The sequence below is a fragment of the Trichosurus vulpecula genome, chromosome 6, assembly GCF_011100635.1.
Source record: "Trichosurus vulpecula isolate mTriVul1 chromosome 6, mTriVul1.pri, whole genome shotgun sequence".
NCBI lineage: Eukaryota > Metazoa > Chordata > Mammalia > Diprotodontia > Phalangeridae > Trichosurus > Trichosurus vulpecula.
Window position 1 is genome coordinate 229,262,169 of NC_050578.1, and position 285,894 is coordinate 229,548,062.

The window sequence follows — 285,894 nt, forward strand, 5'->3', positions numbered from 1 at the left end:
GAACAAAAAGATTCATTGTGAGATGACATTTTAATTACAACTTGACTGACCCACATACCTTGGCAAATCCTTCCTTCCTCACCGCCCTCGAACCTTTGGCTGTTTTCCAAGTCTTTATATCTTAGCTTGGTGGTTATTAATTACTAGGGCTTTCATTCTAATCAAATTCTCCCCTTTCCTCCCAAATCCTACCACCCCCGCAGGAATGAGCCTGGGGGAGAAAAAACTCAGGCCCTTTTCCAAGGCAACTGTAACACTTCAGGTTGGAAGAAATAATACAGTCCATCTCCCTATCTCCAGGCAGGACTGCAAGCCACTTGTTAATATTGTTTTCGCTTTATAATTTGTCCTGCTACATTTCTCCCACCCAGCCTATTGACATTCACAGCACTGAAAACTGAAAAAGAAAACACTGATCATAAATGTTCTAGTCCAGCAAAGCAAATTCTTACATTGGCCGTGCCTTAAAGTGGGGGTCTCTCTCTGTGCATTTTACATTTGTCACCTCTCTGGCAGGAGGTGAGTGTTACGATTCATCCTCAGTCTTCTGTAGTCGTGGCTAATTATTGGGCTGATCAAAGTTCTGAAGTCTTTCAAGGTAGCTTTTGCTATAAGATTGTTATCATTGTATTAATTGTTCTCCCATTTCTGCTTGCTTCATTCTTCATTGGTTCTTCTTAGTTTCCCATTCATCTCTTATGGTCTTCCTGCCTAAAGTCTCTCCCCACTCCAATCCATCCACCATTCATCCACCAAAATGGTTTTTGTAAAGCACAGGTCTGACCATGCTACCTCTCCCTACCCAGTAAATTCCAGTGGATCCCTATTGCTTCCAGGAACAAATATAAAAACCTGTCTGGTGTTCAAAACCATTCATAACCTAATGTCTTCCTACCTTTCCAGTCTTCTCATACCTTACTCCTCAACACATATTCTTCAGTCCCTTGGCACTGGCCTCCTGGAAGTTCTTCAAACAAGACATTCCATCTCTCAGCTCTGGGCATTTTCTCTGGCTGTCCCCAATGCCTGGAATGCTCTCCATCCTCAACTCCACCAATTGGCTTCCCTGGCTTCCTTAAATTCTATCTTCTATAGAAAGCTCTTCCCAACCCCTCTTAATTCTAGTGCCTTTCTCCTTTTAATTACTTCCTGTTTATCCTGTATTTAGTTTGTTTATAATTATTTGTTTGCTTGTTATCTCTCCCATTAGATTGTGAGCTTGAGTATCTTTGGCCTCTTTTTGTATCCCTAGCACTTGGCACAGTGTCTAGCACATAGTAGGCACTTAATAAATGTTTATTAAGTGATTGGCACAGAAATATTCCATTACATCCATATGCCATGATTTGTTTAACCATTCCCCAATAGCTAAAGGGACATCTTCTTAATTTCTAATTTTTGCAAACCATTTATTATTATTTTTTGCATTTTAATTATTTATTTAATATTTTTAGTTTTCAGCATTGATTTCCACAAGAGTTTGAATTACAAATTTTCTCCCCATTTCTACACTCCCCCCCACTCCAAGATGGTATATATTCTGATTGCCCCATTCCCCAGTCAGCCCTCCCTTCTGTCACACCACTCACCCTCCCATCCCCTTTTCCCTTACTTTCTTGTAGGGCAAGAAAGATTTCTATGCCCCATTACCTGTATATCTTATTTCCTAGTGGCATGCCAAAACTTTTTTTTTTGAACATCTGCTTTTAAAATTTTGAGTTCCAAATTCTCTCCCCTCTTCCCTCCCCACCCACCCTCCCCAAGAAGGCAAGCAATTCAACACAGGCCACATGTGTATCATTATGCAAAACCCTTCCACAATACTCATGTTGTGAAAGACTAACTATATTTTGCTCCTTCCTATCCTATCCCCCTTTATTCAATTTTCTCCCTTGACCCTGTCCCTTTTCAAAAGTGTTTGCTTTTGATTACTTCCTCCCCATCTGCCCTCCCTTCTGCCATCCCCCGTTTTTTATGTCCTTCCTCCTTCTTTCCTGTGGGGTAAGATACCCAACTGAGTGTGTATGTTATTTCCTTCTCAGGTCAAATCCGATGAGAGCAAGATTCACTCATTCCCCCTCACCTGCCCCCCTTCCCTTCCAATGAACTGCTTTTTCTTGCCACTTTTATGCAAGATAATTTACACCATTCTATCTCTCCCTTTCTCCCTCTCTCAATATATTCCTCTCTCATCCCTTAATTTGATTTTATTTTTTTCGATGTCATCCCTTCATGTTCAACTCACCCTGTGTGCTCTGTGTGTGTATGTGTGTGTGTGTGTGTGTGTGTGTGTGTGTGTGTGTGTGTGTGTGTATAAATGTATATTCCCTTCAGCTACCCTAATACTGAGGTCTCATGAATTACATACATCATCTTTCCATATGGGAATGTAAACTAAACAGTTCAACTTTAGTAAGTTCCTTATGATTTCTCTTTCTTGTTTACCTTTTCATGCTTCTCTTGATTCTTGTATTTGAAAGTCAAATTTTCTGTTCAGCTCTGGTCTTTTCTTTTTCAAGAATGCTTGAAAGTCCTCTATTTTATTGAAAATCAATATTTTGCCTTAGAGCATTATACTCAGTTTTGCTGGATAGGTGATTCTTGGTTTTAATCCTAGCTCCACTGACCTCTGGAATATGATATTCCAAGCCCTTTGATCCCTTAATGTAGAAGCTGCTAGATTTTGTATTATCCTGATTGTGTTTCCACAGTACTCAAATTGTTTCTTTCTGGCTTCTTGCAATATTTTCTCCTTGACCTGGGAACTCTGGAATTTGGCGGCAATATTTCTAGGAGTTTTCTTCTTGGGATCCTTTTCAGGAGGTGATTGGTGGATTCTTTCAATTACTATTTTACCCTCTGGCTCTAGAATATCTGGGCAGTTTTCCTTGATAATTTCTTGAAAGATGATATCTAGGCTCTCTTTTTGATCATGGCTTTCAGGTAGTCCAATAATTTTTAAATTCTCTCTCCTGGATCTATTTTCCAGGTCAGTGATTTTTCCAATGGGATATTTCACATTGTCTTCCATTTTTATTCTTTTGGTTCTGTTTTATAATATCTGGATTTCTCATAAAGTCACTAGCTTCCACTTGCTCCAATCTAATTTTTAAGGTAGTATTTTCTTCAGTGGTCTTTTGGACCTCCTTTTCCATTTGGCTAATTCTGCCTTTTAAGGCATTCTTCTCCTCATTGGCTTTTTGGGGCTCTTTTGCCATTTGAGTTAGTCTATTTTTTAGGGTGTTGTTTTCTTCAGTATTTTTTGGGTCTCCTTTAGCAAGTCATTTACTTGTTATTCATGATTTTCTTGCATCACTCTCATTTCTCTTCCCAATTTTTCCTCTACTTCTCTAACTTGCTTTTCCAAATCCCTTTTGAGCTCTTCCATGGCCTGAGACCAGTTCATGTCTTTCTAAGAGGCTTTTGATGTGGGCTCTTTGACTTTGTTGATTTCTTCTGGCTGTATGTTTTGGTCTTCTTTGTCACCAAAAAAAGATTCCAAAGTCTGATTCTGAATCTGGATCCATTTTCTCTGCCTGGCCATGTTCCCAGCCAACTACTTGACCCTTGAGTTTTTTGTTGGGGTATGACTGCTTGTAGAGTAGAGAGTACTTTTTTCCAAGCTTGAGGAGCTGAGCTGTTGTTTTCATAACTATTTCTACATAGAAAGCTCTGCCACACCAGTGCTCCTCTTCCCCCAAGAATCGCCAACCCAGACTAGACTCAGATCTAAGCAGGCTCTGCACTCCCACTCAGATCTGCCACTTAATTCCTCCCACCAGGTGGGCCTGGGGCCAGAAGCAACTGCAGCTGTATCTCTGTAAGCAGCCTCAGAGCTGCATCACCTCCGATGCCCCTGGGTGATGGCCAACCGCAAACTCCTTTCACTCTGTTCCCTCAGTTTTTCCCACTAACCTTCTCTGTCATCTTTGGTGTTTGTGGGTTGAGAAGTCTGGTAACTGCCACAGCTCCCTGATTCAGGGTGCTACAGCCTGTTCTGCCCGGATCCCAGTCTGGTTGATCCGGGCCCAGCCCACGCTGGGCTCTGCTGCGCTCTGCTCCCAGCACAGTGTTATAGACCTTACCCAGCGACTGTCCAGGCTGTCCTGGGCTGGAGCTCTGCTTCCCTCTGCTATTTTTTGGGTTCTGCAATTCTAGAATTTGTTCAGAGCCATTTTTTATTGGTGTTTGGAGGGTCCCGAGGGAGAGCTTTAGGCAAGTCCTTGCTTTCCAGCCACCATCTTGGCTCCATCCCCCAAACCATTTATTACTAATGGAGATGAGAAGTGGGTAAACTGTGATGTAACAGAATGTCTCTGGGTAGGGAACCTTGGGGTCTGGGTGATGGATTGCTAGTGGTTCCTGAGTAAGCCTTGAGTTGTGGGAGTTGGGGAGAATGGGTCATGGTAAGGTAGGGGCTGGCATATCCCACCGGTTCACTGAGCTTATTATATGCAGACTTGGGGGCCCAGTGCTCACCTCCAAACCCATCATTCCCCGACACACACACATTGACATAAGTATTTGAGGAGCAATGAGGAAATTACCTTACTAGGTGCTATATCTAAATGACATAGTTTTTCTGTGTGATTATAAATGACCAAGCTTAGCCCTGGAAAAGAGTTGAAAAAATGTGCCTCCCTCTCCTCTTAGCAGGTGGCAGTCTAGTGGTGTGCAATAGTGCATATACTTTCAGATACAATGTGTTGGCTGGTTTTGCTGAACTGCTTTTTTCCTCTCTCTTTAAATCTTTGTTTCAAGAGATGGTTACAAAGGAGGGAGGATATGTTTAGAAATGAAGTTGATATGAAAACAAAAGCCATTTATAAAAACAAGATGTTAAAACTAGGACAGTGTTGTGCCCCAAGTAGTGCCTGTGCAAGAAAAGAGAGAACCTAGGGAGAGGAGACAGAGGGGCCAGGGCCAGGTCAAGGAGAATGATTGAGATAGTTGGGACTAAGTTTAGTAACAAGAACAAGGCTTTCAACAGTAAAGTTATCAAGCACAAGAGGTGGCTGTCAGGGTCCTCAAACTTTTCACTACCAGGGTCCTTTGACTTCTGGCATAGACATGCCAGAGTAGATAGGGAAGGGCTCTGGAAGTATCACCAGAAATATAGCCACTGGTGACCCTTTGACAGAGACATCACTGCTCATTGCTTTGGCATATTCAGTACCCAAGACCCCTGGCAGCTTACAGTATAGCCCACTGAATGCTGTTCCCCTGGGATACCTACACCAGCACACCGGGAATCTAATCAGAGACTAACAGGGAAGACCACCCAGGTGATCAGACTCCCAAGAGCTGGATTGTTGTGCAATGAAGCATTCTTTTCTGGCTATTTTCTCCAAAATCCTGACCACAAAAACCAGTGCTTCACTTGGAGGGCAAGTTTATAAATACTAATGAAGGAACCTGGGCTGGACTGCTTGACATAGGCTCACTCCAGGCACCCAATCATCAGGGATTTTTGTTTTTTCAGGAAAAGACAGTGGCCATTCAACTTCACAGACTCACATAGACATCCATGTATTCACTCATCTTCCAGTAGAATGCAAGCTTCTTGAGAAGTCATTTGGTATAGTGGGAAAAAACGTTCCACCAATTTTGGAGTTAGAAGAAAGGAGTTCAGGTCCTGACTCTACTGTCTCTTATCAGTGACTTTGGATGTGTTATTTCCCTTTTCTCTGGTTTCTTTAACTCTAAAATGGTGATCATATTTGTGGAGAGTAGTATAATGGCCAGGGAGCCGGCCCTGGAAGTCAGGAAAGGCCTGGGTTCCAAACCTGGCTATACATGACCCTGGTTAATTTGCTTAATCTCCTGGTGGCCCGGGTGACATGGAGTTTCTGATGAAATGCCTGTGGATTTCCACACTGGCAGTTAGTTCCCTACACTCATAGAAATCACAAAAGAAAATACTCTCAGCGCCCATCTCATAAGGTGGTTGTAAAGGAAGCATTTTGTAGAGTGCCGTAGAAACGAAAATTGTTACTATTGTTGTTTTTAATAAGACTTTGCAAAAGGGCTGTGCTTGATCAGACCATGTGTCCTAGACTTTGATCCAGACATCTTGGTCATGATGCCTATAGAAACTATCTGTATGGTAATAGGTATGGTCTCTTGTCAACTCTGGGACAGAATCTGTCCCAGTCCATAGACACATGGCAAGATGTGCTCCCAAAGAAAAGCTAAATCCTTTGAGCCTTGGTGCAAAGCTTGGGAAGAACAGGTCATGAATTCATCCTGCCATACTGATCTAGAACAGCCTTGACATATTAGTCAATGTTGAGTTAGGAAATGCAGAGAAAATAGGGGTTCTTGGTATTCTTGTGTAATCAGGTCAATGTGGGAAGGTTCTCTTTCAAGGCACTTCTTCCCTAGGAAGCAACCTTTGTTCCACTTGAAGACTTCACTGAAGGGCAAGGAGAAAAAAAATATCTTTGGCTAATGCAGGATGGATGAGCCAATATTCTCTCAGTATTCCCTTCTGTAGACCTTATGGAAGGAGACACTTGGGATCATAGATCTAGAATAGACCTTAGAGGGCATCTAATCCAATCTCCATCATTTCACAGATGAAAAAGGTTGAGTCATTTGCCCAAGGTCCCATAGGAAGTATCAGAAGTAGGATATGAACTCAGCACCTTCGAATCCAGAGTCAATGCTGTTTCTGCTATACCAAGTTGTTTCTGGAGGGCTAAGGCTAAGGTTTTGATTTTCCTCTAGTTAAGCTCTGACTTATCATTCAGAGAATCATGGAATTTGAAAGTGAGTAGAGACCTTAGTGGCCATCTGGCACACTCTACACCCCCAAAGGAATCCCCACTATAACACAAAGTCAACAGTATTTGGGGAAACCCCAGTTTGGGATGTGACCCAAAGAAGCAGTCTCCAGGGCAAGGGCAGACCAGCCAAGGGGCATATGGAGGGATGGATACTCTGTGGATTTCCTTTAGGACAGGACAACGTTCTGATTTCTCCCTTTCAAGGGGGAACAGTTACCCCCAGTGCACTCCAGACTAGATTCTAGGTCTGTAAGGTCATTCTTTGGGTCATTTTCATTCTTCTTCTTCTTCTCTGGGATCCTTCCAAATGCTCTCACCCGTGAGCTTCCCTGTTCCTTCCATAGAAAATCTGAGGCTGCTCCTTTTATACTGTGATGGAGAAAGGTAAGCTTATTGTCATCAGTTTTCACAGACTACATGAAAGAGGGAAATTGTTGGTCAGCGTGTTTTCAGCTCCAGTGCTCAAGGGCCCCAGGAAAGGTAATGGTGGCTTTGATCTGTGGGCCTAGCAATGGTTCCCTCACCTATTCCCAGAAACAGGGCCTCGGGGCCTATGCCTCTGGCTTATGCAGATGGCCACAGCACCTGAATCTGGGATTCCAGCCTCTCCTGGGGATTTTTATTTCCTTATTCCAGGAAGCAGACAGCTGTGTCATGGTCACAGACATGTTAGAGCTAGAAAGGACTTGAGATTTTTAATTCAACTTTCTGCCCTGCCCCACCCCCACCTACCTAGTAAAGGAGGTTGGACTAGATAACCTCCTGAGGGACCTTCTGGCTCTAAATACATGAGATGTTAATCTTATTACCCAGTCATTCTACTGACAAGAAAACTAAGGCCCAGAGGGGAGAGTGTCCAACTTCACACATTGCGTTGATGGCCTCAGAGGCAAATTTGTTTTCGAAATGAGCTGTTGCCCAAATCAAGAAAGTGGGGCACTTGACCTCTGGGGACAGAGACGATAGTAGCTGCTTCCAATACCTCTAACTGATTTACCAGGCTTCCTTCTACTGGAAGGCTGCCCTGAAGGCAAGAGCTCAGTGAGGGTAAATCTCTAAACCAACTTTGAGGTAGAGAGATTAGATAGGTGGACAGACAGACAGACAGATAAAAAGGTAGTTGATAGACAGATAGGTAAATAGACAGACAGACAGATAGATGATAGACAGATAGATAGATAGACAGACAGACAGATAAGATATTTATTAAATGCTTACTATGCACCAGGCACCAGTTGCCTTCAATGAGCTAACGTTCTATTGGGGAAGATAGAATTTAATGGATTGCTGGGAAACTAAACTGTAGCTGCCGAGCTGATTGCGTTGGAAGAAGAGAAACCAAGAGTCAGGTGAGACCTTTGTGGCAGAGCCCTACATCTCCATTGGTCTAATGGGTAGTTTTCCTTACATATTTGTGGTTGTGTTCCGCCATGTTGGGTGTGTCCCCAGGAGAGTCTTATGCAGCCTTCCCTATGCTTTGAGCTGTCCAAGGTCTGGGACACAAAGTACTGAACACCAAAGGCTTGCGCAGTGTTAACTTTTATAAGGTCAGCAACAGCTGCATCCTTTCCTAAACCCTTTGCTGTCCCTATTTCAAAGGACCCTGAAATGAACCCTTTAGCTTAGAGGGTATTTTTGGGCAAAGGACAGAATCTCATGATATGTGGTAAGGTGGGCGACTCCCTTGAACTTCCCAGATTACTCCTTTCACGCCTAACCAACACCTCCAAGAGCTTTGCACTGGGAGAGACGGGGGAAAATGGAATATTATTGTATATTAGAAAAGGGCAAGGGCCCACATTTTAAATTGGAATGATTTCTCATTAGAGTGCCATGCTTGGATCTCTTCTGAAGTGTCCTTGGTGTATTTGGGAGTTGTGAGCTGAGGCCCTCTCCCCCTCCTTTCTGACCCCACCCCAGCCCCAGCTGCTGCTATTGTCTGGCAGAAAGATCCATGTATTAATTGGAGGCCAGTGGTAGCCTTGGAATGCTGTTATTAGGCTCAGATGTTGCCTGCAACAAAATCCAACAACCTTTGGCCTGGGATTGGAGCCAATGACTCCTTGTCTTTGGAGGACTACTGGGCCTCGCCTTGTGGGGAGATTTTGATTCTCCCCCTATATTCTTTCCATGGGTGTGCTGCCTACTCCCTCCTCCAAATGCTTAGGGGAGAATGGGGAGTTTTTCAGCAAGTGTGTGACCAATTCATTTAGCTTCTTTCCATTCCTAAGGAGCCAGTTCATTTTTCTGCACAGAGAATTGAAGTTGTAATGAATTCTCTAAGATGAAAATAAAAATAAAATTAGAGTTGTCCTTTGAACTCATCTTCCCCTCTAAACCTCTCCCTCCTCTCAACTTCCTTATTGCTGATGGCTAATAACAACCTAAACACCCTTTAGGGACCAGAGTCCTAAACCCTGATCTTATATGGATTGAGTTTAACTTTAGTGGTTGGTGGTGGTGGAGAGCTTCTCCAAAAGTCAAATGATCTTTGAATCATTTTGCCCCCACCAAGAGTTTCCTCTGCGACTCTCAAGATATACTCAATGTTTTGTTTTATACATATTTGGGTAAAACAGCACATACACACCCCCACCCAATGGAAGCATTCAGTGTAACAACACATATCAGCTATAGGACTGCCTTTATTCAATCCCACAGCAAATGCAAAGCAATATAAAGGACTCAGAGTAACCCATAAACAGCTCATATAATTCTGTCAAACCCTGACATTCTGGTAAATCTCACATTTACCTCTACAGGGACCTGTAGAGATCTCCAGCCTTGTAATCCTACCCTAAGGGTTTGTACTCTCTGCAGAAGGTAGACAAACTTGGGGTTGCTAGAGAAACAAACCCCTTTCTGCAGAATCTTCATTGTGGAAATGACTAAAGGTTATAAATGAGAGCAAAGTCCAGGTTTTGCTCTTCATCACATTGGCCTGGAAACTCTTGGCATTCCTCCTAAAGGCTGGGGTCTCAGAACTCCTCCTCCTGAGTCACATGGTCCCTTTTCTTCAAGGCTGCCCTCTCTTCGGCTTAGAGATTCTACCACTCCCTCTACATAGCTAGGTATAGGAAAGGAAGGAAGGAAGGAAGAAAGGAAGGAAGTAAGAAAGGAAGGAAGGAAGAAAGGAAGGAAGGAAGAAAGGAAGGAAGGAAGCAAAGAAGGAAGGAAGGAAGGAAGGAAGGAAGGAAGGAAGGAAGGAAGGAAGGAAGGAAGGAGGGAGGGAGGGAAGGAAGGAGGTTCCTACTATAGGGCTCAGAGACTTGGAAGTATACAATGAAGAAAAGCATTTTCTTTTAATGTACTTATTTTTTTGTTGTTTTTTACACCTGCAATTTCCAAATATACATACCAACATGCCAAATTCCAGCAAGTCTTCTCTTATAACAAATTAAAACAGTTCAGTACCTGAAACATATAAGTAGAGTATGTAACATTCCACATCCATGGTCCCCCACCTCTATAATGAAAGAAGGAAATCCCCTCTTCTCATAGATTTCATTTTTTAAATTCATTTGAGACTACCTCATTAAATATTAGGGGTTTATTGTAAATTTTATATCTTATCTTATGTTTGTTTTGTTGATGTTTATTAAATGTATAATTTTTTAAATGACAAAGCACCCTTTCCCTCATCCCCACATACAGTCAGTTAAAGAACTTAGCACATAGTAAGGCTCATAGTAAGGCTATATAAAAGTTCTCTCTCCTCTCCACTGATAGCAACTCAGAATCTTGGAGTTGGAAAAAGACCCCAGAGGCTCCAGCTGAGCCTAAACATGAGTAAGAAACTCTCTAAAGTCTCCAACATGGAGTCATCCAGCCCCAATTACCTGACCACCACTACTCTGGCTCAGGACCTTTCAACTGGTTTTATAGATGCCTCCTAATTGGCTCCTGTCTCTCCAATCCTAACTTCACACAGTTGTCAAATCTTTTAGGACACAGGTCTGATGGCTCCCTGTTACTCCTTTGTTCAAGAAACTGCACAGATTTCCTATTACCTAGAGGGTAAAACACAGCCTCCTCTGTTTGGCATTCAAGGCCTTTCACAGACTGACTTCAATCTCCTTTTCCAGATTGCTTTTTTATAGATTAATTTTTTGTTACATTTACTACCGTGTTTAGTATGTCTACTCTGTTCACTGATCCACCTTTCTATTTCTTAGACAGTACTAGATAGTTTCAATAATTACTATCTTATAAAATAGTTTAAGATATGGTACTGCTAAACTTCCTTCCTTTACATTTTTCATTAATTCCTTTCATATTCTTGATATTTTGTTCTTCCAAATGAATTTTGTTATTATTTTCTATCTCAATAAATTTTTTTTAGTTATTTAATTGGGATGGTATTGAATGAATAGACTAGCTTAGGCAGACTTGTTATTTTTATTATATTGGTTCTACCCACCCATGAACCATTAATATTTCTCCAATTATTTAAATCTGACTTTATTTGTATAAAAAGTGTTTTATAATCATGTTACTATAGTTCTTGGGTTTGTCTTAGCAGATATACTCCCAGGTGTTTTATGTTGTCTATGGTTATTTTAAATGGAATATCTCTTACTATCTACTATCTCAGGGTTTTGTTGGTGATACATAGAAATACTGATGATTTGTGTGGGTTTATTTTATATCCTGCAACTTTGCTAAAATGGTTGTTTCAATTAGCTTTTTAGTTGAATTTCTAGGGTATTTCCTCATTTCCTATTTTTATTCCTCTAATTTCCTTTTGTCTTATTGCTATGACTAGCATTTCTAATACAATATTGAATAATATTGGTGATAATGGGCACTCTTGTTTCATTCCTGATCTTACTGGCTTCTAGCTTATCCCCATTACAAATAATGCTTGCTGATGATTGTAGATAAAAGGGTTTTTTTTTTTATCATTTTAAGGAAAAATCCATTTATACCTATGCTTTCAAGTGTTTTTAATAGAAATGAGTATTGCATTTTGTCAAAAGCTTTTTCTGCAGCTATTGATATAATTGTATGACTTTTCTTACTTTTGTTATTGATATAATCAATTGTGTTAATAGTTTTCCTTAATATAAAATCATCCCTTCATTCCTGCTATAAATCCCACTTGGTCACAATGTATAATCTTTGGGATACATTGTTGTAGTCTCCTAGCTAGTATTTTATTTAGGACTTTTATTCATTAGTGAAATTAGTCTTTCTTTACCTTTTTTTGTTCTTTCCAGTTTAGGTATCAGCATGATATTTGTTTCACATAAGGAGTTTGGTAGGATTCCTTCTTTGCCTATTATCCCAAATAATTTATTTAATGTTGGAATTAGCTGATCTTTAAATGTTTAATTGAATTTACTTGTAAATCCATCTGGTCCTGATGCTTTTTTCTTACGAAACTCATTTATGGCTTGTTCAATTTCTTTTTCTAAAATAGCTTTATTTAAATATTCTATTTCTTCTTCTTTTTATATTTTTGTAAGTATTCTTCCATTTTGCTTAAATTGTTGAATTTATTGGCATTTTATTGGGCAAAATCTTTCCTAGTAATTGTTTTGATTCCATATTCATTAGTGGTATATTCACCCTTTTCATTTTTGTTTGTTTGTTTTGGAGGGGGGGAAGGCAAGGCAATTGGAGTTAAGTGACTTGCCCAAGGTCACACAGCTAGTAAGTGTGTCTAGTATCTGAGGCTGGATTTGAACTCAGGTCCTCCTGACTCCAGGACTGGTGCTATACTCACTGTGCCACCTAACTGCCTGTCACCCTTTTCATTTTTGACACTAGTGATTTGATTTTCTTCTCTCTTTTTAAAAATCCTCTTAATCAATGGTTAATTTATTTTATTGATTTTTTTCATAAAACCAACTCCTAGTTTTATTTATTAATTCAATAGTTTGCTTACATTCAACTTTATTAATCTCACCTTTAATTTTTAGGATTTCCAATTTGGTTTTTAATTGAGGATTTTAATTTGTTCTTTTTCTAGTTTTTTAAATTGCATTTCCAATTCATTCATCTGTCTTTTCTCTAAAATTTTCCTCTGATTACTGTTTTGCTTCATCCCATGGATTTTGATATGTTGTCTCATTATTATTGTTCTCTTTAATAAAATTCTATTTTAAGATTAGGTTATTTAGTCTTCAATTAATTTTTAATTTGTGTTTCTATGGTCCTTTACTAAATGTAGTTTTTATTGCATTGTGATCTGAAAAGGATGCATTTAATATTTTTGCTTTTCTGCATTTAACCATAAAGTTTTTATGTCCTAATACATGGTTAATTTTTGTCAAGGTACCATTACCACTGAGGAAAAGGTATATTCCTTTCTATTCCCATTCATTTCTCTCCAGGTAGCTATCATATTTAGTTTTTCTAAGATTCTATTCATCTCCTCAATTTTTTTCTTATTTTTACTTATATTTGTCTAGTTCCAAGAGGATAAGGTTGAACTCCTCCACAATTATAGTTTTGCAATCTATTTCTACCTCAATTCATTTAGCTTTTCTTTTAAAAATGTGGATGCTATAGCATTCAGTGCACATAGGTTTAGTAATGATATTATTTCATTATCCACAGTACCTTTTATCACAATGTAGTTTCCTTGTTTATCTTTCAATTAAATCTATTTTAGCTTTAACTTTGTCTTAGATCATGATTGCTATCCCTACTTTTTTTTTGCATCAGCTGAAGCATAATAAATTCTACTCCAGCCTCCCCCTTTTTTTACTCTATGTGCATCTCTCATTTTTAAATGTGTTTCTTCTAAACAACATATTGTCAGATTCTGTTTTTTAGTCCATTCTTCTATCTATTTCTATTTTATGGGTGTGTTCATCCCATTCATATTCAAAGTTATAATTACTAGTTGTGAATTTCCCTCCATCCTATTTTTCCTCATTGCTTATCCCTCTCTCACTCTCTTTTTACCTTATCTCTCCACAGACATCTAATTTACTTCTGACCACTACCTCCCTAATCTGCACCCCTCCTAAGAATCCTTTCCTTATCCTCTCCCCTTGCCCTCCTATTCCTTTACCTACCTTTCTAAAAGTCTCTTCTTTATCTTATCCCCCCCACCCTCCTATTTCTGTGCAAGTTCAGAAGACTTTTATACCCTTCTATTCAGTTCTGGTTTTTTCCTCACAAATACCTAAAAGTCGTTTAATTAATTGAATATCCTTTTTTCCCCATTCAGGATTACATTCAGTTTTGCTGGGTAAGTTATCCCTGGCTGCAAACCCAGCTCCTTTGCTCTTTGGAATTTCATTTTCCATGCTCTTCAGTCTTTTAATATAGAAGCCTCTAAATCTTGTGTTATCCTGAGTGTAGCCTCACAGTATTTAAATCATTTCTTTCTGGTTGTTTGTAGTACTTTCTCCTTGACCTGGAAGCTTTGAAATTTAACTATAATGTTCTTGTGAGTTTCCATCTTGGGATCTCTTTTAGGTGGTGATCCATAGATTTTTTTCAATTTCTATTTTACCTTCTAGTTCTAAAACTTTGGGGCAATTTTCCTTAATAATTTCTTCAAATATAGTGAATAGACTCTTTTTTATCATAAGTTTCAGGTATTCCAACAATTCTTACATTGTTCCTCTTTGATCTGTTTTCCAGGTCAGTTTTTTCTAATGAGATATTTCACATTCTCTTTTAGTTTTTCATCTTTTGATTTTGTTTTATTACTTCTCAAGAAGTCATTAGCTTCCCCTGGCCTAATTTGAATTGTTAAGGAGTTAATTTCTTTTTTGTTATTTGACCTTTTTTCCAATTTATTAATTTATTTTTAGTTTTCAACATTCACTTCCATAAGTTTTAAATTTTCTCCCCCTCCCTCCCCAAGATGGCATGCAATCTGATATAGGCTCTATACGTACATTCCTATTAAGCACATTTTCACATTAGTCATGTTGCATAGAAGAATTATAACAAATGGGAGAAACCATGAGAAAGAAAAAAAAAACAAAACAAAAAATAAAATAGTCTGTTTCACTCTGCATTCTGGCTCCATAGTTCTTTCTCTGGATGTGGATGGCATTTTCCACCGTGAGTCCTTTGGAATTGTTTTAGGTCCTTGCGTTGCTGAGAAGGGCTAAATCTATCAAAATCAGTCATCACACACTGTTGCTGTTATTGTGTACAATGTTTTCCTGGTTCTGCTCACTTCACTCAGCATCATCAGTTCATGTAAGTCTTTCCAGGTTTTTCTGAAGTCTGCTGGTTCATCATTTCTTATAACACAATAGTATTCCATTACATTTATATACCACAACTTATTCAGCCATTCCCCAATTGATGGGCATCCCCTCAGTTTCCAGTTCTTGGCCACTACAAAAAGAGCTGCTATAAATATTTTTGTACATGTGGGTCCTTTTTACATTTTTATGATCAAGGAATTAATTTCTTCTGTAAGTTTTTGGATCTCTTTTTCTAATTGGTTGATTTTCTTTTCATAATTTTCTTGATTTTCTTGCACTACTTTTTTTTGTCCAATTTTTCTTCAATTTCCTTTATTTTATTTTTAAAATCCTTTTTTAAGTTCTTCCAAAAACTCTTTTGGGGCTGGTGACCATTTTACATTTTTCTTTGAAGTAGAAGTAGCTATTTTGACTTCACTATCTTCTTTTGAGTTTGAGCCCAGATCTTCTCTATCACCATAGCAGCTATCTATAATTGGGCTCTTTCTCTTTTGCTTACTCATTATTAGTGGCTTATTTCTTAGCTGTTAATTTTGTGTTCGATTTGGGTTCTAATCTTGAGGTGTGAGGGATAATATAGCAAGCTTCAGGTGTCTTATGCTGTTGTTTTTTTTTAGCTCTACCTGGGGGCTTAACCTCAGGTCATCCTTTCTGCCCCTGAACTATGACCAGGGCCTCCAGCACTGCTGTTGCTGCAAACACTCTTACTCCCTAAGGTCCCTTCCATGACTGCAAGCTTCAGCAGAGGTCCCTCTGCCCTGGGACCAAAACCAGGGACTCAGCTCTCCTGCAACTGACCACAGCCAACAGGGCCACCACCCCTCTGCTACCACACTCACCAGCACGTACTCACTCCTCACCCACAGCCACAGCCTGGGACCTCATCTAGTTAGCACACTAAGGCCCAGAGATCAGCATGAGCAGAGGGCCCTGAAATCTTCCCTTGATCAGCTGTCTAACCCCCACACTGTCTGTGGGGTTGAAAGTTCCTCAAGCTGAGGCTGCCACCAACACAGTTGCCCCCAGGGCTTGCGGAAACTTATGCACTATCCTGAGAGTTGTGAACTGGTTTAACCTTTCTGGAGAACAGTTGGGAACTATGACCAAGGGGTTATAAAACTGTGCATACTCTTTGATCCAGAAATAACTGTTTCTAGTTCTATGTCCCAAAGAGATCAAAGAAGTAGGAAAAGGACCTATATGTACAAAAATGTTTATAGCTGTTCTTTTTATGATGAGGGGATGCCCATCAATTGGGGCATGACTGAACAAGTTGTGGTGGGATACTATTGTGCTATAAGAAATGATGGGCAGGAGGGTTTCAGAAAAACCTGAGAAGACTTACATGAATTGATGAAAGTGAAATGAGCAGAACCAGAAGAACACAGTAACAACATTGTAAGATGATCAACTATGACTGAATTAACTATTCTCAGCAATACGATGCTATCTACTTCCACAGAAAGAATTGATGGTATCCAAATGCAGACTGAAGCATACCTGGGTTTTTTTTTTTACTTTATTATTCTTGGGTTTTGTTTTTTTTTATTCTTGGTGTATGTTTTCTTTTGCAACATGGTTAATATGGAAATGTTTTGTATGACTAAACATGTATAATCTATATCAAATTGCTTGCCCTCTCAAGGAGGAGAGAAGGGAGGGAGAGAGAGAGAATTTGGAACTCAATTTTAAAAAAATGAATGTTAAAAAATTTTCATTTAAGGGGCAGCTAGGTGGCGCAGTGAGTAGAGCACCGGCCCTGGAGTCAGGAGGACCTGAGTTCAAATCCGACCTCAGACACTGGACACACTTACTAGCTGTGTGACCTTGGGCAAGTCACTTAACCCCAATTGCCCTGCCTACCCCCTCGAAAAAAAATTTTCATATAAATGTAATTGAGAAAAAAATAAAAAGAAACAACATATATACAAAAAAGGATAATTGTTATCTGTGAAACTGTGATTATTTTCTGTTGAAAAGAGGAGATATTGACAGGAGGAAGGCTAGTTAGGAAGCTATCATAATAATCCAGAGGAGAGGTGATGATATTCTAAACTATGGCAGTCGTTGTATGAGTAGGGGATGGATTGAAGAGATGTCATAGAAGCAGAACCGATGGAGTACAACAGAATTTGTGGCTTATGGAACATCATTAAAAAATAACCATGGCCTTTCTTTAAAGACGGGAGGGACTGTGGATTCAGAATATTGGATATCCTTTAAAAATGGTCACCATAGCTCTTTTGCTTAAATTTTTGTTGTCATTACAAGTTTCCCTGGTGAGGGGATGGGGTGACATATTTGGAAATTTCAAAGCTGAAAAAACAAGAGGCACAAATAAAACTTTAATTTAAAGAAATAGCTCTGTGCTGCCAGGGCTGTAGCTGAGAGACAGCACATAGTTCTAGATATAGGATTTCCTCTTTCCTTCTTTGGGGGGCTCTGAGGTACATGCCAGTGAAAAAGAAGTCAGTTTCGTAAGTGAGGCTGAGGTATCAGACTGAGCTCTGATGTAATCCTGGGAGGATGCAATTCCACCAGAACTATTTTTTTCTTCTTCAGGGACATGAATGTCAAGATTTCCCATCCCCTTTCCATCCTTCCTTCCAGGGAGACTTGGTAAAAGGTAGACCCAAGCCCCCATGAGCCAGAGGGCTCATTATTGCTTCTTGCTTATTAACCATATTGCTGCAGACCTGCTTCCATGGTGATGGAGAAGGGACCAGCTGTTTTAAACAGATAATCCCTTGTGAGAGAGAAAAATATCATTTCTGACTAGGCCTGCTGAGACCCAGGAGAAAAACGTAGAGGCAATTATGGGCTTGTATTTCCATGACATGCTGGGTAGTTGGCCAAAGGGTAAGAGGAAAGAAGATGAAAGATTTTTCCAAAGGAAAGGTATCCCAAATCAATGAGGGAATTGCGTTCTTGGAAGCAGGCTCTTGGGATCTGTGGCCATAGCCTGCTTACCTTTACCCCAATATCTGAGTGGCCATTGGCTTCTTCATAGTCATAGGAAAATGGAATAATATGGGCACACCCGATGGATGGTTGGATGGATGGATGGATAGATGGATGGATGGATGGATGGATGGATGGATGGATGAATGGGTACCAGTCTAATTACAACCACTGCCCCAAACTACCCATTCTCTCTTTAAATCAGGACTTGCTAAAGTCTCATATGCCCAAGAGCTCAGAGATTACCAGGGTCCCATTATAAAATTGAGCTTCCCAGTTGGTTTATTGGATTTGAAGTCATGAAACTTGAATTCGATTTCTGACTCTGCTGCTTGCTTCTGAAGTGGACTTGAATAAATTGCTTTCCCCCACCAGCAACTGGCTTCCTCATCTGCAAAACAAGGGGATTAGACAGACTCTGGACTCCCTTAGTTCCCCTCCAGTTATGAATGCTAAGATACCAAGAGTCCTCCCTCTAGGGTGGGGCCAAGGCCAGTCACAAAGAGCTCTGGAGAGTGTAAGTATTTACTTGCAACCCTAATATATCTCCAGTTAAACTGGGATGACTCGAAAGGGGTGGGGAAAAAAGAGGGAGACAGGATGTATCATTTACTCCAAATAGAAGCTATAGTTTGCAGTGAAATCAAATAACCTTATATGGCTCTGGAGGGAATCCTTAGGAGAAGGGAATTTGGATACAAATAGGTCATCAAGTAATGGCAAAAATATGTGGCTAGATTGAGATCCCTGTAGGGAGGTTGTGAGTGTCTCAGGGCTGAGCAAGCTCCCCGGGGCTGCTGGATGACTCCCCTCGAGAGCTGTTCAGAAGGTGGGAGGGAGGGGGGAGGGGGGGAAGAGGAGGGGGAGGGCTGGGAGAAAAATGAATGACAGGACAAAGCTCTCCTACCTCTTAGATCAGCTCTCAGTCCTGGCAGCACTTGCCTGGCATCTTTCTTTGTTGGAGCATCAGGAAGTGGCTGGGGAGACTGCCTGAGACACTTTCTGGTGACTAAGTGGTACATCTAAGCCGGAAACAGACCGAGAAAAGCTTAGGAGCAACTATAAATAGCCAAGTGTCCCGAAAATCCAATGATCACACGTTGAGAGAAGCCGTGTAAACACAGAAAGAGGCTCAAAGGAAACCAGACCTGCTCCCAGGGAAAGTGGTTTTTGTACTTTCAAAAGAAAAAGCAAAACCCAACCCAACCAGGAGAGCTGAGTCGTAACTAGCCTGAGGTGATCAGGGCTTTGTCCCACAGTGGTAACTTGGGGGAGGGAGCATGCTTTCTGACTAAGGTGATAGCTAACTCCATGCTCTCATTTATCCTTACCACCACTATGCCATCTCCCTCCCTCCCCAAACCAAAGTTGCTCTAAGTGAAATAATTCCCAGTAATAGACCTGCTGGAAAGAGTTTCCTTTTCACTTCTAGGGGTGAAATTTATCCAAGTTTTCCATCCCCTCACCCCAACCTTGGATCTATTGGGTAGCATTCTGTGTTCTAGTCAAACTGACCTATGTAGTGTTCCCTAAAGCCTCCTCTATCTCCGTGTCTTCACATAGGCTTTCCTTCTGGTCCTGGTAAGATACTTCCTCCCCATGTCCAAATCTCAGAAGTTTCCATTTCCTTCAAGACTAACCTCCATGGACCATCTCCATGAAGCCTTCACTGCTGAAGGAATTCATGAAGCCCCCACAAGTCTTCCCAGGAGTTAGGGTTCTCTCCCTGTTCCAATTAGTTTGTATGTTGTATTTTATCTGTGTAGATGTTGTATCCTCACTGTAGACTTTAAGACCATTTTTTCGGATGTGTGATGGGGTATCTCTCTTTGTCTTTGCCAAGCACTTAATGGGAAAATAGTACATATCCTTAATAAATGCTTGTTGAGTTGTTGATGATGGGGGGGATCCTATTAATCAGTTCAAATCAGACAAAATAACCAGTTAATTGGTTGAAATGTTTGCTTCTCAGCCAGTCACTTTGATCTATCTATCCTATACTCTGATCTCCAGCCTGGTAGTGACCATGAGATCAACAGGCATGCAGGGAGCTTCCTTTGATACTTATTTAGAGCCTCATGTTCTGAAATGGTCCTCACTGATATCCAGAAATTGAGAATGGCAACCTTGAGATGGCAGGAATCCCACAGAATTTCCCAACATGTGGTCCTGGTTTCTATTCTCACCTACCAATCTATGGAAATTCCTGGATCATTAGCAGGGACATAGTGTAGTGAAAGGGAAAGACCTTGAACGGGCAAGCCAAGAACCTGGGTTCTAGTCTTTGATTTGCCACTAAGTCACTGGAGCAAAGCTCTTCTTGCTCCATCAGGCTACATAAATGTCAGCCATTATTGTCAATGACTTAAAGTCTGGTCCTGATAGGTTTACATGGCGCAGTAGGGAAAGAAGCTCTGACGGATGCTGCCACACTGGTTGGGTAAGAGATGCCGAAGGACCTGCTGTAGGACTGATGATGGGCAAATGTAGTTCAGGGTTTCATAAAGGGGAAGGTGGATTTCACAAACTCCTGACCAGCGAGTTGGGGACTCCTGCTTTAGACCTTAGTAGGGCTCACGAAGAGTCAGACACTACTGAACAACACCAACAGTTTGACATCCCCTCTGCCTAATAACCTGGGCAGTTCAGTAAACCAAGAACTGTTTCTAAAAGGTAAGGCGAGGAAGCTAGGTGCCTCAGTGGAGAGAGCACTGCACTTAGAGTTAGGAAAATGTGGGTTCAAATGCAGTCCCAGAAATTTTATGAACCTGGTCAAGTAATTAAATTTCTCTCAGCATCAGGTTCCTCACCTGAAAAATGGGAATAGTAAAACCTATAGCACAAGGGGGCACAGTGGATAGAGCACTGGAATGGAGCCAGGAAGACCCAAGTTCAAATTCAGCCTCAGACACTTATTAGTTGTATGACCCTGGGCAAGTCACTGAACCTCTGTTTGCTTCAGTTTCTTCATCTATAAAGTGGGGAAAATAATAGCACTTCCCTCCAGGGTTGTTGTGAGGGGGAAAATGAGATAATATTTGTAAAGTACTTTGAAACTTTAAAGCACTAGAAAATGCTAGTTCTTACGGTTGCTGTTATTGGCATCTATCTAACAGGGTTGTTGTGGAAGATCAAATGAGTTGTGTATATGAAGTGTTTTACAAACTTCAAAATCCTAAATAAATATTTCTCCACGGCAAAAATCCAGAATGGCCCACTAGATAATCTATGCACATTGAGAAAGAATAGAAATGTCATGTTTCTATAGTTGTTGTCTTTCTTTACATAGTGTCTTAAAATTTGCAAAGCCCATGTTGAACTCATTGGAGCCTTGTGACAACCCTTTCGGTGCCATATGTCTTAATTATTCCCATTTTACAGACAAAGAAACTGAAGCTGGGAGAGAGATTAAGGGATTAGACAAGGACCACATAGCCAATGAATGTTTAAGGCAAGATTCAAACCGAGGTCTTCATGAATACAAGTTCAGTATTGTACCTCACTAGTAGCAGGTAATCATTAACCCTATTTTACTGCTGAGAAAACTGACTCACTTAATATCAAAGGCTCATGTCTTCTGGGGCTGTAGCTCACATCTTTCTGGAGGGTCTCCTTTTCCCACCTTTAGAAAAATGGGCCAGCCTGGATATAAATTATACCTTAAATAATCCCCCAACTTAGGCTTCTGTGAGGCACTAATTAATCCATGATCATTTATTAAGCTCTTACTGTTTGCCAAGCACTGTATTAGGAAATGGAGGGAATAAAGGTGAAAAGGAAATAGCTTCTACTCTTAGGAAGCTTACATTCTACTGGCAGGGCCACTGGATCCCACTGTAACCCACATCTAAGCCCCTTCTTCCCACTTCAATCCAGCAGAGCCCGTTTTCATAAATTATGCTGTTCAGCTGGTCATTTACTCCGTTGCTCTGAGACGCCCTAGCTTCCCACTATCGTCATTTGGGATAATCCATGGTGTACAATCCACACTGTTATCATCTGATAATTTAATAAGGGGCTGTAAGGAACAGGGAATCTGAACATTCACCCATCTCTCCTTAGGGATGACGCACTGTTTCCCTTTAAACGCTTTTCTCAAAGCCTCATACAAACAGTCATTTAAGGTCACAAGCCAATGTGTTCCTTCCTTCCTCTCCAGGCAATTTTCCAGGTTTCCCTTGGAGGGAATCGATATCTACCCTGGTTCAGGACCATGGGCCTCATTGCCGCTGTAGCCCTGTGTGACAAGGGGTCTCTATAGGTCATCTCTGTGCCTATGACCTGGAAGTCATGGAAGATCAGAGCTGGGAGGGACCTGAGAGAGTCTCAGAGATCACAGAATAGCAAGAGCCAGGGATTGGATATCTTCACTCTTGGTTAGAGCTTCAGCTCTGAAACTTATGACCATGAACAACTCCCTAAGCCTCTCAGCCTCAGTTTTCTCATCTGCAAAGTATATGGGGGTCAGGGGAAGAGAGGTAATGTAGTGGCTTCAGAGTCAGGAATCCATCAATCAAGTATTTATTAAAGTACCTACTATGTGCCTAGGTACTGGGTTTACAAATACAATGAATGAAACAATCCTCGCTCACAATGCACTTACCTGGGTTCAGGTCCTGCCTCAGACACATACAGACTGTGTCATTTGGAGTCTCTCCAAGACTCTAAACTGCAGAAGAGGCACCCACCTGGCACCGGGAGAGAGGTCTCTCACTGGGAGTTCCCTACATCAATGAAATCACAGGTCTGGTGACCCCTACTCCACCTCCCTAAATATCTACGTCACAGGATAGCTGAAAGGAAAGGTCTTTGTCCATCTTCAAATGCCATAGGAATGTGAATTATTACTTTAGTAGCTCCATCGCCATGGAGATAAGCAACACGGACATTACATTGTTATCTAGACCCGAGCATTGCAGTCACAACACTTCCAAGCATAGTCAGAACCAGATTAAAATGTAATTAGGAAATAGCTAATGAAAGAAGTAAAAATAGAATAGAATATAAATAATAATAATAATAATGACTAATATTTATGTAGCATTTACGGTGTGCTAGGCACGGTGCTAAGCCCTCTACAAATATTATCTCATTTGATCCTCACAATAGCCCTGGAATGTAGGTACTGTTAATATCCTCATTTTATAGATAAGGAAACTGAGGCAGGAAGAAGCTAAGTGATTTGCCCAGGGTCACACAGCTAGTAAGTATCTAAGGCCAAATTTGAACTCAGGTCTTCCTGACTCCAGGCCTTGTGCTCTATCCACTGCCCTGCCTAACTGCTTATGATAATGTTAGCATGTGGTTTTCTATACCAGTGTATGGCCAGCAGGAATCCCTGTGTACCTAGAGGCCTCATTTCTAGACTGGTAGGTCAGGAGAAGGCTGAAGATGTCATTTACCCAGATCTGAGCAAAGCCTTTGAAAAAGTCACTGACGTTCTCTGTGGAAAAGATAGAGGGATGAGAGGTATATGATAGTGAAATTAGATGGATGCCGACCTGGAAGAAGGGCCAGACTCAGAGTAGCCATGACTGGTTCACTGTCAGTTTGACAGGAAGTCTCCAGAGGAAGTGCTCCAGACACCTGTGTTTGGTCCTGTACTGCTTAACATTTTTGTCAGTGGTTTGGCCAAAAGTATAAAAGGCACACTCATGAAACTGGAAATTGATGCAAAGGTGAGGATGCTGGCTAACACACCCGATAACAGAATCAGGATCCTGAGAGAGCTTGATGGCTTAGAGCACTGGGTTTAATCTAATAAGAATCCCTCTAAACCTCATAACTTTTTCTCTGACATCTCTGTGGTTTTTTGACATGAGTGGTCACTTCCTGATTCTTAAAAGATCATTTCCTCCTTTGTCATCTGTGATTATAACTGACTTACTTCTTTTCCTAAGGCTCTGACATTCTGTGTTTTTTTTTCCCCTCCTGCTTCCTTAACTGTGAATGTTTGCTTTCTGCTCTAACCACTCTCTCTGGTCACTCCCATAGAGAGATTAATCATCCGTTGTCACCAAATCACCTTCCCAAGCTCAGTACTGACAATGTTCTTTTCTGTCCTGATTGCTCATGTGAACTCTGGGTATGAAGATCTGACTACTCAGGAGACATTGTGGTTCAATGAAAAGTTCTAAAGAGGACTTGGGTCTGATGCATACCACCTATATGACCTAGGGCAAGTCACTAAACCTTCTGGGGCCTCAGTTTCTCTAGCTGTAGAATTAGGAGGTTAGATCAGGCTCCTGAAATCACAGGATTCAGGAAAGATTCACCAGATCTTAAGGGTCATCCATCTACCCTTTCTCTCTGCTAATGGCAACACCATTTTCTTGGGCAATCAGGTTTCAATCCATGAACTCATTTTTGACTTCTCCTTCTCCTTTGCCATATATAGGTTTGTGACCAAGTTCTTCCTACTGATCTGTTCCCCAAAATATCTTTCATATTCAGACCACCACCCTAGTCCAGGCCCTCATTACCTAAGGTAATGGGGAATCATAGATAGAGTGTTGGACTTGGAATTGGTGCAATCTGGGTTCAGCTCCTGCCTCTATCACTGGCTAGTTGTATGGTCAAAAGCAAATCACTAAAGCTCTCAGAATCTGAGTTTTCTCATCTGTAAAATGGAGATGGTAATAGATGTCATACTTCACAGGGCTGTTGCAAGGCTTAAGTGAGATCACGTATGTAAAAATATTCTATAAACTTCAAGGTTCTGTATATATGCAGAGATTCAAATGTTTAGAGCTGGAAGAAACATTTGGGGTCATCTGGTCTAACCCCATCAATCAATCAATAGAGAAATAAATATTTATTAAGCACCTATTATGTGCCAGGCACTGTGCCTGGGATTACAAAATGAGGTGAAAGACAATCCCTGTCCTCAAAGACCAAAACCTAATAGGGCAGAAAATATGCAAAGATATACAAAGTAAGATATAGGATAAATTGAAAATAATGAAAAGAAGGAAGGCATTAGAAGAGTTTGGGGAAGGCTTCCTGTAGAAGGAGGGATTTGATTTGGGACTTAAAGGTCAGTAGTCAGAACGGAGCATGGCAGACAGCCAGAGAGAATGCCTGGAGCCAAGAGATGGAGTGTCTTGTTTGTGGAACAGCCATCATTTGACAAATAAGGAAACTGAGGCCTAGAGCAGTTAAGTGAATTGGCCGGAATCACAAAGGCAGGAAAGGCAGAGCCATGATTTTGAACCCAGGTCCTTTGACTCCAAATTCACGATGCTGTCCATGGTTCCATCACTACCTCCCTCATAGCGTTTATTTTTCTTATTCTTATTCCCTCATGCTTGGATTACTGCAGAGTAGCCTTCCAGCCTCCCTAATTCCAATCCTTCCCCCTTCCAGTTCATCCTGTATAATACCAAAAGAGAGACAGTACTGGCCTGGAAATCAGGAGACCTGGTGATAATGACCTTGGCCAAGCTACTTCCAGTCTCCGGGCCTTGATTTTGTGTATTTTTGTAAATATTTGACAAAATCTCTCATGTTCTCCTTACCAAAAAGGCAGGCTTAGCGATAGTGAAGACAGATAGACTCAAAACTGATCATATGGGTAGTCCCAAAGAGTCATCAGTAGTGAATGGACCAATGCCAACTTGGAGGATAGTTTCTAGTGGAGTACCCCAAGAAAGCTTTTTTGGTCAGGTGGTATTTAAGATTTTTAACAATGATATAGATGAAGGTATAAGTGATATGCTTAAAGGATTCATAGATGATGCAAAACTGCGATGGATAGTTACAATGTTATATATTATAATATAGGAATAGTTACATATAGTTACAATCCATAATACAATCATTATATATTATTTGAAAGAATCAGAATCCAAAGAGATTCCAACAGGTTGGAAGGTTAGGACAGTTCTAATAAGACAAAAGGGATGCATTTCACCACTTACATTTGGCTAGGTGGCCATTCATCGGAACTAGAGCTGAGAGTTTTCAGGGATCACAAGCTCAAGACGAGTTTGATACCATTGGAGTATCAAAGTATATTCCATTGTTTACTCTTTTTGAGTTTGTAGCCAAAAATGATAATGCAGTCTTGGGCTTCGTTAAGGGAGGCACACTGTCTAGGATTAGGAAGATGATGATAACATTGCACTATGCCCAATTCAGAGCATATCTAGCAAAAACGTGGTGTTTGGTTCCGGTCACTCCATTGTAAGGAGGACACTGATAGATGGGAGAGTGGAAGGGAACTGAGATAGTGAGGCATTCTTAGATTGCATGGCATGAAGATTAGTTAAGGGAATTGGGAGTATTTAACCATACAGAAGAGATCAGGGGCTGTGTGATAGCTGTCTTAATGTATCTAAATAGCCAGTATGTAGAAGAGGGACAAGATATATTCTACTTAGGTCCAGAGTGAAGAAGTAGGAAAGGAAGGAAGTGGACAAGAGGTAAATTTAGGCTCACTGTAAGAAAAAAATTCTTAACAATTAAATCTAAAAGGTCCCAATGGGCTGCCTTGGAAGGTAGTGAGCTCCACTTCATGACAAGTATTCAAGCAAAGACTTGATGACCACTTTTTCAGAGGCCACAGAGGGTATTCCCATTCAGGTGTGAATGGACCAGGTGGCCTCCAAGGTCCTGCCCAACTCTGAGATTCTGTGATTTCCTAACACATAAAATGAAGGGGCCAGCCTCAATGACCATTAAGTGCTCTCTCGGCTTCAGCCTGGTCTTGAGGAATGAGCATGGGAATTGGGAGATGTGGATCCTAGTGCTCAATCTGCCACCAAAACTTTCCATGACTCTGGGCAGGTCATGTCTCCTCCCTGGAAGTGACCTCAGCTTTCTCCTTGGTATAATGGAGCTTGGATTCAATGGTCTCTAACATTCTTTACATCTTTAATTTTTCTCCACTTCCATTTTTATCATGATTCTGTCTCATTCTTTTTGAACAGTTTCCGAATTCCTGTTATACCTTCTGCTGAGCTTTCAGGGCCCTCCATGATCTGATCCCATCTATCCTACCTGTACCTATCCCTTCAACTCAACATGCCCCTATGCCCCAGTCTAGCTCATTTCCTGTCTCCTAAACAGATTTTGTTCATTCTCACCTCCATGCTTTTATTCAAGCTTTCCACTTTCTGGAAATGCCTTCTCTTCTCTCTACCAATCCAAGTACTACCTATCCTTTAGGGCCCTACATAGATCTTACCTCCTCCAGGAAGACTTCCTGGCTTTTTCTATCCCATTTTTCATTTCTCTCCTTTTTGAACTTCTGCAACAGGTTCTGCACAAGTCATCTGTTAAGGTAGCTTATATTCACTATTTTTACATATGCATGTTAACCCCTTATTAGACTCTATGTTCTATCCAAACTGGGTTAAAACTCAAAATTCCACATTTCGTCCAATGCCTTTATGCTTTTGTGTAAGTTCTAAGCAATTCCATTCCTAGAATGAACTCCCACCTCATCTCTGCTTCTTTGAATCTTTGACTTTCTTCAAGACTCAAATCAGGTGTCATCTTCTTTCTTTTCTTTTTTTCCCTTTAGGCAATTGGGATTAAGTGACTTGACCAGGGTCATACAACTATTAAGTGTCAGAGATTTTGAACTCAGGTCCTCCAGACTCCAGGGCCAGTGCTCAATTATCCACTGTGTCACTTAGCTGCCCCTGTGCCATCTTCTTAGGGAAGACTTCCATTAGTATTTTCTCCTCCAAACTTACCTTTTATTATATTTAGTTATGTAGCTGCATATCCTCCCAGTAGAAGGGAAGCTGCTAGAGGTCAGGCACTATTTCATGTCTGTCTTTGTCTCTCCAGTGCACAGGATCTTAATCATTATAGTTACTGATACGTATTGGTTGTAGCGAATCTCCCCAAATAACTGCTAAGTCCTGCCATGGAGGGGACTATATTTTATTCATCTCTATATCATCTCCACTTCCCACCCCACAGTGCCAGTTGGATTTTACTACCATGAAAAATCATGTCTCTGCATTAGCTTTGGAATCAGAGCCCTTGACTATGAAACTGGGTTCTATCTATCATTAGCTGTATGATAAAGGACACACCCAAGGACTGGTCTTGTGTTTCCTCTTCTGTAAAATGAAAGATTTGGACCACATGATCTCTAAGGTCCTTCCAACTTAAATATCTATGAATTTGTATGACTTATGTTGGCAGAAACCTAGGTGGCCCAGTATACCTTCCTGTTTGCCTAGCTTCTGGGACACATACTGGTTTAATTCAGGGGTCTAAAAACTTCTATCATTCCTCCTTCAGCTAGGCCTGCTTTGTTCTGCCTTGTCCATAATGGTAGGTGGTGCAGTGAGGAAAGAGTGCTGAGCCTGGAGTAACAAAGACTCATCTTCCTGAGTTCAAACCTGACCTCAGCCACTTAGTAGTCCTGTGACCCTTTTTGCCTCAGCTTCCTTGTCTGTAAAATGAGCCAGAGAAAGAAATGGCAAACCACTCCAGTATCTTTGCCAAGAAAAACCCAAATGGGGTCATGACGAGTCAAACACAACTGAAAAAATGACTGAACAACAATCCATAATGGTAGAGATCCTTCATTATTTCAGGGTGCTCTCATTTTATCCAGTTGGGTTCTGCTTCCGTTAATGCAGATTGCCACACTTCTATAACCTAGTAGATGGTTGCCTAAAGTAAATTTCTCCCCTTTGGTGGAGCCTGGTGATTGCCTCCCTGAATATTGCTAGGTTGGTCCTTAGACATGAGGCATATAGTCCTTTTCTGGACTATACTCAAATCCTTTTCAGCTTGGTAAGAACAGCCACAGCTTGTGCTTAATGGACATAGCCTTTGACACCCCAGGGTATTCTCCATGTCACAGAGAAACATTTGAGAATCACTGACACCAGGGAAATGTCTTATTTTAAACTGTCAATCTGTGACGAGTCAGGGGACAAATCTTAAATAAATGTAAGGGTGGAGGTGAAACCATCCTACTGAGGCTCTAGTGCTTTGACTAGGTTAGAAAACTTTTTGCTTGAATGAAAATAATCCAAACTGATTCTGTCCAACCTTCTTGAATCCAAGCCACTGTGTAAGAAACATACCCTAAGCAGAAAGAAGCTATCTTTTTTTTTATTATTTCACATTGTCTTCCATTTTTTCATTCATTTGGTTCTGTTTTATAATATCTTGATTTCTCATAAAGTCAGTAGCTTCCACTTGCTCCAATCTAATTTTTAAGGTAGTATTTTCTTCAGTGGTATTTTGGACCTCCTTTTCCATTTTGCTAATTCTGCCTTTCAAGGCATTCTTTTCCTCATTTGCTTTTTGGAGCTCTTTTGCCATTTGAATTGATCTATTTTTTAAGGTGTTATTTTCTTCAGTATTTTTTTGGGTCTCCTTTAGCAAGTCATTGACTTGTTTTTCATGATTTTCTTGCACCACTCTCATTTCTCTTCCCAATTTTTCCTCTACTTCTCTAACTTGCTTTTCCAAATCCTTTTTGAGCTCTTCCATGGCCTGAGCCCAATTCATATTTTCCTTGGAGGCTTTTGATGTAGGCTCTTTGACTTTGTTGACTTCTTCTGGCTGTATGTTTTGGTCTTCTTTGTCACCAAAAAAAGATTCCAAAGTCTGATTCTGAATCTGGGTCCATTTTCGCTGCCTGTTCATGTTCCCAACCCACTACTTGACCCTTGAGTTTTCGTTGGGGTATGAGTACTTGTAGAGTAGAGAGTACTTTGTCCCAAGCTTTAGGGGCCTTGTGTTGCTGTTTTCAGAGCTACTTCTACACAGCAAGCTCTGCCACAGCAGCACTCCTCTTCCCCCAAGAACAGCCAACCTGTACCTCGACTCAGATCCAAGCAGGCTCTGCACTCCTGCTCTGATCTGCTGCTTAATTCCTCCCACCTGGTGGACCTGGGGCCAGAAGCAACTGCAGCTGGAAGCAGCCCCAGAGCTGAAGCATTTCTGCACAGGGCTGGGGCCCACCATGAACTGCTTTCACTCTGTTCTAGCAGTTCTATCCACTAACCTTCTCTGCTGTCTTTGGCGTCTGTGGGTTGCCAAGTCTGGTAACTACCACATCTCAATGATTCAGGGCCCTGTGGCCCGTTCCACCCAGCTCCCAGTCTGGTTGGTCTTGGCATGGCCCACGCTGGGCTCTGCTTTGCTCCGCTCCCAGCTCCGTGAGATAGACCCTTCCCAGCGACCATCCAGGCTGTCCTGGGCTAGAGCCCTGCTTCCCTCTGTTATTTGGTGGGTTCTGCAGCTCTAGAATTTGTTCAGAGCCATTTTTATAGATGTTTGTAGGGACCTGGGGGAGAGCTCATGCAAATCCCTGCTTTCCAGCCGCCATCTTGGTTCCACCCCCCAGGAAGAACCTATCCTGACCTAAGGCAAGAGATTCTGAGCTTCTGGATTTGAGAAGCTGGAGTCAACATCATGTTCCCAGAATACTTCTGAGGAACAAAGGGGTATGAGACTGAGGTGTAGCCAAGAAGGGAAATGTCAAGGAGAATCCTTGGCCTTTGGAGCATTTCAGAGAGAAGAACCCAGGCTGAGGAAAGTTTCAAGAAAAGGTCACCTTTTCCCTCAACCTTCCCTCTTGATATATGTCTGTCCACAGACATTACAATATATATTTCTTCATTGTTGCCCAAATTTCAAATTTTGTCTCAACAAGAAAGTCAGAGGCTCTGTCTATTTTTCTCTCTCACTCTCTCTCTCTCTCTCTCTCTCTCTGGTTAAACTAACCTCTAACCAACATCTGCCTAAGTGTTAGGGATTTTCTTAATCCCAGGCTCAAAGCAACTGAAACTAAACTCAAACTTTTGTCTAAAACAAACTCCCTAAAGATGATGATGAGGGAACCAAGTGGACCTCAGGAGTCATTGTATTGCTCCACAGGCTTAAAATGAGCTAATTATTGTAATAAGGTGTTACATAACTGATATTTCCATGGAGAAGTCACAGAAATATTTTTCTGCTTGCATTATTTCTATTTGCTACATAATAGCATTTATGTAGTGCCTAATATATGCTGGCACCATGCTAAGTATTTTTATGATCCTTCGCACTCTTATGATCCTGTTTTATAGTTAAGGAAACTGAGGCAAACAAAAATTAAATGACTTAGCCGAGGTCACACAGCTAGGAAGTGTATGAGGCTGGATTTTATCTCAAGTCTTCCTGACTCCAGGTCCAGACCTCTATCCACTGCACCATCTACTCAGCTTATTTCAACCACTTTATTACCATTTGCTGGTGGGGATGGAGTACAAGTGAATGTACACATCAGAGAGGCTTTCCATTCCTCAAAGAGCACTTTGTCCCTCTCTTGGGCCACCGCCTCTGCCAAGCCTTCACCTGTTCACAGGTTTATTGCCCTAGAACTGGAAGGGTCCTAAAAGGCCATCAAGTCCAATCCTTCATTTGTTGTCGTTGGTCATTTGTGTCCAACTCTTCTTGATAAAGATATATGGTTTGTCATTTCCTTCTCTGACTCATTTTACAGATGAGGAAACTGAGTCACAGAGAAGGTAATAACTTTCCCAGCGTCACACAGACAGAAAATGTATGAGTGAGGATTTGAATGCATGTCTTTGTGACTCTCATCCTCCTGTCTCCTTTGCTGAGCTGCCTATGATTCCCCTGGAAGCTGGAAGTGATCACTCTCTTCTCTGATCTCATTGCATTTTACCCCCTTTTCTGTTGAAGCTTAGTCCATAAAGTGCCAGTCAGGAAAACCTGGGTTGGAATTCTTGCTCAGGCACTTGCTAACTGTGGGACCCTGAGCTAGTCCCATAACCTCAGTGAGCCTCATCTGTAAAATGGGGATTATGATACCAATGCTCACTCCACAGGGTTGAAGTGAGAACTGGAGACATGAAGCACTTTGCGACTCTGCTATGTGAATGTCAACTGTTATAATTTGGAACAGACTTATGATTTCACTTGCATAGGGAACCCATGCTCAACAAACAAACAAACAAATAATAAAATCATTCCCACAGAGTGCAGATTAGCATTTGCTCTTAGAGTCAGAGTTTTCTGGGACACTGAAAAGTCAAGTGATTTATCCAGGATCAAACAGCTAATATGGCTCTGAGGCAGTAGTTGAACCCAGGTCTTTCAGACTTTGAGGCCAGCTCTCTAACCACTACCCTACCCAGCCTCTTTATTATGTTGATGACCAGATTTGAATTTGTATTCTTTTTGTTTCTGTGGACATCCAATCTCTCAGAGCAGATTGCAAACTCCCCGAGGGCAGACACTGAGCTGTAGCTCTGCCAGCTGTGAAATATGGGGCTCTGCACACATAAGGTGCTTAATAAATGGTTGTGGCGTTGAACTGAAAAGTTTGTAAGCATGCTCTCAGGGAAAGTAAAAGCAGATGCCTCCAAAGACTACTGGATTGTTTGGGAAATATAGACATCTTTTAAAGTTCCAAACCAGCCCCTAAGGAAAAATTTTGCCTCAAGTCTATCTATTCAAATTATGAAGAACTCAGAGGAAAATTTCAGAGGCATCTGTTTGAGCAGAACAGTCTTTTCCACAAAAGGAATTGTGATCTTTTTTGGTTTTGTTTTTTTAAACTGCAGCAAAGGCAGCAGATGGGAGGAGGAGCTCCAGGTGTGCAGGATCTGAGATTTAGGGCTCCCAGGGGACAAAGCATCATCTAGTCCAATCTTTTCTTTTTATAGTCATAGACTATGTGGTGTGGAGACACTTAAGTGACTTGCTCAAAGCCATACAAAACAGGCAATGAGGCAGGATTCAAACTCAGATCTTCTAACTCCAAATCTATCCCATCCCCTCCTGGCCTAATGTATAAGCTTGGATATTTTTTTTTTTAAAAAAAACAGTGCCCTATGCCTGGCTAGGCATGCTAAAAGTGAACCCTCTGCTTGTGAGTTTTAAACAACTTGTTCCCTATTCTCAGGTCTCACACCAAGGCCAGGCATTAAATATTTCATCAAGAGAAAAATGGCCAAAGACCCTGAAGTCATCTTCCTGTTACCCAGGCTGGCTTGTTCATGGAAGGCGGATAAAAAGGAAATCCTTTCAGGATCTGCTGGTTAAATGGATTTCATGGCTTAGATAGCCCCTAGATGACTTTTTTTTTAAAGCCATTTCAGTGATTTGAACCACACAGACTGAGGAAGGAGTTCTCTAGCTTTTGTCTAGAAAAATTTTGTCTAGGAATTTCTCTGGGCATGGAGCTGGATGGTTTCACTTCAGCTGATGTGAACATGCCATGGGTCTATTCTCTCCAGCCTTCCCTAAATCCGGTGACCTTGGACTGGGGTGTGTGTGTGTGTGTGTGTGTGTGTGTGTGTGTGTGTGTGTGTGTGTGTGTGCAGGCTCTAGTATTTTCCCTCCACTGGTTCAGATTGCAACCCAGGCAGTGTAGTGAAAAGGGTACTGAACTTCCAATTAGGAAGATGCCATCTCAGACATCCACTAGCTGTGTGACTCTAAAATAGTCACTTTACCATTATAGGCCTCAGCTTCATGGGGAGAGAGATTTGATAGTGTCTAAGGCTCTTTCTAGCTTAAAGGCTCTGATCCTCTGACCTTCCCATGTCTTTTCCATGTCTTCCACCGAAGATAGGCCCAACCCATTGGAGGTGTTCCTCTGTTTCTTTTAACATTAACATTCCTTTTAATATCCTGGTACCAAAGCAAAATACGGACCAAGCATCTACAGTCCCTTTTGTTTGCTGTGTAACTGGCCCGCCTTCTTCTGCTGTCATATATATTCTGCATAACAGTTTTAGTGCCCCTCATTGTGTGGAAGTCTTACTTCAATAATTCTAGGATAATAATAGCGTTTATATAGCACTTTGAAGATTGGAAGCACTTTATATGTGTGATCTCACCACAACCTTTCCAGGTAGGTGTTATCATTATCTTTATTTTGAGGAAACTGAGGAAGTTAACTGAGGTTAAGTATCTTGCCCAGGGTCATCCTGGCTAGTAAGTGTCTCATCTCCCTGACTCTGAGTCCACTCTTCTATCCACTAAGCTATCTGCCCACTACTCCTACCAGGGTGAGTTCCTATTCTTCTGACGCAGACTGTAGTCCCTCCCTCTGCTTGGCAGAACAGCAGCCAACCTCAAGATGACCCTTACTAAAACTAAGTTACATTGGAAGGGCCTTTCTTGGAAGACAAACAGACCATCTCTTGCTGGCCCATACTTGACTCTGATAGTAATATGTGGCTGCCTCATTATTCTCTCCACCCCCTTTTATTGGACTTTGAGTCAGCCATAATGTTAAGCTAGATTTAGATTGGAATGGGAGAATGAGCCAAATCTCTTTTGGGGAACTGTGTAGTCACTTTCTATGATTCCAAGCTTCTCTTTGCCTCTGAAACCCATCTTTGGAACACCAGTACTTTACTATGTGATGTTGCCAATGTTCCTTCCAGCCTACCCCATTTCCTGGCACTAGGGCTGGGTTGAGGTTGGGTTGGGGTTGAGGGTTAAGGATGGGGCTGGAGCCAAGGCTGACATTTATATATGGCTGAGAAAACTGGCCTCAGTGCCACTGTCCCCGGTCACTTCATGGCCAGTATTCTGAGAATGAATTCTTCAGACAGTAAAAGTCCTCAGTTGGGCTTTGAAGCTCAGGAGGGATTTTGCTGGAGTGAAGACAGGAGGGATTAAAGAAAAGGGAACAGAACGAGCTAGTTTAGAGGGAAGAAAGTACAAGGTGTATGGGAGAAGCTTCAGTAGCCACTTAATAAATGTTTATTGAATGAACAGTGGGAGATAAAGTTAGAAAGGAAGCCCCAGTTTCCTTCAAAGGTCAGTCAAGTGCTACCTTCTCTATAAGGGCCTTCTGGTTTCCCTCCAGCTCCTAGTGTCTGCTTCTCCTTCAATGACCTCATGTTTATATATTTATTTTTCCTATGGTTATATAAGTACATGCTATCGCCCCCATAGAATGCACACTCCTTGACTCTCACCTGTGGCTCCCAGAAGTGTGCAGTGGCCACACCCTGGTACAACCATCTGGACAGACAAGCTAAACCAGGTTGAAGGTAACTAATGGGCCTCAAACCTGCTGGTGAGTTAGGGGGATGTCTACCCCAAGCATGTGAAGACTTCCCCTGGCAAATTGGGTGTATAAGAACAATTTGTTCCAACGGTCATGAAGGTGGCTGAAGCCATTAGAGCTTAGTCAGACACTGAAGAAGCAAAGGTCATCTACTGTATCACCAGTCATCTTGACTTTGGCTTGCCACTGGACTACAATGACTCTGGAAGAGAGAGTGAAGCTGATGACTCCAAGCAACTCTGCCTCACTTAAATCCAATTCATGTTAGTGTCAAGACATAACTCCATGATGTCACTGGTCCTCTTCTAAAGTGAAGAACCGGGGCAGTTGGGGGTACAGCGAGCAGAGCACCAGCCCTGGAGTCGGGAGGACCTAAGCTCAAATTTGGCCTCAGACACTTGACACACTTACCAGCTGTGTGACCTTGGGCAAGTCACTTAAGCCCAATTGCCCTGCCTTCCCCCCTCAAAAAAAAAGAAATAGAAAAAAATAAAGTGAAGAACCACCAACAATAATACTCCTTGAGGGCAGGGAAAGTTTCATTTTTACTTTTGTATCCTAGTGCCTGGTGCATAGTAGGTGCTTAATTATATCTTATTGATTAATCAACAAGCCTTGAATGCTAAACTGAGGAACCTGGATCCTATTTGGTCCTAATTCCCCTCAAGTCCCATAGCATCTTGCTGTGGCACCTGGATTCTTCACAGATACAACCAAGAGAAGGCTTGAGTGTAGACCTAGTGATTGACTCTTTTCTGTGGACTGAGATCCAGGCAAGCTTGATTAGAGAGAGTCACCACTAGACTGGTCTCAGGGGGATAACCATAGCAGCTCCTGAAGAGCATTTTCTAAGTTGTAGAGGGAACCTGAGTAGAAAAATTACCTAATGAAATCATAGGTATTCAAGTACTTCTAACAATAAGGAAGCAGATGCTGGGCCCAGGATTCTGAGGCACTACATCCACTGCCTCTCCACAAAGGAGCCCTTCTGATCAGAACCAGGCTTGTGGTCCTATCTGGGTTCAGCCCTAGGGACAGTTGAGCCTCTAATGAAAGGGGATACAATCCTTTGTCCCACACATTTTGGTCCACTATGCCCTCTGCTTCCTCCCTACCTGTTGTGCTCTAGGGGAAATTTCTTAAGATTTAGGTTTTGGCTAATGTCTAAGGTCTTCCTAATGCTAGGAGGTGGGCAGAGGAGAAAGTATAGAGTAGAGAGGTGTTCAATGTACAATATGAATCAGATATGAGACAGGCACTTATTTCCTACGTACAAAAGAAATGCTAATAACAACACAAAATACATGTTTATGGAAACAAACAGGTGGCACTACTGATTACTATCATATTCTTGTGTTAAAATTGTATCTTGTTCTAGTCTCCCTGACCACTCCCACCACCACTCCCCACTCCCATCCTTCTAGTCAATATAGTAAGTTTTAGTAGGAAATAAAGTTGCAAAGGGGAACCTGGAAGTCACATACAAATCGTCCAAAAGATCAAAGGACTGTAAGTTACAGATTGTATCATATAATAACCAAAATTCACATCCTGGTAATATGTGATGAATTAGCAGGCACCATTTGGGTACTGCTGTCAGGGTCTTTGGGTCCTCTGATATGTAAATTCCAGACCTCCACAATTTCAGACTAGCAAAACATCAAAAAGGTGCTGATAGGGGGGCAGAGCCAAGATGGCGGCTGGAAAGCAGGGACTTGCCTAGGGCTCTCCCCCAGGACCCTCCAAACACCTATAAAAATGGCTCTGGCAAATTCTAAAACTGCAGAACCCACAGAATAGCAGAGGGAAGCAGGGCTCCAGCTCAGGACAGCCTGGATGGTTGCTGGGTAAGGTCTATCAGACTGTGCTGTGAGGGGAGCAGAGCAGAGCCCAGCATGGGCTGCACCCAGACCAGCCAGACTGGGAGCCAGGCAGAACAGGCCCTAGTGCCCTGAATCAGTGAGCTGTGGCAGTTACTAGACTTCTCAACCCACAAACACCAAAGACAACAGAGAAGGTTAGTGGGAAAAAACTGCAGGGACAGAGTGAAAGGAGTTTGCAATTCGGCCATCACCCTGGGGGGGGCAGCAGAGGTGGTGCAGCTACAGAACTACAGCTGCAGTTGCTTCCTGCCCCAGGCCCACCTGGTGGGAGGAAATAAGTGGTGGATCCAAGCGTGAGTGCAGAGCCTGCTCAGATCTGAGTCACGATCTGGGTTGGCGGTTCTTGGGGGAGGAGGAGTGCTGGCGTGGCAGAGCTGGCTGTATAGAAATAGCTCTGAAAACAACAGTGCAGCCCCTCAAGCTTGGGACAAAGTACTCTATACTCTACAAGCAGTCATACCCCGACGAAAAACTCAAGGGTCAAGTAGTGGGCTGGGAACATGAACAGGCAGCAGAAACGGACTCATATTCAGACTCAGACTTTGGAATCTTTCTTTGGTGACAAAGAAGACCAAAACATACAGCCAGAAGAAGTCAACAAAGTCAAAGAGCCTCCAAGGAAAACATGAACTGGTCTCAGGCCATGGAAGAGCTCAAAAAGGATTTGGAAAAGCAAGTTAGAGAAGTAGAGGAAAAATTGGGAAGAGAAATGAGAGTGATGAGAGAAAACCATGAGAAACAAGTCAATGACTTGCTAAAGGAGACCCAAAAAATACTGAAGAAAATAACACCTTAAAAATAGACTAATTCAAACGGCAAAAGAGCTCCAAAAAGCCAATGAGGAGAAGAATGTTTTGAAAGGCAGAATTAGCCAAATGGAAAAGGAGGTCCAAAAGACAACTGAAGAAAATACTACCTTAAAAATTAGATTGGAGCAAGTGGAAGCTAGTGACTTTATGAGAAATCAAGATATTATAAAACAGAACCAAAGGAATGAAAAAATGGAAGACAATGTGAAATATCTCATTGGAAAAACCACTGACCTGGAGAACAGATCCAGGAGGGATAATTTAAAAATTATTGGACTATCTGAAAGCCATGATCAAAAAAAGAGCCTAGATATCATCTTTCAAGAAATTATCAAGGAGAACTGCCCTGATAGTCTAGAGCCAGAAGGTAAAATAGAAATTAAAAGAATCCACTGATCACCTCCTGAAAAAGATCCTAAAAAGAAAACTCCTAGGAATATTGTCACCAAATTCCAGAACTCCCAGATCAAGGAGAAAGTACTGCAAGCAGTCAGAAAGAAACAATTTGAGTAAGATGGAAACACAATCAGGATAACATAGGATCTAGCAGCTTCTACATTAAGGGATCAAAGGGCTTGGAATACGATATTCTGGAGGTCAGTGAAGCTAGGATTAAAACCAAGAATTACCTACCCAGCAAAACTGAGTATCATGCTCCAAGGCAAAATACGGATTTTCAATAAAATAGAGGACTTTCAAGCTTTCTCAGTGAAAAGACCAGAGCTGAATAGAAAATCTGACTTTCAAACACAAGAATCAAGAGAAACATGAAAAGGTAAACAAGAAAGAGAAATCATAAGGGACTTACTAAAGTTGAACTGTTTTGTTTACATTCCTACATGGAAAGATGATGCGTATAATTCACGAGACCTCAGAATTAGAGTAGCTGAAGGGAATATATATATATATATATATATATATATATATATATATATATATACATATATAATTTACAGAGGGCACAGGGTGAGTTCAATATGAAGGGATGATACCTAAAAAAATGAAATTAAGGGATGAGAGAGGAATATATTGAGAGAAGGAGAAAGGGAGAGATAGAATGGGGTAAATTATCTCACATAAAAGTGGCAAGAAAAAGCAGTTCTGTTGGAAGGGAAGAGGGGGTAGGTGAGGGGGAATGAGTGAATCTTGCTCTCATCGGATTTGACCTGAGAAGGGTACATACACACTCAATTGGATATCTTACCCCACAGGAAAGAAAGAGGAAGGAGATAAAAAAGGGGAGAGGGCAGATGGGGGAGAAGGTAATCAAAAGCAAACACTTTTGAAAAGGGACAGGGTCAAGGGAGAAAATTGAATAAAGGGGGATAGGATAGGAAGGAGCAAAATATAGTTAGTCTTTCACAACATGACTATTGTGGAAGGGTTTTGAATGATGATACACGTGTGGCCTATGTTGAATTGCTTGCCTTCTTAGGGAGGGTGGGTGGGGAGGGAAAAGGGGAGAGAATTTGGAACTCAAAGTTTTAAAAGCAGATGTTCAAAGAAAAAGTTTTTGCATGCAACTAGGAAAGAAGATATACAGGTAATGGGGCATAGAAATCTATCTTTCCCTACAAGAAAGTAAAGGAAAAGGGGATGGGGGGAGGAGTGGGGTGACAAAAGGGAGGGCTGACTTGGGAATGGGGCAATCTGAATATACGCCATCTTGGAGTGGGGGGGAAGGTAGAAATGGGGAGAAAATTTGTAATTCAAACTCTTGTGAAAATCAGTGCTGAAAACTAAAAATATTAAATAAGTGAAAAAAATAAAAGATCCCCCCCCCCCAGAAAAGGTGCTGATAACTTTGAGATGCAACTTTGAAGTTTAACAATGACCTTGAGGTGATTTGGATATGTTAATGAACTAACCCCAAGGTGGCACAGATATGAGTTGGTCTCTCTTCCCCCCAAACTCTATAAAAACAAGATTTCAAATTCCTGCCCCCTCCCCCTGCCCCAACCCTCTGCTGTCCCCTAAGGGTCCATGCTGCCTAGCCCTCCCAACTATGAGCAATACTCTCCATTTTTCTCCCTTTCCATCCTCTTCCCCATGGCGCTTTCCTTCACTCTCTCAATTCCCTGGCCCAATGCTGCCGTCTACCTCTTTGCCACTTTTCTCTGTGCCTTATTCAAGAGTGATTGCCTCCTGTTTCCCACTGCCAGTCCTGGTCTTTCCTGGCAAGTGCCCAAAGAACCAGGCATGCTTGCCTCTAATTTATAATTTTATAAATTAATTATCAGTTCAATACTTAAACTCATTTAAATGTGAAACAGTTTTCAGGACTGATGATGTGGCATTTCCTACTTCACCTTAGGTCTGCACTGTTCTCCTCAAAGCCCATATCTTCTGATAAGCCAGGCCAGGAGTTGATTCTCTTTCCTTATGGGTAGTATCCTCTTTAATATATGAAGTTCCCCTGTCCTCCGTCAGCTCTACCCATCAGACTCATGACTTCCAAACTTCTCAAACTCAAGATGGCCTCCCACCCTAGACACATCCATCTCAGATCCATGGAACAAAACACTACAGATATGGTCTGATCAGGGGAAAGTGTAGCAGGAGTACCACTTCTCTCCCTAGTTCTGGATGCTATGCCTCTCTCCACGCAGTGTAAGATCACATTTTTTTGGCTGCCATTTTACACTGCTGATTCATGTTAAGCTTGTGGTCCAGTAAAACCCCCAGATCTTTTCCCAACAAGCTGATGCCTAGCTATAGCTCCCGTATCTTGCACTTATGAAGTTTATTTTCTTAACCCATGTAAAAGAGTCTACATTTATCCTATTAAATTTTTAAAGAGATTCAGCCCAGTGTTTTGGCATGTTAAGACCTTTCTAAATCTTGACTCTCATCCAGAGTATTATCTGTCTTTCTTACCTTTATGTTATCTGCAAGTTTGATAAATATACTGTGTATGTCTTTATCCAAGTACCTCTGAATTTATTATATTCTCAGCCATTGGCTGATGCTCATCTTTTTATCTACTGTGAAAAATTGAGCTATATCTAAGGAAATAATTTTTTTTAAAAATTATCCAAAGAAAAACTTTTGGCAAGAAAAATGTGTATTTAGTTTAAAATTTTTCTAACAGTGTTCATTTATTGGTGCTTTTCCACCTGAGATCATGGAAAAACACATAGAAAAGACCAGCCCAATATCCAGGCTCAGGTTTACCTAGGCAGGACATGCGTTCTAGCTACAATGTGCTCTGGGGGTTTACATTTCTGCTTGCCAGCCCTCCCCAACCTCTCATGGGAAATCCCAGCATAACATAGTGCTTTCTGGTTGGTCAAAGGAAGAGAGAGAGAGTCAAGATCTGAATCACAGGGTGTGTTAATTTATCTATATTTTTGTATTTACTTATGTATGGTGTATGTATTGCCCATGTAGGTTATGTGTATATTCACAGGAGTTTGTTTAAATGCGGCTTGAGGGGAGGCTTTGATCTTGGGGCTCTTGCCTATCTTTTTCTAAGAGAGACTTTGATTCCCACCTGGAGGGGAGCAGGAGAAGAAGCCACGAGACTGGCTGCTGTGTTCTTAGAGAGGGAATAACTGACTAGAATGATATGACTCTGCTTCCTGAAATATTTCTAGTCCAAGAGAATTATTTTTATTCCTAGGTTCAAACTGTTTTCCTGGTTGCTATGCTTTAAAGAGGAAGGTGTACCCCAACCTCATATCCAAAAGCTTGACCTCTTCTCACCAAACACTAGTTACACAAAAGCTCATTGCAAATAGTGAATAGTGAGTAAAACTCATTTATGCAAGCATGGCAAACAGAAATCAGCAAAGTGATAAAGATTAGAATATGCCAAATAACACAGAGTAAATGAGCTCCTCGTTCTAGGAATGAGATTTCTCAGCATAACCAAGAAGGGATGCCTCAGTCTCACTCAAAGAGAAATTCACCAAAATCTTTAGAGAAGTCAGCTGTAAATCAGAGAAATGTCAAGGAGCTACCTTTCTCACATATGCTCACCTTCCAAAATCTTTTCTCTATCCCATTCTCTTCCCAATGAGAGTCTGAGACCATGTGTCCTCTCTTCAAGTAGGAAGGACTCTAACTCCATCTCTGCCCCACAGGTTAGCACGGAGTGAATCATCACCCTCTCCACCAATCAGGAGAGTCCTATGCAAATGTTTTAGGCTTCTGACTTCAGTAACACTTAACTGAGTTTGGGCAGCATTCCCTGAGTGGAATGTAAGCTCCTTGAGGGCAAGTACTGTTTCCTTATTGCTTTTTGTCTTAGCACCTAGCAAGGTGTCTTGCTAGTTGTTGTTCAGTTATGTCCAATTCTTTGTGACCCCATTTAGGGTTTCTTGGCAAGGATATTGGAGTGATTGACCATTTCCTTCTCCAGCTCATTTTATAGATGAGGAAATTGAAGCAGGCAAGGTTACATGACTTGCCCAGGGTCACCCATCTAGTAAGTGTCTGAGGTCTCATTTGAACTCAGGTCTTTCTGACTCCAGGCCCAGGTGCTCTAGCCACTACCACTTAGCTGCCAGATAACAGATACTTAATAAATTGTTTGCTGAATTGAATAGAATTGATTAAAATGAATTCATGACACAAAGGGAAGGGGAAAAAAGGTTGGATCTGAAATGACAAAGGCAATCTCAACAATGCCTTTTACTGTTCAGATGAGGGGTGGATGAGCCAGAAGAGGTAGTCATTTCTGAATGGCAGAGACGCTGTAGAATTGGAGAAAGAAGTAGCTTCTTTTGTTACTTTAAAGAAAAGAGAATGGCATCCTAAATTATGGCCAGAGAACTTGACTTAGATTCCTGGCAGAATTCTGAAACATTATTAAAGGGACAGTTACTGAACATTTAGAAATGGAAGCAGGAACCTCAAAAAGCCACATCATTAGAATCAGATCACATTAGAAAAATCTCATTTCCTTTTTTTGAAAGAGTCACTAAGCTAGAGGGCCAGGGAAATGCTGTAAATATTGTGTACTTAAATTTTAGCAAGTCACTGATGGTGACTATGCTGGCAGAAAAGATAGAGAGATGTGGGCCACATAACGATAGAGTTAGAGCAGGGGTGGGGAACCTACAGCCTTGAGGCCACATGTGGCCTTCTAGGTCCTCAGGTGTGGCTTTTTGACTGAGTCTAAGTTTTACTGAACAAATCCTTTTATTATGGCAATATGTTCTGTGAAGTTAGAATTTAGTCAAAGGGCCACCCTTGAGGACCTAGAGGGCCACATGTGGCCTCAAGGCCACAGGTTCCCCACCCCTGAGTTAGAGGGATTCAGAGCTGGTCGAATGGCCATTTCAAAGAGACATCATCAATGGTCAGTTCCAACATGGCAGCAGGTCCCCTGTGGAGGGCCCTAGGGATTTACTTTTGGTTCTGTAGTATTTAATTTTTTTTAAATCAATAACTTGGATAAATGCACAAATGGCATGCATATCAAATTTGTAGATTATACAAAGGTGAGGAAGATAGCTAACATACAGGATGACAGTCCAGATTCAAAAAGATCTTAACAAGCTAGAACCTTGGGCTGAATCAAGTAAGATAAAATTTAACAGAGATACATGTACACTCTTTCATTTGGATTAAGAAAATCGACATCCCAAGTGTAAGATGGGGAAGCAATATTGTGGCTAAACTTAATAGCTTACTGGGAAAAGATCTGGGAGTTTTAGTGGATCACAAGCCCAATAAGTCAGTAGTGTGATGTTGTCAGGGGAAAAACAATTAATATGGTCTTGGGCTCCATGAAGAAAAGTCTAGTGTCATAAACTAGAGAGATGCTAATCCTGCTGTACTTTTCCCTGGTCAGTCCACATCTGGGATGTTTTGTTTCATTTTAGGTACCATATGTTAGGAAGGACATTGATTAACTGGAGAGTATCCAGAGGATGGCTGTCAGGACTGTGAAGGAGCTCACGGTCAGGCCAGATGAGAATTGGCTGAAGGAAGTAGGGTAATTATAGGATCAGAGATCTAAGGCTTTGTTGTTATTGTTCAGTCATGTCTGCTCTTTGTGACCCCATTTGGGGTTTTCTTGGCAAAGAGACTAGAGTGGTTTGTCATTTCCTTCTCTAGCTCATTTTACACATGAGGAAACTGAGACAAACAGGGTTAAGTGACTTGCCCAGGGTCACTCACATAACTAGTAAGTGCTTGAGAAGATAAGTCTTCCTGACGCCAGACCTACCTTCTGTCCACTGCACCATCCTTGAAAGCTGGAGATACCCTCGAAAGCTAGAAAGGGCCTCAAAGATTCTCTAGTCAGTGTCTAGCCTGGAGAAGGGAAGATTTGGGGGAAGAGGGTGGGATGTGACAGAGGTGGTTATTTCCAAGTAACTGAAGGGCTGGCAAGTGGAAGAGGCAATAGGTTTGTTTAGTTTGGTGTCAGAAGCAAAGGTAGGAGCAATGGGTAGAAGAGGCAATTGGGCCAATTTAGGCTTGGTATAAGGAGGAAAAAAAACCAAACCCCAAACTTCCTACTACTTACAACTTACCAAAAGTAGAATGGGAGGTCTTCGGTAAAATCTGAATGCCCATTTGTCAAGAGAGTTGAGATTCCCTTTTCAGGTACAGGTTGGACTGGATATGGATTTCAGGTTTGAAGCAAGGTTAGGGTTAGTGGTCTCTGGGCTCCTTTCCAACTCGGAGGTTCTGAAATTCCTTTTACTTGACGTTGTGTTTTGGCAAAGCCATTTAGTGGTCCTAGGTAGGACATGCCTGTCCCAAAGAGAGAAAGAACCATTTTTTTCTTTCCTTTTCTTCATAGCTTGACTCTTTCTTAGACCCGGGTTCATAGACATGGGCAGGCTGATATTTTTCTTGCCATCTATAAAACGTCTAGGAGGAGAATTCAAAACACTCTTTCTTCTTTGTTGGAGAACTTGGAGTCTGTGCCTGGAGTGTTCTATGTGCTATCAGGGTAGGTCACTGTGTTAGTTGCTTCTGATGAACTTTTTTCCCTTTTAAATTTTTATTAACTTTTTTTCTTTTTCACCGAGGAAAGCTCACTGTAGTGGGGAGGGGGCAGAGATGAAATTGACCATATGGGGGTGGGGGCGGAAAAGGCATCAACAAAACAAATTTTAAACATTAACTATATCACGTTTAACATATTAAGGTGGTTTGGTCCCTTCAAATTCTGCTTTTAAGGAATTCAATAGTCACACCAAGGAAAATGTATTTAATGAAAGTATAAATTTGCCAGATACAAGAATGGCTACCTCTGCATTTACTACACTCAGCCACTGACTGACCCTAATCTCTCTTCATTTCCTCTGCAAAGGGTGAGCCGTCTCTAGGGGAAGAAAGGGTTTTTTTTTTTTCCTTTTATCAAGAGAAAAACCTCTTGGCAGGGACAAGCCACTTTTAATTAAAAAGTTTCTAATTTCTGAATCAAAATGCATCAACTTTTGAGGAGAGCTTACTGTATTGAGGGAGGGGTGGAGGGAAGCAGAGGGACTCATTCCCACGAGGTGTTAGTGCTTCTAAGAGGCTCTAAGGATCCTGATCTGTAGCCAGATGCCGGGTCGGGCTCCCCCTGAAGTGGAGGCAGCGCTGAAGGAGTGAGTGTGTAATGGAGAATGTCCTTTCCATTTTTCCTGGTAATGAAGCTCTGGATCCTTCCTTTCATGACTGTGAGACCGACTGTATGAGTCAGCCAGACCTGTTATCTTGAGCCTTTATGGCTCTGACTGTGTTCCGACTCATCCCCAGGATCAGCCCAGCCCTAGGGGACCGTTCTTCTGGGTCTGGAGGGACCTGAGTGATTCCCTTTGGATTTCACAACTGCCTTAGGGAATCTCAGATATTCACTGGCTATTTCTAGCTGGGACTTAACTTATCCAGTGTCCCATTCAGATGCCTCTGTGCTCTCCACGCCCACCCTTGGCCTCTTTCTATTTGTTGGATCTTGTTCATGGGCTAACATTAACTTGCTCTGATAGTCCTGGCTTGTCATTTTCCAATTTGGACTCACAAATTTCTGACTCGTTGGTTCTCTGTCTGAGCCACTTGAGGCCCACAGAACAGCTCATCTGAAGGCTATTTCTATGTCACAAAAGGAATCTGCCTGTTTTCCAAACCTCCCTCCATAATTCTGACCTCCACTGTCCCCCACTTGGGGAATTCTTTTGGTCCTGAGCACCTTCCTCACCAACAGGGGATCTTCCATAAGAGATGGTATACTCTATGGGAAGTTAAGATGATACAGATCTGGAACAAGTCCTGGATGACCTTGCTTCTCAAGCTCTGTGCTGACTAACTGGGAGGATTTGAGAAAACAGATGCCAAACACAAATGTTTCCAGTCTATCTCAAAAACCCATAGACAAACAGAACAGATACATAATCGCAGAAAGTGTCGGAAATGGCCTTGGAGGATTCAAGGGCAACCCCTTATTTTAAAAACAAGCAAACAAAGGCTCAGAGATAGGAAGGGACAGTGGCAGGGCCAGGACTAGAACCCATGTCTCTTTTTGCCTAAGTTAGCCTTTCTCCACATTCAGGCCTTCTGAGCTCTTCAGCTTGTAAGGAAAGACTGCTGGGATTGGAGGCAGATTCTTCTACTTCCTTGCTTGTGTGACCTTGGACAAGTCACAGCCTCTCTGGGCCTGTTACCTCATCTGAAATGAAAGTGTTGAATTAGTTGACATCTGAGATACCTCCCAGCTGTGAATCTATAATCTCCTTTTTAAAAGAAAGAAAGAAGGAAGGAAGGAAGGAAGGAAGGAAGGAAGGAAGGAAGGAAGAAAGAAAGAAAGAAAGAAAGAAAGAAAGAAAGAGAGAAAGAAAGAAAGAAAGAAAGGAAAGAGGGAGGGAGGGAGGAAGGAAGGAAAGAAAGAAAGAAAAAAGCCTTGATTTCATTTAAAAAGCTGTTGAAATTCTCTGAGAACACACCCGCCAAGCCTTCATCTTCTTTCCCGGAGATCTGGTCTGCTTGAGGAGAGCTGGGAGGGAGGTCATCATTCCTGCCGGACTCCCATGAGATCCTTTGGCCTCTTCTGGGATCAAAGGTGGCTGCTCTTAAAGACTGAGACTTTTCTGCCTTTAATGTTACTGGCCTAGGTGACCTAGAAATAACTGCCATGACAACTCTATTTCCAGAATTCTGCCCATTTTAATTAAAAGCTGTGGGAAGCAACATGAGTCAAACTTCCCCGTGAAGTTACCGCATCCAGGGCACTGCTTAGCTCCGCTCTGCTTGTTTCAGTAAATGGCTGTGGAGGGGGGTACCTAGGTGGTGCAGTGAATAGAGCACTGGCCCTGGAGTCAGGTGGACCTGAATTCAAATCAGGTCTCAGACAGCTATTAGCTGTGTAATCCTGGGCAAGTCACTTAACCCCAACTGCCTCCAAAAATTTGAATGTAGTGGGAAAAGGTTTAGAGTCAGAGGACCTGGATTCAAATTCTCCCTCTGCTGCTTAATACCTTGGTGATCTTGGACAAGGAGAAGCTAAGTGGTACAATAGATAGAGTTCAAATTCAAGCTCAGCTTGAATTTTCCTGAGTTCAAATCTAGCCTCACTTACTAGCTCTGTGACCTTGGGCAAGTCACTTAACCCTGCTTGCCTCAGGAAAAGGAAATGGCAAACTACTCTAGTATCTTTCCCAAATGGGATCAGGAATAGATTTACAGCTGGAAAGCGGTCAAGTGAACCTCCCCCCTCATTTTACAGATGAGGAAACTGAGGTACAGAGAGCTTAAGTGAGTTGCCCAGGGACATACAACTAAGGTCTTCCTGACTCCCAGTCCAGCATTCTGCCTCCTTCTTACCCCCTCTTACCTCACAGCAACATAGATTGTGAGAAGATAGTGGTGCTATTAAATGGAGGGTCTCAAATCCTCTCTGCCTGGGCTTCTTGCTTCCTTGTTAACACCTAACTGTTGTTGTTGTTCAGTAGTTTCGATTGTGTCCAACTCTTCATGACCCTGTTTGGGGTTTTCTTGGCAAAGACACTGGAGCGGTTTGCCATTTCCTTCTCCAGCTCATTTTACAGATGAGGAAACTGAGGCAAATGGGGTTAAGTGACTTGCTTAGGGCCACACAGCTAGTAAGTGTCTGAGGCTGTATTTTAATTTAGGAAGATGCGACATTCTATCTACTGTGCCACCTACCTGCCCCTATCATCACATGTAACACCTTATTGTAAGTGTCCCCCTTTTTTCCCCCAAGCATGAGTTCAGTACTTCCCCCCTCCCATTTAGACAGGAAACTCCCTGAAGGCCAGAACTCTAACCTCTCTCTCTCTCTTTTTTTTTTTTTTACTTTTTCCCAGTGCCTAGTTTTGTGCTATTTACACAGTAGTTGCAAAAGAGGCAGATTTTGGAAAAAGAAAAACTTTCTAGCATTCAGAGCCGCTTCACACTGGCTATTTGGAAAGGAATGAATTTCCTACAGGAGGAAGTCTTTGTTGGAGTCTAAGTGACCACTTAGTAGGCGAGAGAAAGACAGAGACAGAGACAGAGACAGAGAGAGAGAGAGAGAGAGAGAGAGACAGGGAGACAGAGAGAGAGAACATTCATTTTCAGTTCTGGGCTGAATTTGATGGCCGCTGGGGCGTCTTCCAGTTCTGTGATTCTGTGGGGAGGAGGGGAGAGAGGGCCTTACACGCTGTGACCCTGGCCAAGTCACGTGTCTCTGTTTTCCTATTCTGTAAAGTGGGGATTAAAAACAATGGCCTCACTATGGTCTAAAACCGTCAGGGGTAATAAATAAATAAATTAATTAATTAAAACAGCTAACATCTATTTAGCCTTTTAAGGTTTGTGAAATGCTTCACACGTGTTCTGGGTTGATCCTCCCAACAATTTGGGAGGCAGGTATCATTATTTTCCCCATTTTGCAGATAAGAAAACTGAGTCTGCAAGCCTTTCTATGACTTGCCCAGGGTCACACGGCTAGTAAATATCTGAGGCTGGATTTGAACTTGGGTCTTCCTAATTCCAGGCTGGACGCTCTATCCACGGTACCACCCTTCTCTAAGCTGCCCTTCTTTAAGTTTGAAATAAAAAGTAAAATGGTCACCCAGGTGCCAGAGCAGGGTTTAATGAGCATCAGTGTCTGTACTTAATAGAGCAGGAAGACATAAGTTAATGGATGCCTGCAGACCCGGTTAGCAACAAACTGTCCTTTCAATACGTTTGATTCAACCATGCTGACAGCCACTCCATCCGTCACTGGGCTCAGCGCCAGAAAACAAAGGTGGTTTCTACGAAGGCCCTTTTCTCGAGGAGCTTAGCATCCAACAGTCAAAGAACAAGTACAGTGATAATTATGATTCAAAGGAGATCGGTGTGAGTGCAAAAGAGAGAGGTTCAGGTGGAATCCCACGAGAAAGTGAAGGAATGAGGGATCGCTTTCAGCAAGGGGAGGTGAAGAGTGTATTGGGGAAGGCTTCGAAATAATCTTCTAAAACACCAAGTCAGGGCGTGTCATTTCCCTGCTCAAGCATCTTCAGAGGTTCCTCCAGGATCAGATTCCTCCCAATGGCATTTAAAACCCTTCACAATCTGGCTTCGGCCTCTCTGTGTAGGCTGATAGCACCCTTCACACGCTGCATTCCCCACAGATCAGCTCATTGGCTGTTCTCTGAACCCAGACCTCCACTACCCCCCTTCCCCCTGGTCTGTCCTCCCCGCCTAGAATGTACCATCGCATTATTTCTGCCTCTTACAATCCCTCTCTTCCTTCAGGGCTCGTCTGGGGTGTGCTTGCAAACCTTTAACAACTAGCTGGGGTGGGGGTACTTGGAATGTGCATGCCTCCGTTTTAAGTGTAATCTACATTAGTAATAGCCTACGCTTTCTTAAGTCTAGTCAATCGGCACAATAATAAATTAATTCCCGATTTGTAGCATTGTACTTACAATGAAAACTTAACAATCGGATCTCTTGGAAGCCAGTACTAGCTGGCTCCGGGCAGGCCTCTGGGCTCATCTTCTCTGCCATCCCCCCGGGAAGCATTTCCTGATTCTCTTAGCTTAGTGTTCTCTCCCTACGCTTCAAATGATCATGTGTACGGTTTATGCATCTACTTCCAGTGAGGCAGTGGAGGGCCTCAAATGGCTGTATCGGTAGTTTGTACTTTATTTCATTGGCAAGGGGGGGAGCCCTAAAGGGTTTGGAATCAGCCAGTGTCCACGACCATAACAGCGTGTCAGGTTGATTATGCAACGCGGGTGAAGAATGAAATGGAGAGAGAGCACACTGAAGACAGGTCAGTTAGAAGCCAATTATAAAAGCTCAAAAGAGAGATGATGAGATCCTGCGTCGTAGTGAGAGGCCAGAGGAAGAGTCTGATGCTAGAGATTCTGCAGCAGCGGAAAGGACTTTGTACTCAGAGGCTTGCCCCAGGCTTCTGCAGACCGAGAACCAGGAAGTGATGTTGGGGTCCAAGACAGCAGAATGCCAAACTGCGGGGACCTTCAGGGTTACTTAGTGCTGTTTCCAATGAAAAGAGGAGGAAACGGCCCGGGGGGGGGGGGGGGGCAGGAGCACTGACATCCAGGGACTCAGTTTTCCCCGTTCTGGTCGGGATTGCGCCCATCTCCAACAGCTGGGATCCTTCCCTTTCTGTTCTTTCCCTCCTCTCCCACTCCTGTCTGTGGTAGCGCGGCGCCTTCAGTTCTGCGCCCTACTCCCGGCGCCCAGGCTGGGACGCGCCACTCACTCCTAGCCCAATTGGTTGCGGGGGCGGCGCAAACCTGGAACTTCACGGGGAAAGCGCTGGTTGGGCAGACAGGGGCACCTACCTGCGTGCTTTCGGAACGGGGCGGGTCCGCTTTCCCCAAGCGGGCTGTGCTAGTGCTGGGGCCGGTTCCGCCCCCCGGGTCTCCGCCAGGGCCCGGCAGCGGGGGCAGTTCCAGCCCACGTGCGCCGGCCGGCGGTGACAGCTAGCCCGGAGGGGCGGGGCCGGGGTTCCGGGCTGCCCTCTCATTGGAGGGAGGCCGGGCTGGGGATGGCTGCCCCGCCCCCGTGGGGCAGCTCCTCTGGCCGAGCCAGGAGTTCCCGGCTCAGTCAGTCCCCAGCCGCTGCGCTGTTGCCGTCCTCGGGGTGCCGCGCCCGCGGGCCGGACTAGGAGGTGGAGGAGAGCCGGGGCCGGTGGCCGAGAACCATGCGCTCCCGGAGCGCAGTGGCGCATAGTAAGGCTTGCGGCGTCGGGGCTCGTGGGGCGGGCACCGGGGAGGAGCGGCCACAGTCTGGGCTGGGTTGGACGCAGGTGCGGGGGCACCCAGGGCCTCATCATCCCTAACCCCGGGAGCGGCCGCGGGCACAGGGGCTTGGGGGCGGGGGGACTCTGGGGTTTCCCTGAAAGCAGTTAAGGCTCCCTGGAAAAACCAGGGGGAGGGTGTCCCTAGGTAGGGGCTGCCCTGGGCCAGAGACTTTGATCCTCTCTCTCAGAAAAGAGCAATTTTAAACAAACCGAACTATCAAAGCAAACAAACTCGACCACCTGAGATACCCACCAGCCTTTAAACAAAAAACCAAAACAATCCTTCCCCCCCCCCCCAAAAAAAACCCCAAAGAACAGTCCACCAGCTTGGTCGGGTACCAGTCGTCTACCGCTGGCTATTTCAGGACCAGGCAAATCCTACACAACCGAAGTCCCACGGATAGAGTCTTGTCTCTTTGACCTGTGGCCCCAGCTCATTTCCAGTCTCCCAGTCTCTCCCCGCCAGCCCTCCGGGATATTTCCCCTCCACCCCGGTGCTTTAATAACAGGAAGTTATGTTTTGCCCTACGTCGGTGGCCTCGCCGCCTTTGCTAGGTCCCTCGGGGCTGTGTCTCCCACTCGGACCAGCTTGGATGTCCCAGTCCCTCTCTCGGCGCCTCTCCTGGCCTTCCGTGGGAGGGAGGGCCCAGGTGGCAGTCGGTGCTGTGCCCGCCCTGGGCCCACCTCCCGGCTTAGCCTCCCGAGGAAGGAAGTATTGTTTCGGAGAGGTGCCTTGCTTAATCCTGGCACCTGTGGTTGGTTGCCTAATTCGAGCTGGAGAATTGGAGGCAGCTTTTACCAACCCCAGCCTAGCAGCCGGGCCAGGCTTTGCGTTGCTAAACGCATGTGATCCCGGGACGAGAAAGAGGCTCCTAAAACCAGAGGAAAAGTAGGGTTTGCCTCCTTGGACTCCTGGGTTCTTCAGATGGAAAATCCTTGCATTTGGCATTTCTGTGCTGAGGAGAGGGGTTTTTGGGGTGAGGGAGGCTGTGGAGATTGGTAAAAGGTGCTGCCAGAAAGACCTTGGAGGCCTTGTGGTTTTGCTGGGAGTTTGGACATCTGTTGGTGATCCGTGCCCCTGCTTGCTTTCAAATATAAATATTCTGATGTGGTTTCAGTTAAAGATGAAATAACTACATTACACCCCCCCCCCCATCACCACCACAGCAGGCAGGTCTGCCTGGGGTAGGAGGAAGAAGGCAAGTGTGCCATGGATAGTTGCAGTGCCCCCTCTCCATCCCTAGCCTGTGTTGGCACATGCTCTCCAGCCCCCACCCAGGCCCTTCTTCATTCCCTAAGGCAGCAGTCTTGACAAGCCTGTTGTTTCTCCAGCCAGACTTAGACGATCCTATCAATCCCACTCCCTCACCTACGCCTCTATCTGAGATCTTTAATTACTAGGAATCCTGGAGTAATAACTTGTCTTCTTAAGCACTCAGAGCTGGGGTTTTTAAGAGGTCTCAGAGTGTGTGGAGTCCAGATTATTAGCCTCCATTAGGTCTGCTGGTTGGTTTTTTTTTTTTTCACTTGTGGATTGAGGTTTCTGGGGGTGAATCTTTGGCAAACCCTGGAGGCAACTGCTTGTATCAGGGCTAGGTCCTCCTGCTGTGGTTGATTTCTTCATTGGAAGTGTTTGTAAACACTGTGCCACTGGGTGAGTCCCTGTGACTGAGGAGGGCTGTGTTGGAAGAAGGCCAGTGCAGCATCATGGGCAGTGGCAAACCTGCCCTTGGTGTAGATATTGGCCACATGGTCTCTTGTTGAATAGAGCTTCTGCTGCTTGAGATTACAATGATAGCAATAAACATGTATACAGTGCTTGAAAATTTTCAAAAGCCCTTTTTATTATACATCAGCTCATTTTAGTCCTTCCAGAAACCTTATGAGGATTATCACTTACATCTTACAAACATGGAAACTGAGGCTGAGAAAGGTTAAAAGAACTAGCCCGTGGTCACAAAGTTTGGAAGGTCTGAGGCCAAAATTGAACCTAGGTCTTCATCATTCTAAACCAGGGGTGAGGAACCTTTGGCCTTGAGGCCACCACAAGTGGCCCTCAAGTTCAGCCCTTTGACTGAATCCAAACTTCACAGAAAAATCTCTTTAATAAAAGGATTTGTTCTGTCAAACTTGGACTCAGTCAAAGGGCTGCACCCAAGGACCTAGAAGGCCCCATGTGGCCTGGAGGCCAAAGGTTCCCCACCCCTGCTCTAAACCTAGCACCCTTTCCATTAGCCTGTTATTGTTTCTACTGTGAAGGTGTTTCTTTAGGGAAACCTGGTACTAATTATTATCGTTATAACCAACATTTGCATAGCACCTTAAGGTTTACAAAGCACTTCTTACAACAATTGTGTAAGGGAGGTGCTATTAGCGTTTACATTTTACAGATGAGAAAATTGAATCTGAAAGGTTAGATGACTTACCCAAAGTCACACAGCTAGTTAGTGTCTGAGATAGAATTTGAACTGGGATCTTCTTGACTCCGAGTCCAGCGCTCTTTCTACTAGGCTATACTGTCCCTCTACTTTACACTCATTGCTTTGGAGCTAGAAGAGAGCTTGGGGATCGTCCTGCTTGGTGGGAAGGCTTTGCCTCAGGAAATCCCCCTCCCCCTGGTATGTGCCAGCTGCCTTGCTTGGTCGCCAGACTACACGTGCTGCTGATGCCAGCCCTGCTGTCTGGCTCATCTACTAGGGCAGAGGCCCTCACACGTGTTTAGATAAGAGGTTAAAAAAAAGAGCATGTGTGGACTGACTTCAATAATCATCAGCTTGTAAACATGCTGGAATGATAGTAGAAATATTTGGTGTGCTCAGCCTTGCCACACTGGTTTGTGGCTGAGCTGAGAAGGCTGTGAGTTTAGCACACAGGGCTGTTGGGGACTGATGTCATTGTAATCCCAGCTTTGAAGTCTGACTTAATCAGCCTCAGTAATTATAAGGTTGTAGCCCAAACACTTTATGTACCAACTGGCTGTAAGAAGAATCCTGGATTCTCTTCTCTCCCTCCCTCTCTCCCTCCCCCCAAACTTCTCCCTCCCATTTTCCTTCCCTTGGGGCCTCAAGGAACGAAGGGCTTCAAAAATACTTCTTTTCAAGTCTGTTTCCGACTCAAACTGTTTTCCTCTCGGATCTCTGGTGACTTCTAGCCTAGGCTTGATAATGACAGAATGTCAGCATGGGTTGACTTTTTAAAAAAATCTTGTCTTTATTTGTTCAGAAATGATGCTAGTTATAGGGGAAATGGCACTGAACTTGGATCCTAAGGGTCTGAGTTCTAATTCCAGCCCTAACACTTCTGATCTTTGTGACCCTTTGACAGCCTCACCCTGTCTGGGCTTTTTCCTCATCTGTAAAATTGTTCTCTTCAATTAGTAAACATTTTTAAGCATCTGTTAGGTTCTAGGCACTGTCTTAAGCACTGGGGTTACTGAAAGAGACAAAAGTTTACAATCTAATGGGAGGTTTGAGCTCCCTTCTGGCTCCAAACCTACAAGATAGAATCCATTATTATTATTAGCCTTCTGGGCAGTGGGGCCAAGACATATCAATTCAACTGGTATTCAGCCCCTTCTGTGTATCCAGGATCTGTGATTAGGCAGAGGGGATACAATGATTAAAACAAACAAACAAACAAAACCAAGAAGAGTAAAATGGCTATGTCTAAAATGTATGTTAATCCTTGCCCTCCCTTTCTCCCAGGACTGTTTTCAGGATTGAAGGATTTTTTTTTTCTTAATTGGGACTGGGCCTCCCTGTCTTGTTCAGGCTCAAAGTACAGTGGCCAGTCATGGGCCTGATCCCTTGACCTTTTACGGTCTGGGCTTAGTTTACCTAGAGACTCCCTCCCCACTAGGGGTGAATCACTAGTGACATACTATCATAATTTATGGTGACGCAGTACAGGCTCCTGATTCCCTTAGCTTTGCTGAAGCTCAGAACTCCCAAGCTCAAGCAATCCACTAACCTCCCAAGTGGCAAGGAAGACTTTGTGTGTAAAGTTCGGTCAGAGTGGGCTTCTGTTGGAATGTTTGGTGGCTTTTCCCCAGATGGACGCTCCTCAAGAGGCTTCATGTTTATTTTTTGTTTTAAAAGAAATTTTACTGAAACCTTTTATTTTTAAATATCATAGTCCTTTTAAGACATTCTTTTCTCCTTCCCCATTAGACCTATCCCTTGGAATAAGGAAAAATAGCTAAGCAAAAACAGCTGATTCTGAGACGCTCTGACAGTATATGCCCTCTTCCATCTTGGGAGTCATGAAATCATAGCCAGATGGGACCTTAGAAGCCATCTCACTAACTTCCGTACTTTACAGATAAGAAAATTAATTAAGTTACACGCCCAAGTTATACACAGCTTCTAATTAGCAGAGGCAGAATTCAAACCCAGGTCCTCTCGACTGCAGACCACATGCTCTTTTCTTTGTAACACAATGACTCTTCTGATTCTTTGTAAAGAGGAAAGAGATACATTTCATTATTTGTTCTCTGTACCATTGCTGGATTTTCAGTTACTCAAAATTCTACTTCCTTTGAGTGAACTTTTCAGTTACCTTGTTATCATAGTCATTGTACATTTTTTTTCTTGTGGTCCTGCTTAATTTACTTTGCATCAGTTCATACAGATCATCCCGTATTTTGCTGAATTTCTCATATTTTCTGCATAATATTTCATTCCATTCATATGTTACCATGTATTTAGCCATTTCCCAGTTGCAACCTTGATAAAATGCCTATTTTTTGGAAAAAAAAATTACCTAGTAAAAGCTACATAGAACAATCCCCAAGGTTTAAGCTTTTTTAGTTGCATTTAGTAGACTTTGGCCAACCCAACTAGAAGGGTCCAAGCAGTGTTTGAGCTTTGAGTTTTGCCTCGTTATGAAAACACACACACACACACACACACACTCACACTCACACACTCACACTCACCACATATCACACATCCCCAGGATCTCTTAAAAGATGTAAGGGGTAGGGGGTTGGGCAGGAAAAGAGAAGGCGTGAAATATGTAGCCTTCCTTCCTTACTGGTTCCACTGCCTCCCCTTCCTTCCTGAGAACTTCATTTCTTTCTTGAATCCAGGAAATGAGGTCTTCTGAATGCTTGATGTGATTGGATTTTATTAAGTGTAGAAATGGGCATTAGACAATCTGTTTTTTTTTTTTTTTTTTGCCCTTAACAGGAAAGGATGCTCCCCAAACTAGAAATCCCTTGAAACTCCACCCCCCCAACCCATGCTGTCACTCATAGGATTACTGAGATGGGCATGGTCATGGGATGGGAACTAGAGAACCCCTGAGAAGATTGGGGCTAACAGCTCCCATTTGGACATAGGACTACAATGCTCTGTGCCCAATGGAACATAGATCCATTCCTTGTTTTTTGGCTGGAGGTTGGGGGGGAAGGCTGTAGAGAACAGATAACATTTTATTGGTTCTCGGCTTTAGGATCCCGTCTGCTCACCCCACTACCTTTCTTTTTTTAATTTATTTTTATTAGTTTATTTTAAATTTAAATACTAAAATTGAAATATTAAATAAGAAAAGGAAAAAAATAGCATTGCCATGTGCTCTGAAGAGCGTAGCTACTTTTCCTTTCTGTTTTCATCACCCTTGCTTTTCTTACAACTGTAAACATGGCTGGTTGAGGCTGATAAGGAGCTCCTTCTGTAAATGCTGAGGCAGGAGTTCTTCCAACCCCCAGCTGGGCAGGAGTGATGTGTCACCAAAAGGCCTTGATGGCCCAGATTGTTTGAGCTCTGTAAACCTGATTCTGAACCGAGCCCTCTCTCCCAGTTTTCTCTCCTTAGAACTGCTTATCCCCATCCGTCCCAAAGGCTGTCCACTATTAATGGCTATAATTTGTACAATTCTCCAGCCAGAAATGCTTTCTCTCTGCCCTGAACCCCACTAACCTTTCATGCCCTCATTCTTTGTATCTTCCTTGGCTCTGTACAAAAGCATGGGAACTCTTAAAACTGGGCCTTTATTTGACTTTGGCTCTCATAGTACTGTGAACGGAATAGCTGCTTGATGAATGAATGCTGGTTGAATTAGAATGACAGAGCTAGGAATGGCCCAGTTGGAAAGGAGGATAAGTGGTCCCGCCTCCATATTTTACAGGTAAGGAAACTGAGATGCAGAGAGGCGCAGTTTATACAGCTAGCTGGCTTCCTGACTGAAAGTTTAGTGTTCTTTCTACCAGACAAAACTCTTAACATATCACAGAATCACTGAGAGAGAGAGAAAGAGAGAGAGAAAGACAAGGCTTGTTTCATTAGTTACTTACTGTCTTCACCATACCCCATTCAAGAAAACAAAGGGTAGTTCCTCATCTTCATGGTTCCTATCAATTCCTACAAGCAAACCCAGAGGGTGGGTTGTGGTGCTGCTGTGTTGTTTCGGGGTGGGGTGGGAGTACCTAGTGCTAAGTGTGTATTTTTAGATTTTTCTTTTGGCTGACTCTGAATTGGGCAAACTTTTATCCCTTCTAAGGGCCAGGGAATTTTCTGTTTTGTTTTCTCAAATCCCCACCTCAATACAGTTCGCCCAAAGGTTATGGATTATGAAGACAAATGTAGCAACAGCATTCTTTCCCAAATGCAGCAAGATGGCTTTTCAGGGAACTGAGAGTGTGGGCCTCTGGATGCAGCCTGGGTCTCCCATCTTCCATTGATTCGTTCTGATCTCAATGCCTTTGCATTGGAGAGAGAGATGGCAGCATGGGGTGTGAACAGCCTTGCTGTTATACTGCCATTCTGGTGGCCCCCTGGCCCATCTGGTTTGTTTGCTAGTTGAGGTGGTCAGTTGAGAAGCAGCAAGAAATTGAGGAGGAGGGTGAAGAAAAGAACACAGGTCTGGGAATCCTTCCTGGAGTAGATAGGTATTAGGTTTTCCAACTCGTTAGCCCAGAGGTGGGATGACTCCTCCTGGGGTCTTAGTGTTCTTGTGGAGTTGCATTGACTAATGGGTCCCAGTCAGTGGCGGTATTTATCATGGGAACTTGGAGGATATTGGGCTCTGCCATGCTTTGGATCAGGAGAGGGATCCTTGCATCTTTGAGGAGTGTGTCTGGACCTGTGATTTCTTTGTTGTGTTGACTGCTCACTCCTTTCAAGAGTAAAACTCATGTATATCTTTGACTCTTAGCCTGAGAGTCTTCAACTTTAGCCTGAAAGTTGTGATCCCTTGGCCACATAGCTAGTATGTCCCCAAGGCAGGCCTTGAATCAATCAGTTAAAGGTATTTTTTAGTTACTATATACCAGGCACTGTGCTAAGCCCTTAGGCTACAAAGAAAGGTAAAACTAATCCTTTTCTTCAAGGAGGTCATGTCCTAATGGAGGCTCCATGTTAATAACTAGGTATCAACAAGATATTGAGTGGATGGAAGATTGTCTCAGAAGGTATTTCAACAATTCAGCCAGCAGCTGCCATGGGGGTGAAAGACCAACACAAGCCCAACGACAAGAATGCTGCTGGCACAGGTTCTTTTGATCTGCCTTACTAAGGAAAGCAGTGTTAAGGGGTTAACAATCTTATTTCAATCCAACATACAAATATCATTCAGGGGAAGAAGCCAGCACCCTGAAATTCAGAGAAAATACAAACAAATTACAAACATACATTATAAACAGACCAAATACAATTCATAGTAACCAAGAAGGCATCAACATCTGAGTTCACAAGCTGGAGGGCTCTTAACTATAGCTGCCCAGAGTCTGCATATCAACACTGCTCCAAGAGTGAGAGCCCCTTGCAAATAGCTCTGTTCTCTCTTTCTATACAATCTTCAACCATCATCAAACCTCATCTGAGTGACCAGAACTTAGGCTCCTACTATTGGCGCTGTTCTTAGCAACTCCCCTTAGGACCCTGAGGGCTTCATGCCCACATAGGCTTAGCACCTAGTAGATAGGTGTTTGGGCCTGGGGCTTTGCACCTAGTAAGGCTCAATCAAAGACACTTAATTAATTTATCATTCTAAAACAGTAAAAAAGTCCCAACTTAATTGATACTATAGAAAGAAGGGCAGTAAGTGGCAAGGGAGGCCTGGCACCTGGATTGGAGTTGGGAGAGACCAGACAGACCAATTAGAAGGCTATTGCAGTAGTCCAGCTGAGCAGTGATGAGGAACTCTACTAGGGCAGTGGCTCCATGAGTGGGTGTGTGCATAAAGGAGGTGGTGTGAATGAACAAACGACAACTTTGGTAGTGCCTTGGATATGTGAAATTAGTAGGAGAAGGTGAAGTTAAAACTTAGTTTTTTGAGCCTGGGTTAGTCAGCATAGGAGAGTTTGGAAGAGGGGAAGGTTTTAGGGGGAAAAGATAGTGAGTTCTGCTTTTAGAAATACTGAGTTTCAGATGCTTCTGGGACATTCAATTGGAAAGACTTCAACTCTCCCATACCCCCTACTACTGGAGAAGGGGCAGTGTGGTGTAGTGGATAGAGTGCTCCAGGTGGCACCAGGAAGACCTGTTTGAATCCCTTCTCAAACTCTTGTTAGCTTTTCTACCCTGAGCAAGTCACTTTCAGTTGTAGAATGGGGATTATATTAATACTTGTAATACTTATCTCACAGTCTTGTAAAAAACAAATGAGAAGATGTATTTAAAGTGATTTGCAAATCTTAAAGCTTGTATTGAATTTAAATTATTATGAAGCCACACTGCCTCTTGGCTCCTACATAGTAGGTATTTAATAAATATTTGTTGAATTATTATGAGAATTCTGGGGAGAGACTGGGAGAGGTAGCGTTGGTAATTGGGAAGATTGAATTTGGCTTTTAAAAAAAAGCCCCAAAGCTTTATCAGGGAAACTAAGCTTTCCCATTGGCTTTTTGCAGATCTCTAGGCCAAACTAAGTGAGTTACAGAATTGTTTGTCTTGTCATGGGGCTCCTGGGCAGGCTGTCTGGGAGCTGAATCTGCCTCTTGGTTATAGAGGCTGGCTGGGTTTTGATAAAACAAATAAGAAAGAAAGTCTTAGTTCAGAGACAGTGGCCCCATCTAGCTCTGTGTAAGGCCTATCTCTCTAGGGCTGCTTGCCTTTGGAGGAAAAGGGAGGGGGGGGGAAACAGTGAAATGAGCCTGATTCTTCATTGAAGAGGGCAGGAGGGGCTTAGCATTGGCATTCACTTGGTAGTTAATGGGCAAGTCACTTAACCCTGTTTGCCTCAGTTTCACCCAGAGAGTTGAATTCATTAGCAACTTAGCCCAAAGTTCATCATGGGAGCCCCCCACTGATATGGAAAGCTGAATGGCTAAAGGGGAAGAATTTAATGAATGAGCATAACAATTTCTTTTTAATTTCCTTTTGGACTTGCAGGTGAGTTGGCTTACTTGTCCTAGAAAAGCAAGTATTGGATCAGACCCTCTTCTGACTCTGCTCAGAATCTTCTCAATGGGAACTCTGATTTGGGAAGTGTCAGCCTCCCAGAGAGAAGACCAAACAGCTCCATCCTTGAGTGACTGTCGTATATGTTGCTTTGGTCTCCTTCTGGTTCTAGGTTAGACTACGGCAAGGAAAACTGAGGCTGTCAGCCTTGATTTCCAGCTCACGGACTCATAAACTTAGAGCTACAAGGGACCATAGAGCCAATGAAGTCTGACTCCTTTATACAGAGGAGGAAGTCAAGACTTAAAAGAGATTAAGTGATGTGCTCATAGTCACAGGGCTAATAAGCATCGGAGGCAGGATGTGAACACAGGTGTTTCTGACTCTACGTCTACCCACTAGGTAAGGTTTCTGATATGCCTCCGATATTTATGGGAGATTGGAAAGAAACCCTGTTGTGTCCCTTTGGAAAAGGATGCTCTGTGTCTCCTCGGGCTCTTTGGATGTTCTTGAGGCAGGGGAGTGTGTGAACAGGTAATTCAGCAAGGCATATGCATGCTGATGGACCAATATTCCTCCTCTGTCCTTTTGGTCTTCAAAGGTTGCCTACCATCTGTGACTCAGTCACAAACTTAGCCCAATAGTTATTAACTGGATATGTGCTATTTCCAAAACCCTTTACTGGACACTGTACATGCAGACAGCAGGACCTAGAGAAACTAATCAGGCAGGAGAGCAAAGCATTACCATCTCAGCGATAGGGATGGAATTTATCCTGGGACATGTTCCAAGAAACTTTGTGAATGGCCCTCAGCATTGTCCCTCCTGCTTCCCTCTCTCCCTTCCCAGGACATGCTGAGCTGGGTTCGGTTAGCATATAGCTCTCTTCTATTTTAGTCAGCTAAAATACTAGCTGGGCAAGTTACTTAATCCTGTTTGCCTCAGTTTCACCATCTGTACAATGAGCTGGGGAAGGAAAAGGCAAACCAGTCCAGTATCTCTGCCAAGAAAACCCCAAATGGGGTCACAAAGAGTCGGGCACGATAAAAAACAACATTTTAATTGGCATCTCCGAACTCTCTTTAAAAGCAGCCACCAGCAAGCCCACCTATCCAACTTTATTGAATTGTTACTGTTTATTATGGGTGGTGGGAGGAGAGTGCCCATCATCTTATCCTCTCCCCAGTTCTTTTTTCTCCAGGTCCCTCCTGCCTTCTCCAGGTGCCCAGGGCTCTGAGCTTCCTCCCAGTCACTTGGCCCTTTTTGGGGCATTGAATACCTCTAAAACAGAGAGGAGTCTTTCCCCCTTTCTATTCCCTTGGCTGTGGGGCTGAGTGGGAGGAGGGCAGGCTGGCAGCCTGGCAGGCTGGCTGGCCTGTCTCTCTCTAAAGCTCCTGCCTGCTAACCCACTGCTTGTGTCTCAGCTGATTCTGTTGCCTGGCCTCACAAGCTTTCCGCAGCACTGTCTGTTTATTGCAGAAGCCTCATCTCTATCTTCCACATGAAAGAAAGCGCAGCTATTTTTAGAGCTCTTAATTGGCATAGCTGCCCAAGTACAACTTAGGCTGTCCCCAAATTTAATTTTTGCCTCTCTTCTCTCCCTCACTCCTGTCTTGCCACCCTCTCTCTCTCATCTCCCTTCCCTTCCTCTCTCCCCTCTCTTTCCTCCCTCTCTCCTCTCCCTTTTTCCCTTCCCTCTCTCCCACCCCTCTATCCCCTCCCTGTCTCCTCTCCTTTTTTCCTTTCCCTCTCTCCCATCTGTCTCCCTCCCTCCTCCCCTTCCTCCCTCTCTTTCTCCCTCTCTCCTTCCCACCCCCTTCTCCACCTTCCCACTTCCCTCCTTCATGCTCTCTCTTCCTTTGCCATTAAAAAAATTTCTTGTCACCAGGCTAAAAGACCTTATATGTGCACATTTGGGAACAGAGCTTAAATTTAGTAAGCAAGTTCCAATCCCTTAAAAAGGTAGGAGAGAAGGGGAGGAGGCCAAGCTGCTTTTCTTTGCAATATTCCAGAGCCAGATGATTAGATAAGGAGCATCACTTTTTACCAATTTACTTTTCTGCTCCTCTTTTTCCCACCCCAGGCCTTGAAGGTGAGTCCATTTGGCAGAGGGGGATTTTTATGATGATAGTCACCTATATTCTCCTAGGGAAAGTTCATACTCCACTGAAGCCTTGGCAATCTCATAGCTTACTTTGGTGGAGGGCCCCAGTGTTTACCTATGCAAAGTCCTTTTGATCCTGTGGAGGACCCTGCAGTAGCAAATACCCATGATTATCTCCAGTATGTGGTTGAAAAAACTGAAGTACAATAGACCGAGACTTGGCCTAGGGTCACATAGTTTTGATTAAATGGTACGGAGCTGGAGCTGGAACCCGGGGCCTTCCAATTCCAAATTTCACCTTCTTTCTACTGTCTCATTCCTCTGCCAGCTCCCTACACTCTCCTTCCCCCTTCCACACCGTTTGGTCTGATGAGTTATTTAATCCCCAGGATCTGTCAATAAGCTATATATGCTAATTGGAGAAAATCAAGGGAAGACACTGGCATGAAGAATGCTTGGGAATGATGGCCTGTAGAAAGTGGTGTTTTAGCTCAGACCTGGGGGAAGCCAGGAGGCAGAGTTGAGGAGAGGAATGTTCTGGGCACGAAGGGTGGTCAGTGAAGTTGATGCCCAGAGCCCAGAGGTGGAATGTCTTCCTGGAGCAGCCAGGAAGCAGGTGTCACTGATCAAAGAGTAAGTGGTGAGGAGTCAGGTGTAAGAAGTCTGGAAGGGGAGCAAGGCACTGGCTTATGAGGAGCTTTGAACTGCCCGGCAGAGGCAGTTACATTTTGAAGTGGGGCAATAGGATGGCCTGAAAGGCTTGAGATGGGGCCCTTGCCATTCCAGCCTTCTATAGAATCCTGGTCTCTGCCAGATCCCAAAGCAGCTGCAGACTTTGATTTACCTGAGTAGCTTGCTCTGGTTTTCAGCAATTCTTGCTGCTGGGAAGTCCTTCCTCATGAGGCCCCAATGACTAAAAGTGCTGGACTTGGAGTCAGGAAGAACTGAGTTCAAATCTTGCCTCAGACATTTAACTAGCTGTGATCCTAAACCAGTCATTGAACCCCTCTGTGCCTCAGTTTCTTCATCTGGAAAGTAGAGATAATAATAGCACCCACCAGACAGGCCTTTTGTGAGGATTAAATGAGATAACACGTCCAGTGCTTTGCACACCTCAAAGGGCTCTGTAAAATGCTCCTTATTGCTATGTTTGTTTGCCACAACTTAAATTCATATACTGATGTTGTAGGGAGGAATTAGAGGCTGGGCTTAGCCTGGTCACCGTAGGAAGGAGCTTACGGTGCAAGTTGTCTGGGAATATAGGTGATTATGGAGACTGCAAGAAGGCCAGCCTATAGGGAGTGCCTGAGTGAGAAATAGGGAAACTTCCCAAAGTAATGATAGAAGGGCCAGTTAACTTTCAAGGGAGTCATGTATACAGGCCAAACATTTGAAGTGTATCTGGAATTGGGGTTGGGATGAGAAGGGGAAGGGAATAACTTTTCCCTTGTGGGAAGTGGATTTCTCTTTCTGGATGTCATTAAGTTTTTGCTTTGGCCCAGGTAAAGGAGAAGCCTCGATATCTTTAAAAATTTTTTTTTTCATTTCTGAATATATGCATCTTCCACCTAGTCTTAGTCTTATAAAAAAGGGTAAAAACAGAGGGGGGTAGGGAGGAGCAGTTTAGCAAAATCAATTAGGACACCAATTATGTCTGATGGTATATACCATATTCCACTTCCAAGAAGGAAGGGAGGTACATTTTCTCAACTTTTTTATATAATATTTTATTTTTTTCCAAATTACATGTTAAAACAATTTTTTAAAAGTTTTGAATTTACGTTTTCTCAACTCTTAAAGTGGCCAGAATTGGACTTTAAAATTAACACAAGATTTGCTTATTTATATTATAATTTATTTCTTTATACTTTCTACTTACACAGTTGTAGGATATATATGTATATATCTACGTATACACACATATGTATATATATATATATAATATATATGCATACACATATATATGCCTACACATGCATACATAAATATATAGCTTTCTTGGTTCTATTACTTCATATGATTCTTGCCATGAGAAACCACCGTATTTTAGGGGATGAGGCTTCTAGGCAGATGGCAGGGGGAAAGCCCAGTCCTCTCCCACAATATTTCCCCCATAATGCCTTGCCTTGACAAGACATTCCAGTGAATGAATGAATGAAATCCAGGGAGCCGTATTTGCTGCTCCTTGGTGTAAATGCTGCCACCTCACCCTGGATTTGCCTTTGTAGTGACCGATGTGATATCAGAATTGGCTAGGTATTGGAAATTGGCAATTCCTTTCCACGTACGTTTCCCCTACTGCCATACTTTAGAATGTGTCTTGTCTCCTTATTAGACTGGGTGGTAAGCTTGTTGAGAACAGGCTATGTTTCCCCATGGCCTGGGCCGGAAGAACCTGGGTGGAGGACACTAATAAAAAGTAGCTTTGAATGAGGAAAGAAGGGTTTCAAGCCCAGGATTGCCTGGGGAGGATCTGGGATGAGAGTGTGGGTGGGGCTGGGAAGTAACTGCAGTTGTTGGGGTCAGAGGCCTTACTGGGCAGACTGGAGTAAGTATGGGAACCCCAAGATTCCTGGGCCTTAGGAGCCTTTAACAGTTTTTGGAAATAGACATTAGACATGCCCAATGGACTTTTTTTTTCTGCATGCATTTCATTTATATGTTTGCTCAGCCAACCCTTTCTTTAAAGACCAATTTGGGGCTTAGTCCTGGGCAGATTTTTGCCTTTGGAGCCCAGTTCTAGAGGGATTTCTTTTAATTCATTGTCTGTAAACTTTGGCCAGGAGGAGAGAGTCATTTATTGGAGTCTCAGGTAAATCATTCATAAAGTCAAAAGACTTTTTGTTATTTGATGAATAACCATTCCTCAGTTTTATTTGTTTTGCAAATTTAGACTTCCGGTTTTTGCTGAAAATCTCCCCCTTACTCCCCCACACCTTATCAGGTCTGCCTCAGGCGTTGGCTGGGTACTGCTTGGGGGCCCTGGCTCTCCTGTCGTCTCTCCTTGCTTTCTAGGGGGATATTTTATCCGGACATGAGACTCATGCCCTTTGTAAGTTTAGTCCCCTGTTCACCATGTTAGGTACTAGGAGACCTACAAAGCTTAGATGGAAGAGGGTCCCTCCCTCAGGGGCATTGCCAGGAGGAATCATATACCAGGAGCAATGGCCACAATATATAGTTAGATAAATACTTGATAGAGGTCAGAATAAAATGTTATTGGAGAAAGAAGGTTGATTCTGACTTAGGAGATCTGGGAAGGCTTCCTGGGAGAGTGTGCATTTGAATGAAATTTGAGAGAAAGTGCCTACCTGTCTTGGTAGAGGGAGATTCTTGATAACAGTAAAATCACAGGCTCAATTCTTATCACTTATTCCTTTAATGATTATTGGGACTAAAGGTGGAAAGGGAAAAGGAAGTTCCACGGCAAAGGGGAGAGAGCAATCAGTGCATTTGCTAGACAGGTCCTTATTATCATTTCAAGATGTTGAGGAAATGGTGGATGTGTTTATGGCGATGCTCTCCAATAATTCAGATTGTAGACCTTCCATGAAGGAGCATATACTTGTTTGGCTAATGGAACTGGAAGGGATCTTAGAGGGCATCCAGTTTACCCCCTCTTTTTATAGAAGAGGAAAAAAGAACCAGACAAGGAAAGAAACTTGCCCAGGGTCACACAGGTAACAAATAGCAGGGTTGAAATGAACCTTTTAAAGCTGGTGTTTTAGGAGACAATCTGGAGAAGTTACCCTTTAGTAGTGGGGAGTGGAGCTCAGTAAGGGGTCATTCGTTCCATATTTGAACACTCATTGCATGCAAAATTCTGTTACCAGGTTAGTGGAGGAGCAGATCTAACTAGGGCAGGACAACTGGTACTTTCCTCAGGGTGCTGAAATTTAAAGGGAGCCTGTAGCACTTTTCTCTTGTTAGTGTAGAAACAACTGAGTTTAGCCATTTAGCTAATTACCATTACTACCTATGTTTCCTCCCTCTTGTCTCTCTCTCTGGTCCACTCATCCCAAACTGATTTGAGGATACTTTTTGCTACTTAACGTGGACATAGAAATTGCTAGGTGAGGCCCTAGGGATGGAGCTGTTCTAAGGGAGCTTTTACAGGGTGATGGGGAATAATAGCTAATTAGAGATTATTGCTGTGAGATGTGCACAGGGGTGCTGGGGGATTTTTGGAGTAACCCTGGGATAGACTGAAAGGTGGACTTTGGCTTTTGAGTGCTAGGGAAATGGAGATGCTTAACCCATTGTGGTACCTGTTGGCCCAGTTGGCTTCTCAGAGGTCTGTGGCCATAAACAGAGGCTGGCAAGATCCTTTTATTCTTTCCAAGTAGCCCCAGAGTAGGCTATGGGGGAATTTGTAAAAAAAAAAAAAAAAACTCGTTTAACAATGTAAGACTGCCTTGGGAGGTGCTGGGTATGGAGGCCCAAGATTCAGTGGCGACTCTGCTACTCCAGACCAGAGGTGAAATCGTTCCTTCCCATCCTTCGTGTTTAGACACAGAAGTTTCTCAAGAGTTATTGTTTGCTAGTGTTTTCAAAATGGAAATTATAAGTTCCAAAGGAGAGTTGCTGGTGGGAATGGTAACTGATGTTTATATTCTGTACATGTATGATAAGGGGTGTCCCCCTGCATGCAATTGGTACACGGTAAATCCCCTCTTGCTGAAATCTTCTCCTGTTCTTTCCCAGAGCCCAGAGCTTCAGGTTAACTCCCTCCCCATGTAGTCAGCAGGCTGTTTTCGTGTCAGACTGCATCTCCCATACCTGTCTCCCTTCTCATCCCCCCTACCCCTACTCCCCATTTGATTTTCAGATAAAGCATCTATTTTCAAAAGCCTTTTGAGAAAAGGCCTCAAAATTAGCAAATGTGAGTACATCAACAAGTCAGCAAGCATTTATTGACTGCTTACTGTATCCTGGGCGGTGCTGGTCTCTGGTAATAGGAAACATTGCTTTTGGAGAAGATTTTGAGTTGAGCCAAGTTGAAGCTCCGCCATCAGCAAGTATTTATTAAAAGCCTACTATGTGCATGGTGTGGGCATACAAAAGGAGCAACAAAAAAAGGCAGTAGCTGGATGATGGGTGACCTGTCTAAAGGGGAGATTGTTTTGTAGGGATGAGTCGGACCAGTTAGCCTTTGAGGAATCTGCCAACATGTGAGATTCTCTGAGAGCTTCAGACTCCTCTCTTACATTGTACCCAACAGTATTCACTTAACTCCTTAATTTTCATGTGTATTTTTTCTCATTCAGTTAAAAACTATATGAAACCCTTACACTATAGTAATGTTCTTGCCCTTTAAATTTTTAGTGGAGTGGGGAGGGAAGCCGTGGCATACTACAGAGAAATATTTTACCAACTAACTTGGAAGGTACTTGAGAATGGGGATCCCATTTCACAAGGGCAGCTAAGCGGCAAAGTGGATAGGGTCAGGAAGACTCGTCTTCATGAGTTCAAATCTGGTCACAGACACTTACTAGCTGTATAACCCTGAGCAAGTCTCTTAACCCTCTTTGCTTCGGTTTCCTCATCTTCAAAATGAGCTGGAGAAGAAAATGGCAACCCACTCCAAAATCTTTGCCAAGAAAACCCCGATACGGTCATGACTGAAACAACTAACAACAATCACAATCCCAATTCACATTTATATCTCACCTTCCCCCTGCAATGTGTCTAGGCCAGGGTCCAATACATAATGAGTGATATCGTGGCTGAATTCTGCCTTGTAGGAGATGGGAGTGAGGAGGAGTGCGTTTTTGACTAGAGTTCCAGGCCTGATCATCTCTCCTGTTCCCAGCATCCAGGAGGTCTTGATCTCATTTGAATTGAAGATCTCTACTCACAATGTGACTCATGTTTAGAGGCTTCTTCTGCTGAGAGGCTTCTGCTTTGGAGGTTTCATGAGTCTGCTGAGGAAGTCCATAACACTGGTAGAAACTCCAGTTCTCTCTTTTGTGGCTTGAAAGAGACTCTGGGAAGCTTATAAAGGAAGCGACTGCCTGGTGAGCTGGCAGCCTCCTCTTGTGCGTAGTTGCTGGTTAACAAAGAGGAAACAGTTATTGTTGGGTCTCATTTTCCGGCCTAAGGGTTTTAAGCTCTCAGCCATATGGAAGGACCATCTGAAATCTCCCCATGTCACCAGCTGGAGCAACCTTCTGGACATGTGTGTAGTTTAGAAGTCTAGCTGTGATTATCTGAATGTTATTAGAGTTTCAACAAAAAAGCAGTTCCCAGTTTAATTCTTCTGCAAACAATTTTTCAAAACATACTATTCTCTCCTCTTTCCATCTCATTATGAAAGGCTGTTTCATAACTCAGCTTGCATTTCACATCCAAATTTTCCTCCTTCCCACACAGACTTGGCCTCTTCACTCCTGTTTGGTTATAAGATACATCGTCAGGGACTCTGGGTGTGACAGTGAGGGACCTCTAAAAGACTTTCTGTGGGTGGTTTTCTTGGTGTGTGGGGGAAGAATTTTCCTTTTGCTTGGCTTTTACCAGAAGGCCAGGGCTTTTTTCTTTATTTCTCCAAGGCCTTCTCTTACTGTCCCCAAAAGGCAGAGCCTCTCATCTCTTCCTTTCCCTGCTGTCCCCCCAGTCTTGGGATTGTGATTTCATAACCGCTGTGCAGTGCCCTGGGGATGGAGTGCCGGCCTGGCAGGTAAGGGCTGGAGAGATTCATAGACCAGTCATTGCCAAGTAAAGACACCCCTCTGGAGATCCTGGATTTTCTTCTTTCTGTTTCTGATCATAGACTAAAGTAGTCCCAACTCCCATACTTAATAGATTAGGAGGGTCACACAGCTAGTAAGAATCCAGATCCTCTGATTCCAGTGTCAGCTCTCCTTTTGACTTTCCACTGTTCCACATTGCCCTCCTTAGAGGAAAGATCTCCAAGCAAAGATCACCATCTTTTTGGGTCCTGAGCATTCTCTCTGACAGGAGCAGCTGTGGATGGCCTCTGACCCAAAGTGACGCCTTTCCCTGCTAGTGAACATTGAAGGATCGTAGCTAGAGGCGTATGAAAATACATATTGCACGACTGCACGTGTATAACCTTTATCAAATTACTTGCCTTCTCAATGAAGGGGAAGGGGAGGGAGGTTGGGAGAGAATTTGGAACTCAAAATTTTAAAAAATGAATGTCAAAAATTGTTTTTAAATATAATTGAGAAATATTAGGGCTAGAGAGGACTTTCAGAGACCTTCTGGTCCATTCCACATCTTTTCAGATGAGGCAACTGAGTCACAGGGATGGCCAGTGACTTGCTCATAGAGGTACTAGGCATCTGAAGCAAGATTTGAACCCATAGCCTCTGATTCAGGAGCTGGTGTTCTTTCACTGTACCATCCACTTTAATTAGGGATATGTGTGTGGGGGGAGAAAAGGAAGGGTATTCTTCCCACTGGCTTTGCAGATAATGATACCTTGCAAATGATAATCTTAAGAATCTTGCTTTTATGAGATTTCTCTGGTGGTTTACGAGGAAGAGCATGAAATTTCATCCCGTGGGTGGCTGGTGGGAAGCTGAGATAGGGCTGGCCTTTACAGTGGTTTCTTGATGTGGCTTTTGGTTATATGTTTTTGTAAACTCTATTCCTCTGAGGTTTGAGGCCCTGGGGGGCTTGGGGGTCTCCTTTGGCCACGTCAGGGAGATTCTTGGTGCAGTACAGGTGATGACTTTGGTGGTGGTGGGCAGGGAATCCTCGCTTGGCTTCCAGCCTTGTCTTCTGGTCATGGTCCTTCAGAAATCTCCCCAGATCAGCTATTACCTGGTGCTTAGTCACTTTGCTGCTTGGGAGGTCCAGCTGCATGGATGTCGATGGGCTCATATGATCCAAGGGTTGTGACGGACAGGCAGGGAGAATCTGCTCTCTGGCCTTTGCTGAGCTCTTGGGCGTCCAGGGGAGCACAGGCATTGTGGTCTCTCTCTTCAGAGATCCAGAAGCTGGGCATCCTAGGGCAGCCATTCCCTTTTCCTAATTGAGGGGAGTGGTGGGTGTGGTGTAGGGTTAATTGCGTGTGGCTTCTCCCAGGTACTTGGACTCTGGTGTGATCAGGATGACAGAACCTTCTATTTACTTTGGGCTTTATGGGGCCACTTTACCTACATGTTCTCATTTTGACTCTCTCAACAGCCCTGAGGAACTAGTATTAAACCTGTTTTATAGTGTAGCAAACTGAATCTCTGAAGCAAAAGGACATATCCCTGATCACAGCACCTGGTACAGGAGCTCTGGGCTGGAATCAGCACCAGGTTTAATCTCACAAAGCTCCAACGCTTACTTTTTCTGTAGGTGTGACATTGCAGCCCAGGCTTCATTTTCTATTTTGCTTATACGGGGTGTTGTATAACTCCCTTATGCACAAGGAGTTTCTTCAGCGGGGAGTTCCCTTTATCACTAAAATCACAGATCCAGTCTCTGTTCCTATGTCTTAGCCTCAGCTACTTCATCTGTAAAATGAGAGACCTTGTGACAATCTCTAAAAAAGGTCTTTGGAGGAGTAAAAATCTAAAGTAGAAGATCTTGGAGGCCATAGACCTCAGAGGAGGAACCTGTTATGGGCATCTTCTAGGGTCATAAATCAAGAACTGGAAGGAGCCTCAGAGACCATCTAGTCTTATTTTACAGATGAGGAAACTGAGGCCCAGTGACTTGACCAGAGTAACAAGTGGTGGAGCTGGGATGAGCTCTGCTCTTGTGGCTGCAGGTTCAAGACTTTTCTATAGTTCATCTCCAGTGTCAGTATTGCAGCGGGCCACCCCCAGCAAGTGGCCATCCACATTCTGTTTGGATATCCTTTCCCCACCCACTCAGGGAGTAAGCCCATTCCGCATTTGGTTAGATCTAATTTTTATGGGCAGCTAGATGGCACAGTGGATAGAGTGCTGGGTCTAGAGTCAGAAAGACTCATCTTCCTGAGTTCAAATCCAGCCTCAGACACGTCCAAACTGTGTGACTATGGACAAGTCACTTCACCCTGTTTGCCTAAGTTTCCTCATCTGTTAAAATGAGCTGGAGAAGGAAATGGCAAACTACTCTAGTATCTTACCAAGAAAATCCCCAGAAAGAATCACAAAGAGTCAAACACAACTGAAATTTGAACAATAACAGCAATTTTATGAAGTCTGACCTCACATGCAACTGAAACCCACCATCCCATAAATTTCCTAGTTCTGAATGACCACTTGTCAGGTATATAGTGGACCTACCCTTGCTGAGATATGGGTTGGATTTGACAGCTTTTCAGGTTGTTTCCAACTCTGAGATTCTGTGATCCTGCCCTCTGGGGCCAAATACATCAAACTGAGTTTCTGTTTTGTATGATAACCCCTCCTGAATGGCCTTTCCTCTGTATTTCCTGAAGTTACTCTTGAAGTCGTCTGTTGTAGTTGGGGTGTTAGGCTCTCTTGGTTGGGCTGTTCACACAGTATGGCATCTAGCTCAGGACGACGAATGTGTAGACCCTGAATTGATGCTATTTGGTCATGGTGAACCATAGTTCATCAGCTTTTGTTGAGGAGGGTGCCAGTGTAGAATCCCAGAATCTTGGAGGTGAAATTGATCTCAGAGGACATCTATTCCATCCTGTGTCTGAGCAAGAATCCTCTCTACAACATCTCTAAAACCTGGTCATCTATCCAGCTTCCACTGGAAGACCTCTGGTGATAGGGAGCCCAAGCACAGTGGTTTGCAAATTACATGGGACAGGCAAAAATTTTGACATGGTTTCATTTTGGGAGGGCCTTGGTCATGCGTGAGTACTTAACTTCTCTTGACTCAGATTGTGTCTGACTTTGACCAGATGAGTTTTCTGTCATTTGAATGCTGAATTTAATGACATACGCCTGGGTTTTGTTTCATTGCCTTTTTTAGTTATGTTTTTACTTCTGTGGTTTTTAAGAATGGATATTACTGCAAGAAAACATGCAAAAGTTCTAGCTCTTAAAGAGCACACTTAAGTGACTCTTAGAGATATTGCATCAGCTGTTGGTGTGGGGAAGGATAATTCAAGCTTATAATGAATCATGGGCATTCCTGCCAAAATGTAACTGAAAATGCAGTAAAAAATGAAAAACAGTGTCGCTTCAGAATAACTCAATTAACCTTCACAAAGCAAAGACTCTCCAAGGGACCTGGAAGCCGAAGGGTTCATCATTATTACTATTACTGTTATTATTTGCCGGCATTTCTCTAAAACGTTATTTCCTTTATAATGCAACATAGATTTCTTAAAGTTGGAAGAATATTGAGAATACCAGTTTAAAAAAATAGCTGTTAGTTTGAAGCAAAAATACTTGTCATAGGCAAGATAATACAAAGACTGGCATACTGAATATTGGAAAAAGGCAATTTTTACTTATGAAACTCACTTTTTTGTTTAAACTTTTTTTTAATTCAAAGCTGTGCCCACATCATTGTCACAGGAATGCAGGTGAGCCTGTAAGATCTGGACATCTTCATCAGAATGCAAAACGTCCACTCCCCCCACCCCCCTGCCAAAAAAAAAATGTTTGAAGGATTTTTTTATTTTTATTAGGCCTGAGAGTCTAGGCCATGCTAAGCCAATGATGAGCTCTGAAAAATAGGTCACTATCCTGGAAAGCCGAGTTGTTCTAGAATTATAGAAATTCTCATTGAAGGTACAATATGCCAGCAGACTCTGGTGCTACATGTGGAATGTTAAGGATTTTATTCAAGAGATGAAAATAATAACTATATATAAAAATGCTATTACATAATTAGGTGAAAACCTTTTTAAATATATTTTATTTATTTTGTTAAATATTTCCCAATTACATGTAAAATTTTTTTAAATTATATTTTACATTTATTCGTTCTGAATATGTAAAAAAATTGTTAACATTCATTTTAAAAATTTTTTTGAGTTCCAAGTTCTTTCCCTACTTCCTGCCTCCCCCCCTTCCTTGAGAAGGCAAGCAATTTGATATATGTTATACATGTGAAAACACTTTTTGGCTCAATTAAACAATTGTAAACAAAGCCCCGAAATGGGGTCATGAAGGGTGAATATGTCTCAATAGCAACAACAAAGCAAGGCCTGTATAACTCAGTTCTCATGATTTGATTCGATTAAAAGTAAAACCATTTTTCACCTAGTTAAGGCAAATGAGGTAGTTTCAACCCCACCCTTTTCAATGCTTCACTGGTCTGGAAACTTGCCTGATTGAAATCCCATGGAAAACCAATGGGCTATAATCAAGGCTAGACCTGGAAAAACAACCCATTTCTCAAAGTCTTGCTCCAGTTTCCATTGTGATAAGTGTGGTTTCATGATGAAGAATCCATGTCAAGATCCTGTGAACTCCATGCCAAATTATGTAAAAACTAGCGGTTGTGGCTAAAGGAAGACACATTGCATATTGTGAATTTTTGTTTGAAGACGTAATATGTTGTAAGACTTAGGGGATGAATTACATTGAATTATTCTCCATTGTTCTGATTGATTCTCCCACCATTGTTCCTGTTGAGGTCCCCAGTTCTACTGGCTCTGCGGTTCCTGCCTCAGATGTGTGTGTGGCTGGGCTTGTTTGCCGTTACACTTGGGTGGGAGCAGCTGTGCTTCCCAGATGGAATATTCTGAAGGGATTCAGATTTGGTTTTTGTTTTCAATTTTTTTAATGTGAATTTAGTCATTCTAATAAACAAGCATTTATTTGGTTAGTTTTTTTCTTTTCTTTTTAGTTTTCAACATTCATTTTTATAAGATTTGGGGTTCCAAAATTTTTTCCCTTCCTCCCCTCTCTCCTCCCCAAGAATGCATGCAGTCTGATAGAGACTTTACATGTACGGTCATATTAAACATTTCCACATTAGTCATGTCAGCAAGCATTTATTGAGCACCTGCCATATTGCAAGCATTGTACTAGGCACTAGGGATACAGAGACAGATATGAAATAGACCCTGCCCTCAAGGAGTTTACTTTCTATACTTCTATTACCTAATTTTATCCTTACTGTCCTGTGAAGTCAGGGGGTACTTTAGATGTTATCCAAATTTTACAGATGAGGAATCTGAGTCTTGGAGAGGTTAAATGACTTGGCCATGGTCACCAGGTGTGAGAGCTGGTATTTGAAAGCAGGTTTTCTGATTTGAAGTCCAAGACTCTTTCCATGACACCATGCGATATCTCTGAGGTAGTTTAGACTTAGCCAGCATGTTCCTTTTGTGTGGTATTCTGAACGTGCCACCCAGAGGCTTACCATACTGGGAAGTGTTCACTAATGCAGGACCAAACCTTGTACCAGACTGACATTACTCTCATAAAAATCTTAGAAATGCTAACATTCTCTGCTTTTACCCAACTAATGATCAGTCCATTCCTTATGGGAGGGAAAGCAGTAATAATAACTGACATATATATATATGTATAATACTTTAAAGCTTTTTATTTTTAATAATCTTATTGATATTGGGGGGGGAGAGAGAGAGAGAGAATATATGTGTGAATTTAAATTAGAAGCAGCTTGGCTTGGTGGATACACAGCTGACCCAGGCATTCAGTCAGGGAGGCTTCAGTTCAGCAGACCCTTGCCACATATTGACTGGATGACCTTCACCTACCCCTTTACGCCCCAGGCAGCTTTCTACAACTATAAGTGGTTGAGAAGGTGCAGATCTGATCTTTACTGTCAGAGTTTTTCCATTTGAAGCTTCTTCCAGTGATAAAATCACACTCTGGTCAAAAACTTACTGTTTTTGCGTCACTTTCTTTTCCAAATATATTTATCCTTTCCCAACCCAATGAGTCATCACCCATGACAAAGATGAGAAAAGAAAGAAAAGAAGCAATAAAGAAAACCCAACCAATACATTAACCATGTCTGATAGCCCATACCCACAGTCTGCCACCTTTGCAAAGGATTTTAAAAATTTCCAAAGCATTTTCTGTGCATTCTCTTATTTGAGTCTTCCACAGTCCTAGGAGGTGAATACCATAGCCATTATCATTCCATTTCTGCAGGTGAAGAAACGGAGACCTGGAAAAGTAAAGAGTTCTGCTCTTGACCGTGGGCATCAGAATCAGGCTTTGAATTCAGGTCTCTCCCGACTCTAGGTCTGGAGGCCTATTGATTAGCCTGTGTTGCCCAATTAGATTGTAAGGTCCTTGAGGAAAAGGACTGTCTTTTTTTGTAGTTGTATCCCCAGTGTTTAGCACAATGCCTGGCACATAGTAGGCATTTGATAAATGTTTATTGATGATTAACTCTTCTGCTAATAACAGGAGTTAGAGCTAAAAAGGATCTTTGTGTGGTAACCCCTTCATTTTTACAGATGAGGAAACTGAGGCTGTCACTTGTCAGGGGTCATACAGCTCCTGAGCAGCAGAGTTGAATGTTTCTGACTGCAAGGATAAGCAGCATATGCACAGTCTGCCAGTACAACTGGAGGGGACACAGTTCATTGGGCTCTGGTGTTCTAATTGGGTGTCGAAGCTTTTGTACTTTGTGTACCTCTTCCGCTGGATAGGGATCTTTGCAGAGCACAGAGTTATTTTCTGTCTTTGCTTCTCACTCGAATATACAGGTTTTCTTTGGCTCAGTGACTGACCAGTGTTTACTATTGTTTAAAGTAAATATAGGACTTGGTGGCAGGAAAGAACATTTGAATAAGTATAATTTGATTAAGCCATTGCCAGTGGAGGTTGGAGCTGTCCTTAGGGTCCTAGATTTGGAGCTAAGAAGGGAACTGAGAGATCATCCAATTCAACCTTCTCAGTCCAGAGAGGTGGAAGAGACTTATCCAAGGTCATATTGGTAGTAAGTGAGAAAAGTGTGATTCAAACCCAGATTCTCTGACTGCAAATCCAGTGATCTTTCCACTGAGCCTCTGAGAATCACAAGATCACAGGGTGGTTGGCTTTGAGCCATGTTTTTGCATTCCTAGCACCTGCCTATCACAGTGTAGGCTGGAAGGGACCTGAGAGGCTATCTCATTCCAACTCCTCATTTTACAGATGAGGTAACAGGACCTAGCAAAGTTAAGTGACTTGCCGAAGGTCACATAGGCAGAACCCAGATTTGATCTTGGATCTTCTGTCTTGAAAGTCAGTCATTTTTTTTTGCACACTGCAAGAACATAGCTCTGTGTGTGTGTGTTTCTGTCTGTGCTTCCATCAAGATCTTTCTGAAGCAAAGCTATTTTCATTAATACAATACCTAAGGAGTAACTCCTGGTGGGGATACTTGTGCCTTTGCTCTCTTTATTATCTCATTTAGCCTGTGTCTCTCCTGTCCGTTCACATTGGTTTTCATGTGAACTCTCTCATTAGACTGGGAGCTCTTTGAGGAAGGGGACTGGTTTTCGCCTTTCTTTTGTGCCCAGCGTTTCAAAAAGTGGTTGGCATGGGCATACAAAGCCCTTCATAAATGCTTGTTGCCTTGACTTCACCAAGAGGAAGCTCTGATAGCCACCGTGGATGTGCTCCTTGTGTTTCCTTTTCCTTTCCTCCTGCTTTCACTTCTTTTTTTTTTAAAGAAAGATATTTCTTCTCTATAGATTTTATTCTGAACTTAACACCCAATAAAATAGGCATTTCCATATACGTAGTAGAACAGAAAAAAGTCTTGTATGTCAAACTGTATTTTTCTTATGTATAGCTTGCTTTTTAGATAGCTAATAATTCATCATATCACTTTCATACACATCCTGCTTGTTTGTGATTTCCCCTTCTCAGACTACTTGCCTTCTGCTCTCCCCAAACTTTGTCCCCTCACTGCCCCTTAATTAGCCTCTCCCATACTCCACTCTCTATACACTGAGGGGAGAATGGATGGTGAAAGTTACTGGAGGGTCCTCCCTTCTTAGCCCACTCTCTATCCACAGGGTTACACAATCTGGGAGACTCAACATAGGTAAGGACCAAATGAAAGTCTCTAGCTGCTCTTGGTGGATTTAGATTCTCTCTCAAGTCCAGCTGGGTAACTACATCACAGGTGCCGAGATGCGTTTGATTGTTCGGTGATCTTTGAACGACTGGAGAAATTAAAGAGGTGTGACAGGATTGAAAAAATGCCCCAATTTTCTAAAAAGACAGGTGAGTGACATTTGCAAACGTTAAACTAGTGAGCTTGACAAGAAAAATCTAGAGTGACTGGTTTAAAAAAAAATTCATTTGTTTCATTAAACATTTCCCAATTACATTAAAAACATTTTAAACATTCATTTTTAAAAATGTTGAGTTTCAAATTCTCTTCCTCCCACCCCTCCCCTCCCTTTAAGAAGGCAAGCAATATGATGTCAGTTGTACGTGTGAAGTCAGGCAAAACATATTGCCATATTGGCCATGTCGAGTGACTGCTTAAGGATGGTTGGTAATCATCGTGCTGATTGCAAAGTCATCATGGATGCATCAAGAACTGGTCCTGCCAGAATATCTTCATTTCCTTCGTTGACAGGGTTACTAGACTGGTAGATCAGGGGTTACTGGAGATGGAATTTACTGCGATTTGAGTAAATCATTTGACCAAGTGTCTCATGATCGTTTTTGTGAACCGGATGAAGAGATGATAGCTAGACAATAGTAAAGTGAAGTGAATTTGGATCTAGTCAAATGTCTGGAGCTGAAGATTAGTATTAATCCCTTGATGTCACCCTGGGAGGAGGTCTTCAGCAGAGTTCCCTAGGGATCTATCTGTTCTTGCCTCATGTTGGTCAACATTTTTATCAGTAACTTGGATAAAGACGAAGATGACTTGTTTATCAAATTTGCAGGTGATGTAAAGCTGGGGAGGATTAGCCAGTCAAGTCAGGTAGCGTATATTAAGCATCTACTCTGTGTTAAAACACTGGATTAGTTAACATGGATAACAGAGTCAGGATCCAGCAAGAGCTGGATAAACTGGCACATCTAGTCAAATCTACTATTAAGATAAAATTTACTAGAGATAAATATAAAGTCTTGCAATTGAATTCAAAGAATCATGTTCACAGGTCAAAAGTCAGCAAGCATTTATTCAGCCTTTCTATGTGCCAGACACTGTGTTAAGGGAATACAAATAGAGAAAAAAGAAAGACAGTCCCTGTCCTCAAGGAGCTTTTCCTAATGAGGAAAGATACCACCTTGAAGGAGAGCTAAAGGGTGTGGGGGAGGAGAAGCCTGGAGAACTAGGAGAAGAGTGAAGGAATGAGCACGGTTGACCTGGACACTTTCTTGAAATGGAATTTTGGGGAAGAACTCACCAATGGGAGGAGGGGGCTAAAGAGAGAAGGATCTTTCAGGGAACACAGCTAAGTCACAGTGGAGAAATATGGAGAGTCAAGAATGGAACATGGTTGACCTGGACACTTCCTCAAAATGAAATTTTTGGGGCGGGGCTCATCAAAGGGAGGAAAAGGCTAAAGAGGTAGAGGGATCTTTCAGGGTGAGAATGCCGCTGAGGCATGGTGGAGAAACATGGAGAGGCACGAGTGGATTGGGGAGAAAAGTTCAAGTACAACAAATTGAAGTCCAAGTTGGGACAGGTTAGTTAACAATTTGTGTGAAAAAGATCTGGGGGGGGGTGGGTCTTAGCAGACCACAAGCTCATTACAAATCAGAGGTGTAACATAGCCAAAGAACTTAATGGCCAGGCAATGTCCTGGACTGGACAGGTGATAATGTTCTTTGTACAGCGTATTCTGACCCAGTCCAATCTCACTTGCAGTAATGTTTTTAATTCTGGGCAGCATGTTTTAGTAATGACATGTAGTAGCTGGAAAGCATTCAGAATGGTGAAGGGGCTTAAGGTCATGGCAGAGGAGTATCAGCTCAAGTGACTGGGGTTAGCTCTCTGAGCAAGGGAGACGTAGGGTGATGTGAAAGCTGTTGTTCGATGTCGGAAGGACTATCTTGTAGAAGGAGGACTAGTCTTGTATATCACCCCAGAGGACATGAGTAGGAATGGTGGATGGGAGTTTGATGGAGGCAGAGATAAGCTTGATGTTGGGGAAACTTCCCCACTGTCAGATGTATCCCAAAGTGGGTTGGGCTGCAGTAGGTTCACCTTCACTTGAGATCTTCCAGAGAAGCTTGGTGACAACTGTTGAGATATGTCACAGGGGATTTTTGTTCACCCACAAGTTAGACTGGCTGGCATCTAGATTTTGGGGTGCCATGTGATAATCGGACAAACATTTAGTAAAAGTTCCTACTGGACGTCCAGTCTCTGAGGTTACAAAGATAAGTGAAGCAGCCTGCCCTCAAGGAGATTACATTTTGTAAGGCTATGTGTGAGGAAGGCTAGTGAAGCATGTATTGGAGGGGTGGCAAAATCGAAGGAAACAATAGTTAGGAGACATGCAGGTGCTTGGGTTATGCCTGATAATGGAAAATACGGGGGTTGGGAACAAGGCTGCGGAGGCAGATGGCTCTGATGATTAGCTGGGAGAGGGAGCAATTAAAGACAACGCCAAGGTTTTGAGTGTGGTTGTTGGTGCTAGAAGCTTTGCTTTGTCATTTGATTAAGAACTAGGCTTCTCCATGGGGCTCGTCCCTTCTCAGAAGCCCCTCATTTTGAGGGAAGCAGTGTGGCATAGTAGTGAGAATCCTGAATAGAGAACTGGGAGACTTGGCCTTGAGTTCTGGAGTAAACCCCTTTCCTTCTTTTCACTTGAAAAAATGAACTTTCTTTTTTCCCTTTGCCCTGAGCCAGAACTCCAGAGGAATTAGCAAAGTCCCACAGCTCATTCCCAGGTGTCACCACACAGTTTACACAGGGCTAGTAAAACCTTGCCAAACATCATTAACGTATTTAAGTAGTCTTCTAGTGTGAAAGATATTTTTAACTTTTATTAAAAGTGACTGACACCATCAAGTCAGCATTCTTTGGGTTTATGGAGTGTCTTGGGGGTGAAGGATTAAGTCAAGACAGGAAGCAGAGGAAATGAGGGCTCAGCAGCTCTGGAGAAGTAGGCTTGCCTGTGTTTCTTTTCACCGAACCAGCAGAGAGGATGCTGGAAGCCATTCGTCTTAGATGCCGATGGCTCAGTCTGAAGAGTTAGTGTAGACAGAGCCTAGAAAAACACCCTCTGAGGCCAGATAAGATCATGCAGTTAAGGTGTTTATGTCGTTTAAAATGAGCCGTTTGGGAGTCTGGAGCCAGGAATTCTGCTGGCCTCACTCTAACACAAGCTCCCAGCTAAAGGCACAAATTGGACAGGCCCAATGTTTGTTCTTTGTCATGTAATCATGGGCTTGGAAGGGTCCTCACAAAGCTGTGGATTGCATACTTTTCTTGACTTACTTCTTCCCAATGGAAAACTCCATTCTCCATCCCCTATAAGACCCTTTGTGACTAGGCCTGACCCTGTCCTAAAAACGGCCTGCGCTCCCCTCAGAGGAAGGTTCTCTACTGTCCTTGCTGGTCATTTCCTGATATTTGAGGGCCTGACAGTTTTTCCTTGAAAGATTGATAGGATCTTAAGTCTAGAGCTGGAAGGCACTTCAGAGACCATTTAGTCCAACACTTTCATTTTACAGTTGGAGAAACCGAGACCTAGAGAGTTTTAAATGACTCTTTCAAGGTTGCATATTGTAGAAAGCAGTAAAGTCAGGATTTAAAACCAAGTTCTTAGACTCTAGGACCCTAACCATTGTACCATATTTCCTCTGTGGTATTTATTTTTACTTTACTTTTTTGCTTTTCCTTTCCTTTCCTTTTATTTTATTCTTTACTTTTCTACCATGTCTTTGCATTATCTCTGGTGCAACACCCTCAGCACTTGGCTGGGCTATCACAATAGCTTTCACAGTAACCTTTCCCCCTCTTCAATCTTGACCCTTAGGCTCCTAAAAATCACAGAATCTCGGTCTAAAGATCTCAGCGGTCATCTGCAGGCTTATTAAAGCTGGGGGCATGACCCACTGTTTTAAGAAGCACTGAAGGGGTTGCCAGTGGAAAAAGTTTTTCAAGAAGCCCTGAATTCTAGTGTAACATGTAGCTGAGCAGGAATGAATAAAGGAAAAACCAACCATCTATTAATTGCTTACTATGTGCAAAGCCCCATCCTAAGTGTTGGGAGATACAAATACAAAAGTAAGCCAGTCCCTGCTCTCAAGCAGCTTACTTTCTAATGGGGAAGACAACACAGATAGGAGACTTCAGCTACAAGTCAAGTGGAAAGGCCCCATGATTCTTTGGGTGCAGCAGCAGGGCAGGTGGCAATGCATCCTGTTGACTATCCTTTGTATTGATAAAACCTATAACATCTTCAACCAGTGATGGAGCCTTTGGTTGGTGGTCTCCAGGTTGCTTTTGGTTAACTGGTTGCATCCTCAAAACCTTTAAGGAGCTTCTTGATACCTACAGAACAGAGTCTGAAGTTCTTATAGTGGCATTCAGAGCCTCCAAGATATGGTACCACCCCAGCTTTTTAAGTTGAAATACCTACTATGGGGATAAATGAATTAGCTAATTAATTATTAATTAATGAATTAAGTGCTTGTTCATGCCATGCTCTGGGTTACATGCTAGTGATACAAATAGAAAAAGAAGGCCGTCCTTGTTTTTGAGGATCTTACAGTCTAACTGGGGAAGAGGACACATGTAGGGGAGTTCAGTTGCAGGGTCAATGGAATGGTCTCTGGCCTGGGAATGCTCTTGGTGTATTGGGTAGGTAACCCCTTCACAGAAGCAGCCTGCCACTATTAGGATGGGGGTGGGGGGAATGGATCTCAGGGTCAGAGTGAGGGGGGGAATCCTCTCCCCCTCTGAATTCCCCACCAGAAGTATGGTACAATGTCCAGGCAGCATCATGTCATGGAGGTGGCCAGGCATGTTACTTAATTCAGCCACCTTCCTTTCATCCACTGGGTAGCTAAGCTGATTTCTCCTCTAGTTATGGAAGTCACAATAAGCATATACTTCACAAGGTTGTTACGAACATTAAATGAGGTAGCATATGTAAAATGCTTTGCACACCTCAAACATTGTATCCACACAAACTGCTCATCAAGTTGTTTGTAACTGAAATGGATACATGTCAGAACCTAAAGATTTGCAATTTTATCAGTGTGGTGCAGCTCACCTTGGTTTGGCATCAGGAAAACCCAACTTTGAATTCTACCTCAGACATTTACCAGCTGTGTGGTCTTGGGGAAGACAATGTACTTCTGTCTTCCTCAATTTCTCATCTGTAAACTGGGGATAATAATAGCACCTACCTCCCAAGGATATTGTGAGAACCAACAATGGATACTTCAGTAGACAGTCCCTGGGAGTTGCTTCACTTGAAATAACGATCACCCTGTAGTGCCACCCCCCTCCACCACATTGATGAACCTCTCTGCCCACCCAGACCTGTATCTTAGGGGTCTCCATTTTCGTGGGACCTGTAAGTGCTAACCTAGCCTTTGCGGACCTATGGCCATCTCCATCCCTTGAGGATCATTAGAAGAAAACTTTAGTGGAGGATGGTAGCTGTGGTAACATAATAAATAATGTGTGTGTGTGTGTGTGTGCGCGCGCGCAGCAGAGCAGGAAGGTCCCTCCTCCTCTCCCCATCTTCCTAAGCCAAGTAGAGTTCCCCATATCTTTCCTCTGCCAGCAGACCCTGGTTAGCTCCCTGATCCTTTTCAGCCTTTCCTAGTTAATTTTCCTCTGATCCTTGGGAGCTATGATCATCATCACCTTGCCCCTGCTATGAAAGCTTCTCTGCCTCTGAGATAATCATTCTGCACCTCCTTCATCGTGCAAGTTCATGTTCTTTTCTACCATGGGTCCCCAGTGGATTTTTCCCAGTCCTGCCCTGGAGCTCTGTCTTTGGCCCCAAGATGTCTGTTACTGATGTTTTCTCCCTGTAACATTAGCAGACTCAAAACCCACATTTATATTTCATTATGTTGCAGTCATAGACTCCAAGAAATAAGAGGGACCCACATGATCGTCTTGTCCAACCCTTTCATTTCAAAGATGGGGAGACTGAGGCCCAAATCAAGGAAGAGATTTATTTAAGGACACAGCTAATTCATGGCAGAGGGCAGCTTGGTAGAGCAGTGGATAAAGTGCCAGGGCTGGAGTCAGGAAGACTCATCTTCCTGAGTTCAAATCTGGCCTCAGATAACTTACTAGCTTGTGTAATCCTGGGCAAATCATTTAACTCTGTTTGCCTCAGTTTCCTTATTTCTAAAATGAGTAGGAGAAAGTAATATCAAACCACTCCAGTATCTCTTCCAAGGAAACCCCAAATGGGGTCATAAAGAGTCAGGCATGACTGAAAAATGATTCGACAACATTTCATGGCAGAGGATGGGTTAGAAGCTGCATCTCTTGCCTGCCAGGCAGTTTTTTTTCTTCTATACTGTGTTGCCTTTGCTTAATCTCCTCTAGGATAGCATGCAGTTTGGCTCTGAAAGAAGTCTCTTAACTTGTTTGACCCTCTCCTTTGCCCTTCTTTTGTAAGCCTTCAGGATGGTCGTGCAATCCCTATGGAACTAAGAAATAGAAAGAATTTTTGGGGAAATGGACTGAGGTATCAGAGAGATATAGAAAATAAGAACTATTTCTAACAAAGGGATAAGTTAGGTGGGCGCAAGTGCCTGCAGACACAGCCCAGGTCTTCCAGTAAAGATACCGCACTCAGATGTCATCGTTGTTTGGGCTTCCTTGTCAAAGAGGACCATGTGTTGGACTATGTGCTTTGAGGGGACCTACAGGACCATGATCACCTGTTTTGTTTTAAAGTTGGTTTTTCCATTTCGATGGGATCTTGGTCTTTCATGGGAAATTTCCCACAGGATTGTGGAATCTGCTAACGATAGACTAGGGTGCTTGATTTCACTAGCTGGCAGAATTCTGGATTGTGCTGTCAGTAATAACAGCATTTATGTAGTATTTTATGGTTTGCATTGTGCTGCGCAGTACTTGCTATTGCTATCCACATTTTATAAATGAGGAAATTGAGGGAAGTTAAGTGACTTGGTCAGGGTCACACAACTAGCAGTTGTCTAGAGCAAGACTCGAACTCGGTCCTCTTTATCAAAATCCAGTGCTCTTACCCACTGTTCTACTTACTTGTCTATCAAAGGGATAGTCAGTGAGTGTCTAGAAAAGGAAGCAGCAATCACAAGGGGTGCGCTTGACTTCCTCCATAACAGGTCATTCCAAACTAACCTTATTTCCTGTTTTTTATAGAATTGTAAATTAGTAGATCAGGGGACTGCCACTGATGTAGTTTGCTTAAATTTTAGCAAAGCATTTTATAAGGACTAGGGTTTTTTGTTTGTTTTATAAGCAGGGAGATGTGAACTTGATAAATAGATTCAGAGCTAGTTGGATGGCCAGAACCAGAGAATAGTCAAATGATTCAATGTCAACTTGCATGTATCCGATTGTCTCCCTAGTGGTCCGTCCTTGGGTCTAAGCTATTTAACATTTTTGTCAGAGTCTTGGATGAAAGTCAATATGGAATGCCTATGTAATTTTCAGGTGACATTAAACTGAGAGAGATAGTTAACACACTGGGTGAGAGTTGAGATTCAAAAAGATCTTGACAGATTAGAACATTAGACCAAATGAAATTAGATGAAATTTTGTAGGTATACATGTAAACTCTTACACTTGTAAAGTTGTGGTGAGCGTGTGTGTGTTTTAAGGATTCAAATTCAAGACAAGAGGATGTAGAGCTAGACAGCAATTCATGAGAAAAAAATCTTGAGGTTTTAGTGGATTGCACACCCAATATGAGTCAACAGGGTGATAGCTTGGAAAGCTAGTGCAATCTTGGGCTGCTGGAAGGAAGATATAATGCCCAGTTCTAAGGAAGGCTGGATTCCATTGTCCTTTGTCCTGGTCAGATTGCCCTGGAGTCCTGTGTTTAGTTGTAGTTCCTGTATTTTACAAAAGGCATGGGTCAGCCAGCTAGAGATGGTCCAGAGGAGGACAGTCAGGAGGGTGAGGCACTTTGAGCTCATACCATAGGAAGATTGGCTGAACGAAATGATAGTTGGAAGTGGGGGAGGATAGAGAGGGAATGAAGGAGAGCTAGGGGACAGAGATAACAGTCATGTTCATATATTTGAAGGTCTTTCATATGGAAGAGGAATCCAGCTTATTCTGCTTGGCTGTAGAAGGCAGAAATGGAAACATTTGATAGATATTGTAAATTTTGGCTTGATATAAGGAGATATTTTTTAGCAATTACAAAAGCTGAATGGTTTAGCTTGAGAGTTAGTAGGGTTGCTCCCACTGGAGGTCTTCAGTCAAAGGTTTCTTGACCATTTTAGGGGGTGTGTCATTGAGGGGATTCAGGGTCAGGTGTGTCTCTAAGATCAGGCTTCCAGAAGATTTTCTTTGTCCTTAAAAATACATGTTCAGACTGTTTCCTGAAAGACCGACAGATCTATTCCTAATTCCATTAGTGGAGGTGTAAGGCTGAATGAAGCAAGGTTAACTGGGCAGAACAGTCCATGTTGAAAGTTCATATTTAAAATGTCTCAGATTCCTTTAGCAAAGCAAGCTGATAGCAACGGCCCTTCCTTGTAAGTTCAGATACAGAGCGTCTCAGGAGAAACCGTTTTGCATTCCAAACTTGGCCACAAAATGATTTTGCAGGAACTGACAGAATGGATGTCAGCTTTGGGGGAACGTGAAAAAAAAATCCCAGTTATTTTTAATTTGCAAGACAAGGTACCAAAGACACGGTCTTTGTTATCAGAATGAATTCCTTAGGGCCATGTCATTGAAATGAAGAATCCAAGGAAAATAATGAATGTCTAGGACAGATGTCTAGGAGCAGTGAACCTTTTGGGAAGGTCTATGATTTCTTAGAATCTACCTTTAATGAAAACCTTGTTGAGGTGTGCCCTGGGGAAATCTGTCTGAGAAATAGATAAGAGGCCTTGGTGCCCTGGGTCTCTGATTTTTACAAGTCTATCCACTGAGGCACATTGGAATCCATATCCAAATGAAACTAAAATTTAAAAGCAAACTTGAGTATTCAGGGTCAGATATTCCTTCTTCTAGGGCTGGTGTTCACAGCCTTCAGTTTTCAGGATCATGATGACACAGCTCCCACCTTAGTGAATAGGTATCTCAGTTGCTGTGGCTCCATCGCCTGATGACCAACTTGCTGGTGATGAACCTAGGCTGGTTCTCAAATGACAGTCACACAGATCTTCACCAGGTTCATACCTGAAGTCTTTTCAACTCAGTAGGACCAATACTCTACTGGCACAGCTTTCAAAAGACTAGGGGTACCTCTGCACCATGATGGGACAATGGAAGATGGCTTCAGCAGAGCAAGCACCCTCAGTGGAGTGGAAATCTCAAGAGCAACTCAGTCTTGTTCATTCAAGAGACATTGATCAAATGACCCACTATGTGTAAGGTTTTGTGCTAGGCTTTACGGAGATGAAAAAGACAGTCTTGGTCCTCAGGGAGCTTATAATCTAGTAGGAGACATAGACATACACACAGATATATTGAGTTTAAGTTTTCTTGAAAATCTAAGTTCTGATTTGGGATGGGGGAGGGTAAGGAGAGAAGGTGGATTTTTTAAATAAAGAATAAGAAAATCTGATTTCTGTGCTCCTACTAGGTGCAGGCCCTCATCACCTCATGTCTGTACTACTGCAATAGCCTTCTGGTTTATCTTCCTGCCTTAAGTCTCTCCTTTACATGCTACCCTCTCCTCAGCTATCAATGTGATCTTCCTAAAAGGAAGTTCTGGCTAAGTTCCCTTTCTCCTCCCCACCACCCCCAACTCAGTGGGAGGGGTAGGAGGGAGGTTTGGGGAAGATGAGATCAGTTTTTTAATATGTTGAGTTTGACATACTGGCACGATAGAGCCTCGAGGGAATAAACACTCCTCAGAACATAACTCTAATATTCTATGTGGTAGTGGAAAGAGAACTGGCTTTAGAACCAAGAGGATCCGGGTTCAAGTTTGACTTCTGAAGCATACTAGTTGTGGGACATTGGCCAAGTCACATAGCCTCTCAATGTTCTAGACAACTCTTTAGGACTATAGTTTACACAGAGGGTGCTGACCTGCTTTGGTAAAGGGAATTTCCTCCCCCAGGAGTTTGTTCTACCAATGAAATCACAGATCTAGTCCATCTCTCTCTGCCCTTAGGTTACCCAGAGTACATATGATCAGGCTTCATGGAAGAGTCAGATGATCTGGCTTCATTCACATCTTGATTCTTTTCCTTATTAGCCCTGTGATCCTTTTTAGGACTGTCCGTATCTGGGCCTCACTTTTCTCCTTTTGAGTATTGCCTTCATTCGAGAGGTTTCATCTTTCGTCATCTTTGCTAATTCTGGAGAGGCTGTGGAACTGTGGGCAGAGCTGTGAATTCTTTTGGTAGTTATGGGGGAAAAAACAATTTGAAATTATGCAGAAAAGCTGACAATTTGTTGATACAGAAGACCAGGGTTTGAATTTGATTTTGATTTGAATTTGATTAGGATTATATAGTAATATAGATTATGTAGCAATAATAGTATTACATAGTAACAATATAGTATGTAGTAATGATGCTACCTTGGATCTATGACTTCATATACCCCAGGATGGAGAGTTAGAAGGGACCTTGATCATTTCATCAAACAGCATCAAGGGTACAGGGCTGGAAATGTTGGATTTGGAGTCAGAGCACTTGGACTCAAATTCTAGGTCTCCCACTTACTGCCTGCCTGACCATGGGGAGACGTTTCACTCTTGTGGGGGCTCAGTTACACCATCTCTAGCATGAGGGGTTGGCTAGCTGACCTCTAAGATGCCTTCCAGCTCCAAGTTTTTGTTCCTGTGACCCAACAATCCCATTATTAGACATGCAGACCTAGGTGGTAGATGGCAGGTTCCAAACATACTAAAATATTCATAGCAGCACTTTTTGTGGTAGCAAAAAAAAAAAAACAAAAAAACTAGGAACAAAGTGGGTATCAGTTGATTGGAGAATGGCTGAATAAGTTGTGGTATATGAACCTAATGGAATACTATTGGGCTAAACTAATATGAGGAAGTCTGAGAAACTTAGGAAGACTGACATGAACTGATGCAGAGAGAAGTAAGCCAACAACAATATGGACAATGATTAGCATAATGTAAGTGAAAACAAAACTAACGGTAGATGAAATTAGATGAATTCCAACCAGTCTTGATCCCAGAGACCAAATGATGAAACATGTTTCCTTGCTCTTGGTAGAGAGGTGGGGAGAGCTGCGGGGGCATAATGTTCACATTTTTTTCAGTGGTAGTTGTTATATGGAATGGCTTTGCTTAGCTATATTTAATTATTATGAGGAATGTTGCCATGAGGGACATGATCATGTTGTAAAATACCCCATATGCAGGCTGGTAAATAAGATGAGGGATTACAGATTTAGACCTGGAAGGCACCCTTAGTCACGTAGGCCAGGGGTGGGGAATCCATGGCCTCGAGGCCACATGTGGCCCTCTAGGTCCTCAAATGCAGCCCTGAAATCATCTGGCCTCAAGGTCACAGGTTCCCCACCCCAGATCCTAGTCTAAACCCTTTATTTTACAGATGAAGAACAGGGGCACAGAAAGACGAAACTGACTTGTCCCAGGTCACATACCTAATGCATGGTAGTTCTGGGAGTTAAACCCAGGCCCTGTGACTCCAAAGCCAACATTTCCCCACTGTACCATGCTGCCGTTTGATGAGATAATCTCCAAGTCTCCTTTGTCTCTCTGTCCTGTGATCCTGTGATTAGAGAGACCCAAGGTGGCACCATTATTGTAGATGGAATAATAGAGTTCAGACCCTGGACTCGTGACTTCTAATTCAGTTTTTCCAGTGTGCTGCATTCCATTTCCCTACTTCTGGCCTTCTCCAGTCTGTGACAGGCCTCGCTGCTTGCCAAGACTCTGTGGGAAGAGTTGTTGTGCCATTCTTTTCATGGAATCCTCCACCTGTGCCGTTCTCTGTCCTCCCCTGACCTGCAGCTAGTCCATATGCAGAGTCAGTCATGGCCTTCAGTCAGCCCTTATGAGATGGGTCCCTCTAACCTGTCAGGGCACATCAGCCCAGCCCCAGTTCAGAAAAACATCGAGGGCTGTTCACAGCCAACTGAAATGTCAACACAACGGGGGTGAGAGAGCTATCCAGGATCTAAATTATCTGTGTTCTTGATAAAGCTCAGGGAACAAATTGGGGGAGCCCAGTGGTTCTCTGAGCCTGAGAACTGAGCTCTGATGAATTTCAAAACAAATCCTTTCCTCTCAGTTTATCTTGTTTGGTTTTGTTTCCTAAACTCTGAAATGAGCTACTTTTTGAATATGGGCAAGTTTCTGCAAATGGGCCTCCATATAAGTAATGGATATACTTGTAATTTCACTTCACCTTGGGATAGCCTATTAAGCTTGACAAAGTGCTATGAAAATTCAGGAGACCTTTTTTTATGGTTGACAGAGACTGATTCTCGGGATTGTTAGAGACCTCGAAGACCATCTCTACAGATTGCCAGCGTTATTAGGGACCTCAGAGTCCAACCCTGATTAAGAATTCCTAAGTTATCATCCAGCTTTGCTTTGAAGACCTCGTTTAAGGGAACAGGGATGGAGGAGACTCATCACTTTCCAGGGTGGCCTTTTCCAATTTTGGGTAGCACCAATTATCGGCAAGTCTTTCCTTATAGGGAGCCTAACTGCCACTTAGCAACTATCCTTCCTCTCTCTCCTCCCCCTTCCCCAACCACAGTCTCTAGTTCTGCCTCCTGGGACTGAGCAGAATAAGGCTTATCTCCCTTCCATATCACAGCCCCTCAAATACTTCAATACTGCTATTCTGTCCCTATCTCCTCCCTAGTCTCCTCTTTTCCAAGTTCTTTCAACCTTGTCCAGCTTCCTTTGTATGGCATGGCCTCCAATGCCCTCACTATGCTGGTTGGCCTCCTCTGGGACGCTCTGTAGCCTGCCAATGTTTTAAAATGTGGTCCCCCAAACTGACCACAATACTGTCGCTCTGTCCGATCAGGGCAGAGGACGGTGGGGCTCTTACCTCTCTTATTCTGGGCTCTCTGCTTCTCTTAAGCGCTCTTTTTCCTGTTTGCTGCATCATAACGTTAAATTATATTGAGCTTCCAGTCGGTTCCCAGATTCTTTTCAGATTAACTCTTCCCCTAATCATTGTTTCCACTGTCTTGTATCCGGGATGTTTATTTTTTTAAATGTAAATATAGGACTTTCTATTTAGCTCTCTCTAATTTCATTTCATAGATCTGGTCACTGTTTTAGCCTGTTCAGCTTTCTTTTCTTTTTCTTTCTTGGATCTCAGTTCTGGAGCTTTCCATGTTAGATATACCACCCTGCTTTATGTCATCTGAAGATTTAATAAGCATGCTCTCAGACCCTTTATCCAAGTCACTGATAAACACATGAAGAAACCTAAGATCAGACATAGATTCTTGGGGCTCTCTACCAGAGCCTTCCCTCCAAGGTGATGTTGACCTCTCTTGATTCATCTGGTTCCAGAATCTCGTAACCCTTGTTTCTCCCTCTCCTCTAACGAATGGCAGGAGAAACTCTCAGGTACATAGCTGAGGTTTAGGTAAATGGTATGTCTAGCCCTGTCCTCATCTCACAGTCTGGTTACCCTATCAGTAAAGGAAATGAGGCTAGCCTGGTGTGACTTGTTTTGGATGAAGTCCTGCTGGCTTTTAGTGAACAGAAGGCGGAGAGGTTCAATGGAAAAGAGCTGACTTTGGAGTCAAGGGATGGAGGTTTGAATCCTGCCATTGCAACTTCAGGCAAGTCTGTTCAATCTCTCTGGTCCATAGATTTCTCATCTATGAGGTTAGGGGGCTGGACTGGGTCACCCCTGAGGTCTCTTCCTGTTGTAAGTCTTTGGTCCTCTTTTCTTGTTGTTCACAAACCATCAAAGTCATCAAAGTCGTGTTCATTGGCCTATATGCAGAGTATGTGTATGTCAGTGGTTGCATCTGTGTGTGTGTGTGTTGTTTCTCACTTCTGCCCATGGCTAGCTGGAGCAAGCATCCTTCTTTAAGGGACCTCTTCCTGCATTCATTTTTGCTTTGAATCTTACGTGATGGCACGTAGCTCTTTGGGAAGCTGAAGGTTCCGTATTGGGTTGGAGCACACTGCCAAAAGGACGCTATTTCGTTACTAATCCAGTTGGATTCCAACAAGGAGCTACTTTATTAAATGAATGTTCACCATCAATTACGTGCCAGGGCACTGGAAATAAAAAGACAAGCAAAACAGTCCCTTATCTTCAAGGTACTTATGTTCTTCTGGGGGAAAAAAAAACATGTGCCCAGAAAATTGAATTCCAAATATGTACAAAATAGATGCAAAGCGATCTCTAGGAAAAGGATGCTAGAAACAGGAAAGGAGATCAGACTAGGTTTCCTGTAGGAGGTGACCCTTGAAGTGACCTCAGAGAGGCAGGGATTTTACCATGCAGAGGTGGGGAGGGAGGGAATACATTCCTTCCACTTGAAGAATCACAGACTAATAATGGTTGCTAATGTTTACATAGTGCATTAAGGTTTGCAAAATGCTTTCCCTGTTATCTCATTGGAGCCTTGCTACCACCCTGGGGGGTAGGTGCTATTAATCTCATTTTATAGATGAGGAAGCTGAACCTAAGAAAAGTTACGTGACTTGCCCAAGGTCACACAGCTGGTAAAGGACCAATGCAGGGTTCCAATGCAGGTCTTCTCACTCCAAGTTCATCACTCCACCCACTATGCCTTCTGGTTGCTTACAATTATTTGGAGGGATCCTCCTGCTACCTTCCCATTGACTTGCCATTTCCTCCCCAACAAATGACTCTGTATTGACTTATCCTTAGTAGACTGTATGCTTCCTAGCTATATGGATGGGGATACTGAAACTCTGAGTAGGGAGTGATTTGGGCAAAGTTCAATCAGTGGAGGAGTTTGGATCAGAACCGATTTCTCCTGCTGTCTTTATGTGACCTCCTAGACTTTCCCGACCTGATCCTTCTCTGCTTTTCTCAGTTGCATCCAAGGCATCCCTCAGTTTACATCAAGCTCCTTATGGGACTCCTAAGGGTTCCTGACTGACTGCTCAAATTAACCCCCAGCAACATTTGAGGGCCTGCTGTGCCCCTATGGGGGTGGGTAGATGTGTGAGACCTCGTCCTCACCCCCTTGGCCTTCAGAGTTTGCTTGGAGAGACCAGACAAGAGAAAACACAACAAAAGGCAGCTCCAGTCACCCGGGAAGAGATGTCCCCCAGATGATCGATCGGGAGGAATGAACACCTATTAGCAAATCCCTGGATTCTTTGTATAAAGTTGAAAAGCACCTTCTTCCTCCCCATGGGGGAAGTGCATATGATAGGATGTCATTTAGTCATTTGCCCCTGTGGACAGGGGAGTAAAGTCCCCATTAATGGAAAGAGGTTGTATGACTATTGCTGCTTTAAATCTCTTATGGGAAAGTTGAGAACTGGGGGCGTTTGGGTTCCTCCTGAAAGCTTCACGTTGTTGGCATCTAAATGCTTTCCAGACGGCTGGGCTGATAAGATACTTGGGAGGAGTAGTCTCCTGCAGGATTGGCTTATCAGTTATCCACCCTTGGCGGAAGGAGGTGAGGATGAGGCTTATCCGGGAATGTGCTAAGGCTGCCTTCAAAGCGAGGCTTCTTTGGCAACCAGGAAGGGAGGGACTGGGAGGATGGGCCCGGCACTGGGTCACTGTTTCCATAGATTTGGAATGGGAAAGGCCCTTAGATGTCTTCTAGGTAGTAATGATGCCTAGCATGTTTAGTAGTTAACAGTAATAACAGATAATGGCTAGCGCCAGCTTTGAGGTCTGATCTTCACAACAACCCTGTGACGTCTTCTTATTAACCCCATTTTATAAATGAAGAAGCCAAGACTGAGAGAGGTTTAGTGATTTGCTCAGAGTCACACAGCTAGTAAGTATCTAAGGCAGGATTTGAACTCATACCATGACCAGCGCTCTTAATCTCTTCACCACCTCTTCATGTTGCAGAAAAAGGAACAGAGGTTTAGACAGGGAATATGACTTGTCAAAGGTCACACAGGCAGGATGCAGCAGAACCAGGATTCAAACACAGATCTCCTGATCCCAAGTCCTACACACTTTCTGATAATACATGAGTGGGAGTTTCTTAGTAGGTTTTCCTTAGCCTTATCCCTGGGTGGGGACAACTACAGGATTATGATGCTAAAAATCAGTACTCCTTATTTTTTTCGTTCATTGCAATTCTGCATTTCAATTCACTAACCACGTATTGAACACTACTGTGTGTGAGGTGCAAGGAATACAGATGTGAACGAAGGACGTGCCCTCCCAAAGCTTCCAGTCTCTTAGGTTATGAGACACGTGGCAAGAGTTCGCATCCAACTGTATGTTGTTTGTCCTTTGTTCTCGAAGAGGACCATGACATCAGGAAGATGATGCCATGACTTGCAAGTGAATTGGATTTAAGTGAGGGAGCGCTGCGCAGGGTCATTGGCCTCACTCTCTCCTCCAGAGCCATCTGGGTAAGAAATAGCTCAGGCTGACTGGAGATGGCCCCCTCATATCCAGGATGTTTAGTGATTGAGTCCACTGGAGAATGGAAGAGTATAGGCTGTGGAATGGAGGACCTGGGTCCGGATCCCACTTGTGACCTTGAGAAACTCCTCTTCTTTGAGTCTCAGTTTCCCCATCTGTGCAATGGGAGTTAGACTGGATGACCTCTGAAGTTCCTTCCAGCTCTGGACTTTTTGTTTATCTAGACTCTTGTAGTGGGAAGAATCCCAGGTATGGAATTCAGGTTTGAAGCATGCTCAGCCACTCACTCTCTCTATGTCTGGGCAAGCCACTTTCTCTAGGCTTTGGTTTTGTCATCTATAAAATGAGGGGATGGTATTAGGTAATGTCTAAGGTCCCTTCTGGTTTTGAAGATTCCTTGGCTCAATGGATAGAACTCCAGGCCTGGAGTCAGGAAGACTCCTCTTCCTGAGTTCACATCCAGCCTCAGATACTTACTAGCTGTATGACCCTGGGGCAAGTCACTTAACCCTGTTTGCCTCAGTTTCCTCATCTGTAAAATGAGCTGGTGAAGTAAAAGGCAAACCATGCCAGTATCTTTGCAAAGAAAACCTCAATGGGGTTGCAGAGAGTCAGACATAACTGAAGCAGTAACAAAATCTAGCTCTATGGTCTTATGAAGAAAGATTTGCAGAGAGGGCGTGACCATTCTGTAGTGTCTGAGAGTGGGAAGATGGGGAATTTTCAAGGTACCTTTGAATTCATGCATGGGAAATGCATAAATCCCTCACACCTTTGTGTATTGTGTACATAGAAGCACTTGGAAAAATGTTAAAGGCATCACCACCTCCTCCCTCTTGGAATTTCCCTAGAACAAGAACTAACCAGCAGCAAATTGAGAGATGAATCAGTTGGGCATTCACTCATCTTCGTGGTTCCCAGGGTGGCTTGTGGAAGTGGACTCTGGGAGTGTGGGGGAGGGGGAATGGGTGGTATATTCCTTGAGTTTGCTTACATTGTCCCTTTTAGCTAGAGAGAGCTGTCCTGGAATTTGGTGGGGGGAGCTGGCCGTGCCAAGTGAGGTGTGTGTTGGGAGGTCTGGGCAGGTTCATTCCCTGATTTTTTTTCCTTTTAAAAATAATTTATTTCTTTTTCTTTTTCAACATTCATTCTTATAAGATTTTGAGTTCTAAATTTTCTCCCCTTCCCCCTCTCCTCAAGACAGTGTACAATCTGATATAGGCTATACATGTACAATCATACATATTTCCACATTACCTTGACTTTTTAATAAGAGTATTTTCAAAGGTGGGGGACCAAGGCTGCTCTATATAGGAGGGCTCCTGGAAACTTCAGTTGCGTCTGACACCAGTCCCTTCCTGCCCACCCTCCGGTGAGATTCCCCAGTAGTGTGTGACTTTCCCATCCTTTGTACTGGCTTCTGGGCAAAGTGGCTGCTCTGTGGAAGCCTCAGTCTATACTTAGAAATGAGCAGGGCGAGGGGTCTGCCCACGGACTCCATAGTCCAGAACCCTAAATGGATAGGTAGGACAAAGCAGAATATGTTCAATGTATGTGTCCCTTTCCTCATTTACTTGGGAACAGAGCCATAGCTAGGGATTTTTGAGCATGGGGAAGCAGACAAAGATGGACAAGCTGGATTTCATTGGAGAAGAAGAATAGTATACTTTAAGATTTGCAATGCACTGTATATACATTATTTCATTTGGTCCTCATTATAATCCTGTGAAGTATATGCTAATCTCATAATCCTCATTTTATGAATGAGGTAAAGTGACTTGTCCAGGGTCACACAGCTAGTCGGTGTTTGAGGTGGGATTTTGAACTCAAGTTTTTGGACACCAGGTCCAGTGCTGGCATTGGGCCAGGAGCAAGGCGGATTGAAGAGCTTACCTCATTTGACAATGTCTTGTTTTAACTAATAAGTGTTTTTGCCAAGTTAGGTGCTGACAGAGACTGGACCTTTCCTTTAAACCCTGAAGAAGTTTGACCAGGGGTGGGAGCTAGGTGGGCTCAGGGGCTTCCTCCCTAGGGCAGGAGGAGGGAGGGTGCCCCTCGGTGTGACGATTCTCTCGTCGATGCCATCTGTCCCTCCTTGCCCATTGCGGTCAGTCTGAATCGTTAGCAACTAGAAGCAGAGAAAGGGAGTTGCTTTGTGAGTCATGGAGTCTCAGACATAGGAGGCGAGGAGAAGAACCACAAATAAGTAACTCTGGTTGGGAAAAACAAAATTGCTTTAAGCTATTCTTGGAAACAGCAAGATTACATCGTGTTTCTTCCAAGAAAATGTAGGAACCTTCTACGTTTCTGGGTAGTTTGTTTTATTTATATTATGATGTAAAATTCCAAAGGAGTGGCAGCTGAGCAGAGGATTTGCAAGGAAAATTTTAGCAAAATTTATTCATTTCAGAGACAGAACCCAAAAACCAGAGATTTTTTTTTTCTTGGATTTTGCTCTGAAGGGTTTTTGACATCTTCCTCTTCCAGTTCCCACCTTCCCACATTTAGATCATCCTTGCAGATGTGTACACAGTGGATAGAGCTCTGGGCTTGGAGTCAGGAAGACTCATCTTTCTGAGTTCAAATCTAGCCTCAGAAGCTTACTATCTAGCTGTGTGACCCTGGGCAAGTTGCTTAATCTTGTCTGCTTCAGTTTCCTTGTTTGTAAAATGAGCTCCCCCTCCCCCTGCCTCTTCTCCTCTCCCTCTCATTTGCTCTCTCTTTCTCTGCCTCTCTCATTCTCTCCGTCTCTTTCATTCTCTCTCTCTCCCCCCCTCTACACAAACACAGACACATACACATGTACACGTATACATATAAACGCACATGATATATGCAGCACTACAGTGTAAATGCAAAGTAATCTCAGAAGGATGGGACTTGGGGTAGGGGTGGGAGGGAAGGGGAATGAAGAGGACTGGAAGCCCAGTCTCTTACTTGAGAGCCATTTCTTATAACAAAGACTTTTTTAAAAGAAGAAGACCAAAAAACAATCACCAAAACTAACCAATGTATCCAAAAAAGATTGCTACTTGTGGCAATCTGAATCTTATTTTACAGGTGGGGAAGGTCAGTGCTGGGCTCAGAGCTCCCTCCCATCTTCCCATCTTCTGGATTTCCAGCCACTATCTAGCTGGTAGGAACGAGATGTGGCCGGTTCTCCAAGTTGGCTTGCCCAGCCAGGCCAAGCTAATCATTTCTTTTCAGATCATCTCTTTCTCCACCCTGCCTTGTCTCACTGGCTAAAAGCCTTGATCTTGCAGAGCTCTCCATACCTGCAACCCCAGAATCACCTTTGACTTCCTCTGAGCTAGGCCTGCTAGCTCTCAGGTCCAGGGCCTGGCCCTTCTATTGGGTCACTTACTCCCTAGGGTGTCTTGGCTTTTCTTCCTTCCCTTAGTTCACCTCCCTACTCATAGAGAGGGTGTGGCAGAAGAGGCAGCGTTGGTAGTGTGGTGGATGGAGCACTCCGGTGGCAGGAGGACCTGGGTTGGAATAGGGGGGTGGGCTGGAGCAGTGACCCTTCAGAAATCCACAACTGTAACAGTCAGGCTTCACTTGTTCTGCTGATTGTCTAGACTTAAGAAGGTGATGGAGAAAAAGAGGATAATGCAGATTCAAGTTAAATATGCGTTAAACGTTTACCAGCATTCCTCCACGATATGTTAGACTCTTATTAGTTGTGGAATCGGGGCCTCAGTTTCTTCATCTGTAAAATGAAGAGGTTGGAATTAACTTGTAAGGTCCCTTCTGGGGCATCTACATGGAACAGTGTATGTAGAGTGCCAGGCCTGGAGTCAGGAGGACTCATCTTCCTGGGTTCCGATCCAGCCTCAGATGCTTACTAAGCTGTGTGACCCTGGGCAAATCACTTAATTAACCCTGTTTGCCTCAGTTCCTCATCTATAAAATGAACTGGATAAGAAAATGGCAAACCACTCCAGTATCTATGCCAAGAAAATCCCAAAGGGGGTCACAAAGAGCTGGGACACAACTGAAAAAATGACTGAACGACAACAAAAGGTCCCTTCCAAGCGATGAGTTAATGATTCCATGATTCTAGATCTGCCTAATTGTTTTATTGAAGTTGCTGATTACTGCTTCAAACACAAACCTGCCAGCCCTGATTCATCTTGCTCACCTTTTAGCCCCACCGCCTGACTCCCTCCCACTTCCTTTGGCTTTCCTCCTCATCACAAGTAGGCAGGTTGCTTTGGAAACAAGACAGCTAGCCTAGCCCTCCATCGGTCCCCGGATGATATCCGGCCTGATTCAACACGTATTTGAATATAGCTTACCATAGTCGGGGGAAGCGTGCTTAAAAAGAATTATGATAATAGCAACAGCACACCCTTATGTAACACTATACATGTTAGCCTTATTTGAGCGTCACACAACTTGGGCTCGGAAAGGAGACGGTGTAATTACGGCTGTGATGCTGCTGCGGCTGATGGTGGCGGTGATGTTACAGTTGGGAATGTTTTTTCCTCTCTTAAACCTCAGGTAACACTTTGTACTTCTTAGGATTTTGCCGTGGTCTCTTCTGCATTGTGGTTGTTCGAATGATGCCCGTTTGTGTAGTTTGCTAGATTGTAAGCTTCAGGAGGGCAGGGATTTAATGGTATCTTAATTATTGTTCCATCACTCCCCCACACCCGGGTGATCCACCATAGGTCCCTTTGGCTGCCGGTGGTGAATAAGTGATGGTTGGGTGAATGAAGGAACCCTTACTTGGTACATTGAGGAAAGAAGACAAGGAGGGTTTCTATCACTTAGCCAAGCTTATGCAGTGAAAGAGGCAGAATCAGGCCTCAAACCCAGATCTTAGCTGAGAGTCCTTGTTCTTTTTGTTACATTCCTGCCAAACAGCCCAAAATCTCTGCTGGGATAAGACATAGAGTCTGAGCCTCAGTTTCTTTATCAATAAAGGGAAGAAAGTAATGCCCATAGAACCTACTTCATAGGTTTGTTGTGATCATCAAGTGAGAGATTTACTTCAGGTAGTAAGTAACCTGAGGAGGGAGTAGAGGCTGGGTCTTTCAGACTGCAAGTCCAGCATGAGTTGGTGTAGATGGGCAGAGAGGAGGGGGAGGGCACAGGATGGATTGTATGAGTAGAGAGGCATGGTATGTGCTCCAGGAATGTTGAGAAAAGAGCTTGAACAGGGCCGAGAGAGGGAGCAGTGGTTGGGCACAAAGTTGGGAAGGTGAGGTCAGGTTGTACAAGGTCTTGAATCCTAAGTGAAGAAGTTGGTAGAATAAGGAGCAAACAGGGAGTCATTGCTGGCTCTTGAGCAGGAGAGAGACATGATAGAAGTGGGGTTTGGGGAAGATGAGCAGGAGAGAATGGAACAGGGAGAGGATATGAAAGAGAAAAGGCCTAGGTGTTGCCAGGCGTGGAGGGAAGACTTTGCTACATGACAGGACCATAGTTTTGATCTTTAAGAGACCTGTTCAGTCAGCTAGCCCAATTCCTTCATTTTTACAGATGAGAAAATGGAACCCTAAAGAGGGGGAGGTGACTTGCTGAAGGTCACATGGGCAGAAAGAAACTGGCCTAGATGCCAACCCAGATCCTCTGGCTTCAGATTTAGCACACTTTCCAATGTGCCGTGCCACCTCACTTCCTAATTTGGCTTTGTTCCCTGGCAGGAAACCACTTGGGTCCCTTGGGCATATTTGGAGAGGTTCTGGTAACCCAGAACCCTCTGGGCACCCCTCCTCCAGAAGAGTTCTTCCTTCTCTTGTACATGAAATAACAGCCCCCTGCCCCCCAAGGTCCAGGCAGCCTATAACTCCCTTTCTTCTTCTCTGTCTTTGTCTTCTTCCTTCATCTCTTAGCCATGCTTAGAATCTGATTGGTCATGGGAAACTGGGGGACAGAGAATATTCTTTTGTATTTGAGTTTTATAAAACTAATTGGGAAACATACGGACGTGTTTTAAAAAATCATTGTACTTGCGGTATGAAGAAGCCCAATCTGACAACCAAAAAGCACCTACTGTGCCAAGTATCTGTGCTAGGCACTGGGGATGCAAAGACAAAAAGAAAAAAAAAATCTCTGCTCTCAAGGAGCTGATGTTTTCCCAGCAAAGACCGTATTAGCGTAGACAGAAGGAATACTGAAAAGATGCAAAGAATTTATTCTGAACCCCTTGGGGTTCTGTGGAGGGGATCTCTGGCTCCCGTTTACACATCCTTCTCCATATGAGGAGCCCTACTCAGTGCATCTTGTGCCAGGGATATTGACGGAGCAACATGACTCCCTCTGACGAGGCTACCAGCTCATTCCTCTAAAATAGCTGCAATTTAGCTCTGTTCAGAGAAAAAGAACACATGCTTGGGAAATCAGAGTGAATGCATTGACTTTTTTTGCTTTGAAAGTATTTAAATGACTTGCCTAAGAAATGTCTGAGGTTAGAGTAGGACAGATAGGAGGGACGGTGGCCAAAACCCAAGGAAGTTATTTTGGTAATTTGAATGAACACTCATTACATTTTCCCCCATCAGTCTGTGCACTTGCTCCAAATAGCTCCCGGTTTGGGTTTAGGCAGCACAGACTGCATTTGCATTTCTCCAGGGGCATGTGCGCCATTCTCTGTGCCTCCAGGTTCAGTGCGCATCCAAAGTGACTGAAAACAGAGAGGGGGTTGTGGGCATCTTCTGTATACTGACCCTGCAAAAGAAGGGCTTCCACCTGTAACTGATGAAGAGAGGTTTTAAAATTGGAGGTGTCTAGTGCCGGGGAGGACGGTGGTAACATCCTGCATGAACACCAGGGTAAGTGAGTCTTATATGCTTGGGTGCCTCTCCATAGGCATCCTTTTGCTCCTGTCAGTAAGAAATGTCCATTCTATCCTATGATTTTATGTCACTCAGTCACTGGGCATGGTCTTTTGAAGTGTATTGAATAATGCTATAAATCTCTGTCTATGTACTAGGCTTGGGAATCAGTGGTGTGGTGGAAGGAGCATTGGACTCTTGGTGATGGGAGATTTGGGTCCTGGTCCTAGCTCTGCGTTCTTCAGCCCTCTGACTCCTCTATGATTCAGTCTTCATTTTGTAAATGAGATGATTGTATTAGATCAGTGTTTCCTAAAGGCTGAATGAAGTTTGCACATGATCTAGTTGGGGGTTCTACATTTAACAACCCAGTTATTGCTCATCTTAAAGGGGGAGCACTGCCCCCCAATTCCCAGTGTTCTAATCGATGGATTTTAGTGGTGCTAATTACTGAGAATTTCTGTTTTTAAAAATCTGTGTTTTATATTCCCTTGTTTGTTTTTTTAAGGCTATCCAGATAACGTCAATATTAGCTGGAACTGCGTTTTGAATAGGAACAAAAACTTATCTTAAGATGTGTTAGCAACATAGCATTGTGAACCAAATCTTTAGAACAGGACTTTTTCACAAATTGCTTATTGGATCACTACCACTTTTTTCTTCTCTTCACCTCCTCCCTCCATCCCCATTCCATTGTGTTAATGCATAAAGCTGATGTGTTCTTTCTCTCTCCCTCCCTCCAGGTGTGACAGTTCTTCAAGTATCCCATGGTGCTCTCCTCTGTGATCTTTGCTGTGCAGCTCCCATTTGAGCCTCTCTACCAACTGCCATCAGAACATGGGGGAAAATGAAGATGAGAAGCAGAGCCAGGCTGGCCAGCTTTTTGAGAACTTTGTCCAAGCCTCCACGTGTAAAGGTACACTACAGGCCTTCAACATCCTCATCCGGCACCTGCAGCTCGACCCCTCGGATCACAGGAACTTCTATTCCAAGCTGAAGTCCAAAGTGACCACCTGGAAGGCCAAGGCCCTTTGGAACAAACTAGACAAGCGAGGAACCCACAAAGAGTACAAACGAGGAAGGTCCTGCATGAACACCCGGGTAAGTGAGTGAGCCCTCAGGGCTTGGGGGCCTCACTCCCAAATGATGACTGTCTGTTGGAGTCCCGTGGTCAGGCTCTCACTTTGGCTGCACTGTTACTTAGAATGGTTTTGTGTGAATCTCCTACAACTCAATAAAGCATATTTAGGATTGAGGCTCTGTTTAATTAATATTTGGTAGAGCTATCATGAGTCAATGAACAAGAATTTATTAAGCATGTGCTATGTGCCGGCCACTGTTAGACATGAGGATGCAAAGACAGGAAGGTGACAGCTCCTGCCCTTGAGGAGCTGGGTTCTGTTGATTTTATCTGTAATTAACTGAATCTGGGCCATAGGCAAATTCATTTTGGGGTAAGGGGAGGTGCTGTGATGCAGAGGAGGCCCTCATTATAGGTCCAGGCACACCTGGAGACATTAGCCTCTGCTTTAGAGAGACTTGGCCCTTGCCTCTGAGTAGTTAAGGTGTCAAGGTGGACTCTGGGACAGGCACCCTGTTGACAGGCACAGTGGCTGTAGTATTTGTGCCCTAAGCACCTTCCACAGCAGCGGTGATCAAACCAAATAGAAAGGGATTCCTGCAGTTGCATGCTGACTTAAAAAAACATAGATTAACATTATCTAAGTTAGATTATGTTTTTATTGGTTTCCTTAGACATTTCCCACTTATATTTTAATGTGGTTCTGGCTGCACTGGGAGGTTTTGCAGATCCCAAGTTTGACCTCTCTGTCTCGGAGGAACTGAAATGTGTGGAGGTAGGGAGGAAATGCCCCCCCACTTTGAATGTCAAGGGTCCTGGAAAGAGCCCCTTTCACCCCTTCTTCCACTCCTATGGCTCTGAGATATGTTGATCTGAATAAAGGGCTAATTCCAGATGTCCCTTTTTTTTTTTTTTAGCAGAAATAGGAGCCAATGACTGAGGAGGCAGGGCTGTTGGTGATGATAGCACTCAGCTCTCTCAGACAAGGGAACTGATCCCCAGAAGGGGAAGAAGCTATTCATACAGAGAATAGCAGAAGAAGGACCAGAAGCCAGGTCTCCACAGTCCTAGTCAATCCATTTTTCTTTCTCCTGTGTACTCTGCTGCCTATGGTAGCTGCCATTTTGCTAGAAGGGTTTCCCCCCCACCTCTGGATCTGCCTCTGACAGTTATTACTGTAGCTGTGTGATCTTGGGCAAGGCACAGCCTCTCTGGGCCTTGATCTCTTTACTTGTAAAAAGATATTGGACTAGATGGTCTGTATAGCCCCCTTCCAGCTTTAAAACCACAGTTTCATGATCTTTCTTCCAGTCTTGAGAGAATGAGAAGAGAGGGTTAAATAGATGCCTGTGAACGAGGGATGGAGGGGCCCCTGAGAACATCCTCCTTGCCTTCTGTTAAGTGTGGAAGCAACGTGGGGACTATTTGGATGGTTCTGACTTCAGAAATGGGGAAGGGGAGAAAACGAGCTCCCACTTATTTTCCAAATAGCTCAGACATACCTATAATCAATTTGAATCAATCCTCAAAGAGACTTAAAGCTGAGAGAACAATTTAGGAGGATCTTGGCAATACTGTAGAAGAGAGGAGATGAGGAGCCCAGCTAAGTTGGTAGCTTTAGATCTAAGAGATGTCATGGAGATAGAAATGGTAGATTTGATGAGTGATGCAGACTGAAAGAGTAGGGTAGAATGTAGGGGTTACCAACTTGGGAGACTGAAAGGATGAGGATGCCCTCTATAGAAACAGGAAGATTAGAAGGCTCAGGGTTTTGAGGGAAAGATAGATAATGAGTTGAGTTTTGGACCTGTTGATTTTGAGATGTCTCTTAGATATCAACGTTAATTGATTTTCTCCTACTGCTTGCCACCTGGTTTAGAGGGTTTTGCTTTGATCATTTATTGAGCAGCTTAAAGAATATCTGATCCTTTCTGGAAACCTTCTTTGTCGAGCTGGCCTCAGGTAGGGAACTCCAGGACTGAGCTGTCCTGGTTGTTATCTCTTCGGCCTTTGGGACTCCAAGCCAGGCCAAAGCCCCTTGGGCAGGAAGTAGCTCTGAGTTTGGATTAAAAGAGAGCAGACATGATTTTGGTGCCGGAGGAGGTGATGTAGTCAGAGCCCTTGGAATTCCTTTTGGTGCCAGTCCCAGGATGAGGGTTTGAACTCTCCATGGCGATTTGGTTTGTTGTGTGTTTATCTTGATGATGGAGAGCTGCAGAATGCGCTGTGGGCCTCCGTGTCTGCTTCCCACGTCTCACAGGAGACAGTGATGGATAGCTTCCCTGAGAGCCTAGCACAAACTGTGCTGGGCCTGAAGAAGTCATCCAGCTCCTGCTTTGATCAGCCTCATGTGCCAAGCAGTGCCCATGGGTGGCACGGGCTGACCCATCCAGGGCACACAAGGGGAAAAGGAAAAATGGGGAGCAAGGAGTAGAAGATTCTTCTTTCCTTCTTTTCATCTACGTTACAGCATGCTGGACCACTCTTCATTCCCTAACCTCATCCTGCCCTGTACCTTTTGTCTGTTCTCATACCTATCCCCCACTCCTGGAAGAGACTCTTCTCTCAGACCTTCTCCTTCTCAGTGTCAGTTTTACTAGCTGTAAAATGGGGACAATATTAATGCTGGGTGGTTGTGAGGAAAGCAGTTACTGTTAAACACCTCCCTTCATTTGCGTGGCCTCTCTTCTATGAAGCCTTTCTTGAGATGAATTTGATGTCTCCCACTCATCTTGCAGGGAGCTTTCTTTATTACTTTCCTTTCTCCTCCCATCCCACTTACTCATATATGAGTTTTGGTCCCCTCTTGGATTTCAAGCTCCTGAGAGCAGGCTCTGGGTTGGAATTTAGCTCTGTATCTTTCCCTGAGCTTAATACAGCGCTTTGCTCAGAGGTCAGTACTCAGTGGGAGCTTCATCACTGCAAACCTACTATACCTATAAAAACAACTTTGAAAGACCCCAGACCTCTGATCAGCTCACTGAGCAGTCATGCCCTCAGACGAGGGATGATAAAGTATGCCATCCACCTCTTGGCAGGAAGGGGGTGGACCAGGGATGCAGAATGGGGTGGAGCTTTTTCAGATATGGCCAACGTATTCAATTGTTTTGCTTGACTGTGCTCATTTATTACACAGGAGGACGTCTATTGGGGTGAGGAATAAGTTAGTAGGAAATGAAAGAGATGCAAAAAAAAAATAAAAAGAAGAAGTGGGGGAAGGGCATCTGTAAAAATTTAAAAAAAAATCTTAGACACAAAGGGTCTAAAAAAATAAAATCACAAATATAAAGGAGACTATAAACTTGCAAGGCACAAGCATAGCCCCCAAGAAGAGATATGAGAAGACACCTTCCCCTACTCCTGGGGGGAGGTGGGGATGGGCCCACAGAGGGAATCAATAGATTGTTAGATTTTGGGGGATGGTTTTGATGATTCTTTTCTCTTTATTTTTTTTTCTTTTAAAAGTATCCATTGTTTAGAGAATGACTTTCTGGGAGGAGGCAGAGGAGGGGTGCAGGAGGAAATTTAGGTGAGGTAAAAACAAGATAACAATAAAACTTAATTTCAAAAAAGGGCTGGGAGAAAACATAAAAAGTCACTAGGGAACGCAGTCAACAATTTTGTTCCTATAATTTTCTATATAGTGCAGACTTTAAAATGTATACAATAAGCTCGTGGTTTCATGTACAGTCCATTTTTGTTTTCTACGTATAGAAATGGATGTATTGATGACTTTTATTGTTGGTCAGTCATGTCAGACTCTTCGTGACCCCATTTGGGGTTTTCATGACAAAGATACAGGAGTTGTTTGCCATTTCCTTCTCCGGCTCATTTTACAGATGAGGTAACTGAGGCTAACAGGGTAAAGTGACTTGCCCAGGGTCACACAGGTAGTAAGTGTCTGAGACTGGGTTTGAACTCAGAGTCCAGGTCTGACACTCCATCCACTGTACCATCAAGCTGCCTCTGAGGTTCACAATAAAAGTGGAAAATTTCAAAATTAAAAAATGAGTAACATACCTAGCTTCAGTTGCCTAAAGGTCAGACAGGTAAACTAGATTACCCAGGGTCACACCACTAGTAAGTGTCAGAGACCAGGCTTAAATTCCAGGCCTGGCATTTTCCTCCTTCCACAAGACTCGAAGCTCTTGCTGTGTCCACAGAGTAGGCTCTCCTTAAACATTTGTTGGAAATGAACCATTAGAATGAAAGGAAAGGAGCAGCAGCAGAAGAAGGGAGAAGTTGAAAGGGATGAGTGGAGCAGGGAGTGGTGGGGAACCACCCACAGTGCCCTGGGTTGCCCACCCCTGAGCTGTGGCCAGCACCATAAAAAGTCCCCGCCCTGGGGAGCATCCGATGGGAGGGAGGGAGCAGGAGAAGCAGCATCTCCCCACCCCACCCCTTCCCCCTCCCCAGGAGCCTGTCTCTGTTGGAAAAGCTATAAACTTTTATTGTTCCAAACTCCCAACTGCAGCCTAAGCCTTTTGTGTTTATGCATGATTGACTTTCTCTTCGAAATTTGTTTTACATTTACTTTGAAAGTCCTGGGGGTCACTTGAGGGAACCCAGCTGGAGTTAATTCTCGAACATTGGAGCATTTTTGAAAAAGCTCCTGTTCCCTAATTTCCATTCGGTGTCCCCTATGGGGGCGGGGAAACAGGGGGTGTCTCCACTGTCATTTAGACTCTTTGGGCAAAAAGACAGAGATTCACAAGTGGGAAGGGCACTGAAAAATGACTCAATAAAGATCCTCAAGTGATGCTTCCTCTTTGACTTGCCTTCCATGCTGAGGCGTTTATTTCCTGAACGAAACAGAAGTTTCTCAAACAAGATCGGGAGAAGTGGGACTGATCCCTGGGCTGGGCCAGCCTGGCAGGGGAGTCACCTGGAGTGCTCGTGGGTTGGAAGGGAAGAATGTGTTTGCGAGGGCGGGGCTGGCAGAATTTGGGTGAAAGCCTTGCTGGGTGGCTTTGCTTGGAAATGAGGAACTGGAGTCCAGCCCAGGCCTCGTGGCCTCTTTACCTTGAGTAACAGCTAAGGATGGTGGTGAGCATTTCTATAGAACCTTAAAGTTTGCAAAACATTTTACAGATAATCTCAGTTAAGCCTCACAACAACTCTCACAGGTAGGTACTTGTACTTTCCCCATTTAACAGAGGAGAAAACCCGAGGCCAAAAAATAAGTTAAATGACTGGCCTGAGAACACAGAGCCATTAGGGCTAAATTTAACCTCCTGAGGTCTTCCTGAATCCAGGTCCACAGGAAGAGCCCCTCTTCTTGAAGTCTTTCCTGGTTCCTCCTCCCCATGGAACTGATCTCTGCCCAACAGAGCTCACCTGCTAGGCCTGTCTTAGGAGCCTAATGGCTCCTTGAGATCTGGCATAGGTTTAGAGTTGGAGGGATTTAAGAGATTCTCTAGTCCAGGGGGTTCTAGAGTAACACCAAGCACTGTCAATGACTTTGCCAACATACACACTCACACACACTTTTTTCCCTCCCTCCCTCCTCTCTTTCCCCTTCCCCCTTCTCCCCCTCCTCCTCCCTCTCTTCTTCTTTCTCCTCCTTCTCCCCCTCTTCCTCCTTCCCCATCTTCCAGTTCTTCCTCTTCTTCCCTCCTCCTCTCCCTCCTCCTCCCTGTCTTCTTCCCTCTCCTCCTCCCCCTCTTCCTCCTTCCCCATCTTCCAGTTCTTCCTCTTCTTCCCTCCTCCTCTCCCTCCTCCTCCCTGTCTTCTTCCCTCTCCTCCTCCCCCTCTTCCTCCTTCCCCATCTTCCAGCTCTTCCTCCCCCTCTTCTCCCCCTCCTCCAAGGGCAGGCTGGTCACCTCACCTTCGTGCCCCAGGTGACTCTCTGAAACATTAAGTTGCCCAGCCAGGGCTGATCTGCGCTGGTAGGGGGACTTCCTCATTGGCAGTTCCCTAGACTGATGAAATCACGTCAAAACTGACATCTATACAATGCTTTAAGGTCTGCAAAATGCTTTATGTATATGATGTCCTTAGAGCCTCATAGCAGCCCTTGTAAAGAAAGTATTACAGGTGTCATGCCTATTTTACATATGAGGAAACTGAAGCTCAAGGGAAATTCAGTGACTGGACCATGAGTACCAAGGTAGTAAATGTTAGAGTCAAGATTTGAACCCAGGTTTTTCTCTCTTCCAGTGTGGCCCTTTATCTACTGTCCCCTTATTGCCTTTGTCTATGCTGTACTGAAGTTATTAGCTAAGTATGACAGATTTGTGTAGGAGTCATTTTCCCATCCCTTCCTCCCACCGTTCTGACACACTAGACCATGGAATGCCAAGATGAGAAGGTTGGAAGGGATACCAGATGTTATCTAGTTCCCTTCTTCCTCCAGCTTAGATCATGCATCAAGAGGTAGAGCCAGAGGGGACCTTGGGGACCCCCTAACATGCGAGAAAAAGTAAGCAAACAATCCCTGATTAAGCGCTTTAGATGCCAGATGCCTAATAATAAAGGCAGCTGTAAGCATTGGGGGTTGCACGGATCATATTTACTTCGTGTGGTTATTGTCATCACATCCGTCATTCCCCTGGTTCTACCCACTTTACTCTGGATCAGTTCATAGGAGTCTTCTCAGGTTTCTCTGCAACCCTCTGCTTTCCCCAGACTTCAGTTCAAATCAGTTAAGCATCTACTCCATGCCAGGGGCCGTGCAGAGCACTGGGGATTCCAAGACAGAAACAGAGCTATCCTTGTCTCCAAGGAGCTTACATTCTATGGGGGGGGGGGAGTGTATGTAGAATATGAAATACAAAATATTTTAAGATAGGTCTCTTCCTATGGCAATACCCTGCCTCCCCATCTGATTCTCAAAACTAATGTAGCCCAGGGGTTCTAAACTGGGAGGGCCTGTGAACTTGGGGCATAAACTACATATAAAATACTTCAATATAACTGGTTTCCTTCGAAATTCTATATATTTGATATCATATGCTTAAAAATGTCATTCTGAGAAGGGATCCCTAGGTTTTGCCAGATTTCCTGAGGGGTCCCTGGGTTTCACCAGATTCCCAGAGGGGTCTACAATAAAAAAGGCTAAGAACCCCCACTTTCGGCTAGCGTAATTATTCAGTTCAACGTATGGTACCTGCTGAGCTCAGAAGGACCAGGAGCATTTGAGCAGTCATGGGAGGGGAGGAATGGTGGGAAAGCCTCAGGTATATCTCTGTATGTTTAACTGGGTCTGCCTAAAGTGTAACCAAAGTGAGATTTTTAGCTTGGTGGAGGAAGGAAAGCTTGACTTCCACTGTCCTTTACCTTTCTTGGTCTCCCCAGCACTTAGCACAGTGCCTGGTATGCAGGAGGTGTCTAATAAACGTTTATGGACCGACAATGGTAGTTTAAAAAAGTCACAGTGACGTGGAGCAGTGCCAGGGCTATCTTCTCCCGAGTGAAGCAAGCTGAATAAAATGCATAGAAAATTCCTGCCTCAGAGTTGTTATAGGCCCCCATTGGTGTGTCCTCCTGAATGGCTTCTGGCTTCCTTCTCTTGCTGGGAATCTAAGGATGGAAAAGGATTGTTAACTTGAGGATCTGAGATGAGCAGTGGAATGTCTAGGAGGGCAGCTAGAGGTGTAGACAAGGTACACTTTCAAGTTTGCAGATCTGGAGGATTTTAAGCAAGAAGGGACCTTAGTGATCATCCAGGCTAACTCTCACACTTCACCAATGAGAAAACTTTGCTGAGCCATGGGAAGAATGCTGGGTTTGGAGCTAAGGCACCTTATTTGGATCCCAGTCCTGTAGCTTAACTATCTGCATGACCTTGGCCAAATCACTTCATCCCTGTGCCTCATTTTCCTCATCTGTCAAGTAAAGTGGGTTTGACTAGAGAACTGAGTCCCAAGGAAGTCAAATGATTTTTACCCAGGGTCCCTCAGTATTTAAACTCACATCCCTGATTCCAAATCTTGTACTTTCCCCCCATTGCCTTTAGCAATGACTATGCTCTTCAATAGCTAATTTTCTCCTTGAATATAAGTTCCTTCATTTGGTACAAAGGATACAATCTCTTTAATAGATGTGCATGAATTCTTGCATGAATCTACACAAGTGAAAGGGCCTTTAAAATTGTCAACGTAAATTTTGCTTCCATGGCCAGCGTGAGTCCCCAAGCTAATTAGTGTGGCATCCTGGTCTAGGAAGCAGCAGTTTGTGATTTAGGGTGGAAAAGATGGCTTTTTCCATGACTTTGAGTGAATTCAGATGGCCTGGAAAGGGGCTCAAGGATTCATTTCAGGCAACAAAGCATAAGGTCCCTTTCCTACCAACAGCAAGTCCAACATATATAATACAATAGCCTTTAATTTGAATATCTGGTATGTATTGGGCTGAGACTCTTGTATGTTGTTGCATAGGAACCACCCTCCCCCCCCACCCCCCATCTGTATCACAAAAGGCTTCTTTCACGACATATATTATCACATATTGGTATCTATTTGGGGGTATTTAGTCATTTTTTAGTCATATCTGACTCTTCATGACTCCTTTTTGGGATTTTCTTGGCAAAGATAGTGGAGTAGTTTGTCATTTCCCTTTCTAGCTCATTTTACAGATGAGATAAACAGGGCAAACAGGTCCGCACAGCTTGGAAGTGTCTTGAATTCAGATTTGAACTCAGGTCTTCCTGACTCCACACTGGCACTCGGTAAATGTTTGCGCCACCTAACTGCGTTTCATTTGGGCGGCACACTAGTAAATGGTCACTGTGAGATCATAAGATCATAGCTTTATAACTGGAAGGCACCTTAGAGGCCAGGCAGTCCCACCTTCCCCAACTCCCGCCCATTTTACAGATAAAGAAATCAAGCCTGAGTGAGGTTTGGTAATTTGCTTGTAAATGTCAGAAGTGGCATTCGAACCCAAGTCTTTGACTCCGTGTTCGGTACTCTACCCCTTGCTCATGCTGCCTTCCTGAAGGTACGTCCGTGGGAGCTGGATGACCACTTACCTGGTGGTTCCTGGTGGGATTCTTTTCCAGGCAGGTACTGGACTAGCTGACCTCATGTTGCCCCTACCTCTAAGGCTCTCCAGTTCTTTCGTGAGCAGTGGTTGGAGGTGCATAGGGCAAGAGGTGCTGGTGGAAAGGGAGAAACTCCAAGGAAGAAGGCCCTTGCGGCTGCGAACAGAAGGCAGAATGTAGCTATCTGACATTCCACACCTCTGAATCATGGTCTGCCAGGGAAACTTGTCTCTGCTGAGCTGGTGATAAGAGGCTTTCTCACAAAGGGGCAGACACCGACTTGGCTCTTGCTCACGGTTACAAATAGTGATGATAAAGGCTGACATTTTACACTAATTTAATAGAAAGCATAGGATAAAGAGGCAGTGGGCTCTAACATTCCTCTGTTAATTGCCATGTTTTGAAAGCATTAGTACCTGTCTCGTTGCCCTGAGTTTGCTCATATACACCTTCCTGCAGACGTTGGTTCTGTGTGTGAGGAAGGACATTATGAGGCAGCCGGAGGGAGTCCAATGCCAGACAAGAAAGTGCCGGGAAGAATTATTTGGCTCATTTGTGACTTTGTCGTCATAGGAACGGAAAATGAACTGCGGTGCATTTGTTCGTTCGTTTCAACAAACGTTTATTATGTTCATTGCTCTCACATGGTGCTCGGTTCTGGAGCAGAAGAAAAACTAAAGAAGGCAATTGTCCCTCTGGAGAGTCTTAGAATCTGTTCACCTGGACTAAGCACCTGGAACATCCCAGATAATAAATGCTTGTTGGTCGATCAAAAAAAGAAAAGGATTTTTAAAAAATGTGCCCCTCCTGAATTCATGTCAAGGCAGGACTATACCATTGTAGATGGCTTCAGGTTTGCAAGGAGCTGCCAGTATTTCCTCTTGAGCTTCGGCTGTGCTGGAATGGACACAAATCAGACTCAGAAGACAGTAAGACCTGGGACTCCATGGATTGTTGATAGGATTGGATCTTGGATCTTGATGTGAGACCTATCCATCCCTTGTCATATCCTATATGTGTGTGTGTATATGCACACACTCATACAAGGATGTATATATAGAACTTTTTATAGAGCTCTATTAATGGGAAGAATATATGGTTTTTAAAAAGCATTAGATTTGGAGTCTGATAGTCCGACATTGAATCTTGGTTCTGGCAGGGAGGAGTAGTGGCTAGAATTCTGGATTTGGAATGAGAACTGGGCTTCAGATCTTACCCAGACAGTCACTAGCCCTGTGATCCTTCCTGAGCAAGTCACTTAACCTTTCTCTACCTCAGTTACCACATCTGTAAAATGAGGGGGTTGGACTTGGTAGCCTCTAAGGTCCCTTTCTAGCTATTTTAATTATATATGACCTTGACCAAGTCACTTCATTCCTTTGTGCCTTAGTTTCTTCTTCTGTAAAATGGAGCTTTGTTGGTATTCCACTTGGGTGTGAGGAGTGAATGCTCTTCCAGAATAGAGTATAAGCTCCTTGAGGGCAGGGACTGCTACATTTTTGTCTTTGTGTCTTCAGTGCCCGGAACATACTACAACATACTGGAATATACTAGACATTTAATGAATGCTTGTTGATTGATTGCCCAAGATTGGTAGTGAGATTGCAGAAGTCGGTACTAGACATTATTAGCACTTCTTTATTTAAAGACCAACCATACACGTTTGCAACCAGAGTACAGTATTGTCCCTACCTGTGCTTCCTCTGGAGGGCTTGGGTATTAATATGGCTGTTTTGTTTGTCTTTGTTCTTGCTGGCCATTGCTAATGGCAGGCTGGGTGTCCTTGATATCTGACCACTCCGAGGGGCCCCTTTCTAGGCAAGAGAGTAAAAAACAGCCCTGGGAGTATTAGAGATGATGGTGGGGCTGGTTAAGGCTGGGCCTTGGAGGTGGGGTTGGTTTGTTTTTTAGCCACCGAAGTTTCTAAGCCTCTTGGAATCTCAGACTGAAGGATCTCAGAATCCCAGAGTCAACCCTTATGTGAAGTAGAAATTCCCCACACAGCAAGCAGCCTTGACCAGTGGTCTTCCAGTCTCAGCTGGCACATTCCATTTTTCAAGAGCTCTCATTGCTAAGAAGTGCTACCTGATAGGAAGCTGAACTGGGCCTCTCAGGAACTTGCCTTTATTGTTCCTGGTTCTTCTCCTTGGGCCAAGAAGAAGAAGTCCAATCCTTCTTCCATATCACAGCTCTTCATATGTTTGAAGAGAGCTCTGATGGCCCCTGTAAATTGTCTCTTCTCAGAAGGAAGCTCTAACAAGCAGGACAACTTGGAAAGTAACGTAGAATTTATTACATGCTTCTTAAAATAGCAAACCGTGTGAAATGGAGATTCACAGTTTTAGATAGAAGAATCCTCTTTTTTTGTGTTCGGCTGTTTTATGGAAATGTTCTTTTTATGTTTAAGTTAAAAATTAAAATAATAATAATAACCTTCTTCCATAGACATGGTGGTAGTTCCTCTACTAAGGAAGCTGAGGATGGTGGATTGCTTGAGTTTGGAAGTTCTGAGCTTCAGTAGGGTCAAACTGGATCTGGTATACGCATTAAGTCTAAGGCACCATATAGTGAGCTCTCTGAATCAGGGAGTCACCAGGCTGCCTAAAGAGGGGCTAACCGGTCCAGGTCAGAAGGTTCTGTGTTGATCATGGGTGAGATCAGGCCTGAGTAAGATTGGGAGACCCAAGTCTCAAAAAAAAAGGAAGAAGAAAAGAAAAAGGAAAAGAAAAGAAAAAAGCCTCCTCTTCCAGGCTAATCAGCCTCATCTTCTTCGGTCAATCCTATGACATGGTTTCAGTGTCTTTCACCATTGATCTCATCTTTCTGGACCAGTTTCAGTGTGCCCCTTTTAAAATATGACTCCCAGGACCTAAAAAGGGGCTCTAGATAATCAGCAAGCATTGATTAAATGCCTACTACTTACTATGTGTCAGGCTCAGTGCTATGAGCTAGGGGTACAAACAGTCCCTTTCCTCAAGGAGCTTACAGTCTATTGGCAAAGACCACACATACCTACAGAAGTGTGTGTTCTATCTGTTTTATTCTTTGCTCTCCACTTTAGTATCACTAAAGCTGGAAGTACTACCCCCTGTAGATTGTAATAAGCCAAGTGGGGCTTAGGCCCAAGTGGGGAATCTTGCTCTCTTGGATCATTGATGTACAGGGGAAAAAAATCCTTCACCACCTACACTGGATTACAAACCCTTCATAGGGTTCTAAAATCATTGACCAACTGGGGCAGTGATGCAAACACTACCCTATCCCCCACGTCACCACAACCGCCTTTGAGTGGGAGTGCCAAGAGATAGCTATGCCAAAAATACTATTAAGTTAAAAGGAATATATTTTACATCCACATTTCCAAAAATATTTGAGCTCTGGTCTTGAGCTTTCACTTGGTTCCTTACTCCAGAGTTAGAGCTGGCCTGTTACTAGAAAAGAAAATCACTATCTTATCTTCACCTGGTAGACTGTACACAAAGGACTGTCCGACAGTCTAATCCAACAAGGTTTTTTTATTAAGTACCTGCTGTATTGGAGCTTGGCAAGGCTGTTCATTGTGTTAGGCGCTTGAGATAGACCAGAGTGATCCATGTTCTTAGAGCCATCTAGCATAATCTTCCTGTTTTACAGATGAAAAAACTGAGGGCCAAGGGGAAAGTATTAGTGTTTGGGGAGAGAGGAAAGACTTCTGCAGGAGAAGGCACAAGACCTGAGCCTGGAAGAAGCCAGTTGTTCTCCAGCTGCAGAGAGCCTGATAAAGAAGAATTGGAAGGGGTCAAGAGGTCCGGGTTCTAGTAACTACGCAACTCACCTCACTGTGTGCACCCCTCTGACCTTCGGTCACCTCACTCCAAAATGCACAGGCTCAATATTTGTACTACCTGCCTTACAGAGTGGTTATGAAGAATGGGCTTGGTTAAACGTGAAATGCTACACAAATATTAGGTATTGGTGGTGGTGGTGTTAGATGAGAATAGTCCTGAGATTTTTTTAAAATTTCATTTGTATTGTTTTTATGTCACCTTCACTTCCCCCTCCCCCTCACCTTCCCTTCCCTTTTAATTAAAAAAGAAAAAAGAGAGAAAGTGGTTCAGTAAAACCAACAAATAACAACCACTTTGTGTCACAATAACTGCCATATTCCATGCTCTTAGTCCCTCATCTCTGCAAGGGAGGTGCTATTCTCCCTGGAACTGTCCTTGACAATGTCCAAGCCAACCAACCTGGCTGTTTTGAGACCAGGGCTGGTACCTCTGTGGCTTATCCTGGAGCTAACTGCTAATTCCCCAGAGCTGGAGTCCTGATCAAGCCCTGCCAGTGTCCGCTTTGGCTTGGGATAGCAAACCTTCCAGCTTAGGTAATGTGTTTGCATTGGGGGAGGCTGGTTATCCTCTTCCCTTGTATTTTTTTTTCCATAAGAATGCTTTTGACATTAAGCCTTTATCTACTTCCTAAGAAGCATTGACCCAAAGTTTAGTTTAGGGGAGTAGCCTGAAGTAGACCTAGGAGACCCATTAATTATTTTTCTCCCTGTCATTTCTAATGGATTAAGCTGAAAGGAGATTCTTTTATCTACTGGTTCTTGGAAAGGAACAGCAAGTCTCTTGTGCTGTGAGTGAGCCTGGTCCAGTGCACTACCCTTGTATCCTTTAACCCAACACCCCTAGGGATCTGGGGGTGGCAGCACAGGTGTAGGACCATAGTCTAAAGTAGGTTTGCAAAACAGGTGTTGACTATCAGAAGGGCAGTGAGTCCTAGTCAGCTAGCATTTATTAAGTGCTTATTATGTGCCAGGCCCTGTGATAAGCAATAGGAATACAAAGAAAGGCAAAAAACAGTGGAGCTCCAATTCTAATGGGGGAAATTACATGAGAATAATTGTGTACATGCAACATGCAAGATATAGACAGGGTAAATTGAAGGTAATAATCTCAGAGGAAAGAGATGGCTGCTGGGTAGCAGAAGGAAGACATGGGGCTGGGCAAGACCTCTAGAAGAAGGTGAGATTTGTTGTAAAGAAATATTTGCAGGTGATTTTAGAAAAAGCTAGAAAGACTTAAACAAACTGATGCAAAGTGAAGTGAGCAGAACCAGCCTTGCCAACCTCCAATACAGCAACGACAATATTGTAAGAATGCTCAACGGTGAATGACTTTGCAATTGTCAGCAATACAATGATCCAAGACAACTCCAAAGGACTCATGACGAAAAATGCTGTCCACCCCCAGAGAAAGAACCGATTGATGGAGTCTAAATGTAGATGGAAGCATACTATTTTCCACCTTCTTTATTTGTGTATGTGTGGGGGGGGGGCGGTGGGAGGGGGTTGGTCTGGGTTTTCTTTTGCAACATAGCTAATATGGAACTATGTTTTGTATGGTTGCTCCTGTATAATCTATATCAACTTGCTGTACCATCTCAGGGAGGAGGGAAGAGAGGGAGAGAATTCAGAACTCAAAATTTAAAAAAAATGAATGTTAAAAACTGTTTTTACATGTAATTGGGAAAAATAAAATATTTTTTTTAAATTTGTAGATTTAAAATTGGAAGAACCCTTGGTGCCACTCCCATATTCCTAGGGGTGCTGGGTAAAAAGATACAAGGGCAGTGCACAGGACCAGGCTCACAGCGCAAGAGACTTGTTGTTCCTTTCCAAGAACCAGGTCTACCCAGGCTAGTCCCATTAGTTCAACCCCTTCATTTTACGGATGGAAGAAACTGGGGCTTAGTAAAGTGAATTGACTTACTTAAAGGTCACATACATAGTGTATTTGAACTCATGTTCCCCTTCAAATCCTGTGATCCTTTTGAGTATTCACCCCTTCCCAGAACCTCTAGTCTCTAGTACTCACTGTCCTCTGAAAAGAGTCCTGTTCCAAAACAACTGAGGCTGCAGCCTCAATCTGTGTCCCTTGTGCCATCTCATCTCCTACCGCCATGTTTTTGTTCAGGCTGTTCTACATGCCTGGCATGTCCTCCTTCACCTTTGCCCTTTAGTAACCTTAGCTTCCTTCTAGACTCAGCTCAGGTGACCCCCACCCCCACCCTGAAAACCTTCCTTGATCTCCATGCTTGTTAGTCCTTTCTCCTACTTCAGATTATATTGTTTTCATTGGTATAACTTGTATCCCACCACTAAAAAAAAAGGAGTAAGGTCTTGAATGATTTCTTTGTTTATTTTTGCATTTCCAGTGCCTAGCACAATGCCTTGCATGTGGTAGGTACTTGAGAAATGGTTAGTTAATAGAAATTAATTAAAGGTGCCATAGTTCATAGATTGCTGGGCCTGGAGTCTGGAAAACTCATCTTCCTGAGTTCAAATCTGGCCTCAGACACTTATTCTCCATGTGACCCTAGGCAAGTCACTTAACCCTCTTTGCCTCAGTTTCCTCATCCGTAAAACAAGCTGGAGAAGGAAATGGCAAACCACTCCAGTGTCTTTGCCAAGAAAACCCCAAATGGGTCATGAAGAGTCAGACAGGACTAAAAATGACTCAACAACAACAGCAGAAAAGGCGAGAGGAGTCCCAAGAGTCCCATTGGCAGGTGATGCTCAGGGAAGAGGCGGGAAGCTTAAGCCGATACTTGCCTTTGTGAGTTTGCCTCTCTGGGCAAAATGAGGGGAGCTGGACTGGATGACCTCTGAGGTCCTTCCAGCTCTAAATCTGTTTTCCCTCTTCCTCATTGCAACAATGGTATAGATGGTCATGTTTCCAGGGAGAAAAAGGGAACTGATAAGATCTGTTTGTAAATGCCAATCCGTTTCCCTTCCTTGCCAGCCACTTCTTGTTTCCTGTTCCTTGAATTCCCTTCTTGCCAAGGCTAAGGTCTGCTTGCCTGGACCTTCCCCTGTGGGGTGGGGGAAGAAGGCCAGCCCGTACCTGGTGCCCAAGGAGGAATTCCCTACAGGAAGAGGAAAGAAGGGACTGGGCTCTGCCTCAGTCATGATCAGGGCTTTGGAGCCCAGAGAGAAGATGGGTTCTGATAGTTTTTTGTATTCAGCCCAAAGGGAGGGAGGGCACTGAAGGACAAAAAGAAAGCTAACAATCACACTGATTCAGTTAATCCCCAGCTATGTGCCCGGCACTGTGCTGGGCACCCTTGCCTCCAAAGAGCTTCCATTCTGCTGGATAGTAAATGGAACTGGGTCAGGCTGAGTTGTATCATGAGAGGCCTTTTTGACATTAAGCTTCCTGAGGAAATCAACTTGACTGTTGTGGAAAGTTTTATAAACAACGTATGAGCAGCAAAGGAAGTGGGCTGGGGCTATAGCAAGGGATAACAGATGGACGGCCGCATGCTACGCTGGAACCCATGAAACATAAAAAGACTTGGAGGAAGTCTTCCTGCATGCCAGGTAGAACATCTGGGCAGCGTTTGTGGGGGAAAATGAACAAACATTGGCCTGGGATGAGAAGGCGGAGATGGGCTGAAGTCTACATCTGGAACCACAGCTGCATTAAACTGTGTCAAGAGATGAACTCCTGGCATTGATAAGAAAGCATAGATGGGTCCAAATCTCCATCCGGGCCCACACATCCACGGAGCTACATCAAGAGATGAGCTGCCGGCATTGATAAGAAAGCACAGATGGGTCCAAATCTCCATCTGGGACCACACATCCACGGAGCTACATCAAGAGATGAGCTCCCGACATTAGATTAATTACTGATGCTGAGAAAGGAATCTGACATCTCATGCCATCTACCTCTCATTGTGAAGCATTCAACGTGGAACTGAGTTCAAGTTTGGACTGGTTGATGGGGCTCTGGGTGTAGCAAGCATATGCTTTCACTGCATTTTGTCTTTCTAAGTTTGTCTCCATTTTACGACTTTGGGATTTTGACTGGTCAGCATGCTGAGTAGGAAACTTGGACCAGAGTGGTGGGGCAGCCAGGAGTTATGAGTAGCACTTTGACCTTGGTTTCTTAGAATGGAGAGTGAGGGAGCTGAGTTTATTTCTGGGGATGGAGAAAGTCAAAGGTTGTTGACCCAGCAAAGTGTGCTTGCTGCAGATGAGGCCTATGCCAAGGAACCTTCGAGAGGTCATGGAATCAATCCCCTCCATTTATAGATAAGAAAACTGGAGCCCAGAGCGGTGAATTTACTACCCAAGATCACACAGACGTAGAAAGCAGCTGGTCTACTGGCATTTGATCCCAAGTCCTAGCGCCTCACTGGGGCTGAATGGGTGGGCCATGCTTTCATGTCTGGATGCATCAGTGACATTTGTCTCTTGCTTTTAAACTTTGCCTTCTATCATTTCATCCTTCCAACAACTTCCTTCAGGAGAGGTGTTTTATGAAGATGGGGAAACAGCTCAGAGAGGCCAAGTGACTTGCTGCTCTTGGTCACACTACTGGTTGCTATCTAGAACCCAGGTTTTGGGAGCCCTTCTCCCTCCTCTCTTGTCCCTCCTCCTTCTTCTTCCTACTCTTTCTCCTTCTCCTTCTTCCTCTTTCTCCCTCCCTTCCCCCTCCTCCTCGCCTCTCCCTCCTCCCTCTTCCTCCTTCCTCTTTTTCCCTCCTCCCCCTTCCTCCCTCCTCCCCCTTCCTCCTGTGATTTCATCCGTGTAGGGAGTTTCAGGTGCCTTTTCCTTGGCAGAGCCAGCACCTGCCTGCAATTTAAAGTCCTAGAGAAGTGCCCAACGTGGAAGAGTGAGGTGACTCCCCCAACCTCACCTGGTCAATGTGTGCCAGGGTCAGGACCGGAATCCAGGGCTGCCTGGCTCCCAGCTGTCCTGTTCTCTGTCCACTCAGCCTGTTGCTTCTCCCCGTTTTTTCCATTACACTGTGCTGCCCCTCCACAGCACTTAGCGGGCATCTGGCTTTGTTATTTCGCTATGGTAACAGTAGCTGCCTCTTGTATTTTTGTACAGATAAGGGAGGAAATTCAGGGCCCCATGTCCCAGAAAGGAATCAACATCTGGCTCAAACATTAGAGCATCCTCTGCCCTGAGGGTGTTCCTGTGAAGTCCCTCTGGGTTGTTGATTTTTTTTTGGAGGTGGAGGGGAGTATGGGTGGGAAGGAAACACAGCAGAAAAATCGACCCCAGCTTTCCTGCTATGTGAGGACAGCACCCACCCATTTCCAGGGTGTGCACGAGGCTGACCTGAGGTCTCCTGAAATCACCCTGACAGAAAACCAGCCCATACTCTCCTCTGCCCTGTGCTCACTGGCTCCCAGACTCACTTTAGCAAACCTGTGTCCAGGCTGGCCAAATGCCAGGCCAGACTGGTTTGCGAGTGTCACGCTCGACTTGGTTTCCTTTTTAAAAAGTAAGATCTGTTGGTTGCCTTCAGTTTTTACATAACCACTATCTGAATCCTCTTTTAATTTCTGTAATGAAAAATTTGTAATGAAAAAAATGATGAAATGTAATTAAAAAGACATAACAAAAAGACCCCCAGTGTAATGAAAAAACAAAAGATGATTTAATAAAAATATCCTGTGATGGCTAGCCTTTACATAGTATTTGAAATTTGCAAAATGCTTTACAAATACTATCTCAGCTGGTCCTCACAACAACCTTGGGGGTAAGTGGTATTAGCATCCTCATTTTACAGCTGATAAGACAGATGCCCAGATAGGTGAAGTGACTCACCAGGGGTCATACAGGCAGTGTCTGAAGCAGGTTTTGAACCCTGGTCCTGCCCAACTCCCAAATCTAGCATGCTACGCACTGGACTCTCCAGCTGCCTCCAGGCTTTATATAATGACCTCACCCAGCTAGCCAGACAACATTCTGTCCTCGAAGCCTCTCACCTCTCTACTGGGAGGAGGGTCGTCTACTTCCTGTTCTAGTGCCCAGGACCAGGATTAGGTTTTCTGTCACTCAGACTTTGACTTCCTTTTACCTGTACCTTTCACTTATCATTGTTTTAATCATTGTGTCTATTGACTTTGCATGAGGCAGGATGGTGGTACAAATGGATAGAGAGCACTGGGTCTGCAGTCAGGAAGACCTGAGTTCAAATGTGGCCTCAGACACTTAGTAGCTGTGTGACCCTGGGCAAGTCGCTTAACCCTGTTTGCCTCAGTATCCTCAACTGTAAAACGAGACTGTTAATAGCACCTATCTCCTAGAGCTGTTGTGAGGATCACATGAGATGATATTTGTAAAATGCTTAACACAGTCCCTGACACATAGCGTTTAATAAATACGTCATACACCCTGCTTTAGGGCAGGACACATTGTAGTATTTATCTCCCCCTCTTTGCATCTGGAGGAAAGAAGATAGCCTTTTCTGGAACTCAGCCTGATTTGGTGGGATCTGGGGCCAAGTCAGATGGATGGATTTTGGTCCTCTTTTGTCTCACAGCAGATGTGAGGACTGAATGAAGGGGAGAAGTAAGGGAAGGAGTTGCTGGGAGATGAACTATGGCCTGTGATTTTACTGGGTACTTGTGGAAACAGCTCTGAGTTCTCCGGCACTTAGGAAGTGACTGATCCTACAGCCCAAAGGAGCCTCCATTTACAAACTCAAAACCTGGCACCAGCTCTGTCTCTCTCTGCGTATGTATGTGTGCACACGCACTACAAATTCATTACAAATTAAGAAAACTGAGATCCAGAGGTTAATTGACTTGCCCAGAGTCACATAGTTAATAAAATTCAGAACTGGGATTTGAACCCACATCCTTCTGACTCCTGGCTCGGGGCTCTGTCCACTGGACCACCCAGGAAACAGCTAGTTATTCAGGCTTACTGCTTGGGGTGTAGGCTAAAGATAGAAGGGTTCTTTACCTCCCATTGTACCCAGTTTTGCCCTTGTTGGGGTTAGGGTATCTCTATGAAGAAACGGAACAAAATGGCATCTCTCCCTCCCCCCAACCTGGTGCAGAGAAGCAGGTTTTTGGGTTTGTTTTTTTTTTGGCTGGGTGTGTAGGGACGGTTGCTGGAGGAAGAAGCCCTTAGCTCTTTCATTTGAATTAGCTAGAGGCGAGATGATGCTTGGTTTGGAGTGACCTTAGGCAGGGGTCTGGACCACTTCAGTCTGGCTGTAGCTCGATTCAGATGCTGGGGTATTGAGGGCTTTGTCTTCAGCTGCTCTAAGTGAAAGTTTTGAGTGTCAGCACCTCCTGGTGGAGAGGATGCTGGGAGTTTTCTGCAGATGGCTAATTTTCTTTGGCTCACACTTTCCTCCTCCTTTCTGAAGAGATGCTGGTGTCTCTGAAGAAGCTTAAAGTCAATTCCTCTGTTAAAGGCCCTTCAGTGGCTGTCCATTGTCCTCACGGCAGAGTAGAGTCCATTATGGTTATGGTGCCATGGGGAGCACATGCAAACCAAGGGATGCTATTTTTCATATGATTTTTAAGATAAATGTGCATTTTAGTATCTCAAAAGCCCACTTTTCATGTTACAAGAAGTAAGTATTTCAAGTAATCAGATCCAAAAATATTACTGTCTACAGGTGACCTTTGTGCCTTTATGTAATGCATGGGGACACAATTTTTAAGACTTTACTGAGGGCCTTGTTCATGTTCTGACTCAGGATATGGTCTAAGCTCTTCCACCTATATTTTAAAAGTGTTTATTGATTTTTTTTCTTTTTATATCCTCTTCATTTCAACTATATTCTTTTTCCCAACAATACCCAGGGAACCATCCCTTGAAACAAATTTTTCTTTTTAAAAGGGAGGAAAAAGGCAGTTCAGTGTAACTAGTCAGCAAATCAACAAACCTGATAGTTTATGTGGTAGTCATACCCGTTGTCCTCCATCTCTGCCCAGAAGGCAGAATGGTGCACTTTGTTACCCCTTCCCTGAGGCCAAGTTTGGTCATTATAATGACACACTGCACATTGGGGTTTCTTTTTTCCTTTTTGCCCTTTCTATCTCCATTGTTGTCATCATTCTGGACATTCTTCCCCCTGGTTCTGTTTACTTCACTCTACATTCTCATACTTCTCTGAATTCTTCTTTGCCGTTGTTTCTCATGGCTTGGTAGTATTCCATTCATCTATCACAGCTTTTCTTGGTCATTCTCTGATTCTTATCTGATGGTATCTACTATGTTTCCAGTTCTTTGCTGCCACACAGAGTTTTTTCTGGTCCTGGTAAGTCCTATTATGAACATACTTCCTGAACACAGTCTTGATTACCAACAGACACGAGCCTTCTCCTTTTGCTGACAGACCGGCCCAGGGGTCAGCTATCACAGCAAGTTCCCTCCTCGCTTTAGTATCTTAGCCCTGTTTCTCTCTCTGTCTCTCTGTCTCTCTCTCTCTCTCTCTCTCTCTTTCTCTCACTCACTCTCTCACTCTCCCACCCCCCCTGAAGGTTCTCTGGCTTCCCTTTGCTTTGCACCTCTCTAGACTCCCCCAACTTTCCAAAATCCAAATCACCAAATTCCATGAGGCTCTTCCTGAGTGCTCTAGGCCGCTCAGGTCTTGCCCTTCCCTGAGCTCTGGAGACCACTGAATTACTCCTCTGGAGTTCATTATCCATTGTTACACTTGGTGGTCTGTTGTCTTGGGTTGATATCGAATGGTTTCCCATATTTGAATCTTGTGTCCCCACATGGAATGGAAACCCTCTGAGGAAAAGGATTATCGTTCACTCAAGGCTTTGCCTTCCCTAAGGTGCTGAGCAAACAGTAGTTACTCTGTAAATACCTGCCATTGAACTGAATATGAAGGGGTTGAAAACAAAACCAAACAACTTCAAAGGACCTGTGTCAATTGTACCTTCACAGCATCTCTTATGGACATCACCTAATCTCCTCTCACAGCCACCACGGTTATAAAGGCCCTAAATCAATCTCACCTGAAAGATTGGAATAACTTTCTTATCAGCCTCTCTGCTCGAGCTTCTCCCCATAACTATCAAAGCAATTTTCCTTAACTGCAGATATGACCACATCCCTCTCCCCCTTAGAAAACTCCAGTGGTTCCTTATATCACTCCAGGATCAAATAGACAGTCCTGTGTTTGGCATTTAAAGCCCTGAACCACCTGCCCTCTTCTCACCTTTCCAGTCTGATGCTTTACTCTCCTCCCTGCATGCACTCTGTGGTCCACAAATATAGTACTTGCAAGTGGCTCTCCAAGCCTTTGTACTGGATGGCCCTGGTGCCTAGAATGTTCTTCCTCCTCATTTCTGCAGGCCTCTTGGTATTCCCGGCTTCTTTCAAAACTCAGCTCAAATCCCATCACCTGCAAAGGGGCCTGTCCCAGTCTAGAAGAGACCCCTTCTACCTCTGATGACACTCTGCTCTTTGACTCTAAGAGACCAACTTATAGCTGGCCATGGATTAAGAGTGTCTCTAGTTGGGTTCTGGGATTTAGGAAAGGTGCCTGCGGTCTTCAGGCTGCCTGGGCTCCAGACGCTTGTCTCTAGAGAATGTAACATGGCTCTCAAAACTTGAATGATAATTGCTAGCATTGATGGAGCACTCTGTAAGGTTGTTGAAGAGCTTTGCTTATGATACCTCATTTGATCCTCTAAGGCAGATTCTATTGTTATCCACACTTAACAGATGAGGAAACAGGCACAGAGAGGTAATGTGATTTGCCCAGGGTCACACAGCTAGTAAGTGTCTGAGGCTAGATTTAAACTCAGGAAGATGAGTCTTTCTGACTCTAGGCCTGGGACTCTATCCACTGTGCTACTTAGCTGCCCAGCACATAGTAGGTGCTTAATGTTCATTGACTGACTTCCCCAGGACTTCCTGATCTTGCCAGTGGGTGGGGTGAATGAAGTTTGGAAGTATGTGGCTGGAAGCCAACCACTAGGTTCCTACTTCCCAACTAATCTTTAAGTTTTGTTTTTTGTTTAATTTTATTTTGGTTTTTGTTTAATTCTGAACTTAACAAACAAATAAAATTTCAGTATACATTATGGAAAAGGAGAGAGGAATCCTTAGTTTCCATGGAAGCAAGGAATAACTCCCCCCCCCAAGGCCGTCATATAGGCTGAGGACCTGGGCTCCTCCTGTCTTGAGTCCAGAGAGGTTCTTTTTCAGAAGGTATTCAAGCCTGGTGGCTTTGGACAGCACTTGGGGGTGAAGAAAGAGGAGCCAGTCATGATATCTCTCTGGCCTCACGGAGCAGGAAGGCAACACCCTTGGACTTTTTGAAGATGGGAGAGTTAGGCTAAAGGCTCACATGGAAGGACCAGAGGAGATAACTGTTTCCTTCGTGTCAAGTGTCATGAAAGTGCCTGGCCCTGGGCTCCTTACTGACCCAATGCTAGGCACTTGGATGCGCCATTGCTTTTGGTCACAGAATACTTTGGAACTCTCATGTTCTTCTCCTTCATTGCTGAATTTGAATTTCTAATGCCTGCACTAAAGATCTGGGGTTGTAGCTCTAGACTTGAAAGGAAGCTCAAAGACCAACATTTCACAATTGAGGAAACAGGCCTAAGGAAGTTAAGTGACTTGTTCAAGGTCACTCAGTAGTATCAGGTGGGATTTGAACCCAAGCCTTGTCTGCAGACTCAGTGCCGAGTTTAACCAGAGTCTGAAGTCTGTACAAAGAAAATCTCAATGCCCTTCTCATTTATATTCACTGTGAAAATGCAGAGAGGAGAGGGACTTGTTGTCTCCTGGAACCTGCCATTTTTTGTGCCAGGGCATGGGAGAACTTCACAGTTGGAAGGACTAACCTTGTTTTAACTTGACAAGCTTTTATTAAGCACCTGCTCTATGCCAGGCTCAGTGTGGAGGGCTGGGCTTACAGAGACATCCCTGTCCGTCATATGCTTCCATTCTTAATCATTAGGGAGCATCTGAGGAAGCGAGTGCAGTCCAATGGGATGGGCCTTTGAGGAGGAATCAGGAGACCTGAGCTGATCTGGGAGGACTTGGGCAGTAACTAGCTGTGTGAGCTGAGACGAGTTGCTGAGCTTACCCATCTGTAAAATGGGGATAATAATACTTCCACTGCCTACATCATAGAAGGACTGGGAAGCTTGAGGATGATTATAAATGTAAACTTCTGTGATCATGGAGTCCACCTCCCCCCTTTGACAGATGAGAGAGCTGGGAGTCCTGTATATTTAGGGCAGGGACAGGTGGCTGTGTGGGTATGGAAAGTGACGTGCAACCCTGACGTTTTCCTCCCTTCCACTCTTCTCTCCGACTCCTACATATCCTTTAGAAAAGAAGAGAGTGACCTTTTATGGTAGGCACCCAAGCAACCCACTTACCTCTCTGTTTTACCCTCCCAGTATTGAGAAGAAGAGGAACAGATGGTTTCCCAGATCTGTGGAGTTGTGCCAGATAAGCACTTGCTAAGATGTATGGAGAGGTGTTATGAGGCAGCTCTTCCTCCAGGAAGCCTTTCCTTCTATGTGCATAGCTTCCCAAACCTTGGTCAAAGGGCCCGTAGGATCAGAGATTTAGAACTGGCTTCGTGGTCATCTATTCCAACTCTGCTCATTTTATAGGTGAGAAGTGGAGTGACTTGCCCATGAATTATAAAAGTTATAGTCAGGATCTGAATCCAGGTCCTCTGACTCTTCCCTTTTGTCTGATTGGTGTATGAGGCATGACTATGAAGCTATGGGGAAAGTTAACAAACATCTTTGTGTCTTTAGACAACTTTTCCTTGCTGAAACAGAAATTCCTTGGGTCTAAAAAAAAATGCCTCTCCCTATCCCCAGGCTGTTAGGAGAGGCTTTTTAGAAATGTGCCTTAAAAACCATCCAACAAAGAAAAAAAACCAAATGGGTTGTGTTCCCTGGCAGTCCACTGCCAGCCCCTGGTCCCCTAAGTCACCAATGCACAGTACAGTATGGGATTAGAGTCTCCTGATGTCTAGACTCCTCACTCTATTTACCATTTTTTCCAAAACATTTTAATTACTAGCTGTTTGATCGTGGAAGGTGACCCACTTAAAAATTATCAGGAGCTGAAAACAAACTCACCCACTTCTTGTAGCAACTTACATGTTGAACCACAACTAAATTCCGAGACTGCTAAGTTTCGGGTACCCTGGCTTGGGAAGCCTAGCATTAGATCATCAAAGAGAGTCTGGCCCAGTTTTTATGTTATCTCTAAGTCGTCAAAGCCCCATTAACTGAAGGAGGCTTATGTCTGTTTAAGCAAAACCACACAGGAGTTTCTTGGGCACTGGAGCCCAGAGAACAGATGTTTATCTTTAACTCATGGAAATCAGGGGGAAATTTACCAAATGCCTTTCTGCCTTGGGAAGCAGGTACAGGCTGCTTGGTCCATGGAAATATGCAGCCAAAGTCAGGCTGGGGCAGGGAAGCCTGGGTTACTGGTATCTCAATTAAAAGGGCTGGTACACATGATGCCATACCCATGATGGAGTTTATGCAAGTAGAGTTTCCACAAAGTTGCCCAGACATGACTGGGCTTCTGCATCTGCCCAGAGGAATGAGGAGGCTCTGAAATGGCTCATATGTCAACTTTTGCGTCCTTAGACTTGCTCAGTTAAACAATCAGAAACAATATTAAGACAAGATGATTTTGAAAGATTTAGGAACTCTGATCAACTGTAATGCCAGAGAATTCGTGACAAAACATGCCACCCACTTCATTATATGTGTGTTTAGAATATATTTTAATTTGTAATGTATGTGTATGTATATAGATATACACACATAAATACATATGATATGTACATTGCTACTCTTGTTGAGTCATTTCAGTCTGTATTCAGATTATATTTGGGGTTTTCTTAGCAAAGGTACTGGAGTGATTTGCCATTTCCTTCTCCAGCTGATTTTATAGACGAGGAACTGAGGAAAACAGGGCGAAGTGATTTGCCCAGAGTCACACAGATTTGAACTCATGAGGATGAGTCTTTCTGATTCCGTTCTGCTCTATGTACTGTGTGCTTAACTGCTCACATATATACACATATATAATACACATGTATATATACACATATGTGTGTATATATATATATATATGTACATGTACTCACACATATATGATGCAGCCAATGTAAGAATTTGTCTTTCTTTATTAATGATGTTTGTAACAGGCTTTGTTACTCTTGCTTTCTCAATGGGGGCGGGGAGGAAGGAATGAATGTGGATCTGAAAATAAAATACTATTTAATTTAAAAATTAAAGAACAAGATCCATTCTCCAGTAGAGAAATGGTCAAAAGAAATGGTCAAAGCTGTTCTCAAAGAAAGAAAGATAAGCTTTCAACAGCCACTAGTAATAAGGGAAATGTAAATCAAAACAATTCAGAGATTCAATGTCATAACCATTAAAATGGCAAATATGACAAAAAATAAAATGACAATTGTTGGAAGTACTGTGGAAAGACAGGCACACTAATGCAGTACTGATGAATCTGTGTATTGGCCCAGTGGTTTTGGAAAACAATTTGGAACTGGCCTTAAATCACTAAACTGTGCATAGCCTTTGATCCAGCAATACCACCACTAGGTATCATAATATCATTTTTTTTTGTTATAGCAAAGAACTGGAAACAAAAAGTGGATGTCTATCAATTAGAGAATGTTTGAGCAAATTAAAGCATATGAATGTAATGGAATATTATTGGATTATAAGATGAAAAGGAAAGGTCTGGAGAAACCTTAGAGGATTCATATGAACTGATGTGAAGTGAGCAGAACCAGTAGAACAATTTATATAATAATTATAGTATTGTAGAGGAAAATGGTTGTAAAAATTTAAGAATTCTGATTAATGCAGTAACTAGTCATAACTTCTGAAGGCTAATGATGAAGCATGTGGCCAACCTCTTGGTAGAGAGGTGGTGGACTAGCAGGACTGAATGAGATGTACATTTTCACTGATTAAAAAAATGCATGTATTAGTTTTGCTTGACTATCTTTATTTGCTTCAAGGGAAAGCCTTCATTGGGAAGTTTGGAAAGTTTTGTTTTGTTTTGGGTGGGGGGAGTAGCGATAGTGATGGGGAAAAAGAAAGGAGAGCCAGTAAAACATTTGTAAAATACGGAGAAGCTAGGAGAAGGAAGTTTGAAAGGATCACAGACCAGCAACGGTAGTGTGGATGCTACCAAGTTAAATTTAAAGTATATAAAAAAATTAAGCTGTATGTAATGGAGATTCACGGTTTCTTATATAATCCTTTCTGTTCTTTGTATGCGGAAGTGTTCATGTTTCTTGATGTTTCTTAAGTTCATAAGGTATTTTTAAAAAGAAAAAAAGAATTAGCTATGGCGTAGGAAGACCAAATGCTGATTATCTGATTTCCCTGCTGTTTCTCACTAGTGAAGGGGGTGTGGGAATGGGGTCTGCCCTGTTCCTGGTGCTGTGGGACAAACTTGGGGAATGGGCAATATGGTAATATTGAGACATTAAAAGGCAGCCAAACAAAATTAATTGATTAATGTTCAGCTGAAAAACATACGATGAAACTTACTCTCTCCCCAGAGTAGAGAGTGTGGGGGGACTTCAAGAGGGAATTATATCCTGTCAGGCTCAGGTTTTCTTATTGGTCAGGTCTGCTTAAATGATTTCTATTGTTACAAGGGAGGGCTAAGGAATCATAGTAGGAAGTTTAGTGGCAAATGATTTGTGTTAAAAAAAAAAAGCAAGAAGAAAACAAAAAATAAAGTGGAGGGATGGTCAGAATAAAGCTGAGAGCTGGTTTTAGGATTGATATCCATGACTGATTTTTTTTTAAAAGACATTAATAAAACAAAATTGAGGGCTAACAGAATACAATTGAGAACTGGGCTTGTTTGGAGTCTTTTTTCACTATTGGTTCAAGTTCTAAAATTTAGAAATAAAAGGCTTTGCATCCACATGCCTTGTAAACAGAGAAGATAAGGTATCTTCTCCCTTGATTTTCTTTCTCACTGGTGCCTTGGTCTCATTGACTTTTGACTTGGCTCTTGGTTGGGTAACGTGACAGCTGACTCAATGATATCTCAGAATGAAAAGGTCAACTCTGCACTCTCTTTAAGGACTCAGAATAGGCCTGGGGGTTTGTGGTAGCAATTGCTGTGCTCAGGTATTTATTTTTTCCCTCTGCTGACATCAGAGCAATTGGAGTAGGTGAGGGGTGATGGTGATGCCTGGCTCTTTGTCAGGGATGTTCCAGTGAGGGTTGGGTGTCTCTGAGTAGCAAAAGGCAAAGAATATATTCTCGAAGTATTCCTAGACTTTGGTCTAGCATCAGTCCTGGGTGCTAATGGGGTACAGCCTTGGTAGTGGGAGCCACTGGTTAGCCTATGACAAAGGTTAGGAGGAACATACCAGAGAGAGGGAAGAGGAAGGGAGGAATATGGGTATAAATAAGGCGGTGAGAGTGGGAGCTGTGGGTGATGGAAGTCCATCTAATTGGGCAGAATTGACTAAGAGTAGTTAGATAAAATGTCAAAGTTTGGCATTCTTTGAGCTTTGACAGTGTCTGTCAGGGGATGCCTACCATTGCATTTAGCCATTCAAAGAGGATTAGATTTCTTATATAGTGTTGATTCAGTCTAACTAGATTGGGGCCACAGGCCTAGCTGGAGAGGATAACCAGTATTCAGTGGCCCTTTACTCCCTCTGGGTTCCTTCTATTTGCTACAGCTCCTCCCCCCACCTCCAGGAGGCTGCCATCATCCTACCATTTTCTAGCCAAGGGAATCAATCAATCAATCTCTCCCTCCCCCTCCCTCCCTCTCTCCCTCTCTCTCTCTGTCTTTCTTTTTCCTTCCCTCTCCCTCCCTCTCTCTCTCTCATAATTTTTATTGATATCTTTTGTCTTTATGTCATTTTTATTTCCCAATATATGCCTCACCCCTTTTCACTCAGTGAGTCATCTTTTATAATAAAGAATAAAAAGGCAGGAAATCAGTTTAGTGAAATTAACCAACATATCAACTAATCCAACATCATATATAGTGTTCCACATCTATCATTCCCCATCTCTACAAAGAAGGGAGGAAGGTGCATCCTCATATCTCATCTTCAGGTTCTAGCTTATTTATTATAATTTATAGCATTCAGTTTCCTTTGTTGTGTTGTTGCTCTTTCCATTTATGTGCTATAGTGATTGTGTATATGATTTATCCTGATTTCGCTTACTTTGCCTTGGATCAGTTCATAAAAATCTTCCTGTGCTTCTCTGTTTTCATCATATTCATTGTCCAGACTGGCCTAAATGATGTTCCTTGAATCAGCATTCTTTATCTTGCCTCTGTGTTTTTACCTAGTGTGTCCCTGTGCCTGGAATGCACCCTCTTAGCACCTCCACTTCTTAGAAGACCTGATCTCCTTTAAGGCTTAACTCATGCAGCATGTTGTGTTGAAAACTTGTCCTTATTCTCTCATTTGTTAGTACCCTGGTTCTCTCTTATCTGCCTCCCACTTCTCCTCTCCTCTCCTCTCCCTCCCAAAACAATCATGTTATGTATTTATCTGTTTACATGTTGCTTCATTCTGGTAGAATGTAAGCTTTTTGAGGGGCAGGGACTTTTTCATTCTGTTGTAGCTCCTCTCTCCATGTGCTAGATATAATAGGCATTTAATAAATGCATGTTGTGTTTTATTTTATTGCTAGGGAGCCCTATCCATGGTTGTATTACCTGTGCTTAAAGAGCTGGTGATGGAGTATTTACAATTTCATGAAGCATCCCATAAAACTTTTGTGTAGCTTTAATTATGAAGATGCTTTTCCTTATAACTGAGCTGGTCTGCCTTCCTAAGGTTCCATCCCATTACCCCTAGTTGTGTCCTCTAGGGTGAAGCAAAATGAATCCACTCCTTCTATGTGACAGTTTATCAAATTTCAGCCTATCATCAGTCTTTTAGTTATTAATACTTTTGCTAGTCCCTTTAAACTTCCTGATTTTATCCAGAATGGGTACTGACACAAAACCAAGTAAAAACAACACTGAAAAAGATATAAATGGACTTTGATTGTGTGTTCCTTGGAAACGGGCCAGGTCTCAGATGATTGATTTCATCATATGCCTACTAGGTGCCTTCAGTGATGTTTGGGCCAATAAGAGGCCAACTTTTCAGTCGTGATAGATTTCAACTAATCCTTGGTGATCATTTGAAACCATTCAATTCCCATGTTCCACATGATCAACACAGACATTAAATGGATTTTGATGATAGATTTAGAGTAGGAAATGTTGTCAAACCCAACCTCCTCATTTTACAGATAAAGAAACTGAGGCATAGAGTGATTAAGTTGAAACTTGCCCAGGGTCACAGAGCTTATATAGGTATCTGTGATGGGATTTGAACCCAAGTCTCTTTCCTTGACTCCAAGTCTAGGGCCCTTCCACTGGGCCAAGGTTAGCTATGTGTGCTTGTCCACCATTATGTCTCTTTTCCCCCCAAAGCCTTTGGTGAATCGTAGGTTTCTGTAAGCATGGTTTGAGAAGTCTGGTCACCTATTAATGCCATATTTTGTAGTAGAAACCTCTTCTAGAAAATACCACTTTGGCAGATTCAACCAAGAACGTTGTAAAGCATGAATGAATGGAGTCAGTGGCACCTATAGCTTCCATATATGTAGGTCCAGCTCTTTACTCACTGCTTCACTATGATTGTGAGATAGTAAGACCTTATCAGGAAAGTGACTCCAGGATGGCTCAAAGCAGGAGGATCTGTTGGGGTGTCAGCCCAGTCCTCTGATCACCAGTAGAGCCATCCAAATGGCACTGGTGATTTAGAAATGTAATCAGGATTCTAATATTTTTATACACCATGATGAAAGAGTGGAGAAGAAATTTCTATGTGCTAAGTACTGGGGATGCAAATAAAAATACTGAAGCGGCCCTTCCTCTGAGAAGATCTCACTCTAACTCGGGGAGACAACACCCCAAAGAAGGTTCTACTCCAGGGCATATGGAAAGAGAAGAAAATACAGCCTGTGATAAACTGAGGGCTGCCATTTACACTTATTGGTCCCAATGAGAAATGGAGTCTATTGTGATTTTATAAAGTGAACTTTACTGTACCTAGGAATGGACTCCACTTCCACAGAAAGTGGATACTAGACCTGGATACTAGACCCAGTCAGGAAGACCTGGGTTGGAATCCCACATCATGTTTGGATGACTGTGGGCAAGTCACTTCATATCTTTGGGGCTCAGTTTCCTTGCCTGTAAATTAGGGGTTTAGGTTCTTGAAAGCTCTCCTGCTCTGAATCTCTGAATCTGATTCTATGACCCTTTCTCCCACAGTGACCTGTGGAGCGAGGGCACTGCCCATAATGCTGTTCTTAAGTTTACCCAGAAATCATAGCATCCATAGGCATGAAGCTTCAGTTACCTGGGAGATGCTCATGCCTCAGGCTTCTGGTGGGCTTCTCTGCTGGTCCAGAGAAGAGAGAGTCTGTATTATTCATGTTAGAACTACGTGTTTCCCTACCACGGTGTGCGATGACTGACTTTGATAGACTTAGCCCTTCTCAGTAATGCAAGGACCTAAAACAATTCCAAAAACTTACGATGGAAAATGCCATCCACATCCAGAGAAAGAACTATGGAGTCTGAATGAAGATCGAAGCAGACTATTTGCTCTCTTTTTTTGTTTAGTTTTTTCTTTCTCAAGGGTTCTCCCATTTGTTGTAATTCTTCTATACAACATGACTAATGTGAAAATATGTTTAATAGGAATATATATGCAGAACCTATGTTGGATTGCATGCCATCTTGGGGAGGGGGAGAAAATTTAAAACTTATGGAAGTGAATGTTGAAAACTAAAAATAAATAAATAAGTTGTTTTTTTTTTTTTTAAAGAACTACTGTTTCCTGGGTTCTTCTCTTGGTTGCTATCTCAGTAATTCCCTGATGTTTTGAAGGGCCCCAAACACATTTTGTTTCATGAGCTTCCATCCTAGAAAAGTAGATAGAGGAGGCTAATGTCATTGACACAATAATGCCTTGGGACAGTGATTACGTAAAGGTTGAGGGACAGGCGGATTTTGACTTTGGGGCACCTTGAGTCCTTAATTTGTGGACTGAGTCCACTGTAGAAAGAGTTATGAGCTTGAAGTGGTAGGAACCAGAATTCAATCCCAGGCTAAGGGGAGGATTGTGCTTCATTCACGAGAAATCTCTTTGGATCAGCTTTCTGAGACTTGTTCAGTACTAGACTATGCTATAGGGACCCCTCCTCTTCTGACCTCACACATAAACAAAGAGCTGTTTTTTCCATGTGCACACAGTCTTGCTATTTAATAAATGCTGAAGCCTAAACATTGTAGGGACTTATCTATACAATGGACTTCCTGCTGTCCTTGGCTCTGAATCTCCTAACTAGATAATAAATCAAAGGCTTCTGAATGTATGTAGGGTATCAGCCAGCTGAGCCCCACCTTCCAGCCTGGGTGGGACAGACATTAACCATGGCTGACTTGGGTCTCCCTGGAGACCTCCTCCCCTTCCCTCTGCGGGAGGGTCCAGGAAGATCAAGTCCATTGCCTGGCAGAAGCATGAATGGATCTGGCTGCCAGAATCTTTTAGACTGAGAGGTTTAGAACTTGGCTGTCTGGCTATGACTAATCCTTCTGGGACTCATTGGGTTTTGAAGGCAGCATTTCAGTTTGGAGTTATCACAGGGCAGCTGGTGAAAACCACCAGAGCCCTGCATGGGGCATGTTTAAACAGCATGGCTGGTTCTGTGGGAATGCGGATGGGACAAGGGCAGCAGGAGCCGGCACCCACTAGTTTGGATGCTGAGCTCTTGTCCATCATTACAGGTAGGTACGTACAAAGTGGAAAGGCCCAGCTTCTGTCCTTGGGGACCTTTCTCCAATCTAGATAACATCTGTCCTGAATTTTCTTCCATTGTCTGGACTTTGAGTTGTGAGAATCAGGGATTGAGAGATAAAAGGGACCTTAGAGATCACCTAGTTCTGATCTCTTATAGATAAAGAACCCAAGGCCTATAGAAGCAAAGTGATTTGCCCACAGGTAAACCCAGAGCTTCTGATTCCTGACACGGAGCTCTTTCCACTCCTTGAGTTCAGATCCTGTCTTTTTTGCTTCCTAGTTCCTCCGCCATTCCCTCTTCCTCACCTCTCTTTTTTCTTTCATTCAGGCCCTTACTAACCTCTTCAGGAGTGACCTGGTAGATTTGGTGTTTGACTCAGTCAAGAATCCCAAGTTTGGGTCCTGGGTCCAACATAGAACCAAAGTGTGGCATCAGGCAAAGAGTTAGCCAGTCAGCAAGCATTGATTAGATGCTTATTATATAATGTCTTTTATGATGATGATGATGATGATGATGATGTCTTTCCCCTCCCTCCAATTGTTGTGGTAATTAGCTCTGGATTTAGACTTGGTGAGAGAGGGTCAGGGTTCTTCTCTTGCTTTGATCAGTGCTAGGGATGCAAAGAAAGGCAAAACCACATCCTTACCCTCAAGGAATTGGCATTCTAATGGAGGAGACAGCACGTAAATAAATATGTTTGTGCCAAATACTTAGAGTTGATGGAAGGTGATTGCTCTTTCTGAGCCTCAGTTTACCCATCTGTAAGCGGACATAATGATGCCTGATCTTACAGGGTAGTTCTGAGGATCCAGTGAGATAAAGTACATAAAACATTTTGTAAGCTTGAAAATGCCATATGAATGTCATGTATTTAATTGCCTTGATCTCACTAGATCCACTGGGATTTCCTTTGATTTTAGAGTCTTGGGTGAGCATCCAGGCATGTAGTTTATCCTGTAAGGGACATAGGAAATTTTGTGTATGGCCGCAGGTGGGCTTTGACTAAGGCGACTCATATATTTTAGGCCAGAAAGTTCAGTAAAGCACCCCAGCTACTGTGCCCCTCCCAATACAGAGCTGCCTGAACTTAGGGAAAGGGGTTTTCCCTTCTCTCCGACCATTGCAATATTTAGTTCTGGGTTAGGGCTTGGCGAGAGATGATCAAGACTCTTCTCTTACCCTCTCCTGCTTTTCCTCCCAGCTCTTACTAAATCCTTGTCCTCATGATGACAGAAGGGACCAAGCTTAGCAGTTGGCCAAACAGGAAAACATAAACTAACCGCAAAGAAATGCAATGAATCCAGGCTTAACCTCAAGACCTCAGAATTCTGAGTTGGGACATATATGTCATGCTTTGACACACGAGTCACTCTTTGGCAACGTGCTAGAACTCTCGGAAGTGTGGGGGGCGGGCAGGAGGTGGATTGTGAGATAATGAACTTCCAGACATGGAACAGGGGCTTGGGTTTCTCTATGGCCATAAATAAAGTGAATGGAACCTATCGAGTTTGGTGAAGACATCACCAGCTTGAGCGTTATCTGACAGATGACTTCATTTCCCTTGTGATTTTCATCCACAGTATCTAGAAAGATCCAAAGGACAAATGGGAAGGGTGGATTTGATCCGGCAGGTCAGCTCAGCTTGTGGCAGGAGAGCTTCTGAAATGCAGGTTTTATCTCTCCCAGAGGCCTCTGAGTGTTCCCTGAGTTCACTGGGGGAGGGTTGCATAGTTTTTAAAAGATAAGATTTGACCCTGAGCTTGGAGGCTTGTTTTCCAAAGACTTGGTGATGTCAAAGAATAAAACGCAGGCTTAGCTTGAAGCCTGGTGGCATGTCCAGCTGGCTGGAGGCAGCTTGTCCTCAGACTCTTAGAAAGGCTTCCTTCTGCTTGGACAGTCAACTGCGGGTCCCTTGGAGCTGGGGCTCCCTGTTATCTCCCAAATGAAGCCTCAGAACTAGAAGGGACTTGTGAAGTCATCTAGCCCAACTCCACTTCACATGGGGAAATTGAGTCTCAGAAAGGTGAAGAGACTTGCTAGAGATAACCTTGGGGTAAATGACAGAGATGCTATTTGAACTTGGGTCCTCTGGCTCTGAAGATCCACCACCCTTTCTACTGCACCCTGCTGCCTCAGAGAAGGAATTATTTTTCATTCGCTCATTCACTTAAGTGCTTTTCTATGTGCCAAGCACCGTTGCAAAGTCTGGGTGTGTACACATGTGTGTGCGTGTGTGTGCGCGTGCGCGCGCACACACACACACACTCCCTATCCTCAAACGATTTACATTCTTTTTTTAAAGAATGTAACTTGCGGCAACTTTTAACATTTGTTTTTTTTTTTTATGGTTTTTGAGTTCCAAATTCCCTCCCTCCCTTCCCCCAGAGCTAAGAAAACAAGCAGGTTGATATAGATTATTATGCATGTACAATCATGAAAAACATCTTTCCATATTAGTCATGTTGCAAAAGAGAACACAGACAAAAAAAAACCAAGAAAAATAAAGTTTAAAAAGTATGCTTTGTTCTGCATTCAGACTCTATTAGTTCTTCCTCTGGAGGTAGATAGCATTTTTCATCATGGGGTCTTTTGGAATTGTCTTGGATCATTGTATTGCTGTGAACAGCTAAGTCATTCCCAGTTGATCGTCACACAGCATTACTGTTACTGTGTACAGTGTTCTCTTGGCTCTGCTCACTTCACTTTGCATCAGTTCATGTAAGTCTTCCTGGGTTTTTCTGAAGTCTGCCTGCTCATCATTTCTTATAGCACAATAGTATTCCATTACATTCGTATACCACAACTTGTTCAGCCATTCCCCAATTAATGAACATCCCTTCAATCTCCAATTCTTTGCCAACACAGAAAAGGCTGCTATAAATATTTTTGTACCAACAAGAACTTTTCTTTTTTCTTTGATCTCTTTGGGACACAGACCTAGTCATGGCATTGCTGGTCGAAGGATAGGCAGAATTTTATGGGCCTTTGGGCACAGTTCCAAGTTGTCCTACAGAATGGTTGGACCACTTCACAACTCCACCAACAGTAGATTAGTAGGACTTACATTCTAATAGGGAAACAACACTTAGGAGGGAGCAGTGGCTGGGGAAGGGGTATTTGGATTTGGAAAGTCACAGGTGGCTTCTGTTCAGCTGCCTTGCTATTCTCTGGACAGGTCAGATCTTTTATCTCAGGCTAGATTGTCCTTGGCCTAGCAAAATCCCACCTCACCTTTAAAGCCCAAATCCAATCTCACCTCTCCTGTGAAGCTTTCCTTGAAAACCCCTGCCCAAACTCAAAATGATCTCTTCCATCTTACTGGGTACTTCCCCCCTCCTTGGACCTATGATTTCATTCATCTAAGGAACTCCTGGTATGGAAATGTCTTCCAATGATTCAGATTGGCATCTCCTGTGTAATTTCTTGTCTCAGAGAGTTTTTTTCCCATGAGAATGTAATCTTTTTGTGAGAAAGCATTGATTCTTTCTACAAGTACTTACATTCCTAGTGCCTAGCACAGTGCCTGGCATATAGTAGGTGCCTAATAAATGCTTGTTAGCTAATTGGCACAAAAAAATTAACTGACCCACCCATGTTCACCCAAAGGCAAGACTTGAACCCAGGTCTTCCTAATTCCAGGGCTAGCCATCTAATATATTCTATTTCAGCTATCTTCTCTGTATCTCTTATCAGCCTTACTAGACTATGAGCTCTGTGAAGATGGAACCTCCGTACAAAGTGACAAATGTTTGTGGTATCACTTTTGTCCTTTATCTCTAGCACCTACCACAGAGGTTGATATATAGTAGGCACTTATTACTAAGAATGGCTAGCATTTATATCAGACTTTAAGGTCTGCAAAGCCACGAGACTTTTATGATCTCATTGGATCTTCACCATAACCCTGTTGTCAGCCTCATTTTACAGATGAGGAAATAGAGGCTAAGAGGTTACGTTGTTTGCCTAAGATCTCACGCAACTGGTAAGAGTCTGAGGTAACATTTGAACTCAGATCTTCCCGACCCCAAATCTAATGCTCTGTCTACCACATCACTAATGCTTGTTGATTGATTGACTTTGGGCCACTCTGTTGGTGGTCACTGACAGTTGTTTCTCTCCTGCCTTTTCTGTAGTGTCTGGTGGTTGGAGGAGGACCCTGCGGCTTGCGTACTGCCATTGAACTTGCCTATCTGGGAGCCAAAGTGGTCGTGGTGGAGAAGAGAGATACTTTCTCCAGGAACAATGTGTTGCACCTTTGGCCCTTCACCATTCATGACCTGCGGGGCCTCGGTGCCAAAAAGTTCTATGGGAAGTTCTGTGCGGGCTCCATCGACCACATCAGTAAGTGCACAAGGCGGCTCCACATTGGGTCGGGGTGAGTCTGCAGAGGCATCTCTGGGGACCCGATGGAGATCCAGGGCTGGGGCAGTTTGTACAGAGCCTGCCTTTTGTAGTTGGATAAACAGGAAAGCGTTTCCTCCTTGTGCGGTGCCTCTTAAGAGGAAAGGTAAGATAGCGAGCCCTATTCTCTTGAGAAGAAAGTGGATGGAATTCAGGGAGGAGATGAGCAGATTCCAAGGGTTCTCAGAGTTGAGCGGAGTGGTCTCCCACCTACCTTACAGGGCTCTGGTAAGTATCAAATAAGATAACATGTATAAAGGGCTTTGCCAGATTTTAAAGTGCTCTATAAATGTTAGATCATGGTTGTAAAGAATTAGCTCTGCAGAACCCCTGGTGATCTTCAGTGACAGGGCCATTATTCCATCCTAAGGCAGCCCATACCATTTGGGGGTAGTTCTAACAGAAAGAAAGCAATTTTTCGAAGGGTCGGAGAGGCATGGACCTGGATTTATTTGGTATGAGGAACTCCTGGTGTGTAGCAAATCTCTCTAGATATGCAGATCAACCACTAGTCTATAATTTATAAGTGACTTCATTTCTGGTGTGGAAACAGCTTTCACCAGTACAGATAGCAGCTTGGGTAACTTAAAGAGTTGATTAGGGAACTGAGAGGTTAAACCACTCACCCAGTGTCCTGCAGCCAGGATGCCTGGGAAGGGGGAACCTGAACAGAGGTCTTCCTGATTCCAAGGTGCCTTTTTCTGTTCCACGCGGCTCAGTCTCTTCTGTTGAAAGCCTGTTGAAATCTCATCTTTCAACATTCCCCATTAGTGTCTTCTGAGTTTCACAGAGTAAGTCTTGTTTCCTCACTGGGCCAAAAAAATGCCTTGTTATATTATTAAATGCCTGCTGTATGCCAGGCGCTATATTAAGTGCTTTACAAATATTACCTCATTTGATTTTCAAAACAAACCATTTTACAGATGAGGAAACTGAGGCAAGCAGAGGTTAAGTGACTTGTCCAGGGAGGTTAGGTCTTTTTGACTCCAGGTTCAGTGCTCTCTCTCCTGTGCCACCAGCTGCCTCTGACTCCACCGATTCCCTGGGCTGAGATTTCTATTACAGTTTCTCTAAGTTTTATCAACAAAGTTGGTTGGATGCCTATCCAATGAGCATCTTCCATCTCCTACTTCCTATGAGATTACCTGGAGCCTATATCTTTAACTTTTATGAGTTAGAGCCCAAGCAGGCAGTGCTGATCCAGAAGTTCATTCATCTGCCTTGGATTTGGGTTAGATTGGACAGCATTTTGCCCCCAATAAACCTAGGAAAGCCATTTGTATAGCTGGAAACACCTTTCTGGTTCCCCTTCTCTTCCCTCAGTCTAACCTTCTCTTAGTTAAATATCCCAAGTTCTCAAACAATCCTTATATAGCTTAGTTTTGATTTGTCATTAATATCCTGGTGGCCCGCCTGGAGGAGTTCCAACTTGTCAGTTTCTTCTAAAATATGTTCTAGAACTCAACAGAATTTTCAAAGCTATGGCTTGTCCGGGGCAGAGGCCATATAGTCAGAGTCACATACAGAGCAAGTGACAGGGGAGACTTCTGACTGGGAGAGTCTAGGATTTTGTCCTCTGAACTTGGGTTTCTTTAAATGGAATATGAAGCTTTGGCTGAAGATGGCAGCCTCAGGCCTCAAGGGCTCTTCTTAGAAGCTGGGGGCAAAGGTTTAAGGTTGGGGTGGGGACAGAGTAGGGACTTGGGATAAATAACTTCCTAAAATGGACTATAAAAGGGATCTTAAAATTAAGTCAGATGCCAATATGGCAACTTCTTTGAAATTTGCGATTATTACAGCCTTAGAATTAGAGAAGACTCCATACGTTCATATTTTACTAGAAAGCTGAGGCATTAATTTCCAAGCAGCCCTCCTCTATCACCATTTAAAACTATAAACTCCCTCCCTACCTACCTTCCTTCCTTCCTTCCTTCCTTCCTTCCATTGCATCAGTGAAGAGGAGCTCTAAGTAAGGCCCTCTCCCTAGCAATGCAGATCAGATCAGCACCTGCCTTGCAGCTTCTAGCCTTAAGAGCATTCCCTGGGTCACTGAGAAGCTGAGTGACTTGCCCAGAGTCCCAGAGCCAGTGTCCATCTGGGGTGGGACTTGAACCCTGGATTTTCCTTACCCTGGGCTACTTTTCCCCAATTTATCACGTGGTCCTATTCCAGAAGCTGCTGAGGCTTCCCTCCAGAAAAGGCCTCTCCCCTCCCCTAGAGGGAGCAGGTAGGATTCTCACAGCAGGTTGGGAGTAATCAGTGCCCTCCCCTGAGTGAGGGGCAGGTGGGCAAACCCTGCAGAGTGATCACTCCAGGGTAAAAAGAGCAGCTCGGCCACCTCTTCCTTTCCTGTTCCAGGACAAGAATGCCCCTCCCGCTCCCCATTTTTCCAGTCTTCACCTTTCATCTCCTCCTATCACAGCCCCTCTGTTCCTTGTTGGAGCATCCTGGTACGTTCCACAGGCTAGAGGAGATGGAGCTGTGCTGGAGCCAGCTCAAATAGGCAAAGCTGGTTGTTAAACTTTTCAGTATGAGCGATTATGCCTCAGAAATCGGAAAGCCTACAAATCAGGGCTTAGTTTTTTTCTTTTGTTGGTTGTCTGGACTTACAAAAGGGATGGAGAAAATGTTAATTAATGTAAATTAAACTTAAAAGTCTATCATGAGTACATCCCTCCCTCCCCACTGCCCACCCCTAGCTGGTTGTTAAATATTTTCCAGCATGCTCTTGGGAGGAAGACATAGTTTCCCCTACACACACACACACACACACACACACACACACACACACACACCCCTTAAGCAGCTCACACATCCTAAAAGGTGTAGGACGTGAAGGAGCAAGCCCACCTATGCATGCAATATAACTGTATTGAAGCCTGTAGGCAATCCCACCTTCCCTCCTGCCTGCTACTCCCAGGGGCCTCTTTTGTGGACTCCCCTCCAGGCATTTGCCTGACCTTCTGCATTTGTGGAGAATGGATAGGAGTTCATTAAAAATCATTTATATCTGACTTTGAAATATCCCATCTCCCCAGGAAGGGATTGTGAATTTGGGGGAGACTCCCTAGATAGAAGACTTGGATTGTCTTCATAAATATTAAGTCCTAATGCCTTCAAAAGTACAGTTAAGACAAGCAGCTGCTTTTGAAATGCAGAACTGGATTGTGAAGCTATAAAGGGAGACACATAGGTTGGACCAGACCCAACTTCACCAGGAATGGCCAGATAAAAAGGAATGTAATAATAGGTCCCGCTCGTCTGGTGCTCTACACTTTATAAAGTGCTTGCCTCATGACAGCCCTGGGAGGTAGAGGTAGGTTATGTGAGTGGAGCCCCAAAATGGCAAAGTTGGAAGGGACTTGGAGGGCACTTCTCAAATGAAGGGGCTGTGGCCTAGTAGAGGTCTCTGGGCAGAGGGCCACTTGTCCAGAATCTTCTAGTGGTAATTCCTTTCATGTATAGTTGGACCAGATGGGAGATAAGGTTCTTCCAACTCTCAATTCTGTGATTCTATGAAATGTAAGGTGACTTGCCCAGAGTCACGTGGTTAGTTAAGTGACAAGAGCTAGCTCTTGACCCTAAGTCTTCTGACTCCAAGGCCAGTGCCCTCCCTCATGTACCATTGTGTACGCTCCCTCTCATTAGCCCTGTTTATAGCAGAGAAGGCAGTTATCACACAGCTAGGAGAGGTTGGGACCAGGACTCAAACCTAGGCCTTTGGACTCTGAGAGAAACCCTCTTTCTATGATCTCAGGCCATCCAAGGTGGGGGCTAGTATAAATCCCATAAGAAAAGAGGGTAGAGGGGCAGCAGTGAATAGAGTACCAGCCCTGAGTCAGGAGGATCTGAGTTCAAATGTGGCCTCAGACACTTGACACTTACTTAGCTGTGTGACCTTGGGCAAGTCACTTAACCCTGATTGCCTCACCGCCTCCCTACAGCCCTCCACCCCCCCCCAAAAAAAGAGGGTAGATAGGTGGAAGGTGGGACAGAGGAAAGTGAAGAGAAGAGAGGAGGGGGAGCAGCATTTGGATCCAAGATGGCAGCTCAAAGCTATAGAAGTTAATAGTGACTGAGCAGGGTCCATGCCATAGTCTGCAGAGAAGAGCCAGTGAGAAAACCAGGTAGCTTAGGGCCAGAGCCAGGGCAACTAGCCCAGTTATTGAGGGAGGTGGCCATGATGGCACCTGAATTTTGACAAGAAGCCCAATTGAACTTGGCCCCCAAATGGGAAAGAATTTTGAAGGAACTTGAGAAGGCAGCTTGGAGAAGTAGGGTCAGGAGGGAACTTGGTTCACATCCTACTTCAACTCGTATGGCCTGGGCAAGTCATGTAAACCTTCTGTGCCTTGGTTTCCTCATTTGTAAAATAGGCAAGTGGTGGTCTTGATAGGCTCTGAGGTCTTCCAGCTCTAAGTCTATGATCTTATGAATTAATAGGGGAGGGAGAGCACAGTGTGAGTTGAGGGAAGAAATAACTGCATGGAGAAGAGATTGCTCAGAATTTTTAAGTGGGCGCATCCCCTGTGGAGGGCAATTAAAGTATAAACTAAATGAATGGACAGTTGAAATTTGTGAGAGAACTTAACCATCTATAATGAATGAATTAATGAAAAAAATTTATTAATGGTATGTACCAGGCATTGTGCTAAGTGCTAGGGAAATAAATAAAAGCAGGTCAGAGTTCCTGTCCCCAGGGAGCTTACATTCTAATAGACATGGAAGACGGAGGGTCCCAAAGATGTGGGTGTTGGACAGGGATGTTAGAGAGAATGGTAATTGGGGGAATAGGGCAATTGATTGAAATATAATTATCAAGTAACAGAAAGCCACTAACATTTTTGTGGCGTCTAGGTGTACTGAGCTGCAGTCAACTAGGTAGGGCACAGACATCATGGAAGAAGCCAGGAATAGAAAGAAGAAGAGCGGGGACCCTAGGAATCAGATTTATAGAGGAGAAAGTTCCGTGGTAAGAGTCAAGAGGGATTAATAATAGTATGACTGTTGCTGAGCCAGGGACCTGCTGGAAAGAGGTCTACCTAGATCCTGAGTCCTTGCACAAATGAGTTGTGCAGTCCTTTCTCACCTGGCTATATTCCTGAACTTCATCATGCCCTCCCAAATCGTATCATCTTCAAGACCACACCAGCCCTGAACCTCACACCTCCTCAGGAACAGCCCTTGGGGCCCCTTCCTCCCTCTGATTGGAGAGGGTGAAGGGTGGACAGTGGAGAGCTCCTCCCAGTTCCTCCATTTAAGGAGGGCATCCAGGGCATCCTTTGCATCAGCTCCCAGTGGCTGGCTGCACCCTTCCGGACTTCATCATGTCCTTGTGCCCAAGTATCTCCCCTTTCCTCCTTTTCAGCTTCTTTTTTTGTCTTGTCTCCCCCATTCCAATGACTGGGATCTCCTTGAGGGCAGGAACTATCTTTTACTTTTCTTTGTATCCCCAGGGCTTAGCTGCATGCACAGAGTAGGCATTTGATAAATGTTTATTGACTGATTAGATCTTCTTCCTTTCCAGTGGAGTCTTGCTTTGGCCAGCTGTAAACTTCCACTGCGGGGCTGAAATTAGCAGGGTAGAAGTTTCCCGGCCTGTGGGTCATTCCTACTATGTCAGTCTGGTGGTTGATAATTGTCGATTAGAACTTGGTCTTTATACAGTGTCAATCTGGCCATGGCATTGGCTGTTGAATCATTTGCCGTCTGAAGTAATTTTCTTTTCCCTCACCTTCCTACAGGTATTCGACAGCTTCAGCTCATCTTGTTTAAGGTGGCCCTGATGTTGGGAGTGGAAATCCATGTGAACGTTGAGTTTGTGAAGGTCCTCGAGCCTCCTGAAGATCAGGAAAACCAAAGTAGGGACTATCTGTCCTTTTCATTCTGACTTAAAACAAAATCTGCATAAATTAAACCCACCTGTGTTTGTAGGCTATTATCCCACCTGACAGGTTAACTCTGTCCATTACCCATCTCACCTCCGGTGGGAGCCGCCATTGCTCTATTACTTCCACTTTGCTAATTCAACTCACAGAGATTTTCCCCCCCTCTCAGACAGCTGACTCTGCATTTCAGGCATGTCCCCAGTAAGGAGGGTGCTATGGCCACATGATCTGAGCCAGAATCTCAGTTTTGTTTGGTTTAGAATAAAATTTTCATATACTTTTCTCATTTTCCAAACATTTTAATATTTTAAAAATCAAATATTTAATAATAAAAAATAAAAATAAAACATTTTAAAATAAAAAAACATTTTAGAAATAAAAAATAAATTAAAAAAAAAAACCCAATCCCTAGTAAGATACTGAAATTCCTTTAGACCATTCTTAAATTATATCTATAACTGTGTGGGGGTATGGGAGAAGAGACTCAGGTGCTACTTGTATGTCCTGGGCAAGCCATGTAAACTGTGCTTTAGTTTCTTCACTCATAAAAAGGAGATTGGACTTAATAAACTCTTAAGGTCTATTCCAGCTCTAAGTTTATGATCTCATGAACTGATGAAGGAGGGAGAGGAGAAGGCTGAGTGACTCAGTTGATAGAGCCTTGGGCCTGGAGTTGGGAAGGCCTGAGTTCAGATCTCAGCTGCCACCAACTGTGTGACCCTGGGCAAGTTACTTAATCTATGTCTGCCTCAATTTCCTGAATTGTAAAATTGGGAAAATAATAGCGCCTAGCTCCCAGGGTTATTGTGAAGACTGTTAAACCTGAAAATTTGGTTGAAGGAAACAACAGAGCTAGGTGATAGAAAAATCCATGTTGTTTATTATTTTCCCTTAAAGCATAGCGGAGCTAGCTTACTTGTACGTACAAGGAGTCAGAGTATAAACTCTGGCTGCCAGAACAAAGCAATGAGAAAACTTATATACGTTATTTTAGCAGACCTAGCAAGCCTGTGTTACCTCATTTTTATGACCCCCATGTATGTTTAACCATGATACAAGAAGAGAATTTTCCTTAATGGAATAGAGTTGTAAAGGATGTTGACAAAAGTCAGTTGAAACTACAGCCCAGCGTCTCTGTGTCTCATTACATTCCATAACATAGTATATACCTGTAGAATATTAAGCAAGGTAATCTCTCTTGGGGTTAGGGTAATGTCCTTAATGATCTGGCCTTGGTGACAGAGGTAAGGGTATTGCCTGAGCAAACTTTTAGAGAGAACAAAGAAGCCCAGGTCCTGGATCTTCATCCAGTTACTCATTAATTCAGGCTCTGGGTCTGGTTGAAATTAGAAATGATATAAAATAGTTTAATATTTTCCACAAGACCAAATAAGAGAATTGTAAAAACATTTAGCACAGTGCCTGGCATATAGTAAGTACTGCATGAATGTTAGCTATTATTAGTATTAATAGTAGTAGAGGGAACAGGGGCAGCTAGATAGTGCAGTGGACAGAATGCCAGGCCTGGACTCAGAAAGTTTCATCTTCCTGAGTTCAGATCTGGCCTTGGATGCTTACTAGCAGTGTGACCCTGGGCAAGTCACTTAACCCTATTTGGCTTAGTTCCTCATCTGTAAAATGAGCTGGAGAAAGAACTGGCAAACCACTCCAGTGTCTTTGCCAAGAAAATCCCCAGTAAAGTTGGTAGTGATAGAATAGAGGGAAGAGATAACAGGTCACTTGGAGAAAGGATTGCTTAGAACTTTTAGATGGGAGCCATCCACTGTGGCGTGAGTAAAGAAAGGCTGATTAGAAAGAAATAGAAATAATATTTTTTAATCTGGACCTGTGATTTCGTTGGCGTGAAGAGCTTTGGGGGATTCATCCACAATCTACAAGCTTGGAGAATTGTTTGGGGCATTGAGCGGTGATTCAGAGGAAGGTCTTCCTGACTCCAAGGCCAGCTTGCTTTCTACTACGCTCCTCCCAGCGTAGGTTTTATCATCTCCATTTTAGAACGGAAGAAACTGAGGATAAGAAAAGGGAAACAGTCAGCCCAAGAAACTAGTTTAGGTCAGACATGGGACTTCCCCCAGCCTTCTTCCCCCAGGGTCAGCCCTGTGGCTATTACACCATGTTGCCTCTCTGACACTGATAACAAATGAAGAGATGAGCTGGTATTCAGTTTGATAGATGTGCATTATTATGAATAATTACTATTTATTCATCATTTCTTAATTTTCCTCTTATTGTAGAGTTGTTCTAACCCTAATTTTCCCTAGATCTTAGTTTGGTTTCAGAAATCATCCGAGGGCTTCTGTAAGACTCAGACCTTCAGTGGAGCCTCACTTTTGCTGGTCCTTCTGCTTTTTATTTTCTTTATGTTGGCCAAGAATCGGCAGTTGGGATCCACACCCCCGCCCCCCACCCCTCCCACCACCCCCCTGCCATTTTCTACCCCTGGGGAAGGACGAGTTACTTTGCATACAGTTGATACTCATTCACCACTTCCCAGGGCAGGAGAAATGACTTTAGATCCTTGGCTTAGGGCAACCAGGAGGATTTTTTCCAACATTTGTTTCCTTAAAGGTAAGGCTACCATTTCCACAGAGCATTAGAAACCAAGGCAAACTTATTCAAGCTTGTTGAATGCACTCCACTATAGAGAGACAGCAGGGTGCTGTGGAAAATAGACTGGGATTGTGTTTTTTTTTTTATTTTAATTTGTAAGACCTACATTTAAATCCTGGGTCTGCCACTAGCTGCCTGTCATTTTAAGTAAGTTAGGGCATCTCTCTGGGCCTTATTTTCCTTATCTCAAATGAGGACTTTGGACAAAATGACTCTGAAGGTCCTTTCTATCTCTATCTCTAATCCCATAATCCCTTAGGGGCTGGTAAGTGTTGTGAAGGTATTGGCAATGTGGTAGGGAAATATTTTAAGAACTGACTGAGTTGTGAACCCTCCGAGGATCCCTTCTCTCATGAAACAAATCGAGGGCGGGCCCATGCATCCTGTGGCCATTTTGGACATCCTTAAACCAACTCACCAGGTTTCTCTTTCTCTCTAGAAATAGGCTGGCGTGCAGAAATTCTACCTGCAGATCACCCACTATCTGACTTTGAGTTTGATGTCATCATTGGTGCTGATGGCCGCAGGAATACTCTAGAAGGTAAGAGAATGGTGTGCTTTTCTGAGGGGATTCGGCGTGATTGGTGTGAGTTGAGAGAAAAGCCTGGACTGGGTAGGATGTGAGTGCTTCATGAAGATTTGTGGACTAACTGACCACTTCTGACAAAGAGTGCTGTGATCTGTGCGATTTCTACCTAAAAAGAAAAAAAAAATATATATATATATATATATATGTATGTATGTATATAATATATAAATATATAATATATTACATATATAAAATATATACACATATATACATATACACATATATATTATATATGTGTACGCACACACACACACAATCTGGCTCATCCTTAAGGCCGTATAGGTCTCTGGAGAGCAAGGACTTTTACCTCTTACCTTGCTTGGGTGGCAACCAGGATGCCAAGGGTGGATGTGTTAATTGGATTGTTGTGTTTTTGGAGGGTGTTGGGGGGGGTGCACTCAGACAAGGATTATCAAGAGACCACTGCTAGTCCTGATTACTGCAAATAATGAATCCCTTGACATGGTCTTGTATTTGAATTCACATTCTTCAAAGTTATAACTATGTAAAATATGGTAATTCATTCTAGCCCAGTGGAAATACACAGTGTGAATTTGAATAAGTGATCACTTCAGTGATTCTTTATTCAGGCTAATTGGAACCTAGCCGTACTGACCACTGGGACAGAGAATCACTCAAATATGCCTAGAGGACAGAGATTATTCCCACTTTTGTCTTTGAATTCCTGGTGCTTAGCATAGTACCTGGCTCTTGGTGAGCCTGTAATAAATACTTGTTGATTCTCTACCTACTCAGGTTTGAGCTCAGAGGGGCCACTTGGGGGCAGAAATACATACTGCTGGGAGAATCCTCCATTTCTCTGAACCCTAGTGCCTGGGTGGTACGTGTATTCTCCCCTTACCCATTTCAGCCCCACATTATCACTACTACCAGCCCATTGGCTCCTGGCTCTTTCCCGACCCAGGAAATAGTTGGATGGTCCTGCTACCTTGGCATAAATTCCCCAGTTTCAGCACTTTGTTCCTTTATTTGGAAAGCTAGCTGACACCTGACAGGTTTGCCTTCCCATCATGCCCCATGTTCAGGGGGACATGGGCAGCCAAGCAAGTCTGCTGGGGTGATTGACAGGTTAGTGTTGGGTGTGTGGTGAACACTAGGGCAGGGTTTGCTCCCAAAGGTGAGTCATTTCTATGGTTGCCCAGGTAAGTAAGATCCCAGAGAGAGAGAGGAGAGAGGGAGAGAGAGAGAGAAAGAACATGACTGAGGTAGGAGGCAGGTCTGGGGATCTGTCATCTGATGGCATACCATACCTCTGAATCCCTTCTGGGCACAGAGGCTTGGCTTATGCTCCCTCCCAATTGTGCAAAGAGAACTGCTGCCTAATTCCATCCCAGGATGGAAAAGGGCCACCTCACCTGTGTTTCACCTTCTCTCATCTGGATGACTTTTTTTTTCAATATTATCAGATATGACCACACCTAGTCACATTGAAAATTAGCTCCAGAAATTCTTCTTTTTTGGACTCAGATGGCCTCTGAGATCCTTTTTAGCTCGAATTCTGTGACCCTAGAAGTCAGACCCTGCCTTAGGTAGCACCCCATACTTCCTATCAGCAAAGCCTCTGTACTTCAGAGGGAAGGGTTGGGAAGCTACTGTGCTGCTAGGGTGGGTCCCTGTGCCATCTGGGAGGGGCCACCTGACTGATGGGAGCCTTACCCCCTTGACTCGCTCACTCCATGTAGCCAGCTGGCACCCAGCATTGTACGTGGAGCTCCCTTACTTAGATTTCCTCTCAAACACTCCACAGAATCCATTATTGAGGAAAATGAGGTGGTATCCTCACCACATCACTGGTAGGAATGAGATTGGGTTGTATTAGGATAACAGCCAGAAGAGGCCTGATCTTGGAGTTTTCAGAAGGGGCAAGAACAAGTTGTAGATTTGTTTTTGCTTGACTGTGCTTACCTGTTACAAAGATTGTAATTTTCTTTTTTTGTTGTTTTTTGAGACAAAGATTGTAATTTTCTTTTTTTGTTGTTGTTTTTTGAGATGAAGATTGTGATTTTCTTTTTTTATTGTTTTTTGAGGAGAGGGAGAGGAGGCTAGCAAAAGATTACAAAAAAGTTATTGAAGCATTTTTGTAACTGTATAGGAGAGGACTGAAGGAAGTTCAGAAGGAAACACAGATAAGCAAGATAGCTTTGAAAGTAACATATTAAATTCATCATAACTTCTTTTGATTTTTTTAAGCCAGCTGTATGTAACAAATGGGACAGAGGTTCTTAACTTCATTTGTGTTGTAAACCCCTTGGAAATTTGCTGAAACCCACAGAAACCTCTCAGAATAGTGTTGTTAAATGCATAAAATGAACTACATAGGATTACGTAGGAGGTAGAATTTTAAAGAAATTTGATTATATTGAAATATACTTATCAAACTAGAAAAACAAAACCAACAGTTCCTGAAGAACCCCAGGTTAAGAACTCCTGTGATGTGTCTCACTTTAACATATTCATCTTTTTCGGGGCTGCTTTATACATATGGAAATGTTATTTTTTGATGTTTCTTAAATTCATAAAGAAATAAAATTTAAAAAATAATAAAGAAAGACATAATGAAGAAAGAAAGAGGAGGGAGGGAGGGAGGGAGGAAGGATAGATCGGCTGGGAGGAGATACTCAGCCACATCTGGTCTCTGTGTACAAACCTCAGGGTTTTGGGTTTCAGCCCACTCCAATTCCCTGGAGTGGCATAACCATTCCCAGTCCCCGGGTCCTGCTCTCACATGTTTATGGGGACTTGGAGAACAGTGACCACATTAACCTTGCTTAGCCCTCAGGGCCTGTCCCAGAGAAAAGACATGCTTTTTCCTTTTTTTCTCCACCCAGGTTTCAGAAGGAAAGAATTCCGTGGGAAGTTGGCTATTGCAATCACTGCCAACTTCATCAACAGAAACACCACGGCTGAGGCCAAGGTAGAAGAGATCAGTGGGGTGGCTTTCATCTTCAATCAGAAGTTCTTTCAGGATCTTAAAGAAGAAACAGGTGTGTCCTTCATCTCCCTCAAGACCAGGCTAGAGTCCAGTGCTTTTAAAAAAATTATTTTATTTTCAATTCTGGGAACAAAACAAGCAAACTGATAAATAGAAGCATGTATGGTAGATTTGCAGTTTCATGAGTGATCTTTTTTTTTTATTGTATTTATCTACCACGTACAACTTGCTATTCTCTCCAAATATACAAGTTATCGTGTAAATTTTTTTCCTTTTTTTCTTCCCTTCCTCCCCCCCCCACCCTAGAGATAGCTACCATTAGACACAAATAGGTGTAAATATGTAAAATTATATATGTAATGATAATATATGTAAAATTATTCTATACATGCTTCTATTTATCAGTTCTTTCTCTGTGTGTAGATTATATCTCTCTTCATATGCCCTTTATTTTTAATCTGTGTATTTACAATAGTTGAAATGACTTAGTAGCTCAAAGTAGTTCTTAAGACAATATTGTGGTCACTGTATACAGTGATATTCTCTTGGTTCTTCTCTTTTCACTCTGCGTCAGTTCATATAAGTCCAGGTTTTTCTAAAATCAAGCAGTTCATCATTTCTTATAGCACAGTAGCATTCCATCACAACCATACTCCACAACTTGTTCACCATTCCCCAAGTGATAGGGATGCCTGCAATTTCCAGTTCTTAGCCACCACAAAGAGAGCTGCTATAAACATCCCATTCACATTTAAAGTTATAATTATTATTTGTGAATTTCCCTCCGTCTTATTTTTACTCACTTTTTTCTTTCTAAGCTTCTCTTTTTACCCTATCCCGGTTAGCTTATCTTCTCCCCCCCATCCTCCCACTCCTCAAAAAGTCCCCCATCCTTTCTCCCCACCTTCCAAAATCCCAATCCACACATCCCTTTAAAAGTCCATCCCCCACCCTGTCCCCCAATTTTTAAAGTCTAGTTTTTTAGAGTCCAGTGCTTTTAAAATACACAGAGAGAAGCAGCCTGGGTTTTTAGGGGCTGAGAACTCTGGAGGGAAAAGTATCTTTGATAAAGTGATAGCAAGGGGTTAATCTCTAGATATTATCTTTTCAAAATCCCACGACCTTCTGCAAGAAGCCTTTCTTGGTTCCTCTAAAATCCATTGCCTTCCCTCTGAGATTATCTCCAGTTTATCTTGCATGCATCTTTTTATGTGTGTAATGGTTTGTATTTTGTCTCTCCATTAGAATATAAGCTCCTTGAGGGTAAGGACATTTTTTGCCTTTCTTCTTAGATTCTGGGCTTGGCACAGTGCATAGGACATAGTAGGCACTTAAATTCTTGTTGACTTGACTCCTAGCTGAGCTCTGGCTTCCTGGCAGGGCTCCAAGTCTATTTAACCAGCATGGGCCAGTCCTGTTGCTACATGGCTTCAAGTTATAGACCACTACTATCTCTGAAGCATTAAAAATGAATTATCACCTGGAGGTCAGTAGGGGTACATAGCGGGTATGAGTCACCACCCATTACAAATAAGGGCATGTAAAGGACTAGTGGAGCAAAGGGTGTTATCAAAGAAATCTATGATCAGAAATCATCGTCATGTTTCAAGAGCAAGAGTGAAACAGCTTATGAGCTCATCTGGTACCTTGTAAGGTCAGGAGAAAGGCCTACCAGGTAGAACCCCAATCTATCACACATTGGGGAGGAAATGGGCAAGAGTCACTGAGGCTAGATTCCCATTCTTCAGTGTCGGAGGGAATACTCCCATTGAAGAGATCACAGATTCCTTTGGGTATCTGAGTGAGAGAGCCCTCTAAGGAAGGACTTGGGGCAGTGTGGAGAAAGAGAGCCCTGGAACCCAGGGGGGACACAAGACCTGGTTTTCTAGTCCCACCATTGCCATTTACCAGCCACGTGGCCACAGGCAAGACGCTTCCCCTTGGTTTCCTCATGTGAGACTGGAGTCTTATCATCAAGTGTCTTTTTTTAAAAATTTAAACCAAAACAGACAAAATATTTTTTCCCCAGATAAGTAAACTCTAGGTGTGTTTCATGCCTTAATGATGGACTTGATGCGTTTGTTATCTTATTTGTGTTTGAGTGTGACCTTGGGTAGATCACCTTCTCTGGGCTTTGGTTTCCTCATTCACAAAGTGAGGGGATTGAACTAAATGACCGCTAAGGTCTTTTCCAGACCTAAATCTATGTTGTCGAATGCTTATTACATGCCAAGCCCCGTGACAGGTGCTAGCAATACCAAGACAAAACAGTTCTGGGCCCCATGGAGTTCTCATTCTTTGAGATGTTCTGACTCCTGGGCTTGGCTCAGTGCTTGGTACATAGGAGGTGTTTAATGGTGAGAGATCAGAATAGGGGAATTTTGAAAATTTTTTCACTTGGGCCTTTTTATATGTTGTGTCTTTGTGGAGTCCTTTTGAAATTTGTTTTTGGTCTTCTCTGTTAACAGAAGTCAGAGTGTCTGGGGAAGAGTGCTTTGTGTGATCACAGCTTGTGGAGATGATTTGCCTGTTTCTGCTTCGTATTGAATAGGATTAAAGGAATTCTCATGAGTATCTCCACCTTGTCCTAATTTTTTTTCTTATTTTGGTCTAGACTTGGGATTTCTTTGGTGGAGGGAATTTCCAGGAAGGAAATTCTCTCTTCCAAAGAAGTTCAGCAAATCCTCTACTATTTGTAGTTTTCAAGAGTTTTCTGGGTTAAGTGACTTGCCCAAGGTCACACAGCCAGGGTGGGTCAGAGGTGAAACTTGAACCCAGGTCTTTCTAACTCAAGAGACCAGCTCTGTCTCTCTATTATGCCACACTGCCTGTCACTGTGTCCTAATAGCAAGATACCCCATCTTTTGTGTTGTAGAGGTCCTAATATCTTGGTTAACTTACCTTCTTTCAAATGGATAATACTGTAGACCTCAGAAGTCATCTAGTCCAGCCCCCACCTGAAGTCCAAATAAACTGCACATTTCCTCTCCAAAAAGTGACTGTCCATCATCTCACTTGAATACTTCATTGACAGGGAACTCACTATTACTGCTCCACCCCAACCCCACATTCCTTTGTTGAACAGCTGAAATTGCTGAGCTATTCCTATTATGTTGAAATAAAATCAGCCTCCCTGTAAGTTCTCCCATCGTTCCTGGTTCTGTCCTCTAGTGCCAAGTATTTTCAGCAAGGATTAGATACTTCAGCATCTGTTTGGCTTGAGTAAAAATATAATGAGAACAGTAACAGTAGCTAGTATTTATGTAGTGCTTCCAAGTTCTCAGTTCTTTACAAATATTATCTCATGAACAGCCCTGGGAGGGAGGCACTATTATCATCCCCATTTTAAAGCTGGGGAAACTGAGGCAGAGGTTACGTGATTTGCCCAGGGAGGGCAATTGTCCAGCTATTACATGTCTGAGATCCTATTTGAACTCAGTTATTTCTAACTCCAGGCCCGGCATTCTATCCGCTATGCCATCCAGTGGATCATCATTTCTGCTCCGACTGTAAGCTTTGTCTAGCATGTGGACAATATGGTGGTGGGGATATCCATAAAAGCAAATCTTTGTCATCTTATTCAACTCAAGCCATCAGGGTCTTGGTGGGAATCAGCTGACTATGCTTAGTTCAGTAAACTCTTGTACACATCCCATCCGGGCCACAAACCGAAGTCAGGTTCTTTAAGAACATATGGTCTGGGGATGCTAAGGAGTGAAATAATGAGAGCGTCCCATGCCTTGTTTGACAAATGTTGTGTTTGTCTCCTTGTAGGGATCGACCTGGAGAACATCGTCTACTACAAGGACAGTACTCACTACTTTGTGATGACAGCAAAGAAACAGAGCCTTCTGGACAAGGGGGTCATTGTGAATGTAGGTGGACACCCCCTGGAGAAGCTCTTCCCTAGGACTCCGGGGGACAGTGATCATTTGCATTTTTAAGTTTTATTACTGTCTTTTGTTTTCACACCCCAGTTATTCCCCCTCCCACTGCTACTCTCCACTGAACTCACCCTCATAGCAAAGAAAAACATTTACATGAAGCCAACCAATGCAGTGGCCACATCTGACAGTGTATGCCGCCTTCCACATCTGGAGTCCCCACACCTCTCTCTGGAGAGAAAGTTCCTTTCATTCTCAAAGACTAAGAATGTTCATTATGATTCATCAAAGTTCAAGTATTTTTCAGCATTGGCATTTGGGTTACAGTGGTCTTTGTGTGTATACTGTTCTCTGGGGGCTGCTTCCTTCACTCTGCATCCCTTAGGCCAATCTTCCCATACTTCTCTGAATTCTTCATATCCATTGTTGGTTATGGCCCCAAATCGGCCATTACTTTTACATCCCATAATTTGTGAAGCCATTCCCCAATTGATGAATACTGTGCCTATTTTGTTTTCAAAATGCTGCTAAGGATATTTGTTATAATGATAATTTTTTATATAGTGCTTTGAAGTTTGTGGAGTGTGTTACATATTTTTCTCATTTGATCCTCATAACAGCTCTATGAAATAAGTGCCCTTATCATTCCCATTTTACAGATGAGGAATGGAGGCTGACTTGCTCAACTACATTTTAGCTGGAACATTTCTTTCCCTGACTATCCAGCCTGGTTTCCTCCTCTTGTTGGAGGAGGTTGGGATCAGGGAGCTGTAGGAGCCTTGGTCACATTATTACATGGGAATCTCTGCTTCTGTCCCAATCCTGGGTAGGCTGTGAGCTTAAGAGAGGTCTTCAATCAAAGGTTTAGACTTGTGGTGGGGGGGTTTTGGTTTGTTTTTATGAGTTCAGTTAATTCTTCCTTCCCCCAAGTCCCTGCAAATCTAGTTCTGTTTTCTGAGTAGCCAAACCTGGTTAGGTGGCAGTTGAGATTATGATACTAATGATGTAGGAAGCCCTGGATTCTAATCCTGGTTCTGCTGAGTGAACTTGGACAAGTCATAGCACCACTCTGAGCCTCAGTTTCCTCATATGTAAAATGAGGTTCAGAATACCTGCCCTGCATCCTTCACCTGGAAGTTTTGAGGTTCAAATAAGATAACGGATATCAATATTTTGTTAAACTGTACAGAAATGTAAGGTTAGAATGTTGGCTTTGAGGGGCACAGATCGATGATTTAATTACTTTGGGGAATTTCTAGCACAGAAACTCCTGTTACCAATTCAGATATGCAGCTCCTCTATAACTTAAAATCTTCAAGCCTTTCCTCAAGAGCCTGAAAGATTCACTGGCTTGTCCAGCCTGTGTCAGATGTCAAACTTGAATGTGGGGCTCCCTGACTTAAAGACAGCTTTCCTCTGTCATCCCTGTTTCATTGCCCCTCCTGGCTATGGTATAAGTGGTTATTCATTATATAAATCATAGATATTCAGGATCGGAGTATTGGAAGTTAAAAGACGTCTCTGGCTCGCTCATCTTATGTGTCCCTGTTCCAGCTTCCAAGCCTTTGTCTTTATTTTATCTTTCTTTGCCTTTTCTGATCATCTGCTAGTCTCCTTTCCTTGCTGCAGTGCCTTTCTTCCGTCCTCCAGCCCCTTCTGCACTTGGTATTGGCTACAATCTCCTGGCGCTTGAATATCAGATAGCCAGGGCATCTGTGGCTAAGAGAACCGTGGTAAGAACACGAAGCATTAGGTGTCCCTGGAGTCTCTACTCTCAGTTCCCAAGCCCTAGAGAGTAGCAAGATAAGGATCGGGCTATGGGAGGTCAGCGTCATTCTCTAGGCCAAACACACCTCACTCAGTCATCGCCATTTGTCTCTGAAGAATGCATCCCTTCTCTTGCCAGGTTTCTGCAACAGCAGCTCACGCAGCATATGTAATCCAGTTCTCCCTAGGGCTTCCTTCATATTAGCATGTGCAACACCTTGGCAGAGACTGTTGAGAAAGTCCCCAGGAAGAAAGACCAAACTGCAGGTGGTCTCAGTGGCACCACCCTCAGGCTGTGGGGCAAGACGATTGCCAGAATATCTGAGCAAGTCAAAAGCATGAAGCTTCTTCACCTTGAGGGGAGGCAGCAAGGCTTTGGAGCCAGAAGTTCTGAGCTGAAATCCCAGCTCAATTATCTACTAGCTTTGTGACCCTGGGCAAGTCACTTAACTAATCTGAGCCTGTTTGCTCCCTTCTAAAATGGGGATTGATGATAACTCCCTTCCTTGCCTCATAAGGTCATCGAAGCAAGCACTAGGTAAATCTTAAAGCCCCAGGACAGAGGGGCGTTACTGTCAGTTTTGAAAATTTAACTTCACATTTTTTTAATCCATTAGAATCTTCCCCAGGGTCTTCCCCAGCTCTGTATGAAATGCTTCTAACAATGACCCTTGCACACTTTCTTATCTCCTGCTCTCTGTACAAGAGCCCTGTGATGTAGGGACAAGGGTGAACAGTGGGCGCCCTTGTTGGACAGATGAGGGGCCAGAGGTGCAGACAGACCAGTGGAAGGACGTGTGACTCAGCCAGCCAGCTGGTGGTTAAGCCAGGAACAGAACCAACCTCTAGAATTCTCTTGGCCCAGTGACCTTTTCATTGAGCCAGGGGTCTTCAAAACTCTTGTCCCTCCGAGGTCACATTTGCAATCACCGTGAACCAAAATAACGCACAACTTTCCTGTAGAACTAATAATAAGAGATGAAATTTATGTGGTACCAGGTACTGTGCTAAGCACTTCACAACCAACATCTCATTTAATACTTACCCTGGGGGGGAGGTGCTATTATTTTCCCCATCTTTACAGATGAGGAAACTGAGGCAAACAGGTTAAGTGACTTGCCCAGAGTCACGCAGCTAGTAACTTTCTGAGGCAGGATTTGGACTCAGGTCTTCCTGACTCCAGGCCCAGCGCTCTACCCATTCAGCCACCTGGCTGTTCCTACAGAGTAGGGGGTTCTTAACCAATTTTTGTATCATGGATTCTTTTGGTAGCCTATCAGCCTCCTCTCAGAGTGTTGTCTATATGCGTCAAATAAAACACAAAGGAAACCAATTTAGTGAAATATAGTCATCAAAATAATTTAATTTTAATTTAAAAATAACATTAAAAAAATAAAGTTCGTGGAGGCCGGGTAAAGGCCTCGTGCTAGAGTCTGGTAATACAGAGGACTCATCTTCTGTTGTGGTTGCCAGTAAGAGCTGACAATTATGAGCTGTTTTATATACAGTTGCTCATTCGCACCTCTAAGGTAGGTACTGTTCAATAAGACGTTATTACACCCGTTGTTTGGTGTTCAGGCATCCGGTTACGTTTGACTTTTCATGGCCCCGTGGACCATAGAATAAACACCGGCCATGGGGTTTCCTTGGCAGAGATCCCGGAGTGGTTTGCCATTTCTTCTTCCACTGGATTGCCTTTTGTGAGAACTCTCCACTATGACCTGTCTTGGGTAACTCCGCACAGCATAGCTCATGGTTTCCCTGAGCTAGGAAACCCCTCCATCATGTCAAGGCAGTGATACAGGAGGGAATTAGACCCATTATACAGGTCAGAAAGTTTACATACCTTGCCCAGGGTCATGTATCCAGTAAGGGTCTGAGGCAGGTTTTCCTGACTCCCAATTCAGCATTTGATATGATCTACCATAACTACATTTTGGAACTGAATACGTAGTATGGGCGGGGCTGCACACTTGCCACCAAGCGGGATATGGAGATGAAGAAGATATGGCTTCTGCTGTCCAGTGGCACATGGCTAGCCCTGCAGAGCTTAGAATTCTCAAAGGGCTATGGTTGGGCATAAATGAGCTAAATAACTCAGAGCTATGAAGTGTAGCACTGAGTCCCCTCTTCTGTGAGGTACGTTTGGAGGCGCCTCCTCCCCTGAGCGATGCTCCTCGATTCATAGGATTGAGAGCTGGAAGGAACCTTAGAAGCCATTTGTGTGGCCCAAGAAGAGGAAGTGAAGAAAACGGTTGGCCCAAGGCAATGCATTGTTCTGGAATTGGAACCCAGACCTGCTGGCCCCAGATTTAAAGCTTTTCTTCTCCCTGCCACCTCTGTTCTTCACACTCCATCTACCATTCCTTCTTTACTTTCTTCCCTTCTGATGACATAGTGCCCAGCTGGTAAACCCTGACCCCTTGCCCTCGTCCCCACATAGGTCGTTTCCTGGTTGTCAGAGGTCTCCAATGACGTTTCTTTGTCGCCTTTCGGGTTTGGGCTTTTCTGCAAGGTTTCATTTTCTCTGGAGATGTCCGTGTCCATGAAGCTGGTACATAGAGTCATTTTGTGTTTATAGATAGACTTTACTGCGGTGTGAGAGAATTTCACGGTCAAATCCACACACCACACAAACCTTCTCCTATTACTGAGCTTGGCACAGACTTAAAAGCTTCCTATACTCCCAGGCCAGATGCAGCTCAACAGCAGTATCCACTCCGGTCACCAGCCCCTTCTCCTGGGGTTTGTTCCTTGGGTCTAACAGGCTTCTTTATAGTTTGTCCTATTTCCACCTCCTCCAGCCCAGAGGTCCCTGGAGGAGGCAGATCTCTTCCAGTCTGGGCCCTAGGTCCAGCCCCTTTGGCTTCAGGTTGAAACTGCTCTCCTGGTCGCCTCTTGACCTGCGGACTCAGTTTATGTCCCTTGGGTCTGCCCACAAGAAAATCTTTCTCGACTTTTCCCTGTTTCTAGATCCGAAGTGCCTTGCCCGTTTCCCTGAGTTGGCTTGCTTATTTCTACAGATACGCTGTGGGGTCTTTTCCCTTGACCCTCAATCTTCCTATATCTTTGTTCTTCTGTCTTACCCTTATTCTGGTCTTCTTATGATGAACCAAAGTATTGTCCCCTTCTGAACCTCTGGCTTCATTCAATAGTCCCCCTTGTACTCTGTCCCCAAACCTGCTTTCTCCCTAGGCAGTAGATCCCAGACTGAAGATCTCCACCTCTGGGTTTCCCATTGCTCAAATATTAAGAGGTACTGTTTGGCCCTCATCACTTCTTTGTCCTCCCTTACATACTTCCTGTTTATCGCATCTGCCTCAGCAGTGGGAGGTGCCCCCTTAGACATCATTCTTGAAGCTCCACCTGTTCCCCCTGCACCCCTGGAGCAGGGAAGTGGTGGGTAGAGGCGCTCAGAGGAAGAAATGGGTGCTTGTGGGGATGAACAGCTTCCTCCTTGTTCTCCTCTACCCCCTGGCTCAGAGTATTTCCTTTCCCTTATAAGGTCTGGTACATTCTACCTTAGATAACTAGTCAATTTGCTAAGTCATGTCAGCTCTACTTTTCATAATCATTAAAGTTATAAGTGACTTATTAAGTGTCTGCCATATACCAGGCACCATGCTGAGCACTAGGGATAGGTTCAAAGATAAAAACAAGCCATCCACTGCCCTTGAGGAGCTTACATGTCTTAACGTCAAGGTCTCCTTCCTCTGTTCATGTGGCCACCACCCTGGTTCAAGACCTCATCATGACTCACCCTGACTATATGATAGTCTTCAATAGGTTTCCCCATTTCCAGTCTCTATGCTCTGGTCTCTTCTCCACATAGTTGGCAAAATAATCTTCCTATATCCCAAGTCCACTTGTAAGTCACGGCCTCACCTTCCCGATGTCATGGTCCTCTTTGAGAACGAAGGACAAGCAACAACAACTGACCAAGAACCTTCAGGAAGCCCCCTATTATAGTATAAAGTACCATCGTGTCCCCACCCTCGTCCCCACCCCTGTGGCAACCTGATGTACTGAGAATTTTCGTATCCTTTCCTCTTGCAACAGGCAGCAGGTGTGTGCTGGGTGACTAAGAGAAGTCCAACTTGTTACCTTCTATGATCTGTGTCTCCATCTTCAGCTCAGTTTGCTTCCTACCTACCTTTCCCCACTTATTTCACATCTCATGCATTCTGTGTCCTAGTGAAATTGGTCTGTGTGCTGTTGCCTGAACTCACCACGTTGTTTCACACCTCCAAGACTTTGCATGGTGCCTGGAACATACTCCCTCCTCCTCCTCTGTACCGTTTAGAATCCCTTGTTCAAAGTTTAGCTCATGGGTAGTGTCTTAAGGAAAATCCCAGTGAGTAGTTATTAATGTTCTTTCAATACTCCTTAAATCACCACGCATCTGTTTTGTCTATTTACTTGTTGGTTCTTTCCCAGGATATAGTGTTAGCTTTTGGGGAGTTGGGGCATTGTTTTTTCTCTTGACTTTGTCTCCCCAGCATCTACCCCAGTGCCTTGCACACGTAGTAGGCATTTAGTATGTGCTTGTTGGATTCTGTCTCTCTCCTTGCCTACAGTGCTTTGTACTCAGTAGGTGTTTAATGACGTTGTAAAAGAATAAATGATACCCTCTGGTGGCTGTCCTACATGAACTCAAAGGTCCTTTCTATCTCCAAGGTTGTCTGACATAGCCCTTTGGAGCATAATGCCCAAAATATCCCAAAGCTGGGCCCGTCTTTGTCCACTTTCCAGGAAAAGAACAGCTTTAAGTAACATTTTTTTCTTTCTTTTTTTAAAGCAGTTTTTTTATTTTATTTTACCAAAACACAAATATAAGATACAGAAAAGAAACAAAAACATATCATAAACTTACATATTGAAACTTAAATATAAAGTAAGAGAAAAAGCATGTCATGTGCATAGCAGAAAATAGGGGAGGATTCAAAATATGTAACAATAAATTTTCATTTCAAGAAAGCCTATATGATAAATACTACACCTTGTGTTGAGAATTGTCCATCTTTTCTTTGCTTCCTTGTGTTTTCTTTTGTTCTCTGCTGTGCACTTTTTAACTTTGTTCTTTTTCCCCTCCCCCACCCCCAAGAAGGCTACTATATAATTTAGATATTTCTTGATATATAGATACATATACAGATATATACATACACTTGTACATATATGCATGTGTATATAGACATATACTTTCCCAAACATAATCTCCTGATCTTTGTTTTTTATGTTTGCACATATATTTTGTTTCCTATCCTTCCTGCCTATTACTTGCCTAGCCCCCTCCTCCACCAACCACCCTGCCCTCCTTTTACTTGCCTTCCCCTCCCCAAGGATCCCTCCCCTATCCTCCCATTCCCATTAATCTAAACACCTTTTACCTATTCCCTCATTCTCCCCTCTAAAAATCCTTCCCTTGTCCTAATCCCTCCCTTGTCCTCTCCCCTGACACTAAACCCCTACCATTTTGTTTCTTTAAATTTAGAAGACTTTTATACTCTTCTGGATATATATGTATTGTTCCCTCTTAAACCCATTCCCGATGAAAGTAGGTTACCAGAACTACCAGCCCTCCTCCCCCATCTAAATCCTCCATGTCCTTTCTTCTTCTTGCACCTCTTTTGTATAAAATAGTTACTGTTTTTAATTGTTTCTAAGTGGTTTTACTTTTTAAATTCATATCATAGTCAGGTTTATCCCCCTCTTTCTTATGAGCTCGACAATTATTAATAAGAATGTTAAACATACATTTTACATTTTATGTTATATGAAAGGTAAGTAGTCTGTTCTTATGAATCCCTTATAGTCAGTCTTTGGTGTGTACCTTATGTTTCTCTTGTCAAATCTTCTGTTAAGTTGAGGATTTTTTTTTTAACAAAGTCTTGAAAGTGTGAAGGTTTGTCAAATGTCCATTTTTTTTTCCTTCAAGATAATACTGAAATTTGAAGGGTATGATTTTTTCAGCCAGAGCCCCAGGTCTTTTGCTCTTCGATACATTGTGTTCCAAGACCTGTGATCCTTTAATATCTCTGCTGCTAGGTCTTGTGTAATTCTAATTGTGGCGCCATCATATTTAAATTGTTTTACTCTCGATGCTTTTAATATTTTATCCTTGAGCAGGGGGCTCCGGAATTTGACTATGATATTCCTATGAGTTTTCCTCATAGGATCTCTTTTAAGTTGTGTGCGATGGATTTTTTTCCATTTCTACTTCCCTGCCTTGTTCTAATGCTTCAGGACAATTTTCTTTAATTATTTCTTGTATTATTGTATCAAGATTCTTTTCTTGATCATGACTTTCATTTACTCCAATTATTTTTATATTTTCTTGGTCTGTTCTCCAAATCTGCTATTTTTCTTATAAGATGTTTCACTTTCTCTTCTATTTTTTCATTATTCATGTTTTGTTTAATTATTTCTTGATCTCTTATAATTTCACTGGCTTCACTTTGCCCAATTCTAATTTTCAAGGTGTCATTTTCCTCCTTGAGATTCTGGATCTCCTTTTCTAATTGGTTGATTTTCCTTTCATAACCTTCTTGTTTTTCTTGGATTATTTTAATTTTAATTTTTTTTAGTTTTTCCTCCATCTCTGTCATTTAATTTTTAAAGTCTTTTTTGAGATCTTCTGTAAATTCTTTTTGGGCGAGTGATCATTTAACATGACTCTTTGGGGGTTTTTTTACTTCAGTATCCTCCTCTGAAGATGAACCCTGGTTTATCAAATTCTTTTCTGAATCCAATTATACTTTGTGGCATTTTTTGATGAGAATTTTTAAAATGTTCTACCAATGCTTTTATAAATATCATTGTCATTTCCCAGTAACCATCTCCATACATACTTGAATTCTCTCTAGTAACCAAGAAGTACAGTTGAGCCAAACAAACCAATATGTTGCTTCTGTCTGGTGATACGTACCCCATTCCACCCCCATAGTTTACCACCTCTTGGCTGACAGGCGTGCAGTATGTCCCCATCAATTGTCAGGAGTCATGGTGGGTCACTGCATCGTTCTGAAGTCCCCTGGCTCTCAGTGTTGTTTTCCCTCACATTATCACCAACATTTTGCCCAGTATTCTTTCAGCTCTGCTTTTGAGCTCTCGTCTTGATCCCCATTGTGACGTATTGTTGGTTCCCCACAGGATTATGTTGACACGGAGCTCCTGCTTGGCCCGGAGAATGTAAACCAAGACTGCCTGCTCTCCTATGCAAGGGAAGCAGCTGACTTTGCTACCAATTACCAGCTGCCTTCCCTGGACTTTGCCATGAATCACTATGGCCAGCCTGATGTGGCGATGTTCGACTTCACCTCCATGTATGCCTCTGAGAATGCTGCCCTAGTCCGGGAGAGACAATCCCATCAGCTTCTTGTAGCCTTGGTGGGAGACAGCTTATTAGAGGTACTGCTTGTCTTGGCTTTCTGCATTAGGAGTATAAACTTGCATTTTAAAGAACAAAATTCCTGTTACGTAATGGGGTGGGTCCCTGGGCTCTTGTTAACTCAAACAGGATCTACTCCATCACAGCTGGCTCCAGGAACATCTCAGGGAAGACTTTGGCCAGTTGGCAGTACTCATTAAAGAACTTTCTTGGCCTTCTGAAAGCCCATTTACTTACTAGAAAAACAAAGGGAGCCAGCTCTTTATTCTAGCAGGATGAGATTCTGATCCATTTGTGTGCGTGCGTTTGCATATAATACCCTTTTGATTTAAGGTAACCCTTTTCAGTCCTAAGTTGTCCATTTTTGCTCAGACCATTCAGAATAATTGGGCTATAGGGGAGCCAGACGGGTCAGCCTTATACCATGGAAAGCTGGTCCTCTCCCTGTTTCTATGGCTATGTTTGTGAGCCCATTAAACCAAAAGGCTGCGTTGGTCTAAGAACCTTAAGGAACAGTGGGAAGGAACCTTTAGTATCCGGGCCGTTGGATGCTAAGTTCTTGGTTGTTTCTTCCCCTCTAGCCTTTTTGGCCCATGGGGACAGGTTGTGCTCGAGGTTTCCTGGCAGCCTTTGATACAGCATGGATGGTGAAGAGTTGGGACCAGGGAATCCCGCCCCTTGAGATCCTGGCTGAGCGGTGAGTGCTGAAATGACTCGAACTCAGAAACGGAGTGTTGTTTGTATGAAACTGTAAGAAGCCCAGTTCAGTTAGAAGACAGAGTTCATTAAGGGGAATGAGGTTTAACAAGCCTTGAAAAGTAGATTGGAGCAAGGTTGGGAGTGGCTCTTAATGCCAAACAGAAATTTCTGTTTGATTCTAGAGGTAATGGAGTGCCACTGGCATGTTTTTGAACTGAGGAGTGTTATGGTCAGAATTTGGCTTTAGAAATAGCACCGTGGGAGAGACAGACAGACAGACATACACACACACAGAGGGATGGAGGGAGGGGGGGAGGGAGGTAGGGAGGGAGAGAGAGAGAGAGAGAGAGAGAGAGAGACGGAGGGAGGGAGACAGAGAAACAGAAGAGTTTGTATTTTGTTCCTAGAGACAGTAAGGGAGCCACTGAAGATTACTGAGGCGCGATTGATTTGGTCAGAACTATGCTTTAGGAATGGGCAGCTAGGTGGCTCAGTGGATAGAACATTGGGCCTAAAGTCAGGAAGACTCCTCTTCCTAAGTTCAAATCTGGCCTCAGACACTCACTAGCTGTGTGACCTTGGGCAAGTCACTTAACCCTGTTTGCCGCAGTTTTCTCATCTGTAAAATGAGCTGGAGAAGGAAATGGCTCCAGTATCTCTGCCAAGAAAACCCCAAATGGGGTCATGAAGAGTCAGACATGTCTCAAACGACTCAGCAACAACAGATGCTTTAGGAATATCATTCTGGAAGCTTTGTGGAGGACAGATTGGGGAAGGGAGAGACTCGAAGCAGCAAAACTAATTGCTTTTGTCCTGGGAATGCTCCAAGGCCTGATAACACTTGGTGGCCCCAAAGGCAGAGGGGCTATGCTTTAATAGAACTAGGTTCTAAGGGTGTCTCTGGCTCCTTTGCTATGAGAGGGGATTCTTGCAATAGGGGGAAGGTTGGAATTAATGGCTCCCCATTAAAGTCCTTTTCCTGAATATAATGATTGTGTGATTTTTTTTCCTTCCCTGGGATACTTGTGGCCATGCACTTAGGGATGCTGCAGTGGTCACAAACATTAGAGGAGGGGAGGGACAGGCTTTGGGAAGGGTGACCATGCACACATAGGGCAGCAGGGTGGTGCCTTGGCCTTGTTGCTCAAGAACAGTCTCTCCCAAGGGACAGTTATATCAGGACCACACAACTCCACGGAGCTGGGCTTCTCTGAAGCTGCAGATTTCCCAAACATACTCTCTGTGCTCTGCCTGCCTAAACTCTGCAGAGTTCCCATGGATGGGTAGGCCATGGTGGGGGAAATGCTGCTTGTAGGTATGAGAAACAACAGCTTCCTCCAGGGAAGGGTCCCAGGGCCTCTCAAGCAGCCTCTCACTGTTGGATTCTGGTTCCAAACAGGGAGAGTCTTTATCGACTGTTGCCTCAGACGACTCCAGAAAACATCAGTAAGAACTTTGAGCAGTATACCCTCGACCCTGGCACTCGGTACCCAAACCTCAACTCAAACTGTGTCCGGCCCCATCAGGTCAGCCTCTCCCTGGACCCCCTGTCCCTATGTTGGGCTCCTCTTGGCTTGGTCAGGGAAGCATGGCTTGAGATCTTGGGGCAGACATATAAACCCACACCAGCAATTACCTTTCCTCCCCTACCCTCCCAGCCCAGGACACTCAAAGAGGAAAGTATTCCACATTCTTTCCTCATTACCCAGAGAAGAGAAGGAAGTGGTTACTTAGTCCTTCTTATGCCATATATGTACTTTGCAAGCCACTTGGACAACATGCCTCCGAGGATGACTCGGTCCCTCTCCTCACACCATCCCCCCAACCCCATTCCTCATCCCTGATCTCATTGAGTCGTGGGTTTGTTTATTCACCTTGCCCATCATGCTGTCAAAAACCACCCAGGCTAATCGTACTTTGTAATTAGACATCATACAAGGCAGCCAGACTACTAAATTTGCGGTCAAAGGTCCTGGGTGTGAATCTGGGCTCAAGTATTTGCTATAGGCAGCTTGGGCAAGGTCACTGGGCCATAATTCTCTCATGTTAAATGAGGAGGCTGTGAGGTCCCTCCAGGTCGAAATCTGAATCCTGGGGTCCATACCATTATTTCTTAACATGAGTTACTGAGAGCTAACAGTGTATGATACGCCTGCCTTCACTGACTGTCCTGTGTTAGGCTGTGTTGTCCAATGATAGAGAAAAGCAGAGAAGAAAAAAGGAATTGTGAACATGGCGGGGTGGAGGATCGTGCATGCCCAGGGGGACATGGATGGCATATGGCAGCACGCCATTGTCCAGTCTTTGCCTCTTTTCAGGTAAAGCATTTGTACATAACCACGGAGCTGCACCATTTGCCTCTTGAGAGATTGGGCTCCATAAGAAGATCAATCAGTCTCTCCCGGCGGGGTGAGTCCCTCTCATCACACTCTTTCTGCGATGAGCAGAATTCTGTGTTTTAGTTCCTAGGTGGGTAGAGGGATGTGGTTATCGGAAGGGGACTGTGGGTATAGGACTGAAGAATTGGACTGTGTGTCTGGAAGGTGGATAGTCACACTGTCAGAAAGCTCCCTCAGGGCCTTGTCTGCTCTGACCTCACTGACCCTCACTCTCTTTCTTTCTCTAGAGGCCTAGACTCTTTGAGCTCCATAAAAGATAGCAGTTTGGCATTCTGCTTTATCTCATTTGCCTAGAATTCCATCCCCTGCTTTCTATCATCTCCTTCCTGTCCATGTTGCATTTCAACTCCCTTGACTTTTTAAAATGAATTACTAATGCATTTTGTTTTGACACTATGGACTTTTCAGCAAACTCCAAACCTGCCCCTCACACAGTATTTCCACCTTAAACAAAATTGTCAACTGGATCGATGAGAGTGGCATTTTCTGTCTTTGATTTCTGACGGTGATTAACAAAAAAGGAAGATGCGTTTGACCCTAATAACTTGTTATCACATTATCTATCGTATTTACTTGACCTGGCTTTGTTGCCTTCGTGGGATGTTTTCATTTACATTGTTGTGGTCATTGGGCGAGAGGAAGCCCAGGACAATGGAGAGAGAGCTGGCCTTAGAGTCCTAGATCCAAGGCCTGCAGCCTCTGACCCATCCTACGTGCGTGTCCATGGACAGGTCACGTCAACATTCAGGCAACTCTCTAAGAGTGTTTGTCCTGGTAGAGGGAGTCACTCTCTGGAAGATCCCTATACCAGTGAAATCCCAGGTCCAGAGCGACCAAAATTATTGCATTCATATACTGGCTTGGTTGTCTTCACTTTGTATCACTTCATATATGTCTTTTGGGTTGCTCTGAATCCTTCCAGTTTGTCATTTCTTTTAAGTCAGCTGGATACTTGAGGGAATGGAGTTCTAGATGTTGCCTCAGATACTTATGTGCACTGTGACCCTGGGCAAGTCACTTTAATCATTCTCAGCCTGTTTCTTCATTTGTCCAATGAGTATAATAATAGCACCCGAGGTTGTTTTGAGGATTAAATGAGAGTATTTGTAATGTGCTCTGGTAACCTTAAATATGAGCTAATGATTAGAAAAGTCAGTAACACACTGTTACGTACCAGTGTTTCATTTTGTTTGGCCATCCCCCAATTCTTGAGAACATGTTTTGTTTTCAGCTTTTTGTTATCACAAATAGTGCCACTATGAATATTTTTGTACAATATGGCTCTCTCCTTGCTGCCTCTGATTGTGTCTAATCCACATCCTTGCTCTACATTCAGCCTGTGCTTTTACCTAGGTTTATTCTCTAGTTGTTTCCTGTCTGTTCTTAATTTCCTCATAGGAATATAGGGTGCTGAAGGGCAAAGACAAAGTCACCTTCCTTCTGGACCTTCTCAGTGCCTTCCACGACATGATGGATGGATGGATGGATGGATGGATGGGTGGGTGCATGGATGGATGGATGGATGGATGGATGGATGAATGGATGGATGGGTGGGTCGGTGCATGGATGGTTGGATGGATGGATGGAGTGTAACACCTTTCCAGTTGTAGCTACCATTCATTTTAGCCCAGATTATGATCTGTCGCAGAAGCCACCTTCCCAGATAGACTCAGAGGCCTAGGAAATGAGTAGAATGAAGAGGAGACCATCTGTTGTGGACAGACATTTCCCCCGGGCTCCTTTGTTCCATATTTCCAACATTTGAAGGGGAACAAAAGCCTAGCATGGCACACATGGATGAGGCAGTGTGCTACAGAAGAATCAGAGGCTGGGATTCACCAACCAGTCCTGGGGTTCATATCCAAGTCCAGTCGCTTGCTACCTGTATGACTTTGAGTAAATGGCTTAACCTCTGTGGATATCTGTCAAGTAAGGAAGTTAGATCAGATTGGCTGCTAAGGTCCTCTCCAGGTCCATCACTCTGGCCCGATGGTCCTGTGGGTGGTGGGAGTCCTTCATCACTGTCCTTTGCCCAAACCGTAGAATCCGACATCCGACCCAACAAGCTTTTAACCTGGTGTCAGAAGCAGACTGAAGGCTACCAACATGTCAACATCACGGATCTGACCACCTCCTGGAGAAGTGGTCTTGCCTTATGTGCACTCATTCATCGCTTCAGACCAGAACTCATGTGAGTGCCATTTGGGCCCTGGCAGCTCATAGCAGAGGGACCTGGTGGAAGACTCAGAGTGGGACAGGCCTGTGGGAGCTATAACTAGTGAAGTGGTACAGACCTTCACTATTGGGGCTTTAATTTTTGGTCTCCCTCTCCATCATTTCCTCGGCTGGATGTTGGCAATTTGCAATGCATCTGTGAAGAGCCAGGGTGAGGGTTATCTGCTAAATCACCTTCCCAGCTCACTACAATATTCTTACATTTTGGTCATCCAGTTAGTCAACATGCATTTATTTCAATATTTGTTCATTTTTTAAATAAACACTTCTTAAGTGCCTACTGTGCATGAGACACTGTGGCTACAATGGCAAAAAGGAAATGTGCTCACCCTCAAGGAGCTTACATTCTGCTTGGAGGAAATTACTATAGATTAGTTGATGAAAAATGAGTACAAATAAATATTGATCAAGTGCTTGCTATGTGCCAGGCATGGTAAATACAAAGTCATTCCAAGGTAGAGAGGGCACACATGAGTGAAGGAGAAAAGTAGCTGGGCCTCTGAGGTCCCATTCAGCACTAAATCTATGATCCAAATTACTTTGTATTTACTTGGCATATATTTTGTGTTGACTTCTCTGTGGATGTGTTGATATCCTCAAGAAGCTTTTAACCTGGTATCTACTAGTCCTTTGGGCAGCTAGGTGGTACGGTGGATAGAGCACCAGGCCTGGGGTCAGGAAGGCTTATCTTCCTGAGTTCAAATTTGGCCTCAGACACTTAGTAGCTGTGTGACTGTGGGCAAGTCACTTAACCCTGTTTGCTCCAGTTTCCTGATCTGTAAAATGGGCTAGAGAAGGAAATGACAAACCACGCCAGTATCTTTGCCAAGAAAACCCCAAATGGGGTCATGAAGAGTAGGATACAACTGAAACTATGGAACAACTATTAACCTTGACCAATAAAACATTAGTTCCTTGACAGCAGTAAATACTCTCATTTTTCTCTATGTATCCTGGGGTCCATCACAGTGACTGGCACAGAGTAGGCCCCTAATAAATGCTTGTTGAACCGATGAAGTAATTTCAGTATTCTGGTATCTTCCAATGGCTCCACCATGTTGACAGGCTTACCTAGGAGTGTGGTTGGCTTTGGAGGGTGGTCGGAGGAAGCCATTATCTCCCATCCTTTTGACTTTTCTCACATCATTTCTTAGCAACTTTGACTCTTTGAATGAAGAAGATGCCATTGAGAACAACCAGCTGGCATTTGACATTGCAGAGAGGGAGTTTGGAATCCCCCCCATGACCACAGGAAAAGAGATGGCATCAGCCCAGGAGCCAGATAAGCTCAGTCTGGTCATGTACCTCTCGAAATTCTATGAGCTGTTTCGAGGGACACCCCTCAGAGCTGTTGGTAAGAAGCCTATGAGTATCTTGCTTTTCAGAGAAATTTGGTGTTTTGTTCAGGGTCCTCAAGTCATCCCTTGAAATTGAGCCCAAGTCCGGTCTCTCCTGGCTCCAGTGGAAAACCATTTTGGGAATACTTGTCTGCTACCTACCTTCTCTCCCACTCACCAAAGGGGATGACCTTGTAGCCTAAGGGAAGGTCCCATGGCTGACGGTCAGTGTACGCTACTGGCTTATCCTGTCCCTTTCTCACAGTGCTGTTCTCAAGGTATCTCTTTCTCTCCCCGACTTTTTCTGGTGTCTTTTGGGCTGTCTTCATGGTGTCCTAGAAGTGAAGATGAGCTTGTATGAATTCAAGTATCTTCTACTTTATTTTAATTTTTTTAATTAAGTTTATTTATTTTTAGTTTTCAACATTCACTTCTGTAAGTTTTAAATTTCTCCCTCTCCCTCCCCTCCCTACTCCCCAAGATGGCCTGCAATCTGATGTAGGCTGTACATATACATTCCTATTAAACATATTTTCACATTAGTCATGTTGTATAGAAGAATTAGAATGAATGGGAGGAAACATGAGAAAGAAAAAACAACACAAAACAGAAAAGAGTTTGCTTCATTCTGCATTCCTACTCCATTGTTCTTTCTCAGGATGTGGGTAGCATTTTCCATCATGAGTCCTTTGGAGTTGTCTTAGGTCCTTGCATTGCCAAGTCTATCAAAGTCAGTCATCACACAGTGTGGCTGTTACTGTATACAATGTTCTCCTGGTTCTACTCACTTTATTCAGCATCAGTTCATATAGGTCTTTCCAGGTTTTTCTGAAGTCTGCCTGTTCCTCATTTCTTATAGCACAATAGTATTCCATTACATTCACATACCACAACTTGTTCAGCCATTCCCCAATTGACGGGCATCCCCTCAATTTCCAATTCTTGGCCACCACAAAAAAGCTGCTATAAATATTTTTATCCATGTGGATCCTTTTCCCATTTTTACGATCTCTTTGGGAAGTATCCCCTACTTTAAAGGGAGCATCATATCTCCTTGGGCCTGCATGGGCAGAGATGTTGTGACACCACCCTGGTCCCCCTCCCAACCTCTAGTACCTTTTTTAGCCCCCAGGGACCTGGAAAACTAGGTGCCATTTTGGATCCTTCCCAGAATACACTTGGGGAACCATAATTGGCTTGTTCCCATAGTATAAGGACTCCTAAACCTGGTGTTAACACATTGTCAAGCTCTCGATTTCAATCTTTTTTTTTCTTTTCCTAACAGATTCTTTGGGTAAAAACTATGGAGAAAATGGTGACTTTAGTTTAGCCAAATCATCTATTTTTAATAACTATCTCAACCTAACATTTCCCAGGAAGCGGACACCACGGGTAAGTCTGCATTTTCAGTTTTGTGTTTTTGGGTTTTTTTTTGTTTTTGTTTTTTTTTATTTGTTTTCTCTCACTCTTTGAGGCAGGGGAAGATTTGATGCCTATTGTGTTCCCTGGTGAGCATTTTATTTATTTCACTTTTATAACTCTTGATGTTTCAGTGAGTCTGTTTCCTGTTCTTCAGAACTTATTTCTGGAAGGTTTTAGGAGAGTCCTGGAAAGGCATAGGCAGGCATATGATGGTAAATGTTAAATTAACTGGCTCTCAAAAAAATTTTTCTAAATACACTAAAAATTTAACAATCAGCTCTTGTGAGCTGGTTTGATCTGGCTCCAGCACATCCCTGAGCAAAAGAGACCTGGAACCACTTACCCAAGAACAGTTTTTAAAATAAACTGGATTAGCCCTGTCTCTTCAGGCTCTTTGCCCCAGAGAGGTCTCTTCTGAAGAGAACTTCTGTGTTTCCTTCCCACATGGCAGGATTTTTCACTTGCTAAACATTTGAGACTGGCAATCATGATATCAGTTGGTTTCCTGACTATTGAGTATCATGTTCGGGCTGCAACGGTACCTCCCCAGTCCTGGAAAGTTGTCAGGCTTTCAGAATGTTGAGCTGGAAAGACCCTGAGGGACCAATTTCTCCAGCCTCCTCATGCCTCAGGAGAAACAGAGGCCTGGAGAGAAAGGTCTTTAATGAGCGTCATATAAGTTAATGGCAAAGCTAGCTGAGATCCCAAGTCTTTTGATAACCAGTATGGTCTTTTCCCAATGTAAGAAAATGTCTCCATTTATTCATATATTCATTATTCATTCATTCTTATTTCTTTGCTTACTTGTCTATATACAGGCAGGTATGCTGGAAAATGTATAACACAGCCAGCTCAAAGGAAATGTATGTGTGACATATTTTTAAAATATATTTTAATTTTTTTCCCCAATTACATGTACAAACAATTTAAAAAGTTTTTTTTAAAAGTTCTGAATTCCAAATTCTTGCCCTCCCTCTCTCCCCTCCCTGTTCCCGGAGATGGTGACCAATCTGATATAGGTTATACATGTACAACCTTGTAAAACATAGTTCCACGTTGGCGCATGACACATTTTAAAGTTTAATTTGCACTAACATTTCTCCATCACTTTCTAAAGTCTAGACAACAAGAATCAGTCCATCAAGCCCTGATTTGTAGTATTTGACAATTTTAACCCCAGATTTCCTGAACCAGTACAGGCTGGCTTTGGCACACCCCCCTCCCCCGCTTGTAGGCACCCAGATTCCGACCTGGTAGGAGGTACCCAGGAAATTCACTGAACACCAACCCTCATTTTACAATTGAGGAGACGGAAGGTCAGAGAACTCGAATGCCTTGCTGTCAATTATTGGCAGAAAGGATTACAGAATCATAGATTAAGGGTGGGGTGGGACCTCAAAGATCAACAAGCACCATTGATTTGTGGGTGAAATGGACCTGCCCCCGCATTTTGCAGATGACATCACAGAGAGGTCAAATGACTTTCCCAAGGTCATACGGCAAGGATGTGTGTCCTTTTACTTTGACGGTGTGGCAATAGCTTTGTCCATCATCTTTGACCAGAGTTTTGTTGTCTCTCCATGTTGATTTTACCTTTTGTTATTAAGTTTGGCTTTTTTCTCCTTTTTACTCTGCATTTTTTGCTCTGCAAAAAGTTTTCCCATGTTTACTCCATTTATTCTGCCAATTCTGAATTGTCGGGGCAAGGGGGATACAGAAGACAGGGGGTATGTGCCTCTGGGCTTCCCAGAGCTCTCAGTCTAGGTGGGGAGAGAAGCCACACCCTCATCTGCAATAAATGACTTTGAGAGCTGGGATGCTAGCTGGAATTTGAGTTAAGAGAAGGGAGAGGTCATTGTGTGCAGGGGACATCAGGGGAAAGTAAGATTTGGAGCCAGCCTGTGCAAAGGCTTGGAGTCAGGCAATGGTTTAACTGGCACTTCTGTCATCCAGAACAAGCCCCACAACGTATGTGGGTTGGTGTGGGGTGGTGAGGGAGACCTTAGACATCAGGGAATTGAGGGAAGGCTTTGGGATCCTATCAGGTCCCATCTAGGGGGAAAGAGCGGGACAGGCCTAGACCACGTGAGAGCTCATCTGAACCAAACTCTGTTGTCTTTACCTGATAGAGTTCAGGTACCCTCTACATTTTGATACCCATGGAAGAAAACCCATTGAGTATGAGCTATTTCATTGATGAGACTGTCCTGGTTAGAGGAAGTTTATGCTGTAGAGTTGTGGGAAATAAGGTTGGACCTGATTATAGAGTAATTTAAATTCTAGGCAAAAGATTCCTATAATGGTCATCATGGGGAACCATTTTGTTTTGGGGTAAGAACAGTGCCACGAAGTAGTAACGATTAGTCTGGTGACACCTAGGTTCAAGCAAGGTGATGAGAGACTGAAATCAAGATTAGATAGGAGACCAGCTGGCCTTAGACTAGGATGGTGGCCATGGCATATAGACAAAGGGCCATAATTATGGGGTATCTCCAAGGCCAAGTTGGCATGACTCTTAACCTTATGTGGGGTATGAAGAAGAGCAAGGAGTCAGAGGAGACTTGGGTATCTCAGGCAGTAATGATTGGGTAAATCCCCTAATGATACTGAGCCCGAGAGTTTTATGTTACAATGCTTTTATAATTCTTTTACATTGATCCAGTCATGCTATTCATTTATGGATAGTCTCCTGGTATTCAGTTTAGCAACGAAGTATGGCCAAGGTGCCCTCGGCTGAGAAAGGGCCTCAGAACTCCTTGCTGTTGCTTTGGAGTCTTGAGAAAAAAAAGGTCAGTCTCCCTCCTATGCTCTGGCCTCTCAGTCCGGGTTTATGGTGGGCCAACAAGGAAGTGAAAGTGGCAGCAAAGAAGACTAGGTAGGGGTCAGAGTGATGGGTGGTGGAAAAGGAGAGTTCAGTCCACAGTCTCACAGCTGAAGAGATGGAAGGGGCCTCAGAGACCTTCTAGGCCACCCGCCTTCATCTTACAGGTGAGGAAATAGGCCTAAGGTCATACTGGGAATAAGTGTCAGAAGTGGGATTTGAACCCAGCTCCCCTCATCTCTAAATCCAGGCCTCTTCCATCATATGTAATTCAATTCAAGACACAGCAGTGCCTGGAGGGATTTACCTTCTACTGGAGGGCTGCAACATTGCACAGATAAGCGACTGCTTGGAGGAGAGCCCAGTAACATCCTTGAGACTGATTTGACCCAGAGTATCAGAGTTAGGGAACTGGCAGAGGAATCTTAGAACCTGTCTCATTCAACCTTCCCATTTGACTAACAAGGTCACTGAGGTAGACAGAGTTGCAGTGATTTACTCAAGGTCATGTAGCTAGTAATTGTCTGAGACAGGATTTGAACCCGGGTCTTCTTTATTCCAAGTTATCCACCTGGCCCTGCTGCCTCTCAAGGTGTAGAGGGGGGAGATGATGATGTGTCCCACCTACCAAGCCCTTTTCTGTTCCCTAGTTGGAGCTCCATCCTTTGAATACCAGTTGCCAGTGCTCTGGCCAAGGGTCAGCTGTGTTTTGAGCGTCTCTAAAGTCCCCAGGGAGCATGTTCAAAAGACAGAAGAGTTCTTTACACTGGATTCTTTTACACTGAACACGGACTGTCATAAGATCACTGGAGATCATTCCTCCTCTTCTTCGAGAGCCCACAGCCCCACCCTCTCATCCTGTATCCTCTTAACTACATCTCCAGCTGCATTGGAACTAGGCAGCCCCCCTGGCCCTGGTCAGAAGACCCTGGCCTTGGGGGTTGGTGGTGGGATCAGGTGGCTAGTTTTCGGAATCTCCCCCGCAGAGTGACCCACTTCTGACAATACCAAGAAACCTCTCAGTAACCCTCAGGCAACCTTTGTGGTGACCGCAGGATCAAAATATTTCCTCCTTTTACCGATGCTTCACTCTCCCATTCACTTAATAGCTGCTGAGAACAGAGGAAGCTGGCAGAGGCCTGTCTGAACTTTTCACTTACCCCTCCTTTGTTTACAGAATGACTGAATTGAAAAAAAAACTCTTAGCAGGTTGGGCTCCTAAAACTGAGTGGCTGTCAGTAATCATAAAGGCTAATAGTGGGGGCCTGTGCTATTGACCGCCTTCGCAGGTGTGCTCTGTAACAGAGACCAATTTGGAGAGTGCCACCTCTTCCCCTCCTCCCCCAGTAACTTACTTCCTCCTTCTATTATCTGTCATTCTCTTTTCTTTTGAAAAAAAAAAGTTTTATTGATGACCTTTGTATTTATATAACAGTCATTTCTGGAAGAACCCTCCCCCTACTCCCCTTTTCCACCCTGAACTTGAACCCTCCCATCTAACAAAGGAAAACAGTTATGTGTGGGATGAAAGACCCTCACCAATTAAATTTATAATAAGGAGCTATCTCAGGGTGGGAGCAGAAATAAATTTTATTCAATTCTCGAGAATTGGGCATCCCCTGCTAGAACAAATCCGGCAAGGAAGGCGCTTTGCAAGGGGCAAAGCACCCGTAATTATACCTAACACAAGAGAATTCCCGCCCACCTCTGACCCTTATCACCATTGGCTGGGAGGTGGGCTTACAATCTGAGCATGAAAGCTAGACAAAGAACTGGGAAACTGAGGCACAGAAACTCCAATTCCCATTCCCTTAGTTAATGATTACAACTGAGGTGACATCTATAAATCTAAAGAAGGAGAATAGGATAAGGGGAGAGGGAGACCCTCTCCATTCTTTACAGTAGAGAAAAACAGGTCATTATGACCCTGTTCTTACTAAGCAAATCTTTAAACCAGAACCAGAAGAAAGAACAAAAAGTTTCAGGGTAAATTCTCCCAGAGGCTGAGCCATCAGACTCTCGCAGCCTCAGAATTTTTCCACTTCCCTTTTTCTTGATTTTTATACATTTCTTAGTGTGCATACATACATACATACATCTATATATATACATACACACACACACACACATATATATACACACACACACACACACACACACACGCATATTTATACATATCTTCCCTGTGAAGTCTTCACATTTTATTTACCTCACACAGTTATGCAAAAACACCCTGTACAGTGACTGTGTCTGTCAACATATGCAACCTTCCACCCACCTCTCTTCCAAGAAAAGGGTGACAATGATTCTCGGTTCTCTGGCACCATTATTGGTTTTTCAGAGTTTTGAGACCTACGTTGTTGTATTTGAGAGGTGTGATCTTTTCCAGTTACATTGCTGCATGGGAAGTGTAGTCCTAGGGCTAGTTCATACTGGCTCGCAAGAGGTGATTGTTAAATTTTCAGTGTGACCATCTACACCTCAGAGATAAGCAAATGCTACAAGTTAGGACTTGGTTTTTTGTTTTGTTGCTTGTCAAGATTTAAGAAAATGGTGGAGAAAATGTTAGTAATGTGGATTTAACTTAAAATTGTGTTCAGCTTACTTTTTTTCCCCTTGGAGAGCTGGGTGTTAAATATCTACCAGCTCATGCCTCTGGTCATACTCAGTGCATATATTATTTTTGTGGCCTTGCTTGTTTTTCTCTTCATTATGTTCATACAAATCCCTCTTATTCATCATTTCTTACAGTGCAATGCTGTTCTCGTATCCATCTATTCCAGTTTATTCCGCCATTCCCTAGCTGATGGGCACCTGTTTTGTTTCTATTTCTTTGCTACCACGAAAAGTGCTGCTGTGAACATTTGGGTGTCTATGGGACCTTTCTTCCTGTTTTTGACCTCCTCTGAGTACATATGTCTAGCAGTGGGATTTCTGAGTTAAAAGAAGTCATTTTCACTGTGTATGCATTTGTTAGAAGCATGTTGCCTTGACTCCCCCCCTATATATTAAGAATACATTTGCCTGAAACCTCTGACCCCACTGATGTAGATGCCACCCAGGTCCCTTTCTTTGTACCGAAGTGGTTTGACCACTGGGGCATGGAGCTAGAAGGTGTGTCTTTGCTGCCAGTCTATGCCACTTTTCAATCCACTCAGAGTATTGTTCGCTGTGTCAACATGTGCTCAAAGGACTTTGTCCAGCAGAGCCATTAAGGTGTGATAGATTTCATGAACGCTTTTGTTCTCACTCCCCCTCACTGAGCTTTCCCTTGCTGGAAACACCTGCAGCACTGACTCATTTCCTCATTGGCAGCTCAGATATAGTTGTCATTTCCTCATTGGGAAAATCAGGAGGTTCCTAGAATCACAGAGTTTCCTGGCTGGAAGAGATATCAGAGGTCATTTAATCCAACCCTCACCTGAATTGGCAACCCCCTCTGTCCCAGATGAATGGCTATCCAACGTCTGCTTGGTTCTACCAACAGTAGCAGCCTCTTTGACTAGGAACATCTCTTATTTCTTGGAAGATCGCCTTCTCCTGAGGCGAAATCGGTCCCTATATAACCTCCCCTCCCTGGATCTGGTTTTTCCTTCCCAGTCCTAACTGAACAAGCCTAATCCCTCTTTCATGTGACAGAACTGGATGTATTGTGTTCTGTTCGTGTCATCTTTAATCTGGGTTCCTTTAATTCTTGAATGTCACGGCTTTGAGTCCCCCTACCATTGTAGCCCCTCTCCTTGGGACGTCCTGTCAATCAATATCCCTTCTGTCCTGCCAATATCCCTTTTATGATGGGGTACCAGAACTGGATACAGTATTCCAATGGGTCTGTGCAGAGTGGTACAGGTGAGGCTCTTCTCTCCCCACTCCCAGGCTCTGTGCCTCTCAGCCTCAGAACGTGTTATTCCTTTCTGGCAGCTATGTCGTGATTCATATTGAGGTTGTGTTCCACTGAGATCCCCAAGTCTTTTTCATATGAACCATATTCAGGTCATCCCTATCAGATGAATTTTATGCCTCTTAATTTTGGAAATCCAAGTGCAGGACCTTATGGGGTTTTTTCATCTTAAATTTCCTATTACTAACTTCAGCCCATTGTTCCAACCTCTTAAAATATTTTTGGCATTCATTTACAAATTTGATAAGTTTGCCATTTGTCTGTATCTTTTGAACATGAGAGGCTCTTGGACTGATCCCTTGAGTACTTCACTAGAGATGTTCTTACAAGGTGATGTGGCTCTGCAGTATTCTGGCCTCAGTCATTCATCCAATTCTAAATCCATGTAATTAATTTAGTTTACATCTCTAGTGCCTCCTCATCTCGCCTAATTTGGTTGGGTCCAATGTTATCTAATATTCTGTGATATAATGAGGGTTTCTGACATCTGTCTGGTGTCCCATAGGTCAGCCCACCTTTTCCTAGGGAGCAGGACCAACGGCAGCCAGGTATACAACGAAGGATAAAACAAAAAAAAAACACAAAGTTAGTTCAATTTTTTAAAAGCCTGACTATGCCTGGTATCCAGCCCTACAACCCCTTGGATGTCATTTGGGTTGCCCCCAATCCTCTCAGTGTATCTGGGAACCTCCCTTGCCTACACTAAGCTAGCCCAAGGAAGAGGCCTCCTCCCCATTACTAACTCTCTGACTCCAATGTAACTTTCCAGCCTGATGGCATGCTCATTTCTATTCCACACTCAGTTCTTGATGAACAGGAAACCCCTCCCAGGTATCTCCTTCTCTCTTATCTCTCCTACCTTCTTGACTTGGCCCATGCCATCCCTGGACTAGAATGGATTCTCCCTCTTTACCTGACTGTTGAAATCCTACTTTTCTTCCAAGCTAAGCTCAGGTGTTCCATCCTTCATGAATCCGGGCATGATCTCCTCTCAGCTGGAAGTGACTTCCTCTGATTACTAGGCTTGCTCTCAACACTCAGTCCCATGCTGCCGTGTACCATCCTTGTGTGTGTGCTTTGTTCCCCTCCCCACCCCCACCTATAGTCCTTGCCTACAGAGACTTTGTCATTTTTTAAAATCTCTGTATCCCCCAGAGTGAGCACAGTGCCTTGCAAAACAATCAGAAAGCATTTATTAAGCACCTTCTATATACCAGGTACCATTCTAGGCATTGCAGATGCAAAGACTATAGTTTAATAGCGATTACTGTTCTCAGCTTGCATTAATGTGGGCAACAATACGCATAGAGAGAGATACATACCTGTGTTACCAAAATTTAATTAAAGTCATCTAGCATAGTCTCATTTTGCTGATGAGGAAACTGAAGCCCGGAGAAAGGATGTGGTTGTGTTTAAAATTAGGCTGACCCTTCACAGGGTATCGAGAAGTGGGACACATTGCCAAGGATGGGTGTTGGGTGAGAGCAGAAGGTACCTGGGCTGACTCCAGGCTGCTCCTCTATTTGCCTTTTCTCACTGCTTCCATGAGGAAGCCACATTTGTAGCGGTGCTGGGTATTTAGAAACTAAGCAAATTTGGTCATTAGAATCTAAGTTCCTTGAGGTAGGAACTGGTGTGGTTTTTTTCTTTTTTAAAAATTGAATTTAAATTAAATTTTTTTCTTTTAGCTTTCTTTGTATCCCTGGCACTTAGCACAGTGCCTGGCACAGAGTAAGTGGTTAATAAATGCTTGTGGACTGATTGATGGCTCTCCAGGCATCCAAGCTAATTCAAGGACTATTTTTTAAAAAACCTTATTTTCATGGAAATGCCAGTTTTCATTCCTGTGATGATAGCCTGACTTCAGGTGAAGACTTGAATTGGCCCTACAGCTTTCCCAGCCGCATGGGGCAGTGGCATCTCTACACAGGGCCAGGACTGTCTGTTTCATCTGGCTGTGCCCCAGGTCCTTCCCATCTGGACCTATAAGCCCTGGATGACTCCATCCTGTGCCCCCCCATGGTCAGCACATTTTGTCTGAGCATCACTAGCTCTTTTCCTATTGGCCGACTGCCGTTATTTTTTAAAAAAATCTTTTCCTGGGTGACCTTGATCCTGACCCACAGTGGATGGACAAATGGGCTTTTATTATGTGAGTGTCACTGCCTTTGAATCCTCTGGAGAAAAATGTGTATGTCCGTCTCAAGCCCTTTTTAATTCACCCTCATACTGCTCCCACCATATCCCACCAGCCCCTTGTAGGGCGGGGATAGTGTTTTGGAGAACCCTAGAACAATCCCATATGTTTGTGATAAAGCCAGAATTAGTACATTTTTGTTCTTTAGGCTGAGGATGAAAATGAATTCAGGGAAAACTTAGGGCATTGTGGTCTTATAAAAGAAAAACCTCTGACAGCTCAAGACGTGGCCCTGACTTTTGGAACTGAATGAATAAGGTCTTTCTATCAGTCAAATCAACAAGTATTTATTAAGCACTAATGTGCTGGGCATTGGGCTGGCAAAGAGAAGGCAAGGAACAAAAGCCCAGCAAGATCTCAGTAGACCATCAATCTAACCCAGCATTCCTCACTGGTCTTGGAGATTGGCCTGGTGCAGGGCTTCCTTAAATACCTCCACCAACAGAAAGCATCTAATAGAGTAGGTCGTTTCTGTTGTAAATTACCAGGAACCTGGAGAAGATCAAGGTCCTTTCAGGAGGCTCATGGTAAACCCTAAGCACATGTAGGATTTCCCAGTGGGGATGATGGTAGCTATGCCAGGCCAGGCCCCGGCAGCAGGAAGGTCAGTCTGTGGAGGCCTCGACAATCATTTGAGACCAGGCTTACCCGAGGTGGTTAAATCTGCTGTCAGGTGGCCACAGGTTAGTTAATATTTTGCTGTAAGACAGCTGATTGTGGCTCATGGGAAGTTCGACATCAATTCCTGGCTTTTCTGTGTAGGGCCTCTATAGTTTGGGGCAGGTCATTTCATCTGTAAAATGAGTGGACTGGATGAGATGATGTCTTGGGATTCCTCTGTTTGTAATAACATACGTTATCTTCTTTATCAAGGCAAGTCAGCCAGTATTTAGTAAATACTTCTACACTTAACACTGGGGATAGGAAGAAACACAAAAAAGAGCCCGTGCTCTCAGGGAGCTCTGTCTAATGGGGGAGACAGCGTACAAACATCTATGTACAGACAAGCCATAGACGGAATAAATAGGAGACAGTCTCAGATAGAAGGCAATAGCTTTCGGGGGAATCATCAGAAGCTTTTTGTAGAAGTGGGATATTAGCTGGGACTTGAAAGAAGTTGGGGGAAGCCAGGAGGCAGAGAAGTGAAGGCAGAGGATTCTAGGCATGGGGGATAGCAGGTGAAAATGCCTGGAGTGGGCAGATGGAGAATCTTTAATGAGGAACATCAAGGAGACCATGGTCACTGGGTCACAAAATATGTGTAGGGTGGTCAGGTGTAAGACTAGAAAGGTAGGAACCCAACAACCCTGTTGGGTAGGTGCTATGTATCTCCATTTTAAAGGTGAGGAAATAGAGGCCAACAGAGTTTAGCTGACTTGCCCAAGGTCTCACACCCAGTAAGTGCTGCCTCATCTGAGGAGGCAGGATTCAAACTCAGGTCTTCCTGACTCTGGAGTCCAGTGCTGCCTGTGTTCAAAAATGCAATGTACAGTTCTTTGAGTAAAAGCCAAATCCACACCGGAAACCGAGCAAACCAAATCTATGCCAGTGTCTGCCTGGTGGGACGTTGTGTCCTAGCTGAGTCCTTGGGTCTCCTGCCCCAAAGGTGCTGACAGGCAAGGGGGCTGGTTGGCTGAGCTAGCCAGGCTCTAGGAGACCAGGAGTTGGGTATAAGATCATCTGTTTCTCTTGGTATCTGCCCAGATGCTGAGGTTGAAATAATTTCCATTCCCAACACGATGATTTATTATAAATGGAGAAAACCGTGAGGCGGAAAGCAGGGTTGTTTGACCTAGCATTTTTGTGCTGCCCGGGAGAGTAGAGGGGTCACATTGTTGGGTGATTGTAAATAAATGAATGATTATGCTGTTTCCTAACTATTTAAAAGGAGCTTGCTAAACACACAGTGGGGTTTGGAAGGGTTTAGGCCACAGGTTCATGCATAGAAAAGAAGGAACATGCCTCCATGCTTTCCAGCCCGGCCTCCTACATTTGGGTTTTGGTCAGTAGTATGAGGTCAGTTTTGATACATGGAATGGCCAAGCCAGCTGTTGGCCCACAGAAGGGGAAACAATCCGAAATGGGATATTACTGGACAGTGTGTGCCTAAATTTGGCAGAAGCAAGCCTTCTATGAGGAGGTAGTAGAGTGGGGTGGTTAATAGCCTTTCAGGCACACCCCCATTTAATGGTTCATTTTCATAATACTAAGCCCACAAAAGGTCTCTATATTCCTCAGCTCCCTACATCAAAACCTATCCAGGAAGTTGCCTGAGGCTCAGAGAGGGTAACCTGCCCTTCAAGAGACTGTCAACTTTAGGAGCCTGGATCGAGAGCTGAAAGAGACCTTCAGAGGCTAGACGATCTATCTGCCTCATTTTTACAGATGAGGAAACTGAGGACCCAGAGGAGGTTAAGTGACTCACCTGTGTTAGGGGCCAGGTCTTCCAACTCCTACTCAAGTCTTTTTTGCCCTATACCAGGCTGCTTGTCAGGCAAAATTTGAATCCAGATCTCCAAACTTAACACTAAGCCAGGCTACATCTAAATATGCTCTTTGGCAACCAGTTCCCATGCTTTAACATTCTGATAGGTAACGTCTTTCCTCAGCCTGATGACACCTTCCCCTTTCTCCCATCCCCTCCTCTCTCCAACATTCTTCTGGACCGATCCATTCCCCGTTTGTGTTCAGTTAGCCCAAGAAGCACATTAGGCATGGTATTCCTGCAGAGGAGTGTGTGTCAATATCTAAAGTGAATGGAAGCACATTTTCATAAATCCCTTTTCTTTTGTCACCTCATAAACAATTACCAACCTGGTGTTCGATTTTTACTTTCATAGAAATTGTGTTCCATAGTGTTGCCACTAAGTAATATGCTCATTCTAAGCAAAGAATGCCCTGGAGAAATTTTTTTAAAAACTGATCGTCATCATTATTCCTTTTTGAAATAATGATCAAATGTATCTTTGTAAACTGATCAGATGTAGTTTCTAGATAGCTGTGATAATAAGAGTATTGAAGTTTTGCCTTCGGATTCTTAAGTCTTTCCATCTCTCAGATTCTGGCCTAGAGCACCCAAGAGAGGCTGACAAATCGAAGATGAGAGATCTCAAGGCAGCTTCCTTGTTTCTCCTCAGTGCAACTTGGAACTGCTTGAAGCCATCCTAAGTTATATTGTTGAGCCTTTTTGTTCAGAGAGTAGGGTCATGAAGTCTCTGATTTTGTTGCTAGTGAATATACAATGAGTATTATGAAAGCCAAACTAACATAAACCTTGGATTTGAGTCATAGGCTTTTGGAGACCCAGCAATGTAAGCCAGTGCCATTACCTGTTTCGAGGAAGAAAGTCTTCCTGGTTACTGATTGGAGCAGCCTGTACAATTGTTCTCAGAGGCCTAATCAGCCATGTTTAGGGAAGTCCTGGGCCCTCCTTTCCAGGAATGTGTTTTTCCAAATTCTTTAGAAATAGTTTGTTCTGAACTAACTAACTAACTAACTATACACACACACACACACACACACACACACACACACACACACACACACACACACATATGTATATATATATACACATAATATACGTATGTATGTGTGTGTATACATATATATTTTTTTTTCTTTGAATGTTTCAGGTGGAGAACCACACGGAAGAAAATGACATGTATAAGCGAAGACGGAAAGGCATAGATAATTTGGAAGAGGTAAGTATTTTCAGTACTTCTGGGAAACACACTAAAACTAGCCTGGGAGAAAGACCTAAAGGAACCTCCTTTTTCCCCAGCAGTGACCCACCTGCTAAGATACAGTGGGATACCAACCCACCATTTACCCACCCATCTTTTCCCTTGGTGACCTTTGACTGCAGAGATCCAGGGGGCTGTTTCTAGGCTGAATTAATAATGATAGGCTCATAGGTCCAGAGTTGGAAGGAACCCCAGGGGCCATTTAATACAATCTATTTATTTTGTAGAAGAGGACACTGAGGGCCAGATAGGACCAGAGAACATAGATCGGTAGCTGGAAGCTTTCTAATTCTACCCTCTTATTTTAGAAATGAGGAAACTGAGTCCCAGAGAGGTTAATCAGCTTGCCCAAAGTCATAATAATATAGTAAGTGTGAGAAGTGGGATGTAAATCTTCTCACTCCTTAGCTAGTTGTCTTTCCACTGGACTACTCTGCCTCAATTGTGCTGTTTCTCAGACATCCCACTGAACTGAATTCAAACTTGGGTTAGAAAGTGACCTTCTGCCATTTTCTAGTGTAACTTATCAGAATTACTCTACTTCCAAATTTTCTTCCTCTTAGGGCTTTAAAAAAAGTAAATAACCTATTCCACTCTAACCCTCCCTTTATTATTTTGGAGATGACCTTTCTGTGAATGCTGCTGTCTTCTCACCTAGTTGCTTGCCGTTTCCCTCTCTAAGGAAAAAGGGCCAGAAAACTGTTAGTCATAATGTAGCACACCAATGGGACCACTATTAGTCCCTCTGAAATTGAGGCCAGGGAGAGAGATTCCCTTTTATTAGCCCTGGATGAAATGAGCTGTTCTCACTAGCTTTCTCTTGCTGCCATGGGTGATGGAAGGGAACCCAACTCCAAACTCTGGCCTGCTTGCAGAGCCCCCTTCTCTATCTGGTGCTTTGTGGTGGGGGGGAGGTCTTCAAGTGTCCCTGGAAAATGTGATAATGTCTCCCTTCCTCCATTTTCACCCTTACAGTCATCAAGCTTTTCTAGCCGAAGCGCGGGTTCATTTCGAGACTACGGCATTGGGAAAGAAGGCATGAATCAAAATAAAGTGAAGTCCATGGCCAATCAACTGCTGGCTAAGTTTGAAGAGAATACTCGGAATCCTTCCCTTCTGAGACAGGTGAGTCTCATGGCCGAGCACGGTGTCTTCCGGGTGACCCTGACCCTACAGGGAGGTAGCTGAAAGACAAGGCCTAATGACAGGCTTCAGGTATGCTTCAGGATCCTGGCTCGAGTGGGCTCCTGAAACTCATGTGGCATGTATACCTTCCAGGTGTACTGTGTGTGTGTCCTTGTGTATACTCGGCAGCCTGGGGCGGTGGGGCAATGGGGCTGCATTAAGAATCTGTTCTGCGGGATCTGTCTTAGTACCCGGTGAAACACTCCCATCCCAAACCCAATAGTCTGTTTTGAATCTCTAAAAACCTTATTGCACTACCAGAATATAGACCTACCTCTAACATTTCCTAGAATTCCTTGCTGCCACCCCCAGCCCCCACACTCCCAACATGCTAGCAGACCAGGTGAGTATCTGGTAAGGCAAGAGCCCCATGTCCTAGCTCCAGTTAATACTTCTGTTTGATTTATTAAAATTTCCCAACCCAGAGAGGCGATGTTGTAGCTAGAGAACTAACTGGTCTTGGAACCAGGAAAACCCAGGGTCGCTTTTCGCTTCTGACAACTATCGGCTTTGTCAGCCCGGATAAGTGACTTTGTCTCTCAGGCAGCAATCTAAGCCCAAAGCTTGCCAAGCAGGTGCCAGTGCACTTTGGGAGAGGGAGTCTTCTCAGTGGGAAATCCCTATGTGATATGTCGCATGATATCACAGAACCAGTCTTTAAAAAAAATGAGGCCCACAGCCTAATTTATTTTAGGCCCAACCTTTGTTCCTTTTGGCCCTACTCCCGTGGACTGGGGGGTTTGCTCAGAATTGTCCCTTGCATAATTCTGGTTGATGCATTTCAGAAAGACCCATGTTGAGGAAGACCTGAGTTCAGATTCTACCTCACTTATTAACTGTATGACCCCAGGCAAGTCACTTAGCCGATGTTTGCCTCTTTCTCCTCCTCTGTACATGAGGAATAAGGGGATGATAATAGCACCGACCTCCCAGGGTTGTTGTGTGGATCAAATGAGATAATGATTATAAAGCCCTTTAACACAGTGCCAGGCACATAGGAAGTGCTATATAAATGTCAGTTATTATTATTTAGGCTGTCCTCCTGGTCACCACACATTCCCAAGATGGGGCTTTCAGTCGCCCTGGGAGGACAGCAGAGGCTGGCTGGCCTAAGCCAAGAAGCTCGATAAAGGTCTAGATCAGGATGTTCAGGAGGATGAGTAGATGCTAGATGGCTGAGCTCTGGACACCATTCATGAGCTCGGAGTTAAATGGACCCTTGCTAAGGGCCTCAGCCTGCTTCATTCCAAAGGGTTCTTTCTTCTAATCTGAGTAGGAGCCTTTGACTTTGGTGGGTGGTGGGGAGCCCATTTCTTCATCACAGAGACAGGCAAGTGACCATGACAAGGAGAAAAATTCCTGCTGCTTCTGAAAGGCCCGCTGGCTCCTCTCCTCCACCCAGCCCCTGCATGGGATCTGGCAGAGTTCCTTCCCTTCCTTTCCCTTCCTTTCCCTGACAAAACTGGAATTCTCATGATATCTAAGAGGAACAAGCCTGATAGATAGATTTATGGCTATTTGTGTTTCTGGGGGGAAGGCTGTGTTGCTCATGTGGATGGGCTGGATGGGCTGAAGCTCCTTGGTTGCACCCCTGTTTTAGGCCAACAGTTCTGCTCTGGCCCTGCCGCCCTGGCACCCCATCCTTCATCTCCTCTTTGTTTCCTGTCTCCCAGTGTCTTTCAGTCTGACTTACCTTTTATTTTCATGTTTCCTACGGTTGCTCTTCTCAACTCAACTTTCTTCTCCAAGGCACAAGGTCCTTCTGGCCTAGGTAAGCCAGTCCTCCACTCTCCTGCTGGCCCTCCTGTTAACCCTCGCTTTGCTAAGCCAGAGGACCCTCCACCCAGCCCGTCACCTCCTCTCAAAAGGCAGGTAGGGTTTCATTCTCACTTCTAGCCTGGCAAGGTTGATATTTCATTTCAGAAGGGAAGGAATTGCGGGCCCTCCAGGATAATCCCCACCGCATCCCTCGTACTCTCAGACCATTACTAATATCACAAGGACACACTTTGGGGCAAACTTTGATGTACAGCAGACATCCTTCTTTATCCATTAGCTTGACACTCAGTTATCCTGTATTTATTGAATACCTACTGTGTACTTGTTAAGAAGAAAAAAAAAACCACTGAATTTGATTATTTTGCTCAATTACCTTGTGGCAGATATTTTTTCAAAGACTAGAGATTTGCATCCTGGAAGCAGGAAATACTTTTGAGCTGGTAGGGTTAATTCAGTGGTTCATCTCCTATTCCTCTGAAGAGGGACCAAGCAGGGTAGGAAGGAGGCCTTGTAGCAGGCAGCGTGTGGCGTGGTTGTCAGCAGTGATCTCCCTGTGGCAATGGTGGGGCAGTGAAATGCCAGCTTTGGGTTGGGGGGGGGTGGGGGACACCCAGCCAGAGAGGCAATGTGTCTTCTTGGATTCTGGGATGGGCTTGACAAGCTTTGTTTGGAAGGCCCCGCCTTTCTACTCACCTCTAATAACAGTATTAGGAAGTGTGTGTGTGTGTGTGTGTGTGTGTGTGTGTGTGTGTGTAAAATCCCATATTTCCTGGTGGGAATCAGGTGATTTTACTGAGATGTCTTAGACTTTCCATGAAAGGAGAGTGTCGTTTAATAGTGACTTTTTTTTTTCTAAGACCCTTTTTAAGGAAAGATGGCAGAGTGGATAGAATGCCAGGCCTGGAGTCAGGAAGACTCATTTTCCTGAGTTCATATCTGCCCTCAGACACTTACTAGCTGTGTGACCCTGGGCAAGTCTCTTAATCTTATTTGCCTCAGTTTCCTTATCTGTAAAGTGAGCTGGAAAAGGGACTGCAAACCACTCCAGTATCTTTGCCAAGGAAACCCCAAATGGGGTCATGGAAAATCAGACACAACTGAAATGACTCTACAACAACACTGACAAAGTCCTTTATAAATGCTAGTTATTATTGACTTAAACCCCTTGTTTTACAAATGAGGAAGCTGAGGCCCAGAGCAGTTCAACAAAGTCATCAGTTTCAGTGAGAGATTCGATCCCATACCCTCTGACTCCAGAGCTAACCTTCTTTCAGTTGTCTCTGGACCTTCTAAGGTCCCTTCCCCGTTTAGACCTGTGTTCCTATGATCTGTGCCTTCTAGCATTTTGTCTTGAGCAGAATCCACTGGTTTGGGTTGTTGGTTTTGTACAGGAGCTCACAAGAAGAGCTTACTAGTAACTTGTAAAAAAGAGAAGGCTGCCATTTTCTTTGGTGCGGCTGGTGCTTTGGGCCACGTCTGCCTCAGGTTCCTGGTTTCCTCTCTTCCTCATGACCTCTTTGTGCATGTGTGTGCATGTGCATGTGTGTACATGTGTGCACACATGGAAATGTGAGGAAACACTGTGTGGAGGGGAAGGCCCTTGCCCAGTTTCCCTGTTTCCTAGTTTCAGACACTAGCTATGACTGAGCAGGTGCTCCGGGAGTCAAAGGTGGCTTCTCCTGCTAGCGACGGCCTGACCAGGCTTTTGAGAGCTCGAGCCAAGTCGGACCTGCAGCCCTTCCACTCAGGAAGCCTGGCTCCTTTGCCATCCGCCTCTCCTGGGGCATTTGCTCTCATTGGGACGCTGAGGCGCCTGCAGCACGTGGAGGAAAAGATTCACCAGGTGAAAAATGGACCCCACTCCCCCTCTTCTTTGCTCTAGTGTTAGCTGCCCTTTACCCCATAGAGCCTCTGGCTAAATGCAGCCATCTCTTTCTATAGGAATTCCCCTAATCCTCATGCTTTGATATTTCTATGAACAAGTCTGTGAAAATATTCTAGCACTACTGGACTTTCTCCTATTCTTAACTAAAGCTTCTCTGTCTCTCTTCGGTCTGTCTGTCTTTCTGCCCATTTGTCTCTACCTGTCTGACTCTGTGTCCACCTCTCTCTGCCTTTGTTTGTCTCTGTTTTTTGGTCTCTCCCCATCTCTCTCTCCTTCTCTCTCTCTCTCTCTCTGTCTCTCTCTTTCTCTCTCTTTCTGTCTATCTCTCCTACTGTCTATGTCTGTTTCTCTTTCTCTGTCTCTTTTTCACCTGCAGAAGAGGGCTCAAAACTTAGCCAACAGGGAGTTTCACAAAAAGAATATTAAAGAGAAAGCTGCTCACCTTGCCTCCATGTTTGCAAGTGAGGACTTCCCCCAGGTAACTGTTGCATGATTGACTGGGGCACAAGGAGCCAAGATTCCAGAAGTCCTGGGCAGCAGATGGACTGCTAGCTGGGCTCTGGGCTCTCTGCCTCACTCCCTCTCCCATCAGAGCATGCTGGATCAGACACAATTCATCAGTCCCTCCCTGTGGGTACTGGGCATTGTTTGGCACTTGGGAACTAGATCATTTTGCATTAGAATGGAAAATGCAGTGCTGTCCAAAGGGGGAAACTATCAGCCTTGGAAAAATCTGGAAATTTTCAGGCTCACCCTCAATGAATTCAGGAGAAGGGAGAGGGTATTTACAAACAAAATTACAGGTCCCCAGCATGTAACAAGGCCCAGGTGTAACCTCCCTCCTTCAGAATAGCTCTATTTCTCCTTTTTTTCCCCCTTGATTAGCCCCTGGGTCCTGACTGGTTTGACAGCAACAAATTTAATTCAGCTGCCATTTATTAAATGCTAGCAATGTGCCAGGCACTGTCCAAGATATTGGTGCTGTAAAGACAATAGCAAATCATTCCTTGCCTTCAGGGAACTCACACTCTTATCAGGGAGATGTCATGTGCACATCTATGTATATTGTAAAAATACATACAAAATGAAGACAACGTCATTTGGAGGTGGGATGGGTGCACGAAGTCTTCATGGAGATGTCGGTGCCTGAACTGGGCTGTTTGCTGGAAGAGGGCAACCACAGAGGTGGTCATCCCACTCTTAATCAGCCTATTGACTGAGAAAGTAACCACTGTTTGGTTCCACTCAACCTGGTTTGTTTTGTTTTTTTTATTATGGGAGAGTAGAAATGGTTTGACCCTAACAGCAGCCTCCTGCCATCTAAATGGGAGCCAGATGGGGCCAATTGAACTCTAAGGGTGAAGGTCCCATCTTGTCTTGAGACATGTGAAAAAAGAAAAAAAAAACAACAAAACAGCTTCTCTCTCTCTGCAAGGGGACACTCACATGCCTGCTTCACTCCTTGTAACGTGGACAGATGTGCATTTCCTCTGGAATAATCATTTTTCCTATTTCTGTCCCACGCAGAATAAACTACTCACCAAAGGCCTTTCTCACTCCCACCCTCTCCCTTCCTCTTGTCTTCCTTCTCGTGACTCAGCTGATGCTTCCTTTTCTTCATCTGTTGACTCGGCTTCCTCTGACAGAAAGGTAGTCAATTGTGATTAAATTCTCTCTTGTGCTCTGAGGCATGCTGATGTATAAGTCCAATAGTTTCGCGACCTTGTTAAGGGTGAAAAATGTCCTTGATGTAATATGTGTTTTTTTTACGTTCATATATAAATCATAAATATATAAATTATATATATTTTTATATATATATATATATAATTTTTTTCATAGCAGTCAAAGACATCATGGATTTATAGCCTTGTATCTATGCATAGATGAGAACCATTCAGCAAAACCCAACCTAGTTAGGATGAAAAATGTGGAGAAGAGTGTTGCTAGCCCTGGTTAAATAGATGATAAAATATTAAAGAATAAAAGGATCCCCTGGGACCTCAGGCATCTGTTTGTCCATTTGCTCTCACATTTATTTTTGTAATGAATGTTGATACCGTTGCTAAGGCAGGTTGTGCCAAGCTTTTGAAAAGCTTAGCCTCCACTTTCTGGGGCCTGCAAACTGAATTCTTTACATGGGGATGGAAGGGTGTCAGTTGGGATTTTGATACTCATCAGCCCTGAAGCTACATGGTAGCTTCAGACTGTGATAATCCAGTCAAGAGTTAACTCTTAGGAACCTGGACTGGGAGAGTCAATCCGTGGTGACAGACAGAGAGATCCCTCTGACTTGATGAATCAGAACCAGGAAGTAGGAAATTCATTATAGATGAAAGTGGCAACCTATGGCAATACTTTCTAGCCCCTGCTTTGCTCCCACAAAGCATTGATTTGCAATAGCCCTTAGACCATTTTGACCACATTTGATATGGTCTCTTGGAGTGTGTTGGCAGTGGTGGTGGTGGTGGTGGTAGCCAGGTGGTGTAGTGGATAGAGGGCCAGACCTGGAATCAGGAAAACCTGAGTTCAAATCTGGCCTCAGATACTAACTAGCTGTGTGACCCTGGGCAAGTCACTTCACCTTCTTTGCCTCAGTTTCCTCATCTGTAAAATGAACTGGAGAAAGAAATGACAAACCAGTCCAGTGTCTTTGCCAAGAAACCTCCAAATGGGGTCACGAAGAGTCAGACAGGACAGCAACAGCAACAATGAAATGGGCCCTGGACCCTGCTGCGAGTGATGCTGGGGTGCTCTCCGAAGGTCCTTCCTAGACCCTGAATGGACAGCAGCTTATTTAACCATTTAAGCCGCCATCACTCCATGGTTTTCTTACTCTTGCTTCTCCTTTCTCAGTTCCAGATCTGACTGAGTGTGCATTTTTGTCACAGCCAAGGCAAAGCTCAGTACATGTGGCATACCCATCTCCAGGGAGGGAGGGAAGGAAGAAGGAAGGGAGGAAGAAAGGAAAGAAAGGAAGGAGGAAGGAAAGAAGGGAGGAAGGAAGGAAAGAGAAATAGAAATGCAAGGCAGACCCTGTCTTGTCTCCATAGCCTTAGCCATCCGGATCTCCTCTGGCAGGAATGGAGGGGGGCAGGAGGTGGAACAGACTCCTGAAGAACAGTGGATGTAAAGAGAACACACCTTTCCCTCCAGGTGTGGAATGATCTAGAGGTGCTGCACATCCGAAAAGCAGCGCAGCTGTTAGATGCTTTCATTTCTCCAGCCAGGTGGATCTGTGTGTAATTAAGAGGATCGCCTTCTCCCTGGGCTTTTGGGAAATGTGAACCTATTAAATTAACAAACAACTGGAACAGAAAGATGATTACAAACAAACAATTGGAAAGTCCAATGCCCTGCACACCATACAATGTAGCCCTGAAGTGCATATATATATATATATATATATGTATATATATATATGTGTGTGTGTGTGTGTGTATATGTGTGTGTGTATATATATATATGTGTGTATATATATACATATATACATATATACACATACATATATATATACATATACATACATATATATATATATATGGAGAGAGAGATAAATCGTGAGCTGGGTTTAATCACTGTTAAGGATTCTCCATCCTTTCTTTCTCTCTCTACCATCCGCTTGGATAATCAGGATAAGACTCAGTAGGTCCATGTGTGTCGTGAATGCAGTTACTTTAGTTCAGCACACTGGGGTTAAGTCCTGGCCAAGTTCCACCAGGAGGAAGCAGGGGAAGTTACCAGCTACTCACTTGGTGATTGCTCGGAGGCTCCAGGGCCCTCCTTGCCCAAGGATCAAACCAAGATGGGCAGCTGCCCCTAAAGCAAGAGCGGATAAGCAGTGCATTTGATTTTAAACCCATTGGTAGAAAAGTTGATCATTTGTTGAAAGGAAATACAAGGAAACCTGACCTTGCTGTGTGACCTTGGGATTGATCCGGTCCCTTCTATGTACCTCATCTGCAGAAGAAAGGGTCAAGCCTCGATTGCCTGCTCCAACATTTTGTGGTTCTATTCCAGCAACACTAGAATAGCCTTTATGATGTCAGGGAAAGACAGACCTGGAACCCAGGCCTCAAAATAGGATCTCATATAGATGGTTGATATTTATAACACCTATAATAATTTTCCAGTACAGTCTGTTTTAGGTGGCTAGGGACCAAAAGCCCTGACCCTAGCTGTGAGATGGGGCGTTCATTCCCCCTTGGAGCACTAATTCTAGATGCCTCTCAGCCCAAGCACTGGGGATATAGATAATTGCCCTACATCCTGTACCTCTGTAGCTGGCCTGCTATCGCAAAGCAAGAAGAGGCCCCCTTTCCTGCCTGGTCCTCCACTGGCCCCCAGCTAGCTGGCCTCTTCAGGGGAAAGCATAGCAACCCAATCACCTTCCCCAGCTCTTCTTTCCATCCTGCCCTTGACTCTGAGAGCTGTGCCCGAGTCAGGACGTTCTCTGTCACCTCCCTTTCTGATGGAAGGGCAGGCCTTGGGCAAGAGCTTTCCCAAGGGCCCAGGCACCATGGCCAAGGTTGAAGGGAGAACGATAGTTCTTCAGCTTGTCTGTGTCCAGGCCTTCCCTCTGGGTGGGATCTGGCAGTTTGGCTCAGTCCACAGATACCTAGAGTTCATTCATTTAGCAAATCCAGAGGGCAGGGGAGGGTGGCTCAGGAGCTGCTTGCCTGGGTGTGGCTGATCCTCCCAGGTAATAGGTTTGGCACCAGGCTGCTCTTAGCAAACAGCTCTGTCAGTGGCCTTTACTGTGGGCCCTCTTGGTCTCATGGGACTCATCCAGGAACATCCATTCATCTATTCCAATTCCTTTTATTACTTCTGAGGCTTCTCCTCAGAATGAACTTTTTTTTTTTGAAAGGACACACCCACAGAAAGGCCAGGAACATGAGACAAAAATCATCAGCTATGGGCCTAGGGAATAATCTAAGAGTTGGAATCTGAAAAATCCTTTGAAATGAATGGCACCCCAGCCAGCCCCAGTTGCATATTGGGATCATGTTGCCCCCTGGGCACCCCACTGGCTTTTTTATACATATGCCCTTGTGCCAGCAGAAAATGTGGGGGAACCCTCCCCCCAATCAAAAACAAATTTTCCATTCTGCCCTTTTCAAACAAAGTTATGAAAAACTCTGACCCTCTGATGCTTCTTACTTTACTAGCTTCATCCCTAGTAATTAAAGGCCATTTTGATCTATTTAACATGGTAAGGCCATGGTTAAAACAGTATGGGCCTGTAAGTCTTTGCCCATGAATGCGATATTAGGTAGATTTGATGAAATCTTTCTTAGAGAAATACTTGGGATCAGAGCCTGCAGTAGATTCAAGAAGGGGCAGGGGCTGTGTTTAGGTCAGTGCAATACCCCATGCCCTCTTGGAATATTTTCCAATGTCCATATCCTGTTGGTCATTCATGCCAAGTTTCTTAGGACAGAAGTCATCAATTCATAGCATTCAGAGCTGGACAGAGTCCACGGTAGTGGGTAAGCAGGACCGGTTTTGGAACCCAGCTCCTCTGACCCCAGTCCAGGGGTCACTCTGTTACTACCCTGGGCTCCTCTCACCAGTCCCAAATACACTCAGCTCCAAGGCCCCTGGGTCACTTTTTAGCTGATTCCTTTTTTATCCCAGAGTTGCCAATGAGCAGCTGGAACAGAGGTGGAGGGGATGGGGAGAGGGGGGGTCCTGGACCTTCAACTATACTCTTTGCCCAAGCTCAGAGATGCCTGATCTGACCTTGCCTCTGTTTCACTGTAGTCCTTTGTGCCAGGAGCTACTGGAAAGCCTAGGCCTCCTCCAAAGGTGGAATCTAAGCAAAAGTTATTTCAGCCAGACCCGAGCCAGGTATAGCCCTTGTTTGCCTGTGTTTGTGCTCCTCTGGCTGCACCCAGGTTTGTTGTATTATTGTTGGTGGCAAGTGCATGTGAGAAAAGATGGCCTGCTAACCTTTCCCTCCCCCTCCCCCTTACATCCATTTGATTTATTTATCCCCTTTATGTTGCATGGGCTAAAAAGACATCTAGCATTCCAAATGAACTCAAAATACTTAATTTTGAAGTTATGCTATTGACAGAAGAGGGCACCACTTCTTTTGCAGAAACCAGTTTCAAATGTAAGATTTTAAAACATTGGTGTATAGACCATGTGACGACATCTACTGCTAGTGTATGGTATTGCAGCTTCTAACAAATGCCTGGACAAAAAGTGAAGACTCAATCTTGGGAAGCTAGCTCCATATGGAAAGATGGGGTGTCCTGAGGCATTGGGAGGAATTTCCCTATGACCCAAGATAGTATGGAGGAGGTGAAAGGTGGCTCTGCAAATGCAAAAGGGAATTGTAAAGGAAAAATAGGCTGCTGGGTTCCTAGTAGGCACGGTAGGAATTGGTGTTACTGTATTTGAGAAGAGCATCTCTCCAGGCATATCACTCCTGGGGCCTGCCTTGCTGCTGGGATCCCAGCGAGTTCACAGGGTGGGGTTGGGGCTGGGGGCGCAGAACGGTCCTTTGTGCGTGGGGAGGGTGGGTGGCTACAGGAAGATCAGACTTGATTTATAGTCAGTTTGGAAGCAAAAGTCCTATGAGGCTAGTGATACTGATGGAGCGAGGCCTTGGGGTGCTGAGAGAAGGTGCCTAGGCTGGGAGTTGCAAGACCTGATTGCAGCCCTGGCTTCCTAGCTGTGACCTGGGGCTGATTAGCTTCCCTCTATAGGCTTCAGTGAAATGAGGGAACTGGACTCAGTCCCCTGCTCCAATAGCACTGGCCTCTTCTTAAGGTGTAAAGGAAAATCCTTGGGCCCAGACCAAGAAAGAAAATCTCAGATGGATGGTGGATAGTCACCACCTAGTTAAAATACATTTTCTGGTGCAGTCTGTTCTATGTCTCTGGGGACAGAGTGGGGGCATTTCTGAGTTCAGGTGGCCTTCTGGATTGTCGTGCCTGCTGGGCATCCCTTTGCTTAAAACCTTGTTTCCTTCTTCAGTCTTGAGTTCTACAGATATTATGTGTGCAGGGAAGCCAGCAAAAGGCATTATGGCATCATCATAGGGAGCCAGTTTGGTGTGATGGGTGGAGCATTGGAGTCAAGGTCAGGAAGACCTGAGGTTGAATCCCTCCTTAGACACCAGTTGTATGATGCTAGGTGAGTTATTTAAACTCTTCCAGCCTCAGCTTCCCCATCTATGAAGGGGAGATAATAAAAGCACCAACTTCTTAGTACTGTTGGGAAGATCAGAGGAGATAAAACATTTTGTAAACCTTAAAGTGTTTTCACCTTCTGTTGAATATCTCTAGTGCCCCCTCTCCTAGACAAAAACATATCATGAGTTGGTGTTTGAGTTTTTTATGTTATTGTTAGTTATTACTAATAACTGTCAGTTATTACCGATACTAGTTATATGATCATAGCCAGTCAGTTCAACTTCCACTGCTTGAGACAACTCTCAAGTGATGGATTGAGTTGCTACCCTGCATTGGTAGAATGAGTTTCTACACCAGGAGTTCCCCACAGATTAAATCATAGGTCCAGTCCAGTCCCTCTCCCCCCAACCCCCAAGAAAGGAGAAGATGGTGTAACTACTGAAAAAAAAATAGAGCCCCAGGCTGAGTTTGTGTGAACTAGGTAAACCCCTTAATGCAGGTGATGATGTAGCATGAGAAATGACCTCATTTAGTCCTAAGTGGTCTGCATCTGAGTGCTCCATCCCTTCTCTATGGAGAGAGTCTATGGAATGAGCTGATCTCCCAGTGACCTGAGCTTGCCTCAGCTCTGGGGAAGTAGAGAGAGAGGGAGGGAGGGAAGGAGGGAGGGAGGGAGGGAGAGAGAGAGAGAGAGAGAGAGAGAGAGAGAGAGAGAGAGAGAGAGAGAGAAAGAGAAAGAGAAACATGCTGTATGGGAACTAGGGTCTGGTGCTCAGTAAACTTCTGGCAGCCAGCTTGTCTGTGTTACTGCCCTAGACCCTTTCACCCAGGATTCCAAGGTTCTGGAAATAAACACCCTCCTTCCTAGTCATCAGCCTTGGTCAGACCTATAATGAAGAGCATATGTTCCTTCTTGGAACCTCCAACTTGATTCACAGACATCGAATCCTGAGGCTGGGCTTTTACCCTTACTTGTGAACCAAAGAAGAGTCAGATTGCAGAAATCTCAACCTTTTAGGCAAATCCTCTAACCTTAGATTCATCCTCTGTGAAAATGATTCAGTCCCTGCCATCTCTAGATGTATGGTCTATGATCCTTCTTTGTTAAGGACCACAATTCCAGAGAGCCAGTTAAATGTGGCACTGTCGAAGCCCAGGGTCTTTGTCCTTAGCCATCCCAGTATTTTTTAATCCCAAGGCAGACTTGTGTGGTGAGTGCTTGCTGTCCAGCCTTCCTCCCCTGCATCCACTTGACCTGCTCACTACTTCTTCTACTTCTACTCACTACTCACACTTCTCTGGATTTGTTGACCAACTCTTCATGAGGACTACTCTGCTGACCAGGGGACTCTGTCCTTTTCCCAGGATGGGCAGGGAGGTCCCTATTAATTCAGTTTAAGTTATCAAACACAGCCATTGTGTGTCTGTGTGGGGTGTTTATACAATAAAGAATTGCCCAACCTAGTGTTGACTCATGCTAAGTGGTAAGTCATCGCCCAGCTTGGACTGTAGGCCTTGAAGATCTCAGTCTTTGTGGTGGAGGATGGCAATTCATCCAAGAAGTGAATTTCTCTAATCAGACATCAGGACCTGCTTTTCTCATGTTTTAAAACTGGATTGATGGGGCTTGTTTGGTGTTGTGCCTGGATTTCTGGGAGCACGGGATGAGTCCCGGCTCTGAGACCTCTGTGGACTGCCTTCAAGAGCATCAGTCTCAAGTTCTCATACCTCAAGGTCCCACCCCCCCCCTTCCTTTGAGTTCAGGGGAGTGTCCTTTGGAAAGTGCTCCTTTATTTGGCCTGACTCCTTCAGAGAGGAGAAAGGAGAACAACTCAGTTCCTTAAGCTTTAAGTAGGATTCCACAGTCATCGTAGAAGCACCCATAGGCTTTGAGAGTGGGGTGCTCCAATTATCCCAAATATGCCAAATGTCATCTCTTGCCCTGTCTCAGGTCTGATACCCAATGGAACAGCGTAGTCCCAGAGGACAATTGGGGGTTTGAACATCCACCATAAGCAGGAATTTCAGACAACAAAACCTGGTGAGGTTGTTGCTCAAGGTCTTGGCCCCTCTTGGAGTTTCACTGATGCAATAATTCAATTTCCACAATACCTGAGGCCCTAGACTAGAATGGAATGTGGCGCCATTTTCTAATCGGACCTTGCATGAAGTCATTAAGTTACCCATTGGTTGAGTCAGCCTCCACTGGTATTCTTCTTTGGAAGAGGCTCAAACAGCTACACCCATTGGGTAATGTGGTTCTATTGCCAGTAAATGCAGGGGCTGGTCATATGTTGGGCCAGTAATTTGTTGTCCTCTAAGATAGATGTTTGTTCAAATATAAACAGGGAAAGACTTTAAAGAAGGCCCCATTTATCCCCTCCAGGGAGTTAGGGTTATTGTGTGGGGGCAGAGTGAAGTGGTTTTTAAACCCCCTTACAACACTACAAAAATGAATTGTCAACATTATCATTGTTATAAAAGTCTGCAGGCTGGGTCAGTGCTTTTACCAAGAATAAAACTGTCGTGTTTTAGAGAACCCTTCCCCTTCTCTCCTCCCTCTCTCCACACACACACACACACAATCTAGGTTGCCATTAGTCCATTAAGTAGCTCTGGGCCCATTTGTCCAATTCCAAACCCACTTATTTCTACTATTATCTAGCTCCTGTCCCACCATCTTGCCCACAAGATTTTCATGAGAGACTTCGTGGACTTCTTTGCTAAAATCCTTACTAAGACTATATTGTTCTCCAGATCTACCATTTTGCTAACCTCATCTTTAAAAAGTAATCAAGCAACATGATTTTAAAGACTTACTGGGCACTAGGGATACAAGGATCAAAAGGCAACAGTCCCTAGTCCTCTAGAAGCTTGTATTCTATTGGAGAAAATAAAACAGTACATATAAGTGAATACAAGATCCATACAAAGTAAATACAGGATGATTTCAGGGATGACAGGAGACACTGATAGTTGGGAGGTCATCAAGGATGGCCTCCTGTAGGAGGCGGTGTGTAAGCTGAGCTTTGGAAGAAGCTCAGGACTCGTAAGAGGCAGATGTGTGTGTGTGGGGGGGGGGGGGCGGTGTTAGAGTGAGTCTGTACAAAAGCACAGAGACTGGAAATAAAATACCTCGTGTGCAGAACAGCAATTTGGACAGTAGAGTGCATGAAGGGGAGTGATATGCATTAAGTCTGGAAAGAGAGGCTGAAGCTAGATTGCAAAGAACCGAGGAGTTTTCATTTGAGCCTAGAGGCAATGGGGAGTCACAAGGAATTTCTTGAGCAGAGGAGTGACATGATCAGACCTGCGCTTTAGGAATGTTACTTTGTTAGCTTATAAAGAAGATGGGTTGGAGAGGGTGGGAGACTTGAGGCAGGGAGACCAAGACAGAAGACTTTGTAGTCAATCTAGGAGGCAATAGAGAGCCACTGGAGCTTCTTAAGCTGTTTCTCCATCCCTTATCTTGAGCAGAAATTTGGCATTACATTTACTCATTCCATCTCCCATTGGTGGTTGGCATGCCTGCATTCATGGTACAAGTTACTCTCCTGGGTTTGCTTGGTTTGTATTCTCAATTCATACCATTCTTCTCATGATTCTCTGAATTAATTCTTCATATTCAGTATTTCTTGTACAGGAATAATTTTCCATGACAAGTCACATACCAACTGTGGTTTGTCCAGTCATTCTCAGCCATAGTCAGTGGGCATCCACTGGGTTGGATTTTTCCCAGGGTTTTTTTTGGGTTTTGTTTTGTTTTTGCTATCATAAATAGTATTGCTATGAATATTTTGGGGCTGGTAGAACCAAGCCCCAACTCTGCCCCACTCAAATCCTTCCTTGTAATAAAGAAAAAGAGTTAAGCAGTGCTTTTCCCATCAGATTTACTGAAGTCCAGTTTTTGAACTTCATTCCTCATTCAAGCCTCATTCCAGCCACATCTCGTGTATGTTGAAGGTTGTAGGAATGTGAGGCTGGGTGCCAAGGAATTCCAGTCTCTAGTCTTGGAGTCAATGATAAGGTTCAAGAGCCTGTCATCCTGTGGGTTAGCTTACTAGTGTTATTCAGATGGGTTTGTTAGAAGATGAATAATGTGTTAATTTTTTCAGTAGACTTTGAGGTCTGCCCTGACCCTTCTTAGGGAATGGACCCATTCGTGTTTGACTAATTAGGCATCTTGAGAAGACTGAAGGTCCCTATTTACTGGGAGAGTGGTCTGGGGAGGCTTTGGGGTTGGCATGGGGCCTGAAACATTTCCAAAGTTTGGTGATCTGATGTGTAGCCACTTTCTAGGAGAGTGACTCAGGAGTGACTGAGTGACAAGAGCAATGTTCTGTCCCCTTGTTCCCATTCTCAAGCAGTCCCGGCCTCTGACTTTCCTGCCAACATTCTCTCTGCGCCTTGCAGAGCCTTCACGCAGATATCGCTGAAGCCTGCTCCTGCCACCACCCCATGCCATTTTGTTTGCCCACATAGTGTTTGGCCCTGGGTATAGTTTTCATGGAGGTCTTCTTTTAAAAGTTTCTTCCTCGGTGGTGTCCCATTCATGTTGGACTTGCTGTGCTGGCAAGCTTGCCTTGCCCTGTGAGCTGCCCAAGGAGGCTGAACACCAGCACAATGGAAGAGGGCAGAAGACCCCAAGGAGGAGTGTGCACTTAGGGGCAGATGGCTGGGACCAGCCCTGAGTATTGGGAGGTGGGGGGCAGTGTCTGATTTGTTTTTTTCTGCATTTCCCATTCTCTCTTAGTTCATAGGGTGCATTGTAAGGACTATGGAAGGACAGAACATATTTTATGCCTCCTAGTTTCTTTGAATGGAACTTTTATGTGAAGAGATGGGACAGGAGGTAAAGTATGGGAACAGGGGACAGAGGATAGAGATAGGGCATAAAGGATAGAAGATAGGGAGAAGAGACAGAGGGGAGAGACTAGATTTGACATTTCAGTAGTGAAAGGAACTCCCAGGTGAGGGAATTCCATCTACCAATGCAGATTGCTCCACCACTTACAGTGTTGCCTAGTCTGTAACCAGTATGCATCCATATATGTCCCCCCTGTATGAACTTAACACATGGAGTGTTCCTGAAGCAAATATCTGTTGTTGAATTAGGGAAGGGCTTTGAATAAGTCTCTTGTCTATTTCCCTACTTCCTGCCTACTCTGACCTCCAGAACCCCCACCCCACCCCAATGAGTTATTAGCCAGAAGCCTTTTGGTTAGACAGACTCTATTTATTAGGGATTGAAGCAGGCTCAGGGGCACTGTGGTGTAGTCGCTGTAATAATGCTGGCTCACTGTTATTCAGGCATGCAGCTTAACAGCTTTTAAGCTTGAAACTTAATAAGCATTAAACTGCACTAGGACTTTTGGGACACCCTTGTCTAATGATCACTTGAAGGTTTGCAAAGAGCTTTATATGCATCGGCCCTTTTGATCCTCAGAGCCACTCTTGTGATGCAGGTGGCATTATCGTGCCTATTTTACTGATGAGGAAACTGAGGCTCAGAGGAGTTCAATGACTCAGTGGTGGTCATGTAACCAGTAAGTGTCTGAGGCAGGATTTGAGGTCTTCTTTGGGAATCTAGCACTTTATCTAGTAATAGCCTATTGTTATAATTCACCAGGCTCCCAACTGGACTTTGGGGCCCTGGGTAAATTGCTACCCATTTCTGGGCTTTAGTTTTCTCTTCTGTAATGAGATTGGACTTGTTAGTTAGGCTCTATGAGCCCTTCCTCTTGAGAGCAACTAGGTGGTAGAGTGGATGGAGAGTTGGACATGAAATGAGGAAGACCTCAGACTCCTGCTAACAGTGAGAAAGACCCTGGGCAAGTTACATAGAAGAGAAATACATGTGCCTTGGTTTCCTCATCTGGATTCTAAATCCCTTCCAGAGCTAAATCTGTGATCTTCCTCTGAGATGGCTCCATGTTGTTACAAGGCTCACTGCAATGCATGGGATTCCATTCCTTTTGGTTTGAAGTCCCCCTTGTTCCTTGCTGGGGGCCAGGGTGGGAGCTCATCTGTTGCTGCTTCTGTGTTTGTATGCCTCCCTCCCCTCCTGTCTGGTTTGCTTCTTCTCCCCCACCCCCACGCTCAACTGGCATCTCCCTGTCCTTTCCTTAAAAAATAAAACTTTCCTGTTGCTTTTCTTCTCTTTCACTCTTTCTTCTCTATCCCTCACTGCCTCCGTCACTGGGTAGATGACAGTAGGGAAAGTGTCTCAAGGAATAGTGGCAGTGGCTGAAGTTCTGGTCAATCTGTATATGAATGATCACAGACCCAAGCCCCAGGCTGCGTCTCCAGAGCGGGTAAGGCTGCCTCCCTTCTCCCTCTCCCACAGTAACCTCTCCCTTGAAACAAAGATGCTGCAAGGCCTTCATCCCCCACCCTGGCTGCTCTGCCTTGCACACTCTTAGAAGACTAGATTAGCAAGACAACCTTTAGCCCTGGCTTATTTTTTTTCCCACCTTGATTACCACGTCACTTGAAAAAGTAAGTGTGCCCCCAAACTGATGATTTTGATTGAATCCAGAGGACAGTAATGGACCAAGCATCTCTCCCACCCAATTCATCTGCTTCTTCAACTGAGGCCCCTCCTGGCTGGAATCACCAGGTATCACGTTATTCAAAACCACTAACTTGGTTTGAATCTAGAACTTCTTCCTTTCACCCTCCCTCCCACCATTACTAAGCTAACTGGTGTGCGTTTATCTCCTTTCCCCACCCCACCCCCCCATGGGCTCTGTGAACATAGCCCTCGATTGCTTAATACTAAGAAACTGCAGGTAATAAACCCTCACTTGGTTGGGTGTGTGTGTTTGTGTGTATGTATGAAGGTCTTGGGTTGAGCAAACTTTGCTTGCCTCCTATAAGTTACTAATGCACACTTCATTGGGACTGGAATGGAAAAATGTCACATTTCCCATTTGGTCATTTTTAGCTTGTCTTCCCTTGGAAAGCGTTGCTGTATGCTTTTCGTATTCACCAAGATGTTATTGAGGTCATGGGGAGGGAGAAAAGGCAGAGGGGCCCTGTGGATAGAAGATAAGAAGGCTTGGGTTCAAGCCTCGCTTTTGACATATACCGGCTGTCGGACTATGGGGAAGACACCACTTCTCAGTGTCACCAGACGACTCACAAAAACTATCCACTACAAGATGGGTGGCAGATCTCGTTGGAGAAGGGAAGTTCCACACCAGGAGTTCCCTCCTAATAAACTCTCAGGTCTAGGCAAAAAAAAAAAAAAAAAAAGAAAAAGAAGTGGGATTGGGGGTGGAGAACTTTTAAAAACAGTGATTATAGGAATCTTGGAGCAGACTCAGTTTGGAAAACTACACTGAAGTCTTGCCATACAGACACAGTGTTAGAGTGCCCTTGGCAGGAAAAAAAAGGACTTTTTTCTGAGCCTCTCCATTTGTGGAATCTTTCTCTGCCCTCTGCAGTGATGGGGCAAGATGCTGCAGTGGGCTGAGCCTTGGGCTGCAGAGGCAGTAGACCTGGCTTCCAGAGCTTGCTCGACTGCTCCCTTCTGATCTCATTGTACATGAGCCCCTTCCTTTGGGCGAAGGGGAGGCTCAGTTTCCTCACCCGTGAAGTGCAGGAGTTAGACTAAGATGGCATCTCGGAAGTTCTTCATCAGCTTTAAACCATGGGTTCTTGCAAGCCTGGCCTGCATGCCAAGACATCTTGGGTTTTTGCTGGCATTAATGATTGCAATCTGGGACTTTTCTCCTCTGACTAGCTGTTTTTCTCCCTCCTTCTCCTATGTCCCCAGGGATCTTTGAGAAAAGAATTCCCCCAGAACCTGGGAGGAAGCGACATCTGCTATTTCTGTAAGAGGCGTGTGTATGTGATGGAGCGCCTGAGCGCCGAGGGCCACTTCTTTCACAGGGAATGCTTCAGATGTGAGATCTGCTCCACCACGCTTCGCCTGGCTGTCTATGCCTTTGATGCGGATGAAGGTAAACCCTTGGAGTGGTCACCTTAGAGGGCACCATCCTAGGGAATTCCAGTGTTGGGGAGAGAGGAACCTGAGCCCTTACAGCCCATAGACAAGTAGGTCTGTGGTCTTATGGGTCCTTCTCCTGGAAGGAACTTCCCCTGGGCCTTGGCCCAGGAGCTTCCTGAGGACTCCAATTGCATCGAGCTGGATGGAGCATGTCTATGGTCTCTGTTTATGCCTGCCTTAAACTGTTACCAGTTTACAGATGCCTGCTCAAGTCACTTAACTGCATGGGGCCCGCTCTCTAAAACTATGTGTTGTAGAGAATATGGCAGGCTGCACTGGTAGAGATGCTTCATTCAGAAGTTCCCAATATCACCAAAATGACAGGTCCAGTCCCTAGGTCCAGTCTCTTTATCTCCTCCAAAGAAGGAAGACCTGGGTTCCAAGATCACCTGCAGATAATTATTAGCTGTGGAACCCCAGAGAAAGTCAGCAAACTTCTCTTGGCTTTCGTTCTTATTGTACAGAATGAATGAATTAGACTAGATGGCCTTTGAAGGTCCCTTCCAAAGCTCTAGGTCCATGGTCCCATGAAGGGAGGGTTAAGATTGGGCCTTCTCAGGGAAACTGAGTGGGCTCTCTGTCTATAGTTTTAGGTTTTGGTGGTTGTGTTTTTAAGCCTAGCTAAGATGTAGTTTGGGAGGCTACTCTGTCCTTTATGCCATCCATGATCCTATCCCTAGGAATAGCATCTCCAAATTTTTATAACAAAGAAGGACCTGAAGTTCAGGGTCACATCATTCTTCTGTTCACTGGTATTGATTCTGTTCTCCAGTGAATCAAAGTGGAAGACCTTGCCTTCCAGGGTGGGTAAAAAAAAATGATAGACTGGTATTGGCTGAGAAGAGAGGAAGATACATTGAGTAGATGTTACATGTAGGTAGAAGAATGTTACGAGCAAAGCCATAGAAGAAGGAATAAATAGAATGTGCCAGGAAGGTGACTGGCTCTAAAGTCTAGCCAAGCCAAAATAGGGGCAGCTAGTTACTGGGGATACAAAAGATAAAAATGAAAACAGGCCTTGCCTGCCCTTATAAAAATTAGTAGTAATAGTAACAGTAGGAGGAAGAGGAGTAGAAGTAGCAGCAGCAACAGTGACTACCATTTATATGATGCTTTAAGGTTTCCAAAGTGCTTTACATGTTATCTTATTTAAAGTCCTTACAATTGACTAGGGAGGATACAACTCATCCACAAGTGAATCGATACAATGTAAATTGAAGAGGGAAAGAGCAAAAGCAGCCTTGGAGAGCCGTGGACCATGGGAGAGGCACTACAGGACGGCACAAGGCCAAGTGTCTTGATTTTCAAAGTAGGGAAGAGAGTAGAGCCTGAAGACTGAAGGCCAATGAGCTTGACTTTGATTCTTGGCAAAATTCTCAATCATGTTATGAAAGGGAGAGTTCCTGGTCACCTAGAAAAAGAAACCATGACCACAGAGAGTTAACAATGGCTTCCTCAAGAGCAGGACATGCCAGACTAACCACATTTCTGTTTTGGATAGGATTACTATACTGGTAAATGAGGGAAATGCTGTGGGTATAGTCTAACCAGATTTTGGCAAAACATTTGATAGTCTTTCATGTTCTTCCTGCAGACAAGATGGAAAGGAGAGAGCTAGATTTTAGTCTAGTTAGGTGCATTCAGACTAGGTTGAATGAAAGGCATTGCAGTGTTGTGGATTAGATAAAACCTGGTGACTTGGAGACAAAAAAAATCCCACTTCATGCACTCACCAGTAAAACCCTAGGCAAGTCACATTTTGTTGGGTCTCAGTTTCCTGATCTGTACAGTGAGAGCGGTGGGCTTGATCAGGCGCCCTCCAGCTCTAAATCTGTGATCTCATCAATGACCAAACAGAGAGTAACCATTAGTGTTTCTATTTGGAAGGAGATCTCCGGTGCAGCATTCTAGAGTTTGGTGCTGTCCTATTTAATATTTCTATCAAAGAGTTGTCATCTTCCCATTTGGATTATTTCTTTACAGGTAAATTTTACTGCAAAGCTCATTTCATTCACTGTAGAACCAACAGTAAGCAAAGGAAGAGACGAGCAGAATTGAAGAGACAGGAAGAGGTAAGTTTTTTTCTGTGAAATACCTCTAACATAGGGAGGAGTCAGTGTCCGTGATCAGAAGGCTTTTCTCTGTGACCCCTAGAGATGGCCACCTTGAAGCCTTTTTCAGTTCACCTGAGAGCAGCCCAGGGAGGAGGTAGGACTTTTGATAGGAACAAGTGAGTGATAAGGTATAAAATCTATTGTGGCGTCTTCATTGTTTTGGGCCTTCTAGGATCTCTGAGCCCAGATTGAACCCAAATGCTGCCTCCACTTGCCTTCTGTCTAAGAAACCATATACCTTACATTCCCCAATAAATAATCTCACATAAGCAAAGTCCCTGGGAGTAGACCTGAGGACAAATCATCATGGGACTATCTCTTGTCTATATGTCATTCACTTTCTTGGCCTGGCCTACACCTTTGGGGAAGGTCCACCTACCCTATTTCGTCTCTTCAAAATATCCATTTATTTTCTCACTTACATGTAAAAATATTTTAACATTCTTTGTTTTTAAATTTTGAGTTCCAAATTCTCTCCCTCCCTCTCCCCTCCTTGGGAAGGCAAGCAATATGATATAGATTATTCATGGAAAACATTTCCAGATTAGCCATGTTGCAAAAAAAATGCAGACCAAAAAAACCCAAGAAAAATAAAGTTTAAAAAAGTGTGTGTCAATCTACTTACAGTCTGCTCTAACTGTAATGCTCTCTTCAGAAGGCTTTTCATTCCTGTTTCCATAACACCCTTTTCTACAGCATATTGCCCAAGATGTGTAATCTACCCTTCCTCACAGATCCAGAAGGAGACAGTAAGGGATACAGAGAGGGAGGGAGGAAAAGGACATTGAAATCTTTCTGGCTCACCTAGTGTAGATGGTTGCTCAGGCCCAGGAAAGATGAGGAGGAGATATTTCTAAGACCTAAGTTGTTTTTTTTTCTCCTAAGTTGAAACACACCTTAAGTTTAGTTACCTAGATGTTTTATGAATTAAGAAAGGCCTTCATGTATAGACTGTATCTTAGTACCCCTCACTGAACTTCTGGCCCTCAGATTCCTCATTTTTTAAATGAGGAAATTGGACTGGATGACCTGTAAAGGCATTGCTACTCTAAATCTATGAGCCTATGGATATTTTAATGTTGCCTAAAAGTCAGTTTTGCCGAGTCAGTTTCATATTCATATTTTCAGAAGGGTCTTAGGTGGTTTGGCCCATGGCCCGTCTTCATTGACTCTGAAGACCTTCCATCTGTCTGAGAGTCTCCTCTGTATGACTCAGGAATCAACACTTCTCTTTGTTCTGTTTCTAAGGAGGAAGCCAAGGAGAAACAGCAGGAAGCCAAGTGGCCAGACCCTTCCCCTGAAATTCTTGGTCCTGCTGTCACCAGCCGAGAAGCCAGCCCGCCAGGTATCATGACTTCCTTCTTTAGGAAAGTGCTATGCTGGCCCGTTAGGGTGACAAGGGATCTGCTTGCCATTCCCAGAAGCCTCTATAACAGGATACATGGGTTTCTGCATGAGACCGCCCTCCATTTCAGGGACAATGCTTACAACTACTGTTATATGTATGAACTCCTGAGCCTTGGGGTACCCCTCCTCTATGTGCTTTTCGAGGTCCTGACGGACATGTACAGAGAATCAGAGTCCCCTCTCCAGGGTGTACATGATTGGGTGCAACGATCCCTCTCAGTCAAACTCAGCTGAAGCTTATCGTATGCACTATTTTTATCCCCAATATACTCTCCCGTGAAGTGCCTGTGATATTCCAAAGTGTACAATTGTAGTATTTTTGCAGTTTGCTAGTGCTCCGAATTTCAATCAAGTTAGATACACATGCAGAGAGCCCATCCTCCTCAGCCTTGTCCAAGGAACATGGCAGAGGGAGATGTCCTTGTGGCGCCAATGTGTGGGACTTACATGAAGGATGTTTTGATAGCCTTGTATTCTTTTTACCATGATAATGAGCCATATTTCTGGGTTTACATTTCAAGATTTAATAGACAAGACAGAACCTTTTTTTTCTAAAAGGTTTTTTTTTAATTTTAATGTTGGGGTAGGTTTGATGGGGTGGGGGGAAGGAGGGTGTTATGTTGGGGAACTGGGGATTTGTCACTTGGGGTGGTTTTTAGCTTTGCCGTAGATTATAAGCTTTACCACTTGTGCAGATGATGATGTGAGACTTTTAAAATAACACCTCATAAATGAACATACCACCTCTTAGCCAGTGGCTTCAATTTACTTGTCTACACTGGGCAGTTGTTGTTTTTTTTTTTAAATGCTCCTAAATCATTGAAGAATAAGAATGTGGATGAGCAGCATGTAATTAAAATAGTGTGGTCCAAGAGCTCAGTGGGACAGTAGCAATAAACTGTTCTCTCAGAATTAGAAAGATTTGCTTTCCTCCTTGTTTTTACTTGAAATACCAGATTTTTTTCACTCCCCAAACCCCAACATGTCCGTACACAGAAGCAGCAAATGAATTAATGTTGCAGGGACTAATTATTGGTGCCCAAACATCCCCTAGCATCCCAGTCAGGAATTATCCATATAATAATAATATGGAGAAATATGTGGAAGGGGCCATTTTCTGCTGTTTGCGCTTGACCCTATCTGACTACCCCCTACCCCTGAGCACAGACTGGTTAGAGACAGTAAAGCCAAGCTACAGGCAGATCCCTGGCTCTGAGGGTTAGGACCTGAGCCCAGGCACCTTCTGGCATCACATCTACCGGTGCAGGGACCAGTTGGAATCAGAGTCATCAGTCTTTGGGGGGCAAGTGGGCCAAGAGCAGAGAAGCCAAACCCCAGCCTTACAGCTAGAAAATAAATGCCAGCCCAAATTCTGTCACTGAATGCAGATCCTGTGATATACGCTTGTGGATGGTACAGTGTCAGGGAGTGGGCTCCTATGCAGGCAATATCTGTCCTCAGGTTCAAGGAGGAGTTTCATTAAGAGGCAGGCTGATATAATGGAGAGAGTGTTGGACTTGGAGTTGGAGGGATCTGAGTTCAAATGCTGCCCCAGATATTTACTAGCTACACGACCCTGCATGATAAAATGAAGGAGTTGGATTTGATGACATATGTTTCCTTCCAGCTTTAAGGAGATGACTATCTCACCATGTTTATTTAGGGAAAGACTGATTATGTCCTGTGGTCTGGAGGAAACCTTAATATACTGTCTTTATAGACAAAGTAAGATGTGGAGTTGAGGTACATTAGTAGGATTCTTGCCCATAAATTCACTTGGGAAGAAAAGTGCTTGGGGCCTTAACTAGGTGTTTTAAATTGGCTGTCAGCATTACTCAAACTGTTGAGAAAGTTAAACAGCCCCTGTGGTCCATTTTGCCTGTGTAGACACAGTGCCTGGTCCATGGTAGACACTTAGTAAAAACTTGTTGATTGGTAGGTTGGTTGAGTCAGAGTGGATCCTCTTAATGCTAAGTCCTTTCCCATCCTTATTTTCCCAAGTTAATAATGCTGCTCTAAGCCCGGTTGGATTTTCTTTTAACTCTATATCTGAAGTTAACTTCTATTTGGAGACCTGGGAGACTTTGTAAGTTTTAGAAATTAGAAAGCCTAATTGGCTTCCTTAGGTCTCCCGTAAAGACTCCGAAGATCTTATGGGAGAATGAGGGGGCTGGCAGTCTTGTGGAGTCTGTGGCCAAATCTTAGCTACCGGGGCCAAGACTATTACTAGCCTCTGACTGATGGAAGCAATGGTCCTATCCAGTTTGTATGAGGGCTTCTGAGTTATAGGGAGGACCTTTCACTTGCTGCACATCTGGGAGCTACCAGAACCACACAACTGTTTGGCTTAGGGATTTCAAAAACTGTTCATTCTCAAGGTGACAATGCACACCCCTTTTTCGAGGGTACGCTGCTCTTCCAGACTCTTATCCGCATTCCATCTTGAAAATCACCGTGTAGTTAAAGTGTTTCATGGACGGCTCATTCCTAAAGGCTTATTTTTTTTTTCTAAGTCTCATTTATAGCAATAAGAGAGCTATTCTAAACTGTCACATACTGAGCCAAGTGGTGAGATGTGAAATTACAATGTAGTGGGAATTACAAGACCCTGTAATGTATGTTCACTCCAAGAAATGAACCTCCTGGTGAGGAAGCCAGAAATATTCTAGATATACTTGGGGTGGGGTGCTTTAGAATTCAGAACATAGGTGGGAATAAGTGAAAAAAAAGCATTGCCAAGAAATTAATTCCAGAGGGCTATTGGGGGAGATTTTTGTTGGCATTTTATAACTACCGTGTGCAGGTATCAAAAATAAATGCAATGTTTAGCTATCATTTGAGGTCCGGGCTGAGATCTTAATATCTATTTATTTAGCAAGCATTTATGAAGCACCCTCCATATACTAAGCATTGTTGCAAGGTGCTAGAGATAGAGAGGCAGAAAATGAGATAATGCCTGCCCTCCAGGAGCTTCTATTCATCAGAAAGGTTCATATCTTGAAGAAATAGTAAGGTTTGACTTGGAGGAAATTTCACTCTTGTAATGACTTCCAGCATTTCTAAACTGCTTTGGTTCTTGCCTCTCTCCCAACTAAACTCTCTCTTCTTTCTCTCTTTCCAACGTCTCACTCCTGTCTTCAGTTCTTTACAACATTCCAGTGTTACCACCTATCCTTGGCTGACACCTTTCTGCTCTGAGGTGACTGGTCTTCCTGCCAATTGTGAGCACCCACTATTAACCCCAAATATGCTTCAAGGGCAGCTTTATCCTTCCTTCTTCCCCCCAACAGCATTGATTGGAACAGACTAGAGCGCCTACTATTGGAATGAATGAATGGATGCTTGGGTGTGGCCAATTAATAGCATGGTACAGGGTGGGATTCAATACCAGTGGCTTGTTATGCTTCCCCAGCCCCCCTGGCATTGCATGTCAATGTTTTTGCATGCTCTCCTAATCCAGCCAACCATGTTGTAATACCACAACCAACCTACCTTCCTTGAAGGTACTAACCCTGCCTGTGTGAGACAGGGCCAGTAGAGAGATCTCCACCGTTGTTTAGAAAGGCCTAGCTTTTTGAGAAGCCTCTATACAACGGTGATTGCAGTCCCATCTTAGCCGTCTTCCTAAGCCACAGACGGGGCCTTGGGGATCTTGCGTACTTCCTTCATGGACACAAGGCTTTGTCATGGATGGAGCTTTTCCACTATAGCTAAGAAAAACTAAGATGGCCCAGGAAGCTTAGTCCAGAGCAACAGGCCTCAAAGGCCAATGGAATGCTGTTAAGGACACGGTCAGGCCACATCTGGCAGCAGCTGGGCTAATAAGCCTGGAACCTCCTCAAGGTCCTTACAAAAGGCCATTTCCCTGCCAATGTATTCATTTGTGGCGGCAGAGCAACAATGTGAACGTGCTCTTTTTGAAACGAATTGAGCTGCTCTCTTAAAGGCAGAGAGCCAGGCCTTCCTCAACCCTGCTTTGTGTGAATACCTGTCCCCGCCTGTCCTTACTAGGAAATACATCACTGCTTCCAAGGTCCTTTGAGGACATGCATGTTAGCCCTGGATGGGCTTTTGGCCTGGTTCCACCTTTTCAAACTGTCAGCTGGTGCTACCTTCCTCTCATTTATCTTCCGTTGCAGAGTCCTCTTCTCTCTAAAGAATGCCAACCAAAGATTCTGTCCTCCTCATCTGCAACCTTTCTAGCTTCCCAACCCTCCTGTGACATATTTTATGACCTTTGGTGACTTTGAGACATGTTCTGTAATTAACTGTTCACACAGAACCCTGTATTTTGCACACCCTGAACGTTGTTTAGTTTTATTTATGGTATTTGATGCTGTAAATGAAAATAAATGTGTTTCTTTGTAAACCTCAGTGTTTCCTCTCTTCCTTTTGAAGTGGGATTTTTTATCCTAAAGACATGGATCCATGGATAGATTCTGGGCTTCAGCCTTCCCTTAAGCTGCTGAGGGCATCACCTGCACTCGCTGGGACCTTGGACTCTTGGGGCTATGCTGGGGCATTTAACAAAGGAAATATTACCCCAAGGTAATATTTGGGCATTGTTACCAATGTTCTTAACAGGGCACTTTCCTCTCTTTCTTCACATCTTATCCTTTCCTACTGTCAACATTGGATATACTGTTTGGTTGGTAGTAGATCTTATGCTCTCTTGGTATTAGGTTCAGCAAAGCCATTTATGCCCAGGCTGTATTGGTAGTTGGCCTGTCCCCATTATCACCCCAGCTTTGTTTACTACCAGCAGGAGAGGTATGCTGTTAATACTCTTTCAACAGGCCATGTTATAATGTGTATATCCAGTATAACCAACACTGGTTATGGAAATCTACACTAACAGTTGAAGGATTGGTACAAGGGGAGGGTTTGGGGGACAATGATTAGCTGAGAGCAATAGACAATTCAGAATCAAGATGTCAGATCTGTACCATTCTATCTCTTATCTGGGCTTCCTCCAAGGATGAGTAGCAACAAACCCTCAGTTCCCTGTGCATTTGAAATTTAATTAGGGTTAAATGTAAAGTCCTTCACGTGGTTCAAAAAATCAACTGCATGAACGCAGAATGAGGGAAGCATGATCAGCCAGCAGTTCACATGAAAAGATCTGGCTGTTTTGTTGGATTGCAAACTCAATATGATTCAACAATATGGCATGAGAGCCAAAGAACATGAATGTAATATCTTCACCTCATTTGTGAAAGTACATTGTTCACAATTAAGGAAGTAATAGCCACATCCTGATCTAACCTTGGTGGGAGTGATGAGGGAATGATCAGTGTGTTCAAATTCTTAAAGGCTTAAAGACCAAGGTATGCTGGATCCAGTTTGAACTGGCTCCCAAAACCCAATTGTTAAATTATCAGTGTGAGCATTTATACCTTGAAAATTAGCAAATGCTACAAATCAAGGCTTGATTTATTGTTTTGTTTATTTACTAGATTTCAGAAAGTGATAGAGGAGATGTTAAGTAATGCGTATTTAACTTACAAGTGTGTAGAGTGTACTCTTTTTTTTCTTGGCAAGCTGATTGTTAAATATTTACCAGCACACCCCTGTCCACAGGGGTAGAAGACAGATGAGAAATTAGGCTCTTAGTTTCAATAGGATACAGTTACAAAAGAAGGGAGATATCTGCTTGATATAGGGGGAAACTATTTAACAATTAAAACTGTCTTAAAATGGAATGAGATGGGGCAGTTAGGCGGCACACTGGATAGAGCACCGACTCTGGAGTCAGTAGGACCTGAGTTCAAATATGTCCTCAGACACTTACTAGTTGTGTGACCCTGGGCAACTGGGCAAGTCACTTAACCTCGACTGTCTTTTATTTATTTATTTTTAGTTTTCAACATTCACTTCCATAAATTTTAAATGTTCTCCCCCTCCCTTCTCCCTTCCCAAGACAGCATGCAATCTGATACGGGCTCTACACATCCATTTCTATTAAACACATTTTCATATTAGTCATGTTGCATAGAAGAATTATAATGGGGGACAGCTAGGTGGCGCAGTGAGTAGAGCACTGGCCCTGGAGTTAGAAGGACTTGAGTTCAAATTCGGCCTTAGATACTTAACACACTTACTAGCTGTGTGACCTTGGGTGAGTCACTTAACTCCAATTGCCCTGCCTTCCCCCCTCCAAAAAAAAAAACAATTATAACAAATGGGATAAACAATGAGAAAGAAAAAACAAAACAAAACAAAAATGAAGATACTCTGCTCTGCATTCCGACTCTGTAGCTCTTTCTCTGGATGCGGATGGCATTTTCTATCATGAGTCCTTAAAACAAAATGGAATGAGCAGATAGTTACGATAGTTGAAAGGGAGTCTGAAGAATCACCCTTAAGAATTCAGTCTTATGCGATCGGATCTTGCCACAAATTTCCTCAGATTGCTCTCTGCGGGTCTCCTCTTGGACTCGTAGGAAGGTGTGGACCAATGGAAAGAGCCTCCATCTCAGAGTGAAACAAATTGGATGCTGGTCCCAGCTCCACCACTAACTCTGGAACATTATAAGAATCGAATGAGACAAATAGACATGAAAGGGGGAAGGGACAAGCATTTCCCTAGTACCTATTATGGGCCAGGAACCATGCTGGCACTTTACAAATATTGTCTCATTTGACTCTCACAACAGCTTGGGGAGGTGCAGGTGCTGTTCTTATTCCGATTTAACAGTTGAGGAAACTGAGGCAAACAAGTTAGGTGACTTGTCTAGGGTCACACAGCTAGTAAGTATCTGAGGTTAGATTTGAACTCAGTACTTCAATCGATATACACATGTTAATGATGCAAAAAAAAATCAGCCTTTCGCAGACCTTCAGCTGAATATTCTCCAATCTCATTGCAACTGTATCTCAATATAACAGACTTTAAAGTCCCCACTAATGGCTCACTTGTTTTCAGTCATGACACAGAGGACTCAGCACAGTCTTTGTGGGCAGGATTGGAGGTAATAGGAAGCAATGTATACGACAATGCTTCAGTTAATGAATCCTCTGGGAAGGAGAGTCCTCAAGGAGGCGGTCCCTGGTGTCGCAAAGTCCTTCTGGTGGCGTACTCGTGGGGGCCAACAGTGGTGTTTCCCACCTCACTGTCCATATGCGGGGCTTTATAGGACCAGACTCCTTCCCAACACAGTTCTGCTAGAGGTAAACAGGACTGACTTGCGGCACAAAATCAGTAGGGCAGGGGCTGTGCTGGAATGGGCTCAGGTGCCGGGTCTATGCAGGAGGGAATATGAGTTGTACATCCACTAGTAAGAGACATCTCCTCAGTGCCACCCATCTACCTGCCCCCAACCTAGGCAAACACTTTCTGGGAGTTATTGGTTTCTGGCTGTGGGGACAGTTCCATGTGGAAGGATTGGATTCCTTCGAGTTCTTGATTGGCTGGCAGGGGGAGTGAGCAGGCCAACCAAAGAAGAGAGAAGACTTTCCTTTCCATACCCCCGTTAAGGTTTGCAAAAACACTTGTTAGTTCATTTTCAATTTAATAAACATTTATTAAGTACCTACTATATGGGAGGTACTGTGCTAAGCACTGGGGCAGGGAGGGGTGGGGCTGGGAAGTAAAAGACAATCACCGCCCTTGAGAAGCTTAAAGTCTAATGGGGGAGACAACACGCAAGCAAATATATGCAAAGCAAGCTCTATGCAAAATAAATAAGAAATAATTAAAAGAGGAAAAACACTGGAATGAAGAGAGGCTGGGGAAGGCTTCCTGTAGAAGGTAGGATTTTAGTTGGGACTTAGAGGAAGTCAGGGAAGTCAGTGGTCAGAGTGAAGGGAGGGATGACATTCCAGGCATGGGAGACAGCCAGAGAAAATGTCCAGACAAGAGAGAGAAAGAGAGAGTCTTGTTTGTGGAACAGCCAGGAGGCCAGTGTCATTGGATTGAAGGGAAACATGGCAGGGAGTAAGGTGGGAGAAGACTGGAAAGGTAGGAGGGGGGGCTCGGTTATGAAGGGCTTTGAATGCCAAAAAAGAGGATTTTAAAATTTGATTCTGGGGGCAATAGGGAGCTACTGGAGTTTATTGAGTAGGGGGTAGATGTGATCTTGTGTTCTAGGAAAATCATTTTAGAGGCTGAATGAAAAATGGATTGGAATGGGGAGAAACTTGAGACATGGGCTGTTACAGCAGTCAAGGGGTGAGGTGATAAGGGCCTGCACCAGGGTGGGGGCAGTGTCAGAGGAGAGAAGGGGGTGAATTCGAGAGATGTCACAAAGGGTGAAATTGGCAGGCCTTGGCAACACTTTGAATATGGGGGGTGGGGCAGGGTGAAAGATAGTGAGGAGTCTAGGATCACGTCTAGGTTGTGAACGTGTGGGACTGGGAGGATGGCTGCTACAGCAGTAAGGAAGGCAGGAGCAGGGAAGGATAATGAGTTCAGGCTCAGACATACTGAGTTTAGGATGTCTACTGGACATCCACTTAGAGACGACAGTAGGAAATGCAAAACTGGAGGTCAGCAGAGAGATTGGGGCAATTTGTTTAAACCGATTTGGAAAGACAGTGCAATTTATTAGAAAGATTTGAAAATCAGTTCAAATCTAAATTGCTACTACACTCTGTGACCTTGAATTTACCTAATCTCTCTGAGACTCAGTTTCTTCATCTGTAAAAATGGATGTGATAATACCCACCTTGCCTGCCTCACTAGTCTGTTGAGGTAATAGATGTGAAAGTATTGGTAAATGTGAAGAACCACTAAATAAAGGGGAGGTGGGAAATGTTGCCGGCCGATGTGTCCTCTTCCCAGGTTGACCAGGCCAGGATCATAGGAGGGACCACCTTGCAAAGGCCTCTAGTCTACTCCCCCCAACACACTCTACATCCTGAGTCCCAGGGGTTGTGACTTGCCCAGAATCACACAGCCATGAAGGGGCAGAGTTAGGATTCAAACCCAGGACCTTTGATGTCAAAATCCCATGTTCTTTCTTTTTTTTCCCCCTTCACCAAACTGCCTTCCTATTATACTCTGTCTGGGCAGGGAATGCAAGTATCCTTGTTGGCTTCTTTGGTTTTTAAAAAGTCACCAACAATGTGTTTATTCCATTGGTTCTTTCCTTAAAAGTCTAAGGAAAACAAGAGACCCCAACACTTCAGTCTGTCCCATGGACCCAACCAAGTGCCTCCAGGTGGCCTATGCTCATTATTCTTCAGATGTCTCCCTGTCTCCCAAAAACTGGGGCCTGAACAGAATTCTTGCAGCCCTTCTGCCCAGCCCACAGGGAAGCTTGGCTGTGGTTTCTCATCACCTTATCCCCTCCAGGAAGATCCCACTTGGTTCTACTCTGCTGGATACTGGGACCTTCCCAAAGAATAGGATAACCCCTCCCTTTGGATTGAGAGGGTGTGGTGAGACAGGCAGCTTGTTGGGGGATGGGGTAGGGAAATCAGGGTCTCCTTGCCCTGGCTCTGGTGACAGCTATCCCTGGCTGGCTGGCTTCTCAAATCCAGAAGCCTTGGCTACCTCTGTTGTGACTCAGAGTGCTAGCCTGATCACTTCTGTAATAGTTTGCCTCTTACCATGAATCTCAAGAGCAGCAGCTGTACAGTATAATGTAATAGGGTACAAACCCCACTGGACTTAAAAACAAGACCAAAAGCCAAGAGAACAGGATTCAAATCCTGGCTCTGCCATTTCCTAGCTCTGTGACTGTGGGAAGGTCATCGAAACTCTCTGCATCAGTTTCCTCATGTTTAAAATGGGGTTGTTAATTGCCCCCTCTACCTCACAGAGCTGTTTTGAGGGGAGAGCTTTATCAACTTTTAAATGGCCTTGGTGATGTGAGCTGTTTCTGTGATTACTATATTACTTATGCATAGACTGATGGGAGGGATCTTAGAGGTCATTAGATAGCTCTAAGGTCTCCCTAGGGTGGGGCCTAGCTTCTCAAGCAGTGAGCTGGGTCCCATGTCCCTCCTGCCATGACTGACCATCCTGAACTTGGCCTAATCAGTTAGATATGAGGCTGTGTGTTGTTGTGGGTAGAGTGTCATGGCCTTGGAGTCAAGAGAGACCTAGGATCAAATCCCATCACTTAAATTGAGCAGGTAGGTGGTACAGGGAATAGAGCACCCGGCCTGGAGTTGGAAAGACCTGAGTTCAAATCCAGCCTCAGACACTTCCTGGCTGTGTGACCTAGGGCAAGTCACTTAACCCTGCTTGCCTCAGTTTCCTCATCTGTAAAATAAGCTGAAGAAGGAAATGACAAACCACTGGAGTATCTTTGCCAAGAAAACCTCAGACGGGGTCAGAAAGAGTCAGATGTGACTGAACAACAACATCACTTGAGCTGTGTGATTGTGAGCAAGGCCGGTTCCTCTATGAGACTCAGTTTCCACTTCTATAAAATGGACATAATCACCTTCAAGGGTTTTTCATAGAATCGTAGAGTTATTAGGTACCTGACGAACCTGTGAGTCCAACCCCACTCATTTCGCAGGAAGACTAGAAGGGTAAGTAACTTGTGTGCAATCATACAGGTTACAAGTAGCAGAGCCAGGTTCTGCCAGAGCTTTCCCTCCCTCTTGCGTGTTTTTAGGATGAAACGAGATCTCGCAGGCATATGCAAGGGGGTTCCGAAAGTCTCAGTGCAGTTTTAAGCTACAAGAGCAAACTTTGCAAAAAGTGCTCTATCAGTCAGTTATTATCATTATTTATTATTAACCAGGCAAAGGAAGGGGATTTATCACCTTCAAATTCTGGATTAGCTCTAGGCCCCTGCCCAGGGGGCCTGGGTGAAACCACACAAGCCTATAATCCTGAGTAAAAGCAGCTCCTTCCCATGGCGAGTGGGAAATGTCCTTCTCCCCCAAGAAGGCCCCTGAACTACATGTCCAGGAGAAGTTTCACAGAAGTCAGAGCTGGAAAGAAGAGTCTAGAGTCCAATGTGCCTCTATTTTATAAGCAGAGAAATTGAGGGAGACAAAGTGATGACTTGTCCAAAATTATAAATTGGGGCAGCTAGGTGGCCCAGGGAGCAGAGCACCGGCCCTGGAGTTCAAATCTGGCCTTAGACACTTGATACATGTACTAGCTGTGTGACCTTGGGCAAGTCATTTAACCCCAATTGCCCTGCCTTCCCCCCTTCAAAAACAAAACAAAACCAAAATTATATCTTGGGTCCAGGTTCCCTTTCGAAAGCATGATCTGCAGGAGGACACTCCCACCCCAGCAACTATTGGGATATAATAAAGAATTATAGAGCTCTGCAGTTCAGAGGCCAACTCATACGGATGAGGAAATTGAGGGGAAGGGGAAGGAAAGAGAATGGAATAAACCTTGATGAAGAGCCTACTATGTGCCAGGTACGTGCTAAGTGCTTTAAAATTATTTTCTCATTTTTGAACCTCACAGCAACCCTGAGAGGTAGATGCTATTATTATCCCCACTTTATAGTTGAGGAAATCGATGCCAACAGAGATTAAGTGACTTGCTCCGGTCACACAACTAGTAAGCATCAGGCTCGATTTGAACTCAGGTCTCCTTGACTCCAGGCCCAGCTCTCTATCCACTCTGCCCAAGAAAGGGACCAGGGCCTCTGCCAGCCTTTTCACTGAGGAAGCTGGACTTTGTGTGGCCGGAAAGCCCAGGAAATCACAAGATCCAGAGCTAGAAGAGACCTCAGGCACCACTGAGTAGAAACCACCGAGGCCGCTGCCATTTTGTAGATGCACATGGCACACAGAGAGGTTAAATGATTTTCCCAGAGTCCTATAGATAGAAAATGTCTCCAGTGGGATTGGAACCCAGATCTTCCTCCCTCCTGAGCACAATTCCTTTCAGTGTTTGAGAGACCCCTGGCCCTGCCCTCTCCTCAATCACACCATGGCCACAATCCTAGAACAATGTTGGCTGTAGGGTACCATGTTGAGTATTCTCACACTTTGGGAAGCTCCATTTGTATAGCCAATGAACATTGACTCAAGGAACCAACCGGGGTTCTGAGACCAGAGGATCATAGATTTTCAAGTGGAGTTGACTTTAGACATTATCTAACTCAACCCTTTCATTTTACATATGAGGGACCTGGCCCAGAAAGATTAAGTAACTTGTCTAAGGACACACAAGTAAAGAGCAGAGCCAGTCATTAAACTTGGGTTCTCTTGACTCCAAATCCAATACTTTTCCCCATGCCTCCATACTGTCTGAAGGTGATTTTGCTGGCTGGTACTAAAATTGAAAAAAGGTGTGAGGTTCAAAGGAAGTTCAGGATCAGCCCTTTATTCCACCCCACCTGACCAACCTTGTTCCAAGCTCTCCTTTCCTCACCAGTCGTGGAGTTAAAGAGGTGGGACTGCCCTTCCCCCCTTCCTTAGTCCTTTGTAATGGCCTTCCCTTCCAGGCCGCCCTCCATGTCCCTTGCCATCTGATTTCATCAAGTGTTCTACAGATGTGTTGGGGGGGTGGGGTGGGAGGCTATGGTGAATACAGCATCATTTGCCTTGGTCCTGATCCCACTAGGAGCAGCTGTGCCCAAGGAGGCTCCACCAGAGAGTTCCATCTTCACTTCTCCAACCTCCCTTGTCCTGGGATGGGGGGTTCAGGTCCTATATTTTAGGGGCCTTTCCTTTCAAGTGTTAACAGGCAGACATGAGCATCGAATGCTATGAACAGAAGGGCCCTGGAGGGCATCAGTTTCTTCTGCTGGACTGTAACTTCACATTTTCCCTTTGAGATGCCTCTGTTTCTGACAAAGGAAGAAAAAAGCCAGCACTTGGGCCTCCAGGAGGTGTTGAAGAGAGTTAGAGGACTGGCATCCTCTGAGTCACCTGGAGAGTCTGTCTGCAAATTTATTGTGCCTGTGGGTTGGTGGAAAGCAATAGTGAGGGACACAGCATAATGTAATCCCTGGGGCACTGGATTTGGAGGAAAGAAATTCTGGGTTCAAATGCTACCTCAGATACTTGCTAGCTATGTGACTCTGGGCAAGTCACTTAACCTTCTGTGACTCAGTTTATTCATCTGCAAAATGAGGGAGATGGATTCAATGGCCTCTAAAATTTCTTTCAACTCTAGACCTCTCATTCTTTAAAAGGCCTTGTTCTATCCAGCCTCAGACACTTACTTGCTATGTGGCCCTGGGCGAGTCACTTCACGCTATTTGCATTCATTTCCTTATCTGTAAAATGAGCTGGAGAAGGAAATAAACCACTGCAGTGTCTTGGCCAAGAGAACCCCAAATGGGGTCACAAAGGGTCAGACACAACTGAAGTGACTGAACTTACAACGGTGAGAACAACTATCGTCCGGTTTCACCTTCCTCCCCTCTTTTCTGGGGGAAGTCGCTATGGCTCTAGGCAGACATTTAAAGGCCTCTGGGGGCAGGGGGAAGAGACCAGAAACAAGGAGAAGTTAAAGTCATTTGCTCAGAGTCCAGGCGTTAGTAAATATCTGAGAAGGATTTGAACCCAGGATTCCCTGCCGCCAAATCTAGTATTCTATCCACCACGCTATACTCGCTGCCCCTGGTACCAATACCCTCACCACCCTCACAAAAAAATCTTTACACCAGGCTCAGCAGAGCAGGCTCCTACGGAGACCAGGTGAACTGATTTCTTTGGCCAGCTATCCCCACTTGGTCTTGTTATTCTGCCTTTGGGCCTTTGGCTCAGACTGTGATAGGCCTCTGCCAGGCTCTTAAGGAGAAGCTGGTTATCCCATCACATTCTCCTCACAAGCTGGAGAGCTGGCCTATTTTTCCCCTTAAGGAAAGCTGCTCACTATTAGCATTTTTCTTTCTCAAGCTTCCTAGAGAATCTGGTGCTTATCCTAGAATATCAGAGCAGATAGGGCCATCAGAAAACACCTGGACCCCTCCCTTATGGTGAAGAACCTGATGAATGGAGAAGGGAAGTCCTCCCCAAAGCTGGCAGAATTGAAACTAGAACCCAGGGCTCCTGACTCCCATGGGGTCTGATGTGTTTTTGGTCTATTTCAAAGTGTTTGGAACTACCTTGAGGACTTAGGAAGGAGCAAATGGACAGCCTGAACCAAGGAACACCATGTTGGCTTTATTGTCCATTTTTAATAATCAAATATTTTATTAATTAGTTAGCTAGTTAATTAATTAAGCGAATAGTTAAAGCTTGACCAGCTCCCTCTAACATTCACATGGTGCAGTGGATAGAGTGTGGGCCTGGGGTCAGGAAGATCTGAGCTCAAATCTAGGCTCAGACCCTAGCTGTGTGACCCTGAGCAAGTCACTCAATCTCTGCTTGCCTCAGTTTTCTTCTCTGTAAAATGGGGATAATTATAGTACCTATCTCTTAGGGTTGTTGTGATAATATTTGCAAATGAGATAATATTTGCAAAAGCACTTAGCACAGTGTCTAGCACATAGTAGGCACTGTATAAATGTTAGTTATTATTATTTCCTTGCGGGGAGCACAAGGAATTTGCAGTAAGGTGAGTCTGAGACAGGAGAAGACATCTAGCAGGTAGCCAGTCCCATGATGCTCAGCATCCTAAGTACAACCCAGAGCTCCCGTGTACCAACTAAGGGTGGTGCTCATGCTCAGCTGAGGGACACCTGCATCTGGCTCACCTGTTGGCAGGGGCCAAGGTTGTAGCCTGTCCACTTTGCACTTTGGATCACATGCCGATTCTGTTAGCCTGAACCGCAGAGGTCCTGTAGTAAGAGCTTTCTCCACATGATACTTGCTTCTGTGCCCTTTGCCCTGTGGTCTCTGCCCTTTCAGTCCATGCTCCTGGACCTCATGCCCATAGCTAAAGCAAACACTCTTGTTACCCGGGGCAAGCTCCTGGAATGCCTGCCTTAAAGGATACCAGGGGGTGAGTGTTGAGGCCCAAGAAGGTGGGTGGAGGATGGGTACAGGGTGATTGAGAGGGGGACAAGAGCCATTAGAAGGAGACGGAGGGTCTGATGATGGTCACAGAAGGAAGGGAGAACGTGTGATGAGGATGATGGGGGCAGAGCTACATGGAGCCTTCCCTGTCTTCCTATGTGTTAGAAGCCCCTTCTCTTGATGTGATCTTACATCCCTGAGGGACCAAGGCAACAAAGGTGTGGGGTTCCAAGGTGAGCCAGCTATTCATTGCCTTGTCTATTTAGCAGATTTTCTCCTCTCAGCAGACGAGCCAACCTCCCCCAAAAAGCCAAAGAGCCTCCCTGGACCCTGCGATGTGGACGGCCAGAGTGTTTTGTTTCCTGCAGAATGGACCTCTGTGAAAATTAGCCCCGAGGGAGAAGGGAATGAAGATGGCATCCTGGCCATATGTGTCATGGTCACCAGTGATGGCAGCAGGTCCGTATATTCCCAGAGAAGCACTGGCCTCAACCAGGATTTCTGATCCAGCCATCCCCTCTGCTGGAGAGCAGGGAAAGTGCCGTGGCTGTGGGTCTCCTTACCCTGTGGTCTTCTCCACCCAGAGGAGTGAGTCACTCTGCAGGCAGCGGGCCCAAGCAGGAGAGACCACACACATCCTGCTGCACCTCACATGAGGCACATCATGCCCCAGTGGTTGACCTTGTAGATCCTTTGGACCTCTTACCAGACAATGTGTGCATCAGTGGACACTGTGTGTGTGTGTGTGTGTGTGTGTGTGTGTGTGTGTGAAAAAGAGAGAGGGGAAGGAGGGAGGGAGGGAGAGGGAGAGATAGGAAGAAAGAGAGAAAGGGGAGGGAAAGAGGGGGAAGGAGAGGAAGAGAGAGACAGAGAAAGAGAGAGACAGAGACAGAGAGACACACAGAGAGACAGAGACACACAGACAGAGACACAGAGAGAGAGAGAGAGAGAGAATACAACTTTGGGCTAAAAGGACTTTATGACTCATTTAGCAACATTGTTTCTCCTCTTCCTCCCCCTCCCCCCCTCCTCTTCCTCCCCCTCCCCCTCCTCCTCCTCCTCCTCCTCCTCCTCCTCCTCCTCCTCCTCCTCCTCCTCCTCCTCCTCCTCCTCCCCCTCCCCCTCCTCCTCCTCGTCCTCCTCCTCCTCCTCCTCCTCTTTTTCTTCCTCCCAAATTTACATATCACTAATGAGTATCAGAATCAGGCCTTGTTGATCCCGGGTCCAGCACTCTGTCTGCCTTCCCACATTTCCCCACCCTTCCCCCATCCTCCCAGGACTTCCTCCTATCCTATCTTCTTAATCCTAAATCATTAAGGGAAAGTCTGAAGAGGGCCCAGAGGGAGGAGCCATACTGGCTGGGTGACCCTGGACAAGTTATTTAGCCTCTCTGGAATCTGTAAAATTATTTTTTATAAATATTTTGGTAACTTTATTTCAATAGAATTGGTTTTCCTTTGTGATTCTATATTGTTATCTGATGCATTATTCTGAGAAGGGATCCCTGGGCCTCCCCTGCCTGGCTGAGGGGTCCATGACACCCAAAAGGTCCAGAATGTCTGCTCTAATGAGAAGGTCCCAAGACATATCAGTAGAGAGCGCTTCCTTACCGGATCACTCATTTAGAGCTGGAAGGGCCCTTTGGGATAATCAAGGCCAATCCTCTGATTTTGCAAATGAGGAAATCGAAGCTCAGAGTAGGAGTGATTGAGCAAGCATTAAGTGCTTCCTATCAGTAAGACACACAGCCTGTGCCCTGAAGTCCTTGGAGGACCATAAGCAGTCTCTTGAGTGTTCTAAAGGGAAAGATAATATATAACGAGGAGCTGTTGTGACCTGGGAAGAGGGCTGGGAGAGAAACTCCAGAGAGGGATGCAGTCTGGATAGGAATGAAGCCATGCCTGGCCCAGGCATCCTCCTGGAGGAACCAGCCTAGCAGAAAGAGAGACCCCGGGGTAGAGGGGACTCCCAAGGTGAAGATTCCAGGGTTGCGATGAACTTTCAGCCTTAGGAGGCTTCCGGGGCTTGGTAGAGAAGGTCTGGAGAGTCAGGAGTGCAGCCTGGCGACTTAGCCAGCTTCAGTCAGCCAGTAATGCCAAAGGCAGGATTCAAACCTGGGTCATCCTGTCCCTCCACTGCCTCTAGCCCCGCAGACTGAAGCCTAGCACTTTGCTCTCTTCTTCCTCCTCCTGACTTGGACTCTTGATGACCCTAAGTCATCTTTTAAAGAAGGCTGCGGGAAGGTGGGGCAGGGTATACAGAAAATACATACTCCCCATGCTTGAAGCAATTCTCTAAGACTAGAACTAGAAAGAAGGTGTCAACCTCCATTGGCAGAGGAAGTTTCTACATCATCCTGGAATTCTCTGTGTCAATGAAATTACAGTTACAGTCCCTTTTCCTCATCCTATCTTTCCAAAATATTTAACAGTTTAAAAAAGCTTCAGCATTTACAGAATTAAGCTCCAGTTATCTGGAATATCTGCTCTTGTCAAAGCGCATTTTCTGAGGGAAAGTACCCTGCCCAAGCATCCGCTGGCAGAGCCATTGAATTGGGGATTTAGAATTTGGATTTGGGGATTGGGACTCCAAATCCCATGTACTTTTGACTTCACCAACCTTAGGAAAGTGGCTTGCCCCAGGTCAGTGGGTTAGCGGCAAAGCCAGAAGGGGCTTGGTCCAGAGAGTGTTGCTTTCAGTTCAGATCTTTCTATCCAATTTTCAAAGTGACCTGGCTTACACTGGACTCAGTAGGAACCTGCTTGAATCTTCGAGCCTCTTCAGTTGCCCATAAAGTAGTGCTTTTCCTGGGAGTAAAGGGTAGTTGGAGAAGTAGTGAGCCAGGCCAGGGAGCGTAAGGGATGTAAATAGAAAGGGAGACCCATAGGAGGACTCTAGGAAACAAAATTCTATCCTAGGAGTGAAAGAAACCACAAAACTGAGAAACATAATTAATAACTAACATTATATAGTGCCTACTATGTGCCAGGCACTGTGCCAAGTGCTTTACAATTAATAGCTTATTTGATCCTTACAACAACCCTAGAAGAGAGGTGCTGTTATGATCCTGATTTTACAGATGAGGAAACTGAGGCAAACAGAAGTTAAGTGACTTGACCGAGGTCATATAGCTTAGCAGGTGTCTGAGGCCAGATTTAAACTTGGGTGTTCCTGACTCCAAGCCCAGCACTCTACCCACTGGAATTGAGAGTAATGCTCATGATATCAGCTGGAGGGTATGAGGTGAGAAAAGTCCAAGGTGGCCACCCAAACTCAAGAGCACAGCTCCCATCCCTCGCTCTCCCACTTTTGATTTATTATCAGGTCAACTGGAGCATTGAACGCTAGCTGAGGACACGTCTAGGCTGCTCCCAGTGAAATGAGGCAGTGGAGGATGATGAGGCTTGTCATAGTTTCGTGGCCCTGGCTAAGTCCTTACTATCCCTGGGCCTCAGTTTCCTCACCTGTAAAATGAGCAGAGTGTACTCAAAGACCTCTAAGGCCCTGTCCTTGTAAGTCTAGGAGCTTCTGGGTTCTTTCAGGAATCGGCCAGCATCTTAGAACTTTATTCATCCTCTCTGAGGGGCCTGGCATTGGGGTAGAGGAAGTATGGAGGTGAATTAGGCCCAGGCTGGAGGAAGGAATCCAATGAATATAGGCTCCTGGGGGCTATTTGGATGTGTCTTCCCCCCTCTCTCATTACAGCTCTGAGACGGAATCAGATCCTGGGGGTGATTCTTCCAATATGCAGTTTCCTGGGGAGAGAGCATCAAGGGCTGACCACCTGCCCTGCCCAGAGCTTCTCCAACAGCAGGTTTCTCTGACTGTTCCCCAAACCATGAGGACAGGTGTTGGGTACCTTGAAGAGTCAAAGGCAGCTAATGGTGAGTATTTATTTATTTATCCATTTTATTTTTGCTTTTGTTCATTCAGTAAGTATTTCCTAAATGCCAGCGTGGTACTTTACTCAATTTTACCAGAAGAGATAATGTGGCATTGGCAACAACACTGTGTTTGGAATCAAAGAACATGGGTTCAAATCCAAGCTTGATACCTGGGTGATGGGTTGAATCCCTAATCTCTCTGGGTCTGTTTTCTCCCTTAAAAAGTCAAGTGGTTGGGCAGATTACCTGTAAGGACCTTACAGCATGAAATCTACAATCCTATGAGATCAGAAATAGAGACTGGGCCTGTACTTTGTTGATCAAACGGAACTCCCAGATGAGGGAGCTCCCTCTACCAAAGCAGGTCACCACCATCATTATCACTTCTATTCTTAGAAACTTGCTTAGAGCACTAAGAGGTTAAGTCACTTGAGCAGATCATACACGTAGCATGTATCAAAGAAAGACCTTGAACTCAGGTCTTCCTGTCTTTTTCTAATACTCCAAGCCTCCCCCCAGATACAGTCAGAGAAGATGTGAGCCACAGTTTATTAGAGGAGATAAAACCCACTCAAATAGCTGTGATACAAAGTAGCTATAGTGAGCTACAATGTACTTACTTTGCAAGGTTCTGACTGGAGGGACCAGGCTTGCCAGAGGAGGTGATATATGAGCTGAGTCTCAAAGGGTGAGTAACATTTCGCCTGAGAGAGTAGAAGAAGCTAGTGGCAGAGAGAGTAGGAGGCATGGTAATGCTCCAGTCAGAGGATCTGGGTTCAAATTCAGCTTCTGATAACTACTACCTTTTGGATAACTAACTGATGAGAAATTATTTTTTGTTTTGTTTTCCTTTTTGTTTTCCCTAACATGCCTAAATCTGCCTCTACACAATTTCTTCTTGTTTGTAGTCCTGCCCTTTAGGATCAAGGAGCACAAGTCTATTCCCTCATTCATTGGGGAAACTAAGGCATAGAGAGGTATAGTGTCTTGCCCAAGGCTACACACCAAATAAGTAGCAGAATTTGGACTAGAACTCAGCTTTCCCAGCTCCTGGTCCAGGTTCCTTTAGTCTCCTTTGCTCCTGCCTCTAAAGGGGAAAAGCCTGCAGAAAGGATCAATCCAAATGTCTCCTTTTCGGAATCAGTGGGAGCTATAATTTATAGTGCAGGGTTGCCCTCTTGTGGCCCAAAGTCGCATTTTCCCAATCTACTCTTCTGGAGACTAGGATGCTTATAGGACTTTTTCAAGGGGTCAGAAAGGCAAAAAATATTTTCATATGGCAAAAATTGATAACTATAAACCATATAAGCAAAAGTTCTTCGAAGGGTCCTCAATAGTTTTTAAGAGTATGAAGGGATCCCGATACCAAAAAGTTTGAGAACTGCTGATGTACATCAACCCCTTCATTTTACGGGAATGGAAACTGAGACCTAGATAACTGAGAAGGGAAGGGACTGACTTGTCCAAGGTCACATGGCAACATAATAAGGTCGTAACCAAAGTTCTTTGATTCCAAATCCTATATTCTTTCCAGTATACCTCACTTGCTCCTCTGCCTTAGGAGTCATCTGTCTTATTCTGCTCCTTTTACAAAATGAGACTGAAGCCCAGAGATGGCCCCACCTGCAGCTACCTTCTGCAGGCAGTCTCTGAAGGGAAGACCAGCTCTGACCACTCCCTAACCTCTTCTACATGAGAAGCCAGTCTTTTGTCCTGGACAGAAATGTGAAAGGTTGGAAGTGGAAAGGGTTGGGGGTGGGGGTGGGGGGAAAGACAGTGAACTCTGTTTTGGGTATGTTGAGTTTGAAATGCCTACAGGACATCCAATTTAAGATGTCTAAAAGGCAGTTGGTGATGGAGCTCAAGAGAAAGATTTGGGCTGGATTTAGAGATCTGGATCACACAACTTGTAAATGAATTTCTGAGGCAACATTTGAATTCAGGTTTCCTGATGCCAACACTCTATCTATTGCAGAATGAACTAGCAAAGCTGAGCTACTGTTAGTGACCTTTGAAAGACAGTGGGGAACAGAATTGACAAATGTTTTTCCTAATTTTCATAAAGGGAGAGACCGAAGTCTATACGCTATAGGCTGGTGAGCTTGACTTTGATTCCTGGCAAAATTACAGAACATTATTACAGGAGTGGCTACTGAACATCTAAAAAGGAAGTAATATCACAGAGAGCCAGAGTGGCTTCAGCAAGGACAGATCAGACCAGACTCACTTGTTTTCCTTTTTTGACTAAGCTGATGGACCAGGGAGATGCTATAGAAAATATTTAACTAGATTTTAGCCAAGTATTTGATGAAGTCTCTCATGTTATTCTTATGGCTACGCAGGCTAAATGCTTGTAACAATTATTAAGCACCTAGTACGTGCCAGGTACTGTGGGGATATAATTACAATGAATCGATGAATACTCCCTTCTCCCAAGAGGCTTCCATTCTAACCTGGGAAGAAAACACATACATTTATCTGAATAACAATAAAGAAAATAAATACAAATAACTACGAAGTAGTTCAATACAGAGTGTTGGGGGAAGGAGAAAATTAGAATAAGGGGGATCAGGAAAGGCTTCTTATAGGAGGTGCTGTTTGAAGAAGAGAGAGGTTCTATGTGGTAGAGGTGAGGAGGGAGGGCATTGTAGCCATGGGGGAATGGCCAGTGCTGAGTCACAGGGGATGGGCTAACATATTCGAAGAATACAAAGGTCACACTTAATTCTGCAGGGCTCCAGTTTCCTCCTATGTGAAATAAGGGGATCAGACACTTTTAAGGTCCCTTTCAGCTCTAACATTCCATGATCCTTTGAAAGTCCTACCAGCCTCAGAAAACTATGGTGAGGACCAAAGGAGATAAGAGATCTGAAACTCTAATGGAAAGGAGTTGTTAGAGTTAGAAAAGACAGAAAGAGGGAGAAGAAGGGGACCTATGGCTGAGCACGGCACAACTCGACCGTTCTGCCAACACACAGCAGTTAACTTTTAGTTGCCCTCTCTTCTCCATCTTAAACGTTCAGGTCACTCTGACCTGAAAAATTCATCTAACTTCATGAACCAGGAAAAAGGATGGAAGTGATGGTGTGTGTGTGTGTGTGTGTGTGTGTGAGAGAGAGAGAGAGAGAGAGACAGAGAGAGAGAGACAGAGAGAGAGAGACAGAGAGAGAGAGAGACAGAGAGAGAGAGAGAGAGAGAGAGAGAGAGAGAGAGAGAGACAAAGAGAGGGAGAGAGAGAGAGAGACAGAGAGAGAGAGACAGGCAGAGAGAGAGACATCTCCTACTTCTTCCCTGGGATTCAGAGCAATTCTTTTTTTTTTCCTGTGCTGATTTGCTACAGAGAAGCTAGATGTGGGTCTCTTTGATCCCCTGTAGGCTCAAATGATTTGTGGGGCATACTCATTACAATGCAGATGTCTCAGACATTCTTCACCTTTTTTGTGTCATGGCATTTGTCCCTTTGGCAATTTGGTGAAACCTATGGACAGAGCTCTTCTCAGAATAATGTTTTGAATAATTGAAAAAAATGCTAAATTTCAGTTAGAGGTTAGAAAAAAAAAAGATGTCATTTTTTTCCCATTCAAGTTCCTGGACCCCCTGAAATTTATCCAAAGAAGGACCTTTTGGGGGTACATGAACTATAGGTAAAGAACCTCTGGCATATTAAACCAAAATAATTTGAATGTTCCTTAGAGGATATTATAAATGGATATATGTATGTATACATATATACACATGTAATACATGTGTCTTAATATCTATTTATAACACATTCACACATGTATATAGGTGTGTATGTGTTATAAATGTATACATGTATACGTCATATGGGATAAAATACATGTATATACATGTATATATACATATACATAGATTTATATACACATATAACAAAGGCCGATGATATAAGGGGCATTTCCATCTGTTGTCTCCTCATAGGATAAAGCAAAGGGAAATTGATCATAGCCAGAGGGGTTCAGGTTGGATACAAGAAAGACCTCTAGTGGGAATAAAAAAATCTGGGTGGAGGTGAGAGATTCTGACAATTGAGTGTGGGATCTGAGGAGGAGTCAGAGGCGGCTCTGAAGTTTTCCACCTAGGTGGCTGGGAGGAACGATGACGGCATCAGCAGCCGTGGGGAAGGAAGGAAGGAGGAGCAGGTCTTTGTGGGAGGAGGGCGAGGTCAGTTTGGGGCACATGCAGAACTTATGCCAAGATTGCTGAGCACTAGAATGGGAGACAATGGAATCACCCTCCCATGTGAGTCTTTAACAAGAGGATTCATTGTCCTCCGGGAGAGTTTGTTTGGGACCATCTGGGCAGCCGTCTGGAAAGGTTTGGGGAGAGTCCTCAGAACATAGAAAAGTGCCCTCCTGGGTCAGCTTGGGGTCCTTTCTTGGCCTGGGGTGCTGTGGAATGGTTGGGGGTGGGGAGAGCAAGCCCTCAGCTGTTCCCATCATTCATTGCAGAAGGTCAAAAGGGCTGCCTGAAGACAAGGGGGGAAGGCTTGGGAATGGACTTCACGGATCCCACAGAAGACTTCTGGCCAAAGGCTGGAAGACATAAAATCCCACAAAACCAAAGACCTTTTTTTATCAGAGTGTGGGAGCATGTCTGTGTCTCTGTGTGAGTGTCTTCCTTTGCCTATGTATGTGTGTATGTTGACATGTGTCTGTATGTGTTAGTGTGTGAGCCTGAATGAGTGTGCGTGCACACATGCGTGTGCCTGTGATTCTTGGGGCCTGAAATGGGAAAGGGCCCTGAATTTGAAGCCAGAATACCTGGATTCAATTCGGCTTCCTTACTGGCTATGCATTTCAGGCCTTGGTTTTCTCTCTTGTCGAATGAGGGAGCTGGGCAGGATGAACTTCAGGATTACTTCCAGCTCTAAATCAGGGATGCCAGAGTCCAGTGCTCCTCAAACTGAAACACCCCATATTTGTTTCTTAAATGCACTTCGTGTTGCTTGTTGATAGACATTAAAATGATCATTTTAGAATATTTTACTGCAACAGTTCTATCAAAATTTTGTTTAAGCAGGATTCTACCACTATAGAAGTTTGAGATCCCCTGTTAGCATTCATTTCTCTAGCGTCTGTGGCCCATCTCTGGAGACCCATTGGGGAATGCAGCCTTTCACATATATTGTTGCTTTGCTCATGAGCTCTAAGGTGACTGAAAGGAGAGTCCCTTTCAATTATATAATCAGTTTAACATAAAAATCCCTTGATGGACCACACTTGGGTGCTGGGGGAATGTGCTAATGGCTGCCTTTGCTCCAGTCCAATTCTACCTTTTTTAACCTCTCAAATTTGTATATGACACAAAGCTCATACATTGTAAAAGAGAATTGGGATCTGAAAGGTCTCAATAGGCTGGAACAATTTACCAAATGAATAACTGAGAATTTAATGTAAATAAATGTAAAATCCCACCTTTGGGCTCAAAAAGCAAACAGCACAGGATAGGGAAGATGGGGCTAGAAGATGTTTCATATAAAAAAGTTTTTAGTAGACTGGGAATTAATAACACGAGCAGCTAAGTGGTGCAATGAATGGAGCATGGGACCTGGAACCAGGAGGACCTGAGTTCAAAACCAGCCTCAGGTACTCTAGCTGTGTGACCTAGGGCAAATCCATTAATCTCTGTCTGCCTCAGTTTCCTTATCTGTACAATGGGGATCATAATAGTACCTACCTTCTAGGGTTGTTGGGAGGATCAAATAGGATAATATATTTGAAAGTGCTTTGTAAACCTTAGGATTGTTATAGTTATTATAACATTCCAAAATGTTGTTGTGATCCTAGACTTCACTAATAGGTGAATAGGGGCATAATGTCCAGACAAGAGGCCCGCTATTCTACACCATTGTCAGATCATTTTTGGAGAACTGGGTTTGGTTCTAGAGGCAACATCTTAGGAAGGATGTTGATAAGTTAGAGCACCGCAGAGTAGGACACTGGCGGCTGAAATCATGTCCTGTCAGGATTAGATGAAGGAACCAGTGGTGTTTAAATCCAGGGGGCTTTGGGGAGAGCAGTGTGGGAGGTGGGGCATTATGTTGGTCTGCAAATATTTAAATATTTTGTTATATGAAAGAGCTGCATGACCCCAGGGGGCAGAACTAAGACCAATGGGTAGACACTATAGGGGAAGGGAAGAAACGTGCATTAATTAAGCACTTACTGCATGCCAGGCACTTTGCAAATATTATCTCATTTAGTCCTCACAACATCCCTGTGAGGGAAGTGCTGTTATGATCCCCATTTATAGCTGATGAACCTAAGGCAGAAAGAAATTCAGTTACTTGCTCAGGATCACACAGCTAGTAAGTATCTGAGGCTGGATTTGAATTCAGCTCTTCCTGACTCGTGGCCCAGAGTCTTACCTACCTAGCTGCCTAGCTATTATAGGAAGACAAATTTTAGCTCAATATAAGCCAGAACTTCCCAGCAATCAGAGCTCTTCTACTCTGGAATGCCTGCACTCCAGAGAGAGTGAGTTCCTTGTCACTGGAGGTATTCAAGCAGATGCTGAATGATCACTTCTTGGGGGCATGCTAGGGGGGATTCCCATTCAGAAGTGGGACTGATGAACTTGAAGATCCTGTCTAAATCTGTGGTTCATTGTTAACTAGCCTTTAGCTTGGCAGAACTCCCCAAGAAGCTTTGGAACTGGATTGTTTTCCAAAGGAGGTCTAAGCGGAGATCATCCTGTGATTGGATTGGGGAAGCCCTTTGTTGACATTTGCAGAGTACTTCCTATGTGCCCAGCACTGTGCTGAGCACTTTACAATTATCTCCTTTGATCCCCACTTACCTGGGAGGTTGGTGTTATTATGATACCCATTTTACAGGTGAGAAAACTGAGGCAGACAGAGTGAACTAGTTTGCCCAAAGTTGCACACCTAGGAAGTGTCTGAGGCCAGATCTGAACTCTTTCCAGGTCCAGACGGACACTATCCATTGCACCACCTAGCTGCCCCAAAGCAGAGGGGAAAGGGAAAGAAGGAAGTCCCATGTCGGAAACCTCTTAACACCTATGCTCAAACCATAGAGGCCAGAGCTTCACATTGGCTCTGCTTGCTGAAATCAGCATCAGGGGAAAGAGCCCTTTGCTTGGGTATTAAATGACTTCTCTTTTCCAATGTTACCGCAGCTCTGCAACGGGCCCATAGCTTCCAGCAACCGACTTCAAACAAATACCAAAACTGGAGGAGAAAATTCCAATCCAGTAAGTCATCTTCTATCACCGGGTGCGGTAGCGACTTTCTGTTCATTCTTCAAGACCAGCTGCTTCATTTCCCATCCCCTTCTTCTCGGAGATGGAGGACAGAAGGAAGGGGCTGGGGGTGGGGTGGGGGATGATTTTCTTTGTGTCTGTGCAAGGCCAGATGGGGAATCAAACCTGCCCTGGCTCTGGAAACATCCTCTCTTCACTTACCTTACTCCTGTCCTCTCCTTCAAAGAAAATCACCACAGTGGGGCCCCAAACTTGGGGTTGGGGAATGGGGGTGGAGGGAAGCAAGGGGTGGGGTGATGTGACAGCTTCATGCAAGTTTATGCAAATTAACATGGAAATGAGCAGAACCCGACCCCTTTAAACTTTTAAAAAAATATTAAAAACTGAACATGGATAGTACAAACAACTAAACTTGTTTAGACATTCAAATTAATTTATTTCAGTGCAAAAAGTATTATAATTTTTGGTGCTTCTCTCTAAGACTTAAGTCCTCATAAGTCCTCTTTTTTAAAACAAACCCAGCCAAACTCAATTCAAGAGAGAGAGAGAGAAAGAGCGAGAGAGAGAGAGGGAGAGAGAGAGAGAGAGAGAGAGAGAGAGAGAGAGAGAGAGAGAGAGAGGAGAAGAAGGAGAAGGAGAAGAGAGGAGAGGAGAGACAGAGACAGAGAGGGCAGAGAGAGAAAGACAGACAAAGAAGAGGAGACAGAGACAGAGAGAGAGGAGAGAGAAGAGAGAGAGAGAGAGAGAAAAGAGAGAAGAGAGAGAGAGAGAGAGAGAGAGAGAGAGAGAGAGAGAGGAGAAGAAGGAGAAGGAGAAGAGAGGAGAGGAGAGACAGAGACAGACAGAGAGGGCAGAGAGAGAGAGACAGACAAAGAAGAGGAGACAGAGACAGAGAGAGAGGAGAGAGGTGGGGGAAGAGAAGAGAAGAGAGACAGAGAGAAGAACGGCAGAGAGAGAGAGAGAGACAGACAGACAGACAATTCTTATCCATAAGGAGTTTATAGTTTACTCAGATGGTACAACTTGTACACAGAAAAGTTATTACAAGAGATATACAAAATAAGTACCAATTATTTGGGAGAGGATGGGATTAGCAACTGGGGCATTAGGAAAGCAGGTGGTAGCTGCCCAGCTTACTCCCTGGTGTCGAGCAGAAGGAAGGTGGTGGTTCAAAGGCCAGCACTATTTTCTGGAGATGTCTCAGTTTCCCCATTTGTAGAATGAGGGATTTAGACTAAATGACCTCTAAGGTCGAATCTGTGAGCCTAAGTTCCTAAATCTACCTCCCAGGGTCAGTCCAGTGTCCTCATTACCTGTAGGAGAGTGAGGTCAGAGAGGAGGTAAGATAATTAAGGAAACCAGGAGGCTCTTCCTGCCTCCCCCCCCAAAAAAAAACAAAGGGAAAACCCCCTAAGGAACAAAGTTGTTTTTTTCTTCCAGTCCAGCTCCTAGGGCTATAGTGGGGGGAGGAGGGAGGAGGCAGGCGGGAGGGATGAGTCACGCAGCGCTGTCAGCAATGACCCCCCTCCCACACCAGCCTTTGAGGGTCAGTAGTCACACAGATCCCCCTCTGACTCCAACTGTTTGACACCCACTTCTGTTCTGACTCTCCCACCCACTACAGCCTGAGAAACTGAGCCAGAACAAACGGCAACTGTTGTCCCAAACTGGGACTAGGCGGCAAACAGCAGAGAGAGGACAGCCTCATATTCCCTTTTAGCTTTCCGGGAGCCCCAAGGCCAGGGCAGCTGCCTCAGTGGGACTGGGACGCCAGCATTTTGTGCTGGTGGGGCCCAGCTTCACCCTCCCAAGAGTGCCTTGGGAAATAAAGTAAATATTTAACATTTAGAATCAGAGATCTGGAAAGATTCTTAGACATCTAGTCCAGGCCTTCTTTCATAAAGAAAGAGACTCAAAAAGATGACAAAGTCGTAGAGTCAATTCGTGTCAGTATCAGAATTAGAACCCAAGCCTCCTGACTCCCAGTTTGGTGGGGGGATTTTTTCTTCCAAAAAAAAATTTTGTTAATGCCTTTTAAAATATCACTATAACATCTCAACGGCCTGTTTCCCTGTAGCAAATCACAGCATTTAAACAAAACAAGGCAACCCACCGACCACCTCTAAAAATGTATTCCCCATTCCACACCACCTTGCTGGCAAGAGAGCATGTTAGAATTATAAGTCTGTTCTTTCCAATATACTATGCTGATTAAAGTGAATTAAAATTGAGATTGTAAAGAAACTGAGTCCCAGAGGAATGGGCCTATAGTCACCCAAATAGTAGTAGTCTTTTAACTCCAAATTCAGTCCAGTTCTCTTTCTACCATCCATATTGCCTCTATGAGGTGCTTATTGAGATTTCCTCAAGATCTAAATCCTATGTTCTCATGATTGATAGAGTGTAAGCTCCTTGTGGAGCTTATATTTGTGTGTTTTTGTATTTGTATTTGTATGTGTGCCACAATGCCTGGCACGTAGATATTTTATAAATCCCTGCTGATCGCTCCATCTATAAATGGGAATAATACCTAAACTAAATCACAGAATTATGGGTAAAGCAAGATAGAACTGGGACCAAGTGTTGCTTGTCCTGGTGAGGGTTGTGTTGACTAAAGTTCCAGAACAAAAGAGACAAAGATATTCTTAACCTAATTGAGAAAAGCATCACAGTTTAATCTCAGGAGAAAAATCTCAAATAACTTATTCCAAATGCAACATGTCCCAGGAGTTTGGAGGAGCCTGAATAGTTACCATTATTCAGAGGAACTAGGAGGGTTTAGCTCCCCATGATTGGAGTTACCATCTTGGAATGGAAAGAAGTGATGGTGTTACTGAGTAGTCAGATGGGAGGGAAGGGATTGAGTGTAGGTCAGAGGAGACAGGATGCGGGTTTAGGCTTCAAGTATGTGTGTAGGAGGGAGCGAGACAGGCAGACACAGATGGTCTGGGACTCTCAAGTTGCCATACAATGGTCAAGCAGTAGGTGTCTTAAGCCTTCCAGAAGGAAACAGAGCAGCTGCTCAGTGAGGTAAATGATTGTACAATTGTAAATTTAAATCTATCTAGTCCAGCTTCTCTTATTTTACAGATGAAGAAATCGATACCCAGGGTTCTAAGTGATCTTGGCCGAGGCCACCTAGTAGCCAAGCCTGGATTGAAATCTGGGTCATCTGAACACAAATCTAAACCTTGATGTATAAGATGGCTCAGCATCATTAGGTGCTTTATAAACATTTCCTGATTGATTAAGCATTCAATAAAATAGGATAGTGCTCAAATGAATTGCCTGTCTTGTCAGGGCTGTGTTGACTTAAGTTCCTGCAAAGGAAGGCAAAGAGATCCCCATCTGGTCCTGGGGATACCAACACATTCTCTTTTTTTCAAAAGACCTGGAGGATTTGGTAGACCTCACGCTTAATAACATTTATTAACTCAACAATGTCAAAAGGCAACCCAATCAATTAATAAATATTTATTAAGTATCTTCCTGATTTCAAATCTGGCCTCAGATACTTACTAGCTGTATGACCCTAGGCAAGTCACTTAACCCTGTTTACCTCAGTTTCCTTGTCTGTAAAATGAGCCAGAAAAGGAAAAAGTAAAACACTACAGTATCTTTGCCAAAAATCCCAAATGAGGTCAGGAAGTCAGACACCAACTGAAAAACGACTGAATAATAAATGTGCCAGACACTGTGTTGAGCAATGAGGATACAAAAAGAGGCAAAAGGTAATTCCTGCCCCAAAGGAGCTTACAACCTAATAGCCCCCCAAACCCTCTCGGAGAGTGGAGTAGGGAAATTCAGACAATGTGAAAACAAAACTATCTATCCATCCATCCATCCGTCCATCCATCGATATCTATCTACATATCTATCTACCTATCTTCTTTTTAAAAAGAAAGACAAGTAGCACACATAACAGAGGAGGTGTGATTGTTCTGTTGTACTCTACCTTGGTCAGAGTATATTTGTAGAATTGGGCTCGGTTCTGAGCATCACATTTTAGGAGGGATATTGACAAATGGGGAGATGTTCAGAGGAGGATGGTGTGGAATTTCCAGTTCAGGCCACATGAGGGTGGGTTGGAGGAAGCAGGGATGGATGGCCAGCCTGGTGGTGGGCCTAGCAGTGTTCAGGCACTGGGAGGGCTGTCCTGTGGAACAAAGAATTGGGTTGTTTTTCTTGGCCCCAGAGGGCAAAATTTACAGGGAAGATTTGGGTCCCATGGTGAGGGGAAAACTTGCCAATGATTAGCACTGTCCAAAAGTGAAATGGGCTGCCTTGGGAGGTGGCCAGTTCTCCTTAATTTGAGATTTTTACCGGAGATGTGATGACTTCTTACTTGTTAGGGGCATTGGAGGGGTGGGGGTAGGGATTCTCAGTCTAGTAGGGGTTGGGCCTCTTAAAGTTCCTTCTGATCTTTTAGTTTATGATTCTATGAAGTGCCATGGAAGAGATTATGGTTTTTATTGGGGCTCCCTCCATGATGAGAGAAACAAAGTAGTTCCAGCTGGGAAGCTAATCCATGAGAAAATCTGTGGACACACTACCACCAATGCCCTCAGCTTTTTCTCCACTGGGCATGGGAGTCAACCAGGAAAAGAGGGAGAGAGAAAGATGAAGAGACAGGAAGGGAAGAAAGAGAGGGAGGAGCCAAAGGGGAATGCCCATCTACCTGGGTCAGCTTTGTGAGCCCAGAGAATGAACTCTCTCTCCCTGGTCAGTCTGGGTGCCTTTGTAGGAGTTGCCTGTAGCTCTGAGGGTGGCCTCCAGAGGGAGCTCCAAGGCTTCAGGAAGACGTTAAGAATGGTTTGAGCAGCTCTGAGGGAGGGAGCTCCACTGGAAAGTTGGCTTAGGGGAAAAAGGCAGGGCTTGGCTCCCTCTGGGAAAAGGAGGATGGGAGGAGAAGGGAGGGGTGGGCCAGAGAAGGCCAAGGACAGGGCAGTCCCTTCTGATTCATGTGTCTAGTTCTCAGACAACCTGCTGAAAGCATGGCCAGTCGGGTCCCCAGGGCAGAGCTGGGAATCTTATTCCTGGGGGCACTGAGGGTGGGGACCCCAGACCCCAGGGAGGGGTGGTAGGAGGGCGTGACCACAGAAGTGGGTGTTGATCAAGAGCGGTTGCCTACAATGGTTGAAAAAAAATTCTAAGGCTCAGAAAGGGAACACTTCATCTATCAAGGAAAGAGGAGATGAGGAAAGAGAGACTGGATGTTAAGGAGGACAAGAGGAGGGTTGGTCTGTCTACCAGAGGACCTGCCCACAGCACTGACCTATTATCCCTAGAAATGCAGCCCCTCCAGAAGTGACAAGGTCACTTTACACTCCTCTGAACCTCAATTTTCCTCTAGAAAATGGAGTTTTTAAAAAGCACTCTCCCTCACAGGGTTAGTGACTCAAATAGGTAACCTGGGACTGAAGTGAGGCAGCACAACATTCTAGGCCAGAGATGTGTATTCAAATCTTGTCTCTTCTGCTTATCACCTTGTGACCTTGCGTAAGTCATGTGTCTCTGGTGCTCATTTCTATGTCTTTGAAATGCTGATTCTGATTTGATAATAAGTAAGGGGAAGGGAGTACACACACACACACACACACACACACACACATTTGTCTGGGAACCATAATTACATCAATACACCACCCCTCTTGCTTCTGGAGAGGGCATGACAATCAGCTGGAACTCTTCAGACCAAAACACCCTTCTCTGACCATTCCCCTATATATGTTGTTTCCTTCATTTGAATGTAAGCTCCTTGAGGCCAGGGACAGTCTTACTTTTATATTTGTATCCCCAGCACTTAGCATGGTGCCTGGCACAATAAATGGTTTTTATTCGATCATTCACTTCTTTCCTACTTTAAATCCTGTGGGCCTCTGACTCATCTGGGCCAGAATGGGAATGTTTGAACCCTGATTCTCTGACCTTTGTCCATGGCTCTTCCCACCCCCCTCAGCCACCATCCTCCTGATGACAGTATTCTTGTCTACTTTGGGATTCCAGCTAAGGCTGAGGCAGGAGGACAGGATATGGAAGGGGGCCCTTGACAAAGGCTTCCGGGGAGTTGGACTCTATGGGAGAATAGGAAAGGCAAACAGGGGTGGCAGCCCCAGTATTGTCAAAAGCTGAAGAGTTTTTCCCATAGGAGAAGAAGGAGGGTGGAAACAGGGGAGAGAGAGAGGAGGAGGGCCCTGGCAAGGGCCTCAGGCTGTAGGCAGGAAGAGCAGTAACAATTGATTCATAAATCTTAGTGTGCGGGAGGAATTGGTCCAATTGCCTTTTTAGGTCAGAACACATTCAAATGCGGACTGGGCAGGAGGCCTGGGTGGAGTGGGTGGCCAGCCTCCAGCCCCACATCTGCTGGGGAGGCCAGGAGGGAGTGGGCAGGCGTAGGCCTCCCCAAGAGAAGGGGCCTGCCCCTCTGGCAGTTCCTTGTGCCACGACCACTGTCTCCTTACCCACCTTATGGCTTCTTCCCTTTCCTACCCCAGGAAGGCTGTAAGGGAACTACCAGAAAAGACTAAAATCACCTGGGGATTTGCCTCCCCCATCCCCAGTTAAAAGGACAGCCCTCCTGGAAAGGATTCACATGTGTGAATCTCATCTATATGGCAGATGACATGCCATTTCTTTGAGTGTGAGAGAATGAAATGGGTGTGTAAGAGACAATAAGTATGTAAGACAGAGAAAATAAGCAAGGGAGGGAGTGTGCACCAGAGAGTGAGTGAGATTGGGTGTTAGAGAAAATGACTGAGGTGGGGGAATGTGAGAGAGAAAAAATGACTGAGGGGAAAAATGTGTATGTGTGTATGTGAGAGAGAGACAGACAGAGATAGAGACAGAAGGAGGGAGAGAAAGATAGAAACAGAGAGGGAGGGATGAGAGAAGAAGAAGAAGAGGGAAGGAGAGACAGAGACACAGAGAGGAAGGGAGAGAGAGAGAGGAAGGGAGAGAGAGAGAGAAGGGTGAGACAGAGAGGGAGAGAAAGAAGGAGAGAGAGAGACAGAGAGAAGAAGAAGAAGAAGAAAAAGAAGAAAGAGGAGGAGGGAGAGAGGGAAGGAAGGAGAAAGGGAAAAAGAGAGAAAGAGTGAGGGAGGGAGGAAGGAAGGGAGAGAGACAGAGAGGGAGGAAGAGAAAGACACAGAGAGAGGGAGGGAGAAAGGGAAGAAGAAAGGGAGAGAGCATGCTCATTCAATTGAGTGCCTGGGAAGGAGGGCTGGGGGGAAGTGAGGGAGAGAACACAAACTAATGAGGCTCTGGGTATGAAACAACCATCATTCGGGTCATTTAAAATTCCCTAATGACTAAATTAATGACAAATTAACTTCCTCTTTGCGCTGTTTCTGAATGCTAGTTTCCATGAGAAGTCGTGCCCCTTAACTGTCCTGGGTCTGCAGCGGCGGCTCCTGTGGGCACAGCTCGCTCTGCCCAGCTTGTCAGGCCCTCCCCCCACTTAGACAGACAGTGGCCTTTGCCTCCCATCTGCCACTGTGTTCATTCTCATGCTTCCTGCTCTGCCTGCACACTTCTGCTTAGGTTGGAATGGCAGCAAACACCTTGGTCTGCTGCTCCCATCACCTTTTGTATTTGCTCACAGCACTCTGGGGAAAATACTGTGTTAGAATCCTGTGGAGAGACTCATGGCGAGTGTTTTTAAGGGCCTTAATAAACCTTTCCTCTCAATCCTAACAAATCCACAGACTTAAACTGGGGCGATTTATGTGGCTAAGACATACAGACAGACCTCCCTGATTCCACCGTTCACATTATAGAAGTACAGAGTATAATGGGCTTCAGGAGACTGGTGTGTGCCCCAGGAATACCTGGGTCTTTAATACCTATAATGCCCTGTGTCCTTGGTGCCCACGACTCTCTGAGCCAATGGGATGCAGGGATCCCATGTGCTTGATAACCAGCTTTTCTGTCTTCTTGGTGCCTGCCACTATCCACTCCCCCTCCTTCTCTCCTCTCCCTTTTCCTGGGAGAGGTTGGATACAAACTTACTTTCCTCCCTATTTTTAGAGATACTCTAACAGACATTGTGTTCTTTCCTATCCAGATTTGACATCACTCAACAGTAAGAAATCTGTGCTGTCTTCCAAGGACCCTTATTCTTCCTCGGCCTCTGGTCCTGGGAATCCTTCTGGTGATGTTCCCCAGTCTCAGGTATGGCCACCAAGATGTCTACCTTGACTTCTGAGGAAGTGAAATGTGGCTTCCGTCCTTCTCCCTCCGATTGCTATCCAAAAGCTTCCTAGCACCATACAAAGTGAACAGCCCAGAATAGGAAAGGGGCAGATAAGGGGCTAGCCCCTAACATTCATTAACTGTGTAGCCTTGTGTCATTTTGTTCACTTCCTCTGCCCTCCCCCAACATGCACAGAGTTGGCACCAGGATTATTCCCCTAAGATAATGATCCTTGTGGTAAGTCAAATACAACATGTACCATGCAGACACATAATTCTTTCTTATAGGAACCAATGAGGTACCAGGTCTTGGTTCCCTATTTGCAGGGTAAGAAGTGCAGAGTAGGAAGTAGGCCAACCTCTTAATCCCCTTTTCAGATGTCAGGCACTGTATTCATCCTTCAAAAAGATCAAAGGCTCCCAAACTTCCAGGCAGATGGTATGATTTGCTCATCACTGACTAGAATGGCGACTTTCTGAACAATGAGACAAACTGAGGGAAAGAAACCCCATAGGATCCTGAATCAGGTTTGGAAGGGAAAGCAAGAGGTCATGTAGACTATCCCCCTGCCTCCACGTTTCCAGCTGAGGGGAGTAGCTTTACACCATTCTTGTTAAACTCTTTTAAAAAGAGGCAGAGTTGGAAGGGACTCCAGTGACGGACTAGCATAACTCATGCTAGAGGGAGACATTCTGCAATCATCCTGACAAGCTGTAATTCAGCTATGGCTTGAAGACCTTCAGGAAGGGTGGGCCAACTCCCTCCTGAGGCTGTCCATTCCAATTTGGAGTGACTGTCCCTTCTAATTTGGGTTGGATCTCATAGGAAGTTGTCCATCATCTCAAATATGTATTTGTCTATTTACACTTTCTGCCTGTTGTTCCTAGATCTGCTGTTTGGGGGCCAACAACAAATGTAATATCTTTTCTGAAGAATTCTGTCATGCTCCACCCCCACCCAACCTTCTCTTCTCTAGCCTAAACATACTCAGAGCCTTCAAAAAAATCATCACATGGCATGGACTCAAGTCCCTGGTTGTTTTCTTCTGGACATTCACTAGCCTATCATCACCCTTTCCATTTTGGTGACCAGACTTGAGCATAATATTCCAGATAAGCCCTGACCGCAGAGGAGGGCGGTGGAATTTTTCTTTGGAATAATTTATAAATTGGTAGAAAAACTAAAGGAAGGGCTAAAGAAAGGAAGTATAAAGTAGATTGGAAGATTTTCTAGGGTAGGAGCCATTTTGCCTCTAGTCTTTGTATCTTCCCATATCACTAAGCTCAAGGCTCTGTGTTCCTGATGTTGACAGACTGGCTAACTTCCAGGTACCTCATCATTATCATTAACATCCTCACTACCACCGCCATTGTTGCCACCGTCGTCCCCCTCCTCCTCCTCCTTCTCCTCATCATCATCATCTTCATCCTCCTCACCATTACCTATTAACCTAAGGCATTTATAGAAAAATTAATGATGATAATAGCCAGGACCTATATAGTCCTTTGGTGTACTACAGCTAGACTTTTTAATGGAGGATTGTACTAGCCATCATGACCAAATAGAACTTAGCAGCCAAAGGCAGAGGCTTCAGATTCCTTTTTTATTTTTTGGCCAATGATCCTTGTAAGTCCCAGTGACACAATAAAGATGAACAGATCAATGCTGAGCAACTGTAAGAAATAATTTCATTTTGAAGCCCAGATTTGATGAAACGAGTGTGGAAATTGAGGAATTACTTGTATCTGAAAAGAGGAAATCTGTCGAACTTGAAGACAGTAAAAATCTTCACTTAACACAAACTCCAGGAGTTCTACCTAATAACAAAAATAGACAGTTCTCACTTTATGTAAATTTGACTTTACATAAAGAATTCTGAAAGAAATCCACATTCCAGAGAAAACCTATGGTATCTTTGCTGCTCAGTACTGTGCTCTCTTTCTCTGCTCCTGGGTGCTTCACAGCGTCGCATCTCCCCACCAAAAAAAAGACTCCAAGTGAAAGCAGAAGAACAGAGGCATGGAGAGACCATCACTATCTGATGGGGGCGGGGGCTTGGCTTGAGACCTCCTTGCCCACATGCCCAGCCCCCATGTCTGTCTTCTGTCTGTCCACTAATGTATCTCGTACCTGACCCCTGCTCTCACGCATTACCTGTCCTTTCCTGTCTGTGTCCATGTCCAGACCCTATGTATCTGCCCAGCAGTGTTCTTCCTCTTGATCCCACCAGGCCCCAATATGGCTGGCCCAGGCCTCTGTGTTCCTTCTCCTACTCTCCCTTCTGTGTCCGGGCATGATAGGAGGCCTTCTTTTTACCTCTTCTTCTCTCCCTCGCTCCTTCCCTATGTCTACCGGCAAATTTGCATTAAGCAAATCGCTTTATGGAAGTCTGCAGAATGGTCTGCTTAAGTCGGGTGAGAACTGTCTGTGATGCTATTGTCTCAAAAGGTTTGAAGGAATGGGCTCACTTGGAATGAGATTTTGAAAAGTCCTTCCTGAGTTTGATGGCACAACTCTAACTAGCTGATCAGCTACACTAGAATAGAGTCGTTCAAAAAAGCCTGTAGTTGCTACATCCATCACAAACAAATAAATTTTGCTACATCTTTGACATAAAATAAAAAATTCTGGACCTGTATGCAACAGTGTATGCTGTGGCTGTTGCCATGGTAAGGATCATGATAGGGATGGTGAAACTATCAAGGAATACTCCTGGGGACAGATGTCAAACATCATCGTGGTAGAAATATCTTGAAAAGGATGTTGACTTATTAAAAGGCATTGGCAGATTACAGCAATATCTAGTTGGCACATGAATCGAGATGATAACAATAATAACCTAAAAAGCCATATTGTCTAATTAAAAGCAGCCAAAACAAACATGTGCCGTAGACCTTGGGGTGGAGGGGAAGTATATGAGAGCAAATAAGACACCCTTAATTAATAATTGAAAGGAAATGCCAGAAGGTTAAGGTGATATAAAGAGTCAAAACAATGCAAAAAAACAAAAGAGGCAATTCAGCATCAATCAAAGACTGTACTATGGAGTCACGAAAAGCAAAAAAAAAAAAAATCAGAGAGGAAAGAGAATCCCTAAAGATGGAGGATACAGGGAAATGCTGGTTGTCTATGCAGCTTCAAGAAGTCCAATGATGAATATGCAAGTTGGATCAAACATGAAACAGAAAACTTGTGTACTATGAATACAATAGACAGCAGAAATTATTTTGTCAAGGAAAGCAACTGAAACTCTAGCTTCTCTGCAAAGCTGGAAAGTGGTGCGGCAGAATAGGTCAAATGATTGGTACAGATGCTTCATAGCAGCACATGAATTAGACCTTTACCAGCCTCCCCTCGGACATAAGTGTGATCCCTTGCTTCTTAACAGACGATATTATAGCATCTACCACCCAAAGATGGGAATACCAATGATTCCTCAAAATATAGACTAAGTATATACTTAAGTATTTTATGTAAAACATTTGTGGTTTATATCACCAAAAAAGAAAGATGTGCCAAAAAGTTTTAGGAGTACAAAAGCCAACTCATCTTTGACTGGTATCATTGAACAAGTCACACCAAAGCTCCATAGCCTTTACTATGATCACAAAGTCTTTGTCTCAGTTCTGCACACCTGGCTTATTCACACACCACAGATTTATAGGAGAAACCTAAGTATAGGGGGAATCCTAGATCATCTGATGTCAACATAGAAAACTACTCTCTAAAACACGGCACAAGTACAATCACGTTAAGAATAACTGGTGTCAGTCATGGGATCTTCCAGGAAGATGGCTCAAGCTGGTTATGATTCTGCATAACTTTAGAAACCATTACCACCATTCCTGAATAGCAGTGAGTTCAAGTTCCACATCAAAAAGAAAGTCACACCAATACATTTTATTAATCACCTAATCATGTAGATGGCATCAAATTATACGGTTCCACCAAAAACATATTAAATAGCTTCTTCATACTGTGGAAATTTTCTTTCATGATATCAAAATATCACTTAGACTTGACAAGTGTAAAAATCTTAATGTGCAGTAAGGAAAAATAGAGATGGAAGAACGTGGGCTTGAATCTGAAGGTAAAATCGAACCAATGGCCAAAGGTGATATTTATAGATACACGAAGCAATCATCTTCTCCACTGGCACAGTAGTCAGCAAAACATCCAACATAAAAGGATAATAGTAGGTTGGTGATTTGTCCCCGTAATCATTTTTATCTGAACTCCATCAAATAAGAATAAGACAATTGTTGACCATCATGGGATGATTGAATGAATTCAGGTACCTCCAAGGGCACATAGCCAGAAGCCAGCTAGTCCAATCCCTGTCTTTTTCAAGATGAGGAAATTGAGGCCTGGAGAGACTGGGTGATTTAGGCAACCAAAGTTGAATAGGTGTCATGGGATTCAAAGCCAGATCTTTTGAGTCCAAAGCTAGCATTCTTTCCACTCTCAGTTCAATTCAGTCATGTCTGACTCCATTTGGGGTTTTCTTGGCAAAGATACTGAAGTAGTTTGCCATCTCCTTCTCATTTCCAGCTCCTTTCACAGATGAGGAAACTGAGACAAACAGAGTTAAGTGACTTGCCCAGGGTCACACAGCTAGAAAGTGTCTGATGCTGGATTTGAACTCAGGAAGATGAGTCTTCCTGATTTCAAGCCCAGTGCTCTATCCATTGCACCACCTAACTGCCCTCTTTCCACTCCACCATGCTATAAATAAGGTAATATTAATAACCCCATAGGTAAGTGCTGGCAGTATTATGGTACCATTTTACAAATGAGCATACTGAGTTTCCAGGGTGTAAAATTCCTTTCCCATGTTCACCATCATTTTGGCCACACTGCCAGGGTCCAATCGCCATGATGCTGCATTTCCTCTCAATAAGGAGTTTGCCCCAATTGTAGTTTTAGCTCTGTTCCAACACAACCAATAAGAGCTTGGGGAGGGAAATGTGTGGAGAATGGTCAAGGAAAGGAATGCCTATAGAAAAGTTAAGAGTAATAGGGATTGTTTGGTAATTGCTTTTATGTTGACTTCCTCCAGGTGACATCATACATCAATGCCCCTGAAATCACAAGAGGACATTCTCAGCCTCAAAGTCCAATCATTCAGGGAAGGGTCCGCATGCGAGAGGTGTGTAAGGAAATCCCCCTCTATGTACCTCATCACTTCCAAAAGGAAGCAAAACACTCCCTGGTGATGCCCAAGGAAGAGTCCTCTTCTGCGCACAGACCAAGGGATGCTGCTGTGAAGAGTTCCAATGGCCATAGGAAAACCAAAGCAATTCCTTGGGAAACTTGGAGTACCCAGGATGGTCTAGATCATGGTGGAGTAGAGACAAGGAGCAGGACATCTCTGGCCTTATGTCCTGAGGAAGGCCAAGGAAATGCAAGCATAGGAAGTAGGAGAGAAGACTACCAACTGAAACCCACTGAGGGGAAAAAACAATTCTTAAAGAAGTTGGTCCTCAGTCAAGAACAAAAGTCTCAGTTGCTGGACTGGAATGATGCTAACACAGAGAATCTAAATCTGGGCACTAGAGAGAGACCAGAACCAATACATGCCAGAGGTGATAAAAGGGGTGAAAAATCAAATCTGGCTGACCTTTCATCATTTCCTGGGCTGGCCAGGGAAGCCTTGTCAGACCAGAGAGGGACTCCAGAAGGAGCCTGTGGTCCAGCACCAAGGGCTACAGAGGCGTGGACAGCACACAGACCTAAATCCCCTCTACGCCTGATAGCAAATGCAATCAGGAGGTCCTTGGAGCCCTTCCTCTCTAATCCAGAAGGTGGAAAGAAGATCAGTGACTCTACACCAAAGGCCCCTATGGAGAACTTGTCTTTGAATGTTCACTCCCCAAACTTAAGGAAAACAAGTTATAGTAAAGACTGTGATGTGCAGAAGCCCAGTTTTGTTTCCTTACTGGCCCCTGGGAAGGAGAGAGGGACTGCAGACTCAGCCTTTTCATTACATGGTGCCACCCATGGTACCACTGAGGCACCACCAGGGACCCATAGCCTTTCAGATAGAACTGCCCGGGCTCGAAGTTTGCCTGGTAGGCAAAAGAGGCTTATGACCCTACCCTCTGCCAAGGTGGAAGATGTCTTTGACAAAGTTAGCCTGAAAGAGTTACTACTAGGGAGACCTTTGAACCAGGACAATGCCCTGACAAAGAGGAGCAGTCTCTTTTCTTCCTTTAGGCTTAAAGAAAAAACTAATGAGAACCTGGGGTCAGTGAGAACAATGAAGGAGCTTAGCAATGTCTTTAGTGACCCAGGAGAAATGGACATCTGCCACGCTCCAAAGATGCCATCACAGCCATGGAATAAGTCTTCCTCAGGCCAAATGGACATTCCTTTCCCTGGAGAACACTCAAGTAAGTGCTTTTTTCTAGCAAGATTTTCTATAGCAATCAATCAACATGCATTTATTCAGCACTTACTGTGTACTAGGCACTGTTCTAAGTCCTAGGGATACAGATCCAAAAAATGAAATAATTTCTAATCTCAAGGAATTTGCATTCTAAGAGGGGAGAGTGCAAGTAAACATATAGGCATCTATGGTAGGAACAATAAATACCAGTAAATACAAAATAATTTAATACAAGGTAGTGTGGGAGGGAGGGCACCAGAAGTCTGAGGGAATCAGGAAAGGCTTCAAGTAGAAAGTAATGCTTGAGATGAAAGCATTGAAAGAAGTGTGGCAATTAAAAAGTTTCAAGAGACATAATTTCTGGGTAATTTAATAATTTTACTAATAATACCATCATTTTAATAAAAAAGATGGTCATTTGACCATCTCTCTCTTAGACCAAAGACCATAATGGGGGAGGGAGGGAGAGGGGGGGAAGTGGGCAGGTTTATGCCATGTATGCCCCTTGGAAGAAGAGTGTTCCCGAAGGTGGCAATCAACTCTGATAACCAATCAAGAAGAGAATGAATATTACAATGAAAGGCTGAACCTATTCAAATGAGCTTTGATTATGTCATTTACTTCTAAGTCACCCCCAGCCTTAGGCAATCTTTTCAAAGAATTTATCCCCACCCAAACCTGAGTAGAGCATGAGGGCTTCCTTACCTTGGTGGGGTCTTAATCCAATCTCATCATTAGTAATGTCCTTCAAGAGACTGAACTTTTGAAATCAGGACTTTAGAAAAAGGGGGAGTTCTGGATTTCCCCAGATCATTGGTTATTAATAATAATTTCTCTTAGAAGAGAGGCATTCTATGAGACACCATCGAAGAGGCAGTTAATTCCAGGCACCAGCATAAAGATGGGAGAATGGAGTATTGTGTGGGAGGAACAAAGAAAAGGGTGATATGTTGAAATTGCAGGGAGCAGAAGGGTGAATAATGTTCAATGAGGCTAGAAGGATAGGTGAGGATCAAGTTGTGAAGGGCTTTAGAGGTAATAGGGAGAGACTGGAATTTATTAAATAAGGGTATGACATGGTCAAATCTGTGCTTAAAGAAAAATAACTTTGGCCGCAGCGTGGACTGGAGTGAGAAGAGACTTGAGGTAAGGAGGTAAGTTAGAAGACCATTGTAATAAACTCTGTGGAAAGTGATGAGGGTACAAACAAGGGTGGCGGCTGTGGGAGCAGAGAGAAGTCAAAGCAAGGGATGTGGAGGGAGAAATGATTTCCAACAAATCAAATACATGGAGCGAGAGGAAGTTAGATGGACCAAGGAATATCTACAAAGCCTGAGAATTGTTTGATTAAAGCAATCAGCTTCACAGGCATTCCATGGAGGAGGCTGTGTAAGAACAGGCCACCTTAAAAAGATCTGGAGGCCAACAATCTCATTGTGTGTCAACAATACAAAATGGTAGCTAAAGAAACTAAGGCAACCTTAGGCTGCCTCAAGAGAAGCAGAGTGTCTGGGGATAAGAAGCAGGTGAAAGAGGATTCTCTCTGGACTCTGCCTTGGTCAGACCCCATTGGAAGTATGGCACCCAACTCTGGGCTCTTCCACTTCTTAAGCAGGATCTTGATAGGCTTGCATGCCTAGAGGAGGTCACCCAAGGTGGTGAAGAGCCTTGAGACCAGGCTGTGTGAGAATCAGTTGAAGGAATTGGGGATGTTTCTCCTGGAAAAGAGAAGACTTGGGAGATATGAGAGTTGTCTTCATTATTTGAATGGCTGTAATAGAGAAGAGGGATTAGAGTTTTTTCTGTTTGGCCCCAGATGACAAAACCAGGGCACTGGGGGGATGACAAAGAGACAAATTCAGGTATGATGAAAAGAAATGTTTATAATAATAATAGCTAGCTTTTCCATTGCACTTTTTAAAAATTTATTTATTTAACGTATTTAGTTCTCAGCATTGATTTTCACAAGAGTTTGAACTACAAGTTTTCTCCCCATTTCCACCCTCCCCCCACCACTCCAAGATGGTGCACATTCTGGTTGCCCTGTTCCCCAGTCAGTTTCCATTGCACTTTAAGCTTTGCAAAGTGCTTTCTAAATATTATAGCATTTTATCCTCATGACTACCCTAGGAGGTAGATCATCATCATCATCATCATCATCATCATCGTCATCATCATCATCATCATCATCTGCATTTAAAATATTTCCTAATGATTAGAACTATCCAGAATTTAAATGGGCTGCCTTGGAGGATGGTGGACTCCACCTCTTGGAGATCTTCAGGCAGAGCTTTGATGTCAGGGATATTGTTTATAAAAGGGATTCTTGTTCATACATGAGTAGGGCTAGGTGGGCTCTGAGGTCCCTCCTTTCCTCAAATTCTGTGCTTCTGTGTAACCTGAGATTCTATTCCCTTCAATACTAGGCAGAAAGTGTTAGTGCTTGGATTTTCTTGTACCCCCTGTACAATCTGGGAATTTACTCTCTTCCCCATAAATTGGGTAATTCACCTGCTTAACATCCAAAATGCCTGGGTCTGGTAAAGAGAAAGATGGAGGTTAGTGTGAGAAACACTTGGAGAGTGGAAAGATGTTTGGGAGTCAGGACCAAGGATGGGCATGACAGGCCTTCCAACTTCAGATTACTCAGTGGGGAGTTTAGGACTGCCCTGCCGTACTACCCCCTTCCTACCTACTCTCATGGCACAAAGTATGACTTGTGGATCCCAGGAATCACAAAATTGTTAGAGTCCCATAGATGCTTTTACAGGGCACTAACAGGTCAAGAGGATCCTAGTGCTGAGTCTGAGGGGCCACAAAGATCCTTAGATATTTTTCACATCTCCCTCATTTTAAAGTCATATAAAAATGACAACATGGAACCTCCCCAAACCCTTGCTCCCCACTTTTTTTTGAGAGACAGTAAAAGTGTAGTGAAGAATGGATTGGAGTAGAAGGAAATGAGAGAGAGAGAGAGACAGAGAGAGAAAGGGAGAGAGAGAAAGAGAGAGAGAGAGAGAGAGAGAGAGAGAGAGAGAGAGAGAGAGAGAGAGAGAGAGAGAGAGAGAGAGAGAGAGAGACAGCCTAATTGCAAGGCATTTGCAGTGTTCCAAGTGAGAGGTGATGAGGGCCTGAACTAATGTAGCAGCTGTGCAAGTGAAGAAGGGAACATGTGGGAAAGATGTTGTGAAGGTAGAAATGACAAGATTTGGCCATGTAGAGGACATGAGAGTGAAGAGTTGAGGATGATATTGATGTTGAGAACCAGGGTGACTCTAAGGATGGTGGACCCTTGACAGCAGGTGAGAAAGAAGAAGGATGGATTTGGGGGGAAGATGAGTTCTGTAATAGATATATTGTATCTGTGATATCTTGACATTCAGTTCAAAATGCCCAATGAACAGTTTGTGATGTGGGACTGGAGCTCAGGAGAGAGATTAAGGGCTGAATATATAAATCTGTGAGTCATCTACATAGGGTTGATCATTGAAGCCAGGGGAGCGATGAGATTCCTAAGTGAGAGTTTGGAGAGGGAAATGGTCTCAAACAGAGCTTTGGGGATATCTGCAGTTAATGCACATGACATGAACGAGATTCAGCAGAAGAGACCAAAAAGGAACAATCTGAAACATAGCATGACAACCAGGAGAGAGCAATGTCATAAAAACTTAGGGAGGAGAGAGGATCCAGGAGGAGAAAGTGGCAAATAGTGTCAAATGCTGCAAAGAGGTGAAAAAGAATGAGGCCCCAGAAAAGGCACTTAAGAAGTCACTGGTAACTTGGGAGGAGGTGGTTTCTGGGAATCATGAGGTTGAGAACCAGATTGTAGAGGTCCAGAAAGACTGGGGAGAGGAAGTGGGAACATTGGCTATGGATGGCCTTTTTAAAGAGGCCTTTTGGCTGAGGAGAGGAGAGATAGAGAACAGTAGCTAATAGGGGATGGTGGGATTTCACAAGGTTTTTGTTTTTAAAGGGTGGGGGATTCGAAAGTTCTTCCAGCCTTAATCCCATGGTTGAGACAGACCCAATGGAAGCATTCAGGACAGAATTATTTCCAGGCCACACTATTGAGGGGGAGGTAGTGGAGAGAGAGGGAGACAGCCAGTAGGTACATTTCTCCTGGCTTCTATAACCCAGGTTAAGCAGGAATTTTATCTGTGTGTGAGTTAGGCCAATCGAATTGTGCAGGTGTGGATTTGCTTTAGATTCTCTTAAAGGTGTCCACAAGAGAGGATTTCCTATTCCACCTGGAAGATCTTAATCTTTTTAATTTTTGACACATGGTTAGCCTGGGTCCCCAACAGAAATTGGGTCACTGTAGGCTTCCATTAGACATTAGCTTCTTCTGCCTGCCTTGTTAAATAATGTGTTCTCCAACCTTGGGAGTATTTCAGGGTTAGCTGGGTAATCGGTTCTTTCCTGAAACAACAGGGCTTATGTCCGGACTCCATTCATCACCTCACCTCCTGGCAAGCCCTACCTCTTGCTTTCCAATGGTCCAGCCTTCTAGCCAAAGGACCGCCAAAGGAGAAGGCAGCCCTGTAGAACTCAGAGCTAATGAAAGGAAAACTAGGTTCCTGTTGCAGACATCCCTGAGAACCGGGATCAGGGCCTGCAGCCCCCACTCTTCCCTCCCCCACAACCTGAGCTATGAGGGCTCTTGTTCCCAGCCATTGGAAGGTCAAGAAACTTGCCTTTGTTCAAAGAAGACATCAGGCTTCAGCAAAGAATCCCTGGCAGGGAGGGAAGCAGGTGCTCCGGTAGCAGCCGGCTGTTTATCCAGCAGCCCTTATAACTCCAGTTAATTATTGATGGGACTTCAAGAGGAGTGATGAGAAGAGGGTAATTTATTCCCGCTGGGAAAAGAAACAAGGGAACAAATAGCAGGTTGTGGTCTAAATCTGAACAGGAAGCTGCTCGAAGGTTAGAATTGGAGAGCTGAGGAATCAGGGGCTTGGCTGTGACATCTTGTTCTTCTGCTTTCTTGCCAGCACCAATCTGTGCTGCTCAGGTGACCAGGACTTAGTTGACCAAACCAAGCTCAGGGCCTCCATCCCTGTGTGAACCAGTTGGCTCTGCTATGTGTGGGCCAGCGTGGTGGAGGAGCAGCCTTAGAGTTAGGAAGTCTCTGACCCATTCTAGCTATGTGACCATGGACGACCTCTAAGTGCCCCAGACAACTCTCTTTAATTTACAAAAAAAAAAAGTTACCCATCTGTGTTGGTGGAGGGAGTTCTCATTCTGGGAGTTTCCCAAACCATTCTCCCCATGGTCCCAAAATGATGATGATGGTGATGATGATGATAACAGCTTACAATTCTATGGTGATTTGAAGCTTTCAAAGTACTACTACAAAGTACTGGCTTACTCAAGGTCACACCATTAATAGGTTGTTGTGGGTTTGTCCTTCATTTTCGATGAGGACCATGACATCAGGGAAATGATGATACAACTTGCAGTTGACTTTGATTTGAATGAGGGAGGGCTGTGCAAGGTCCCCAGCCTCACGTTCTCCTCCAGAGCCATCTGGAGGTATTCCAGATATTTATCAGGATGACTGGTGATGACCCAGGATGCAATGGGAGACCCTGGCCCTTTTAGGCTCAGGCTTTTTCACTTAGAGTGAGGTAATGCCCATTCAGTGAATAGGCCTCTTTAAGAAGTGAGTCAAGGGATGGCCCCTTTAATTAGAAAAAAGAAAAGAAAAAAATCAAGCTGGGAGAGGAAGACCCTCAGGGTTGCAGTTCCAGAGAGAAACAGTTACCATTGACATTCACTCTAAGCCAGGAGGGCCCAAAATACAGCCATTAAGTGAAGCTTGGGCAGGGACCTATTGCGGTCCAATCTGTGAGCTTCAGAGTGAACTGGGTTGAAAGAAAGAAAGAGAAGGAAGGAAGATAGGGAGGAAGGAAGGAAGGAAAAAAGGGAAGAAGGGGAAGAAGGAAAAAAAGGAAGAAAGGGAAGAAGGGGAAGAAATGGAAGAAAGAAAGAAGGAAAGAAGGAAAAAAAAGAAAGGGAAGAAAGGGAAAAAGCTAATAAAGGTCAGAGTGGAACTCCAACCCAGGTCTCCTGATTCCAGCCTATACCTAACACTCTTTGTACTCCTTGGGCCCTACATTCTGCATGTCCTCATTCACAAGGATGAGCCAAGTAAGAACCAGCATACTTCTGGACAAGTCCTATACAATCGATCAATCACCCAGTCAGTCATCAAGGTGTAGGAAGCACCTACTATGTGCCAGGCATTGTGGTAAGTGTGAGGAATACAAAGACAAAAGTGAAATAGGGTTTAGCCCTGCCCTCAACTAGCTTACACTCTAACTGGGGAGACATCATACAACCATGTAAGTATAGGCAACCTATACGTACGATGAAGGCCAGGTAGTTTGGGGAGCGAAGGAAGGCAGTACCTAAAATAAGCAACTAGAGCTGAAGAAGGCAGGGCAGCAGACAGAGCTCCAGGAGTTGGGGGACTGGGGAACCTGACTCTTCCATTAATTTGCTCCGTGGCCTTTGGAAATCCCTTGAGTTTCACTTTCTTCAGAACTCTTATGTCTCACTTAGCTCTGCCCTTTGGAGGTTTTGTGACTTTGACAATGTTGCTGTTACTGGGAGGAGAGAAGATGTCTCCAAGTCAGTGGGTTAGGTTGGATTAACGATTGGCCTGGGAGGCAGGAGGCTAAGAGCCAAGTCTGTTTCACCCATGAATCACTGTATGACCTTGATCAAGTCTCATAACCTCAGTGGCTCTCCATCATCAACATGTTGTCCTACATCCCAGTCTATTTTGCCATTTGCCCTGGAGGAAAGATTTCACAAGACATATGCAAAGACAAAATAGACTGGTAACAGCAGCCCCCTTGTCACCCCAGTTTTTTTTTTTCTCCTAAAGCTAGATTTAGTACACAGAATTTCAGTTTGAGACATCTGCCATCACAGAAAGAAGGGACAGGATTGGGATTGAGCAATAACTTTAACCTTTCCCCTAAACCATTCTGTCAGGGGCTCTTTAATTCATCATGGAAGTCAGTCGGTGAATTTAGAATTTCTGCCAACTAACTTTGCCAGCCTACAGAACATCAGAACTGGAAGAGTCCTTAGAAGCTGTCTCCTCTAACTCTCCTATGTTACAAAGGAGCTTAGACCCAGACTGGGGAAGGGACTTGGCCAAAGCAACACAACAAGCTGATGTCACCAGGAAGCCAAAGTAAAAGGCATAGAATTTTAGTTTTTCATTCTTTGAGTGAAAAGTAGAAGAAATGGTCTAGAAATTCTAAGGAAAGCCTGCAAACTCATATCTCGGATAGGGAGAGGTTCATCTCACTCTGGGCCAAAGTTTTCCACCTGCCACATGGAATCTGATAGCTCTTAGCTTCTCTCCCAGGAAATGGGCCAAATATTCCTGTTTGTTAGGCCCTGGACAGTTTTGGTCTTAGACAGTATCAGGCATAGTGAGTTCAAGTTTCTGCTCTGCTAATGATTAGCCGGGTCAAAGGACTTGGGTTTGATTTCTGCTCCTGATACTGATAACCTATGTTACCTTGGGCAAATCCCTTCCCCTCCCTGGGGCTCAGTTTCTTCATCTGTACAGTGGGGGGCTTCACTCAGAATGGCCAATTTGTGAGGTCCCTAACACTGCCTGAATCTAAGCCTACTTCTGAAGGATAAAAGCGTACTTTGAAAGCTCTGAGAAAGAAAGATCTTTGAAAGATCTGAAGACCAAAATCTTCCCTTCTTTTCTTTTTTCCCAATATATTTTTATTTCATTAAAATTTCCCCAAATATATTTTTAAAAATTTAACATTCATTTTTAAAAATTTTGAGTTCCAAATTTGCTCCCTTCCTTCTACCCCATCCTCCCTCATTAAGAAGGGAAGCAATTTGATACCAGTTATCTATGTGAAGTCATTAAAAACATATTTCCACATTAGACATATTGCAAAAGAAAACAGAGACCAAAAACAGGAGAAAAATACAGAAAGTAAAAAAAAGTAAGCTTCAATCCTTACTCAGAGTTCGTCAGTTCTCCCTCTGGAGGTGGATAGCATTATTCATCATGGTTCCTTTGGAATTATCATAGATCATTGTCTCAGCCAGAGTAGCTATCTCACACCCTTCTTTTCAAGGGTTGTAGGATCATTGATTTAGAGCTGGAAGGATCCTAGATCTAGATTGAAAGGAACCTCAGAGATCATCTAGGAAACTGAGACCTGGGATGGTCAAATAATTCACCCAAGATCACACAGGTAGTGAGCATCAGAAGCAGGATTTGAATCCATGCTGTGTTCCATGGATGTCATCTATTCCAGACCCCTCATTTTGCAATTGAGCAGCTGGCGTAGTGAGAGGGAACTAGCTCTGGAATCAGAAGAACTGGGTTCAACCGCCCAGGCCCACTCCCACTACAACCTCCATACACATCGATTCATTCATTCATAAAATGTATGTGGGGGTGGGGTGGGGTGGGGTGGGAAATTGAAGTTGATGGTCTCTGAGGTCCCTTGTAACTCTATGATCCTATGACTCAAGGCCCAGTGAAGTTAAGTGACTAGCCCCCAAATCTCCCAGGTAGTAAGTAGCAGAACCAGAATTCAATTTCAAGTTTTCTTAACTGAGAATCCAGTGGTTCTCACTATATCATGCAATTTTCCTAAGGTTTGTTTCCCTTTCAGCTGGGAGGAAAGCAGAAACCTACCTGGAAGGGGGATAGTAGAGTTTAACCATTATATTACCCCCGAACACGCGCGCGCGCGCACACACACGCACACATACTCACCTGCTCAAATATGGGCTTACACAAGAAACTAGGATGCAATAAATTATCAATCACCTGGGGAGGGCCAAATAACTTACTCCTCAACAGGGCTATTCATTGCCCAGAGCTGGGCCAATCCAGATGTTAATCATTAACCCTACAGAAGGTCAAAATGGAAAGGCAGATGTTTCCACGTGAAGATACCAGGCACCCAGGGGTATTTAGGTCATAGACAGAGGTGAGCCAATCCTGGTCAGAATGGGCCTGAGGGGCAGCTAGGCAGTGCAGTGAGTAGAGCACCAGCCCTGGAGTCAGGAGGACCTGAGTTCAAATTTGGCCTCAGACACTTGACACATGTACTAGCTGTGTGACCTTGGGCAAGTCACTTAACCCCAATTGCCCTGCCCCCCCACAAAAAAAGAATGGGCATGAGTAGAGAGTTACCACTGACTCTGCCTTAATTATGGTTTCTCGAGCCACAGGCTATTTCTGTGTCTGGCCACCCCCCCATCAGAGCCAGACTGCCCCATGGGAACACATTGTTGGGATGTCCGCACGCTGCTCCCCTCTCCATCCCCACCAATCTTTCCTGATGTTTTCATCACTGCCCCGATGATGTGATAATATTCTTAGGTGGGGAAAATAAAAGTGGCATTTGTTTAGACATAATTAATGAAATATTTATGTTGCATGAGACTGTGTGATAAAGCCCCGCGCTGGCAGAGTCCATTTGCTTCTGATTACATTTGTGATTTTTTTATATGACCAGACATTCTGACGCCAGTTCTTTTACACCGAGCAGATGTCATGTTCTAAAAATGGGTGCCAGATGCTGAGAGCCACATAAGGGTAATTTGTTTAAGAGCTGGCTTGGACTTTTTGCATTCAATTAGACTGCGCGGTGACCCTCACACAATCGTTTGAGGTACCATGACTAACTTCAGACATGCATTTTAATAATAGATTTCATTTCTGAATGCGTTTGAAGCCCCATGATCTATAAATGGTGTTTAAGGAATTAATTGATTTCTGCATAATACTGTGTGTATATGTTTGTGTGTGTGTGTGTTTAAAATATGGACACCAAGAGCTGTGCAAAGCCCTTGGCCAGGGGCCAGAAATTTAATTAACATGGGGAGCCAAATTTCGGATTGCCCTGAGGTAGCTCTGCTGTTTAGGCTTAGGGCAGGTGCAGTGGGCAGGGAGGGAGAGGGAGTGAGTATTGGGACATGAAATCTAGGAAAGAAATAGCTTCTGCTTGATTGGGTACTTTGTTCCTATTTCAGCCTCCAAGCACCTACCTGTCAGAGCACAGATGACGGAGTGTTATTCCTCCTCCTCTTCTGATACCACCTCCTCCTCAGATGGTGAATTTGAACCCAAACCTTCCTTACCACCAAAGGTAACCTGCCCCTTGGCAACCAAGGAAAGGGTTGACTTTGTAGGGGGTATCCGTTGTTATTGACTCTTAGGACAATTGTGAGTTTCCAACCCAGAGCATTCTCAAGCTGGCAGATTTTTTATTTAGCAGGCTTACCTGTCGTAGCATCTGATGCTTAGATCCTCTCCTCCCCTTGGCGAGAGCCAAGAGCCCTTCCATCTCCAGAGCTGTCTTTTCATTTTCAGAATCTTTCAGGTCTCACAGATGAATCTTTTCTTTCTCTAAGAAGAACTTCATTTGAAGGAGGAGGGAAAAAACTCCCAAGACAGCAACATATTTACTTGAAACCACTTTGAAACTGCAGCTCTAAAGTGGTTTTAATATGAGGTCCAACAAGCAAACCATCGAAAAATGAAAACAAACAGATGCCTATGTCCCCAGGGGGAAACACAGCTTCATTTAAGAAGCACTAGAGGCAGATTGCATGGAAAATGTTATGTTTATTCTAATCAGAAATATTAAATGAACCATGCATTTGCATCTAGGCATTTGTACTCTGAAAATGCCTACCGCGACTTAGGTTTGGAGAGACTGCTGACTGTGGACACGGAGAATTTCCTTCCTGTTCTGTTACTTCATAGAATTTGGGCCTTCTTTCTACACTCTGATTTGAATAAGCCTCCCCTCGACCAGTATCCTCCCTCCCAAATTCTGCCCTGTTTTTTGTGGTCCCCATGGGTCTCCGGGGCAGAAGCCTTTCAGAGGGGCCTTTGGGCCGATGGCTCAACCTAATGTGTTTACACTGGTGGACAGAAAAGTGGTTTCTCTGCCATTTGCTGTGTTTATTTGTTAGCTCAGTGAGGTTCCCGGGGAGGAAGGAGGAGAACTGAATTTATTTACTTACAATCATTTCTTCCACATCTGGTGATATAAGCATTGGCTTATAACTTAGGGCTTTCTGACCCTCATGCCCAAGTAAGACAAAGTCAGTGACCTGGTGTGTATGTGTGTGCTTATATTAAGAGAAAGAAAGACAGAGACTGGCAGACACAGAGAGAAAGACACAGAGACACACAGAAGGACAAATAGAGGAAGGGAGGGAAGGAGATGGAGAAAGTCAAGAGAGGAGGCAAAATTAGACATGAAGAGAGAGAGTCAGAGGGGGAAGGATGAAAGGAGAGCATGGAAAAGAGGTGAGACTGAAGCTGCTCCTGATTATCCGCTTCTGATTATATGTTGAAACCAAGTTTTATGTTTTCTGTTGATCTTTACACCCTCCATATCATCTCGTTCTTTTGACAGCTTCTTCTCTCTCTCCCTTGATGTCTCTTCAATATAGACATCCCCTAAGGCTCTTTCCCTAGTCCTCTTATCTTTTCTCTCTACACTTACTCCCTTGGAGAACTTATTTACTTACATGGCTTCAATTATCACCTCTATCTGAATGAGTCTCAAATTGGCAGCTCTCCTTTGGGTTCCCTTCTCTTCCAGCTGTCTGTTGGAAATCTCCACCTTGATGTCCCACCAGCACCAAAGAACTCATCATCTCCTATAGGAACATAAGACTATAGGTTTAGTTATGGAAGGTACCTTGGAGGCCATCTAGTCTAATATCCTCCTTTTACAAATGAGGCAGTTGAAGTCAAGAGACATAAAATGACTTGTCTTCAGTCACCCAGGTAGGAAGCGGTGAAGTCAAGATTTAAACGCAGGTTGTCTGATTACACAAATGATAAGCTTTCCCTTGTACCAAGTTGTCTCCCTGGAGAGATGTTAATTCACTTGTCCAAGTCCATGTAGTCCCTTCCCCAAGGATTAATGCTGATCAGCCATAGACCTTTTGGCTGGTAAGAATAACTGCCATTTAAATGGCACTTTAAACTTTGCAACCCAACACCCAGCCATGCCCCATCATGGTGACTTTTCTATAGCTGAAACCACCATATCTTCCCAGTCACCCAAAGATTGAAATCTTAGAGTCTCCTTTAAATCTTCCACCTCTTTGTTTAGTCATTGAGTCCTATAGATTCTTTCTCTGTAGTATCCCTCCCATATGCTCCTCCTTTCCATTCCCACGCCTGTCACCACCCTAACTCACCCCCTTGTTACCTCTTACCTAGTTTCTTCATAGAGCAATGATATAGAGGTAGGCTTCATGTGACATCTCGCAGGCATCCCATGTGACACTTGGGGCACTGTGGTAGAACAAGCAACCCACTTTGGTTTGGGTTCTACCCAGCAGTATCCTGGTAAATGTTTAACAATAGGCTATTGAGAAAAATGTATGAACAACACCCTTTTAATTTTAATCTGCATTCCTAACACTTTCTCCATCACATTCTTAAAGTTAGACAATCAACAAAGCAATAAATCATGACATGATTTGTAGCATTTGCTGATTTCTGAAGTGCAAATGCTCACACTGGAAATTTAACAAAGGGTTCCAGAGAGGCCATTCGAACTGGTTCCAGCATACCTTAGTGCTACCTTATTTAAACCTACAGTAAATCAGGGTGACAGTTCATTTATTAATCAGCGAGACAGGGAAATGTACAATCTGTCCACTGTGTGGCAGTATACTCAAGCACTGGTCCAATGGTCTCATCCAGGTCTCTCAGACGTATACACAAGAGTGTATGTGTATGATTCTCCATCCTTCACTGCTTCTTCACAAAACTGTTACGTAGAATTCAAAGCAAAACAAAACAAAACATTCTGGCCAGAGTCAGAACTGATCTAGGGCATGATATGGCATATGGTTCCAAAATTATTACAATTAGAAAAATATCTGGCTTGTAATGCCTCCCTACCCTCTCCCCACCCCATACATCTGGAATTTTCCTTTCTATTTTCATAGAAAACAGACCATCTGCTTTTTATGGCCACATCATTTATTGTGCATAATGAATATGAAAGAAAAACTGTTTCCAACCATCTCCTAAAACTGAAACCTCTTCCCATGAGTTCCCTCAATTTTCTAAGATTATAGAAGTATTAAGGGAAGTGACCTCTCAGAGGAGAAGCTGTGTTCCAGAAGTCTCACCAGCTGATGAGGTTTTCAAAACTTCCTAGTTTTTGTCATACAGGAATCCATCTTCATTCTAGGGTTTGAAGCACCTTAGCAAAGTTGATTCCTGGAATCCCTGCTTGCCTCTCTGCTCCCAGTCTGAGCCCCAGCCTTCCTACCTATTATTTCCAGTGATCACAGACAGAGTTGGTTAGGTGTAGTGTAAGTCTCAATGCCATGGCCCTCCAAATCCTTGCAGCGACCATAGACAACAGGGTCTCCCAGTCCTCCTGGGCATCTTTCCTTTTGCTCATGGGCTCCTACCTTAGATTTCACGGTCAGAAATTCTTTCTTGGGTACAGAAGAGAAAAATTGGGAAACTTGGTGTCTAGGCACCCACATACAGATCCCTCACCAATCTGTTTCCCCCACTGAAATTTCTGGAGGATCCCTTAGATTTTGACAGAGAAGAAACATGGTACAGACACTGTAAAGTCATTGCATGTTAGCACTGGAAGGAACCCCAAGACTATCTAGTGCAATAAAACTAAGTCGAATAACAAGAGCAAACTGAGATTCCGAGGAGTATAACTTAGGAACAAAAAGAGCAAGTTAGAATCAAACCTAGGCCTAGAACGGAGGTCTCCTGACCTCTAAGCCACACCACACTCATTCCCTAACTGACCTCTTCTCCTCCAGGCTCCATGGTAGTCTTTGAACCCAGATCTGATGGTCTCTAGTCTAATGGTTAGCATTTAACACTTTCCTGTTATGGCACCAATTTGATTCCCAGTTATGGAAGATCATTGAGAGATCACATAGTATAGTGGATATAGCACTGGGCTTGGAGCCAGGAAGAGTAGGGTTCAAATCTTGTGACCCTGGGCAAGTCATATTAAGGCCAAAACCAGGCTTTCGTTTACTTGTCGGTAAAGTAAGGGAGCTGCACCTAAAATCCCTTTCAACTATAAAACTATAGTCTTATGTCACTCTCCTGCTAAAAACAAACATGGAGAAAACATCTCCATTGGTTTCCTTTTGCCTACAGAATAAAATTTAAACTTTTCAACCCAACTCCAAGACCTTGAAGAAATTGGTCCTAATCTACCTTTCACACCTTTTATCTTTCTATACCCTTTCAAGAATCTTACATCCTGACCAAAAATAGTTCAGTCAACTAGCATTTTTAAAGCATCTACTATATGCTGGGCACGGGAGATACAAAAAAAAGGCATGGGGTGGTTGAACCCCGGTCCCTGATCTCAAGGAGCTCACACTGTACAGGAGACAACCTGCAAACAACTACACACAAGATAGGTATATGCAGGATAAATTGGGGATAATCTCAGAAGGCCCTAAGATTAAGGAGGGAAAGACTTCTTGCAGAAGGAGGGACTTTAGCTGAGATCTGAAGGAAGAGCAGGAAGCCATGAGGTAGAGTTCAGAAGGGAGAATATTATAGGTATGGAGGATAGCCAGCGAAAACTCCTGGGGTCAGGAAGTGGAATGTTGGGTGCAAAGAACAGTTTTAATCTGGTCCATTCTAATTTTCAGGGAGTTTGTTGTTTGGGCGAGGATTTGTACCTCTTTCATTCTAAGCCATTAATTCTCTCTTTTTAGTTTTCTCTCCCATAACTCTCATTTCTTTTCCATTTTTTTCTCTAGCACTCATTTCAATTTTTTTTACATTCATTTTTAAAAATTTTTGAGTTCCAACTTCTCTCCCTCCCTCCACCTCCAATGGGTGTTGCCTCAATCAAACTGAGGTCTTAAAAAAGCCAATGTCTCCCACTGCATCCAGAGCCAACTCCAGTCATCCTGATCTATAACTCACTGCTGGACCTAGACAGCTCCGGAGGAGAAAGTAAGGCTGGTGACTAGGCACAGCCCTCCCTCACTTAAATACAATTCACTTGCAAGTCATGGCATCACCTCTGTGATGTCATGATCCTCTTCTAGAATGAAGGACAGACAACAACCCACTGAGAAGACAAGCAATCCCCATTTTACAGGTAAAGTCATGCAAAGCAAACATATGCTCATTTCAGGTCCTCCTGACTCCAGGGCCAGTGCGGTGCTCTACTCACTGTGCCACCTAGCTGCCCCTGCTCATTTCAATTACAAAAATATTTTAAACCTTTTTTTTAAAAAAACTCTTCTTTCATCTCTTCTAGGAGTCCTATTTGAACCTGTGGCCAAGCTCTGTTTTCCTTTGAGGTTTTTATTGTGGATATTTTGGAGTCATTCTCTTCTTCTGGGTTTGAGTCTTGTGTGTCAGTAACACCACAATAGCTTTTTTGTGATGGGATTCTTAACTTATCCACCTCTATTCTTTTTTTCATGTTGTGCTTTCAACCAGGAATGCTCTATTGCCTCTCCTCATCCATCTCTGCTTAACTTTTACTCAGCGTTTAAGAATTATTTTAAATGTTACCCTCTCTATGAAGTCTAGCCAGATTCTTCCCACTTGGAAGTAATCTCAGATTTTAGATATGATTAATGAAAGCATTTCAGGAAAGATAAGAGAAACCAGAGATAATGTCAGATTTTTTTCTCCTTCCCCTTCCCTTTCTTCCTTCCTTCCTTCCTTCCTTCTTTTTCTTCCTATTCATTCTCATCAGTTTTAAAATATTCCTATTTCTGGGAATAGTAAGGCATAGAAACTTAGTCAACTCTTCAACCCAGTCCTTCCTTTAATAGCATTAAACAGTTTGATATTAGGGGAAATATGGGATTATTTCTCCACTATATAAGTCTAAAGAAGCATTTTAAGAATAGGAATCTAGTTGCCACCATAGCCCTATGAGGTCTTCCTTCCTCAGCACTATCATATCCTTCGGAAGGAAGGAAGGAAGGAAGGGAAGGAGGGAGAAAGGAAGGAAGGAAGGAGGGAGGGAGGAAGGAAAGAAGAAAGGAAGGAAGGAAGGAAGAAGGGAGGGAGGGAAGAAGAAAAGAAGGAAGGAAGGAAGGAAGGAAGGAAGGAAGGAAGGAAGGAAAGAAGGGAGGGAGGAAGAAAGGGAGGAAGAGAGGGAGGGAGGGAAGGACTTCAAGAGTCATTAATCAGTTGTACACTACCTATACTAACTTAGACTGGACTATTTACCATCAGTGCTTTCCTGAGTGATTACAGTTAATGCAGGTTTCTTACCTGACTTACTTCTGCAAAACATAACAAGAGCCTAATGGAGATTCTGTAGAAAAAATCCTCCCTGGTTACACAAAGAACTCTCTCTTAAAGGAATAAATCTTATGGTTTGAATCCCATGTGCAGAGTACATAGAGACGCATATAATTCATACAAGTGATCACAAGGGAACAGAAACAGATACCCCCATGTCTTGCAGTAGTTAATCAGAGCCCCAGACCCAATCCCAAATCCCCATTCCCAATTGTACTGGGTTGATACGCTTATGTATTCTGCCTCAGCCAAACCTGTACGCTATGGCTGGTCTCAGATCACTAGCACCAATAGACTCTTTTTAAAAAAATACATTATTTATTTATTTTTAATACTATTTTCTTTTTAAATTTTTAGTTCCAAATTCCCTTCCTCCCTCTTACCCCTTCCCCGCCCACTGAGAAGGCAAGCAATATGATAGCAATTATACATGTGAAATCATGCAAAAACATTTCCTTATTAGTCATTTTTTAAAGGCAAGAAAATGAGAAAATTATATTTCAATTTGTACTCAGAGTTCATCAGTTCTCTCTCTGGAGGTGGATAGAATTTTTTCATCATGAGTCCTTCAGAATTGTCTTGGATCATTGTCTTAATCAGAGTAAAGATATCATTCACAGCTGATCATCATACAATATTGCAGTTACAATGTACAATGTTCCCCTGGCTCTGCTCATTTCACTTTACATCAGTCATATTAAGTCTTCCCAGGTTTTTCTGAAACCATCTTGCCTTTCTTTTAGTGTAACAGTATTCCATCATAGTCATATACCACAATTTGTTCAACCATTTCCCAATTGATGGGCATCCATCAATTTTCCAATTTTTTTGCCACCATAAAAGAGCTGTTATAAATATTTTTGTACATATGGTTCCTTTTCCTTTGACATCTTTGAGATACAGACCTAGTAGTGATATTGCTGGGTCAAAGGGTATGCACAGTTTCATAGCTCTATGAGCATAGTTCCACATTGTTCTCCAGAGTGGTTAGACCAGTTCACTATACCAACAGTTTATTAGTATAACTAATTTTTCCCTCATCCCCTTCAGTATCTGTAATTTCTGATAGGTGTGAGGTGGTACCTCAGAGTTGTTTTCTAATCAATAGTGATTTAGAGCATTTTTTCATATAGATAGCTTTGATTTCTTCATCTGAAAACTGCCTATTTATATCCTTTGACCATTTATCATTTGGGGAATGGCTCTTATTTTTATAAATTTGATTCAGTTCTCCACTCAATATATATTTGAGAAACGAGGCCTTTATCAGAGAAACTTGCTGAAAAATTGTTGATGTTAGTTCATTATCTATGGTACCTTTTAGCAAAATGTAGTTTCCCTGATTATCTCTTGTAATTAGGTCTAATTTTTGCCATTTTTTTAGTTCAGCTAAGAAGTGTTGGATTCTGCTTAAGCCTTTATTTTAACTCTGTGTGTTTTTCTGTTTCAAGTGTGTCTCTTGTAGACAAAATTGTTGGATTCTGGTTGCTAATAAGTTCTATCTGTTTCCATTTTATGGGTGAGCTTATCCCCTTCACATTCACAATTATGATTATTAATTGTGCATTTCGCTCCCTCCTATTATCTCTTTTTATCCTGTCTTTCCTCAAAAGTCTGTTTCACCTACAACCACTGTCTCCCTTAATCTTTCTTCCTTTTTATCATCTCTTACCTTTCACTTATCCCCTCCCCCTCCTATTTCTCTATTGTTTAAGTTACATTTCTGTATACAACTGTATACAACTTTCATCTTTGAACCAATTCCAATGAGAGTGGAGTTCAAGTATTGCCTGCTACCACCCCCATTTCCATCTCCACTGAAAAAGTTCTTCCTGGCACACCTCTTTTATGTGAGAAAAATTTCCCTATTCTACCTCTCCTTTCCTCCTTCTCCCAGCACATCCCTCTTTCTTACCCCTTTGTTATTTTGGAGATCATTCCAACATTCCAACATAATCCATCCATGCTCTCTGTCTATGTAAGCTACTTTTAATTGCCCTGACAATGATAAAGTCCTTAGGAATTACAAGTATCATCTTCCTATATAGGAATGTAAACAGTTTAACTGTATTGAGACCCCTATGATTACTCTTTCATGTTTACCTATTTATGTTTCTCTTCAGTCTTCGGTTTGAATATCGATTTTCTATTCAGGTCATAGCTTTTCATCAGGAATACTTGAAAGTCCTCTATTTCATGAAATATCCATTTTTTCCTCTAAAGGATTATACTCAGTTTTGCTGGGTAGTTGATTCTTGGTTGCAATCTTAGCTTCTTTACCTTTTAGAATATCATATTCTAAGCCCTCTGCTGCCTTAACATAGATGCCATTAAATCCTGTGTGATCTTGACTGTGTACAATATTTGAATTGTTTCTTTCTGACTGCTTGAAATATTTTCTTTTTGAGCTTGAAGTTCTGGAATTTGGCTGTAATATTTCTGGGAGTTTTCATTTTGGGATCTCTTTCAGGAGGTTATTGATGGATTTCTTTCAATTTCTATTTTACCCTCTGGATCTAAGATATCAGGGCAGTTTTCCTTGATAATTTCTTGAAAGATAAGTTTTAGGGTCTTTCTTTGATCATGGCTTTCAGGGAGTACGATAATTCTTAAATGATCTGTCCTTGATCTATTTTCCAGGTCAGTTGTTTTCTGATGAGATTTCACATTTTCTTCTATTTTTTCATGCCTTTCACTTTGTTTTGATATTTTTTGATGTCTCATAGAGTCATTAGCTTTCACTTGCCCAAGTCGAATTTTTAAGGCATTATTTTCTTCAGTAAGATTTTGCATCTCTCTTTCCATTTGGCCAATTCTATTTTTAAGGTTTCTTCAGTGATTTTTTTCTGTGACTCTTTTACCATTAGGCCAATTTTGTTTTGTAAAGTATCATTTTCTTTGGTATTTTTGTGCCTCTTTTACCAAGCCGTTAATTCTCTTCTCATAATTTTCTTGTATCACTCTCATTTCTTTCCCCAATTTTTTCCTGTGCTACTTTTAGCTCTTTAATTCTTCTAGGGATTCTTGTTGGGTTTGGGTTCCATTTAGTAGTTTTCTTTGAGGTTTCATTGGTAGCTGTCACATTGTTGTCTTCTTTGAACTTTAGGTTTTGGTCTTCCCTTCCACCATAGTAGCTTTTTATAACCAAGCTCTTTTTTGTTGTTTGCTTATTTTTGTAGTCTATTTCTTCACTTTGAACTTTATGTTTAAGCTGGTCACTGCTCACATGGGAGCAGGGAGGCACTGTCCCAAGCTTCAATCTGTTGTTTTCAGAGCTAGTTTTAGAGGTCTGCAAATTTTTGGTGCTTCCAAGGATGTGTGATCTGGGGAGAGGCATGGTCACTGCTCTCCTGGTCTGTGTTCTTGTCTTTATTTAGGAAGGGCCCCTGGTCCCCTGTGGCCACTTTGCCTTGGAGCTGAGACCAGGGCCCCTCCTCTCTTGTGATCAATAAGAAATGTTCCTTTCTACCCCAGAACTGCCTACAGGCAATAGAGTTGCCAATCAGTGCCAGCTGTACCCCTGCCAGCAAAAGATGCCCCATAATCTTTCTGACCAATCATGTGACTCCTTTACCGTCTCTGGGCTGAGAGTTCCTGAAGCTGCTGCACCTACCACTGTTGCCACCACAGCATCAGTGGGTTCTGGACAGGTTTCCACCCTGCTGTCACAAACTTCTCCTACCAAACTTCTACATTCTTTTAGGTCTGAAAAATGCCTCACCCTGACCTTTTGTTGGCTCTGTTGCTCCAAAATTTTATTTGAGGTATTACTTTAAGGTTGTTCGGAGGGGAATGTTGATAGAGTTCAGCTGGATTGCCTCTGATCTACCACCTTGGCTAGTCCCCTTCCCCCAATCACTAGCCCAAATAGACTCTTATAGCTGCTTGGCTTTAACTATTTCCTCTGCTTGTTCCCTGGAAGTAGAATTTCTGGCATCTGACCCCAGGCTGCTAGTATGTATTTCCCGTGCTTGCCTATTGGTTTCCTCATAAGTATGGTACCTATGTTAATGCAAGGATCCCAGCTACCCTGAATTGGTTCTGATTCTTTTACCCCACCCAATGGACAGAAGGAATTCAACGGGGATGGGGCTATGACTAGAAAGAGATTTGGAATCTTTTTTTTTTTTTAAATCTGCTATTTACTATCTGTATGAGCATGGGCAAATACCTTTCCCTTTCTAGGTCTAATTTCCTTCTCTACAAAATGAGATTAGACCAGATGATAATTGAGGTCTCTTCCAGTGCTAAATCCTGACCCTCCTCCCTTGAAATAGGTGGGGGAGATATGAGGAGGGAGCTCTCAGTTTCAGCTCTCAGCCAAAATGCCCTCTCTCTTTCCATAAAAATGCCAGTGGCTTCTGAGCATCTATTCATCCCCAGTTTGGGGGCCTAATTGTATTTCTACATCTCTCAGGCAAATAGAAAGGAACCCTTCTTGTTAAGAACGCTAAGTTCCTTTAAAGCAATTAACCGTCCAATGGGGAAGTAGTGCTTTGAAATTCACACAATGCAAAGAACACCCCAGGATTGCCTTCAATTTCACAAAAGCTTCCAAGAACGTAGTTTAAAAGATTTTCATCTTTGTGAATTCTAAAGGGGATTCTAATATAATAACAAGTAGCATTTGCATAGTACTTGAAAGTTTGTAAAAAGTGTTTTACAAATATTATCTCATATCAAATATTCATCCTCATGACAACCCTGGGAGGAAGGTGCTGTTATCATCTCCTGGGGAAACTGAGTCATACAGAAGTTAAGTGACATGTCTAGTTAGGGTCACACAGCCAGGAAGTATCTGAGGCCAGATTTGAACTCAGGTGTTCCTGACTCCAACCTTCGACCCACTGTTCCACCTACTGGTTTTGAGAAAATGTTTCATCATTTAGAAATTATGACTTCCCAGTTTATCAGGTAGAATGCAAAGAATAGTAGACTTGGATTCCAGAACTCCTACTTAAAATAAGATGACCAGAGCTAAGCATGGCAGGATTGTCACTTCCCATTGTTTTGAACACTGTTGTTCAGTCTTTTCAGTCATGTCCCACTCTGTGACCCCATTTGGGGTTTTCTTAGCAAAGATATTGGAGTGGTTTGCCATTTCCTTCTCCAGCTCATTTTACAGATGAGCAAACTGAGGCAAACAGGGCTAGGTCACTTGCCTAGGGTCACCCAGTTAGCAAGTATCTAAGACCAGATTTGAACTTACAAAGATGAGTCTTCCTGACTCCAGTCTGGTACTCTGTGCACTATGGCGCCACCTGGCATTCACCCTCTGAATACTATACCTCTCTTTTCATGGAATTCTACATCACAGAAGCTTTTTGGTTGCTGTACTGCCATGTTGATGTATATATCTCCTACCCAAGGCCAAAACACCTTATCTTTTTTAAAGGAACTACTATCTAGCTATGCTGATATGATCTTATATTCATGCAATTGATTTTTTGGAGCTCAAGACTAGGATTTTCTATTCATCTCTGTTAAATTTAATCTTGTTAAATTTGGGCCATCATTTTAACTTGTCAATATCTATACCAACCACATTCTACCCCCTGCATTGCACCCTCTCTTGTAATATAGAAAAAAGTTCATTCAAGTCAATCAACACTATGACAGCATCTAAGAGCATAGGTCATGGTCTGCATCTACAGGGTGTTCCTAAAATCTGGAAACATAGGCAAAATGCATATTTTCAAGAAACGAAATTTTCAACAACATTTTATTTAAATTGAAATATTAATAAATAACACCTGCAATATGATTTCCACCATTTGTGATGTTAAAGGTTGATGCACTTTGCAAGATTCACATGAACTCGATGTAATAATTCCACATTGCCATCAATTTTAGCACATTCACTCTATGTGTTCAATCAAGTGTGTTGCATCTGTGATTTTCATTGAGTACACCTTCTCCTTTAGCATACCCCAGAAAAAGAAGTTGCTGAACAGCACAGAGTCTTCGGTGAAATGGTTAATGAGATGTTAATGAGATTTCCTATGTATCTAGACTTTAGGGACATCCTATATAACTTGGCAACTCTCTAGTAGAAGTGAAGGGTGGTTTATCACCTGTTCTCTGAGCCAAGATGCACCATTCTAATTCAATCACAATTTGGCTGCCTTTCAACGTTGCTTTCTTTGACCTTAATGTAGTCACTCTGTATATTATTCTCTTGGTTCTACTTGCTTCACTGTACATCAGTTCATACAGCTCTTCTTATGCTTCTCTAAACTCCTTACATCCATTAATTCCTAATGCACAGTAATGTTCCATCCTATTCACAGAAATTCAATTGGTTCAGCCTGTCCCCAATCAATGGACATACACTTAGTTTCCATTTTGGGGTTTGCTGTGGAGCAGGGGACAGGTAGTGGTGGGTTTGCTCAATTCTGTTTTTAAGGAAATATACTACCTTCAATGAGTGCTAGAAGCTTTCCAGTCTCCCAGAAAACATGGGTAGAGACACCCAAGGATTTTACCCAGAGCATATAGGACAGCAATCCAAAGCTTATGGATTTGGAAGATGTTCCCAATGATCTTCATGATTCTCAAATAGGTTTTTAGATCCCTTGGGCACATTCTTGATGTTTCCTTAAATATGTTAATTTGCTTCTTCAATATCAGCAAGTGGATTCATGACTTTAGGGATTATCAGGGACAATGTGTTGATCCCACATAAGTTTTCTGCTATTCTCCAACATGAGCTTGAACCCATGACCTTGTTCCTTCCCTCCTGATTAAATTCCCTCAGAATTCTCTTAAACTAAAGAGGCAGCAGCAAATCTAGGACAGGGAAATCAGATAAATCATCAAAAGCCTGTGGCTTTCAGATTTCTCACCATGAGTAGCTGCCTTCCCTAAGGCTGTGTTCCTCCCTTAATTCCGATGATCCAGCATTGTAAAGGTTGCAAGGGAAATGGAGAGGGTCTTGAACGGGGAGTCAGGAAGATCTGGGTTCAAATCCTACCTCTAACACTTACTAGTTGTGTGACCATAATCAATCAGGTGACTTAACCTCTCTCACTCTGTAAAATGAGAGTGTTAACAGTGATCATAGCTACCTCACCAAGTTCTTTGTGGTCAAGCCTAAATGAGATAATATGTGCAAAATGGTTTGCAAACTTTAAAGTGACATATAAGTACTAGTTACAATGATTAATATTATCAGGATATATATGTATGTGTGTATATACATATATGTATGTGCATATACATATATACATGTATGTGCATATACATATATACATACATATGTGTGTGTATGTATATATGTATGTATGTGTGTATGTATATGTGTGTATATATACAGATATATACACATGTATATACGTATATATACATATACATATATATATACATATATATACATATACATATACATATATATATGTATATGTATGTATGTATATATATATATATATATATATATATATATATATATATATATATATATATATATATATATATATATATATATATGTACCTTCCATGCATTATGGAAGCCTTAGAAATTCTTTAGCCTTTAAAGGAGCATTTGAGATCATCTCTAGTTTGAGACTTTCATTTTACAAATAAGGGCACTGAAGCCCAGAAACAAGAATCGTATTACCCAGGCTAGTTAGGGACAGAGCCAGTATTGGAAGTCAGGACTCCCAGGTCCAGTAGTCTTTCCAGTACCCCAAACTTTAATATAGAGCATTCCAAAAATCTTAGTGCCATTTTAAGCTATTGAAAACTATTAAAGAGTAAATCAGCACTAAAACTTTTGGGACACCCAGTATATGATAATTCTATTCTGTGAGCCAAAAACATGCCCACATTCCATTGGCAGGAATTCTGTCTCTACACCCAAAGTGAAGGGAACAATGAAAGAAATTATAGAGACTCATAAGGTTTAGAGTTGGGAGGCACCTAGGAGCCTCTCATCTTGTGGTTGGGGAAACTCAGGCTCAGAAGAGAAAGATCTGAGTTCAAATGTGACCTCAGTTACTACCTCTGTGACCCTGGGCAAGTCACCTAACCGCTAGTTGCCTCAGTTTCCTCACCTGTATAATGGAGACCATAATAGCACCCACCTCCCTGGGTTGTTGTGAGAATCCAATGAGAGAATGTTTGTAAAGCTCTTTGCCTTGTACCTAAGTTGACTGTATAAATGACCTCTGTATAAATGGCGGCTCTTATTCAAGTGACTTGTAGTATATAATAGACTATATAAATGACAGCTATATAAATGGCAGCTCTTATTCAAGTGACTTGCCCAATGTCATGCTGGGCCAGAGATAATTCTGGCTCAAAGAGACTTTGGCCCAATAGATAACTGCCTCCTTCCCAAGATCCTCCTGGGTAACTACAGCCGAAAAAGCTGATATGTAGAACTCAGTTACCACGAGGTATTGGTGTGTAAGGGCCCACAAGCACCACCACTACCAGTAACAACTGACATTTATAGACCACTTTAAGGTTTGCAAAAATGCTCTACAAACATTATCTATTTGCATCCTTACAACAGTCCTGGGAAGTGAGTGCTATAGTAATGATCATCTCCATTTTATGTAGAGGTAACTGAGACTCAAAGAGCCTTATAATAATGAAATCATTTATTTATATTTTTATATTATATGTAATCATATTATATTTAATTATATATTATATAATATATTGAATATATAATTAATTTATATAAATAAATAAATGTTCAGTCATTTTTCAGCCATGTCTAACTCTTCATGACCTCATTTGGGGTTTTCTTGGCAGAGATACTAGAATGGTTTGCCATTTCCTTGTCCAGCTCATTTTACAGATGAGGAAACTGAGGCAAACAGGGCTAAGTGACTTGCCCAGGGTCATATAGCTAGTATCTGAGGCAGGATTTGAACCTGACTTCAGGCCCAGTTCTCTATCCGCTATGCCACCTAGCTGCATTATATATAAATAATATTATCATTTAATTTGTTTATTAATAAATTTTAAAAATATTTTTAAAAATTGCCCAGGGTTCCACAGCTAGTAAGAGTCCAGAGTGAGATCTGAACCAAGATCATGGCACAGTGGTTAGAACAGTGGTTCTGGTGTCAGAAGACTTGGGTTCAAATGCTACTGCCGCCTACTACTTGTATGACCTTGATTGAGTCACTTACCCTTCCCAGGCCTACATTTTCCTCATCTATAAAGAGAATCCTAAGATCCTCTATTGAGGGCTTGAAAGGGTGCTGGAGGCCGTTGAGTCAAGCCCTGTCATTGTATGGTTGAGGATACTGAGGCACAGAGAATTGCTTAAGGACTTGGACTAGATGACCCCAAAGCCCAGCTCACAATACATAAACCTGTGATCTTCAGGCGTCCCTCATTATTCCTGGTACATGAATAGCTTCCATGTAGGGATGGGGATTAGACCTCTGATTTCTTTCATCTAAGGAGCTCCCAGGGAGGAACGTCCTCTCCCAATGCCTTCTCTGAAACGTATGACCTTACAGGATCACCTAGAGAACTAACAGATAAAGTCACTTATCCATGGTGATGCAGTCAGCATGTGTCAGAGGAAGGATTTGAACCTGGGTCTTTGGCCTCAAGGTTATCTCTAGCCATTATCCCACACTGCCTCCCATAGAGAATGTAGATTTGCTCCCACAGAGCGTATTGGTAACTCATTGTTTTCTTTTCCCTAGAAAGTTTCCTCCAAAGCTTTGGAATCAATATTTTATTTGCAATTAAAGGGGTTTTTTGTATTTTTTATTATTTATATCAGAGACACTTCTAGCTCGACCCACCCAACATCCCATCCAATGAACCCCCTTATAACAAAGAAAAACTAGACAAAGCCCACCGAGAGTGTAATCAACGTTTAGCACTAAGTCCACCACTTTTTCCGAGGAAGAGCTGGCAGTCCACTCAGCACCCCTTCCCTGGGGCCGTGAACAGACACGACCTTTACATGGTACGGCGTATCATAGTGTACTTTTTATTTACGCCGTTGTAGGCATCATAAATATTGTGCTCTTAGTTTCTCCTAAAGCTTCTGAAAGGTCCTGCCCGTTGAGAAGTGGGCAGAACAGATGAGTGGAGGCAAGAACCGGGGAGTGGATAGAGGGCAGAGCATCATCCCGTCATGTTCCTATCCGTCCATTGCTGCCCTTCATCCTTCTTCTTCTTCTTCTTTGGCATGTGTAGGAAAGACGGACACTTAAAAGAATAAGGAAGATGGAGAAGGCCTCCAAGCTGTTGGCTAAGCAAGAGGAATTCAAAAGGCTTTACAAGGCCCAGGTAAGAGATGGTTTTAATCATCAGTGCCGCCCCCTCGGCTCCTTGGTGACGAGGTGACAGACGTGAGGTGGGAGTGGGGGGAGGGGAGGGGCAGATTATCATCATTGCAGTGGGAAAAGATGGGAGGGTTAGATTCTAACTGGGTGACCTGATGCCCTCCAAGGAGAATGAGGAGGATTCTAAAGCTGGACCATATGGGGATCCGCTGAAGGAAATGAGGGTGTTTAGTCTGAGAAGAGAAGACTTGGTAGGGGAGTTAGGTAGGAAGGGCATGTGTATGTGTGTGTGTGTATTTTTACATATATGTAGGGAAGAAAGAAGGAAAAAGAGGGAGAGAAGGAAGGAAGGGAGAGAGGGAGAGAGAGAGGGAGGGAAGCAAGAAGGGAGGGAGGAAGGAAGGGAGGGAGGGAGGAAGGAAAGAAGGAAGGAAGGGATAGAGGGAGGAAGGGAGGAAAGAAGGAAGAAAGAGAGGGAATAAGAGAAGGAGGAAGGGCCTTGTTTTGCTTGGCTCCAAAGATCAGAACTAGGACTAAGACTTGTGTAGAGACAATTGTAGTGGAAAGCACACAGGATTTCTATTTGCTAGCTGTGTGACCTTGGGCAAGTCATTTCCCTAGCCTGGGCCTCAGTTTCTACATGGGCAAAATGAAGGGGTTAGATTAGATCGTCCAGATCTCTCCCAGTTCTAAGTCTCATGATCCTTTGAGGAAGAACTTCCAAATAATGAGAACTTTTAGATCTGGGGCCACTTTGGCTGGTGGGGCGTTTCCTCTCAGTCCAAGGAAAACCCTTGCAGGCTTCTTGTAGAGAGGATTCATGATGGGGCAGGGTGACTTCTGAGAGTCTCAGATTCTGTGAAAAAGAGAAATATGCAGGGGTCATCCAGGCTGTGCTTGAATCTACAGTGCAACTGTGATGTCTAACTCAAATAGAAATGGGGGCCACTAATCTGTACATGAGGATCCCTGTGGTTTTGTATTGACTTAGTTTTCAAATGTGATATTATTTATATTTTATTGTATTTTTATTTATTTTGTTAAGAATTTCCCAATTACATTTTAATCTGTCTCAGGCTACATTTGGGAAGGCTGTTGGCAGAATAGTCAGGTGTCAGATATTTCTGTAGTACAGTTGAGAAAGCTCTAGCTCTGAAGTCAGAGGACCTGGGTTCAAGTCTTGCCTCTGTGGCTACAATCTGTATGACCTTGTCAAATGACCATTGGCCCTCAGTTTCTTCAACTCTAAAATGAGGGGGTGGGGTTAGATGGCATCTGAAGTCCTATCTAGATCTCTGATCCTATGACCCTTTAACCTCTGATGACAGGGAACTCACTACCTCCCTCAGGACTTGGCCTATGCCTTGTGGTCCTCTCTCCCAAAGAAAGTCAGTTCCCATTAGATCCCTACATGCCTCGCCTCATAACTCTGTGTGTGTGAGTGTATGTGTGCATGTGTGAGTTTACAAGTTCATTTGTGGATGCCATTTTGCAGGCTATCCAGCGTCAGTTAGAGGAGGTTGAAGAACGTCAAAGAGCCTCGGAGATCCAGGGTGTTGAGCTGGAGAAAGCGCTGAGAGGAGAGTCAGGTAGGCCGATTGGGTTTGACAAATTACACATGGGCAGCCTGACCTCCACGTGGCTTGGAGCGGCCGTCCACTGGCAGCTAGACGCGGAGCAATGAGGCCTCTCTGTGGATCTGTCAACAGGAACATTTGTGGTCAAAGCTAAAACTGCTTCAGAGTTTCACAATCCAATTGTCAGCGAGACTAACTTGAGATTGCCAGCCGAATGGGTCTGCGCCTTAACCCCCTAACCGAGTTATGGCTGGGGCATGCGGGCAGGTACTCAGCTAGCTGATGGGGAAGCTCTCTGCAAGGCTATCGGTAATGGAATTAGGCAAAGAACAAACAGGCCTCGAGACATGGAGAGGCACAGCCGCGTTGGACTGGGGCTGTGGGCAAGAGCTGGGACACTAGCATCCTAGTAATTCTGAAAATACTGTGTAGACGAGGGTTCATGCACTGACCTCCCTGACCTCCTGTGCCCCAACCCATCTGTCTGTATGTCTCTGAGCTAGTGAATATGTGGGTGCATGGACCTGCATGTTGATATTTACAACAGATATATCTGCTTAATAGCAATAGGAAAGAAGGAAGGAAGAAAGGAAGGAAGGAAGGAAGGAAGGAAGGGAGGGAGGGAGAAAGGAAGGAAGGGAAAGGAGAAAAGAGGGAATGGAAGAAACAGGGAACAGAGGGAGGAAGGGAAGAAGGAATGAAGGGAGGAAGAAGGGAGGGAGGGAGAAGAAAGAAGGAAGGGAGGCAGGAAAGAAAGAAGGGAGGAGGGAAGGAGGAAAGAAGAAGGGAGGGAAAGAGAAGGGAGGAAGGAAGGAAGAAAGAAAGAAGGAAGGGAAGGAGGCAGGAAGGGAGGGAAGGAGGAAGGAAGGAAAGAAGGAAGGAGGGGAGGGAGGGAGGGAAGAAGAAAGGAAGGAAGGGAGGGAGGGAAGGGAGGAAGGAGGAAATGGAGGGAACAGAGGGAGGAAAGGAAGAAAGAATGAAGGGAGGAAGAAAGGAGAGAGGGAGAAGAAATGGAAGAAGGAAGGGAGGCAGGAAAGAAAGAACAAAAGAAAGAAAGGAGGAAGGAGGGAAGGAGGAAAGAAGAAAGGAAGGAAGGAAGGAAGGAAGGAAGGAAGGAAGGAAGGAAGGAAGGAAGGAAGGAAGGAAGGAAGGAAGGATGGATGGATTTGCTATACTGGGATGCACAGATCAGAACTAGGACTAAGGAGGGAGGCTTGCATAGAGATAATTGTAGTGGAAAGAAGACAAGGTTTCTGTTTTCTGGCTGTATGACCCTGGGCAAGTCACTGCTGCAGTCTGGGCCTCAGTTTCCTCATGTGCAACATGAAAGGATTAGTAGGTTGTCAAGATCTCTCCTCTGGCTCCCTCTGGTACTTTTCTCATTGTGCCACAGCTAAGCTGTAAAAATGGGGGTATTGATATCCTTCATGGCTTACAGGGCTGTAATGAGAATCAGATTTTCAGCCAATACATCCATATTTCTGTTGGTCAGAAGAAGGTTTGAGCACACAGTAGATGCTTCATAAATATTTATTGACTGATTAACTACCTAATCAAGGAATCAGGGGACCTGAGTTCTAACTCGTACCCTTGGGCATGTTATTTAAACTCTCTGCGTGGTCTCTTCCTCCAATAATGTGAATAGCAGCTCCTCTGTGCCCTAGAAGACAGTGGCAAAAAAGAATGGTGATTATCATTGCCGGTCACGAGGTGACAAAGCTCTCTACAGTCAGTCAGTTGGTCAGGGCTTGAGATAACAGACCCCCAGTTTGTTACAGGATTCCTCTCTACAGCCATTCCATCTTGATAAGAGGTGCCAGGACTTTCTTCCCACTCGTCCAGCCTTGGAGAATGCAGGATTGCCCCCACCTCACAAGGAGGCATCAGGGGAGGACTTTAGCAAAAGATTTAACACATAGTGAATACTTGACAAAAAATGGGGGGTATTGAGATGAATTGAATAGGGACAGGCTGTGGGGTGCATCAGAAAGAGCCCTGACTTTGGAGTGAGAAGACCTGGATTCACGTCTCATTTTCCTACCACTTAGTAGTTGTGCGGCATTGGGTAAGTCACAAACCTTCCCGAGCTTCAGTTTGCTCATCTGTTAAATGGACTGAATGGTCCCTGCTCTGTCTCCTTCACAGGATGGTTGTGAGCATCCCATAAGAGTAATGGCCATGAAATGTTTCTTGACTCTAAAGCAAAACATCCTTATTAGTTATCATTATTTAAATTATTTTAAGGTTTAAAATATGAGCACTGATGAATATTTAATGGATTTTTCGTCTAACAGCTCCGAATTCATCCATCAGAAATGAGTGTTCACAAAATGAATTTATGTCTCTTGATCATGTTCTGCTCTGAAGATCAATACCAGTTAATCAGTAAGCCCTTATTAAGTGCTTACTGTGTGCCAGGTCCCATGCTCAGTGCTGGGAATGCAAAGAAAGGCAGAACAGAGTCCCTGCCCTCGAGAAGCTCAGGGTCTCAAGGGGGAAGTATGCACAAAGAGGCCGCACACATGATATATTGTAGATAATTAAGAGGAGTTGGGAAAGGCTTTCTGTAGAAGATGGGATGTTACTTGAGACCTGAAGGAAGTCAGGGAAGCCAAGTGATGGAGATGAGGGCATTACAAGCATTGGGGGACAGCCAAAGGAAATGCCCGGAGACAAGCGATGGAGGGTCTTGTTCAAGAGACAGCCAGGAGGCCAGGGTCACTGGATCGAAGAGTATCTGGAGCATTGTTGGGGGGCGGGGAGCAGTGAGGTGGTGTTGTAAGGTCTAAGAAGACTGGAAAGCTTTTGTTTTGCGGGGAGGGGGAGGTCATAAAGAGCTCTGAATACCAGATGATTTTGTAATTCTCTGTCCTTTTGAGTTAAAGACAATACCCTCAACCTCCCAAGTTTCAGTGGTACAATGTGTGGTACAATGGACAGAGTCTGGATGTGGAATTCAAGGACCTGGATTCATATCCTAGCTCTGTCACTTTCTGCCAGCTAGGTGGGTGGCCCAGTGGATAGAGAATGGCCTTGGAGTCAGGAAGGAAGAATTGGGTTCGAATCCTGCCTCAGACACTTCCTGGCTGTGTGACCTAGGGCATGTCACTTACCTTCTGTCTACCTCAATTTCTTCATCTGTAAAATGGGGATAATTATAGTATTATTATTATAATAATAACAATAACTCTTGTTATAGAATATAATAACCTTGTAGAGTTGTGAGGATAAAATGACATAATACTTATAAAACATTTTTTGCAAACCTTAAAGCACTATGTAAATGCTAGCTATTATTATTATTATTATTCTATTATTAATATTAGGCAAATCACTTCATCTCTCGGGACCCCCGTTTACTCACCCATAAAAGGAGGGTGTTGATTGGTCTAGATGAGCCCTGAGGGCCCTTGCATCTCTCTAAATCTAGGCTCCAACAAACAAGAAATCCCTGGAGACTGCATCTGGAAACTTACCATACTCAAAATTGCAGGGAAACCCATTTTTTACAGAGTACAGACCATGGAGAAGGCATATAAACTAGGCTAATTCTGCATTTTTTTTTTCAGTTTGTCCTAAAGGATCTACTCTCATTAAAGCAGCTCCTTAATCACTGACCTGTCCTCTCTCATTTGAGGAAGTAAGATCAGTAGCCTCTGCAGCACTGAATTTTAATGATAGAAACCTGATTTTTTTTTAAAGTCTCTCCTCCCCAGGCTCCCTGTGTATCAGAAGAGGAGTGCTGAGGAGGGTGTAAGGGAAAGAAGAGCACCCAATCTGTTCTGCAGCTGTGGTCTGACAGCTGCCTCCATCCTCTGCCCGAATCTCATCAGCTGCAAGATTGATTCAGCTCATTCCCTTTACATCCTTAGTAATTCAATTCCTTCTGTTAAGTTTATGGGTCCTTTCTGTGGGAATAGGTCTGGGCGGAGGCGGAGGTGCAGGCTGAACCAAAGGGGTCTGTAGGGTGGCATGGTCTCACTGGCCACAGCTCCCGAGCAACCCGAAAGCGAGGTTGCCAGCCAGGCATGAGAATACAGTCTAACTTATAATAACGTTTGGGACATAACAATGATCTTCTGTGGTTTCATATTCTATTCATACCCTGACAAAAAGGTACCCTGTTGCTTAATGAATGACCGATGCTTATTAGGTTAAGTTGTATTTGAGTCTGCCTGTGCTTATCCAGTTCAAGTGATTTAATAGGTATTATTTAATAGGTATTATTAGGATAATTAGAAAATGATCACAGTTAAGCAATAATATTGAGCTGGGAAGGCTGTGAATAACCGAATTTAGAGCTAGCCCTTCGAACGCTAGTCCTCAGCGACAGTTATGCAACTGGCCTCTAATAATGATGGGCGCTGGGCCTGAAAAGACCCTTTGTTCGGGGGAGTTATTCATCAGCCGCCGGCGCTGAATTGGAAAGGGCCCCGCGTGGGCACAAAACAAAATGCTGAGGAGCGAAATGAGGCTTTGATGATCTCCTAATTGTAGCGACAACAGTTCCGGCTTTCTCTTTTCTAACTGTCAGAAATCATCTCGCAGTCCCAGGAATGATTTTCCTCTTCTTTGTCAAGGGAAGCAAAAAGCCTCAGAGCCCACCCCAGACACAGCTGCAGGCAGCTTTTAGCAAAGCATGGGTGGGTTTTTTTCCCCAAAGCACTTGGGGTGGGTTATAGGACTGGCTGCCTATGTTTGGAATCAGAGCTTTAGATTAGGGGTCCCCAGGTAACATGAAGAAGAACTGTGACCTCATGCAAGCTCTGTCTATACATATATGTATATACATATACATATGTACACACACGTGTATATGTATAGGCATACGTACATATATGTATACGTAGGTACATATATGTATATATGTGTGTGATATATGTGTGTCTATATCTATATCTATATCTATATATCTATATCTATATCTATCTATATATTATATATATAATATATAGATAGATATAGATAATATATATAATAAGATATATCTTATTATATATAATATATATAGATATATATAATAAGATAAGATATATATATATATATATATATATATATATATATATATATATATATATATATATATATATATATATATATATATATATATATATATATATATATATGTATCTTTTCCCTTAGCATAACCTTTCGGGAGGAGTCTTGCCATAGGCTGGACATTTTTTATTTATTTTAATTCTAGCCTTTCATGGAAAATGGCTTATTCATTTATTTATTATTAACTATAATAATAATATTTGTGACACTTCTAACACTGGACTTCCCACTTAAAGCCTCTAGTGTGTCTGCCTTAGGTGCTGCCTTCCTTAAACCTACAGACTACAACACTGGCAATGTATTATTTATCCAGCAAGGGAGTGCAATAACTGAGTTGTCCACCTGGTGGTGCTCTACTTGAATTATCAACTAAGTGCTGTGCTCAGAGAAACTGAGCTACTACTGCTCTATGAAGCAGTGAGAGTAGGGACCATGTTTTGCCTTTCTTTTTGTATCCCTAGGTAGTGCAGTAGACAGAGGATGGGGCCTAGAGTCGGGAAGACCTGAGTTCAAATCCAACCTCAGATACTTATTAGCTGCGTGACTCTTGACAAGTCACTTCACCCTGTTTTCCTCAGTTTCTTCATCTGTAAAATGGGCTGGAGAAGGAAATGACAAACTACTCCATTATCTTGGCCAAGAAAACCCCAGATGGGGTCACGAAGAGTCGGACGTGAGTGAACAACAACAGCATTTATGTGGAACATGGTCAACAATTAATAAAATGTTTGTTGACTGACTAAGTGGATGCAGCATCCCTGATGGCCACCAGAGGGTGCTCAAGCTTCAAACACATAGGGTGCTTCCCCCAAAGCCAAGCAATTTGGATTAACCTTCTCTAGATGGGTCTGAAATTAATATACAGGATGAAATGGAATATTGCTTTAAAATATTAAAACATACATTCTTCTGTCTGTACCTAACTCACAAGCTCCCACCTTATGTTGATTTCCTTCTCTCAGTTCTTGTCCCTTTACATTCACAAAATTCAGTCTCACCATGCTAGGATCATATAGTTTACCATACACAGAATAAAGTGAAAAGAAATAGACCAAGCACTCTTGGCTGGAGGTATCTGCCTCCTACCATCTCCTAAACCTCCTCCAGTTGCCTTTACCACGTATCCATGCTTAATTGTAGTGATGTCAAATTCAAATAAAAGGGGGCCATTCAACCATATATAAGGCTCCCCCAAAGCCACATATTGACTGAGAAAACCACATATTAACATTATGTATGTTCTATTGTATTTAATTTATTTTGTTAAATGTTTCCCAATTACATTTTAATCAATTACAATTACATTTAATCAGAAGTGTTATGGGTGAAATGTAGCCTGTGCACCACATGTTTGACACCTCAGCTCTAGATTATCCGTATCTGCTTTGACTGGCCAAGCATAATCATAGCATATGGATTGCTCAGTCAATAACTGTCATATTGTGTAGAATGTGTTGGATTTTTAGCCGGACGACATGAGTTCAAATCTTGGCTCTGTCATGTAAGTTCTTGGAGAATAGAGATTTTTTTCATTCTTTGCATTTTTATCCCTAGTGCCTAGCACAGTGCCAGACACATAGTAGGCGCCTAAAAATTCTTGTTGATTTATTGATTAATTACTACCTATTTGACCTTGGGCACGTCTCTTCATGTTTTCAGACCTCATTCCTTATCTGCAAAATGAAAAGGATGAGCCAGATAGATTCAAAGATCCCTTCCAGTTCAAAATCAGTAATAAGTGCTTCTGTATTGCCTGCTATATATGTGCTAGATACTGTGAGTAATGTGACCCCTACCCTCAGGGGGCTCACAGTCTAGTCAGAGAGGACTAACACAAGTTCAGGTTAACTAAACAAGATACTAGCTTAGTTGACATAATGAAGTACTGATTTGTGAGGCATGGAATTTCAGTGCTGTAGGAGTTCAAAGGGGGAGAGAGAGAGATAGACACAGAGAGACATAGAGAGACAAAGATATATGTAGAAAGAGAGAGGGGAGAGAGAGGGAGACGGGAGAGAGAGGGAGAGGAGAGGAGAGGAGATATAACATTAAGGGCCAGAGAAGTCAGAGAAGGCTTCATGAAAGAAGTGAGAAGTGAGAACTGTGCCTTACAAGATTTGAATAAATGGAAGAAAGAGAAGAAGACATTTCAGGAAAGTGGTATCAAATTACTTTAAGATAAACAATGAACTATCCTGTTGGTTTGTGATTCCAGTCCCCCTACATTTCAGTATAAATGTGCGTATAATTTCCTATCTGATTTCATGTTTGTTAAGTTTGGAACATGTTAGGCAACTAGGTGGTTCAATGCATAGAGCACTGGGTTTGGAGTCAGGGAGACTTGAATTCAAATCCTGCCTCAGACACATATAAGCTTTGTGGTTCTGAGCAAGTATCTTAATTTCTATCTGCCTATATTTCCTTTTCTATAAAATAAGAATAGCTCCTTACCTCACAGGGCTTGTTACGAGGATAAAATGGAGTGATATTTTGCAAATCTTAAAGATAGATATAGATACACACAAATACGCACATATACATATAATTATTTGGTTCAAAAAATTAATTACATAAATATAGAATGGGGAAGTTGTTAGACAGTCAGACAGTAGTATGTGTAAAAGAAATACAGGAATTAGAGAAACTACAGACCCAATATTAAGTCAACAAGAAAAGCTCAAGATTTTAGGTTGTATTAAGAGAGGCCCGATGTATAGGCTGTTTTGTGATGTCAGGGGAAATAGAGGAAGGCCTCTGGCATGTCTTTCGGACCCTCTGTGGCAGAGGACATGGACAGTAGTCACACAGGATGGGTGGGCAAATGTTGATGGCTTGTGATCTGCAGTGCCAGAGAATGCTTCCAAATCAGTGAGATCACAGATCTATTTGAGGGTACGGGCTGAAGAAAGGGACAATCCTTCTACTCTCAAGCTGGTGAAACTATAACGTTAATGTCATTGAATCACCAAAGGATGCTGACTCATGTTCACTGGGGAGTCCCACACTTACCATTTTCATGTGTCCCTCTGAGCAGAAATGCTAGCTCAGCGCTATACTCTCTAGGATTATGGGAGACTCGTCCATCTTTTATAGTTCAACTCTGTCTCCCTGTAGGAGGCAGATTGAAGTCATTGTAAAAGGATGTGTGAATTTTTGAAACTAGCCAGTTAAAATTAGCTCTGAGCCCTTTCCCCACTGGTGAAACTTTGCTTCCTTAGAACATGATAGATTTTAGTAAGCACTAGCCTTATGACCTCGACCTAATGGATTTGGTTCTCCATCAAAGCAGACAAACAGGCTTGAATGTAGTGTATGTTTGATTTTTTGTCTTAGTAGAGCATTGATAAAGTCAATATTTGGTAACAAGAGCACAATGCATAATAAAACAATAAAACATCTACCCAGCAGCTCTGAGCCCACTGTTCTTCTAAACCTGGGGAATCACCTACAAAATAAAGGAGCTACTTTTTTTTAATAAGTTTATTTATTTTTTAGTTTTCAACACTCTTCCGTAAGTTTTAAATTTTCTCCCCTCTCTCCCCTCCCCCTCCCCAAGATGGCCTGCAATTCGATATAGGCTCTACATATACATTCATAAAGGAGCTTCTTGGACTCAAGAGTTCTAGGAACTGTATAGTTTGATCCCAGACCCCCTTTGTTATTTCCCTTTGAGTGGGCAAAGGTGTTGCCTGCTCCATTATTGTGAAGAGGCAGCAAAAGGTCTGGAGGCTCTGGACCTGGGACTCACAGTATGGGAAATGGCCTCATGGTCTGGGTGGACTTTTAATTTCAGCTCATCCTGGGCCTAGAGATACACTTGACTGACTGGTCACTGGTAGGGACCTCTGGCCTCCTCTGTTCTCAGCTCCTCAAGGAACAGGTATGAGTAGGCACTATCATTTTACTTCTACACTAAACCCTGTTATCAGAATCCCTTGCTTTGTGCAGCTGAGGGGTGGGGCAGCTATGGAATGAGAGTAATTACCCTCATAGCTAGGTGGCATAGTAGATAGAGAATTAGACTTTGAATAAATGAAGACTCGACTTCAAATCTGCTGCAAAC

At 43.7% G+C, this 285,894-nt stretch overlaps 2 protein-coding genes across 10 annotated transcripts in view; both read left to right on the plus strand.

The window, feature by feature from the left end:
• Nucleotides 1–50,647: 50,647 nt before the first annotated feature.
• On the plus strand, nucleotides 50,648–212,439 carry MICAL2 (microtubule associated monooxygenase, calponin and LIM domain containing 2). 9 transcript variants are annotated; one of them, XM_036762443.1, is made up of 28 exons: nucleotides 50,648–50,774; nucleotides 101,315–101,672; nucleotides 138,415–138,622; nucleotides 144,427–144,543; nucleotides 147,641–147,742; nucleotides 150,640–150,795; nucleotides 154,518–154,618; nucleotides 163,547–163,804; nucleotides 164,366–164,481; nucleotides 165,883–166,009; nucleotides 166,802–166,892; nucleotides 168,926–169,073; nucleotides 170,272–170,471; nucleotides 171,740–171,846; nucleotides 184,428–184,496; nucleotides 185,514–185,663; nucleotides 187,473–187,595; nucleotides 189,127–189,345; nucleotides 189,764–189,865; nucleotides 190,915–191,037; nucleotides 195,154–195,240; nucleotides 202,742–202,849; nucleotides 203,074–203,154; nucleotides 204,316–204,502; nucleotides 206,533–206,621; nucleotides 207,912–208,008; nucleotides 211,212–211,291; nucleotides 212,210–212,439. In XM_036762443.1, exons 2-27 carry the CDS (start codon nucleotides 101,409–101,411, stop codon nucleotides 211,250–211,252), a joined length of 3,471 nt encoding a protein of 1,156 aa, XP_036618338.1. In that variant the 5' UTR covers nucleotides 50,648–50,774; nucleotides 101,315–101,408; the 3' UTR covers nucleotides 211,253–211,291; nucleotides 212,210–212,439. The 9 variants fall into 9 exon arrangements, with proteins under 9 accessions (XP_036618338.1, XP_036618337.1, XP_036618334.1 ...); XM_036762442.1 differs by having other exon boundaries at nucleotides 211,212–211,269; XM_036762439.1 differs by having other exon boundaries at nucleotides 211,212–212,439.
• A 35,984-nt stretch (nucleotides 212,440–248,423) lies between these two features.
• The window catches only part of MICALCL (MICAL C-terminal like), a 65,702-nt gene continuing 28,231 nt past the window's right edge, over nucleotides 248,424–285,894 (plus strand). Inside the window, exons 1-4 of the mRNA XM_036762449.1 lie at nucleotides 248,424–248,617; nucleotides 258,655–258,770; nucleotides 275,108–275,200; nucleotides 276,692–276,785. Of these exons, the coding sequence (XP_036618344.1) occupies nucleotides 248,485–248,617; nucleotides 258,655–258,770; nucleotides 275,108–275,200; nucleotides 276,692–276,785 (436 nt within the window). The 5' untranslated portion in view covers nucleotides 248,424–248,484. The remainder of the gene's footprint in view (nucleotides 248,618–258,654; nucleotides 258,771–275,107; nucleotides 275,201–276,691; nucleotides 276,786–285,894) is intronic.

What these genes read in the sequence shown, in the direction of transcription:
- MICAL2 (XM_036762439.1), top strand. Translation starts at nt 101,409, where the DNA reads ATGGGGGAAAATGAAGATGAGAAGCAGAGCCAGGCTGGCCAGCTTTTT. An exon ending in CACCTCCTCTCAAAAGGCAG is followed by an intron (nt 187,596 to 189,126) that starts GTAGGGTTTCAT and finishes CCTGTTTCCTAG; the next exon opens with TTTCAGACACTAGCTATGAC. An exon ending in AATTGAAGAGACAGGAAGAG is followed by an intron (nt 206,622 to 207,911) that starts GTAAGTTTTTTT and finishes TCTGTTTCTAAG; the next exon opens with GAGGAAGCCAAGGAGAAACA.